The sequence below is a fragment of the Tympanuchus pallidicinctus genome, unplaced genomic scaffold (assembly GCF_026119805.1).
Source record: "Tympanuchus pallidicinctus isolate F22 unplaced genomic scaffold, pur_lepc_1.0 scaffold2, whole genome shotgun sequence".
Classification (NCBI taxonomy): domain Eukaryota; kingdom Metazoa; phylum Chordata; class Aves; order Galliformes; family Phasianidae; genus Tympanuchus; species Tympanuchus pallidicinctus.
In genome coordinates, this window is record NW_026294721.1 from 8,173,117 (window position 1) to 8,416,909 (window position 243,793).

At 40.8% G+C, this 243,793-nt stretch overlaps 6 protein-coding genes across 29 annotated transcripts; 3 read left to right on the plus strand and 3 right to left on the minus strand.

The window, feature by feature from the left end:
* Nucleotides 1–2,710: 2,710 nt before the first annotated feature.
* Nucleotides 2,711–10,825, minus strand: TNIP2 (TNFAIP3 interacting protein 2). 2 transcript variants are annotated; one of them, XM_052683058.1, is made up of 6 exons: nucleotides 9,928–10,825; nucleotides 7,336–7,641; nucleotides 5,509–5,592; nucleotides 4,699–4,980; nucleotides 4,211–4,342; nucleotides 2,711–3,730 (listed from the first exon to the last, which is right to left on the minus strand). In XM_052683058.1, exons 1-6 carry the CDS (start codon nucleotides 10,396–10,398, stop codon nucleotides 3,449–3,451), a joined length of 1,557 nt encoding a protein of 518 aa, XP_052539018.1. In that variant the 5' UTR covers nucleotides 10,399–10,825; the 3' UTR covers nucleotides 2,711–3,448. The 2 variants fall into 2 exon arrangements, with proteins under 2 accessions (XP_052539018.1, XP_052539016.1); XM_052683056.1 differs by having other exon boundaries at nucleotides 5,509–5,598; nucleotides 9,928–10,688.
* Nucleotides 10,826–56,305: 45,480 nt separating this feature from the next.
* On the plus strand, nucleotides 56,306–94,716 carry SH3BP2 (SH3 domain binding protein 2). 6 transcript variants are annotated; one of them, XM_052683052.1, is made up of 15 exons: nucleotides 56,306–56,404; nucleotides 70,485–70,515; nucleotides 79,438–79,577; nucleotides 80,566–80,668; nucleotides 82,835–82,952; nucleotides 83,520–83,590; nucleotides 83,985–84,073; nucleotides 85,894–85,959; nucleotides 86,483–87,077; nucleotides 88,109–88,217; nucleotides 88,532–88,587; nucleotides 89,835–89,916; nucleotides 90,160–90,219; nucleotides 90,703–92,760; nucleotides 93,177–94,716. In XM_052683052.1, the coding sequence occupies exons 3-14, from the start codon at nucleotides 79,442–79,444 to the stop codon at nucleotides 90,838–90,840; spliced, it is 1,623 nt and encodes a 540-aa protein (XP_052539012.1). In that variant the 5' UTR covers nucleotides 56,306–56,404; nucleotides 70,485–70,515; nucleotides 79,438–79,441; the 3' UTR covers nucleotides 90,841–92,760; nucleotides 93,177–94,716. The 6 variants fall into 6 exon arrangements, with proteins under 6 accessions (XP_052539012.1, XP_052539014.1, XP_052539013.1 ...); XM_052683053.1 differs by lacking the exon at nucleotides 56,306–56,404 and adding an exon at nucleotides 77,286–77,366 and having other exon boundaries at nucleotides 70,498–70,515; XM_052683054.1 differs by lacking the exon at nucleotides 70,485–70,515 and having other exon boundaries at nucleotides 56,311–56,404.
* A 4,468-nt stretch (nucleotides 94,717–99,184) lies between these two features.
* On the plus strand, nucleotides 99,185–157,079 carry ADD1 (adducin 1). Of its 16 annotated transcripts, XM_052683069.1 has the most exons (18): nucleotides 99,185–99,313; nucleotides 127,942–128,154; nucleotides 129,243–129,405; nucleotides 130,508–130,659; nucleotides 133,696–133,776; nucleotides 134,829–134,978; nucleotides 135,229–135,372; nucleotides 135,506–135,604; nucleotides 135,970–136,146; nucleotides 137,915–138,259; nucleotides 141,231–141,332; nucleotides 142,703–142,792; nucleotides 143,643–143,735; nucleotides 148,853–149,009; nucleotides 149,753–149,935; nucleotides 150,669–150,764; nucleotides 151,487–151,520; nucleotides 154,674–154,792. In XM_052683069.1, coding segments are annotated over exons 2-18 (2,262 nt in total). In that variant the 5' UTR covers nucleotides 99,185–99,313; nucleotides 127,942–127,959; the 3' UTR covers nucleotides 154,675–154,792. The 16 variants fall into 16 exon arrangements, with proteins under 16 accessions (XP_052539029.1, XP_052539020.1, XP_052539022.1 ...); XM_052683060.1 differs by lacking the exon at nucleotides 151,487–151,520 and having other exon boundaries at nucleotides 154,674–157,079; XM_052683062.1 differs by lacking the exon at nucleotides 151,487–151,520 and having other exon boundaries at nucleotides 149,762–149,935; nucleotides 154,674–157,079.
* Nucleotides 156,800–182,669, minus strand: MFSD10 (major facilitator superfamily domain containing 10). The gene is made up of 13 exons (XM_052683080.1): nucleotides 182,404–182,669; nucleotides 179,273–179,462; nucleotides 177,090–177,186; nucleotides 173,560–173,663; nucleotides 172,467–172,625; nucleotides 170,141–170,329; nucleotides 165,595–165,703; nucleotides 164,694–164,805; nucleotides 163,241–163,349; nucleotides 161,532–161,622; nucleotides 160,038–160,085; nucleotides 159,139–159,228; nucleotides 156,800–158,418 (listed from the first exon to the last, which is right to left on the minus strand). The coding sequence occupies exons 2-13, from the start codon at nucleotides 179,441–179,443 to the stop codon at nucleotides 158,312–158,314; spliced, it is 1,386 nt and encodes a 461-aa protein (XP_052539040.1). The 5' UTR covers nucleotides 179,444–179,462; nucleotides 182,404–182,669; the 3' UTR covers nucleotides 156,800–158,311.
* A 3,561-nt stretch (nucleotides 182,670–186,230) lies between these two features.
* NOP14 (NOP14 nucleolar protein) lies at nucleotides 186,231–208,412 on the minus strand. Its single transcript, XM_052683059.1, has 18 exons — nucleotides 207,932–208,412; nucleotides 205,137–205,271; nucleotides 204,158–204,299; nucleotides 203,488–203,633; nucleotides 202,898–203,035; nucleotides 201,384–201,506; nucleotides 200,130–200,261; nucleotides 198,553–198,886; nucleotides 197,138–197,268; nucleotides 196,812–196,897; nucleotides 195,074–195,209; nucleotides 193,837–193,938; nucleotides 192,841–192,994; nucleotides 189,992–190,151; nucleotides 189,108–189,255; nucleotides 188,150–188,268; nucleotides 186,849–187,004; nucleotides 186,231–186,502 (listed from the first exon to the last, which is right to left on the minus strand). Exons 1-18 carry the CDS (start codon nucleotides 208,127–208,129, stop codon nucleotides 186,403–186,405), a joined length of 2,640 nt encoding a protein of 879 aa, XP_052539019.1. The 5' UTR covers nucleotides 208,130–208,412; the 3' UTR covers nucleotides 186,231–186,402.
* GRK4 (G protein-coupled receptor kinase 4) lies at nucleotides 206,571–242,619 on the plus strand. Of its 3 annotated transcripts, none has more exons than XM_052683079.1 (16): nucleotides 206,571–206,607; nucleotides 219,033–219,119; nucleotides 219,711–219,823; nucleotides 223,059–223,136; nucleotides 224,254–224,354; nucleotides 225,635–225,727; nucleotides 226,223–226,286; nucleotides 227,013–227,153; nucleotides 227,520–227,710; nucleotides 231,703–231,740; nucleotides 233,683–233,772; nucleotides 234,151–234,359; nucleotides 235,126–235,263; nucleotides 235,806–235,943; nucleotides 236,748–236,870; nucleotides 238,195–242,619. In XM_052683079.1, the coding sequence occupies exons 1-16, from the start codon at nucleotides 206,586–206,588 to the stop codon at nucleotides 238,246–238,248; spliced, it is 1,680 nt and encodes a 559-aa protein (XP_052539039.1). In that variant the 5' UTR covers nucleotides 206,571–206,585; the 3' UTR covers nucleotides 238,249–242,619. The 3 variants fall into 3 exon arrangements, 2 of the variants coding, with proteins under 2 accessions (XP_052539039.1, XP_052539038.1); XM_052683078.1 differs by lacking the exon at nucleotides 206,571–206,607 and adding an exon at nucleotides 208,663–208,901; XR_008206843.1 differs by lacking the exons at nucleotides 206,571–206,607; nucleotides 238,195–242,619 and adding an exon at nucleotides 208,661–208,901 and having other exon boundaries at nucleotides 235,126–235,271.
* Nucleotides 242,620–243,793: the final 1,174 nt, after the last annotated feature.

Genomic DNA, 243,793 nt, shown 5'->3' on the forward strand with positions numbered 1-243,793 from the left:
AGTGCATTCGTACAAGGCCTAGAGGAGACAGTTACTTGTCTCCTTCCAGACTCCCACAGGGGTACAGGTACATCTGCCTGCCTTTTAGCACTGTTCTGCCTCTCGAGTGAGGGTACTGCTCATCAGTGCCGAGAGACTGACAGAAATCAGAATGGGCCTGATAATGGGGTTTGGTTACGTTGGATGCCTTTGGCAACTGATGCAGTAAATAAGGAACCGAGTCCCATGTGGTCATGCAGACTTTCTGCATGGTTTCAAGAGTCTATGCAATTTTACAAATGCGTTTTCAGTGATCATATGTTGTACAAATGGCTAATGAAAGTTCATAAAGTTTATGCTGTTCAAATTGCTTTCATTTTACACAGTTCCTTTCTTACTCATGCACTGTCATCGCTTTCTTTTGGAAAAGAAGCTGCATTGCTTTCACCATTTGATGCACACTACATGGACAGCAGTCCATGTGGCAGAGAAAAAAACTGCATGAGGCCAAAGGAGCGTTCCTTAAAGTAAAGGGTTCAAAAATAGTGTGAATTCATGGCTGCTTTTACTTCAACACTGGGGCAGTGGAGCTGACAGTTCTTATACATTCCAGCCTATACATTCCAGTTTGAGGAAGCTGCACTATAAATGTAGGTGTTGGAATTGCTTGGGAAGTACTGATGTGTATGCTGTGCTTGCTGAGGAGAGGGCAAAGCACTGGGTGGCAGCTTTTTTAGGACAGGTAGTGTATGCCTTATAGTCTGAATCAAACAGTTGCAGAAGATGCTGGTAGTTCAGTTTTACAGCATCTAATTGGTTTCTTGGTTAGCACAAAGACAGAGAAATAGGTAAGGTTATTCTTACTAGAGTTGGGGGAAAATGGGAAGTAGTAAAATAGCCCCAAAGCTGAGGTATTTTTATGCTGGAAAGTAGCTGGACTTTTCATGTTGGTATTCAAATTTCAATTTTTTATCGTGTAGCTTTAGGTTGTAAGAGACTTGCTGTAACCTATGCTTGATCTGTAACTTCATCAGTCTGTATTTGCTGCGCCTCTTTGTAGGTATATCCAGTTTCCCAGCAGTCATTTCACCTGAATCCTTCTTTTTCCAGGATTTGCATTCCAATCTCTGCATTGACAGAGAGGGAACTACTTTACAGGACTTGAAGCAATATCAAGGATATCTTCTGTTGATTCCTGTGTACTGCAGCTTCCTGTATCTAATTCTTCCATCCATATCTAATAGTTGCAGTTCAATCTGTCCAAGTATACCCAGAGGGCAGCATTAATGTACTTTAAAACCATAAACAAGGTTTGTCTAATGAGACACTAGGCAAAAGAAATAAACTAACCATTGAGAGATTAGCTTATGCCACAGGAAGTTTAATCATATTTTTCTCAGCATGTATTTTGTGTGCTGCATCTGCTCTCTAAGACCTTAAAAGGCAATGTTTAAAATGGTCACCTTACAGAAAAAAAAAAAGAAAAAAGAAAAATCTCTGCATATTTATGTATGCTGTGATGGGAAAACCAAACTAGCAATCGCGGGCTTACAATTAGATAAAGAGTAGATCAGTAATAAAAACACTGCACCTGCACACTGCATGTCCATGTGTCTGTTTCTGGTAATTGCAGTAAGGCAATATTGGCAGAAATCATCATCTCCCTTTGGGCTGTAAAAGAATGGTGAAAAAGCAGATTTAAGATGTGCTTAGAGAAGATAGTTCTGTCTTTAACTGTGCATCCCAGAATTTCTGGCATGTCTTGCTCAAGGATTGGCTCCAGGCCATAAGACTACTGCTGTCCCAAGGAAGGGAAATTTATTTCCCTCTCATCTTAAGAGAGCTGCTTTCCCTCTGTGTAGTTCTAGTTGCTCCAGCTGTTCTGTAACCATCCAGATGTTAATCATACAGACAGAACTGCTGTGGTGCTTCATTATGCATGTTGGGGAAAGAGGAATGTACTGTTTCCTCTCATGCTTTGTGAACCTGGACCACAGCAAAGAACACTTTGTTCACTTACATTGATACTACTTGGAAACGGAGAGGAAAACTGATGAAAATTTAGTGCTGCGTGGAAAAATAAATTGGAGACTGGACTTAACTCCTAGCAAGTTGCTGTTCAGCAGGAGAAACTTTTTCTGTTTGGGAGACCAAGAGATGGTTGATGCTGTAGGAAATCCTAGCAATTACTGGAAGTAAGAGGGGGGAGAAAAAAAATACAAATGGAGACTGAGCAAATGCACGGTCCTCTTCAAGTGCACTACTGAAAAGGAAGCAAGGCAGAAGATGGGTGGTGTTAAAGTAAGGTGGGTGGATTTCTTTAGTGTATTTGTCTGCACACCATCCAGCTCTGACCTATTAAGAAATACTGGGAGCTATGGCTGAGAAAAACCCTCTGTGTGTAGACATTGTTATGTCTAATCTTTCTTCTCAAAACAACTTCCTCATACAGCTGAGAGACTCCAGTGCAGACATGAAAAAATTTAAGCTAGCAATGGCATAGCCACAAAGGTTGTGCAGCAGGGTAGGGCATTAAATGTGTTCTCATGCATCTGAAATGTCATTTGTCCTCTGAAATGAGTTATTTTCAACATATTTGAATATAGTTTGAGACGCTGGTTATCGCTGCAGGAACAGAATAACTCATACCTGAAACCATGACATTTAGTTAGCCACCAAGTACCAGACTCTTTTACACTTTAATACCCTAAAAGATAGTTTTGACTACTAATACAGTAAAGCGACTGCACAATCACTTTTATTATAAAAATACTTAAGTGAAATTGGAATACAGTCAATAATTACACAAATACTTTTGCAAACATGTAAATTATTTATGGCACAGAAAAAAAAATAAATATCCCTGTACATTGTTTCTGTGCAAAAAAAGACAGGCTAGCATTAGTCAATAACCAGCCCTTGAATTTTTTCTTTACTTGTCCAGATTTTAGTTGAACACAAGGCTTTTCAGGTAGGATGTTTGAAAGTTCAGCTTCAATTTCCAAGAAAATACTTTCACTTTAAATCCAGATAAAGTACAAGAAGATTTTTCTTATCTTACGCCAAACTCCTCCATTCTTCAGCATGTGCTGTTTGGAAGAGAATGATGTTTTCAAGCTCAGTGATTTTTTCCACAAGCCTTCAGACTGTTGTGAACAATTAGACTCAAGAGTCAAACTGGAGTCAAAAGCCAGCTACCACTACATTTTGCTTTCTTTAGTTTGTAGTAAAGTTGCATTATGCTTGCGTTGCTCGCAGCTGTTAAATTCTTCACAAGAACATTTTGCTTTTTCTCTAAGTCTTCCATACAGTCCACAAGAAGGTGAAGTCAAATAAGAGGTAGATCCTGTTCATCCTCCTAGTTCCTAGCAGCTGTCCATCTGAATTACTCTGGTTAGGACTATAGGAGATGGGCCAAGTTTTACTGTCTGTAGAGTAGTGATTGATTTACGTGCCTCACATCACATCGTCATTGGCAACATTCCGTAACGTGCTTGAGAAACTCATCACTGAGTTCATCACTGAAAAATCTCATACAATGAGGACACCTAAGTTCACCCTGTGCCCTGCCCTCTGATCCTGAGTTTCCATTGTCAGCAGGTGGGGAAGGCTGTTCAGACTGTGAGCCTGTTCTTCTTGCACCTGGTTGGCCTGGGCTGCTGCCTCGTAGGTGTTCAACTTTTGTCTGTACATGCATATGATTCTGGTTACCAGTGTGAACTCTGAAACGACTACTTGTGTCTCTGGAGTCCTAGAAAGAGAAAGAAGAGCTCTTGAAGAAAAAAAAAAAAAAAAAGTAGAAGTATATCTCCAAAATAATGTTACCACCTTAATCTGAAACACGGTGTATGTCTTTACCCGAAGATTTGGAAATAGAAGAGGTGACATTTTGAAAGTTTTATTAAGAAAAAGTCAAGCAGGCTTGTAGAAAACAGGACAGAGCTAGCATGATACTTTAAAGACACCTCTGTTACAAAAGTCAGTTTTCCCTGTCTTCCTTATAACAATTTACAGTTACTGTGGTCAATGAAAAGAGGGAAAATGGGCTGGAAAGAGTATGTAGTAGGATGCATTTTTACTACAAAACAAAACTACAAAGCAATGGTTTGTGGTAACTGCACTGAACTGACATGGTTTTAGAAGTACTAGGATTTTTTTAAAAATGTCTTCTTAAAAGTACATTGTAGATGAGATGCTCTTATTTGAAAAAACTGTTGTATTGCTTGTTTACCTTCTTGCCTTCTTGCCTTCTTGCTAGCTGGTGTTGCAGACATGAAACTTCTAGCTGAAGTTCTTGTATTTTACTCTGTGCTCGTTCCCTGTCTGATCTCTCTGATGTGAAATCATCTTTATAAACTAGGACCTGAAAAAGAATCATGTTCATATTTTAGTAAGAGTATAGCAGGTGAGATTAAGTAGTTGAAGCTGAGATTCTTTCTTTGAAAGCACTTATTTCCCAAATCTCAGTATGTTCATTTCTACCATATCTTTGCTTTAAAGGCAGTTTCTCTTTTTTACATCTTAGATTTTTGTAATATGCTGTAAAAAATAAAAATAATATTTTAATGGCAACAGAACTGCATGTAATTCTTTAAGTAGGGTTTCTTTCTCCAAGTGTTGTTAAGTAGCCCAATGAGGCAAAACAAATGGCAAAAGATTTGAGGTCTGCATATAGAAAGAAGGAATTCCCAAATCTAGAGGAAAAAAACATCTAAGAACCTGTTGCTCCAGCATTTGTATGCGCTCGCTATCTCCTTCTCTAGCCTTCTTCACATCTTCTAATTCTCTCCTGGATTTTTTGCACTCGTTCATTTTTTCTTCCAGCAGCTTGTTGAGCCGGAGTATCTCCTTTTGCATCAGCTCAGAACTGGTTTGTGCTGAAGGTGTGCTGTGCTGCTGCTCCAGCTGTGACTTCAGCTCTTTCAGCTGCAAGTGGAGTCGCTTCACATACTCATCTCTACTAGCGTCGTACTTCTGCCATTTTGCATTTAAGTCTTCCACCTGAAAGACCACCCAGTAGCATCACAACACGAAGGTGCAAACTTCCAAGCTTTCACACATTGTCTACATGGACAGGACCTAATTTCTCTACATATGTAGTATATTATATGCTGACTCAACCACTGTGCATCAATGAGCCATTCCATGGGAGAATGGAAGCTCATTATGCTATAAGCTGAGTCTTCCATCTGCCAACTCACGGAGACAGCATTAAATCATATGGAATGGGAAGGGTTGGTGGTCACCCTTAGACCAGTGCCATTCTTCTAGAGTGGAATATTGATGCAGGGAAGGAACAAGAAAGCCATTTCCTTCTGCAGTGTATTTTTAACAACAAAAATAGATTTGAGATAACATAATAAGCTGTTCTTGGCCAAGAGAACAAAGACTGCCACGCTGAGAGGAGTAAAACCATCTGGGAATTGCATTAAACTGGCCTATAAGTTTGGAATGGGAAGGGCCTAGTTAATCCAAATACTGTAATTCAAAATAATGAAATTTTTATTTTGTACAAAATAAAGTACTCACATGAGCTACTTTTTGCTTTAACATTCTATTTTCATCTTGTAGTTTGCAGATAAGAGCTTGAAGTGAAGTTTCATTGTCTAATACCTGTAACTTTCAGATAAAGAAAGTGTTATTTAGCTATGCTGTGAAACTGGAGGTAATTTCTTTTATAAGTACTTGCTATCAGTAACACAAACACATGCATACTAGGAGGATAGCTTACAGCTTTTCATCTTAATAAGCACAATGTAATCAGTTTTGTTACTACCTTGGTACTGCTTTTAAATATGTCCGTGTGGTCTCATAAAATCATGTCGCACTCCAGGCCTCCCGTAGCAACAAGGCCAATAACACACAGCTCCCGTGCCAAAGGGCCTCAGTGCTGACAACAGCACCTGGCAGTTTAATGAAGGTATTGGAAACGATGTATTTGAAGTGGGGAAATGCATGAAAGGGCACATACACGTCTTCATCTTGCTCTGCTACTACTGTCAATTTTGGCTACTACAAGAAAGTAAGCAGCTTTTTAATAGAAATTTCTAAGTTGACTGAAAGGATACCACTTTTTTTTTTTTATACAGTTGTGACATCTGCTTTAAAAAAAGCCCCAGTGTATGTGAGTAATATAGAACACTTTTGTACAAAATTCCCTAGAATCAGCTAGTACTTGCCTCTGAAATTTCTCTTCAACAGGGAAGTCCCCGCTGGACAAGGTTAGCTAGTTATTACATACATCAAAGTCTATCAAGTTTCCTGCCTATCGATTATACCAAGTACAAGAATACTGGAAGTTTCAAGTGCCTTGTACAGTCCTTTCTTCTCACACCAACCCCACCTCTGTCTGTTTCTCAGAGGTCGTTTTAACGTGATTGAGTTTCCTTTAGCAGTGCTCCTTGTGTGTTCAACAGAGTGCAAGTGACCTATGTGTGTGAGTACCACAAAAGCATTGGTCCACGATCATCTGAGACACAGCCTTACCACTACAACACAAAACCATGCGACAGAACGACGCTATGCAGTGCTATAGCATCATACTCGTCCCTTCTGATTTTACCCACTTATGGTATTTTCATGAATTACTTCATCACTGCAACCCGCCATGACTTCTGGAAGAGTGGAACAACACTCTTTACCCTATGCTGCAAAGCTTCAACTAAGGTGACGATGCTGTAAAGCCTCAACACTGTGTGACAAAATCCAGGTGTTTGCACCTCCCCCACCAGGGACATTTCTGCCCCTTTTCTATCATGAAGCACTTTGTCTAAACACGCCTGCTGGAGAGAAGCATCGTCTTAGAGTGGGAGGGCAGAGGGGAACCCCAGAGCAAAAATAGGTAAGACATTTTGACCTGCTCTTTCCTAACCAACTTTCTGTAGCTCTGTGCTACTCATGCAAAGCCACGTGCCGTAGAGTTGTTAATAGAAATGCTACTTTAAAAAAATTACTCCTTATTTTGTGACTTAGATGCTTCTAGCAGTCATCACATATCACCTTCAAAAACACAGCACCATCTAGTGATGCACACGTTTTTCAGTCTCAGGAAGGTATCTGCCTGCTGTGCACGCAGGCAAGAATTGCCATCAGGGAGCTGCTGAGGTTGGAAATGCCCTCTTCACATCATCTCAAAAAAAAGTCAGGGACAGCCAGAAGCCAAGTGACTGACAACTGCTTCAACCCTCAGCTTACGGCAATCAGTTCTTTAGAGATTGCCATTATAGTCTTTTCACCACGCAAAATTATCTGGAGGCATGTTTCTCACTGCTCCCTAATTACTGGTTATAATACAATAGTTAGTTATACCTCAGAAGCTAGCAGTACACGTACAAAACATAGCAGCTGTAAAAATACCTGATTAGATCTTTCAGTGGCAATCTGGTCGTCCAAATTCCCCTTCTCTTTTCTTTGCTTCTCTTCTAAACATTTTGCCAGATGTTGGCACATTTCTGCTGTGGATGCTAATTTGCGTTGAAGTTGGTGAGTTTCATCAGTGAGTGACCGGCACAGAACATCGCTGGTGGCCTGAGCCTTCTCTCGCTCTGCCAAGCTCTTCTGAAGTCGTAAGATTTCTCTCTCCTTTTCATATGGAGGCTGATTTATCATCTTCTCTATCTCTGTGTTTTTCTCTTCTAGCTGCTGATTCAACTTCTGCACTTCCTAAACATAAGGGAGGAGGAAGTTATTTAAAGTGAAGTGAACACACAAGCCAAAGCATAAGACAGAATTTTAGATTGCAGTAGTTCCATACTGCTTCTATACTCCCTGCAAAGTACTTAAAAGGTAAAAATAAATCCATTTCTATATAAACAATCAACCTTAGAACTGACAGGTCTGTCAGTCAGAATCAGGAACTGCCCAGGCAGCTCTCCAAGCACTTCCTGGTCAGCACAATGAAGAACACAGAAACGTGCAAAAATGTGCCAAGAGTTTATGAAACCCGCTTGCAGCAGCTACAAACCAAAAGATGAAACTTACAAGAAGCATGCAGTTTAAAAGTAGTAACTGTGGTGACTGAGAAATGCTTACTAGTCCTGCATTCTAAGTGACCAGACTGCTAGTGGAGATTTCCCCCTCTCCCCCGCCCCCCCCCAAAATTGGACCTAGTAAGTCATCTTAACAAAAACCAAGCATCCTTATTGCCTGGAACAGAGATAAAGGCAAATCAGAGCAGCAGCTTTCCCACCTAGCAAAGGACAAGTGGTAAGGACAAACAAACAGAAAGTTAAATCCTTGTGACAGCAATAACTGTTGGCAACAGCCGGCTCCAACATAGCTGACTCCTGGCATACTCTTATAAAATAAACATGTATCTCATTGCTGCGCTTTCTTGTTGAATCAAGACTATGGGTCATCCACATTGCAGCAAGTTAGCATTAATCTAGGTTCTCTGAGAAGGAAGAAGGCAGCTTACAGACAGTACGATGGCACTCAGGTAGCACGCAACTGTAGTACACCAGTCCTGACTCTGCCAAAAGCAGCCTGTGCCCGTCACCCTCCAAAAGCAAAGCATGCCAGTGGGTGCCAGACCGCTGCAGAGCTGGCACTGCCCTGGGTGCCAGCACAGACACTGAGCAAGCAGTCAAGCTTGACTCCCCCAGTACCTCAGGACCAATGAAGTGCCGCCACCACACGGGCCAATGACTTCAGAACATGTCTTTTTTGTTATTATTTTTAGTGGCGTTGATTTCAGCATTTTGGATTAGAAATAAAACACTTATATCTAAAAGAATTTTCAGTCTAACCTACAGAAATAGCACTCATTACTAACATTTATATTCTTTCACATCATGCTGAATTTCCCCTTTGCTACAGATTAAAGACATTCAGCATTAGACTTCAGAACATATTTGGATCCCACCAGACTTCAAGTGCCACTAAGATCATTTCTTACTACGAATTTCCAGACCTGAACACATTTACATGCATTTTAGGTGAGCGTCATATGTGGAAAACATTTTGTATAAACATTAGGTCAAGAGAGGGCTTATGACAAAAACACTTGTTTCAATTTTAAGTACTGCTTCTTAGTTTGGAAATTCCTCCTTTTTTCAGCTTCATACAGAAAGAAACGCTTAGAAATTCTTCAAGCATTCTTAGGCTGAGCATGGGAAAGTCTCAGTGACCGCCCCAGAAATAGTGCCTGGGGGCAGGAGGGGGCACAGCTCCTGCTGCAGCAGACAAGAGATCCTATCTCCCCAGTCTGCCTCATCACTATGCAGAGTGCAAATCTGATACTGAAGTGCTCTCATTGGCAGTACAACACCAGCCATTGCTGTCACAAAAATAACGGAGAAAGCGGTGTTACCCATCGTTTGTACTTCATTTGTGCCAACTCTTTCTGCTCATCTGGTGCAAGGAGTTCATACAACCTTTAGGCTTGGAAGGGAACATTAAAGGCCAACTGGTCCAACTGCACAGACACACACAGCTCCATCAGCTGCTCAGAGCACGCCGTGGCTGCGTGCAGGGAGGGCACATCCAGCACAGCCGGGCAACCTGTTCCAGTGCCTCAGCACCACTACTGTAAAAAAAACTTTTTGCCTTGTATCTCTTCTAAATTTCCCTTCTTTTAGCTTGAAACCACTTCCCCTTGTCCTATCCTAACAGATCCTGCTGAAGAATCTGTCCCCTTCCACCTTGTACCCCCTGAAGGCCCGCTCTCAGGTCTCCCCGGAGCCTTCTCTTGCCCAGGCCGAGCAGCCCCACTTCTCTCAGCCCGTCCTCGAGTTAAGCAACACAGAATTTCCACATTTCAACTACTTCTGTTCTGCCCGCAAGAACAGTTACGCGAAGGCTCGCAGCGCCTCGCTGTGTGTCTGCAGCACATCCTCACGCAGCACGATCCCGCCGGCAGCGCCCAGCCGGTCGCGCATCCCTCGGCACCGCCCGCCAGCCGCGAGCCCCCGCGCCGCTTCCTCCTCGCCCTGCGCAGCCTCTCCTCACCTGGCTCAGCGCCTCCACTCTGAGCGCCGAGAGCCGCTCGCTGTCCCGCAGTCGCTCCCGGGCCTGCCCCAGCTGCTCCAGCAGGCTCTCCACCAGCGAGCGGGCGGGCTCGGCCCCCGCTTCGCCAACCCCCGCCTGCTGCTGCTGCTGCTGCTGTTGCCGAGCCAGGCTGCTCCGCAGCTCCCGCACCGTGGCTTCCTTGGCGGCGAGCTGCAGCTGGAGGTGCTTCAGCTGCTGGGCGGACTCGTGGTACAGCGTGCAGAGCGCGTTGTAGCGGGGCACTTTGCTCTTCAGGCTCCTGTTCTCCCGGTGCAGCTTTTCCAGCGTTTCCTCCACCTGCCTGAAGCGGGCCACCAGCGGGTCGGTGCTGCCGGCTTCGCTCACCGAGCACATGACGGGGGACGGGCTCCGCTCGCGCCGCCGCCCCTTCTCTCCGTCCTCCGGGGCGAGCGGTAACCCGGCCAGCTGCATGCAAACCGCGGGCAGGGCCGAGGCGGCCGCCAGCGCTTCGCTCTTCCGCCTTTCTCGACGCAGGAGGAGCCGCCCGCCTTTAAGGCCTCGAGTCCCGCCCAGCCGAGGCTTACGGAGCGGGGAAGCCCGCGGCGGGGCGGGCGGCGCTCCGGGCAGCGCTCCGCAGGGGCTGGAGCGGGAGGCGGGCGCGGAGCGGGGGAATCCCGCGGCACGGGGAGCCGGGTTGGGACGGGCTGGGAGCCGGGGGTGAGGAGGAGGAGGAGGACAAGGAGGAGAAGGAGGGGAGCTGAGAGCGGCAAGGGAGCGGGGGGCTGCGCTTCGCCCCGTTGCGAAAGCGCCACGCCGTCCCAGCAGGAGCTGCGGGGATTTCCGGGCGCGGAAGGGGACTTCCCTTCCGTTCCCTTCCCCACCCCCCGCACACACCTCGGCCAGCACCTACCCCGCGGGAGGGAGGACGGCAGCGGTCCGTCGTGCCGGTCGGTGCCCCGTCGCCTCAGGAAGGGGTGCTGGAGGAGGCGGAAAGCGGCGCGCCGGGTGTCCGTGCGGTGGGTGGCGGTGAGCGGTGCGACCGCAGAGCTCCTCTGCCGCCGGAGCCCGTTGGTTCTGCCGCGCTCCTCGGATGGATGCGGTGATCTGCACGGCCCCATCGCTGCCACGCTGCTCAGACGGCAAGAGAGAAACGGGGCTTTGAGCTCTAGAGCACTAAAGCCCTGGTTACGCGTGATTCGTGTTTGTGATGCTTAATAAATGCACGTCTGTGTGCACTTGTATAATTATTCAGCAAGGCTGTGTGTATGGACGCCCGGTCGCTGTAGGTTCGGTGTAAGCACGCAGGCCCCAGGGCAGCGCAGGGAGCGCATAAAGCAGCGGTGCGAGCCGTGTGAGGGAGGGCAGGGCTCTGCGTGAGCGCCTCTGGTAGCAATCACCACAAAGACACGGTGAAGAAGAATTGGTGTGAAACACGTACAAGAGGCTGAGCTGTGACACCCAGGTGCTTGGAGGCACCCGTTTCATTTCAGCCCATTGTGAAGGCGGTGTCAGTTGACTGGATGCAAAGGCAACATTTTCCCTGTGAAGACAATGAAGTGCTGGGACGGCTTTGAGCAGCTAGGGACCTCCCAACCTGGATTATCGGTCTGATTCAAGGGTCGGTAACAGAAAGAAGGTCACTATTTTGTTACCTCAATTATGCTAGAAAGAATTAAGCAAAAATTGGATGTGATAGTGTCATTGAGGTTGGAAAAGACTCCATGATCACATAGTCCAGCTTCAGCCCATCCCCACCATGCCTGCTGCCCATGTCCCTCCATGTCCCTCAGGGCCTCGTTGACCCTCTTGAACTCCTCCAAGGCTGGTGACTGCCACTTCCCCGCATGGCCCGTTCCAGTGCATCGCTACAGTTTCCGAGAAGAAATTTTTCCTAACATCCAACTCCAAATCATCACTTGGTTTTGCTATTTATAAAATCACGAGTTAACTTGATGGAAATGGAAGACCCCGTGTGACAGAAAATGGTGGAACGCTTGCCCAAGATGCAGGTCTGTGGTACTTATTATTTCACCTTTTTTGTAATGTTGATACTCTGTGATTACACACTGAAAGATGGTATGTGCAGAAATGCAGTTCTTGACCCTTTGATTGAAGACAGAATTGTGTCCTACAGCTCTAAGACACCTTTTCCTAGGAAGAAATGAAATTTTCTCCTTAAAAAATTCCAGTGTTTTATAGTTTTCATACTTGTTAGTAAGAAAAACAAAAAGCAACATAGACTTTAATTTCCATTTTTTTATTACTGTACTGCAGTCAAACCTGTGTGAAAAATTTGGAGCAAAACTGCTTTTGTTGACTGATGAAATTTGTTGTAGAAACGTATGGCAAAGTGCAAGTAATGGAGAAATCTGTTTGGTTTCCTGCCAATTCAGCAAACACCAGGTGCCTGCAGATGTGGCAACAACACCTTTAGACCAACATCAGGAAGTTTAAGTAGTTATCCAAAGGAACAATTTGTTGTGCAGTTGTGTTTTTAATGCAGCATCAGTTTAAAATCAAGCACGGCATCTGATTACTGAAAACTTGATAAGAACAGATCTTTGAGTAAAGGCAGAGGAAAACACCACTGGCTTGAGGGAAATTTGCCCTGCGTAAGTCGTGAGTGAGAAACTGATCCCTTATGTTCTTGGGAATGCCCTTGGATGACTGTTCCCTTCTGTCAGTTCTGAAATGTGGAGGAATTCTCGGGAATTCAGTGACTGGAAGCTGTACCAGAAGGTGAGTCAGAGCCTGCTGCGTTCTCGAGGCGACGCAGCTTTTCCTGGATTGCCTTCGGTTGGGCACGTTTGCTGATAAAGCAGCTGGTGTGCTGAGCGGCACCGCGTTTGTCATTCCTCAGCTTTAGATAGTGGAATGATGGCTTGTTAAGTGCAGTAATTCTGATTAGCAAGTAATTGTGTGGACAGCAGGTATTCTCTGCACTACTGTGTGCAACAGAAAAGCTTCACTTTCCGTGCCTCGCTTGTTTCAGCTTGCAGTAAAAGGTAACATTCACTTCAACCCTTTACTCCTGTGGTATTAAAACCACAGGAGTAAAATTTAACCTCGCATAAATTAAAAGAAATCTTAACAGAAGTTATTGAAAATCTTTTTTTGTGTGTGTTGTAACCCACAATTACAATTTCTGTATATGAATAGAAGCGATTGGCTCCCTAGAAACAAAAAGGAGGTTAAGCAGCTCTGGAGAAATTGGTAAATGGGAAATGTGAGCAGTGCAGTTAGATTGGATTAAGTGTCTGTAGGCATGGGGGGGTGTTCATTTTTATTTTCCATTTTGAAATGTGAGTTATTTGTAGAGTTGGTAAAAATTTTTTTTTTTAAATTATAGGTAAAAAGAATAATTTCTCTGTATGTGACAGTTATATATAATGTGAATATAACCTGTAACATTTCTGCAAATGTGCTAAGAATTGTAGAATCATAGGAAGGCCTGGGTTGAAAAGGACCACAACGATCATCGAGTTTCAACCCCCTGCTATGTGCAGGGTCACCAACCAGCAGACCAGGCTGCCCAGAGCCACATCCAGCCTGGCCTTGAATGCCTGCAGGGATGGGGCATCCACAGCCTCCTTGGTCAGCCTGTTCCAGTGCATCACCACCCTCTGAGTGAAAAACTTCCTCCTACTATCTAACCTAAACCTGCCCTGTCTCAGTTTAAGACCATTCCCCTTTGTCCACCTTTGTAAACAGCCACTCCCCATCCTGTTCATACACTCCCTTTAAGTACTGGAAGGCCACAATGAGGTCTCTTGGAGCCTTCTCTTCTCCAAGCTAAGCAATCCCAGTACCCTCAGCCTTTCGTCATAGGAGAGCTGCTTCAGCCCTCTGATCATCTCAGTGCCCTCCTCTGGACCTACAGCAAGAGCTCCACATCCTTCCTGTACTGGGGGCCCCAGGCCTGGACACAGTACTGCAGATGGGGCCTCACAAGAGCTGAGTAGAGGGGGACAATCACCTTCCTGTCCCTGCTGGCCACCCCTTTTTTATTGCAGCCCAGAACACAGTTGGCTTTCTGGGCTGCAGGCACAAACTGCTGGCTCACGTCCAGCTTCTCATCCACCAGGACCCTCAAGTCCTTCTCTGCAGGGCTGCTCTCAAGAATGAGTTTCTGTATTTAGAAGCACAGCTCTGTGGGGTGCTGAAGGCCATTGGGGTGAGTTACGCTCATATCTGAAGGAACCTTCTTTTTCAGCTGTGAACTGCAGGTGTTGTTTGACCAACCACTCTGGATTGGTTGCAGCTGTCTCACATCACCACTAGCGATCCTGGAAGACAGGCTATGGCCTCATAAGATATTCTGGGCCTTTAGGCTGATTTAATAAACAGAACTAATTCGAAAGTAGCAAAAAATCCTCTTATTGTTGTATGATGTCATATCAACAGCAGTTCATGCCTCCTTTGCTGTTGATTCTGCAGTGGAAACAGGAGTAAAAAGCCAGTGCTGGCTTATTGGCCCCACTGACATCCCCTGATATGCCTCCAAATACTCATTACTACCAAAGATGCCCAACTCAGAGCCTGTGTGTGTTTGACAGTCTGATTTTTGTGCTGAATGAATACAGAGTTTATACTTGTGTGACTCATCAGTTAGCACTAATCTGCAGCCGGGTTTACGATTCTTCTGTAAACATCCTTTACATACATTACTGCGTTGGTTGTTCTGTGAGTTCACTGTTCACAGTTGGAATGGGAAACCTGAGAGGTTAATCTGAGGACGTTCAGTACTCAGGCTGGGTGATCTCACTGCTATTACGTATGCATGTGGTTATTTCTCTGCTTTGAGTTTCTGGTCTGGATTGCAACATTCTTTTTTCGGTCATGTTTTCAGTTTATACACATAGAATATTTGGTGTTGTTAGGAGAAATAGCATGGTTTTCATTTACTTCTAGTGTAAGTTTTTCCATGTGTTTTATCTCTGATTTGAACTTTGGAGGATGCCGAAACCAGAAGTGTTTTGCTGTCTAGGGCAAATTCCCAAGACCCAAGTCCCTAATCACAGTGTAGCTGGAATAGCCAGAATGAGGAGCCATGAAATAGGACAGATCTGAAGCAATCCACTTGCTTTTCATTAACTCATCTTTTTGCCTTTATTTGGACTTAGGCAGTTCAGCCTCATCTTTATGGGTGGCCGTAGATAAGCAGGATATGCCCTTCTGCATATCTTAGTTATGTCTTTTAATCAGTTCAGTATTCAAGCAATAGTCTTTCTGTTTTGTTCTGTTACACTTTGCTGGCTTAGACCTTTGCTGCATTTTGCCTTTTGGTTCAGGTTTACCTGTCCTGTAATGGATATTACTTCTGCTAAGCAGTTGTTCTACTTCAGGCCCTGCTCTATTTCTTAGAATCATAGAGTCATAGAATCCTTAGAGTTGGAAGGGACTTTTAAAGGCCATCTAGTCCAACTCCTCTGCAGTGAGCAGGGACATGCACAGCTACATCAGGTTGCCCAGGGCCTGGGCCAGCCTGGCCTTGAAAGTCTCCAGGGACGGGGCATCAACCGGATCTCTGGGCAACCTGTGCCAGTGCCTCACCACCCACACTGTAAAAGACTTTTTTCTTTTATCCAACCTAAATCTCCTCTCTTCAAGCTTGAAGCCACTTCCCCTTGTTTTGCTGCCAGACGCTGCTAAAGAGACTGTCTCCTTCTTCCCTGTAGCTCCCCTTTAGATACTGAAAGGCTGCTGTCAGGTCACCTCACAGCCTTCTGTTCTCCCAGGCTGAACAGCCCCAGCTGTCTCAGTCTGTCCTCATAGGAGAGGTGTTCCACCCCTTGGATCATTTCTGTGGCCCTGCTCTGGATGTGCTCCAACGGCTCCATGTCTCTCCTGTACTGAGGACTCCACATCTGGGCACAACACTCCAGGTGAGGCCTCACCAGTGCAGAGGGGCAGGATCACCTCCTCACCCTGCTGGCCACTCTTCTTTTGATGCAGCCCAGGATCTGGTTGGCTTTTTGGGCTGCGAGGGCACATTGCTGGCTCTTGTCCAGCTTGCCATCCACCGGTACCCCCAGGTCTTTTTTGGCAGGGTCTTTATCTTCTTGCTACCTTTACTTTTTGCAATATCTCTTTTGTTTGCCCATGGCTCAGTAGTATCAATTCACTGGATCTCTCCTTGCAGACTGCAATTTATTTCTCATGTTGATGCTCTCTCAATCTGAGAAGCTGATGCACTACGCTCAGTCCTTGCAGCTCTATCATGACATAACTGAGTTTGAGCTGTAGTTTTATTTGTAGGAATGTGAAAAGCTCAGAAGTTCTCAACAGCTTGAAACAGCTTCCATGTTCACAGACTTACGCCACTACAGCCACCAATTCGACTTATAAGCAAATGACTTCTTTGGGCTTGTTTATTAAACTAAGGGGTTTGCTCACCACATATCTATTTCTGGTGAGAAGTGCTGACTTGTTCAGATCATAGGACACTTTCTCTTAAAAACTTTCTCTTAAAAAAAAAAGGGTTCCGAACAAACCCTTTTCAGGTTGCAGGAAACTCCTCAGCCCTGACATTCTTATCACATGATCCATGTCACAGGTCCTCTGGGGATCCTATATAGACTGACTGAATTTTTGTGCTTTGATGAATACAGAGTGCTTTGAGCTATCTGGTTCCTGTTACCTTTCCTCAAACTCCATGTCATTCTTAAAGCAAAAAAAGAGAAGAGGGGGGAAAAAAAGAAGGAAAAAGAAATAAAAGAAAGAAGATGTTTTATCCATGGCTAAATGCCAATCATCTAATTGGGAGGTTGGAAAAAAAAGGTTGCAGAAAATCTGATTCTGTTTGAATTTGTCTTGTACATTAATATCACATTAGGAAGCTTCTCAGTGCAGGCTCCGTGGTGTCTCTGATCCTGACCACTCATTCTAACTAGAACATCAGTTGACACATTTCTTATCTTCAGTTTTTCTGACCCAGAGAACAAACAGATCCCTGGGGTATGATGAGAGAAATGTTTGATTTACATGTTGTGTTTGTTTTAAAAGGATGACTGAGAATGGAATTTTCCCATAAGAAACCTCAAAAAAAAATCATACTTGAGTAGATGTTGAGTAGATGGCTCTATTTGTGTAAATCAGAACGGGGATACTGGAGACTTCTTAGGATGTCCTTGTACTAGATGGTGCTGAAACAGTGTTCAGAAATAGAATTCTGAAGAAGGGTTGGGAGGCTTTAAGTAAATGGAGCAAGAAAGTGGAAGTGCCCTTACTACATCATGTGCTCTCCCCCCCACACCATGCCACTTCCACGTAAATAACAACATTTACCTAAATTCTCTTTAGTTTCCTGCCTCTCAGGACACTGCATGGTAACATTCTCTTGATGCTCCATCTCTCGTAGTCTCTGTAAAGAAGAAAATGCAGCAATCATCCTGGCAGGATGGGGGTAAGCAGCATTCTGCTGTTGGAAGTTCAAGTCATTGATGTAGTCTTCTGTGCAGTAAAAAGAAGAAATAATGCTGTAGATAGGTGTTGCTGTAAACCTTAACTCTCATTTGAATATATTTTGTTATAAGCAAGAATATGTGTAATCATAGAATCACTCAAGTTGCAAAAGTCCTTAAAGATCATTGAGTCCAACCAGAACCTAACCATCCTACCCTAACTAACACCACATCCAAACAGCTTTTAAACACATCCAGGGATGGTGACTCAACCACCTCCCTGGGGAGCCGATTCCAGTGCTTAACAGCCCTTGCTGTAAAGAAGTGTTTCCTGATATCCAACCTAAACTTACCCAGATGCAACTTGAGGCCGTTTCCCCTCATCCTGTCACCAGTGAGAAGAGACCAACCCCACTTTGAGTTTGGGAATATACATTGAGAACTACAGCACTAATTTCTAGCATCTCTTCCCCTGAGCTTACTGCCTGACTTTGAGTAAGTCTGTTAATTTTTATGTTTGCTTTGCCATTTGAATCTTGCAGAAATAATCATGACTTACTGTTGCAGATGGTTTAAAGGCAAACAAGACTACAAATTATTGTGTATCTGATCCACAGAATGAAGGCCATACTCAGTTTTCATTTAGACTTACTTAGTTTTTAGATAAAACCTCCAATTTTTAACTTAAAACTGACAGAATTACCTGTTATGTTTTTTTTGTTGATGCCTTGTCTTCTTATGATTGAAGTGCTTAGAGATCAGCAGTGAGAAAGTTAACTGTGGCATTCCAGTTCAAGTGTATGCAGACAGACGGACATCTAAGGGATTTAGCATGAGAACACAGGTTTTGAACTTAAAGGATATCCATTGCAGACATAGTTTCCATGTCATTGATCAGGAAATAAATACACTTCTTCCTCTGAAAGCTGGTTGAAATACTGTCCTTATCTTCTATTTACTGAAATCAGGCCATTTTTACATGTTGAAAAATGTTACAAGAGAGATGTGGTTTGGAGAAAGTTTTTTTCCAGCTATATGAGAACACCTATACTTCCTCAGATTAGTTTGTCTGTCTCTCCCCACAGACTTTTCTTCTATTGTGCTTGTAGTCCATCACATTTGCAGCCCCATTACTGTCACTTCAGATAAAGCTACATTTTGTAGCAGTTCTACCTGAATTTCTGTAGCCATGGCGATGGCCATTAGTTGACCCAGAAGCTTTAAAAAGTGAAACATAATCTCTGTCATTTCTGATTTCCTGTGATCTATCCAGGAAGTGTCTCAGAATGAAAGAAAAGCTATGAATTTGACAGATAATGAATCCGACTCTTTGTTCACGGTTCTTTCCTGTAGGCAAAATTATTGGCTTCTTGTAAACTTAAAGGAAGCTGCGTGAAGGAGTTTACTGGTGTGATAATGAAAGCATCCAAATGGTTGATTAATGTTTGAGGAGAAAATTGGGCTTTGGGCATTGTTGGTTTTCGGTGGGGTGCTCTATGGTTGACCCTTTGGTCAGTGCGGATCAGCTGTGCTGGCCATGTCCCACAGCAGCCTCCTGCCCAGCCCCAGCAAAGAAGGCCTTGATGCTGTACAAGCACTGCTCAGCAATAACTAAAACACCATGCATTATCAACACTTCTTTGGTCATAAATCTAAACCACAGCACCGTGTGGGCTGTTAGGAAAAAAATTAGCTCCATCCCAACGAGAGTCACTCCAAAAAGAGATGGTGAAGGACATCATTGTTTTGGAGCATCTGAAGGCTCCTACAGTTTTCAGTTAAAAGAAGAAGGCAATGTTTTTGGTGTTTTTTTTCTCCATTCTAGAATGAGGAAAGCTGAAATAGTGAGAGAGCAAGAGATGTGTTCTCAGTCACATGTGATATCCAAACACCGTGAGCTGGAGAAGCATAAACACTTCAGCCGCAAAACAGCAAAAAGGCTTTGAGAAAGAGTGCAAAGAGGCAACTTTATGGATGTCAGGTAGTAGGGCCAGAGTTCCTGTGTGACTATTGCTGATGGAAAAAATGGTGCTTAGAACAGAATACGATTATTGCTTCCTCCCCGGGTTCACTTACAGATTGTTGTCAATCTGTACTAGAAGGTTATAGTTGAAGTAAAATTTTCAGTCTCTCCTTTTCCCATCTCTGGGAGTAATGTCTCCAATCTCAGCAAGCACCTCAAAAGTGTGTTTCCTGCAGATCAGCGTAGCCAAATGGAACCAGATTCTGCAAGAACAACACCTTCAAGATGTATTGGTGAATCTCCATAACAGCTGCAGAATGTTTTTGCCACAATTGAACTGTGATGCTGTCATGCCAGAGGCTTTTCTGTAGCAATTCTGGCAGAGCACATGGCATTCAAAGATCTGTTTTCTGTCTGCATCTCTCACTGTGGCTCCTGGCTTGTCTTAGGCTGGGTAGCTGAATGAAAAGCATTATGAGGTGTGGTAAAGTGGAGCCTTTTGGAAAGCATACCACACTCAGGGTGGTGGGGATGGCAACGGTGTATTGCTGCCATTAATTCAGAAGGGTGACGCAGGGTAATGTGAACAAATGTCTCCCATTTGAGTTGTAATTTCAACTCTGCTAGGGAGATGTTCTTCGTTTTCCCAGCACGTGCATCACTGTTTTGAAAGTGATACGATGTTGATGTTTGGGAAAGATAAGCTGGGCAGATGAGCGCGTGCAGCAACTGGTATGGAAGCAAAGTGGGAAATACCCACACCTCTCATGTGAGACACAAGCATGTGCTTTGGCTTGTGGTGGAGATCCAAAGAGCACGTAGATGGTTAATACACAGGGGCTTTTCTGCCACGGACATGGAATGGAATGTACCATCCTGTCCTACAGCCCTGAGGTGCTGAAGGTATCTATTGTATCAAAGTATCCATCATAACGAAAGAGTTGCTTTGTGTCCTCTACGTTTGCTCTCACAGCCTGGGGCATGTAGCATGTTTCCTGGCAGATGGCTTTGGACCTGTATCTCCTATGCTCAGCACGTTCTCTTTCACAAGACTTGCTTCTGTGTTTTGCACTGGATTAGTGAGAAGAAAAAGATGAAAATTTGCCTTTTGTATTAAAATGATGAGCCTGTGTTTACTGAGAGGATTGGCGGCACTTATCACCATCACTTTTCTGGTATTTCACTTTCTAGAAGCTGCTGTCAGATGTCACTAATTGTATGTCGGGAAGTCAGCATTTATACACTGACATCCTGCCATGTGTGCAACCTTCCATGAATGGTGCTCCCTCTGTAAAGGATCTCTACTTGGATGCACTTAATTTTTCATATTAATCTGCGAGTCATGTTGGTGTTTGGTTGAGTGTCTTATCACTGTGATTTACATGTGGTAGTAAGTCTATTTAAAGTCTGTTCAATGAATCTGGGTGCATTGCTTCTTGGATGCTTACTGGGAAAATGAAGTATAATACACTTGTTGGATGCGATGCTGGACTCCATTCAGTTTGCACTGTTCTGAAGCTTATTTTCAATTGTATTTGTGCAGCAGAACACTGAGCACTTGAGTCTGCATGCCAGGCAAGAGAAGCAGAAGCTGTGAGAGGGCAGCCCAAGCTCTGACGTTTCAGTGCACAAGAACATATCACCTTTCTTGTTCTGGAGGTCCCCTGTTGAGCCCTTGATGTGTGGCAGTCACAGCTGTGCTCATGACTTTCTAAAATGTTCTCGTCATTGGAAGAAGTTGGATTGAACCTGGGCATAACCACATCAATGTCATTACAGGAAACCTGCATAGAAAATTTGGTATAGGTAAGGGTAGTGAGACTGAAGCACATACTGAGTCATAGGCTCTAGAAAATTTATAGGATGCTGTTTGTATGCCTTTCCCGTTTGCATGACGCTGCAAACTGAGAGAAGCGATTCCCCGGGCTGAGAATGACTCTGCAGTTGTGTGATTGCTTTCCTAAGCTAGAGGGGTTTAAAAATAGCTCTGCTTACTCAGATGCAGCTGATGATTGAAGAAAAATACCGCTCCGTGGTGAGGATGGAACACGGTGTGTTTGTTTCCCATAACCGCAGCAAACAGAAAGCAAAGTGAAAAAGAATTAAGGAGAGAACTCACAGCTTGTTTTTGGCATTTGGGTTGGGTCCTTTGTGGGAACGAACTCTTCATATTCCTTCTGACCTGTTCACCTCAAATGGCTTTAATGGGCACTAATGTGCAGCGTACAGAAGATCCTGTTGCCTTAATGCATCATTCCCGTGCAAAGACAGATTTTCCCATAAAAATTAATGACAAAGCTTTTGAAAGAAAAACTCTTCTGATGTAAACATTTCAGAGTCAAAACTTCATTAGAAATGCATTTTAAATATTACGTAGAAGTTACTGTGTCATCTTAGAAGCTGGTTTTATATCATTGGTCGACAGCTGTGTGCTTGCACAGACACACACATGTATGTCTTACTGTGTGGTCTCTGCAGATATAGCACAGAAGTGGTACCACGTGCTGTAGGAATCTGGATCAGGAGTCCAATTCTGTCGAGAGCACTCACAAATTTTTTGGAGGTTTCTCTGGAGCCATGGGTAAGAATTGAACTATTGATGACTGATATGCTAATAATAATCTGGTTTTCTTTGGAACAGTTTCATAGCAAAACATTGTGGATCATGTTCACAGTCCCTTACGCCCCTTTCCTTCAGATGCTCCGTGAGTTGCTGCATTGAAAAGAAACCGAAATGGAAGTAATTCTTTTGTGTTTCAGCTTTTTTTTTTACCCCAGTAACACTAGGATGATTCACAGATAGGTCAGGAATCAGAGGCCATTCCTGTGTCCCTCGGACAGGACAGACCAAGCTTTCAGCTGAGTGCCAGGACATCACATCATGATCGGTGTCATGATCACTTTCTGGTTGTTTTTCTTCACAAATCAAAAGGGATGGGAAGATTACTGTAGGTAGCAGCAGGAAAATGACTTGTGAGAAATCCTCAAGCTGAATTGGTTACAAGAGTGAAATACTGGGTTTTATTTACCCACAGGATTTTATTGTTTACATTTCTGTGGTAGTTATTGGTGAGAAAAGGTCTGCTTGAGCTTCAATAAATGAAACAAGCAAGTTCTGGAAATCTAGATCTTTATTGAGCTGTCATCCTACTCAAAACAAAAAGAAGTTATTTCTTTGTTAATACAGATTTATGAGTGCTGTAATACAAAGAGGTCCTAATCATACTTTACAGTAAGATTTGTAAACATTTCCCCATTAGCAATTGTTCCTTTTCTCTGTCTCACTTTTGTACTTTTTGTGATCTAAATAGGGGACTCTGACATGTGTGGTTTTCAGTAAACTAAAAGGAAGTGCATGCAGTGAGCTTACCAGGCGTGTCACCTCAAGCTAGTAAGTTGACTCGCCTCATTGTTGTAGAAGCTGAGTTTTCTCATTCAACATAAAAAGAAGAATCCTTATTGCCTAATTAATAAATGTGTTCAGTGGAGCCTTTTATAAAGCGTTGAACAAAGCAAAACACTCGTTGTAATTGGTCCAGTTACCAGGAAACTGCTACAGATAGAATCTATCACTCCTTAAAATCTGATGTTTGTTCAAATTTGTGATTTATATGCAACACTAAAGTCAAGTGTTATCTGTTTATTTGGCTCAATGGAAATACACTGCAAATTGCTATTGTTTATAGCAATTATAGTAATAATGTTCATTAGCATTCTTCATCTGCTTGTGAAACTGCTTACTAGAGAAAAGTCAGTGTATGTCAGCTCCTAAGTGTAACTCCTTTTAGTGCTAGTAAGCCCTGGATGAGGAGAAATGAAGGGACAATTAGAAGCACAAGCAGAGGAAATCACGTACAGTAAAGCATAAAGCAGCCAAAACAGAGAAGAGTGTTATCTAGATATAAAATCCTGGAGGTTGGTGTTTTTCAGAACTAACTCAGTAAGCAAGAGACCAAGTGGAATGCTCTATGGCACCTATTGGTTATAAAGATCCATAGTTCTGCTTCATAAGCAAGTTCTGATAGCAGCATTCATATTCCTATGCTACCTCTGTGTGTTTTCTTTAGAAAGCTGATAGATGTGAATCAGAAATGTCGAGCCAGCTGACGCTGCTGCACCAACAGGACAATGTGCTCTTCTGCAAGTTCTGCCTGTCACCATTTTCCCATAATAAATGTTACACTTTACGCCCTGCCTCCCACTTTCCTTTTATATTACCAGTAAAGGCTAACCTGTTTTTAGTAATGCTCTTTACTGTAGCCAGTGTAGGGAAAACTTCCACTTTCCTTCTAGAGAGGAGATATGCCATATATCAGAGATTCAGTTCTTCCTCTCCCAAATTTTTCTTTCTCATCTCATCTCAAATAACCCCAACCTCTACTTCAGATCTGGTTAATTTAAGCATAGCACGGAAAAGCCATTGAAAGTAGATTTATCATTCATCAGAGTTGATAGTCAGCCTGTATCTGTTGTCTTTTCCCACAATCACTCAGGTTTCTGTTTCTGTCCTGCACTCTCATGTTCAGCCCTGCCGCTTTCCTTCTGTTATTACGGTTTTACCAAAGCTGCTGGTGGATGTTAATATAATACTGATTTATTTAAGAGGAATTTCAAAAAGTCTCCATCTGATGGCTGAGAAATCAAACTGAGCTTACGGAAGGAGCTGAGAAGTGATGCTGTTAAAAAAAAACCTCAGCAACCGTCATCGGTTTCAGTAAACTGCTGATCTAAAGAACGTCGGGCAGTGGAGGGGTGTGCTAACCTTGCAGCTGCTGATCATCTTCATTTGTAAGAGCGAGATTTTTCATTAAGCATCCTTTAATATATTGGCAGTGGAGTGCTACACCAAATCTCTTCTCAGCTTCCTTCCTCTCCTTGTGGATGGTGTCTTGGGTGCCAGTAAGCAGCTAAGACTGCTGGCAAAGAGAAAGGAAAGGGCAGGTAGCAGAGTGGAAATTCTGACTGCTCTATTTCCCTTCCTTTTCACAGCATTTCTGTGTTCCTTAGTTTGGAAATCCAGTTAATTTTGTATTGTATGTTTCTTTTCTGATCCATGGAGAAGTTCCGGGCTTTGTCCAGGTTGCCAGGCATCTGGATGCTGCAGATTTGGTTTTCTGGTTCTTACTTTCGCAAGGACAGCAGAGCCAGCAGGAATGGACCTGTTTTGCATCTTCTGCTCAGCAGCTATTTGCTCTCAACAATTTTACATAATCAATGCTTTCTGTATGGTTTGAAGTGATTTTATGTGACTTCCTCATACACAAATACCACCTAATTAATTTGACTCAATAAATGGAAAACAGAAATGGCTTTAAATGATAAGATATCAAGTGGAGAGCCAAAGTACAAAATGCTGAGCAGATCAGTTCCCCTTTTGCTTCTTCGCAGCTGAATGCTGTAATTAGACAGATTAAATTTTCCTCTCTCAACTTAATCCTACCAGGGAACTGCATTACCCAGCCAGCACCCTCTTTCAGCTGGTATTGCAGATCTGGTAATTGGCTGTGGACAGAAAGAGAAGACACTGTGTGTTTGTTTGTTCAGGGACTCTCGGATCCATCACGTGAAATAGGAGAACCCATAGGAGAAACCCTTTTGGATAATGCTGCTTTTGTCCAGACATATTGGTGTGTGTTTTGAATTTTGCTTTGTTTGCTTTTCCCACACATTCATCAGAACTGCAATAAAAAAGAGATCATCTTTCTTTTTTTCCCCGAGTTGTTATTATCATCCGTATTTTGTGTGCAGCGCGGTGGTTTTCTGGGTGCTGCCCTTGTCACCCAGCATGGATCCTCACCTGAAATGAATTCCTACCAAGTTAGCAAAGTCACAGCCCTGCCTCTGAAGTTCGTGTTTGAATCAGATGCGTGGTTTTTGTCTACATTTGCAAAGTGTCCAAGGCTGACCTTCATGGAACCTTTGCAGCTGTACCAATTTGACACTGCATCATTTTGTACAGCTGTCATATGATTGGGGTGAATGTGTGTGGTAATGATTCTGTGTGAATGATTCTCTGTGGTGTCGTTAGCTGTGAGCTCCTCGTTCACGTGATCAGTGTGTGCTCATTTCTCAAGAGCTCTGAAACTGGAAAGTCTGATTTGATTGTCAGAATAATTAGGTAACTGGAGCAGAAGCTTCAGGGCTTTTGGTTTAAGATTGCTTTGGAGCACAGCCCTCTTCACAAAGATTTCCTTGCAGTATTTTGTGGTCCCTCTGGCTACTAAACATCTGTGCCCTTAATCATATACTCCAAATTCTCAGATACTCTCATTTTTTTATCTATCTGCTTCACATGTCATCATTCTTCTGACTTTGAAGTTTACTGATTTGACATTGAATTAGTCCTCTACTCTACATCATTCCTTCACTTCTGCACCATTTTATCTATTCTTTCAGCTGCTTCTTGCCATCTCAAGGAAGGTCTCAGAGCATCATGGAAGTAACATCTGTGTCTCCTCTTCAAACCTTTGCCCTGTGGTGAAACAACAGCAATAATTAATAGAAAAAACTGATCTCATCATTATCTTTCCTGGGGGGGGGGGGGGGGGGGGGGGGGGGGGGGACGACAAGAAAAAAAAAAGAATTTGTTCCTCCCTTCTGTTTCAGCTGGGATTTTGCCCGTCAAATAGGCCTGCAGGACATGAATCATGAAATTACAGATAGGCTTCAATTTGTGTAGAAGTGGCCCATTCAAAATTATTTTGTGCTACTCAAAAGCAGAATACTAACATTATGTATAAATAAGGGTTTTTGCCTGTTTATAAGGCTTTGATGTCTGTGCTGATATTTTATACATATGAAATTACATTTCACTTAACCATCAGTTAAGGACAAATAAAAGCTTAGGAGGGTTTTAAACTGAGAGATCTTCCAGTCCAACCCCTGTGCTACAGCATGTTCCCTGGGCCAGTTTACACAGGAAAGAGTCCAGGCAGGTTTTGAATCTCCCCAGAGGAGGAGGCTCCACAGCCCCTCTGGGCAGCCTGTGCTGTGCTCTGTCACTCTCAAAGAAAAGAAGCTCTTTCTCATGTTCAGGTAAAACTGCCTGTGTTCCAGCTTGTGTCCTTCTTGCCGGGTAGCATTGAAAAGAACCTTGCTCCATCTTCTTGCCACCCACCCTTTAGGTATTTATCAGCATTGTTGAGATCCTCTCTCAGTCTTCTTCAGGCTGAACAGGTCCATGTCGCTCAGCCTTTCCTCATAAGAGAGATGCTTCAGGCCCCTCATCATCTTTGTTGACCCTCCACTGGTCTCTCTCCAGTAGTTCCCTGTCTTTCTGGAACTGGGGAGCCCAAAACTGGACAAGAAGTGACAAAAATAATCTGTGCAGAACTGTACAGAAAGCTACAAACAAGTGCTCCCATCCTTTCCCTTATCCACATGGAGCTGATCAGGCAGCAGCACCACAACCAAAGGCCCTTTTCCAGAAGGATGCCAATTGCCTCTTTGAATTGAACAAAACGTGGCCTATTCCCAAACACCGTGCCCACACACAGTGCATGAGCACTGCAAGGATGTGACATAAAGGCTGAAAGCCAAGCTGAGAAGCATTTTACTTGCACGTGTGTATGCACACACGAAGAGCACAGCCAGAGAATGAGGGACGAGCTCCGTTCCCACAGCTTTCTGCTGTGAAAGCTGTTTCCCACAGCGTCTGTTTGAGGCCATTTCACAACGTGAGGCTTTGGAGGTGATGCCCGTATTCACTTCGCCATTCCGGCTGATTCATACCGAATGAGAAAAAAAGGGGTTTTCAGGAGGCAGAGCTTTGAGTTCTCGAAGCCTTCGCTGCCCCCTAGTGACGGGCAGAGGCAGGCTGCAGAGCAGGAGGGGGAAATGGAGAAAAGTGAAAAGCTGCTTTTTTAGTGGCATTGATTTCCTCGCTGGTTAGAAAGGATATCTATCGTTTGTGCTCAGATGACAACCATCACTGCAACAGTCAGATATTTGGAATATTCTTGCTGGAACAATAACAAAACAATAACAAAGTAATGGCTTCTGTGCTGCAGATGGGCTCCTGAAGATATCTTAAAATGTAGCGTATCAGGTCTTGGAGAAGACCTGAGAGCATCCTTAGAGTATCTAAATGGGGACTGTAAGAAAGAGATTTAGACTGGTTTAAGAAAAGTATTTTATGACCAGGGAAGCACTGGAACTGATTGTCCGGAAAGGTGATGGATGCTCCATCCCTGGAGTCACTCAAGGTCAGGCAGGACAAGGCGTGAGCTCCTGATGGAGCTGTAGGTGTCCCTGCTCATTGCAGGGACTTGAACCAGATGATCTTGAAAGATCCTTTGTAACCCAAATGATTCTGTGATTCTATCTAAACACAGCATCATCATCTTTGTGATGGCTGATGCAGGAGAGATGACAGCTGAGGCCTGTTGTGCTTGAAATCCCCATGAACCCCTTCCTTCCTTCTTCTAAAAATGCTTCGAAAATACTGCTTTACTGAAGCACCAAATTTGAAGCAGCAAATGTGGATACATCTGATACACACAAAATGAGGCAAAAAAAATGCTTTTTTGCTTGTATGATGTCATTTGAGTTTCTGAATCTTATCTGCCACTTTAGGTGGTATTTTTATATCACAACACCTGCATCAGCGCTGGGGCTGATACTGGGCTCACTGTATGTGAGTCAGTATGAATCACAGTCCCTAACCTACCTCACTGTACTGATACAAGTTCTAACCACTGACAAGGTTGAAATTGCTCTGTTTGGACTGAACTGATTGCCACAGAGGAGTTTGTATCAGTGCACTGTGTTCTCTTTCGAGCAGCTGTATGCAGATTTGCAGTGTGGCTTAAGTGCATGCGATTGCTCAGGACAGAAACTCTGGCCCTAACCACAGTGCATGTGCTTCTTATGCCATACTTCAGCCTGCCTTGTGCCAAGAACTTGAGAACATCTGGACAACACTCTCCAGTATAAACACTGTTCAGCCTACATTTGATTTGAGCTTCTCTGTAATGAGATTATTATTTTGCAGTTTTTATTTTGTACTATCATGGAATAGTTTTATTTTCGTTAGATATTGCTGCAGCATCCTGAGCTTCTGACTTTAAGCTGCATGTAAGCACTGACATTTGCACTGCACAGTGAGATGGTTGTATCCAATACTTTAATCAGCGGTCACCATCCTTGCTCTAGCATGGGCAAAGACCTCTCTTCTCAGCAATGGAGCCCTCAGGATAAGATATTCAGTTACTCATAACCCTATATTGTTGTTCCTGTGAATGATAATTGCTGTGATACCACACTGATGAATGATGCTGGTGACTCCTAGAATGATACAGAAACAACTTTTTTGACAGCAGCAGGGCATGCAACATCAGAAGTTTCTGCCCCACCAAGGTGCCATTTCAAAAGTTGTACGTGTCTTTTGACCTAGAACAAGTGAAATGCAACTACACTTGTAGGCACTTTTGGTGGGAAGTCTCCATCTGGCAGGGCCCCAGTTATTATTTTCATTACACATTGCCTACACTGCAGAAAATATGGGGGGAAAAAAAAAGATATTTAATATTTTATTTTTGCTTGTCTGCACAGTTTGAATTCTTCCTTGAGCTGCACAGTCAAAAATTCTCATTTAAGAGCAAGGATTTTTTTGTTACCTCTCTTAATCTTCAGGACATTTACTTTTACGTTATCATTAAGTCAACTCAGTAAAAAATTTTCAGTTCCTCATGAGTCATAACAATCATTGCAGAGCTTCCCCTTTGACTGTCTGTTGATGCAATCATCACCACAATCCCTGCAGTTATGGTCTTCACTTCTTAGGACACAGTGGCTCTTTACACTTGCCTTGGTCACTCACTGGTGACCAATCACAGAATATCCTGTGTTGGAAGGGACCCATAATGATCACTGAATCCAGCTCCTGGCTCCACACAGGACCCAAAATCAGGTCATCTGCCTGAGACCCTTGTCCAGATGCTTCTTGATGCAAGCTCAGTGCTGTGACCACTTTCCTGTGGAAGGGGCCTGTTCCACTGCCCAGCCACCCTCCCAGTGAAGAATCTTTTCCTGATATTCAACCTGACACAGCTTATTCCCCTGTCACAGCTTATGCCACTCCCTTGAGTCCTATCACTGGTCCTCAGAGAGATCAGCACCTGCCCCTCTGCTCCCCCACGTGAGGAAGCCATAGGCTGCGGTGAAGTCTCCCCTCACACATCTTCCACTTTAGATCCTTCACCATCTTCGTAGCCCTCCTTTGGACACTCTAATAGCTTTAATAGTAATCATCACTCCAAGCTTTTAGCTCCTTGCATGTCATTTCTGCATGTATTGACTGTAGATACATGGAAATATCACGCTGCCCTCATTCAAAAGTTCACACGCGTACATGATGCCAGTGTTAGCCCGTGCTTACTTCCACAGTAATAGTAATCATTTGCTAATGCTGTAAAATCCTAGGACTCATACCAGCATCTGCTAGTCTGACCATGCACACTGGCTTAAAAAAAAAAACCCAACCAACCAACCAAACAAACAAAAAAGATGAAAATAAAACAAAGAACATGCTGGACTTGGTTGCAGTAGTCGCAGCAGCAAGAGTTACTTTGTCTCTGATGATGCAAGACTTTTCCTAGGGCTGCCTGGAGGAGGCTTTTTTTCACCAGTCCCACCCACACTGACAGCAACAAAAGTTCCTGGAGCATGGAGTTTCCATGCATGGGCTCAGATCACTGGATGGATGAATCCTCCATGCACTGATGTGCTGGAATTCTGGGCTGTGACAAGTATGTACTGCATAAAAAAACAACATGTACAGGTGCTAATAGACTGTATTGGGTGGAATGGTTGACACACTAGGAGGCTGTACTGCCATTCAGTGAGACAGACTTGAGAGACAGGCAGAGTGGTATCTTACTGGGTGGAACCAGGGCAAGTGTAAAGTCTTACTCCTGCAGAGGACTAACCACATGCATCAGCACAGGTTAGGGGATGACCTGCTGGAGAGGAGCCCCCAGGGAAGGACAACAGGTGGACAACCCCCTGGTGGACAACAGGTTGGCCATGAGCCAGCAGTGTGCACTTGTGGCCAAGAAAGCCCATGGTATCCGGGGGTGCATTAAAAAGAGTGCAGCCAGCAGGTTGAGGGAGGTTACGCTCCCCCTTTTCTCAGCCCTGGTGAGGCCACATTTGGAGTGCTGTTTCCAGTTCTGGGCTTCCCAGTTCAAAAAAGACAGGAGAGAGTCCAACAGAGGGCCAGCAAGATGATTCAGGGCCTGGAACATCTCTTTTTCTGAGGAAAGGATGAAAGACCTAGGACTGTTCAGCCTGGAGAACAGAAGGCTGAGAGGGGGCTTTACCAATGCCTCTAAATATCTAAAGGGCCGATGTCAAAAGGACGGAGCCAGGTGACAGGACCAAGGGCAACGGGCACAAACTAGAATACAGGAAGTTTTACCTAAACATGAATTAAAATCTCTGTAGTTTGAGGGTGACAGAGCCCTGGAACAAGATGCCCAGTGGGCTCTGGAGTCTCCTTCTCTGGAGATACTGATAAACACGCCTGGACTCTTTCCTGTGTAACCTACTGTAGGGAGCATGCTTTAGCAGAGGAGTTGGATTGGAGGATCTCCCGAGGCCCCTTCCAACCCCTATGATTCTGAGATGTTGTGAATTAGCCTGTTTAATTACATGGTAGATTTCCAGCTGTCAGGAAGCAGGTGATCTTTGGAATTACAACCATGTGACAGAAGTTTATCTCATAGCTGTCCTGACTGTGTTGGTTCCAAATTTATCTTGTTCTTCTAATAAAGATGAGAGTACAAGTTACAGAATGGCAGCTATTCATCACTGTAACATAAAGCCATATGTTATAGTAGTCCATATATTTTATGTAGAATAAAAAATAACAGTTATTCCACATAATCATGTGATTTTTTCAGCAGCATGAGTGAGAATAATCCCTCCTACTATACAGAGTAACCAAAACTCATGTTCTTAGAACAGTGTGTTCAGTGTTGTTGCTTTGAATCTTGCAATACAGTAGATGCACAGGGTAGGATGGGATTTGCTTTCAGAAAAGAAAGAGAAATGCAACTTTCAGGCTTAGCATATCCTGATGGAATAAGAAACTCTGTAAAGTCCCTTGCCCATTTCCTTCTGCTTTAGTGACTCCTGAGTAAACTTCCAGTTCTCGACGGTCATATTTCTGGATAAATGTAAATATATATACAGTTGCAATTAAGTATTTTTCATCATAGGAACTCCCTACTCCTAGCTGATCAAAGGATATAATTGTGAGCAGGAGATGTGGCTTGATTTACACTTAACATTTTGCATTTTGTTGAGTAGAATAGGGACAGAACCAGGAGAATAATTCAGGAGTCAGCCTCATTTCACACCTTCTTTAAAGTAATCCCGTTTGCATAGCATATAAACACACAGCCATTCAGGAGCTTGACCCCATAGGAAGAAGCTCTGATCTCTTAATTATAAAGTGGAATATTTTGCATACACCAGTTAAGTTTTCCATATCTCATTTTCCTGGTTTGTCAAGTAGAGAAAATAATAATTACCTTCTTCAATTGCAGTTATGCCCTTTTAAGGAGCTTTCCCTGTAATTACGCAGCTTGGGTGTCTGCAGCCCGCAGGGCTGGAGTGCAGGAACCGTAATGACAAGGCTTTCTGACATCATTAGGAGACGTTACCATTACTCTGGTCACATTGCTGGCCTGTTGCCGAAGTTATGAGAACTGCTGCCTTCAACACTAGCAGTTGTGCAACTTCCTTCTGGCTCCTCAAATTCTCATTTCCAAGGAATTCCTTATGATTGCCATTAACAATTTGCTAAGCAGCAGGCTCTGATGGTGCTGCCTCACCTTCTTTTTTTTCTTCTTTTTTAATATTAATGAAATGATAGAAGCAGTTGAACAACATCTTCCTTTTCCCTGCAAGAGGGAACATAAGCTGTATATGCTGAATTATAGCTAGATAGCACCAAATTTAACAGTGTGGGTGTTATTGGAAGCCCCTGAAAACTGGTGTTATTTGTTGCTCCTCCGGGGGCTGGAGAAAAAGAGACTGGGAGCTAAGGCCAACGCCATGAGCTGGCAGTTGGAGTCAAACAGGAGAGAAGGAAAGCACCCGGGCTGCCTAGGGAACATAACGTATTGATTTTGTGTCACTTTGATTCCTTACCTCAAAATATATCACAGAATTTAAAAAAAAAAAAAAAAAAGGGGGGAGGGAGAAAATCTGTTTCAGGTTCATGTGTTCCCCTTACCTTGACCCTCTCAATGCCCCCGGCAGCCCTGATCCCAGCAGGCACTGGCACACACACCCTACCAGAAAGGAGCAAGGACTGATGTCTGCATTCTTTAAAGCAGTAATGATGAAGAACAACTGGAAGCAAGGTGGGTTTGGGAATACAACAGCCGTTAGGCAAGGCGAGGCTCCATCTCCTCTTACAGGCTCTGGGAGAGGAAAACAGGATTTTGATGCTGTCAGAAACGTTTGCTCTCAGCTCATGCAGGCCCAGCTGATGGGATTGAATCTCATTGTTTGCCTTAACCTAATCTAACCGGTTTTCAACTAATCGGCAATCAGGTTACTAATTATTGGTTGAGCAAGCAATGATGAGTTTTTAATTGGCTGTGGTGATACATGGCCCTGCAAGCACTCAGGGTGAGTGGGGCGGCAGGGAGGAGGGATATTTATGCTGTAACTGGGGGGAGAGACGCAGGAAAATAATTAAATGATAAAACGCCTTGGGTCAGAAGCCCACTCTGTTCCAACCCCCGCTGAAGGCTGGCTGATTTCCCCCCACATCAGGCTGCCCCACCCGGAATGGTTGTGAACGCCGCCGGGACGGACTGCACGAGAGGCGGGGCGGTGGGCGGGCAGCAGGCGGCACTCGGCGGCACTGCGGCAGGCGGCGCTGCTGCCTCGGGTAACGCTGCGCTGCAGCCTCGCAGTGGGGCCCGGCTCGGGGGGAGGGCCGATCGCCTTACTCTCGTTCCGAGAGCTGCTTCAGCTCTGCTAAGAACCAGTACCCGTGTTACAGCCCTGAGAGTGAAGCCGCCGTTGCCAGAGACGACGATGCTTTAGCTCGGCTGTATTTTAATGAGTGAAATTAGGCGCTGCGGCTGGACTAGGTGAGCGCAGGGGTCCCCTCGGGTAGCTGAGGAGTCAGTTCTGCCCGAGCGACAGAAGCAGAATGTGAGATAAATTCGTGTAATGTGTTGCATGTGCTGCAGGAGGCAAAAGCAACTGAGGAAAACTAAAAAAACAATGACCGAAACAAACTCCCTCCTGTCATGCAGTCTTCTTTCCAAACCTTCTATTTACTTTAACGTACTTTTGTAGGCTATAAAATCAGTAGAATGTGTTAAAATTTCTTTTTTTGATTGCTTTGCCACTTTCTAGCTCCTTCTGCAGAATTCCAGGGCCTTCTGGACATACTGTTCTGCTGCGTATTGCTCAGGGGTCAAAGCGGCAGCAACTATTGGCTCGCAGTAAAACTATCTTGTGCCCAGTCTGTGATATTAAAGACTACGGCAGAGCTTTTCAGAGGCCATTTTGCTAAACATTCTGGAATAAGAGTTCCTGTCTGCCTCTTTGAAGTCTAAGGGACTTTTCATATTTCCTTCATCAATGGTAGGATGGGGCGTTAAGGTTGCCTAAGTATGGGACAGGGCCAACCTTTTTGTGAATCAGTGCAGCTATGAGTGAGTCAATCTTCTCTTTGGTGTATCATCTCCTTCTATATAAGGTACACATTAAAGCAGATGTCATCCCAGGCACAAGCCTAGGAAATTGCTGAGGTAGAAGGCTAACAATTTCACGGAGTGCAGTTAAATATGTCTTTCTTCGTGCCCCTTTGTACCTATCTTTTCCTACAAGGAAGGAGTGCTGTGAGAATGAATTTTCCAGTACTTACAAAAAATCAGAATTTGTGCCACTGAAGAAGTGCAGGTGTTTATTGAAATGAAAATAAGTTTTGCAAATCCTGTACAACATGGAAGCAAAATACCATGCAAAACTCAACAAACTGGAATGTTTCCTCCAACGACCAGAGGTCCCTGCTCCTGTGATGTGTGGAACTGAGTCGTTTCACTGGGGACCAGTGGGCCAGCAGTCCTCTATCACTGTAATTAGTGCATATTATCCATTCAGCTCTTGGTGATGAGAGGTCCTTGCTGAGCCAGAGTGGTGGTCAGGAGGCTTAGCCTCCCCACTGCATGATTGTGGTGGCACTGACACCTCTGAGATCTGAGTGTTTATCTTTCCATGGAGGGGAGACTTGGGAGGTGGACTTCACATGCTGCTCTAAGAATAGAAGAAATGGTAGAATTGTTCTGAGTCAGTCATTAACAGAACAGACTTTGCTTATAATTTAGCTGTGATTACTTTGGTAATGTTGTAAATTTGCATAATTAGTCTCTCATTACTCATGAGAAACATAACTAATATGCAGCAATCTTCTTTAGCCTGTAGCTTAAAAGCAGAATAGAGAAATAGCATAGAAACAGTTTCTTTGATGTTCACATCTCCCTGGCTCACTAGGATAGGGTGATCTATACAGCCTTTTCTCTCACCTGTACTGGTCCCCTGATGTGACTGGAAAATTGCATTTCTATTCTTTTCTGAGTCCCTGGGAAATACTGCTTTACTTTATGGGGTAAACAGGTTGAAAATCTCAAATACAGATAGTGAACTTACAACCTTTGGACTCGCTTTTCTTTGTCCCTCACATTCTAGCTGGCATTATTTAAAGCAGAGCATAAAAAAGTATTGTGTGTGTATGTATGCATGTATGTATATAATGTTTGTGTTCAACTGATCTGATGCTTCCTTTACCTACTGATTAGCTTTTTTCAGAGGCTTTTGTCTAGCATCTTGGTTCATCTTGTGGTTGATTAGCAAGATGCTTCATCATCTTCCTGCTGGCTTGTCATTAATGTTGCTCTTCTGCAACCCCTCCCCCAAGGAGCAGGGCAAAGTCAGTACGTTTACATGATTTGCTGGTGCACCAATTGCCTAACTATTCCCTTATACTGCCCCTCTTTATCCTTCTGCCATGTATCGCTTCACAATTGCTTGAGAAACTTTGATTCAAGCACCTTTGGTTTTGATTGTACAGTATCTGGAAGAATAACGTCTGAGTTCACTCTACTATACCACTACTAATAAAGAATTACACAATAACCCATATCTTCCTGATCTGAATGTGTATGTTTGGTGGCCCTGCTAGGCAGGGGGGTTGGAACTACATGATCCTTGAGGTCCCTTCCAACCCAGGTGATTCTGTGATTCTGTGATTACAGGATTTGCCTGTCACTCTGTTTTTGTTTTTTAATTGAAAGTCACTGTGTGCTGTGAAACAGTGTTCAAAAGCCTTTTACTTCATACCAGCACTCAGCATTGGTGCTGACATGAACATGTTCAGGTGGGATCACTGCTGAAACTTATTTCCAGTTCTCTGAGTTAGAGCTGTCAAATCCATGTGTGTTAGATAGGACAGAAGCAGCTCTAATTAATCCAAAGATTAAATTTACTTTTATGTTAGGTGGCTGTTGCTTCTTGCCTGAGAATGCTTGACGTGTCAGAATTGCAAGAGTAATTTATCTGTGTGGCTTCAGAGCTGCCTCTGAGATTTATAGTGAAGTACGTGTTTTGCACAGACTGTGTGCAACCTTCATCCTTAAACTAGACCAGAAAGATGAAGAAGCTGCCTATGTCTGGCCCTTTCCATCAGAGTAACTGAGAAGGTGAAAACATGTTTGCTTTTTTTTCTTCTTGATGCTTAATATTGATGGCATCATTGGTTTGTATTGCTCTACAATATACAGGAAGTAAAAATTCCTGATGCTCTCACAACTGCTCCCAGACAGAAAGCTGCCACTGCCTGTGTTTTTTCAGAACTGCTCTCCCTGCTCAGTGCTGTAACTTGTGAGCACTGTCCTTCTTTGAAGCCTGGCTTAATATCTGACCTGCTCTGTAGCTTTTTGTCATTGTTTAATGAAAGCCCTGACTGAGAGGATCATAGTCATAAACCCCTCAGGAATTCAGTTTTATTAAGCAATTTTCTCAGTCTTGGCAGAATTATATGGCACATGTTAATTAGTCCTTATAACAACTAGAGCAGGCACAATGAATCTATCATTGCCCTCGCAAGGAAGTCAAATCTCATGTTAATCAGTCTTCATAATTTTGGTCTTGTGCTCAAGGTGTTACTGATGAAGTGTGTTCATGTGAGTGACTACATTGTCTCTTTCATCTTCCAGCAAAGAAAATTACTTTGGAGAGCGTCGAGACCAAAGTGCTGATGATTTCATGAGTTTATTGCCTGAGAGCTGCAGGTAAGTGAACCAAACCCAGCACGCAGGCGATAGGTGCTGAAGCATTTCAATAGTGAATGTACTGATGTCACTGCGGTGCAAAAGTGTACAGCACTTTGTTTCCACTGAGTCTTCATCTAACTCCAAATTCAGCACTGGAAAAAAAGCCTCTCTTATTTTAAGCACATTGATAGTCTCAGTGCTTTATTTTTATTTCTGTTTTTTTTGTTGTTGAGCTTGAATGACTGCTTGCTAAATTTAAAGGATATTTTTAAAAATCTGACTGTCAAACATTTCCTGGAACATCTTTCTGGTATTTTTTTCTCAGTAGATGTGTGTATTTTGTTGGTATTTCTTTCTGTGTTCCTCTTGGAAGTGCTTTTTAAATTCATTCAACTCAGCTTTCCCCAGTAAAATGATGTATTTCTTTGCAGCCACCGCGATGCTTCTGTAGTCTTGAAATCTGAATTAGTTGGAATTCATCATTTAACATTAATTATCTTCAGAACATTGTTGTGACTTCAGGTAGAGGTATGGTCTTCAAAGTGGAGTTAGGATATTAAGAAGTAGATATCAGGTATCAGATGATGATCATTTTGGATTCATGCCTTAAGACTTATGTTTGCATGGTGTTTTGCATTTTCAACATCTGTTTTCTTTAATGAGGATGCTTTTATTTCTCGTTTCTGAAATTATTTGCCCATTCACTAACCATTATCTGTGGTAGGGATCCTACTAATTATACCATTATTGACTACCCAGACCTGGTATGTTTTGTCTTATATCAAGGATGTCCAATAACACAAGTGAAAACACAATGTTGTCATGCAGTTAAGGGCTGAATTACAGTGAATTTGCATGCATACACCTAATAAAATTTAATTCATTAAATTCATTAAAGTTTCTCAGATCTCATAACCTTTGTATTTTTCTAAGTCATTTAAAAAGTAATATCATGATTATTAAAAGTGAAAGAAATGATTATATTAGAATTTATTCCTCTGTCGTCTCACCATGAAGTTTATTTTTATGAGTGTAAGCTGAACACCACAGGAGTCCTTTGGTGTTCATGGCCAGACACACCCATGCTCATGCCCTCTGGGCTGTAGCCTGATTTAGGAAGGGAAGGTACTCCAGAGGTTACAGAGTCTTCAGCTTATTAGAATCTAATGACCCATGCCAATTTGAAATTGATGTCCTGTGTTGCTGCTGGTCAGACTGCAGCTGCAGGCTGCTGTGAGCTGAAGTCCTTGGTCTTTGAAGTCCAGGCCCACAGCTGTAATTTTAACACCAATCATAATCCAGCCTATCAACTCCTTCTGGACACCGTTCAAAGTCTGTTATGTCAGCCCTACTTAACATTGAAATCCAGGGCTGGCAAGAAGTGTGAAATTGAATTTAGGACTAACTAAGATTGGATTTCGGATCACAAGGGGTAGTTATGCATTGAGATGGGGCTAAAGCACGTCCTGGAACTGAATTTACCACCCAGTCTGACAGCCTGAACCAGGGCTGGGTCTGGGAATAGCCGGGATGGCAAGCCTGCAGGAAGAGAGTTGGATTTAAGGTTTGGGTGATGGTTGGAGCACAGGGAAGCAATGCTAGGGGCTCTTTGATTTTGATGAAGCTGTAAGGGTTTGATGTGTTCAAGTTAGCGGTCATAAACAAAGAAGTACAAGTCAGCCACATAAATGTAGAAGATTATATTCATTTGGAGCAGTTACCATCAATAATGCTGCTTAAAAGCATTAAATCAGTGTATTTATATTGTTATGTTCCTCTTCCTGAGGAGCTGAGAAAGCTGATCATGAGCATCAGGGAGTATGAGGACACAGAGTGGCCAAGTTCAGGGCAGAGTGGATGCGTGAGGCTGAGCCATCACCCAGAACACGCAGACAGCAGGAGGCTTCCTTTGTGGCCTGTGTGTAGCAACTGCAGCTGGTGAAACTCCAGCTGGGCCTTTATGTCTGGAAAAGTCAAAACGAGCAGCTTGAGAAACAACGTGGGTCCTATTTCCACTACCAGAAGTTTAATGTGCAAGGTGACTGTTTATTTTTGTATGACACAGATGAACATTCTGAGGCATGGCTCAGAAATAGCACTTTCAAAATAGCACTTACTCTGAGCTGATAATAATATTTTTTGTTGGAAAACAAGGAAATGTATTTCGTTCTCAGAAGAGAGATGGGAGAGTTTTATTCCCTCAGGTAACTCATATCAGCTATCAATAAGGCTGAAACAGGTAGTGGAAAAACAACTTTCATTCTTTCAAATTAGAAGTGTCATTCACAGCAATTCACTTTTCTGGAGATCAAAGAATGATATGCAGAATACTACAGATAACAGGAGGAGGTTAAAAATAATGCGAGTTCTTTGTCCTTTGATAAAGTGAAAAATAGTGATAGAGATTTTCATTATTTTTGAGAGAGAGAGAATAAAGGTAAGCGAATACTCTCAACACGATAGGGAAACATAAGGTTCTCTCAAGATCTCAGTCCTTATAATCCTACTGTGAGCTTCCCCTGAATCATATGCAAAGACAACAAAGATGCTGGGAAAAAGAACAACTTCTTTCCTGCTACTCGTGAGTGGTGTCAGACTAGAAGCCACAAACCAGTGAGAAATTACTAACTTGAACTCTGGTGGATCAGAAAATCTATTGTGGGATTCTCTGTTCAAGGAGACTCTTTTGAGATGCTTGATTGATGCCTCTTGCCAATAAGGAGATGCTTCTTCCATAGATGCAGGGCACAGCAGAGTTCTACTACCGTGTAGATGTGCTGGAAGATGATGAGGGAGCATACACAGGGCCCTGCTGGTGTCTCCCTCTGTGAGCACAGCTCAGGGATCAATTGGGATCTTCAGTTTTGTACTTTTTGGCAGTTTGGGGAAAGAAATATCAGATGAAACAGCACAAGCATATAATTTTGATTAAATGAGATTCACATTACTGGGGAGAACTGCAGAGGAACCCAGCTAATCAAGATGTTCAGATATCCAGATAATCAAGGAACGGTCATGTTTACATGGAGAAAGGAGTAACAACCTATTACTTTTTCCCATTAGTTCTGATAACTATTGTCATCGCTTACTAATTGCACCAGATGTAACCTTGCTTTGAGTATGGAAAATGCTGCCTCAGTAGGGAGCACCAGCCAGAAAGGTTACCTAAATCCCTGCATGTATAAAAGCTGGAAAATACAGTGCCTCAGTCCAAGGAATGGTTTCAGGGAGGATGCTCTTTGTAGTTTCACCAATCTCTGAAGAATGCAAGATATAAAGAGAGTTATAAGTTGGGTAATGAAATTGGCTAGTCATGGGCATGCTGGGCATGGCCAAATACTAAGAGTAGGTGTGATGTGAGATCATCCCAATTATATGCTCTGATGTTCACGCTCTTGTACTTGCCTTAGGATTTCACCAAGGCCAAAAGTGTAGCAGGAGTCGGTGCCCAGAACCCAAAATGCTACAGAAACCCCACAGTGATAGACGGGATAGCTGTTTTTGTTTTGTTTTGTTTTGTTTTGTTTTTCAAAGACATACAAATACTTCAGGGCTCTTAAGGATTATCTGACAATGGAAATCCTGGTTATTTTTTAATTTTCCATCTGATGTTTTGTTACACCTTCCTCAAGTATTTAGCGCTGAGTAGCAATAGAGAATTTAGTGGAAAATTCGTCTGATCTAGTCAAGACATTCTCATGTAACTCTATCAAAATTCCTTTGATTTTTACTATATTGATGAAATGAATAATCGGTTCACTCACATCCTTCTTCCACGTACTTATTTCCAGGGCTGGCCCTAACTGTGGTAAAACGCCATCCTGTTATTTTCAACATGAAACAAGCAGTCAGAAGCTTGCACGCTTGACTGCACTTCCTGATGTTAACACTGCTAACCAAGAACTGTGCTTCTGCTTCGTATGTCTCACTGCTCTTCACAAAAAACTGTCTCTGCAGAGAAGTGTAGGCGAAGTGGCTGAGAGAAGGAAGGAACACGAGTAGTTTTGTGTACAAAACATTCCTCCTACGCAAGTGGTACTCTGGGGGTGGCTGCTATCTTTAGACTCATTGAAAAGCCACAGTCCAAAAATAATAAAAAAGTGTTACTACGAATAATAAATGTGAGACCAACAGGTCAAATCTGAGCTTTTGCTTTTTTTTTTTTTAGAGTGGATGTGTGGGCTGAAAAGATTGATTGAGTCACATTTGAGAATGGAGAAAAATACAAGAAACAAATGAGAAGTGTTTTAGATGTTGATCGTTCTCTTTTTCATAGTAACAATTGAATGGAACATATTAGTAAAGCTTACATACTGCACACCTACACTTGCTATTTTTTAAAGTGTTTTTTGGTTGCTAAAGCCAAGGTGCCCTAAAAGAACCTCGTGCTTAATTGCCTGTTTAAAAATGTGACCAAACATGGCATGAATTTGTATGCAACAAGGACGATTTCTGAAAGGAAATTAGCACATAGTAGGTTAAGGTATGAAATTCTAGTCTGTTCTACACTCTGCATTTGTTCTCTGTGAGGACACTTCTGCCCTTACCTGGAGAGCTCTTGCAGGAACTTCAAGGAGGTATCCAACTCTCTCTGCTCTCATTCTTGCTTACTCCACCATCATTTCCAGATTATCTACCAAAACAGTGGAATGATGGAACCTATAAGTAAGACTAGAAAGTGCTGGTCTGAGTCTCTGGGCACAAGCACTCATGGATAGCAAAAGATAAAAAAAGATAAAAAGAGGGGTAAAATAAACTTCAGTTAATAAAGGAAGAATATAGTTTAGATTCTGCTGTCTCTCAAGAACTGCTCTGATATTTGTTTTGTTTGGCCTTTCTCTCTCTTTCATGATACAAAACCCTACAGCTTGAATTTCAATTGTTTTCCTTTGAAACAAGATAGCGTTTCAGCTTTCTGAAGACTGAAGGCTGGGCTCCTACCAAGGCTGTGACTGTGGAACTGTGGATTAACTTCCAGTAATTTTATGAGCTATGTCTCTAGTTAGGCTTTTCACTGCAACATCATGTGGTGGTGTGATTTTTTTGTTATTTTACGACTGTGTTCCTGCTGATAGTGGTACTTATGCAGAAAGGCATAGATTGACTCTTTGCACATTGAAGCCTTCTGCCAGCAGAGCTCTGCTGGAAGCACTTCCCAACTCATCCATGTCTTGTTCTTCTGTATAGCTTGGCAATGGACTGAGTACATTTCCAGCATCTCGTGGTTGTAAATAATTCTGGTCATTTCAGCAAGTGCTGCCACTCATTAAATCCGGTTTCTTTGAACACTCAGCCTGTGAGGTCAGCGTAAGACTCCTGCATCCTGTGAGTGATGTGACGTTTAAAGTTGCAGTGCATTAGTCATGCCCACTCACCAACATTTAGTTCTGAGTGGTTCTCTCCCACTTTTCCTCGTTCTTTTACTCACATTTTCTGTCTTTTCATTTCCAGGTAGACTTGATTTGGATGTTACAGTTCCTGTAAGCTTTGAGGTGGCCGCAACCCACCTGAAGGTCTGAAGGAGGTCTCAGCTGTTGTCGCTGGGCTGTGCATGCAGGCCAGGCTGCTGCCCATTGCACTGACAGCTACAGTGGGCGTCAAAGGTAGGGGTAGAAATATTTCTTAGTTTCTAGCAAGAAAGCTGCTTTCATGCACAGCACATGCATTTTTTCTCAGCAAAGCAGCTGTTTTATCTCCAATCTTATTAGAAAACAGATTTACAACTTCATGCTTCAGAGGTGAGGAAATCTCCTGGCCTCAAAGAGGGTATCAAAATGCACTGTATTTTGTGATGTTTTCAACATACAGAAAGCTTTCAAAAGCTCCAAGGGCTGAACTATTTTTCTTGTTAAAAATATCTCATTGTGCCTTATCTGTGAGCTTATCTTGTGGGTAAAACCAGAGATGCTGCACACAGAAGGTTCTTACTAAAATACCTCAAAGATAGGTTTGGCTGATCAGTTTTCTCTAAATATTACCACGCAGTCTGATCTCATTGAAAAAGCCTATAATTAACATGTAGTTTAATTCCATGTGTACATTTGTTTTGAGTGAGTTTCTCAATTTTCAAATGGGCATAAAATGTAAGTTTCAGTGGATACCAATAATTTTTGTAAACCTTAGGCAAGTACAAGTACAGAATTACTTGTGGAGGTTGTGGTGAGGAGTGCTGGGCAAGAAATACAAGAGGGAAGTCTTCAGATGTTACTGAAAGAAGTGGTGCTAGTACTGTTTCCACTGCCTCCCTGCTCCTCCTGCCACCAGACGGGAAATGTGACGTCCCACTGAGGCATGGCTGCTGGCAGGAATGGCATCTCTGTGCTCAAGTCAGTCTTGCACCTCTAGGGCAGTGTTGTTCACAGGCTCGTAAAAAATACATTTCGAAATGGATTAGAAGTGCAGAAGTTTTGCAGAGACATATTGCGTGTGACGGGAATTCCTATAAGAGCCTGAGGAAGAGACTGACTGTAACAGATGCCATCTTTTGTGGTTGTCTCTGAGGCATGTGAAACATGAAGGGCAGCAGAGCTCCTGGGCATGCAGGTCAAGGACCACCAACAAAGTGGGTACAGGCAGAGATTTTTAGTGTTGATTAAGCATTTTTTCATTTGTTCACAAATGTTTTATGCACTTTTTTAAAAAAATTATTTGTCTAGCTTGCATGTTTTATGTGCATACTTTTTTTACTTTATCTCTCTTCAAAGACAGGGTCAGTTTCAGGTGCCTGCTTATTGTTAAATTTTATTTTAAAGATGTGGTGATCCTTAATACTGGAACACCCCAAGCAAGTTTTCAGCTTCCATTACACTCCCCTGAAGTATCCATAAGAGAATATTATCCTCAGGAACTGCACAGGCTGCTGTGGAGGTCAGCATAAGCATCAGTAGCTAGTGGCAGTGAGGAAGCTCTCTGAGACGTGGCAAAAAAAGAGGAATTTCATCTCATCCCCATATGTTCCTGTGAAGCATTTTCTAACTTTGAGGGACTGTGCAATATTACAAGTCTGGAAATCTCAGGACAGATTTGCTAACAGTAGTCTGACACAAATAGTTGCCAAATGCCAGGTTGTAGAGAACACTGTTCAGTGGCAGACTCAGCCCCTATTCATAGTGAGCAGGAGGAAAAGAAAAAGTTCACAACTCTGTGAATGTGTGAAATGCTTATGTTAGCCAATGGACCTGTGTCCTGAAGCACATCCAGACTTGACACCACACTCAGATTTATTGAGACATTTCTTCTTCCATGTGGAATATAAATCCAGTGGCTGCTCTGAAACCAGACTTCTGCAAGCTTTCTTTCCAGTGTTTTCTTTCCAGGTGTCAGTGGTGGTAATGTTTGCAGTGACACTATGGGAAATCCATGTTCAAATCTTTCTTTTGTGTCTGGGATGACACAGGCCTCTGATGCTGCTCATCAGAAGAAAGAGACATGGGGGATGCCTGGACTGCAGTTTCTGCCCATGGGATTCTCCATATACTGCATCACATGGCACTGCATGTGTACTGTGCCATCCTCCTGGAGCAGGAGTCCAAGCCTCCATACTATCCTTCCTCTAATAAGAGAGTTATCTTTATGTGTATATACACACAGTGTACCTTATAAGAACTTGATTTATGTCAGGGAATGCGTGCCTTTATGGCACAGCAGATCTTTAATTAGTAATATCAGCACTGGCTGAACAAGTTGAAGTAATAAAGCAGTATGAGGAGAGTCATAGAGCTCAGTGCTGGCTAATTTAGCCTGCCTATTAGCTGGACTAATTAGCCCAGATGGAAAGCAATACTTAAGCAGTCACTCCACTACTGCTTTTTGAGCCAGATCATTCAGAGCCAGCTCTGATATTTCTACACAGTAGCACATCGTACTGTGTAAATATATTGTCAGTGCTGCAAAGCAGATGGCCTTGTAGGAACCTTACTTCTCACATAGGCCACTGCTAATTCATAACTTCATGTTGTGCTGGAGACCTCTCATATGGAATCTTTCAGTGAGAGAAACATAATTTTCCCCATAGTATCTACCAGCAGAATTTGCATTTCTTAGCCTAGTTAATCTGGGTCATACGTTTTTTTAATTATTTTCAATAAGAAAATTCTGTAATGCTGCTATGAAATGTCTTATATTTTGCAATACTAACATAAATTTTTTTAATGTCTGATTTCTATTATGGCTGTCAGTGATGACAAACATAGATTTCAGTGAAAAAAAAGATGAAATAAATAGAATAGTTTACAAAACAGACTAAGAACTAAGAAAAGTATTTCCAAGCAAATTATCTTCATGTGGACACAAATCATAGACAGAAGAAAATAAAAAGCTGTTCATCAAAGCTTTAATCAATTACATATGGCTTGAGTAAGGATGACTAGTATGAGTAATTCTTCTTTTGACATTTAGCTATCCTTTAAAAACACAAAATACAGTTTAAAAACAGAGCACTGGAGTGAAAATGCATAGGAAAGTCTGGTGGAAATAATGAAGTATGATTCTGTGATTCTATTAAGTACACCCAATTTTGCTCCATAAAGAGTGTTGGTTAAAGAAGGCTATGGGAGGAGGTGGAACAGCTGAACCTCTACCACAGTCCTCTAGAGGAGGTGCAGCAGCTGTCCATCTGCATCAGGGCAGAATGAATGCCTCTGCAGGAAATACAGGCTGTGTCCTTTCAGCTGTTAGTCTGCCAAAGTTGTCGTACCTTCCCCAGAAGTGACTGCACTGACTAGCAGAATGCTAAGCAGATGGAAGCTTTGGAGTCAGGTGTGGAGCTAAAAGTGATGTGCTGGTGTCAAAGCCTTGTTTCCGTGACATCTAATCCTGGTTTAGAGAAATCTCTAGAAATTGGTACCAAATTCTCTGAGAGATGATGATAAAATTAGATTTAGACAAGTATATCATCAGAAACATTTCTCAGGACTTCAGGTGCTACACAAACATAACAAATATTGGCGGGCAGATAAGAAGATGTAAGTTCTAGCGAAGCTGCTCTGAGTTTTCAGTCAAAGGTGGAATTCTGAGCAATTGTTCATGTGAATATCAGCACTCATTCAGAGGAGTGGATAAGCACTGATTAGATTTGTTTGTGTGATAATTGGTGCTAGTGAAGAGTGAAGCGTATTTTCTGTTTGCCTTAGGCATGCTTACAGAAAGGCAACCAGTCTTAATCTGCTGATATCAACAGGACAAATGTGCCTTCCCAGACAGTGCAACTACTGCATACACTGCTCTGTGTGTGTACTTGTGCTCCACGCAGCCCAGATAAACTTATCGGGTTCAGCTTAATTCAGGACAGCATCTTTGTGTCATCTGCAGACTTTACTCATGGTTGTTTTCTCTTTGTTTCCGTATCAATCATGCAAACATTCAGTCGTGTTAGTTCAGCGTAAAGCTCTGCCAGAAACATATCACTGGGTGAAAAATCCCTTGTAGACATCTTGGAATCTTTCAGCTGATTCTAAATCCATGCACTGTTTGGGCTACTTCTATTTTATAGTGCCACATTTCAATCAGGTTGTCTTGGTGGATTGGTTCAACCATCTCACAGATTATTTTGCTTAAATATATCCATTGCTTTTATCGACTAAATTTAACATTTCAAGGAGAAATCTGGTTTGTTTTGAAGACAATCTTTTTTTGTGTTTTTTTTTTTTTTCCCATAAATCATACTGGTGGATGCTGAATACTTACACTTCCATTTAATACTTTGTTTTTCCACAGTTTTGTCTGAGACACACAAACTAACAAATCTTCTGCTGCACTGTCGTGTCTCCCTCTCACACCCAGGTGTTAATTGTTTTTAATTTTGGCACAACTATCAGACTTCCAGGTGTTTTTTTTTAATTTTGCTCTAGCTGCGTTTGATATTCCTTATGCCAAAATGAAATATCAATGGACCAAAGTTACTCCATAGCCTGCTCTTTTTCCTGGATACTAATAATGCAGGCTGGTTGATGTTACAATATTTATCCAAACAGATGCATTTTACCATCTGACATTTGATAATTCATCATCTTCATGTGATACGGGTACATCATATCCCTTCCTCCTAATATAAACTAAAACACTTCAGTACTTCTGCATTTTTTGAAGCATTATTAAGAGCTTTTTCATTTCCTTTGACTAATGAGCTTTCTACCATAGCTAGTGTTTATTCTCTTCCTTTTTTCTATCTTAACTTTATTCCCAGTTTCATCTCTTAACAGTTTTCTATACGTTACAGCAGGGCCTGAGTCACTTGTGACATACATGGCATGAAGGCTTGGTAACTGCTGAAACTATGGAATCTGTGTGTATGTGTATGACTTTGGCTGTAGGGAAAAACATTAATGTTCAAGTTCAGAATTTAATATGTTACAGATGCGTGTGAGTGAGCTGCCCGTGGTGCAGCTGGGTGTGCTTACTGATCCCGTGACAAGCTGAAGATGTCTGCAGTGAGGAGGCCACTTAGCCCATTATGCTCCAGAAAGCTTTGAGGTCAGGATACAGGTTTGCACGAGCCTGCCAGACTCTGAGAACGTGACATTCATCTCAGTCTCTCTGACCACAGTTGAGGATGCAGTGGAGGGGCCTTTTTCACAGGCCACAGAAAGTAAAACAACAACCCAACCACATGAGGAAATGGCTAGCACATCCTATCTTCAGAACAGTACCAGATCCTGGGCTTGATAAAGTTTTCCTGTACTGACTACATTGATTTGTAGCAGGGAGGAAAGAAAAAAGAACACACAGATATATGAAACTTCTCCCAGTTGCTCTAAGATGAACTCTCTGCAGTGCCCAGAGGTGGTTCCTGGGTCATACCTGGCAGCTCCTAGTGAAAGTCCAGGATACCTTAAGGCATCTCAAATGATATAAAATGCAAACTTAACTGAATTAAGGCCCTTGAGTGGGAGTCAGATTAATGGACCTTACTTTTAGATAGCTAAGTGCAAGTATCTCATTTGCAAACAAGGCTTCCTTCATAACCAGTGGAACTCTCAGTAAATGCCCTCTAGTCATTTGGTTAAGCATGGGTGGTGCATTTGGACAAGCTGGGTAGCAATTTGGGAATACTGACAGGGACAGAACACTGTTGCTTCAACAGAGGTGTAGTGTAGCTACTAGGGAGGTACACTGGGCTTCTCAGCTGGCCGCTGGCTGCTGCTGGGGTGCAGACCTCACGTCACTGCTCCTCTCCTCAAGCAGCATCACAGATATCGTAGGGCATCTTGGATGATTTAGCCATTTGATTGTGGGCAACATGAAGATGTAATCAAGCCCTAGAACTCCACTGGCTGCAAATGTAAACCAATCAGCTAGTTTAGCAATATTAGACATTCAAATGTGGGAATCTTAATCTGGAGCTGAATCTCACCCACTGGTTAGAATAATTGTTATTTCCAAGGCTAACATTGTACTTAGTTTGGCTTAAAAGCTAACATTTCTGAATTGTACATCAAAGTGTAGCTGGTGTAAGGAATAATTTGGGTAGTTTACTCTTCAACAATGCAGATGCGCCAAAGGATCAGGTGTTGTATAGAAGCAGATTTACCAGCAGTTTTCTGCCCTTTGTGCCACCATGACATCAAGTTTTGCTTGGTAATATATCAGCAGCAGTGAGGATGGGTAGGGGAGACACAACACATCCAGCACTGTACATTCAAAGCCTGAAGTGAAGGAGGCACAGTAATGTAGTGTAAGTAAGAAGCTGGAACACTATGATTCGCTCTTATAACACAAATAACATCTTCTGCCACCTCAGTTTTGCTGTCCCTTCTTCCTGATGTAAAGTGATGTTAAGCAACAAAAGACACCGCTAAGGCTTGTTCAGGCACCATTCTGTTCATATCAGAGACTGAGTCTTCTGCTTTTGCAGACACGTCAGATCTGGTCAAGTTTTCTCCACTTCCCTGGAGGAAGAGTCACTGGAAATGTTTTCTGGCATCAGTGAATTTTATGTGAGCTGAAACTGAGGAAGAATGCCTCCTTTTTCTCAGTGATTCAGTATGTCCCCAGAAAATTCTGCCCTGTTGCATGCGTGGAAGAAGATTGAGCTTTGAGTGAGGATGAGAAACATGATTGTATGTTTGGGAACTAGTGAATTACTCAGATGTATTGCCTCTTGTGTGTGAAGATCCTTGTGCGAAGTTGCTTTTCAAACAGTAAGAAAATAAGCTTCATAACACTTGTTCATGTAAAGATGAAGGAAAATTCACATCATACTGAAAAAATGTGATTGGATTTGCTTGGAAAAAACCAAGCAAGTTTCCTTATCATTGTACCAAAAGTAGAAATACTAGTAATAAAAAAAAATCTGTGAGGAAACAAAATGAGCAGTGATTGTGCTCAGTTTGAGATGAGAACAGCTCAGGCCCTTCAGATTTTTAGTCTTTGCAGGCAAGGACAATTATGTTCTGCACCATGTGCTGTCACCTCGTTTTACCAAAGGTTCTGTAGCCAAAATGTTTTGTAAAACTCTTTTCCTATAGACTTCGTTGTTCCAGTAACTATGTTTTATGACTACTATTTTTGCTGGTGTTATTATGTCTTTGATTCACAAAGCATAGTAGAGCTGGCCAATCAAAGAGCAGACTGTTGCTTTTGCTTCCTATGTTTTGACTTCATATTGTGAAGCTTCACAGCCCACAGTCCTTGCATCAGCTGTGTCCTATAACTCTACAGCATCTCGTGCTCACTTCTAGTGATCCATCTTATACCATATCTGTCTTTGCCTTAAGAATCTGTGGGGCATGCACTGCAGTTGTTTAAATAATTTTATCTATTGTACGACGTTATGTTCATTTATGGGTGATGACACTGTCTTCAAGTGATGAGTCATAGAAAATGCCAGCTCATGTGGCTTTTGTTTCTTTATTCCCAGTTCAAGACTCACATGATTTCATTAGGGCTGTCACAGTTTGATGCGCAAACTTACACTGAAAACACGGCATTTAAAATACATTCTTGAATCTGAAGTGGGGTATAGGGGCTTGTAGTCATCTGTATTATGTCTGCTGCAGAATATGTGCTCTTCAGATCAACTGCACAGCATCGGACAACTTCCCCATGGAGACAACACTCCTTTGTTCATTTCTGGCTGTGGTTTTTGCGTGTTAGTGGAATTCTTGGCACAGTTGTTGGACAGATGTCTTCAGCAGTCACAATCACAAGACTGTTTTGGGTCTTCTGGTTGTTAGGTTTGGTTTCTAAGGAGCTTTCTGTTCTCCTTCCATTGTCTGTGCCCTTTTGAGACACTAACTGTCCTCTCCATCACCTTTCTGAAGGGCAAGGCAATTTTCTACACGTTTATATTTCTGAGCAGAGAATGTTTTCATCCCAATAGCACTGCTATATCACAGTAATTCAGTTACAACGCCCAGTGCACAGCCATTGCAAATTTCAGACATGGAATACTAAAATGACTCCTGCCAAAAACAAAAACCCAAACTAACAAACAAATGAAAGGTACTACCTCTGTAGAGTTTGTGCTCCTTTCATCCAGGTCATACAGAGAGTCCCAGCAAAATCCACACTGAGCAGAGTAGGCAATGGATTGAGCCTGACAAAATGTGTATGGCTCAGGGGTTAAGAACCACCTAAAACTGATGGTACAGTTTATCAGGTGGCTGCAGGAATAATAGATGGGAAGACACTTTCACAATAACAGATAAAAATATATACAAAGTATTTGGAGAGCAGTGTTGGTAAAGCAAGACAACTGCACTCATCATATGAAAGGTTCATTGAGCCCAGTGTTTTTTTCTATGACACCTAGAAAGAAGTGATCTTTCTGGAGGGATACGTGGTACCTCTTTCTAACAACCAGCAAAGGGTTGTGCTGCTGTACGTTTGCCCAGGCTCCCTTGAAACCTGTCTGTGTGAGATCCTAGCATTTTCAGCATTCAGATGCCAGGAGACCCCCAGTTAATCATTCAGCCACCACATTTATAATGCTTGTCTCTATCCCTTTAGCATAAGGGAAAATAGCACTGCACATCACTTCCAAGATGTGGGGCTTGAATATGGCTATACTGAAATGCCTTATTTTCAGGCCAGTTCCCAAGGAAGGAAAACACTTTTCCACACAGTGAAAACTCTGTGTTTAACTCCCACCTTCTTTTTCCTATTTTTGCCCTTTTTTTTTTTGCCATTGGTGCTCAACTTCCTGAAAAGTTTTTGATGACTAAGAGCACTGAGGGTGTATTAGAAATACAGACAGCACGTATCGCCCAGATCTTCCCTTTCACATACTTAATGACTCCTTAGGGGAACACCAGCAGATTCACTTGTGAGGCATAATTTCTCTACTTTAAAGCTGCCCTGACTCTCCCTTAACACGTTATTTTTATTGCAATCCTAATTGCTTTAGTATGGTTTTTATTAACTTACTCCAGTTCAGATGTCACGTCTACCACCCTGTAGATCTCTGACTCTACCTTGGAACCATAAAAAAAATGTCATCACATACAAGGGTGGATAGTGATAGGACAAGGGGGAATGGTTTTAAACTGAGACAGGGGACATTTAGGTTAGATATTAAGAGGAAGTTTTTCGCACAGAGGGTGGTGAGGCACTGGAACAAGTGGCCCAAAGAGGCTGTGGATGCCCCATCCCAGCAGGCATTCAAGGCCAGGCTGGATGTGGCTCTGGGCAGCCTGGTCTGCTGGTTGGTGACCCTGCACATAGCAGGGGGGTTGAAACTGGATGGTCATTGTGGTCCTTTTCAACCCAGGCTATTCTATGATTTATTACCTTTCCCAGATAAAATGCTGGCTTTAAGCAAGAGGTCATACACCATAGCTTTAAGCCAGAGGTTATACACCATAGCTGAAGCTATATTCTCTTGTAACTCTTGGAGGAATACAGTCCAGTTCTGGTGATTGACTGTTCATCTTGTTCATTTAAGCCTTTTCTACTCATCCTTCAGTTTATCACAGATTCTCTAACAACTCTCCCATGAAGACAGAGTCCTACATGGAAATTTTCCTAACTCTTTTAGAGAAATAAGACATTTATTCAGCTTTTCTGTAATGCACTGCTATATTCTTGTCTTCTCTGAGTGTACTTTAATCACACATTGACTCTTGCTGATTTTCTGGTATCCTTCTAGCTCTGCATGCATTTGGAAAATGATTTTTTGTTGTTGTTTTTTATAATTTTTGCAAGTTGCTCTTCAGCAATAATTGTGGCCTATTTTATTAGTGCTTTTGAGATTTCTTTTTCTTTTCTTTTCTTTTCTTTTCTTTTCTTTTCTTTTCTTTTCTTTTCTTTTCTTTTCTTTTCTTTTCTTTTCTTTTCTTTTCTTTTCTTTTCTTCTCTTCTCTTCTCTTCTCTTCTCTTCTCTTCTCTTCTCTTCTCTTCTCTTCTCTTCTCTTCTCTTTAACATTGTTATCTTCATTTGGATATTTGTCAGTATTTTTAGGGATGCTGTCATAGATCACTGCAGGACAAATAAGCAAAAAAAACTCTGCTACAGTTTTGACCAGTTTGAAAGGATGATTAGATGGAGAGTATTGCCAGAAAGAAGCTTGAAGCAGCAGATAAGAAAGTCTTCATGCAGTCTGACAAAGATTTAAAGATAACTATGGGAGAACAGAGCAAACATAGCCCACATATGAAGAAAGATTTGAGAAGGAACATAAGGATGTCCGTATAAGGAACACTCAGTGTTTTGTTGTTACAGAGGAAAGCTGGAAGCTGCTCTGGTTTCCACCAACACCAGCAACTTCAGTTGCCTTCTTCAGACAGAGGCAAGAATTCCACATTTCCTCACTTTAGAAAGATTTTTGAAAAGATTTTGAGGCTTCTGCAACCACCAACCTTAGGCTGCTCCGTGTTAATTATGACTACAATTAGCCCTGTTTCTGAGAGGCACTGCTTTCCTATTCTTCTAGCGATGACTGCATACCTAAACCCTCCTACGTGATATTGAAGCCCATAGCCTCTAGGCTTTTTGGTGTTCATGCCTTTACAAGCATGTCTGGATGTGAACAGCTCTGAAAGGTTTTATGCATTCCTATGCTGGGTTTAATGCCCTTTGCTCTTCTGGGTGCAAACCTTCAGAGAAGGCTTATATGAGACAGTAGTTATATGAGTAGTACCTTCCTGCTGGAAACTTCACAACCATGTAAGTTATTTTGCTGTGACAACATGAAAATAACATTACTTACCACCAGCAGACTGGAATTGCTCTGATGATTTCCGTTACTCTGCAGTTTTTGGTAAGAGACTGGAAAGAGTGGGAGGATGTCACAGTGTGATGCACTCAAATCACAAATCACATGCTGGAGGTTTGGGATTCTCTGCCTCTGCAGCTACTGATAGATTTCGTTTTTTCAGTTTTGAAGGGAAAAAGAAAAAAAAAACCATCGCTTATCTAAAGCCAAATCTCACTGTCGCTGTAACTTTGGTACTTATTGTCATTTTTACTTATGAGCCCAAAATGAAACTAATTAACGCATTTGGATTGTAAGAAATATTCCTTTGGAACATAGGATGGAAACCAGTGGTTTTCATCTATCTAATCTGAAGATGGACTAGCAGATATCACATGGGAGAAGTTCATAGTTTCTGCTAATGAGAGCAGGGAAGTTTGGGAAAGTGCCTTTTTCTCGTCTCAATAATGGCCTCATCCTCCCTTAATAAGTATGATCATCCAGGCTGAAAATTTCTGCTATCCAGTGTTACTGTTTCCTCCAAAGGTCAGCACAGATTTCTTTCTCAGAATTTTTATAAATCCATGTCTCTCAAATACTTTTCATTTTCTTCCCTGATATTTTGTGTAACTGCAAAACATGTTTGTCAAATCGACATCCTCGCATTTCCCACGCCAAACCCAAATTATAGCTGCTTCAGCACAAAACACACTGAAAGAAAGTCAGGAGGTAGTGCTGTTTTCCAAAGAGAGGAACAATACAATTTGATTGCAAATGCAGTGCAGCAAATGTTGGCAACAGGAACGACCTCAGACAGATCACTTTCATCCTGTGCATCAGCAAGACTGTTATACTGAAGGAGGGACATAGTAGCTGTCAGCCAAATATGCTGCAGAAGTATTAGATTATTTCCTTAAAGCTTCAGCAGGAGATCATGGCAGAAATGGGCAAATTGCCTTCACAGACCCTGCTTTTTCTGGCATACTTCCTCCATCCATTAGGAATTATTCTGTCTCAAGTGGGGATACAGTTGGGACCTGGAATAGATTATGTAGCTTAAATTAATTATGGTATTTGTCAACGTTAGAAGGAAAAGAAAAAAAAGGAAAAAAAGAAAAAACAAAATAAAAAACAGAACAAAACAAACAAAACCCCGGAGGCTTTATTTTTATCAAAGGCTTGGTAGGAGTCCTATAAACAAAACAGAGAATATTAAGGAAAATGTGCTCTTTTTTTGTTCTCTTTGTCTTTGGAATTTAAACATCTGTAATGTTTCTCTGACACTTCTAGGTAATAAAGGTAAGTACCCTCTTTACACTAAGAATGTTGTCATTTTGAGGTGTGCCTCTAGGGCAAAGCAATCGGAATCCTTGTACATCTTAGAGCAAATGTTATTATTTATGTGTAGTGCACTTCCCCTCACAGGCCCCCATTAGGGCCCCTTGTGATGCTGTCTCTGGAGCCGGACTCGTGATTGCAGTCTGCATTCCCAGCTTGGGACAGCAACTAGGAGCCACAGCAGCAAGCAAAGTCAAAGCTGGTTGTGATGCTGGGGTAAAGCAAGAGACTGAAAAATATCTGAGCATACTTAAAGCATTAGGTGTGTTGCGTATTTAGACAGGTAACCCAGTTCACAACCTCCAGGTAGGAAAGCCAGGTCACAATGCTGGGCAATCTAGTCAAGCTGAAAATCATATGTTGTTTTACAAAATGAGAAGTGTGCAAATTCCGCATTTAAGAAGGATGGAGGTGAAATCAGTATCACGGGTATGATCCTTTCTGTCTGTTTTTATGTGCAGATTTGAAGAAAAAGCAATTAAGGATGCAGACGTAAATGGGATAAAATTGAACTTTTTTCTCCCTAGAGTAGGCTGTGCCAGACCAGTCCGACCATTCTCTCTGATAAAAGCATGATTTTTTAGATGAAGGTTATGTACGTTCACTAACAAAATGAAGTTGAGCTGTTTCCTCACTGCAGGAGAGTATTACAATTTGGAATATCTGGGTGGCTTCTATGATTAGAATAATGAAATTTTAACAGAATCACACAGTTGTGAGCTAGTGAAGGCTCCAACTCTAAGTAATGAGCTTATCAGTTTGAGGCAGCTGGAAAAGTGCGAGCTCATAAAAGAATTACCATTTCGTGGTGTTACACAGCTGTGATTCTGAAAGGCATCAGGCACAGCCTTTCCAGGAGGAATAAATGAGTGTTCCTGTCCTCTCAGCTGGAATGCTGCCTGCAATTTTGATCACACAGAGAGCTTTTCTGGTCCAAAAAGAAAACTCAGCTGAGAAGAGAGCGGAGAAGGGCCTCATACCTTGTCACAGTGTGCATAAGGGCTTGTCAGTTCAGCTTTCAGCTTGGGGATGGGGAAAGTTTTCCTTGCTGAGGATCAAATGAATTTTTCTAACATATTTGGCAGGCCACACATTGACATGCTCTGCTACTCTGTAATAACACGCACTCCCTGTGTCACTGCACACAAGCCACTTTCCCACTTGCTATCTTCCTATAGGGTTACATTATACAGCCTGCCTGCAGTCGTTTACAGCTGTCTGTCTTCATGCAGCAGAACACTACAGCCAGGGTAAGGCTGGTGCTGCTGCAGCCAAGATTTCTGTTGTGGGAAAGGTTAAGAAACATCATTTTCCTTAGGCTCTGCCAGTGCAATTACTCCCTTATACTCGAAAACAAGATTTTTATTTACTTAAAGTCTCCTGCAAATCCAAGTGTAGGTGTTTACAGCACAATGCTTCATCTATAAATCCATCAGGGCTCAATGATAAACTGCATTTCCTAGCCAGCTTTTGGTAGTCTCTGCTGTACTTAAAACACAGGGCTTTATTTCACAGACCAAGAACCATTTTTTCTCTCTTCAGAAGAGGGATTGATTCTTTGCGCTACTTCATACTTCAAAACTTTATGAACGATGAAGAGAAACGCTAATAAATAGCATTCATGGGAAATACCGCACCGCTGTGTTTTCTGACCACAGAAACCATTTTAATGCCACTGCAAAGGTTAAAGGCTTTAAAACTAACTTAAAATATTGGCTGAGTAAAGCTGACTGAACTTCATTCATATAGATCTGCAGAATTATGCAAAGAACAAGGTTTTAGACTGGGGACGTTGCTTTATTAAGTGCGGTTTTTCTGTTACATTCTCGTTAAGGAAAGTAAATGGAGCTAAAGCTGAGCACTTTGTATCTCCCAGGGCTGTTGGCCGTGAGCTGCTCTCTCTCGAGTCCTGCGGGACTCCGGCATTGGCGTCCAACCCCGCCCAGCCACCGCTTCCCTGGCGGCGGAAGCAGAGCGTTCAGGCTGCCCAGGGTCCTGCGGCCGCCCCATCCCCACAGGTACTCAAGGCCGGGTTTGATGGGCCCTGGGCGGCCTGAGGTGGCGGGGGCACCCAGCGCACGGCGGGGTGGGACCGGGCGGGCTGTGAGATCTTTCCAACCCGAACAGCCCTGCGTGGCTTGCGGTGGCCGAAGGAGGGCGGTGCGGTCCCGGCGGCTCCCACCAGCGGAGGGAGGGGAGGACGGAGCGCGGCCGGGCCCGCCTCGGGGCGGCCCGCGGCGGCAGGTGAAGGAAGGGGCGGGCGCTGGGCGAGGCGAGGGCTGTGGAGCCGGGCTCGTTGGAAGCGGCCGCCCGCGGAGCTGAGCTGCAGCCGCGGCCGAGGTAAGAGCCCGCTCCTCGCGGCGCCTCGGGACGGGTTCCAGGGCAGCGGCCGTTCCCGCTCTCCTTCGGGACCCGGCGTTGCGGTGCCGGGGAGGTGCGGGAGCCCTCGTTGCCGGCCGCGAGGGTGCGGCTGTCGGCGCTCCGTGCCCATGCTGCTGTCGGTGCGGGTCGGAGGTCGGTTCGGCAGCGGGAGCCCTCGGGTGAGACGGTGGAAGGGCTCTCTGGGGAAACGTATGGCTGCTTCTCGTTGGGAGGGGAGAGACGAGAGAGCCATGCTGCTTCCCGGCGCCTTCGGTGCGGCGTTGTGCTGTGTTGTGAGCATCAGGATTAGGTTCTGGCGTCTTCCCGATCGATTGTGCAGAAGGATGAGACAGGGCTTCTTCGCGATGGATCGCAGGTTGCAGTGCGGCTTTAACAGCCATCTGCTGAATGTTACCATCTTCAGGCTCCTCCAGACCTGACGTGGGTCGTGCTGCCTTCTCTCTCTGGGCTGTAGTTCCCGTTCAGCTACAGGTGGTTGTGCACATCGTGGTTTTTATTTCTTGTGTTTGTAAGGAGCGAGAGTCGGCTTGCGTTGATTTAACTTGTCCACTTCTGTCCTGCAAGCGGTCACTGCAAATCAATAGTAACTCAAGTAGCACCGCTGACCTGAATGAACTGTGGAAGTGGGTTCACGATTCTTTTCTTTCCAACCTGTCTGCCAGGACCTTTGCTGCAGGACCTGGTGATGCCAGCAGACAAGAAGTTGCAGTGGGGTTGAGCCTCGTCCAATTGCTGGCAGGGTGCTCTGAGCTTCATCCAACCCCATCTGACAGGCAGGTGCTGCTGACAGAGTGCTCTGAGCCTCTCTGCCTGCCCTGGGCATGGGGGGACTTCAGGTTCCCGTGTGAAATCAGTTGCATTGCACTGCTACATTTCCCACTGCAAAAAGCAAATTTCCACTCTCACTCAGCTCTCAGTGGTTTATGGATATGGGGAGAGGGTATGAAATACATTAATGTCTGACGAATTGCATGCACCTTCTGTTCATTCCTGATTTTATTTGTGCAGGATATGCATAGCTGGAACCTCTGCAGTTTATTTCATTCAGATATCTCCTTTGTACTACAGGCGAAAGTGAACTTGCTGTTTTGCTTTTAGACATAATGCATGTTTCTTCCCCTTCCTGTTGCTGAATTTTGAAGCCATCTTGCTGTTGCAAGAGAGCTGATTAATAAGTACCTCTTGCCAATATTCCATTACTGAGGAGTCAGTACTGGGTCAGCTTAGCGGTGGGTTAAATGCTGTTTCCTGTTTGCATGTTTTTTGTTTTTAAATCTCCCAGCTCTCCATAAACCTTTCCACAAAGCATGACAAATTTCATAGTAAGAAGTCCAGAAAGCAAAGAGCTTTTTTTTTTTTTTTTTTAAAAAAAAAAAAAAAAGAGTTATGAAGAAGGAAGATACAGAGATGCCAGTTCTGGAAGAGACAGTTTTCAAACCATTCGGAATGAATACTCAAAGATAAAGTCTTGCAGGCCTTGCACCTCTGGTAGGACTATCCAAGCAAGAACATTCTGATCAGCTGTGGAACTGGGAGCTGCTGCAGGCAGAGGCACCCTTGGAATTGGAGGCTTTTCAGACCATCCTGCAGTTGTATTTTTCTTGGTAGGAAACTTCAGGTTGGCCTACAGAGAAAGAGGTAGTGTGAAAAGTCTCCTCCTTCAATTTTTTACTGAAATAGACATGTAGTTTCCTTTAGTGAATATCTGAGCATGGTGGCCACTTTGGTAATGAGCAGTAAGTAGAAATGGAAACTCATTAAGACTATTGACTTGCTTCCGAAAATATTGAATGACAAACACAAATGATCAAATGTATGTACACGTTCTGCTTTATACATTGGCCATTTCTACTCGATGAAGTTGCATGGTGTGCTTTTCAACTTGTAGCCCTCAGACTGTTTGTGTGTGTATTGCTCTGCAGTACGGTACAGTAAGATTGCAGTACTGGAGGGGTATGAGTTGTGAGTTGAGAAACTGACCTGGTGCTGGGGCATCTTCCAGGTGTCAGGCAATGGGTAACTCTCACTCTTGTTAAATCATCCAGCCATTTCTTGTGCTGTTTGGAGTGTGCAACCCTGCAAGCACTGTGTCAGTTAGTTGCTGTTGGCTAAGCCCTGGTCTTAAAAGTGCTTGCAGATGTGAGTAAGCCCCATTACTTGGAAAACCGTTCATCTGTATTGCTGTAGCATGAGGATCTTGGCTTGTTACTGCTACCAGACCTTGAAGGAAGCTCAGGCTCTCAGCAGAACTGATGGATGGCCCTGTAAATAGAAGGGTGAGCTCATGGGATTGATCTGGGGATTTGTTGAGTCAGTTGGTCTGTTTATGTTTGAAAGTATTGATACAATGATCCTGCCACAACGCCTTCAGTCTTTCAATGAGGATTTCTGAGGCAGGACAGAAAACCACCTTTTAGATGTCTTTTCCTCTTGTGCATAGCTGGGCATTTCCCTGGCCTTTTTTAAGGTGAGCTTATTCTATCAATGCACTTCCTGATGACATTGCTTTGTGTTTGAGCCTGTGGTGCAATGGAGCGGTGTTGGACAAGGAGGTAGGAGCCTGGGCTCAGAGAACTTGAGGCAGCAAGAGAGAGACAATGTGTTTTCATCAAGACAGTACCAAATGGAGCGTGCATTTTTTACATTGTTTTTCATATATTGATATGTCATTGCCAGTTCCTATTATATGTATGGAACTTTGCTAACTTTCTTGTTATAAAGCACTCATTGTGTGCCGGAATGTCTAACAAGTTGTGCTTTCTGCAGTGTTTTGAAGAAGGACCTGAAGGCACTGAAGTTCTGGTCAGTTTTGGCTGTTGTTTTAAGACTTAAGGTATTACTTACCCTACTGTGAACTAGAAGTGTGTGTTTCATGTACCTGCTTAGGGCAGGCAACTAAATGAGAGCACGCCACATCATTCTCAGCGTGCTGCTTTTTAAGAGCAATGTGCTTCTCCACAATATTTCTCCAAGACATTTGAAGGGCGTTTTTTTTTTTTCCCACTCTTACCTCTAATCTATGAACTCCTATGTTGAATTTTTCTCTTTTTTGTGTATTTTTTTTAATTAAAAAGAAATGGGACAAAAGAATCCGTGTTTCTTCTGAAACACGGATGTGAAACATGGCATGTGGGAATCTTAAAACTGTTTTTCCTCAGTCTGGGGATAAATTCTGAACAGGGCAAAGTAATAATTAGGGAAGAATGCAGAGCCGTGGCTTCTTAAGGAAACAAACCAAAGTGTTGTTCTCCCTCTATCCCAACATACCGATGTAACCGAAATAATCTATTTATTTAATTGCGTGCCAGTTTTTGGTAATGACCCAGTTCTTATCTTTTCCTAGGCATAATTGCAGTATTCACATGTATCTGAGCATCTCTGGCAGAATACTGAAAGATAATTTGCAGTGCAGGAATGTCAGAGAAGGAAATGCAGAAATCACATCTATCCTTGGCAGTGCTTCTCTCCTCAGCTCCCACAGGCTGCTTTTTTTCTTTTATAGAAAAACAGCAACTGGTTATTGTTAAAGCTTTCTGGACTTTTATTTTGCTTATGCTGAAGTGTGATAGTGTCTGATGAGCTGTACATCATTAACCATGTGTGACTGGGGTCACTCTGTCCTCGTGGGGCAGTGGGTGCCCTTGAATCATGAGGTATGTTCTGTCTTCCAGGGAACGTGTGTATGTGTCTTTCTAACTTTTCCTCCTCTTGTGCTCTTCTACTGTGAATTTGTTAAACAAGAAACTTCCCAATTCAAGCTAGGTTTGTATCCTTACAATATTGAGAGGTCAGTTTTGTGTATGTGTGTGAAGTTAAATGCAGTCACTCTGCTGTAACTTATAATAACACATTGTTGGGATTGCAGACCATTTCCTTGGATATGTTAGGAAGATGGAGTTTGGGGTTTTGTTCTTTGTAGTATGACTGTCCCTGCTGTATATTACAGTGTGGGGGCACTCGGATAACTGTGACAATTTCTAATTTCACATGGATTTAGGTGACTGTGGAGGCTTTTCCAGCATGGAAGTGGCTTTCGCTCACCCTTATGGAACACCTGGAGAGCTGTACCTGCACATAGCTTTTCGATCAGTTTATAAAACTTTACAGTAGTGCATGTTGATCATTATGATCATTGTTGGTTAATGATGTAGCATTATTTTTAACTAAACTTGGTGTACATATACAAAATGATCTTGTTTCAGCACATGGATGCACAAAAGACTTGCAGATATCACTGTAAAACACTTAATTGGTGTTCTTGCTTGTTTCAGTGCAGGGATATCTTACAATCTCTGAATGGAATAGTTAGCAAGTATGTTTGACTACGGCTGTTATTTCGTTATTTCATGCCCTTTGGCATCACTGTAATTGGACTACTAAGAGGAACTTGGATTCATGCCCTTAATCATGAACTTACCTGTAAAGGCTCAGCAAACAGGCTTTGTCATTCCAGCTTGTTCCCTCAAAACATGGAGATGGAATTTCCAGCAGAACTCATAAGGGAGCAACAGCTGGGCAAAATATTGGCTTTAATCAGTTTTTAAGAAGTCTGGAGGCCTGCTGCGTAATACTTCTTGTGTATGTGAATCCCTCAAATTTCAGAATTCTAATGTTTTGGCAGGAACACAAGGCAAGTATGCATAGGTAATGATTGAGCTCTCTAAGAAGGAAGCTTCATGTATTCCCTGCCCCCCCTTTCCCCTGACCACTGCCTATTGCTGTTTTGGTGTAGCTATAGAAATTGTAACAGTCATAGATTTGAGGCTTCAGGCAGAGATATAGGGGTTCTCTTCACTTTTTCCTTCCCTTGTCAAAATTGATGGTGTGACGAGGTTTGAAATTAGATCAACTCTTTGATTTTTACCAGTCATTTTTAGCTGTGCTATGCAGCAGTGCTGTATGTTGTTCACGTGTATGGAGCTGCACTGCAGTAATGCTATAGGATTCAAGCACTGCGTTGGTTTCAGTATAGCTGTGTGCATTTAAAAAAAAAAAACAAAAACAAAGCCAACAAACCACAGACTGACCTGTTCGTCTTGAGAGTGGAGTCTGCTAAAGGACCCAGTTCTTAGCTTTGGGATCACTGCTTTTGTGTTACAACACATCTTTTGTGTTACAGCTACCTTGTAAGCTTCCAACACCATGACTGATCACTAACCCCCCCCCTCCCCCCTCCAGTTAAGTGATTAGTCCCAACTTGCAGTAGAAAAACAACCCTGATGTTGGAGTTTGAGCTGATTTCCTCATTCTTGATCCTGACTGTACTCAGAAAGAAAGGCTGGGCATGCTGAGGTGCCAGTGTGCGTGTCTGGATCTGCTGCTGCCTTGGCAATCGTTGTTTTCTCAGTGTTGGAGGAAGAGATGATGGGAAGTGGGCTGCAAGACTTTTTGTGAAAGGTGATTTATGCAAAACACAGACATGACTAAAAGCAAAAGATTCCTCAGGTGTACGTGCCAGATCTGAACGAAGCGAGGAGGAAGGATAGTAGAAGTAGGCAAGAAGATACAGGATGCCTAAGTCTGGCGCGTATGTGCTCAATAAATGAAGTGTACTGGTTCATGGAAAAGCAGACAAGAATTAGATTGGGTTTAAATGGCCTGTGCTTCATTGTTGCTCTGAGTATAAATGCAGCTTTTCATTGCTGGGGTGAGCTGGAGCTGCCAGCACCCAAAGCTACTCTGCTTCAGCAGGTTGGAAAAAAAAGGCCAGATCTAGCTTAGCTTGCAGTCTGACTGTTTAGATGAAAACAAAAACCAACAACCCTTGGAGGAGGGAAATCCCACTTAGAGCATCAGTTTCCACTTTCATGCTCAGTTCTGCTCCAGACAAACAAGCTTTCTTCTCTCCAGCAGAATTTTTTGTGCTGGAATCAGTCAGCACAGTCAATTCTTACAGCACTGCAGGGCAGCATATCAGATTCTGCAGCAGATCCTAGTGAACGTTCAAGTGTTTTCATTTTCATTCTTCATGTAATAATCGTTCAGTAACAAGAAAGCAAAGAGTCGGAAGTAGATTGTTGTGAGTGCCTCGGTGCTGTCTGCTGGCTCATAAAACCAAAAGAGGAAAGAAAAAAGCAGGGTTGGGTAGGAAGCTTTTTTCCCCTGTTCTATTTTTACTTTACTGCTACTGTAGTGATAGAAATTAATCATCATTCTGGAAACAGTCATTTTTATGAATATTTGCATATTTTCCTCTTAAATAAATGATAGTCTGTTGAGGAAGGAAAAAACAACGCAAAGCTCATTTTGATTTTGTGTCTCATGAACTGCGATTTGGGGGGTGATACAATGCTGTAGCTACAGAAGTAGGAACAAGATTTGATCCCCAATTTCTTCCCAGTGTTTGCATGCAAATCTTATTTCAAATAAAAACATCTTTCAGATGGTCATTATTGCTTTTTACCTCAAAGTGCTTCACAGAACTTGAGGTACTTCCTAACACTTTGACGTACACAAGGGACAGTCTCTCTATTGGTATTTTCATACCATATACAACACTTATTAAAATTCTTCTGTGAAATAAGTTTTGGTTTAAATGTTCTGTCCTTGAAAATTTCACCTCAAATTTATAGTTCCCCTCTGATTTAGCAGAAGTTGTTGCCCATATGTGTGTGAGTGCTGAGCTTAGCATCCAGATCAGAACATAGCCTGCAGAGCTAGGCTATGCAAGCAGCACAGGCTTAAAATATTAGTCTCTAATCTTGTGACAACCCTACTAACAAGAGTAAATTATTACCCTAATGTTGCTTAATAGTAATTCTATTACAACATGTCCCAGAATTGTTTTTCTCCTAGATCAAGGTGGAGTTTGTTTTTACACTGTGAAGAAACAAAGTCTCATCAGGCAGACACACTGTTTTGACCTAGGCGATGTGATAAACTCTATTTTTTTCCCTTATGTTAATGGCATTAACAATTTTTTTTTCCCTAAGTGAAACTGCACATTTCAGATATATAGGTATGTGTGAAAGCTGCTGTTCCTTTCTTTGTTTTATGTATCTTCCTATATATCAAGGAGGATGAATGTTCTTCTGTTCTGTCACACTAATAATGCAGAGAAAAGCTTAGCATACAGAAAAATTGCCTGAAAGTCTAAAAGTCCTATTGACAGTGCTTCAAGTTTTCTAGATCAAGACTGATCTTATCTGTATACTTGACTCATCAAAATGAGGCACTTTGAGCAGTGTTCAGGCAAAAGGGTGACCTGATTTGCACAGCTGCTCAGCATTTGTGACATTCAGTGCCTCTCTTCAATTAAATATTTAAGCTTTACAAGTAATTTTTCAGTCAGTTGATTTCCACAGTTGTGGCAAATAGTTGTGTTTCCCAAGTACTGCACAGCTTTAACTAAACAGTTCTGTGAGCAGAGAGGGGTTTGTGTGTGCATGTTGCATGGGGAACAGGCTTTCTGCTATGCAAGTGAGCATACCACCTGTAAGAGCATGAGACAATCTTTCATAGTCTTATTTGGAGCCTGATTTCCAACTGGAGACTTGCATTTAACGTAAATAAGCTGGGCTTAAAGAGTGGTGTTGAATGGAGTTAAATCCAGCTGGTGACCAGTCACAAGTGGTGTTCCTTGGGGGGAGGTATTGGGGCCTGTCCTGTTCCACCTCTTTATTGATGACCTGGGTGAGGAGATTGAGTGCACCCTCAGTAAGTTTGCAGATGACAGCAAGTTGGGAAGAGCTGCTGATCTGCCTGGGGATAGAAAGGCCCTGCAGAGTGGTCTAGAGAGACTGGATCGCTGGGCTGAGGCCAATGGGATGAAGTTCAACAACACCACTTGCTGGGTCCTTCACTTTGGCCACAACAACCCCAGGCCTGGAGCAGAGTGACTGGAGGACTGTGTGGAGGAAAAGACCTGGGGCTGTTGGTTGACTCTTGGATGAACATGAGTTCCAGCAGGGTGCCCAGGTGGCTAAGAAGGCCAACGGCATTGTGGCTTGTGTGAGATACAGTGTAGCCAACAGAAGCAGGGAGGTGATTGTCCTCATGTCCTCAGCCCTGGTGAGGCTGCAACTCGAGTACTGTGTTCGTTTTGGTGCCCCTCATTACTAGAAAAACGTGGAGGCCCTGGAGTGTGTCCAGAGAAGGGCAACAGAGCTGCGAGGGGTCTGGATCACAAGTCTTATGAGAAGTGGCTGAGAGAACTGGGATTGTTCACTCTGGAGAAGAGGAAGCTCAGGGCAGATCTTATCACTCTCTGCAACTCCCTGAAGGGAGGTTGTGGTGAGGTGAGAGTTGGCTCTTCTCCCATGGAATTAGCGAGAGGACCAGAGGGAATGGCCTCAAGTTGTGCCAGCGGAGATGCAGGTTGGATGTTAGGAAATACTTCTCTGAAAGAGTGGTCAGGTGGTGGAGTCACTGTCTCTGGAGGTGTTCAAGAATTATTTGTTGTACTGGGGATATGGTTTAGTGGGGAGATATTGATGATAGGTCATCGGTTGGACTGGATGGTCTTAGAAATCTTTTCAAACCTTGGTGATTCTGTGTAAGTGAATATACCCAACAGAACAGTAACCAAAAAGGGTTTTTGTAGGAGCTCAAATACCCCTTGCAGAAAGGGTGAAGAGGTCTTGCTCTGAGGTTAGTAATTCACTCCAAAGAGCAAACTACATAGCAGAGTACCTATGGGATTTTAGCCAATAGAATTGTGGTCGTGGATTTAGGAGAACCTATGCAAATAGTAGTCTGGCCCAACTTCATCCTGGTCCCAAACTTATCCCATCAGTGAGCTTGCATAGGTCCTTCTATTCAGGATTAAATAAGCACAGCAGGCTGCTGGGGTTATGCTAGGTAAGTACTTAACGTGTGACTGTGCAGTGGGGGAGGGAGTGGGAGAAATGTGGAAGAGAAAGAGGAATACCTCAAGTGTACTTCTCACATTAAGCTGAGAGAACAGAGGTAGAAAGTGTAACTGTTCTCCATCCACTTATAGAGGAAATTATTGTATTCATTAGTAGCCATTATGGGAAGGACTCACAGTGAAATTCTTTTTTCCCTCTGAGCTCAAGGCTTCGATGAATCATTTTTTAAAACTTTTTCCCCCCAGGAAGAAAAAAAACAAACTCTTATTTCTGTGCCTAGGCAAATATCACAGCTGTTGTGAAGGTGGTTGTAGTCCGTAAAGCGAGTGATCTGAGATCTGAAGGGATAAACTGAAACATTGTTAGAGAACGTGGGTTTGCTGAATGTCACATACTTTGCTTTGAGGTACAGATAACCTCTCCAATAATAATGGAAGTGGTGCTGATAAGATACAATGCTGCAATTCTGAATGTGCATAATACTAAATGGCATCCAAGTGATTAAGTCCTGACAGTATCTGTTGTGTTGGCACTGTGCTGACTGTGCTGCTGCTGCCAGAGCATTCCTGCCCAGCACTGTGCATCCTTTCTGCCACAGAGGAGAGCAGTCCACGCTTCTGCTCCCTGCAGGCTGGCAGCAGTTCTGCCTGGCGGAGTTGGTCAACGTGTGCTTCATCAGCCCTAGAGGGATGGGAGGAGGTACAGGGTTGCCTACGTAAGGGGAAGGGTGCAGTGTTTACACCATGTTGTGGCATTGCACTGTGGGGTTTTTGGCTCCCCAGCAAAATTGAGCTGGCAGGTGGCAAGGGATTAGTGAGAATGCTGCTAATTCCTAAAGATGTACTAATGTCTAATCTAATGGATCTGCAACAATATCATGCTCCTTTTCTTAGCTTCACACTGATAAGTCATTAATAAGTTTTTCTTCCAGAATGGAAGATTTTATTCCAAGGAATATTGCATGTTGTGGACATCTTATCTCATTTTTACTGAGTGAAAGGCAAGCGGAAGGGGTTTGCAGCAGTGTCTTTGCTACAAAATGTGGTGAGCAGAAGTCTATTTGCTTGGAACTCTTCAGCTGGCAATCCTAGCCAATCCCCTTCCTTTCTGGAATGTTCTTTTTAATTTTAGGCAGGAAGGAGAAAATTAATTAATAGTGGATCTGTGCCACTTCAGCCACTTTGGTCAGCATGCTGCGTCATTTGGCTGCCATGTCTAACTTACTCTATGTCATTTTAATCACCCTAACTAGAGGATACAAAGTGTATAGGCCAGCAGCCTGGGAGGAATTTGAGTACATACTTTAGTCACAATACTTCAGGTATTCTCTGTACTTTTCTACTTGTTGCTTATTTTTTTCCCCATCCATTTACACTATAACTATAAAGTGATGAGTACTTGCACTCATCACTTTTCCTTGCCAGTTACTGGTTCTCAGGTAGACTGCACAGGAGAGGAAAGAAGTGAACTTTTATTGCAATTGTCTTTTGTCTGGATTTAAATGTAGACAAGTATTACTGTGTCTTGTGAACAACTTGAGTTATTCTTTATGAAGTAGTCTACATTGAATCTGTAATTTATTATTACTACATTTTTTTTTTTTTTTGCAGGAAAGAGATCTTTGGAGGAGGAATAACCACTTCTTTGATATCTTAACACTAATTCTTGCTTGGATGCAAATAAAAATGGATGTACTTGTTTATATAGTTAGAAAAATTTGGCGCCGTGTTAGAGTTGGGCTAATCTCACCTCCATCTTTTCATAGTTCTTCCAAGAAAAATGAAGTAGCTATGAAGACCATGGTTTATCAGAGCTGTAGTGTTATGCTGCTTTTTGTTAAAGGTGTGTTTGTTTTTTTTGTGTGTGTTTTTTTTTGTTTTTTTCCAAAGAATGGGTTTTATTTGTAAGTACATGTACATCCACAATATGAACATGATGGAATGTCTTGCATTAAAGTAGTGGTGCACAGCTGAGCATCAGATAAGTGGAATGCTCCATAGGGCTGTCTGGTGTTTTCTGGAGGGAGGGAGAAGGCTTTCTGGTGAGATTAGCACACTTCTCGTACTTTTTAGCACATCTAAAGCTGACAGTTCTTAACATGGCTACAGATATAAGCATATTTGTAATACATATATACTTTGCTAGTTGATAAGCTCAATTTTTTAGAGGGTTTTGTGTGTAAGTCTGTGTGGTTTCAATGTTACATAAAATGTCACATTATCATCATGCTTTAAACAGTGTGCAGAAAAAACAGTTTGCTCTATTTTTCCTTCTTAAAGCTCAGCACCTGTAAATCTTCTCTGTTGGGATGCCATTAACACAAACAGCTGAAACTGTGCATCTGTGATATGCACAATCTGTGGTTTGATTTTGTCTAGGAGAGCTTTTGATGTATTACTGTACAAGGAGATGTCAGGTTTTATTTGTTGGTTTGGAGCAAAACTAATCCTCCTGACCCCAATTCCTGAATTCCTTATGAGATCTAGTTTCAGTTCTTCATTGTGTGCAGAAAGTGACTGTATGTCTCAAGAATAGCCAGGATGCGTTTAGCAGCAAGATACCCTATAATTATTGTGAAAGCTTCTGCTGGAGAGGCTTCATCACCCGTATGGAAGCATAAACTTGAATTCTGTGGAGTACCAGAGCTTGCATATGGAACAACGCTGCACAGACTCCTTGGCACTAATGGCCATTGGTTCTAGGCAGTGCACAAGGCATGAGAGTGTGCAGATCATAAGGAAATGTGCACTTGTGCCATAAGCAGCTCACTTCCAGGAGATTCTGGCTGCAATGTTGTGAAGGAACTTTTCAAAGAAAGCTTTTTGGGAAGAACAGCACACAAGGGTGAGATGGTCTTTGCAGCTCATCTTGCTAAGATTAGTGAGGTTGCTAGAGTGTGTTGTACACCATTTTTATGAGCAAATATACATTGGTATATATAGATTTATTTCATATAAACTCCTTCTTCCCCTAAAATCCCAGCAGTGCACGATCTCATGGTTACAGCTGAATTCAGCTTTTGTGCAGTAGTGTGAACTGGCAGAAATTCTTGCTCTCATTGCATTAAAAAAAAAGTTGCGTTTACAAAAGTGATGGAACACAGTGTGACCTTCAGTCCTTGTTACTGTAATCCCTACTCCTACCTGTTTCAGGTGCTTTGATTTAATCTTTGGTGTTTGGAGGTGGGAATGACAAAATTCTCCTGCCTTACAACATCCTTTAAGAGAAGTTTGTATTGTGATTTAAAAGGAAATTGTCATTGAAATTGGAAAAGAGAAACCTTTTTTCTGGAACACTTCCTTGAGGGTTTGGGCGCAGTGCTCATCTTTACACATTGAAGAGCTGTTGGCAAATATACTCTCTGACCTCTTTTTTGCTTAGACTTCAGAGCTCTTCTTGGCAGTGGGGACTGTGCGTAGTTGGACTTTTTAATTCTATAAATTACACTTGCATGGTTATTAGCTTGTTTTGAGATTCTGATTCCCAATCAGAGTTTCTGAGTATGAAAAGAGATGCTTCAGTGCATTGTTAGTTAGAAACCAGCACTATCTACTGTGTTGTACAACAGTAAAACATAGAAAAAGAGTCTTTGTGGTTGTACTTTGTCTTTAAATATTATCCAACAGCCTCCTTTCAAACAAAACAAAAATAGAAAATGCTTGGTTTTGTTTTTGCAGAGTCTGGCAGAAGTTGAGCTTCCTCTTTGGTGGTGGTTGCAGCCACTTGCCTGCATATTTCCTTAAATATTTACTGAATGCCACCAGAAGAGGGACGCACAGCTCCAAGGGCTGATAGATGACGTGACCAAATGCTTACTCTAAACCATGGCTTGCTGAGTGTGTTCATTATTCACTTAGTAACTTATTGGTGATAATTGGTCAGTGATAGAATTTTACTCATTTCACTTTTTCTGCTGATAGACAAACAAAAGGACTTGTTCAGTAAGCTCAATGTGTTTTTGTAGTTGTTTTAATATCCTTTTCCAGGAATGTTTTAAAATTACTTGTATTCAATAATTTTTCTACTGACTTGCATATACCCATGTGTGACATAATCTCTTTACCTGGCAACAGTAGTCCTGGACCTAAGTTTTGTTGATGTGTTGTGTAACACAAATGTTGAATGTTTTTCCAAAATGCATTAGTGTCAGAAATGGTAGAAAAGGGTGAATGTAAATGCAGGTCTCACAGATTTTTCTTTTTTCTCACTCTTAGCGTCCTTGAAATTGATTTCGGTGAAATTCTAGGAAAAAAAATGTATTTGCTAACAGCAGACTTCAATTTCTGTAATGAGAAATGCAGGCTAAATAAATGTACCTATCAGGTAGCTTTATAATCTACAATGTATGTTTTACTCTCCCTTGTAAGTTGCTAGAAGACCTTTGTTTTAGTGTTCCATGTACCAAAGGCATACTGGCTTCAATACTGAGAAGTAGTTTGGAACATAAGCAGAATTTATTTTGGAGTCCTACAGTGCTTGCTAAATCTTCAGTTGCAGAGTACATTGCTAATGGAATTGTATGTAAGTCGTTACAGATGAGCCAAGGAAATAAAATCGTGTCAACTGTAATTTCATAGAGAGGAAATGTTCTGCCAAGGAAATAAATAATTTGGGGAAACTCCCACTTTCAGGATATATATTTTGGGGGAACTCCCTTTGCATCTGTCAGCAGCAGAACTGTGTGCAGGAATAGGATTTGGTCCGTTGCATTTGTACTTCTCAGTTACATGATGATTAATGTTTTTTAAACTATGCTAAATTGTGCCAGAAGCACTTGCAAAGCATAACGTTTATGATCAAATCAAAGTCGGTATGTCACACTCTTGTACTTGTGCCAAGTTTATTGGGGGGAAGGAAACTAACAACAATTTACAATTTCGTTTTAAAATTGATATATTTTTCCTCTTCAGGTGCATTTTAGATACTGTAGACTGTGTGTGTGTGTATTAATATACAGTTCTGTATAGGTACATATATATGTGGAAATATATGTCTGAGGTCTACTTATATTATATTATTATAACTTCTTCAGTTCTTCCCCAGTAAGCAGAATGAGGAAATGATAGCAGAAGTTTTAAGAACTGTCATTTATCTGGCATTGAAAGTGGATTTCTGGAAATCCAGGCTTCATTTATTCCCCTTGTTACTGATAATGATTATTACTGTTGTTGTTCTGCAGGTCACCTGGCAGAAATAATTCTGATGTATGGTTATTCTCATTTTCACAGGGCTGCCTTACCTAGCAGATGAAGTATTCAGGTGAGTAACTTAAACTGGCTTTTTTACAATACGTAGTTGTGGAGCATACTGTTAACAAACGTCAATATATGAGATGTTTTCCCACTGTGATCTAGAATCTTGGTCTAAACTACATTGGCTGAATCACTAAAACAAAAGAGATTATAATAATCTACTCTTATTTCAAGCTATCTAGCCAGTAGAGCAGAATATGGTTGTCTTTCCTGTCTTACTATGCTACAGACTTTTACCAAAAGAGGTAACTCTCATGTCACTCCGAGTGGAACTTGACCCACCAGGATGGCTACTTGCTCTGGTGGAAGAGAAGTGGTCTTTGTGCTTTTCTTTTGGTCCTGTTGTTGGCTTGTGAATTTTTCTGCCTCATCTCTTGCTCGGTCTGCTTTTACATGCAGTCCATTCTTGCAGTTTCCTGTAAATTGGTCAGTAAGAGGAAGCTCTCTTGCTGCAGATAGCTCAACACCTCAGCTGAACCAGTACGTTAATACTGGTGAGGTTTGTATAGCATGAGATACATCTTTTATAGCTCTTGCTTTCGGTAAACTTGGGGTAGGTGTGGTTACTTTTGACCACTGCGAGCAAGAGCAGTTATTAACATTGGCAGAGATGATTGTCTGTCTTTCGCAAGCAGTGGTCCTAGTGGAGTGAGAACCAAATGAAAATTGCTTTTGATGTTTTGGTTCTTCCTAAGTGAGATCTCTTAATGTCAGAGAGATGAAGCGACTGCTTTTAGTTGAAGTTCTCCCTGAGCTGGATTGGTGCAAGGCCACACTGATATTATGGGGCTAAATAAAGGTTAGTAGTCTGAAAACTATATGCCAGCATTCCTTGCAAAACTGGATTTTGCACTGCGGAGGAGGACTTATGTATTCCTTTTTCACTTCTGTGACAGACGTGTTAATCAAACCCATTACAGTTTTGCATCTATTCGGGCTCTGCAGTTTGGAAGCACGACGCTTCTGATTCATGTTTGGTCTAGAAAACTAGGCTGAATTTTCATTCTGTTATATCAATGATCATCTGTGAAACACTCTTTGGTGGTTTTGGTGTGTTTTTGTTCCTTACTAGAACACCAGCTTGTGCCTATGCACATGTGTATTTATTCTCTATGACCATCTGGACAGTGTTAGAAATCACCAGAAAAATCGAAAGGGGATCTTGGAACTTGAAATGAAAAACTGTATTTGTGAGTACTTATATGAAGAAGGCATCATCAGAAAGATTAGAATGGAAAAAGTAATACTTCAGGAACATACTGAATGTATGAAATTTTAGTTAAAAATGAGACTGCAGAGCCCACAGAGCATTGTGTTACTGCAAACTTTGGAGGAGTAAAACCAACGTTCAAGTGTAACACTGCAGAATATCTATTCCAAACATCAGTCTGATACATGTACTCAAGCTCTGTCTCTTTTGATTGTAGCTTTTTTTTTTTTAATGAGGTGGAGATAAAAGCTGAAGGATAGTAATAATAATGCAAACTTAGAAGAATATGCTGGATAGCAGAGAACAATCATAACAGCAGAAAACAGAGAGAGGAAGGACTGCTTTCAAACATTCTGTGTTAATTTTTAATATCAGTTGCCAATTTCAACTTCATGGTATATAGGACAAATTAATTTCATGGAATCATGGAATCACCAAGGTTGGAAAATGCCTCCAAGGTCATCCAGTCCAACTGTCCACCTACCACTAATATTTTCTCACTAAACCATGACCCTCAGTACTACGTCTAAATGTTTCCTGAACACCTCTAGACGCTCAATAAGATCCCTGGGCAGCCTGTTCCAGCAACTGATCACTCCCTCAGAGAAGAAACTTCTACTAATCTCCAACCTGCACCTTCCCTGTCACAATTTGAGGCCATTTCCTTTGGTCCTATCGCTCATTACGCAGAAGAGCCAACTCTCACTTCACCACAGCTTCCCTTCAGGGAGTTGTAGAGAGCAGCAAGATCTCCCCCCAGCCTACTCTTCTCCAGACTGAACAATCCCAGTTTTCCCCATAAGACTTATGCTCCAGATCTCACATGGTTTTGTTGCCCTACTCTGGACATACTCCAGAGCCTTGATGCCTTTCTTGCAGTGAGGGGCTGAGGGGCCCAAAACTGAACACAGCGTTTGAAGTGCCGCCTCACCAGGGCTGAGTACAGAGGGATGATCATCTCCCTGTTCATACTTGCAACACTATTTCTGATACACGCCAGGATGTCTTGGCCTTCTTGGCCACCTGGGCACACTGCTGGCTCACGTTCAGCTGAGTGTCAACCAACTGTCCCAGGTCTGTTCTTTCCACATAGAGTATTCCTCCCAACTTGGTATCACTTGCAAACTTACTGAGGGTGCACTCAATCCCTTTGTCCAGGTCATCAATAAAGGTATTAAACTGGACAGGCTCCAATACCAACCCCGGGGGAGCATCACTTGTGACTGACATTCAGTATGTTACTTTTTCCATTCTGATCTTTCTCATGATGTCTTCTTCATATAAGTACTCACAAATACAGAGTTTTTCATTTCAAGTTCCAAGATCCCCTTTCGATTTTTCTGGTGATTTCTAACACTGTCCAGATTGTCATAGAGAATAAATACACATGTGCATAGGCACGAGTTGGATTTAACCCCATTTACCACCACTCTCTGGGCTCAGCCCTCCAGCCAGTTCTTTACCCAGCAAGGTGTGTACCTGCTCAGTCATTGACAAACTGCTGAATTGCTAATTCACAAGCTGCTGAAATGTAGCATTCTTTGCAACTTTTGTTGAAAGATTTGTTAATTATACCACTGAATCAGTTGAGTACTGTTGATGTTCTTATTAAATAGCACCATAACATTGTTTTAATATGCTGCTCTTTACAGCACACAGTAAGTGTGTGGTGCTTACTCTCTGCTTGCCCTTCCTGTATTGCCTGACCTGGAAGGAATCTATTCTGGAAGTAAGCTTTGCTCAACATGCTGGGTTATGTAAGTCTTGTCGATCATTCTGCAATATGTGAGTTGCTTTTGAACTTTCTGGCACAGTGTGTGTTGACTGATTCCAGACCAGTGAATGATCTGAATTCTTTTAAGAGCTCCAAATGAAAATAGTAATGTGTAGAACAATGGCATTTCTCTTTTACCATCAGCTGGTGATGCTTGTAGCATCGTAGTGTCCTGTAGCATCGTTGCCCTTGTGTTCTAAACCCATGGATAAGAATTCCATTTTCTTATGGTTTGTGTAGTGACAAATGTACAGACAGGGCTTGCTCTGAAGCATATATGTGCTGCACAGTCTTTGAGAACAACCATTTCGAAGTTAGTGGGTTGAAGACGGATGGACAAACTCCAGCCATAGGGGAGAAAAGGGAGGTGAAGGACTTAGCGTAGTTCTGTGGTGCGAGGCAAGGACCCGAAGCAGAGCAGCATTTGTGAGCCATGCCTCTGCTGGTGCTGCCTGAATGCACTGTGAGGGAGAAGGGCTACCTTCTTTTTCTCCCACGGGAAAGCAGCTGGTGGGAAGGTGAAGCAAGCAAGCACTGGAAAATCCCCCGCTGTGCCTCGCAGTCTCACAGAGGCTTGAGGTAACGCACGGCTTGGTTTACAGCCTCTGTGGGATATTGGGAAATCTGACAAAGACAGTGCTGCCCACTGACTCTGGGGGGAAACAGGAAGTAACAAAGGAAACAAGTCATTGCCTAGGCGTCCCTTTTGGCCACGCTGCAGAGCAGATGTACAAGCAGTCGGGGCACAGCTCCTCCTTTGTGTGCACAGTAGTTATCGCCACCGCTCCCAGCCTTTTTATACACAAAAAGAAGGGAAGCACAGCGATGTTCCTGCCATGCCTGAGAGGGGCTATCAGCTGCTAATGGCTTTGTCCTCGCAAAGGAAACTATCTTACAGTGAAAGCGTCAGCAGGAAAACTATGTGTCGATCAGGCGCAATGACAAGGTGAGTGCATGCTTCTGGCTTGTGTTTCTGTCATCTTTCCTCTTTTAAGTAGAGAGCAGACTAAATCTAAGAGAAGAGAACTGACTGGAGGAAAAATGCTTTTAACTTCTGCATCTTATGCAGAAAATGGCCAAGAATTGGAGGGGAAAAAATGAGGAGAGCGTTGTTTGGAAACACTCAGCTGATAAGAAAAGCAAGTTGAAGCAAGCTGAATGGAGTGAACTTATTTATAACATGCACCTCTGTCAGGCTTAGTTCTCTATTCCCCTTGTCCTTAAGATTTATTTCTTCTCACTGTTTGTGCTAAGCTTAATTCTTCTGAGAAACTATTGTGCAAGGGGCTGTGGGGAGTACTAAGAAATGCGATGTGTAACTCAGAAAAGTGGGAGAAACATGAAAGAGTATTTCAGATATACTGGGAATACTTATTAAATAATGGAAACAAGACCTGAAATTTTTTGCAGAAAGCAGACTTACAGATGATAAATATGTAGTTGGTTGAACTGGAGAACTCATTTTTGCGCAGAATTGCAGAGAGCACATTAGGAAAACTTCTATTACATTTCTCTGTATATGCAGTGCTGCCTTAGTTTTGGTTCAGCCTTTTGTGAATACTGAAATTTCAGTCATCTGCATTATACCAGGAATGCTTTCTGGTATAATTCTGCTTCATTTCTGTAAGTTACACGCATATTTAGAAGGAAATCCACATCCTGCTTTGCTTGGTTTTACTTTCAAAACAGTATTTAAAGATTAGATGATATGAGATATTATGGAATTAAAATTTTTCTCAGACATAATTTGCATGGAGACTCTTGTGACAAATCCAGAACAGGTTTAATTTTTACTGCAATTCAGGAGGCTTGCGTTTTTGTTTTCAGCATGACCAAAGGGCCTCCAGTACTGACCATAAATATTATTATAATAAGTGAAAACTTTTAAGACAACTTTTGGCAGCTGTAGGTTCAGCAATGAGGTTAATGCTTCTTTAGGCTTATACACTGCAAGGCGTGGGGATGATCACATCTGCCATATGTTCTGCTGAGGTTCAGCAAGGAACAAGGACTCATGGCTCTTCTAGGGTGCAACCCTTAGTTGGATCAGGCTGTATCAATTTAATCGAGCTGAATGCCAATAGCTCATAAGGCCAAAAGGAGTAAGTGTTCCTTCATAACACATCTGGAACAGATTATGTGACTGAAGGAGTTCATTCTGATACTTTCCGAGAAAGGTGTACTTGTGGGACAGGCTCGGACTGACAAAGTATGCTGCAGACTGGCTTGGTCTGCCAAACAAAGTCTGGGAGACTGGTTTGCATGTGTGAATTAATTACAGTATTGATTGTATCATGCTCAATAGTGTTAGCTGCACTGCTCTGTCTTTCAGAAAACTCTGAGTGATGAAGCAGTCCTATTAACTACTGTTCCAGTGTCTCACACTATGTTTTAAAGTCTGTTGTCTCCCACAGAGGTATAGAATTGCCATGGGGGTCATCTGAGAAAGGAAGTGGTGCAAGGCCTTTTGCTGCTGTCATCCTCTGCTGGCTCAGATGGTTCATTTCAATAGTGTTTCAGGGAGGAGAAGGCTGATTTAAGGGGCACTTGTGCTGCGTGTGGGACTTGATGGAGAACATTTTAAAATAGGTACCTGGTCCCTTGATGACAAGAATGGAAGGAATAAAGTATGTGGCTTTTACTAGAAGCTTGCACAAGAGAATTAGCGTAAGTATTTTAGCTTGTGTCTTGTAACAGAGGTCTGCCATCAGACAGGGAGGGTAGCCTGGCCCTGGTGGCTTTTAGTGGGTCTCTCCTGTTATCTTCCTTGTCTGCTCAGTGAAAGAGACTTTGCTTATGCACCTGGGATGAAAATATGTAAGGGGGTCTTTGGCTTGTAGAGCAAGAATATAACGGCATAAAAAAAGGCATCTGGGAAGTACCTTCTCATTCCTAATGCTAAGTGCTAATAGGCTCTACAGTGACTTTGGTGCTTGCTATTGACCATACTTGGTAATGGAGCATCAATCTGTTCCTCACATAATAGATTTAAAAAAAAAAAAAAAAAAAAAAAAAGAACTTTAAGGAGGAATATCAAGAGTGGAAAGATCTATTTTGGGGAGCTAAAGACAACTATATTATAGATGCTTACACCAGGAAAATCTTCAAGAGCATCAATTCTTCTTTCATCCCACCCCTAAGGTAAAGATCCCGTGGATATTTTGTTTTGACAGCTTTCTCCCAGCAGCAGGAGGCAAAACAGCATCTCATGTTCTTCTAGAATTGTTTTGTACTCTCAAAAAAATAAAAAAAAATCTGATTGGGAATAAATTCAAAGTACTGATTTAAGAGGGTTGTTTCAAATGTTTCAACCTGGAATACCAAAGTCCTCCCTGTGTGTCAGTAACTTCAGCCCCATCCTACATATGAGAATGGGAAGTGGGAAAGGTTACAATGAGATCCAGAAAATATGCGTAGTGAAGCTGATGGGAAAGCTCTGTGTTTTAGGTGAAAGATGTACTTGTGTGGGGAGTTCTGCCACACCTTTATTCACGCAGGTGGATGAGGAACTTTGAGGGTTCAGTCTGCATTTTCAGAACTGTTTTATTGTAAATCTGCAGAGATAAGGAATGATTGTCAAGAGGAGGAAGCAGAACTTGATATTTATTGTCCTTCCTTTTGGTTAAATCCTGTACTATCTGCACTGTAGAACTGGATTCTTAGCCTGCTTGTTTCTCTGCTTCGATGTAATAATTTTTATGTTGTCTTCCTGCTATTCTGGCTTTCCAGCAGCTATCTATGTAGAAAGCTGCCATGACCTAGTCAAATATTTGTGTTTTCTCTGTTTACCTAGGGAGGGATACCCTTGTCCCCAGTGTTTGCCATTGCCTTCCTAGAATCTCAGCTTGTGGTTGTTTTGGATAACCTCCCTTAGGTACTTAACTCTCCCTTTTCTGAAATGTTTTCAATCTAAGAATATTAACACTGAGATTATTGCTTGATTCCAGAGGGGAAGTGCTGAAGTCCTGCTCTTTGCTATTTGAAAACAAACCTGTGATGGTCTTCAAACAGTTGGATGGCATTGAGACTAATGCTAGAGATAGATGAAGGAATCTGAGATCAGAGTATATCTGGCTGAATAAAAAGTTTGCTTTTGTTTCATCTCTTTTTCTGAATATAATTAGAAACAGACTGAAATCGCTTCATCGTGAATTAGTTTCACATGTTTGAACGTTGATGTACTAGCTCTTAAAGGCATGTCTTGGGCAAATTTCTGAATTAGTGTTCCTCATTTCAAGGAAATGGCTCTTAGTACTGCAGTGTAGCTTGGCGTTAGCAGCCAGCTGATTAATGGCCTGTTGCCCTTTGACTTTTCTGTAAGATGTGGAGAAATTATTTGAAGGATTCCTTTTTTTTTTTTTTTTTTTTAATTTTAGACTTAATACTTTTTACTATTTCAGTAATTCTTAAATATTATAGTCCACTTCTTGGACCTATTAATACACCACTATTGCTAGAAACTTCATTGCAGAGAGGAGGAGGAAGGCCCAACTCAGCTTGGAAAAATCTCAATTACGTGATAAAAACAGGAATGGATTAGAGCAGAAAAGGATATAGCAGCAAAAGTAACAGCTTTTGGTGAGTAGGAAGGTACTGGAAGAGAGCTAGGCAGCCAAGGCCTTTCTACAGCCTTACATTCTATCTACTCCCCTTGAGCCTGTTCTGTTACATGGTGGAACTAAACGCTTGTGCAATTTCTGAGGCTACCTAAAGGATTTCCCCTGCTAGAAACTGCTAGTGATACGTTGTCAGCAAAGGCTGAGCAGGTGGAACTCAGTGCTAGGCAGATCTGTTGAAACGTATCCTCAGTCTCCCTTTGCTCCTAACAAATGCAGTGGGCATGAGATGCACTTTACTGCTGACTGAGAGTATATTGAGCTGTGCTATTGACTTCTCTTCCTGTCCCTTTCAAGGGAAGCAAACACAGGATCCATTAGATTTCAATATTGTACTACACTTTTTTTTCCCCCCATTCTAAACAGTTATTGTTTGGTTTTTGGCTTTTTTTTTTTTTTTTTTCAGAAATGAATTAACGGGTTTTATCCACAAAGGAACTTTCCTAGTTCACCTCTTACCAGCAGAGGCCTTGAGCCCTACGCCTGGTCATTTTGTGTCTGGGTCACACTTACTGTTTGGTTCATCTGTGGATGCTTTTTTTTTTTTTTTTAATTGTTTTGTACTCTTTGAATGTTTTACACAATTGGATTTTTAGCCCAATTCTGTTGCCAGTTGAAGAAAGAAGAGTCTCACATGATACATCAGGCAGGAAAAAACTGCTACTTAAAAGGATAGTTCTCCTGGTAACCTGTATAAGGTGGTGGCAGAAACAGTGGGAACTGCAAAGGCTCTTGGTGAAGCATGGCATTAATAACTGATGTATGAGTGGAAGGCATCCTGCAGCAATCTGAGATGGATTTGGTTTGCATTGTCACGTATGAGATTATACACTGATGCTATTTGTTAGAATAAAACATACAGATATGAGAAGCATATTAATATATTAATATTAATAACTGTGTATGGTTACTAAAATGTGACCACTGATTCCCTCACTGTACAGAAATCTCCCTTCAGTGCCCATGTGTGGTATGGAGCTTTAGAAAAGAAACTGATTTTCTTTCTAGTCTGCGTGTTATCATCTGATGCAGTTTTAAGATATAAATAGTAAAATAACATTTTTTAAGCACGCTTCTATTGCTCTGACCACTGTCAGTCAGTTTTGAGAACTGAATAAAAATAAGTTGGGACTTTCTGTCCTGTGTTTTTTATACCTCACAAACTTCCTGGAACCTATGAGCATGCGTCTGTCCTGCATACTTGACTGCTGAACCATGTTAGTTGTTTGGAAAACTTGGTTAAGGAAACAGGCTTTGTTTCTCAGTCCTCATTTCCTGAAGTAAAATCTAACTTTGAAACTGCTCTTAATTAGTTATTCTGAATTGCAGGAAGATGGCCTCAGAGGAACAGGTCTGGCCGGTCCCAATGAAGGCAATTGGAGCACAAAACCTTTTGACGATGCCTGGAGGAGTGACCAAATCGGGCTATCTTCATAAAAAGGGAGGCACTCAGTTGCAGATTTTGAAGTGTAAGTTCAGTGGTTTTAATTTTTGCCTTTAGAGCCATAAACACTCTTCCTATTAATGGGCTCTTTAATCAAGCCAGTCTTCCTCTTACTTTTCTGCACTGTAATACAATTTTACAGGAATATATGTATTAAAGACTCATGTTGAAAGAATTTGCTTTAATTGTTTTGAAACTGTAAGCTTTAGATGACAAGTGTTATGATTGATTTTCTTGTATTTAGTTAAATCTTTTGTCAAGGCCTTAAGAAGTAAGACTTTAAGGCAGAAACAGATGGCAGAAACAATTTCAAATATTCTTTTATAAAATAAATTAGTGCTCAGCTTTTTCTACAGTTAGTTTTTTAGTACTGAAAAAATATCCCCATCTCCTGCTGCTGTTGTGAAATGGAACTTTTCTCACTGCTGAAATTAGACTATGCTTAGTAATAGTAATTACTTCTGGAATCAGAATCCATTTAATAGGATAAAATGTAAGACTTTGAGTTTAATTTGGATTCTAGTCATTTCCTATGCCTGTTTACAACTAAACTGTGTTTATACAACTAAGGGCAAAGATTACCGTCTTTGATGAAGGTGATGGGAGAGTTGGCACTTAGCTTTAAGAGAAAAAAAGAAGCACTTTATTGCAGGCTTTATGCACGTACATACTGCCACCTTTAAGAAGAAAGGAGATATGTTCACCCCAAATCACAATACGTTGAACTAAAAAGCTATTTGTAGCCCATGTTTACATTCCACTCTTGTTTCAGGCTGCACTCTTAAGTTAGCTTGTTCTCCCAGAGAGAGAGCACAGGTGGAGGTCAGGCTTGCAGTCTCTGGGGTTACTTTTGAAGAGCTTCATGTGACTGGTCAGCAGCCAGCTGCCACTTTGCTGCTTGTGCCCTTCTATAGGGATTAATGAAATTCACTTGGGCATCCTAACTTGGGTACAGCTGTTGAGGATCCCACTGCCTTTGAATTTATATCTCACTTGCTTTTTTTCTTTATCAGGGCCACTGAGATTTGTGATTATCCATGAGGGATGCATTTACTACTTTAAGACCAGCACGTCTGCATCTCCACAGGGTGCATTTTCTTTGAATGGTTACAACAGGTGAGTGCCAAAACTTAACACCTCAGGCTCTTGTACTTAATTGGGGTAGGAACTGCCTTTCATTTTGAGTAGTTAATTCAGCTATGTTTGTTATTTTGGTCAGGCACTGGTCTTACATTGCGAGAGAAAATTCCTTTCAAATTGTATATATGTTTCCAGTGCTGTGCAAGTGTGTATCCTTCATCTTTTGTGATCCTCTAGTAAAGCTTTTAAAATAGCACAGGGCTTACCACTGCAGTGGGTTGGTGCTTGTTCCTTATTTAATGTGGACTTTGCACACATAGATATGGATTCCTCCAGACAAATTATCTGGAATTGAAGCAGAATATTTAAAGTTCCTGATTCAGTAACACTAATTGGTGTCAAAATAGACTCAATTACAGGAGTAATAAAATGAGAGAATACATGTGCAAAATGTCTGACACTTTCCACTATACGTTATAGATTTTAACATTTGCTTTTTAAGTTGAAGACAAAAATAAGTGGCTTTCAAGTTAACCAGAATCTCACTGAGTGCACATGTACAGGGCCTACCAATCGCACTCAGTATTAACCTCAGGAAATTGCTGTTGCATATGTGCTAAGAAAAGACAAGTAAGATACAGACTAGAGAGACAAACCATTGTTGGCCCTAACTGCTGCAGTTTTATCGTGCTCATAAATGTGCTTGTTGTCTCTGCACTGCTTAATGCTCTCAGACCTTTAGAATAAGGAAATCTGTCTCATTGTAGTGGGAAGGCTTTTTAACTGACCACCACAACAGCGTATTTGCTGGGAATGCTGCTATAACGTGGCCATAATACCAGCTTCTGGAATCCGGATATTATGAAAAATGCTGTGGATTTTGTAATTGCTAGAAAATCTCATTGCTTTTTACCTATCTCTGTATCTGCAGCCATCTTGGTTGTAGAACTGGGACCAGCTCATAGTTAATGTTATGTGTGGACATAAGCATTATTGGAAAAAAGCTTGAAGTGAAAGAAATCTTCATTTTTTAGGCTGGGCAGTTTCATAAGAGTGCATGAAAGCAAGTTGCTTTAAGGCTTCCCTAGACTTGCATTTTTCAGATTTAATTCAATAGCCTTTACATTTCAAGTGGGGACAGCACGTGAGACAGCGCTGAATGTTCTGGTGGCTCGGAATGCAGGAAACATTGCCATCCCTCCCAGACATATGATGGTTATTTTCCATAGTAATATCTCCACTGGTCTTAAATTAGTGAATGAAGTAACTTACAGTTCCTTTTGTGGCTTAGTTTCAGGCCAGATTAAAAAAACAAAACAAAACAACAAAAAAACAACACTATAACTTACAATTTAAAAGTAGAGTTGGAGTTCTAAAAAGATACCATCTATTTCTGAGAAAACGTTGCGCCTTGCGTTTTTCTTAGTGCCAACTGTGAGGTGTTGATTAATATCTTTTAATTATTATTTTTATTTTTGTTTTTCCCAAAGTCATGTTCATTTTGATTTGGTACTAACCAAAAGGCAAAAAACCTTACCTGTGGGTTTATAAGCTACCTTCCATAAATACATAAATACACAGAAATACTGTGTTCTGTGAGGAAATTAGCAAAGCCCGAAGTATAGGAACAAGAAGAAAGAGAGCCCCCAAAACTGTCATTCATATTTCTGTACAGCTTGTGCTGAGTAAATCCTACTGATGTTACTTCTGGATTGCACACAGTCTTATGGTTTTAGTCTCCTTATTCTTTCAAGACCTTATAGTGTGCATTTCTGAACAGGGTTCTTTTGTGCCTCTGTGAGGACAGAACTGTATTTTCTCATTTTAGAATCCCACGTGGAAAAAATAAAAGGCAGGAAACTTTTCTAATTTGGTTTGTGAAACAGGTTGAATTAAACTTTTTCAAAAAAAAGCTTATTAAAAAGTTTATTAAACTGTTTATTGAAGAGGTCAGAACATCATCTATGTCTGGTGGATGAAGTGGTGCCTTTTGTCCTGTCGGCACTCTTGCATTATCCGTGCTATTGCTTCAATGAAGAACTATAGTTGCCCATATTAGTGTTTTGGTGAGGTGTTGTTGCTGATCTTATTTTCAGCAAGGTAGAGCAGGCTGGTAAAGCTGCTTTCTGAGCTGTGATTTGCACGGCAGAATTAACTTTACAGCTTAAGGGATTTCTGTATATTGGTTCTTCTGTTTCCCAGGGTTATGCGGGCGGCTGAAGAGACGACATCAAGCAATGTGTTTCCTTTCAAGTTAGTTCACATTAGCAAGAAGCACAGGACGTGGTTTTTTTCTGCTTCTTCTGAAGATGAAAGAAAGGTATGTTCTACTTCAAGGGAAATCGTATTGCAAATGAAGAAAGTGGATTTTGGGCTTCCCTAAAATCTACGTGAACTGGGCACGCAGCTGTAACTGAAGTCTGTACATCTGGTTCTTTGGACTCCTCTGAAAATAACGCCTGAAGTTTTAACTAGTTGTGCAAATTGTAGGGAATGGCTGCAGGTGGCATAACTGATGTTACAGTTGTCTTTGTATTCCTGGTTTTTAGCCGTGGAATTAATATTTGTATGGTAAACTTCTGATTAAGTTTGAAAACTTGTTTGGTGGAATCTCCTACCAGTATGCAGACTATGAGCAGGTACATGGCTGTAGGAATAACAACTGGAAATTCACAAATCAGAAGTTGAATATTTTAATGCGTTCTTGTAGGATTTTCAATAGTCAAAGCATTTTGACTAGTAAATCCTTTCAATACTTATATAAAGGTGTGGATAAATGATATTTCATTTACACTGTCACTCTTGTCTTGCAGGAGAGAGATACTGTGCATCTTTGTGTAATGATTTAAAGATTAATGTTTTGAATGTTGTGGATTTATTTATTTAGAATTGGATGCTGTCCCTGAGGAGGGAAATCGATCACTACCATGATAAGAAAGAAACAGTAACAGAATTCAGGTATGAAACTTTACTCTTTGTTTGCTTTTCCCTCTCTTCTCTTCAGCTCTCAATAGTGTTGTTTCTTGGCTGTTTGCACCTACAAGTAATTTACTGCTGAGTATTAACAGCTGCAGTAGGCTCCAGGAATGAAGGGCCTACCTAATAGACAGGTTAAAGAGTAGCAGGACAAATAAATCATTCTACTAAGAGAAATTAAAATGTTGTTTTTGTATAAAACAAAGAAAAATATCAATGGCAGCAAACGATTTAGCTATGGATAAGGGAATAGATTGCTTCTGCTTTTCCAGTACTACTTTCCAGTGCTGCAGTCTTGCTAGCAGATGTCTTTATTTTTCCAAGACCTCTAACATAGAGATGAAAAAGAGACTCTGCCTTTTTTTTTTTTTTGCAGTGACTCTGGTTCTGATGCAGACAGTTTCTATGGCTCAGTTGAACGTCCCATTGATATCAAGTATTCTCATCATTCAGCAGATAATGAAGGTGACAATTTTTAGACATTGATAAATGATTTTTTTTAAATCTTGCTTTCCTTCTGGGTTTTGCAGGAACTATTCCAGTAGCTGAAGCAGACTGTCTGATTTAGTTTGCAACTGAGAACTAACAATTATTATTTTTATGTGGTGCATAGAATTGTTGTAATTTGAAATCAGAAACAGTCTGTGTTGTAAAATCATTACTAAAAAATAAGTAGTAACTAAAGGAATTCAGCCTTGGCCAGGAGGTGTCTGACACCTAATACAATCTTAATATCATCCCTAATAATACAATCTTAAATTTTTAACTTACACTTTTGTTAAGACCACATGTTGGGAAGCTGTAGGTCTAGCAGGAAGATAAAATATTTGAGCGTGTCCATAGGTCATAGTCTGGCAATGCACTGTTATGGTTCAGTCTGGTTTCTGTGACGAGGGCAAAGGGATGCACGGATCCATGCCCTGGGGGAAGAAGGGTGTTGGGGGAGGTACATGCTGAAAGTGTGTTCTGACAATGTGGTGAAACACTGTGGAGATGGCTGCCTCTTAGCTAGACTGTGAAAACAATTCATCTGTCCCAAGAGTTAGCAGTAATTCACTCTGGGATGTTGTTGCATCTGTGCTGTAGCCTGCTTAGTGCAAACCAGAACTTCTCCCAGTTCAGGAAGATCTCGCATTAGGCATTTGAATGGCCTGGGTGGGGCACGTTGGTTGACATCCTTCAATGTAAGGCTTGAAGTGTGTCATTCTTAGCATTCTTTTTTTAATTCAGTTTGATAACTTGCTGTAGCAATTCTGGTCGTGTGTGTTTATTTTTTAGATAGAAATGGGGATTTTACAGAAAGCCTGTCAGATTGAGATTCACAGCATATTTAGCAACTAACTTCTTAGTCAAGAAACACAGTACAGTCCAAATGAGGAGACTTGCTTTGTGATCCTCCAGAGTTCCTCCAGTAGGCATTTTCTGCCCTTTCAGATTTCTCAGGGTAGGGTTGATTGGAGCAAGTACTCTGATTTCCTGAAAGGAAATTCCTGACCATTTTTCCTGACTAGAACAAAAGAAAACAAAACAAAACAGGAGTTTGACTGTGTAGGAAATCCGGTTGCACTGTTGCAAAGCAGAGGAAAACACTCATCAGCATTTTGTATAGGGTTGTGGTTTAGAATATCAGTGTTTATGGGAGGGAAGGGTTGTATACAATATGAATTATGTTTGGAGAGGCCTGGAAGCCTAAATAAGGGTAATTATTATAACAGTTAACTGATTTTTATCAGCTTAACCTTAGCCTTTTCCCCAGCCCCCACTGAAGCTCTTTCTCTAAGGAAATACTGTGTATTGTTCTTAAGGCTCATATCACAGTCAATGATGAGAAATTACTGCCTGGAGGCAGCATGCTTTTCATGTCTTGATTATTTTGACTTAGAGACAACATTTAAGTCATTTGTTGTGGTGTATTTTGTTACCAGAGCAAGGCAAAAGAATTCATTGTTTTGCAGATGATGAGGCTTTCTTAGGCACTCATACTGCAAAGTCATGAAAGTTGCTATGGTAGGGTTGCTTTTGAGTTGCTGAGTTTTTATTTTTCCAACGTGTTTAGCAAGTATATCAGTTTGTAGCTGTGCCTCTTAACTGATCTGAAGTTTTCTGAGAAAGTGTCACACCAGAAGGTACATTTTCATTTCAGAGGCAGAGAAAAACAAGTGTTATGTTTTTCATTCGCTGTTGTAAGCAGTGGCTTTCTTGATTGATGTCAAAATTAAAGAAAACACATGCTATAAATAGCAGAGAGGTGGTTGTCTGAGTCTGACACGGATTTTTACTTGCAGATTATGACCAGGAGGAAGACGATGAGTCCTACTTGCAGCCAGATACTTCTGACATAGTGAAAGATGGTATGTGATTGCTTTTATTCCCTTCAGAAAATGCTGCCAATGAAGATCATATTTGTGTAGGATGACAGATCACTGTTTTTGCTTAGTCATACCTAAAGCACTGCAGGTGGCAAAATGACTGACAAAAGACACAGGTATCAAATCTTAAGAGGTATTAAGGGTGGGAAGAGCCTAGTAACAGCAGTAACAAACAGTTTCTGGCAAGTCTGCTGCCCTGAAGAACCTTTAGGTGGTCCTCCAGTGTGGAGGAGGGGGTAATGCTTTTTAAATAGCCTTTTTCCCTTTATTTCCAACAAAGGAAAAATTCTTTGCTAAGTTGACATAACCCATGCCTGAATAAAAATTGCAGGAGGTCAGTACATGTAGTGTGCAGTTGTGCTGAAATGTTTATCCAGCATCTTAGGAACTGTCAGACCAGATTATAATGAATATATCTTAAACCACATAAAATAAAAGTCCAGTTTCTTGACATGTTTTGTTTCTCTGCAGTGTGCTATATTTGCTGGGTATTTTCTCTGTGCAGATATCATGGTCCTGCCCCCAGCCTACCCACCTCCACCGGTCCCTCATGTCAGAAAAGTTGCCTACTCGGAGTCAAGGTCACAATCCTTTAGTGGAAAAACTGCTGGGTCAGCAGCACCACCACCACCTCCAAAAAGGAGCTTACCTGAGATCAAGACAGAGGATTTCTTCAGTGTGAGAGAGCCCCAGTTACCGTGCCGAGCTGAACCTAACCTAAAGATTCAGTCCTCCAGCCGGAGACCAAGTGAGCAGCTGCCTCCTGTGCCCCCTTTGCCTCTTTTCAAAAAGCCTTTTAGTGTCAAAGAACCTTCCTCACTGCCTCCAGAACCTCTGCCTCTGTCTCACGTTCTCAATACTCCAGAAGGATGCGAGAAACTAAAAACCTTAAACCTTTCACCACGAACTCCTCCTCCACTGCCAAGCAACAAACCCAAGTTGTCCCAGATAACAGAAAAACCAATAGAAACCAAAGTGCCAAGAGAACATGGCAAACCGGGACTGTTTGTGCCACCAGTGCTCCCGAAGCCACCCGTGCCAGGCCACCAGCATCCTGTACTTAAACCTAGACCAGAGAAGCCTTCATGTCCCCAATTACAGTAAGTGTGAAAATACATCCCAGTATCACATTTTCCATGGAGTTTTTGTTAATCAGTTCACAGACATCATTTGTCAGATTCACATCAATGTCTGCTAGTCTTCTCTGCACCGTTCCTCTCATCCTCAGTACATGCTTTTTTGCCTGAGTATTTGTTATTTGGAGATTTTGTAATGAATTTTACTCTTGAAATAATTCAGAAATAAATAGATCACTTGGGGGGAAAAAAAAGACAAATCGCTTTTTTTTTGTAGTTTGTTTTTGTGGGTGCCATAAAGACTTTTAATCATAATGAATAAGAAACCTTTGTGTCAGAAAGTCAGTGAACCACAAAAAATGATTTTAGGCCTCTGTGGAGACAGGAAATTTCTTATGTTAAAATCAGCTTTAGTAAGGATGTGCAACTAGCTGTGATGCTTAGGCAGTTGGAATTACTTTTGTCAGATCATTCAGTTTTATAGAAAGAATAGAAGATATAGAAATATAGAAGAAAAATACCTCAAATGCAGTACAAGAAAGAGAGATGGATTTATGGGAGTGAGTCCATCCACCAAGATGTTTGAGCACGTGATACATGAGTAGAGGCTGACAGAATTTGGTTAGCTCAACCTTTAGGAAAGCTAATAGGAGATGTCACTGCTGTTTACAGCTACAGCAAGGCAGGGAGAATACAAACCAAAAGATTTGCAGTGACATGGCAAGAGGCAACAGACAGAAGTCATGACTTTGGAAATAACGGTTAGATATAAGTTATAATTTCATCTTGTGGATGGTCAACTCAGAAAGGCTGTGGAATCTCCATCCTTGGGGATACTCAACACAGCTGCCTGAGCTATTTGGACCTGCTTTGTGCAGGAGCTTGGACCAAATCATCTACAGATGTCCCTTTCAACCTGCGTTATTCTGTGATTCTAAAGCTGCTAAGTCCGAAACTGAAACTTTCTCTTAAGTTCTTGTTTTATTATCTTTTCAGTGGTTGGTATATTTGTTTTCAGTGAAGATGTCCTTCAGTTTTTGTTCTGTTTCTGCCAGGAGATCACCACCAGATGGGCAGAGTTTTAGAAGCTTCTCATTTGAAAAACCAGCACTGCCCTCCAAGCCAAGTCAAGCGAATGATGATTCTGATGATGACTATGAAAAAGTAAGAACAAACAGATGATACATTCTTAAAAGACCATTTTTCTTGCTTTCTCTGTGGGAGAGCTTTGGGACATGTTTCATGGGGAAAAAAGGAGAAAGAACTTGAAAATGCAGTGCTGTGTGATTTGTACATCTAAGGAATGCCTTTATAAATTCTGGATTGTAGCCATTGGTATACAGGAGGAAGAAACATAAGATTAAAGCACTATTAACAAGTTCAGATATCAACAGCTGTAGCTTGTTTGGATAACATGTTAGTATTTTGAGTTTTCATTGTCCTTCGTGGTCACTTAATTTCTTTGTATTTTCCTACAGGTTGAGCTGCCTACTTCAATATTTGTTAATACCTCTGAATCCTTAGAAGTTGAAAGGTAGATGTGGCTTTTAAAAAGTTGCTTAAAATCCTACAGATATCTGTATTGAACAGTAGTTCAAAAATCATTTTGAGATATATAATTTGTGTTTAAAAACATGGGAATATATTTAAATCACTTTAATGTGGAAATCGCTTTCCAGCAGAGATGGTTAAGTGCTCATGTATCAGTTGAGAAAACAGAGTGCTTACGAAATGATTTTACCCCCTCTGGAAACAATTGTTCTGCCAGGATATTAAGGGGACAGAAAGCCAGATCTTCTATGACACATTGCTGATTGGTATGCTAGAACAGTAAAATTCTGTCCAATATGATGTAATATAAATTATTACAACTGAAACATGTATTTTAATAAGAATTGCTCGCAGTGTGCCCTTTTGGCCAAAATGGGTAATGTTATCCTGGGGTGCGTTAAAAAGTGTGGCCAGCAGGTCGAGAGGTGCTCATCTCCTCCTACTCCACCCTGGTGAGACCATATCTGGAGTGCTGTGTCCAGTTCTGGGCTCCCCAGTTCAATAAAGACAGGGAACTTCTAGAGAGTCCGATGGAAGGCTTCAGAGATTGCAGGGGGCTTGGAGCCTTGTCCCTTATAAGGAAAAGCTGAGATACCTGTGTCTGGGGAGATTCAATGTGGATATTAGGAAAAAATTTATTCTCAGAAAGAGTGGTAGTGCACTGGAACAGGCTGCCCAGGGAGGCAGTGGAATCGCCATCACTGGAGGTTTTCAAGAACAGGGTGAATGTGGCATGTGGCTTTGAGAACATGGTGGTGAGTGGTTGATGGTTGGACTTGGATGGTCTTAGAGGACTTTTCCAACCACCGTGATTCTATGATTCTACAATTAGCAAGGACTATAAATATCTAAGGGGCAGAAGTGGACGGAGCCAGGCTTTTTTCAGTGGTGCCCAGAGACAGAACAAGGGACAGTGGGCATGAACTGATACACAGAAAGTGTCATTTGGACATGAGAAAGAAGTTACTTACTGTGAAGGTGACAGTGCACTGGGACAGGCTGCCCACAGAGTTTGTGGAGTCATCTTCTCTGGAGATACTCAAAACCCACCTGGAAACGTTCCTGTGCAACCTACTTTAGGGAACCTACTTTAGTAAAGGGGTGGAGGGGTGGCTGGACTCCAGAGGTCACTTCCAGCTCCTATAATTCCATTATTACGAGAATCTACGTGTTAATGTTTTCTGGATCAGATAAGTAACATATGTAATTATTGCATTGTTTTTATTTTAGGATATTTAAAGCTAGTAGCCCAAAGGGACAGCCACAAAATGGATTATACTGTATTAGGAACTCATCTACTAAGGCTGGAAAGGTAACTTGCAATTGCAGAATCTACCCCTACAAAAACCTTTTGGACTTAGAGATGCTGTGTTTTTACATGTTAAAAGTACTTAGATTTTCCTGCTTGTTGTTAAGTACTGAAACCACTGCTATTATAACTTCAGTGATTTTTTTTTAATAGGCTGGTCAGTTGATTGTAAATAATTCCTTAATTCTGTATTGACTTTGAGCTTTATCAGTTTAAACTGATTTTGTTGCTCTTTTCATTGTTCAGGTATTAGTTGTATGGGATCAATCTGCCGAAAAAGTGAGAAACTACAGAATATTTGAGAAGGTGAGTGGCTCTCTTGTGTGTGAAGCTTTTGTGTATGTTTACATATGCATGATATAATATGCATATTATGTGCAAATACATGCGTATGCATCACAATTAACGAGTCAAACTTACCCCAGCCCTAGAAGTCAAAGTCAGCTGCTTTACAGGTATTTGTTCCAGGATGAGAATTCAAGTAACTAGATCTGGGCTTTTTGATTGCTGTACTGTACAAAAGATAAAGTAGCTGCAAATGTCCAAATCTAAATATCAGCCCCAGTTACGTTCCAGGGGAAGGTCTATGAAGTTCTTGAGTTTAACTTGGACTTAGACGTCTAAGTGAGAAGCTTGCAGTGCAGCAGCTTGATGGAAAGATCTCAGTTCTGATAATGTATTTTACTTATTGTTGTCAGTGTTTGCTGGGTGTTTTGTTTCTTTTTCTTTTTAAACACTGAGTAGGAAATATTGCAGTCAGTGACCGTGTATATTTCTGTTCTACCACAGGACTGTAAATTCTACCTGGATGCAGACATCATGTTTCTGAACATGGGGAGTTTGGTTGAATACTATAGCACTCATGTCCTACCTAGTCACGGCAGCCTGATTCTTCGGTGTCCTTATGGTTACTCTAAACCAAGCTGACAGGGCCGGCATAATTCACTGACACTGAGGAAAAATGGGTTCTCTGCTGTCTTGGAATTAAACGTGGACTTCTGCCACTGCTGGATTTCCCGTTGCTTGCACACAAAACCTGAGTTAATTTCAACCATTTGTTTTCATGTGAGCTATATCTCCACTTAATGAACTCTTGGTAAAGTTTCGTAATGCAGATCAGTGGATTTTGTGCCTTTCTCTCAGAAAGATCTGAACAGACTGTTCTGTGAAGGCCATCTGCAACACCTGCACCTTTTGTTGAAACTGCTGCTATTACTGATCTCCTTGGAATGTGGAGAACAATGTCCACGTGAACAAAGAAGTGTTGTGAATACAACCAAAGCACAAGAGGGAAACTTCTGAAAATACATGAGAATTCATTTGTGGCAGGGAATACTAATATTCTGACTTGAAGGTTTTTACTCCTTAAGTCAGGGCTGGTGCTGAACTTGTATTACTTGTATAGCTGATGTGCAAATAATGAAGTCTTTTGTGCAAATAATTTGGTTTACTGCATGTAAAGATGATTGGGAAATGCAACATTTTCTAAGCCAATTGACACATAAATGTAATTTGTGATTAAAATGTCCACAGTAATCAATACTGGGGTACTGTCCAACAGATAGGGTTATGGCATCATATGTATTATTTAAGAACACTTCAAGTAGGTTAGGGTAATGCTGATTTGGTTTTAATGGGCGTCCCATTCCTTATTTCCAAACCAGAAGGTTTTTTAAAACACAAGAAAAAGCTACAATTATTGTGATGTTACAATTAGTCTATAAGATGTTGTGGTCAATTTGTGAGGATCAGGTTGTCAGCCAAGTGCATTCTCTTCTGTTTGGGTGCAAAGCACCCTGTTCTAGTCTACTTTTTGTAGAACTCTACTAATTTTTTCATTATTAAAATCTCTATTAGATCAAAGCAAATGCAATGCAAACGAGATAAAATTAGTTTTTAATGTACCATCAGCACTATCAATTATGGGTGTTTGCAGGGTGCTTATGTTTGTTCCCTAATATCATGGGGATAAATATCCTAAACACAAGGGCTTGGTGGTTCTGAAATTGCCCTACTCCTGAATTTTTGTAAAGAGAAAGCTATTTTAATGACCTGCTACAATAACTTGGTTAATGCAAAAGTACTGTCAAATTATTATCTTTAATAACGTTAATGAGACTTAATAAAAAAAAGAATAATTTGCTGTAATTCTTGAAACAGGAGAAGCTATCTGGTTTCTGTCAGTTTGAATCCATAAGTTTCCAATCCATAAGTTGAATCCATAAGAACATAAAAGTTCCACTTTTCTGCTAACTTTACAGGAGCTATACTTGCCAGGTTTAATCTTATTGTTATTAAATGGTCACAGCTTTAAGAACATTAAAATGTTACAGAATAAGAATTTTGTTTTATGAAAACAGTAAAATAGGATTTAATCCCTAAGGGATTTTTCTTAATAAGCTGTAATAATAGGACCTCACATAGAGCCAGCAATTCTTACCTTAATTCCTTTATTTTGTTTGAGACAGATATGCACAATATCAGTATCTGCTTTCTGTTCCCACTGTAATAAACATTTTTGTGAGTGTAAATTAAAGAATGTGCAGTACTTAAATTTCAGACTCTGTTGAATATCAGATTTGTAATTCCTTTTATTTTAGGTAAGTATGTCTGTGGTTCACTGATCTGATGTGATCCACTCCACAAAGAAAGCTCAGCTAACAGTGCACTCATAAAGATGTTGGCTTTTTAGATGTGTGTATCTGTATTTTAGGCAAGCTCTATTTTTAATTTTTTTACAGTATTTATACATACTGTTTACAGAGTAAATTTTTCTCTCTCTAGGAATAACTGACTCACTCCATCATGACAGTCATACTTACAAACGTGCTATGGGGCCAAATTCAGGTATTAATTTTTTTATTTTTGTTTGCAAATATACTCTCAAGATTTTTGAACTGTAAAAATACCTGTGTAATCCAGTACATATAAACCATAACACTGTCTTTACCTGTATAAGACATGCAAATATGTAAATGTTAGTTTTCTTTTTTGCACAAATGTATATATTTCTGCAGTGGATAAACTTCCAATGCCAACTCGCCTATTTTGTGCAGTCTCACTGAACTTGCTGAGTACGTGCTTTAATACTTTCTCTTGTAATTGGGTAAGTAGTGCTCTTCTAACTTCACAATTGGAAGAATTAGGTTTTAGCCCTCTTGAATCAAATTTTTTTGTAAGCAACCATGTCAGACATTTGGCATTCTGGCCATCAGATAACATGGCTGGAGGTGAAAATTATCCATTTTCTATTTACTTCTAAGGTTCTTGAGTGAGAATTGAGGACTGAAGCATTCATTTTATCTACGAGCACAAAACACAAGTGCAGCCACAATAAAAGGTTCCTCAGAGGAAGAGGAATGTGCTGTGCAAGAGAGCCAAGTCTCCAAAGGACTTCAGCAGCTTGCAGGGAGGAGAGGCCCTTTGCATTTCCCAGCACCTAACAGCCCTTCTGTTCAGCAATGTTGGCGTCACCCAGCAGGTTTCTCTGATGCCTCCTGCAGGCAAGTGGGAGGGGCAGACAGGGACGCACTAAGCAATTCTTTCAGATGGATTCTAAAGAAATCTGTAGTCACTCTCTCTTCTGAATCATCTTGCTCCTATGTACTGCTCTAGTCTGTTTGGTGGAGAATTAGATAAGGTTACATTTCTGGTGTTTGTAGGGAAGAAAGGCACAGTTTAGAGCTCACAGTCTGTCTCCTATGTCTCTCACACATCTGATACGCCCCACTGCAAGCTCCTTATCTTAAAGTGGTTTGGGGGAGAAGTGTAAAAGCAGTATTTGGCATGCCAAAATATGCAGTTTGTGAGTTTGGTAACATAGAAGTCAAAATAATTGCTACTAATTTTGGACAAAATTCTGCACTTTCTGGCCAAATTTCTGCGAAAGGTTTGTATTTGTGGAGGAATAATTTTTCTAGGGAAGAAAAAACCAAAAAACAAATGGTTCTGGAAATACAGGATTTAAAAAGGGACCATCAATCAATAGAGTGCAATAATGGAGCAATAGGAGCACTAAAAGGGAATCTGATATTGAGGTTTTCTATGAGACAGAGTGCTACATGCTGCTGCTTTTTGTCAGCTATTCCCTCAGAACTTAACACTTTTCAAAAGAATGTAAATAAGTAATGAGAATATTTGTGCCCTCTGTTCTGTCTTGCTTTAGAAAATTGGAAGGAATGGTGATTTCTGAAGCGTTGGTGGTGATTAGTTTGAGTTTGGTGACATCTGCTGGTCAGCCGTTTCCATGCAGGGCTCTCCCCAACAGCAGTATCTGCATGAAACGTGTACAGAGATCAGTTGGGTGGACATCATTCTTAAGTGACTTTGGATAAGAGCGAGTTTACAGCCTAACTCTAGGTGAAAAGCTGGTGAGCTGTGTCTTTGAGGGTGAAAGCATCTTTTGGCTCATGTTTCTTACGTAAGTAGCAACATTGTTTAGCAAAATTGGTCATCTGAATGTATTTTATCCTGGATGATGAAGGAGTAATATAAGCAAGAATATAAAATTCAAAACAACTACTTCGAGGTAGAATTTGCATAATCATAGAATTTACACAGACATCTGATGACTACCTAAATACCTGACATAATGAAGCACTAAAGAGTTGTTCTAAACATTAAATACTTCACCTGGCCTAAGTGTCTGATGTTGTAATAGTTTCCATCTTATTAAGAAGTCAACATCTTGAACTGTTTTTTTCTAGAAAGAGAAGCACTCCAGATGACCATGATTACAGCCTCTTAAGAGAACTCCAAGCTCTCATATTAAAAATAAAATAAAAAAAACCAAACAAAATAAAACCCCAAAAAGTAAACACTACTGAAACCCTTGCAGAGCAGAAAGAATTTGAGTTACCTTTAAATTGGGCAAACTGAAGCACCAAAGTACAGAAAGCTTAGTGTGTCTTGTAACACAGTCAACCCTAAAATCTACTCACCCAGGACTTCCATTTCTGTGCCTTAAAATACAGGATAGTAGTTCCTGTCGGTTATTTGTAGCTCATTTCTTACAACTGCTAGTTACTGGAAAGCATTTAACCCAGCCTCTCAGGCTCATGATGTATGTGACCATAATGGCCATGTAAGAATTGTTTTTAATGTAATTTTACTTCCACATAACTCTAGCAAACTTGTTTTGTACAGAAATGATGGTAGTAACTGCTTGCGAGACTAAATCTCTGAAAATAGATGGGGAAAATAAATGCAGACCCATCTGACCCTTCTTTGGGTCACTGCTTTGCTTTTTAACAGTATCATATTCGTTTCTTTTGGGCCTCACCTTGATCCATCCGGTTTGTGTACCAGGAAGCAGACATGCACTTCAGAAATGACTTTTTTTGCACAGCTGGAGTCTTGCAGTTGTATTAAAAGCTATTGATGTGAGAAGTACATCACAGAAATAAAGAGAGTCTATTCTGTGTGCCATCAGGGTTTTCTTACAGGACAACTAAGGAGAAAGATGTTCCAGGTGTAGCCTCGCAGGCTGTCTGTTAGGGATTCAGTGATTACACTGTGCTTTGATTTACGCTGTGCTACCATTCATACCTACTTATTTTTCCAAGTAAATGGCAGTTACACCTTAACCTGGGGTGCTGCTGAAAATTTGCCTTTTTAAAAACATGATTTAAAAGACTTCAAAATTTGTTGTTCTAACGTTAGAAAGCTTCTCCCAATATAATTTAATTTTCTCCTGTATGTAGTAATAATAAATACAAAGCTTTAAACAAAATAATTTTTTTTTCCATGTTTTAGCCCTCTTCATTGCTTTGAACTTGCCCTAATATCTTCTTTTTCTTTCTTTCTTTGTTTTATTCACCGTGGTCTGTTTTTGAAGTCCCAGCTCTTCAAAAGGTAAAACTTCTGGCAGTGGCAGTTTTTCTCCTGTTACTAAAGGATAACTTTCTATAGTTTGCTATAACTTTCAGCAGCTTTAGTAACTTTGGAACTAGCACAGAAGCAACTTGTATTGAACATAAGTCTAGAAGGCACACGATGCTTATGAAGTCATAAATGTTGCAGTTAAAAGAATCTGCTTTACTTGGAGAAGGATTTTGGCAAAACAAATCCAGACCTCCACAAGCAGTGTTGTACCATTATGAAGAGAAAGCTGGTTTCTTGCTTTCTTTTTGGCTAAAGCTATCACTGTATCTTCCACCTTTTCTTTTGCTATTACCTGAGTTGTATCAAGAAGCTTATGCAATAACATAAGCAAAACTCTTATTAACTGACTTGAACCATGAAGCTAGGTTGATATTTAATCTGAATAGTGTACATTTTTGTGATTCCATCCTAAGCATAAAGTCAATATTTTTCAAACTTAAAGCCAAAATTAGCCTCTCAGTTTATTATTCTCAGCGTACGTAAAATCTCACTGTTCTGCCCTTTCCCCACCTGTAGCTTCAGTTCTCTTTTTTTCAGATGTGATTTTGGTTATGGAGGGAGATCACAGCAGACCAGAATGTGCTTTTCCAGGTGCTTGTTCTGTCAGATCTTCTCATCTATATATGCCTTAAAGAACAGGAAACTTCTCCTTACATAAACAAGTGAAATTAGAGAAGTTAAAAAAAACAGGCCTCCCTTCTGTGAAGAATATGACTGCCAGGACAAAAATAAACTTTCCAATGGTACTTTTGAGATAAACTTACCAACAGTGACCAACTTTTATAATCCTGCACTTAAGTCATGATATTTTATTAATACTGTTCCACACAGATGAATTTAAGACAGTCCATTACATCGCTTTTTAAAAAGGCATTTAAGTATAATAATTTCAAAGAAACATTCCTCACAAGCTTTTCAGTAGTAGTGCTAGATGGGCACAAGCTCACTTGTACCAGAAGCATCCCATTCATCAGCAAGATTTGGAGGCCCTTGGGTATTTCTCAAAGACAATTGGTGTTTGCCACCCAGGGAAGCAAGTCCTGCCCAGAAATGCCCAGTACACAGACTGTCAGAAAAGAGAAGCTCAGGCAAACCAAGAGGGAGAGAGATATTTTGATACTGTCACTTACACTTTATGGGTAAGAAAAGCATCCTAAAACTGCATACGTGCAAGGGGCACACCCTGTATAAAGGAGAACATACATGTTTTAATCCAGATTTGTGACATCAACCACTTATCATGCTTCTTACAGGTAGCCGAGTGGTTTGAGCGTTCAGGACTGCTAATGCCAAGGTAAAGACTTGTGTAAAAATAATTGTGCAGTATTTTCTGAGGCCTGGTAATGTTAAACTAAAGCAACTAGTGTAAATGAGCATATTCAGATAGATTTTTTTATTTTAGATGCCTCGACATTCTGTAGTGCAGTACTGCTGATGACTGAGTCTGGACAAACACTGCAGAAGAATCAGCAGCTGGTACATCTATACCAACTGAGCAGTGCCAAATTCTGATGCTTCGTCTGAACACTGTACTACCTGAAAATATCTGGTAATTTTGTAGTTTTTTGCTTTTTTTTTTTTTTCATGGACCAGTGAGCATTATCCAGTATATGTGCAGATGTGTATATAGCAAACAAAACTACAGGTAGCAAACTTGTCTTGGTCATTCTGTCATATCTCTCATAGGTAGGGCAAAGACCGTGAAGGGGTCAGATACCATGGCTAGATAAACACTGTATGGTTCATATTATTGCACCTTTGGTTGTAGCTGTAATCCTGTAAAATGAACTGGTAAGAGCTATTGAAGACAGACAAGCCTAAAATATCATAGCAGTGCTTTTTCAGATTCTCAGTGCCACAGTTGAACAGTACTGTATACTGCTTTAGTATGCTGAGCATGTGCGTGCCCTCTGTTACACTTTTACCCACGAGATCCCACCTTTGCTTCTGTGCCATTGCTGACTGTCATGCAGCTCAAGAACCTGCTCAGGCCAAAAACTGAATTGGCACGATTAATAGTGTCATACATCAGCTTCAGCAGCCTCTGGCTACAGAATGAGCTGTTTGAGCCTGCTGATTCAGCAGAAAGCTGATCTTGCCCCCTCACGCCCCAATTATTCCATCAGAATAGTTCAGTGAAACGATATATTCTTTGGCCTCAGTACTGTGCAAGGAGGTTGGAAGGGGAGCGCAGGAATGGTGACCTTGGGCAGGTCACGGGAGAAAAAGACAGGGCTAAAGAACTGCACCTCCTGCAGCTTTTTAATGTTTTCAAATGTTTCATCATCAGATTGAACAGTGGCAATTGATAAAACTCAGCATCTGATCAGCCCAAACTGCTCCTGGCACAGCTCCCTGTAGTTACAAACACATTAAGTCAGCACTGCTAGCAAAACAAATTATGTTGTCTTTCCCTGGTCACCACTTCTGACCTTAGCATCACCTTTCCTGTTGGCTCTAATGTTCTCATAGCCAGGGATAGAAAAAAAAAAAAAATTATTTTAAGTGAAAACAGTATTTTTTTTACCAAATATGTGTTTGTATGGATGAGTTATCCCATGTACTTCACTAGACAAGAAAAAGAGCTTTATGTGTTAAAGAGGTGAAGCAGGTGCCAAGCTGAAGGGGAATTCTGCCGTCGTCACCCACGTGCCGCGGGGCAGGCGATGCAGAGGCGCTGAACCTGGCGGAGCACCTGCAGCCTTCTTCGTTAGACTGAACCAGATGGAGAGGGTGATCTCACGTGTAAACACACCGCTGGGTCTAACGGGGTTCAGTACCAGATAGAAGCGACTTTGTTTAATGCGTGGGGTTTACAGCAACAGTTCTGCCCAAAAACAAACATTCAAAATGCAGACACTGTTTGCTAATTGTTAGTGATTACAACAGCAAATGGGATTAGGCATGCCTACAGCCAGCACTGTCTTGCTATCGGATTTGCAACAGTTATCCCGTCTACTTTGCAACCAAATCAGTTTCCAGCGGTTGAGACCAAGTTCTCGTGTGTCTCTAGAGCCTGCGTTTCAATTCTAAGTAGCGAAGATTAATCGCCAGAAAGCGCATAGCAAGTCTGGGAGCATCTTTCTATCGCACCGCTCCTCGGCAGTTACTCGATTGCTGCCTTTCTCTCTCGCCGTGCGCTGCTCCGTTCCACAGCGAGCCATCTCCACACGAACTCCACCCGCATCCCCGCGAGCTCGCCCCACAGAAAGCCCGCGGACTCAGCTCTCCGCAGCTGCCTCCCCTCACGCGCCTCCCGCCCCGCGGCCGCCTCCAGCCAATGGCGGAGCCGCTTGCTCGCCGCGCTCGCGCCCTCCAATGGGCGGCGCGATTGTTGGCCTGCGGCCCGGGGAAGCCGCACCCTGTCGGGCGGGGGCCAAGGGGGGGGGGGGGGGCGGAGCTCGGCGCTGGGGCCAGCGGCGGAGGCGACGGGCTCGGCGGAGAGGTTGCCCGTTGCGGCCCCGTCTTTCTCCTTTCGTCGCGCCGGTGCCCGCCGTTTTTTCTCATCCGCCCACGGGTGAGCGCTGCTGGGGCGGGCCGGAGGGGGCGAGGAGGAGGAAGGCGAGGGGCGTGCGCGCGCTGCGGAGGGGCGCAGCCGTTAACGGTCCGCGGCGGGCGGGGGCGCGGCCGGCGGCAGCGGCGGCGGCGGTGGAGGCGCGCGGGGCTGCGAGGGGCAGGAGAAGCAAAAGCGGGCGGCGTCGGTAGCGGCTCGCGTGGCCTCAGGAGGAAGGGAGGGGGTTGTGGAGATGCCTCGAAAACAGACGGCCGGAGCGGGGGGGTGGGAACGCGGCTGCTGCAGCCCGTTGCGGGGCGGCGGCGGAAGGTGCGATCCGGGCGGGATGCGGCGGCTGCGGGCAGCTCTGTCAGCTGGGCGCCGCGTTGCTGCCGAGTTGCTGCTGCTGCTGCTGCTGCTGCTTCCAGCTCCGATGCCCTCAGCGCCGCCCCCGCCGTCCTTCTGCCTCACCTGGCCGTTCTGCGGCGGGCGCTTGTTTTGTTTACTCTGCTGGAAAACGGTGCCTGTCCGTGTGTCTGCTTTTTGATGTCGCACGTCTTTCCGCACGTAAATACTCTGCAGTCTTTGGGGCGTTCTAAGGGTTGGTTGTTAATCTGCGTTGTCTTTAGGTGAAACCAGCCATTAGGGAAGGGGGAGAGATCCGGTCAGGCTGGAAAAATCCCTACGGTTGTGTTAAGACGAGCACTGGGTGGTATCTTCACGAGGTGCTGCCAATATTGTTTTTCTTTCTGCTCTCTGGAAAGTTGCTGCTGATCATGAGTGTTATGTACCAAAAGCGTTTTAGGGGACCGTTTTTCTATGGTGACACGTACCTATATGGAGCTCTGTGGAACACTCCTACCTTCTACTGGTGGGTTCTCGAATCCTCATGCTGCAACAACTGCCAGATATTTCTGTATGCTTTGCAGAAAGCTACAGGTATCTCTGAGCATGGATCAGAGACTCCTTAGAGCTGGAAGGGACCTCTGAGGGCCATTTCGTCCAACTGCCCTGCAGTGAACAGGGACACCGCAGCTAGATCGGGTTCCCCAGGGCCTGATCCAGCCTGGCCTTGAAAGTCTCCAGGGATGAGGCATCAATCACATCACTAGGAAACGTGTGCCTCTGCCTCAGCGCCCTCATGTAAAAGACTTTTTCCTTTCATCCAACCTAAATCTCCCCTTTTTGAGCTTACGGACTGTTTACATCTCTGGGCTTTGTAACATGACCAAGCGTGCTGATGGAAATCAGTAGTTCTTAGCTGTCCCAAGTATTATTCTTACTGATAGAATAAAGATTTTATTTTAAAAATAAAGAAATACAAACTTAGGCTCCTATTTCTTTTGTCAAATTGATTGATGTAAGAGCTGTGTTTCTCAATTTTAGAGTTGTATTCTGTCCCCATTTGTTATTATACAACAACGGACTGGCTCCTCATTTTGCAGCAGGTGGCTTTATATTCAGCAAGCCAATTTGATGTGATCATATAAAAATAGGCTTAAGTGAACATAATGTCTTATGGAGTTTGCTTCAAAATTTAAATCTGGTGGTTTGCTCAGAGTTTGCAGGAACTGCAAGCTTTTACATCTGTGCATCAGGATGCTTGCATGTTTAGGTATTCTGTAATTTTGCTGGCTTCCTGTCTTCTATATGAGGCTTCATGTGGGATATACTTCTTTTGCCAAAAACAGTAGTGCTGCCTGAGCGTTTTCTACTTAATGTTGGTGAATAAAAAGTGATGTGGGAAATCGGAACATCATGCTTCATCTGAAAGAAGCACTTTCGCCAGCACGTTTGCCAGTGAGTTCATTAGGGTATGGTTCGCTAATGCAGTAGTGAAGAAGGTCATTGAGTGAATCCGTATTTTTCTGTGACGGTTTCTTCAGTGTCTCCAGCAGAAAATGACTCATCTCTGTTCTCACTCTTTGAGGTTCACCACTGGTGTTGAATGATGTTTTGTAGGTACAGAATCAAGTCATTTGGTGAGAATATGTGGCCAAACCCATTGGAGTACTGAGAGGCTTACATGGCATGAAGCTGCTTCTGCCCCATTTGAGTCTGGTTTTGAAGGCTGGCTTCCCAGCATGGAGTGCTTTTAACAAATCTCCTTTACCAGCATTCTGTGAAATACCATGGAAGAAAAAAGCTGGGTTTCCAATTGGCTAATTCTGTAAAGAAATAAAGTAAAATATTATAATGGGAGGCTTCAAATGAGGAGAACCACTAGTTGGTTGCTAGTAAGCATCCAACTTCTGTGTGACAAGTACCTTCTGTATCTGGAGAGGTTAGGCAGTAAGCCATGTATCTCCTACTTTCTGGAGTTGTAGTTTTTGTAATTAATTTAAGAACTAACAGTGGTGAAGATTGAGACATTTGTAAATCCTACTATCTGTCCAGTGACTGACTCCTGCTTAAAGGGGAAGAATAAAAAGAAAACTTATCTATGCCTTTATGAGGAAGCGTATCAAACAAGTGTCGCCTTGGTGTTCTCGTGTTTCATGTGTCCTCACTGCGTGGCAAACTAAAAATAATGCTAAATTTCTGATGTTAATGCCTTTTAGACACTTAGAGTTATTGGTGCTTCATATTTTAAAGTCAATTGAGGAGACAAGCTGCTGGTTCTGCTGAGCAGGGTATTTGACATCTGCTGAACCTGGCTGAAAGTCTTCCATACCTCATAGAACTGTGTTAACAGATTCGAGAGCACTAACTTCTAACTTCTTTTAAATAGCTGTCCTTCAATTACATGAGTTTTGGAGTTTTCACACATTTCATCTATGCCTAGTCTTGCCTTTTATGTAACATTTCTCTGCAAGAGCGTTCTTTTTGCGATAGGGTTGAGAATAGCAGCTGAACAAACCTGTTGCTTAAGGAAGTTTGGGAGTGTGAATCACGTATGGCAGTGCACTTGTTGAGGAAAGCTTCTGTTCATTAGGGATGGTGATGCTTAAAAAGTGTAAATTGTTCAGATATTTCCATTTATGATAATTTTGGCCTTAAAATTACCCTTTTATTGGGAGAGGTAATGGAATGTTCAAGGTGACTTTGATGACATCCATTATCATCTCAATAAATTTCTGCTTTTTATTGAAATTCATCCTGGTAACCTTTGGTCAGATTGAGGAAAGAAAGCAATGTTTGCATCAGTCAGAGGATGTTGTTTACTGCAGTCTTTTCAGCCCAGCAGTCTCAGTGCAGTTAGTGGTTACAGTTGTGGGGGCAGAGGGAAGAGCAAAGATTGTGGGAAGCACCATTTCTAGAATTACTGTTTCCTCAAATCAGGTACGAGCTGAGGTAATGTCATTTGTCACAAGGGCTTTGGATTAGCGTTCTGACCGACCGCCCAGGTCCTGAGTACAGTTCAGGTATTACTGCGACTTGGGGAATCGTAGAATTTATCTGTTCATCATTTCAGGGCAAACTGAATTTTGGAGCAGAGCTGGATTTGAGGAACTGCTGCCAGTTGGGCTGGCTCAGCCATCTGTGTGCTTGCAGGCTTTGGTGGGTTGGCTCTTTGACCGTTAAGAAACTGAAGATGTTGTCCTTGTAGGTGTGGCTCAAGAGGACAAGAAGTGCTTGAACACCTGCCCAGCCTTGCTTCCTGGGTTGTGTTTTGAGAAATGATCTCTTCCTGCTCTGGGTGCACTTACTGTTCAGTGGTGGATCCGCCTCTCAACCTCCGACCAGTTGCGTTTGTAAGTGAGACTTCAAAGTCTTTCACTGGCGGCTGAGTGGCTTCCCTGCAGATTAATTAAAAATCAAAATATGTGAAGAAGAGCACATTTCAGGTCACTTTTAAAACTGGAGTATCAAGAGCAGCTCTTCAAAACTCAGGTTTGGAGTTTCCATGCTCTTCAGATGGGTCAAATATTGCTTTCAGTTTGTAATTGATAAATGCATCGTGTCTTCTTTCTTTTTTAAATTGCTATCTTTTATAGCATGTGCTGTTTTCTGATCTTGACTCACGAAATGAAAAAAAAAAAAAAAAAAAGGAATAAAACATGTTAGAGTTTTGAGCTTTTCTTCCATGTACCTACATGAATCACTGAGAAGAAGCCATGGAAAACATGAGTGGTAAAGGAGTAGTTAATCAGTAGCTCTTTATGGCATCTTTGATACTTTCTCATCAGAATAGAGGTTGAATTGTGGTACTTATCCATTCAAACACAACAGATAAGGAGAAAAATCAAATTAGCTAAGATCTTTTTCATTGGAGGCAGTAAGTGTTTTAAAACAACTTTGGGGTGAGAAAATATAATTTGACTTGCAGTGGAAACTTGGTTTATTTTAGATTTGCTTTCTTTTTCTATCTATGTGTCAGATTTCTATGGTGCTATCTGTGCTTTTTATCTCGGTTGTGGTTCAGATCTTACAAGGTCGGGTACACAATTTCAGCTTTGTTCTAGTTAATGAAGTTTTGCCAGATGGAACAAGCAAGTGTTTGGGCAACCCTGAGCACATGAAGGTTGTCTGCTCTTCTGTTCTTTTCTGGTAGGTTGGTTTGGATTTTTTGGTTTGTGTGTTTTTAAGGTTACTTAGAACTGTGCATATAATTATTGTCCCAGCATTGTCACTGTGAAAGTGAAAGGTGCAGAGTACTCAGTGACTTTAGTTCTCTGCTAATGGATGATACAGTTTCTTTAATTGTCACTATGAAGTACTGCTGAAAGTCTGTAGAGTATGTTCGCATGCAAAACATCCATTCCATGTAAAATTAAGGGAAGTGGGGCATTGCTAATGTCGTGCATTAACCGAGAGATGCAGCATACTTAGTTGTGCTTTTTCTTCTTCCAGAAAATCTTGTCTAGTGCAGCTTTGCTTATTAATCTTGAATGAGCACAGCTTCAAGTATTTCTGAAGCACGGGGCCTTAGTTCCTCACATTGTCACTGCAGCTTCTGAACACATAGCTGCGTTCAGCCAGCTTTAAGTAGTGAAGCAGTTACTTCAGGAATACTGGGTGCCTGATCACTTACTGATGACTTAAGTCACACAATTGTGCTCCACAGATCACAGAACCACAGGGGCTGGAAGGGTCCTCAGGAGGTCAAGTCCAACTCCCCTGCTAAAGCAGGAAACCCTGCAATGGGTTGCACAGGTAGACATGCAGCTGGGTCTGGAGTATTTCCATAGAAGGAGACTCCACAAGCTCTCTGGGCAATAAAGAAGTTCTTCTGCATGTTAGTACAGAACTTCCTGTGTTCAAGTCTTAGGCTGTTACTCCTTGTCCTATTGCTATGCACTGCCAAGAAGAGCCTGGCTTCATCTGTTTGCCTCCCACCTCCCTTTAGATATTTATAAACATTTATCAGATTCCCCCTCACTCATCTTTTCCCTAGGCTGAACAGACCCAGGTACTCAGTCTATCCTCATTCAGAAGATCAGAATCATAGAATGGCCTGAGTTGAAAAGGACCTCAAAGATCACCTAGTTTTAACCCCCCTGCCATGGGCAGGTTGCCAGCCACTAGTCCATGCTGTCCAGCATCTTGTCTTGATGCTCCATGCCCTTTACCATCTTTGTGGCTCTCTGTTGGACTCCTTCTAGGACATCCCTACCTTTTTTGCACTGGGGAACCCAGTACTGGACACAGCACTCCAGATGTGTTCTTGCCAGGGCAGAGTAGAGGGAGAGGATCTTCTCCCTTGAGCTGCTGCCCACACTCTTTAATACACTGCAGGATACCAATGACCTTCTTCAAAAAGGGCACACTTCCGACTTTGCAGCACTGATGAGAACCCTCTGAGCTCAGTCAGTTCTCAATCCATCTTGCTGTCCACTGATCTGTCCCTCATTTTTTAAGTTTCATAACAAGGATGTCGTGGAAGATGGTGTTGAATGCCTTGCCCTTGGTGATCCGTGTTAACTACTCCTTTTTCTCTTCTGATTGCTTAAATATAGCATCCAGAACAAGTTGTTGCATCACCTTTCCAGGGATGAAGGTGAGCTTCGTATAGCTTCAAGGGTCCTCCTTCTTGCCCTTTCTGAAAACAGGAGAAATGTTGGCTGTCCTCCAATCCTCGGGCACCTCTCCCATTAGCCAGGACCTTTCAAAGATGATAGTGGTTCAGCAATCACCTCTGTCAGTTTTCTTGGCACAAATGGGTGCATCCTAGTGGAGCCATTGGATTTGCGTGTGTTAATTTTGGCTATGTGCTCTCTGACCAGATCCACCTCAACCAAGGGAAAGTCTTTTTTTTCCTGGACACTCTCTTACCTCCAGAGTCTGGGATTCTTGAAGGCTAGTCTTAGCATTAAAGACTGAAGCAAACAAGGCATTCAGAAGCTCTGCCTTCTCAGCATTCCATTACCAAGGCCACCATATTTAGTAGGGACCCATGTTTTCACTAGTCTTCCTTTTACTGTTGATATACTTTAAAAAAACCATGCTTGTTATCTTTTACATCCTTTGCAAGGCTGCATACCTACAGGCCTTATATTCTTATACATTCTTATATTCTTCCCATGTGGACAGGCCCTTTTTCCACATTTAATGGACCACCTTCTTTCCTTTCATCTTGTCCACGAGTTCCTTGCTCATCCACGCAGGCCTCTTGCCACCTTGCCCCAGTTTCTTACTCTTAGGGGTGCACCAATCTTGAGCTTTATAGAATCATAGAATCACCAAGGTTGGAAAAGACCTAAAAGATCATCCAGTCCAACCGTTCACCTATTCCCAATAGCTCCCACTAAACCATGCCCCTCAACACAACATCCAGCCTTTCCTTGAACACCCCCAGGCTCGGTGATTCCACCACCTCCCTTGGCAATCCATTCCAGTGCCTGACCACCCTTTCTGAAAAGTAATACTTCCTAATGTCCAGCCTGAATCTCCCCTGCCATAGCTTGAAACCATTCCCTCTGGTCCTATCACTAATGACACGAGAGAAGAGGCCGACCCCCAGCTCACTACAGCCTCCCTTCAGGAAGTTATAGAGAGCAATGAGGTCTCCCCTGAGCCTCCTCTTCTCCAGGCTGAACATTCCCAGCTCCTTCAGCATCTCCTCATATGGCCTGTGTTCCAGACCCCTCACCAGCTTTGTTGCCCTCCAAAAAAAAAAAAAAAAAAAAAAAAAAAAAGGTTGGAAAAAGTGGTGCTTAAGCACCAACCTGCTGTGCTGGGCCCCCTTACCTTCTAACACTCTCGCCCATAGGAGACCTCTAAGTAGTCAAAGTTGGCTCTCCTGAAATCCAGGGTAGCAGTTCTACCTATTGCTGTGCTTCTTCCACACAAGTTCTTGAACTCCACCTTCTCATGATCACTGCATCCCGAGCTTCCCTCAGTCATCTGGCCAGCCCTTGTTAGTAAAAGCAAGGTCAGGTAGCACACCCCTCCTCATCGGCAGCTCCACCACCTGCATCAGAAAGTTATCATCAGCGTATTGCAGCAGCTGCATACACTTTGTGTACCTGGATGTGTTGCTTAGCCAGCAAATAGCAGGATGGTTGAAGTCCTCTGTGTGCAAGGGATTGTGAGGCTCCTTCCAGCTGTTTGTAGAAGGCCTCATCCACTCCTTCCTAGTGATCAGGTGGGCTGTAGTACACATCCACAACAGTGTCACCTATGTTAGCTCAGCCCTTGATTCTTATCCACAAGCTCTTCACTTGATCATCATTCCCCCAAGTGGAGCTCAGTACATTCTAGTTGCTCTCTCATATAAAGAGCAGCTCCACTTCTTGCCTTGCCAGCCTGTCCTTTCTAAAGAGGACATAGCCATCCGTGGCAGCGTTCCAGTCAAGTGAGCCATCCCACCATGTTTCTGTGATCACGGTGAGATCGTGGCTCCATCCCTGCACGTGGATCTCTAGTTCTTCCTGTTTATTTCCTTCACTGCCTGCACTTGAGAGAAGCAGAGGGTGCAGGTCTCTCTAGAGGGATGCAAGAAGGTTTAAACTGGGTCTGTGCTTAGGTGGATGGAGGAGCAAGGACAGACATAGGTCATTTGGAAGAACATGAGGACTAGGGATAAGGGAGGATAAAAAGGGAGATGTGGGAGAATTCAACTGATAGGAAATCATGTTTCTTCATTTCTGTCATCTTTCTTTAGGTTACAGAAGATTTTGATCATTTTTGGGTAAAATTCTAAACAATGAAAGAATTGCTTCGTTTTTTAATTGTGACTTCAAGTTTCCAAATGGTTTGTATATGATTCAGTATAAGGCATGAAATTCTGTTTTGATTCCAGAGTAATTTTTTTAATATAATTTTTTTGCCCACTACTACGTATAGCAAGGTGGTTGTTTTTCCACGCCTTCTTGAGCTTAAAGTAGAACTTAGGAGATGGTGAGTTTTCAGAGGTATTTTGTGATACTTCTGGTTATAACTGAAGCATTCAGTTTTGTGAAGAATAATGGTCTTAGATGTTTGTTTAGATCTCAACTGTACCTGTGAAATAAATCTTTTTTGTTTCCTTGTATGTGAGTGTAGGTGAAAGGTTGGTTTATTTTGGCAGCAGTGAATTCTGTAGAGCTTTCCCAAGGGAAGTGAATGTCCTTTGGGAGATCAAGTGCAAAATGTTCTGGTGCTTTTTTGATGTTGGACTAGATTACCTTAGAGGTCTTTTCCAACCTTAAAGCTTCTATTAAACTGTGTATTGCCATTCTGTAAATCTAGCAGAGTACATGGTGTGAGTGAAGAGACAGATTAATATAGATATATGTTTAATCTAGGGGTAAGTTATATCTTTTATACATCAAGAAGAGGTGGTGGACTTGCCTTGTTGGCAGAGGACCCTCCCGGTCTCTTTGCTGCTGCTGCCTGTATCCGGGTGGCTGCTGCTGTGCTTTTCCCACGCTGCTTTCCATCTCCTTGAGAACCTGTGCTAATCCTTCCAGTGCTGAGTTATGTGGGTCATCTTACACTGAGCTTCTTCCCTTTCTCCTGGAAGGAAAGGATTTGTGATTATAGCACTGAGTAACCATTTTGGCAACTGAGGCTTCCACTCCTACATCTGCCATAGGCTTTACTGTTGATCTAGGACATGCTCTGATGCTGCTCCATCTCTAATGGAGATGGGCAATGCGACCCAGTAAGGTACCTGTACCTCTACTTACTCGTTACTTTTGGGACAGCACTCCTTCCGGTAGCTTCCAGTTTCCCCACGCTGCAACAACGTGGACAGGAGCCAGGAGCAGAGAACTGCTAGCAGCACAAATTAGAGGAAGATAGTCTCTCAAATTGTCCTCTGGCCTGCCTGGCAACTGGAAAATAAAGGGTATTTTGGCAGCTGCTCGATGAAAGCCAGAAGTGGTGAACAGAAGGTTGGGAGGTTGGTTAAAATCTGAATGTCAGCCAGAAAAGCTGGACTCTAGGCTGTCTTGCAAATTATGAGGGCAGCCTTATTAATGTAACATTCTGGCTGGTGGAAAAGTTGCCTGGGGCAGAGTCTTTATGGGTCAATACGTGCCACTGAAGTGGGGAGGCAGCTCTCTGTGCCACAAGCATCAAAAAGAAACCTTTGTAGCTGCATTCCTACGTGGTTTGGATTCCTTTCTAACGTGAGTGGGCTAGTGAACTGAAATAGCTGGTCTCCCAAAACGACAGACTAGTCTCTTTCTCATCCTTTCTTTTGGTCATTAATGTACTTCTTTATTGATGTTGGAATAGTGTCCATCACTAACTATTTATATAAGCATTGATTACTCACCCCAAAATATGAAGAATGCTAAAGATTGCATAAAGAGAAGAGAGTAATTAGTTCCTTATAAACACAAATCCAGGATATCCTAATGTCACCTTTTTAAAGAGCTTATTTCTGCATTCCCAGGTTTACAGGGCATTAAGTCATTATTGTGGTCACATATGTTGTTGAAATATATAGGTGACTTACAGAACTAACATTTGGAAATTCATGACAGCACCATGCCTTAGAGCGCCAGGGTATTGCTCACTTACAATAGTGTAGTTATTGGAGGCAATTAATTAAGAATGAGGCAGGTTTTTAATGCATCCTGTTCTTTGCAGACCTTTAATTACTGCTAGAAGGCCTCTTTGTTACACAGAGCATCATTTGGGGTATTGTGACTTCTGATACATCAGTTACTGGTTTGAAGATGTGTCCTAATAATCAGATATTAACAGTAGGAGGAATAAACAAGGTTGTTTAATATGAATTTATTTGTGACTTCTTGTTCTACAATTTCTACTTGTTTAACGTAGTCTTTGATATGTTAAACGTTAATGAATGAGATAAATTTAGAGTTATTTCATTTGGAGACACTAAATCTATTCAAGCAAAGATCTGATGAACTGAGTGTGTAATCTCATAATCCCTTCCCTCCACCCTTCCCTGTTGCTATAGAAATCCTAAATTTGAACCTTACTGCTGCACTTTTTATTTAAACTGAGCTTAGTGATAGCTGCAGTGCAGTGTGTTCTCAAACCAAATATTGATAATGAAGGGTGGTTTTTTAAAATTTAGAATTAATATCAGAAGTAAAAGGGAAATTAAGTATTCTTAACTTGTTTTCTTTTGTTGTGGCTCTGGGGAGACTTCATAGCATTCATGTTTTCCTTCATGTTACCAGCAGTCATCTTTGGGGAGTGGGCAAACAAATAAAGACCCAACTAAACCAACCACCAAACAACAGCCACAAAATTATAAAGAAAAGAAAATAAGCCCCCGAAAACTCAAACCGTCTCTGAGCATCTCAGAAAGTTGTTAATAACTGCAGTTACAGGGAACACACATAGTGCAAAGGCCAGAACTTGATTTAGCATCCAAATGTTCTTGCAATTCCAGTTCTGCAGCAATTCTCAGGGCTGTTAGATGAGGCACTTTCAGCCACTTTTGGCATCGCTGCACTTCTGATGCAGCAAAACGTGCAGATGATTTTGGCAAGTGAATAAAATAATTGTTTTCTTATCAAATTTTACTTTTTATTATACATGAGTGTGACTTTTTTTCTTAGTGGAAATGCAAGAGCTAATGAGGTTAATAGCAAATTGAATAAGAACATGAGGAATATGCAGAAAATTGAGAAGGACTGATCTATCTTGTCAGGAAGCATGGAAACAGTGAAAGAAGGCTAAAAATAATTTAAGTGTGGGTGAAAACTGCACGAAAGGTTTCCCTGTCTCTAAAGATGGGGCATCAACCGCCTCTCTGGGCAACCTCTTCCAGTGCTTCTTTACCCTTGTCATTAAAAACCAACCAACCAACCAAAGAAACCCACAACTGGATAGCCCATCTAAATCTCCCCTCTGTTAGTTTGAAACCAGCTTCCCTTGTCCTGTCACAACAAACCTGCTGAGGAGTCTGTTCCTTTCTTTCCTACAGCCCCTCTTTACATACTGCAGGGCTGCTCTCTGATTTCCCCACAGTGCAATATGGTTCCATTAGAAAACTAGAGTGATGTTTATGTGAAAAATCATTTACAATGGTGTCAGGATTTGTTAAGTATGCATTGAGCTGGATGACCAGAAGGTGACGTATTGAAAGTGTGCTGGTGGTGGAGTTTGTCAAGGATCAGCTCCAAGTCTTGTTTCTTCATTAATCATTGATGCATTCCTTTCAATGCCATCAGATGCCTCCAATGCAGGTTTTGCACAGAGGGAATTGAGACCTTGGAACATGAGCAGTGGAGAGTATTACCTAAATTCTTCTCAACCATTATCGAGGGGAGAAAAATGAGAATTTAGAGTGACTGAGAGAATCGAGAATTATCGTCAGAAGGGTGCCTGAAAGCTTGTCTTTTTTGAACCTGTAAAACAAAGCATGAAGAGGTTATTCGCTAGAAAAATGAGTGAAATAACACAGGTGGGTAAAATGAGCTTCGTGAGCTGAAGGTATGAGAACAAATGGGTACAAACTGTCCAAGAATAAACCAAGTCTGGAAATTAGAAAAGATGGTTCCTAAGCAACAGAGGCAGAAGAGCCTGCGGAATCCTTCCCTTAGGAGTGGTGGCATACAACTGTCTTTAAGATGGAGCTAGTTAGCTTATGTAAGGGGAGGAGGGGGTGTAACATGTGGTTTTCCACAGTGCCTGGGGGTCTGGATCTTCCTCTGGATCCTGTCCTGTCAGTCACTGCAGCAGTTCCTTGACCAGAGACTGCAGGCGCATTGGAGAGCTGTTTGTTGGGCCGATAGAAGGCTTGCATTCTGATGTATGTAAATGCTTATATCAGGGGATAAAAAAATGCGTAGGCAAGTAGGAGGCTTTAAGTACTGGTTTATGTAACGCAGTGCGTTGTATCTCATGTAGTGGGTATATGTTACGAAATTCCTATTTTCACTGTAAAACCCCAAGTCAACACAGTATGAGCAGACTTTATAAAGAGCCCTGAGGTGGTGAAACCTTGTATCCATATTGAGATATCCTGCTGCTGTTCCTGTGGATTGCCATGTGTGAACTGAGACTGTCCATGCCAAGGCTAACGAGAGACACTCGTGTGTCTCTGCACAATGTAAGATTGGAGGTTTTGCAGAACGTTTGCAAAGAGGAGGGTTGTGCTGCCTTCTCCCTGCTTAATGGAAAGATACTGATCTGCAGACTGGGGAATTGGTGGTGCCTGAGGTCAAAATAGCTTTATAAGTTGTGCAGTTATGACACACTGAATCGCACTTTAATTCCTGCTGAGGTATTTCAGACCCAGGGGAGAACTTGTAAATGCTCATAGATACCATTGTTTTGCCAGTATCAATTGTGTACATTATTGGATGTGAACAGAAACAGAGGTAGAAATATAGCATCTATTCTTCTAACTATATATTCTTCTATTCTAACTATTTTCTGTGTTTTTGTATAAAGCTTCATTTTTGGAAGGAAGTTCAGGCGTGGAAAGTAGTTTGGTTAGAGCAGGACAGAAACGTGGTGTTGTTTGAAAGGTTTCTTCCTGACCATGCTTAATGGGTGTTATTGACTTCCCTTCAGCTGTCAGTTGAATTTCCTGTTAATTTTAGGTAGAAGTAATTTCCAGAGCAGCGTCCACCAAGTGACCAGTGATGTTTTCATTATTCATAAATTCAGTGTATTTTCATGTTTTATGAACAAATGTATAAAACTGTGTATTAGATCTTAGTCCTCCAAATTGCTTCAAGTAATTCCTTAGCCATAACATCAAGGGCTTAAATGGCACTTTGCACACACTTAAATGTTGAAGTTAGCCAACTTGCATTCCAGAAGTGGAACTTGATTGGAAAAGTGCTTGACAGCCTATATTTCAAAAATAAGTACTGTTTTAAAGGTAACCGTGTGTGTGTGGCATTATTTGCTATTGTATGAGCATTGTTAAAATTATATTTAATCTCTTTTTTTATGAAGACATTCATCCTTGTCATTTACTGTTAAATATATGTGAACTAGAGACAGCATCAGATAATAAAAGGAAAGAAGTCCTATGTAAGGCTACAACTGTTTGGCAGTCGTATCCAGCGATTGGATGACTCAGCAGAGACACTGCAGCTCTTTCAGCAAGGAGAACGTATTGCTGCTTTGAAGGAACATGGGAATGTAGGAGCACTAAGACGGCTCATGAATGTCTTGACGTTTTGTTCTTAAAGCACGTTTTAGCTCATCTAGATTAGAGGTTCTTATGTACATGGGACAAATTTGTAATATATAGGCTGCGATGGCTGGATAATGGTCTGTTCAGTTTTTATTACCATTAATTTTTTCTCAAACTATTATTAGAGATCTAAAGCACTGAAACAAATGACATTTCAGGTGATGATATTGTATAGGTCATTGGAAAAGAGCAAGGAAATAGAGGCTGACACAGAGGAAGATCAAGGGTAGGAATGATAACTTTCATAAATTAGAATAATTTAAGTGAGATGTGGTGTGTATTACTAAACATCTTCATAAAGCTGTCTGATTTTTGTGGTGTTCTTTAAGGTGCCTGAAGTTAAAGGGAAGAAAACATTGAAACATTTCCCATTCCTTAGCTGATAGACCTCTGGAATTCTGCACTGAATCAGGAACTAATAGGAAAGAAAATAGTGGACAAATACAAGTCAGGAGAGGTTGGTTTAGTTCAGGGAAGAGAGATGAGACAAATAAATTGAAATAGAATTAAAAAATAAACTGATACCATAAGGACAGGAACAGCCTTAAAAGTCTGGGTTAAATTACATGGAGGATTTTCACTAGGGTATTTGCACAGAATGTATCTCAAACACACCGTTTTGTTAAGTCACACGCTGTGTTGGCCCATGGCACTTACAGCATCGCCACGTTACGTTCAGGAGTTCAACTCAGTGTAAAGATTACACTCTGTATCAGTCATATGAGGAATGTTATAACGTGTAATTTTTTTCACAGTCTGAAGTAGCACACCAGATGTGTGTGTTAGTGATGCTGTTCTTCAAACTGTGCACCACTGGCCGTATTTATGGGAATGTTTGAGAAGTTAAGCCCCTACTTTGGCTATTTGGCAATTCCTGTCCATTCAGGCAAACACCAAAGCTTAGTCTCTAATACCCCAAACAGTGTTTACTCTGGCAGCTACAGAAACCATCGCTTACTCATGAAGTCATGAAGTTGGAAGTAATGGTGAGCCATTACTGGTGATAATGGTGATAGACTGAATACTTGAGCACTGGAATTGACAAGCTTTTGTTTAGTTATTAACAAAACCCTAACAAATCTGAAGCAAGTAACTTGTGGGGCTGAAGGTAGCTGAATTTAAAAGGGCTGCACGAAGTGCATCACTTGCAGGGGAGGCTTCTGGGAGAAATGTGATAGAACGTGATGGAATCTTGATACAGATAGAACATGAAAATGGTGTAGTAAGTATAATTTATTGTGTGTCTCTATAGACTGAAACATGGAGTGGCAGTAGGGCTTCTACAAAGAGTTTCTTTGACAACTTGGGTGCCGATGTTTCAGGGTCGTTGTCTGACTCCCAGCAGGTTTGACATGACTCTATCCTTGATGTTCAGTAATTTAACTTAGATTTCTAAGATGATAGGCACAGCTCTGGCTTGTGTGATTTTTAGAACATAGTGGATTTGAGAAATGTTTGGACAATGCTCTCAAACATGGAGTTTGAATCTTGGGTGGTTCTGTGTGGATCCTTGTGGGTCCCTTCCAACTTGGGATGTTCTGAGAGATGTTCTGTTGGAGGTTCTCTCTCTGATTTCTGGTTACTGCTTGGCAAATATAAGCAGATGTGAGATGGGAGTTTGGATAGGGTCTGAATAAAGGCAGTGTGAGTCACTGGAGTTGGTTTTAGGCAACCAAATAAGACATGTAGAAACATTTGATTTATTATTATTTTTTTTACATTTAATCTTCAAATGCTTGTTATCTACTACAATCCCAGCCTAAAGAAGTTAGTCTTTGAGGATGGATAGCAGTTAGTTTGATCTAGAAGCATGGTTATGTGTCAGGCAGGAACCTTCCATGTTTTACATTGTGACTTGAATGCAGAATGCATTTGTTTAATTTTATTCTCTCAATCTTTATAATGGTTGTAATTGAGTTTTCAAAATTGTACATATCTGTGCTTTGGATATTTGGGTTGTTCAGGGCAAGTGTGCATCTCTGTCTTGTCGTGATGTTGAGGCTTTCCTTGGGACTTGGGACTGCTTCTGTCAAGGCTGCCCGTCCCACAGGGTCTCAGAGTGCTGAATGTATGTGCAGCCAGCTCAGGCTCTTGGATGAGGGCTGCCTTCATGGATGGACTCAGTGCATACAGCAGGGCAGAGTGCGGGTGGTAATCTTGCAGTTTACCAGCTGATGTGGGAGAGGCTCCATTGCAGTAACTGAGCAAGCATCAGGCTTGCTTTTGTCTTCCTGCTGTGGCTTGTTTTTCCGTACGCTGTCTGTTCTCCTTCATTTGGTTGATTAATGTAACCCTCTGGAGATTAAAGTGGTCCTTGTTAAGAAACAAATAAATAGTCCCAGTGAAAGTGAGAGTGGTCAGGCTTCCTGAAGTCTGGGCTTCTGTAGATGCCTGGGCTTCTGAAGGGAACTTAGCTAAAGTGGGCACAAACTGTTAGTGTGATTTGTAGTGACTGCAGAAGTGGGATTACTGCACTTCTCCCCAGTTTGATTCTAAAACCCCAAAGTGCAAAAAGTGCAAAGCAAACACTTTTTGGTTTTTTTTTTTCCACTTGACAGTGATAGTCTTGGGTGGAAGGCCCAAGTCTGCATGATGCTGGTTTGTCAAGCTATATGTGCTTGTGCAATAGTTGCCTAACAGGGGAGGTGGCATCATCAGGAAGGCTGTTTCCTCGTGGTGTTTCATCTCTTGCTGTGTAGGTGTGCTTGACCCCAGAGGTTTACCCAGAAGTAGGAAACACAACTGCATAACTTTGGAGTTGGGAGCGTGTTCACACTCCCCTAGGTAAAAGAAAAACAGAAATGAGTTGCTCCTAAAATAGAATTCATTGGGGCATTTTGACATGCTGTTTCCTCATATGGAACAGATGACAATCTAATGCAGGAAAATGAGTTCCAGTAACATTTTTATGCATAGTTCATGTCTTTCATCTTTAGATTAAAGCTAAGGCTGCTCCAAGAGAGCGAAAACAACACGCTCTTGGATTTGGGAACTGTGGAAGGTGGTGAACTGTGCCTTGCAGTCACTTCCAAGTCCTACATGAAGGCCATTAGCCATCTTCAAAGAGGCCGTGTGTACAGAGTGCTCAGAAATTTTCAGTGTAGGGCTGAAGAAGAAGAATGCAAGCCATGTTAACTTCCTATGCTTCTGCCTTTAAGTAAAGGAGTTAGAAATGCCTGATTCACCACCTCCTAAAGGAGGTGTTTTGAATTTAAATAAGCTTGGCTGTTGGCTGGTTTGCAAATAGGATGATGATGCATACTAAAGGTCTGCATTTGGATGATTTTTCATTTGAAAGTGCAGTGAAAGTCTCACAGGGAAGATTTGCTTCAAAATTCGTCTTTAGTTTTGCGTTCTCCAGGTTTCCTATGTGGGTTAGAAAGATACAGCAAGATACTTAGATTCTTGAGGATAAATTTTCAAGTATGTCAGATTGGATCACATTGATGTGTATTTTGCAGTAACTAAAACAAAGATACTTATTTCCTTCTGCATATAGGATTTTAACATTCTTTCCAAATCTGCTGCATCAAAAAACTGATTTGGTGTTGGATCTTATTAGGATTTCTGTCCTTTCCTCCCTCTCCCATCAAAGTTAGGAAGCAGTTTGAAAGCACTGGGAGTGCCACCTACAAAAGCCTCAGGTAAACATGAGTGAGACACTCATGAAAAATTCAGGATCTCTACCATCTTCACCTGCCTGATCTGAGCCTGCATGAAATCTCCAGTCTCTGTTTTAGCATCAACCTCATTTACGTACCCTAATTCTCTCTTGGAGCTCTGGCTGATAGCACACCCATCAGCAATGCTTGTGCTGCTTTTCTATCAAGCCTGCTGTTCCAGCGCCATGTCGGCACGCTCTCTAATCACTGCAGCAGCTCCTGAGTCACTTGCATGCTCTGCCAGAAAGTAATGGCTGAGGTTCATGCATCTTGTTGCCATGCATATTCAGGTAGTTCCTTCTCAAAGATCTCAACCTGCCAGTCTTAAGACCTAGGATTACATTTTCTTGGAAGCATTTGTTGCAGGATCTCAGGATCTTCAAAGGTACATCAAACATGAGCTCAGGCGTGCTGCTTCTTGCTGGCTCACAGCTCTGTTGCCAGCTAGTGGTACACTGTTATTTGGCCTCTTGGTCCTTCTTCGTGTGATTTCATGATCTTCCAGAGCAGCTACATTAATTGCCTATAATTTTCTTAATATTACTACTTTTTTTTTTTTTTTTTTTTGCTAATGTTCATTACTTAATTGTAAGTAGCAATGAATGTTACCAAAACAAAAATGAGATACTGTAAAACAAAGACAATGTTCTAGTGTACCTCTGTTTCAGATATAAGATGCATATTGAAGGATGAGCTCTTATTAGAAGGAAAAAAAAGTCTGAGCATATGTCATGTCAAATTCTGTGCACATTCAATTAGTGCTGCGGCGCAGTTGGTGGCTCTGGAAGTTGTGTTCTGCCCTTCTGTCCTCCCAAGTCCGTGCAAGTCCTGTAGAGGAGAAGACAGAGCAACGGACGTATTAGCAAATGGGATTTTGTGGCATAAATAGATGTTGTATTGACAGTCTAACATTAGTGACACTGTTCTCTGTTGTAATAAGTAGGGACTGTGCTAATACTTGGTTTCAGCCTAGAAAGCAAAACTGATATGCTTATGGGATTTCAGCTTGGCCTTGCTTTAATAAGAGCCTCTTGTCTCTAAATCAGGATGTAAGAGCTTATGTAAGACCTGTCAGTGAGGTTTAATAATTTCTGATGAATGAAGAAGTTGAACTTAGAAAGTTTGTGAATTTTCAGTCCTCTTTGAGGAACTTTTTATAAGTCTCTAAGTTCAGCGTGTCTGTAGAGTTGGAATTAACTGTAAAACAATCTACTAGCTCATGTGCTTGATTTTTATAAAGTGAGCTCCTGGCTGTGCTAAGTCTAGGGCTGTCTTTGTATAACTGAGGGAGGTGATGACCTATTGTTTCCTCCCCCATAAACAAGGTACCAAATGTAATCTAACTTTTCTGTTAAAAGTGATTATTGCAGAACAGTTCAAAAAGTTAAATGCCGTTCTGTTTGTTGCCAGCACAGCTCTCAAATCTCATTCCTCACTATTCAGTCTCTGCAAAAATAACTGGATCCTGCCCAAAAAGGGGCCACTTGGCCTGCACTGCGTGTTTCGGTCGGTCCTCTATGCATCGTATATCTAATGGTTCAGGCACTGAAATTTATTGTCTTTCTAAAGTCTCAGGAAAGCATTTGTGTTCCTGTTCAAAAATGAGTTGTCATCTGGAAGAGCTTTTGTTATTCACAGTGCTTTAGGAAAGCACAGGGTCCGGGTGGCATGAACAGTAGTGGATGTTCCCAATGGTTTAATACTTTAAAGCAAGATTGTTTTTATATGCATGATAACATTGGGTGTGTGGGTGGGGTTTTTTGGTTGGTATTTTCTTTTCCCCAGGACACTGATGTGGCATACCCATTTGTTTCCAAAACATTTTAAAATAGGTAGATTTTCCTGTCTGATTTTAGAATGTCCAGCCTTCTTCACTTAAAACAAAACCAGTGTAGTACCATTAGGGTTTCAAAATTTGTATTTCCAATATAGGAAAAGTGAGGAGATGCTACTGTCATCATACTGCACAGCAGAGGGGTCTTGTTAATTTTGGATGTTTTGCTGAACCCTGAGGTCACAGAACATCAAGAAGGAAGGAGAAAGGTACTCTGTCTCAGTCTTTGGTCTTTGCACCCGGCCTGCTGTTATTTAGGGAACCTGTAACTTGTATACTCGTGCATTCAAATAAGCACAGGAGTCTTCTGCCTCTTCTTTATGTTTCTGCCTAAAGCTGCTTATGAGTTCCCTGGTTCTCTTGCAGTACTGCAGCCTCTGTTCTGCAGTGGGGAAGAACCCTCACTGTTCCTCTTCACCTGGTGTGTTAGAAGAGCCCCCAAGTTACTGATGGACACTAGTAAAACCTTGTCCGTCATACTGGGTCTGAAGCCACCTGCACAGTGTCTGTGTGTCTCCTTGGGCTTGCAGTTCTGTGAGGCAGCCACAGGCTGCCCTCAGGTGAGTGTGAGTGCCACCTCTGTGTAAGCAGGAGGCTTTCCTTCCAAGGGACTGCCTGGAATACCAGTGAACAATTTGGGGTCTTTCATGTCTTCAGATCTGTTGTTTCCTAGGAAAACTTGATTTCAGGTGTGCATATTAAAACTGTAGATCGATTTTTTTTTTTTTTTTTTTTTTTTTTTTTTTTTTTTTCATTCCAATTTATTACATTGGCAAATTAAATACCTATTTTTACTTCAGCCAGCTTGGGCTCTTCCCTTGATAAATTGAATGTTAGGAGGCAGTTCTTTACAGAAGGAGAGGTGAGGCGCTGGCACAAGCTGCCCAGTCAAGCTGTGGATTCTCTGTCCCTGAAGGTGTTCCAGACCAGGTTGGATGGGGCTCTGGGCAGCCTGGTCTGGTGATAGATCTGGAGGTTGGTGGCCTTGCCTGTGGCAGGGAGTTGGAACCTGATGATCCTTGAGGTCCCTTCCAAGCCAAGCCATTCTGTTCTAAATGATGTGTGCATTTGTGGTTTCAACAATTAGCTTTGGAATTGAAAGCCTAGCAGCTATTAGCAACTTCATTTTGAGACCAGTGTCTGTTTTTGAGACAGACACTCGGATCGGTTTGTCTCAAGCTTTCTCAATACCCCTGGCATAAAGCTGGGGCCCTGCTCTTAGGAGAGCTGGAGCTCAGATTTGCCCTGTGCTCAGAAACGTGTGGGCACAGCTTTGTTGGCGAGTTCAGCGCAAGGCCTGGGAAGTGCATGTGGGTTCACAGAAACCTAAAAATAACAGGACTTGGGTTAAACCTCTTTATTTGTGTGGGCTTGTGACCCTAATTGCAGTAAATGTAATGGAACACAAGCTTTTTTAGTTGCAGTGAATGTAATGGAACACAAGCTTTCTGGTGTTACCACCATCCATGAATACTAATAATGGGGGAAAAAAAATTAATGTTGCACTGGCCGCAGATGCTTTTGTCTAATTAGAAGATGAAAGATGAAAATGACAGCTATTCCTCTGTTGTACTGGGGGGCTGGTGTAGCTGATCCTGTATGACATCAGTGGCAACATGTAATGCTGCAGATAAGCAGGGCTAGGAAAACACTTTTCAACACTGCTTTCTGTTCAACAAACATTATCGTTTTGTCAGTAAGACAGAGTTAGTTGTGTCTACTACAGCCACTTTTATTCTACAGGCTGTTCAACTTCACACAGCTTTAAAAATAAAAAGGGGGAAACAAACAAGTGAAATGAACCTACAGAATTCTCTGGACTAAACAGCTAATGGCATCTGAGCAACCAGTGACACAGGTGAAGGTATTCAGGAACGTGCATCCTTTTGGTCACTGAGATTGGTTAGGTAAGATGAACCTGAATTATTCTGATGGCAGGGTTGCACTTCATTAAAAAGAGATAGAGATGCCCTACCTGATCTTATGGAAAGTTTGTCCTAATCACAGGCTAGATCAGTGTGACCTGAGCACAAGAGAAGGATTAAGGAGGATTTTTGGTAGTCTTCTGCCTGACATTCAGTCTCCTCCTGTCACCAGCCTACCCTCAGGATAAGGTGCTGTATGAATAAACAGGAGGCACTAGAAGTGTTTTGGAAGCAGTAAATACATGAGCACATTGTGCATGTAGGAACTTTCTTTTTTTCTCAAAGCCTAAGAAAGAAGGCAGATTCAGAGATTTCAGAAGCAGACAGAACTCTGATCTCAGCACAGGCACAGTAAGATGTATTCTGGAAGCTGGATTAAAGCTTATATTTTGAAAAGACTCATGAAGCAAAGACACAGGATTCCAGTGTCTGTGAATAGGAAACTTCCATCTTGATTCAAGGCTAAATGTGTCTGACACTTGCTCTCCAGCATGAAATCTGTCCATGTTTTTCTTGGCAGGACAGACAGGCCCTGAGAGCAGCTCATTCTGTGTACCCAGACAGGTGGAGCTGCTCATCCTGCTAAGGTAGTCCTTTACCCTCTGCTTCATTTCTGTAGCCACTGCACTTCTGTAGTATTTCATTCCTTTTTGAAGTGTGTATAGAAGGACCAGAATTTATATCTTAATAGCGTTTTTGTTTCAAGGTTAGGGAAACTAATTTTGCTGCTTGATGTTCTTTATTTTATTTGGTGATTACTGTAGACTGTCTGGTCACAGCACTGTCTTTGCACCTCCTGGTAGTCATTTATGGTTGCTCCAGAATTCAGATTTTACCTTTTCAACACTGAGTAATTCTGGCATAATTTTCACCTCTGGCTGTACTCCTTTGCATTAGCTGGGCTCAGCTGAGTTTTGTGGTATTATGTTATTAATTGGGTAATTCTAAGATTTTTACTTGAGAAGCTTCTTAAATTGGAACCCAGGTTTTCAAAACAAAAATGCATACAGATCAGCTTCTTGTGGTATTTGACAGGTTTTATTTGGCAGTATGAGCTTATTTGATGGCTCCTTAAGTCCAGGTTCAGTGAGCAGCAAATTCTGTGTCAGTTCCAATGCAGGAACAGTTTCATAAAAGAAACATGTCTGAAAAGCAATGGTATGATTCTGAAGCTCAATCCTGAAGCCCGTGTTGTTCACTGAACTGTAAGCGGTTATTCTAGGGGCAACCAAAGTCCTCAAAGGCAGCCACCATGACCACAGGTGCTCCCCTGGTTCAAGGTGTTGATGCAGGGAGAGTTTTTCTGTTAGGTGAACAGTATAGCTTCTGATCATTGAATCCTTAGAGTTGGAAGGGACTTTTAAAGGTTGTGTAGCCTAACTCCCCTGCAGTGAACTGGGACATCCACTGCCTACGTCAGTTGCCCAGGGCCTTATCCAGCCTGCTTTCTGCCATCTCTGTCCTTAGTCATTCATGAATTTTCATCAAACCTTTCCAGAAGTGCAATATCAGAATCACTTGGAAAAAATTACTGAATCCAAGAAGTGAAAGCAAGGTAATTCTTCTGCTGAATAGACATTTTTGGTCATGTAAGCTTAAAAAGAAACTACTTAGCAGAAAGTTAGGATTGGGAAGAAAGAATGAGGAAAAATTGACCTCCATCAGGAGATGCAAGTTGTCAGTTTCAAGAGTCATGCCTTTTTTTTTTTTTTTTTAAATCTTCTTCCTTTCAAAAGAAAAGCAGTTTGTGATAGTCTTTGTCTTTTTAAGTGTTATCTTTATTTAGAGCTACACCAGCTCTGCATTCTGTGCAGCTGGACATGAGTCTGTAGGAAGCATTATCTGGTTTAATAGAACAATTGCTATAGTTGAGACCAGATAATAAGGAAGGACCTTGAGGTTTTTATTTGGGTGGGTTTGTTTTGGTTTTTCCCGTGAGCTGGCTACAGTCAGAGACATCACAGGTAAAGACAGAGCTGATCAGTAGAAGCTAAGCTCAGAAATCTTGCAGTGGGGAGTTCAGTGTGATATAAAGCACTGTGTTTTGTTTGAAATAATACATTTAGTTTGGTCCTTAGTCTGAATTGCCAATTTTGAGACTGTGCTGTGACTGTAGCTTTCAGCAGTGACATTCTTTCACTTTTCCTGCTGATCTTTTCCCTAAAGCAGTCCTGTTTCATAAATATATGGAATTTGCTTGAATTTGAACTAGGTTATTGGCTTTTTGCATGTTTGTAATCAGTCTAAGAGATTGCTTTAATGTAAGAATTGGAAATGCCTTTTCCTCTCATCCTGCTTGTTTCTTAAATTACTGTCATAGATACTAAGGCATGATATCATACATCTGAAACACAGCATTTCTAGAGAGATAAGCATGCAGTTGGTTTTCTCTGTATTTTGAGAACCCAGTATTTAACTGGCAGCACCTCCGCTGGTGAGTGGGATGGTGGAGCCTTCATTCAGTACAACATAAAGAAGTGTTTGTGTTCACGAAGTAGTCTCTTCCTGCTCAAAAACAAAAAGCAGTGGAAATTTCAAAGATGCATGAGCCAGGAACATTTGGTAAAGAAAATAATTTGGTTATTCATGATGCAAAGTACATTGTCTGTTAAGAAGTACGGTCATGATTTGCTTTCTTTGTTCGTGCACTTCCTAAGATAGCGCCAACTTTTCCTCTTCAGAGTTCAGTAGGAAACATTTGAAATGGAAAGAACAAATCCAATGTCACTGGTGCCAAAATGTTCTCACTGAACATGGTGGAAAGTGTAGTGCAAACAATAAATCATTTATTTTTGTATTATTATACCGATAAAATAATTTTTCAGGGAGCAAGATGGACAAATTTTGTTCTCAAGTAAATGAAAATTGTTAAAAATACAGAAAGCATCAGAATATAGGGTGAAGTAGTGACAGCATAAGCTTGCAAGCAGCTCTTTGCACAGATGATGATGGATCCTTGCTGTCTGTAGGTGACTCCTGACCATTTCCCTGCTGCCTGGTGTTGGTGCTGTCAGTGTGGCACAGCTACTTGGTGACCTTGAGTGGCACTGCCAGCGGCAGCACTTCACCCCAGCCTTCCCCTGCTCCCTTCTGCCAGTTCCTGCTCTGTGCCCCAGCTTTGCACAGCTCCCCAGCTCCATTTGTTTTGCATTCCGTCCTCCAGGAACTTCTCGTCAAACCTTTTTTCTGCCACAGTTCTGCCTAATGCTGGGGTCCCTGTTTTAGAAAGGACAGACAACTTCTAAGAGAGACTCCAGCAGGAGGCCACAGAGATGATGATGGACCATCTCCTTCATGAGACAAGGCAGAGAGAGCTGGGGCTGTTCAGCCTGGAGAAGAGAAGGCTGAGAAGGGATTTTATCAGTGCTTAATTATCAAACAGGCAAGTGAATGGGGCCAGGCTCTTTTCAGCAATGCCCAGCAGCAGGACAAGGAACAGTGGCTACAAACTCAGACACAGGAAATTTCCATCTAAACACAAACAAAAACTTCTTTACTTTTGGGAGTGACAGAGCACTGGAACAGGCTGCACAGAGGGATTGCAGACTCTTCTTCTCTTGGGATATTTGAGACCCTCTTGGATGGTTTCATGTACAACCAGCAGTAGGGAACTTGCTTTAGCAGGGGGTTGGACTGGGGGATCTCAGGTTCCCTTCAATGCCTCTGATTCTGTGAGTTCTGGCAGAGAGGAGAGAACTCAGAGAAACCATCAGAAACAAGTGGGTGCAAAGCAAATTACCACATCGTTGTTCAGCTGCGTGCTTCAGCCTTCTTTGCCAGTGACTGGAGTTGTAGTGGTGGCTCTGGGCTGAGTTCTGCTGACTCACTTTGCAAGTTGGACACACGCTCCCATACGAGTGTTTTGCTCATAGAGCATTTTGCACAGGGGATTTGTAAGCTGCCAGGACAAGAACAAGTCATATTTATGATTCTAAGTTTTTGGTGTTCTATTTTGTAGGGTTTTTTTTTTCCCCTCTTTGAAATGACTTGATTTTGCAAGATTTTGGATCAGATAACTCTAAACCTAATAATAAGAATGAATGAAGTAATCATATGGCTCTGTTCTAATTGTTTGTTTAAGGAGAAGAATGGAGTGGGTTTCTTTTTGCACGTGCTGCTGTAGAGCTAGCAATATGTTTAAAATTTGGTTCAAGTCTTTTGGGCTCCCTTGTCTTGACACAAGCTCCTTCCTGCTTCTCAGAGAGTGCTTTTATTCTCAGTTGGCCGCAGGTGGCTCAAATTGATCGGCATTGATGTGAAGAGGTGTGGTCGGTCCTTCGGTGGCAGCGAGCCCTTAGATTAGATCAAGTCCTGTCTGGTTGCAGCATCAGCAAAAATACTTTTCCTTTGGATGTGGAGGAACAAAAATAACTCACTACAAGTGAGTGCTATTGCTATTTGTGATAGCAAAAAAAAAACAAAAAAAACCCATAATAATTGAAAAGAAAAAAAAACAACAGAAAAAGCACAGCCTCTCCCCAGCGACAGAAAGCCACCCGACCTTTAAGTGATTGCAGTGTTCCTCCAAGAAATGCAGATAGCTGCCTTAGCTGAGAGCTTCTTGTGAGCCATGAAGAGCTCCTCAAGGTTCCCATGATATTCATGATGGTGCTACAAGCTAAGAAACACTGAACCTATAAAATCTGAGATATCTATCCCAACTTCCAGGTATTATTAGGAGTAATATTAACATTTTCAATGTGTTTATTGACCACAGTGGAATCTCATCCCAAATGCACTGTGGTTTTGAAAATCTGTGTATTTTTTTTTAGTTTGAAGTGTTACTGTGCCCTTGAGTTACTATGGATTCTTGTTGGCTGTTTCTGTCTTAACGTGTGTAGAATTATCAAACTGGAAGTGCATCGTCTGCTTCTCCTTACAGAGTGCTGAGGAACATAAGCTGTGTAAAACACTGACATTTTTCTTCTTTCTGGATGTTAGCAGGAACAGTTTTGTGTCGTTCCTCTTCTAAACCTTTCTTCTTTTGTTTGGGTTCAACCTCCTAGCACTTCCTCGTAGGTGAATGGAGGTGAAACTATAGTTATAATTTTGAAAAAAGAGAAGTAACCCTAAGTATTAATAATAATTTCAGGATGTTTTTGACAGCAGTGTTTGTTGTCTGTAAATGCACTATAAGTTGTATAAAGCTGCTTTCCTGACAGTCATTTCCTGACCATAGCTGTGCACACAGTGAGTCCCATATGCTGAGAACTGGCTTGATGGCTCTCATTTGGTGCAGTGTCCTTTAAGAAATTTATAGAGTTTATGCATACACATATGTGAGATAAATGGATTTAATTGTTTCAGTGGCTGTAAGCTGTGATGTGAGTTTCATGGGTTTGCCCCTAGTGATGGATGCTGTTCCTGGTGATAATCTATCATAGAATCATGGATGATTTGGTTTGGAAGGACCTCACAGCCCACCCAGTCCCAAGCCCTGCCATGGGCTGGCTGCCCCCACCTCATCAAGCTGCCCAGGGCCCATCCAGCCCGGCCTTGAGCTCCTGTAGGGATGGGGCATCCACAGCTCTCTGTTGGAAAGTTTCTGCTCTCAGAGGAAGGCTTTTTGTGCGCTGAGCTTCCAGCCGTGGCTTTCAGTTAAGGGTGTGGTGTCCCTGACACACTGGTGCCAAAAACAAGCAGCATGGCAAAAAGTCCATTGCAGCTTATCTGACTTCCCCGTCTGCTCTGCTTAACTGTTCAGATTCCTTTTATTTTTTGTCTGTGCACGTGGTGCTGAAGGTCTCACGGCAGAGTCCACCTTGCCTGCCTCACAAAGGGTTTTTGAGGAAATTTGTGGATACATTTCAGTGGCTTCAGTGGATGTCTGTGGGACTGAGCTACGAAGTGGATGTTTAACCTCTGCTGTAAAAGGACTGCCTAGAGATGAATGCTGAATTTCCTGTTGATATTGCATTCCAGATCCTTCTCAAAGTCCAGATTAGAATAGGAATAACAGAAGCTCAGTGCAATGCCGTGGTCCCATTTGAGGATTGCCTTTGTGAGGTTGCTGGGAGCAGCGTGGAGCCAAGAGTGTGGATGTGCTGTGTTCTGGGTCTGTGCTGGGCCATGGTGGGGGTGGTTGGGTCTGCAGAGCACCTACTTGGGTCTGCAAGCTGTTGTTTTACAAAAAAGAGTCAGAGACATTGGGGTTGGCAGTGGAGCTCAGAGAATAGGCTGTGGAATGGGGTAGTGGGTGTTGAGTGATTTGTTCACTGCGTTTTGGAATGGCTGGCAGACCTGTTTTCTAATGTGAGAATTAGAGGGGATGAGATCTACTGATTCTAATGTCTCAAAGTAGATCATTTTTTTCACTGCACTGATTTTGCTCAACGTATTTTGCATTGCAAAATAGCTTACTTTTTCTGTATGCATCCACATCTGAGGTGGTTTTAGCTAATAAACATGCAGGTATATGCCTAATCCAGTTCACAGACAAGCACAATTCAAGACAAGAAGCTAAGGAAAATTTTAAAGCAGAGGTGTGTGTCAATATTTACCAGCTCTAACGTGCAGCAGGAGAATCATTATTTGGATAATAATACATACAACCTCTCCCTCTGCATCAGAAAAAGAATTGCAGTAACTTCCAGTATCATCAGATTCTGATGGTACAAATCCTTACAAAACTGAAGGTACATAATGAAATGAGTAGCTGAGATTGAGTTTTTCCTGCCTATTTGAGTCCCTGGTCTAAATCAGTATAACTGAATTGAGTGTGTTTGATCTCAGTGGGGCAGGGAGTTGGAGGCTGATACTGAATTTCCTTTATCTATTCCTGTATCTGCAGGAAAAGACTTGCAGGTTCACTTGGCACATTTATTGGTAACGTTGCTAAATACCATGAGGGTATGGGATTTCAACTTGACATATTTTATATGTAATGTACATCATTGCAGCTTGCTGAACAAATTAAATATTTGCAGTTCTGTGAAGTACAGTTTGCATTGGTGACATTTTGCTAATCGTGTGTGATGTGCAAAGAAAATTATCTTTTCTGAAAATGTTGAATTTGATACATGATTGGGAATGAGAGATCCGAGTTGTAAGGTGTTGCAGGGGCTGCTTTATCAAACTGTTAAGCTTAGAAAGCTTCATGAAATCTTCCAATATTTGAAAATGGCACATTATAATCTTCATTTTTGAATGAAGATTAGAATGTGCTGTGAAAACTGGGCTGATGTTACACAAAGGGGTTCTTGTGTGTGCAAGAAAGCTGCGTGGATGAGCAGTGCCAGCTGTTTTCAGGCTTTCTGGTAAATACCTGCAATTGTTTGTTAGGTGTAAAGCTGAAGTGAGCCCTGGCCAGTGGGCTCATTTCATTGACTTAAATGTCTGAAATTTAAAAAAAGTTACAGTGAATGTAGACATCATGTGCTGTTGCAGTGCTGTCTGTAACAAGATTTGAAAGACTTTTGTGCTTTGGAAAACCATGCTTTGGAGTCAGCTTCAAGAGCTGGATGTGGGTGTTTTTATGGTGGTTTGTGTAGCATGTATCCACATAGTACGTTCAACTTGTGTGTGTGTTAGATTACATTTCTAGTCACATCTTTTAACACTGTTTTTTCTTTATATTATTGCTATTCAACTGCAGAAACAGGGCTTTTGAGTTTGGGAGGCCATTCCAACTGTAGGTGGATTTGAACTTTTTCTCTGCAACAGGAAATGCTTACTGAGTTCTCCATTATTTTCTTGTTTAATTTGCTCATCTTTGTCCTCTTCAGGTTCCATAAAACTGTACTATGAATGGTGATTCTGGTGCGGCGGTGGTGACCTCACCACCTCCAACAACAGCCCCTCATAAAGAGAGATATTTCGATCGAGTTGATGAAAATAATCCAGATTACTTGAGAGAGAGGAATATGGCACCTGACCTTCGCCAGGATTTTAACATGATGGAACAGAAGAAGAGAGTCTCCATGATTCTTCAAAGCCCAGTAAGAAAAGAAAACGCTCCATCTTTGAGGCGATGAATTTATTAGCTCTATTGTTTTTACTTTCTCTCAAGTTAGTAGCCCAATTTTTCTCACATTATCTGATTGAAGTTTTATTGTCTGCTCATGAAGAAGCCTCTCAGACTTGGTTTTGGAATTCTGTATGTAAGCAGTCAGCATTCTTTTCATATCATCTATTTACTTACAGTAAAACATTTTTTAAAATTGCTTTGTATTTTAACATTCATTTAAGTATTGAAATCAAGTAACTCTCCTGAGGGTAGCTTATGCAAACCAGCTCTGTCCTGTGTTCAGGTTTTTGTCATCTGACATTGGGAATATTATCATACATCTCTTCCAGAAGAGGTGCACAATTAGAAGTATTGAATAATTTGAGGATTATAGATATTTTCCTCATGGAGAAAGTTCACATAACAAAGCTTATTTCATAAAGTTTGTTCCTTTTATTGTAACTGATGGGAGACTTTAGATACAGAATGTGTTATGACCTGTCTTCAGCAAGAACAGGGTTGTGGTGGTACATCTGCTGCTTTTCAGGTGGGACCAACTTCTTTGATTTATAATTTACCTACTGATAGGATTACTTATATTTCAATTTCCAGTATTTTTTTTCAAAAGCAGCACCTACTAACAATCTAAAATCTTGTTTTCCTTCATCCAGTGATAAAGAAACACACACATGCACAGGTACAAAATAAAGTATTGTTTCAAGATGCAGTGACCATGTGTTCCTGCATGCCTTCTTGACTCAGTTCCCTCTGAACCATACTGATGTATTCTTTTTCTTCCAATTACTTTTCTTCTAGATTTTGTTTTCTTTGAATTCAATTGCGTGTGTTACTTGGAGAGAGAATATTGAAATTTCCATTTACAAAAAAAATAAGTTTCCTGTATTGCTGTTGCTACAGACAGCACCATTTTCAAATGAAAGCGTGCATCCAGTAGTGCTATGCTGAGCTGTTTTGGAGAAGAATTAAAGCACATTTTCATTTAGGCACTTTATAGAAGCTGTGTTTGAAAAGCTGAAGTTCGCGTGTATGTGCTTTACAACATGCAATGTCCTGTTGCAGGCTTTTTGTGAAGAATTGGAGTCTATGATCCAGGAACAATTTAAGAAGGGGAAGAATCCAACGGGTTTATTGGCTTTGCAGCAGATTGCAGATTTTATGACAACAAATGTGCCAAATGTCTACCCAGCAGCACCACAAGGCGGAATGGCTGCGTTAAACATGAGTGAGTGCACATGAACGTACAGTAGTTGAATTCTCTTGTCTGAAAGGCTTAACATGAAGACAGCGTTGAATGCCGTGAATTTCATTGTGTTCTGTGAAGCTCACATACTACCTTGTTCTCTCATTGGAACACTGCAAACAGAAAATGAGTGGATTCGTTTCTAAGTGATGGTGATACACAGTGTAATTTGTGTGTGTGATTTGTATCAAAAGCCATCTGAAGAAGAATGTCTTAATTGAAAGATAAGCCTGATAAGTGAACATTAGTTGAAAATGTAAATGTTTTAATGTTTACCAGCTGGATTGTCTACAGGAAGATGAATCTCAGTCATAGTCTGGTAACAGCAAAGGTCATTGGGAACTATTTTTTGTAACTGAAATGCTATTCACAGCTTTCTTTTGTGAAGTGGGAAAAGAAACATCAGAAAAAAGAGAAAAGAAACAAAAAAAGAAAAAAAAAAACCAAACCCAAAAACACACACATGGAAAGAAGAAACCACCCAAATATGTGTGAATATGTGCACACACAGGTTTTCTGTTAGGATAAAACAATTCTGTGCTCCAGAATAAATCTGTAGTTGAGACGATGTCATGGCAGATTCTGCTTTATCAGCTCCTCTGAATCATGCTTGTCAATGCACTGTAACTAGACTTATAGTAACTGTAATGCTTTACTATAATCCTCTCTTTAGCTTGCGTTTATTATTTCTCAATTAAATGACCTCACTGGGTGTATAATTCTTCTTTCCAGGGATAAAAACCGGTATGTTTCAGAAAGTGGAATATTTGAGGTTACAATTCTCTGTTATCAATGAACAGTTGTATTTTATATGAGATTTTGCTAAAGAACTTATTGCCACCTTAACCCCAATGAACATTAAAGAAAGAAACTTGTGCTGGCTCTACCTAAGATCTTGTCAGAGGTCTTAATTATGTTGATGTAATATACATTATGACACTACAGTAATTAAATCTTGCTCTTCATTTCTAAGGCTAATATGTTGATAATAACTAGCAAGAAAAGCCATTGCAACTGTGATGGCTGTTATTGTGTTCTAGCTGACACTAAACACAACTGCCTTGTGCTTTTTTTCTCTTCTCAGGCCTTGGCATGGTGACACCAGTGAATGATCTCAGGGGGTCTGATTCCATTGCTTATGAAAAAGGGGAGAAGTTGCTACGATGTAAATTGGCAGCTTTCTACAGATTAGCAGATCTCTTTGGCTGGTCTCAGCTTATTTACAATCATATAACAGTGAGTATTGAATCAATGGAGAACTGAACCAATTGTTTTAGAATACAAGTGAACTGACTCCCTCCATCATCTGTCTTTTTCCCTTTGTGTGGAAGAAGAGCAAAGTGGTATTGAAGGCAGTATAATAGTGAAGAGATTAGTCATTGCATCTCAAGAATAAGAACTGAAATGGCTTGGATGTCAGCTACATAGTCTGAATAGTGTCTTAGGAGAGTGAACGTGAAAAGTCTTACAATGAAATTTAAGGTTCTTAAAAGACTGAATCTTTGAGTATCTTAAATGGTTTGAGTAATTCTGTGTATTATTCTGCAAGCTGATGTCTTCATTTTCGAAGTGCTAAGCCATCTTTTCATTGGTAATACTATTCAATTTCACTGACAATTCTCTTCAGACTTCTTTGTAAAAGAAACTGTAGTATTTCAGAACATGAGTGGACTGTTTAGCTTAGTGTTGCATGCCAACAGTTTTCTTTGTGACTGAGTAATCGCTGGCATCTGTAATAAGAATGACAAGGAGGTCAAATCAAGGAGGTTTTATGTGCCAGAAGGATGATCAACATGAGTCTCATGAGTGAAGTCACAGCTGTGGTGTGCAGCTCAGTCAATTGTTTTCCTAACAAAGCTGGATTGTTGTAGGGTTTTGTTCTACATTGTAAAGGTGGTCCTTGATGTATTTTCAGTTTTTAATTGCAATCTGAATGAAATATGGCAATTTAATTATTTCTGCTTTTTGAGATTTCAAGGTGTATTATGAACTGATGAAGATAATAAGCGATATGAGTAGGTGCAGGATCAGGCAGTGCTGATTAGACCATTTGGTTCTTTTACTGAGGGAACGTATCCAACAGAGTGGTTCTTGTAAACAGCTGATTTTTCATACATGACGTGAGAATTGCTTTTATAAAAGGAATATTAATGCTGTAAAAGAATAGCAGACAAACAGTTTTAGAGATGGCTTTCTAGTGTCATATTTAGCCCTGGGAATATTTGAGTTTAGATATTAAGTTAAGCGTAATGAGGAGCTGTGTGCCCAGAGGCATAACTAAGGCCGTATAATTGGGAAATAATGCATCAAGTTTATTTTCTTTTACATAGGAGCAGGAAAGAGAGCTTAGATAATGAAGTTGGATAACGTGTTAGCAGTTGAGTTGGAAGGTAGGGCACTTGGAGTATGAAATGTTGGAAATGTTTTGGATGCATTTTGCTTTTGAAGGACAAAGCAGTGTTGGAAAGTTTTTGGTTAATCGTTTGTCACCAGCAATCACAAGTGATAGTTAACTCTTATGCCTGGAAGGTGACTAAGATATAATTTACCTTGAGAAGTTGATGTGGGACAAGGTTGTTGCGTTGACAGAGTAGTCTCATCTTTGTTCTGTATGCTTATATATGAAGTGGTATTGTGGAAGTAAGGTGCTCTTCAGAATGTGCCAGATGTTATCACCTGATTCAGAGCTGGATTTTGACTCCAGGTTTTCTTTCATTGTGAGTGAGTGATCTAATTTGTAGGTGATGGCACTGAAGTTAAAGGCCACTAGTGTACTTCTTGGAAAATAGACTAAAAAGATGAAAATAGCCTTCTGTGAGGAGTGTCACTGTGTAAGATGGAGGAGAAATGCTTTGTGAGCATATGAGAGAGCTGATTGCAATACCTCTGCTTCTCTGGATCCCTGTCAATCTGTGTGTGGAAGTGTTCAGACTGGTGCAGTCCTGACGCAGCAGCAGAATTACAGAGTTACCAAGAGCTTTCATGTCAAGTAAAAAGATTTGTAGTAAACATGGGTGCCTCCAGGGCTAGGCAGAATTTGAGACTGCAGGTTTGCTGCAGCTACTTCATTCACTTGGGCATGAGTTGTTTATTAGATCTAATCCTGAAGTAGGGTGGTTTGGGAGATGCTGCTGTTTGTTCATCTTTTTATGCTCAAGCTTTCCCATTAGCTTTTGGGGCATTTTAACAATGCCTGTTTTTTGTTTAGCATAATTAAGTAAAAGATTTTTTAGATCATTTAAAACTCTGCAATGGAGAATTATTTTGATGATTCATAAAGGTACAGGTTAATTTGAACTAGCTGGTGCAGTTCAATGCTTGTGTGCTGTGGCATGTAATCAGCTGGTTATCAAGGAAGGCAGATTTGTGCCATAAACTTTCAGGACACTGATCAATTACTTGTTAAAAAAATTATTTTCCTGCAGTAGGAAGTACGGATCCATTTAATGTTGAAAGTAGTAGAAGACCTGAGTGAGCAAAAAGTAGGTGCATCTTGAGGCAGTGGAACGTTTGTGGGTTGGATGAAATTACCTGCAGAGCTTCCTTCAAACTTCAGTCACTCTGTGTTAACAAGTAGCAAAGTAGGGAACTTCATAAAATTGTATCTAAACATCATTTAAAAGATCTCCATGAGCTCAGAGAAACACGTCTGAAATGAGCAGTTTTGTTACCATGACTTATTTCTTTTAATTCTCCATTTTAACTCTCCTTTGAGAAACTCCTAAATTATCTGTCCAGTACTTTTCATGGTGCAATGTTGAAACTGATGCATTCCGAGCTGTGAATGTTTAAAGCCAGCATTATTTTTGTATTACGAACTTGGTTGTCTCACATGGCATCCCAGGACCAGTGGTGAAACCCTACTCAGCATCAAGAAATTTTAATTCTGTGGGCCAAATTCTTAAATTTTCTTACTTTTTCTTTTATACTTTCTATTTTACTGGAGTGTAAATACAGTTGAAGTATAAATTCATTCTTAAAAAAAATGCAACACCTTTTTGCATTTATCACCATGTCATTCTTTTTATCTATAGTTATCTAGTTGTCTTTTCTGCAGAACGTAAGGACTTAGCAGTGTTCCACCAACCTGAACAGCTGGCCTGCACCTACCATCTGAGTCTGTTCAGTGTGCCATAAGCGTGTTGACCATGTGCTATAGCCATACTTGCTTGTTCCATACTCAGGAATTAAAAGTATCTTATATGTTTTTGGGCCTACTTGTATGCTTTATTAAAATATTCCCAGTAACTTAACTTTTACTCTTATCCTTAGGCCAGAGTAAATTCTGAGCAGGAGCACTTCCTCATTGTACCTTTTGGACTTCTTTACAGTGAAGTTACTGCCTCCAGTCTGGTAAGCAGTGATAACTTTTCACATTTGTAACATACATACAGCTGAATGTTTTCTAAGTGTTTAAATTCTGTCCTAGAGAATACTTCTTAAATTATTTTTTTACAAGTTTAGGATTGCTTAGTTGAGCATGGTTGGCTTTGGTACTGCTGAGGTGTCTTTTCAGAAAGATTTCTTTCCCTGTGTTCATCATCAGATGTCCTCCAGCTGATCAAGATGTAAACAGGAACCAGATCTTTTGAGTAAATTAACCACATCATACCCTTGAAAAGCATTGGCTGCTGAGTCAGGCTTGTTAAGGGAAACAACATACATTTTTGACACAAATGCCAGTTTCAGTGTCAAGACATTCTGTCAGATACTTAATTCAGTTGACATTGTTTAATCATTTAACAATTAGCTGAGACTGCAGATAAACTCTCTTTTTGAGTTTTGATGGTAGTAGTTGAAGACACTGCACTCTTAAATGTTAGCTGATGGGAAGCCTTTTGTAAGCATCTGTCTGAAGTTTACATTGCTGCTGAAGGCAGCTTGAGTTAATGCCGTGGGCTTCCTTATGATGGAACAAAATGGAAGCTTTCACACTACTCTTCTGCTTCGACTCCTTTAAGATCAGTAACCTCTAGCAGAGGGATGAGGTGTTTGTGGAGCAGTAACCTTTCAGACTGGTGTTGCTTGTGACAGTAAAGGTCCTAAATACTCCCCCTTTGGCTTTCTGTGAAGTTTGGCTGTTCCTTACACAACTCCACCTTTAATAGCCTGTAAAATTTCAATTAAAAAAACTAAGAAAAGGAAATGAGGAAGGTAAGACCTACCCTTTCTTGTTAGTTCGGATCTTTTAGAAGAGATTAAGGAACACATGCTGGCTTTTGTGTTGTTGGGTGGGCTGATTTTTAACTTTCTCTGCTTGCTTTTATCTTTATAGCAGAAATGTAAATACTTGTTAAAATAGAATAACAGAAGAAATTTATTTTTAAAGTTTCAGAGGTAGGTGTTGTGTTAAATCAGATTTCTGTCAGTTTTTGATTTATGAAACAAATTCTTTTCATTTCTAGGTTAAAATCAATATTCAGGGAGATGTAGTTGACCGTGGAAGCACTAACTTGGGAGTAAACCAAGCTGGTTTTACTTTGCACTCTGCAATTTATGCAGCTCGACCTGATGTTAAATGCATTGTTCATATTCATACCCCAGCAGGGGCAGCGGTGAGCACGTTGTTTAGTTTCTGCTGTCTGTGTTCCATTTCCCTCCCCACATGCAAATGCATAAATATGTCAGTCTCTTCTTAATCATTGTTTTGCTTCCTTTATGGCTTCTGTAGTGGTCTAATATTTGCCTATCTATCTATCTATCTATCTATATTTATGTATATAGCAATAGTTTTCCAGATATGTATATACCTAATTTTTTTTTCCTCTTGAAACAAGTTAAGTGTGTTGTTTCTATATTTCTCAGGTTTCTGCAATGAAGTGTGGCCTATTGCCAATATCACCTGAAGCCCTTTCTCTAGGGGAAGTAGCTTATCATGACTACCATGGTATCTTAGTGGATGATGAAGAAAAGGTGGTTATCCAGAAAAACTTGGGACCTAAAAGCAAGGTCAGTAGTTACAGCTGAAATTAAATGAGATGGGGGGGGGGGGAAGGGAGATGTTATTTAATCAGGATCCATATATAGTTCACTGAAAATACTTGCATCATTTTTGTTAATCTTCTTTGCAATGACTCTCTAGGTCCTTATTCTAAGAAACCACGGCTTAGTATCAGTTGGAGAGACTGTTGAGGAGGCTTTCTACTACATTCATAACCTAGTGCTTGCCTGTGAGATCCAAGTAAGAATTTTAGTGTTTATTTTAATACTGCAGTCTGCTATACTGACCTTCAAACAGATTAATAGTTGTGCATTTTACTGGTTAAGCTATTGATCTAAATGAATGCAGTTATCTGTCAAATCATTATATCATCCAAACATCCAAAGCACTGGTTCTACCAGCAGTATCCAAATACTGAGCTAGAACCATTGCTATGGTGTGAATCCTTCTAAGAGTGTTTTTTAGAACCTTAAAGCAACTTTTATACAGTTGATTGGCTTACCTTTAAAATGAAGTAGATTTCTTTTGGTTTGTTGATTTTTACTTGTTTGGTTTTTTTTCCCTCTTCCCTCAAGAAACTAATAGTTGATTGTATTGTTTTTAAGGTACGTACTCTGGCCAGTGCAGGTGGACCAGACAATTTAGTACTATTAGATCCCGGAAAGTATAAAGCCAAGTCTCGTTCCCCTGAGTCTCCATCAGGTGATGGTTCTGTATCCCATCCAAAATGGCAGATTGGTGAACAGGAATTTGAAGCTCTTATGCGAATGCTCGATAATCTGGTAAGGGAGCCCTTGTTGTCTAATTGTTTTGCATGAGAATGTATAAAACACTTAGGTGCAATGAAGTGGACTGCAGGTGATTAGGGTAATTTTATGCAGCCTGCAGCCCATTCCTTCCCAAAGATTAAAGGCTGTCAGAAAAGGAGACAACATGAAAAGCATCCAAAGAATTCTTCAGGTGTCTTATGTGGAGACACGACTTTCCTTGGTATCTGTTATCTGATGGTTTTCGTTTTGGTCAGGTAGATCTTTGTGTGATGTAACATTTCCATTCAGTCCTTTGTTTCTTATCTCTCTGTTCCTAGCCTCCCAAAATGTGTAAAGCAATATTAGGTGCAGAGCCCAGAATGATTTGATTTCTAACTTATTAGACACTACAGATCCTAGAAGAGCCCAAGAGGCAAACTCCAAAACAAAGAAATAAGTTCATCTTCAGATAAAATGAGTAAAATCTTGTCTGTGATGGATGAGCACCTGCTAACATTTGTTATCCAGCTGTAATGGGAAAGATGAAACTCTTCCCATAAGATGGCTGCCATTGGTGACTGTTAATGGTGGTAATCAACACTCCTGATTTAATTTGATTTTCTTTATAGAGTAAACTGCAGTCTTCATGCTAATGCATATGACCTTAGCAAGATCCAGGCTGACAGTGATATCTGAAACATTCTTATCATATCTACTATGTAGTAAATAATGTTTTTTCCCCTTAGGTCAGTGGCCTATTTGTGGTATGGAAAAAAAAATCTCCCTACTTCATAGCAATTTGAATATCTAATATTTTCATTATGAGATCGACTGATCATTGATATCCTGAAGTCGAGAAAAATTCTCATCGATGCAGTGAACAACAATCAGACTATTAATGTAGTTAACTAAGGACAGTGGGCTCCCTTTGTCACTGACTGGTATCTTTGACAGATTCATTTGGATTTCATCTTCTCTAGGGAGCATCAGTTACATGTTTCTTATTGCAAACAGAAAGCAGGATCATGAAGGGAAGTAGCGCAGCATTAATGGGAGCATAAGAGCATGAAGAAGCTTACTGTCATCTGTTATAGGCCCTTACTGTTACAAATAGCCACATAGTAGATTGGACAGTTAGCTGCATCAGGCAGTAGGTAGAAGTCAAGATACACTTCAATCATTTAAAACATGGAACAGCAGCCAAGTTAACATATGCTTACATATGCTTAATGCATAAAACTTATGCAACAAAAACTAAGCCCAGGTATTCATGGCTATAGGGTTTCTTTACAGTTTTGTCTCTAAAGAATTTGAGTGCTTTGAGAGACTGTTCATGCTGTTTTTCTTTGGTGATACTTGGTAAGGGGAGGCTTCTTGGATAAACTGTTAAATGTCCTTTTCTTAGGGAAAGTGCTGAACAAAATGTCTGAGAAAGCAAAGTCAAAAGGAAATAGGATGCTACTATTACAGGAGGTAAAGGGGGAAAAAAAAAAGAATTTTGGAGGAAGTGGAAAAGCATACGTAGAGAATGTAGATATAAAAGCAGATCTTGTTGAAAAAAAGAAACCTTCAGTTTTATAAAACGTGCTGAATTTTAGGTTGTTACGAGTTAGAAGAGATCCTTTTACGTGCCCTAAATTTTTATCATCCGATTGCTTTTTACGTCCTTGCTTTTTAGCACTGTGAGAAACAGCCAGCAAATTTGATTCATACTTTTGTTTTACTGCAGTCAATGAAACGCAATAACTTACTGAAAACTATGGTGATGGGGAAGGCTTAATTCTATCTTCTGCTCCTTCAGGGTTACAGAACTGGCTATCCCTACCGATGCCCTGCTCTGAGAGAGAAATCTAAAAAGTACAGCGATGTTGAGATTCCAGCTAGTGTCACGGGTTACTCCTTCACTAGCGATGGAGAATCAGGCACTTGCTCCCCCCTCAGACACAGTTTTCAGAAACAGCAGCGAGAGAAGACAAGGTGGCTGAACTCTGGCCGAGGGGATGATGCTTCTGAAGAAGGGCAGAATGGTGGCAGCCCCAAGTCGAAGACTAAGGTGTGGACGAACATTACACACGATCACGTGAAACCCTTGCTGCAGTCTCTCTCGTCCGGTGTCTGCGTGCCAAGCTGTATTACCAACTGCTTGGTCTGTGCCTACCTTACTGTTCATAGTTAGATGATGTAGAGCAACTTGGGGTGGCTGGCACTCGGAGGCTTTGGGAAGAAAAAGATAACTCTCCTAATTCTTCTTTCTCACATAAAAAAAACTAAATTGCATTTTACTAACCTCTTCATTGGGCTTTTCTTAGATGTGAGTTATAAAACCCTATCCCTTCATAAGGCTTAAAACTGCTTAAAACTTTGAAGCATCTGGTCTTCTTCTGGCTTTTCAAGCTGATGGCCAAACAGATTGATTCATGGTTTTGATTGAGTGTCTTCTGCATTCAAATAGTTTAAGGACAACATTGCTAGGAAGCTGCTCATTCTATCTGCACGAAAGCTTTTCAATGAAAGCAAAAATGGGAACTAACTATTCAGTGTGTTGTACAAATAACAAAACGTTACCCTCTGTTACATATGCCAACGTAATTTGCAAGCCAGTGGAGGTCTGTAAGTATGTGTGAGAGGATAGAGTTGATTTCAAAGTACTTAAGTTCTTTTTCTTTAAGCAGTTTTTCTTGCAATGTTCTTGAGCTTCCTTTTCTGTCTTGCTTACTATGCTTTTGTCTTCCCCAAAGCCTCTGAGTGTTCACAACCAGCTGCCTTCTGCATGTAGTGTTGCATGTAAGTAGATGGCCATAAATGGAAAGCCTTTCCTCCAGTACCAGCTGGGTGCGGCATGACTAAAGTGCAGCTCAGGCCATCAGCAGGCACTAATCGATAGATTCTGCAACGGTGCTTTTTTTTGTTTATCAATGCTGCTTACAGTTAAATCTTGCACTGAAAGATATGTTAATTAAGAAGCAAAACATGCAAATGCTTTCAAATGGACATCAATACTGTTGGTTTGTAACTGTGGTTTTGTTATTTTCTTGGGCATATGCAGGGCTTCTAAAATGCAGGCAGGGATTTGCACGTGAGCAAGCTTTTGTAACAGCTGACTTCACACCTAGCAAATGAGTTCTGTGGTGTTCCAGTAGTGATAGTATGTATGGTAGTAGAGTGGTGACAGATAAGTTATGAAAGATAGAATTGGTGCTCTTGAAAAGGAAATATTCCTTCCCCTTATTTACACTCTCAGAATTCAACTTTACCTACAGTTGACTTTAACTACAGTCAGAGTTCTCTGTCTTTGGAATACCTCCATGCATTGAATACTCAGGCAAGGTGTGCACTAAAATATCCAGTGTTAAAATACAGGAACACCTGGAAAAAATACCGTCAAGGATCTCTCTGTCTGTGGTATTTTTGTTCTGTTATTTTGGCTTAAGAAGTGAACATGCAGTGTTTCTACCATCAACTTTTTGTTGAACTTAGCCATAGTTCGTCCTTTGCTGGAAGAAAACTTAAAGTTAGGCATGCATTTGGAGCATGTTGTGTTTTTAACCCTTGCTCACCGAGTAGGCAGTATTTTATATTTGAAAAATCAGTGAAAAATTGAAGCAGAATTCAGAAACTGGTCTTGTTTAATGATATGCTGAAGCAGTAGAAAAATTGATGCATTGCAACAGGTTTGTATGTTTGAATTTTTTAATGCTTGTTATTAACATAAGAAAAAATAGCTTGTTGTATTGAGGTTGTTTCTATATTTGTTTTGACTAAAAATTATCTTTAATGAAAAGCTGGAGTAGTTTTTATCTGAGAAGATAATCATCAGTGAGTATTTCACAGCTCCATGTTCATTCCATTTTTTACTTTACAGTTGCAAAGCATTTTAAAATTCTGTTGCTTTTTGAAGTTTGACAGTTTCTGGCTATCTTATTATTTCTTGAAGTTATTAAGGAAAAATGCATAGCATTTGCTCTATAAGCAGGTTTGCTTTACTGTTGAGTGCATTTTCTATGCAATAGTGATTGAAAATCAGGACACCACATATAATAAACGTATCGAGTTGTAAAGTTAATTATGCAGCAAATTGAAGGCAGCTTCATACTAAATGCACTGATCAAATAAAGCAACCTCCTATGAAGAACCCATAAAGCGCTTACAGTTTGTGTTTGGGATATTTTTGTAACCTTTTAAGCTCTAAGTTATAAAATATTCGACATCACCAAACTGTTCCTCTAGGTTGCTGTGCTGATACAGCTACACATTGTCTGTGCAGAAACTAATTCTGGAAACAGAACATTTCGCTGAAATAGCTGATTTTAATGCAAAACTTTGGTGATGCCCACTCTTGCTTCACAGTACAGAATCATTCACTAAACCTGGTTAGTGGCATCACACTGCTTTTCATACTTCTGTCATCTTATGCTTTAAGTTCGCTTTGATGTCTGTTGAGTACCAGAGGATTGAATCAATGATCTCTCTGTCTCTCTCGTGCTATTTTGTAAAAACACCAAGTGCAGAAAATGAACATGGCAGTGACAGAGTTTCAGAACTCATGTCTTGGATCTTGCTGTACTTTGCTTGGGTGAGATACAGTGTCCTTTTTGAATGCGTGTGAACTCACTTTGAAATTTCTGATGTGTCCCTCCAAATCACAAATCCTGTTGGAGTTCTCCTACTCCTGTATTACTATAAATCTCTTCACAAAGTGAGAAGTAGACTGTGCCTAGAAACATGAAACCCTGCAGCTGTCAGAGTGGTCAGGTGCACAGAAAAAGAGCTTAAAGCTCTTAGTCTTCATAGTCTCTGATTTGCACATAGCTGTAGTAGCTGCATCGCTTTGGGTGGAAGCTATTTGCAAGCTGAACCAGCTCTTTGGTCTTTATTGTTATTGTTACTTGCTTGACTCAATCGAATGATTCTGATACCTAGAAATGTATCTGAAGGTACAGTTGATATTACTGAAGAAGGAAGCAACTTAAATATTCTTAGAAACGAATAGAAGAATGCAATCATTGGTTCAGTTCTCTGTTATGTATAATGCATGATCAATTCTTACGTGAATTTGCTGCTGTGTGTCCATAGCCATTACAGCAATTCTGACTGTTCAACTGTTCTTGACGTTACAGTGGACTAAAGAGGATGGACATAGAACTGCCACCTCTGCTGTCCCTAACCTGTTTGTTCCACTGAACACTAATCCAAAGGAGGTCCAAGAAATGAGGAACAAGGTTGGTAATAGCAGTAATTTTTTGTATTTATTTCATTATCATTATGTTAAGTTGCATGCTGCTGGTGGACTAACTTCACTGTGATGGAATTTTTTCAGTAAGACGACATTGGTATTGCCTTCCTCCTTTCTAGCTAGATACAGAAACAATTCCTAGTTGTTCTGAATCATCTCAGAAAAAGATGGTATTACTGTCCACTGCTTGAAGACTTCTATTGTCTTGTCTTTTGTTATTGTCAGACCAGATACTTCTGAGATGAGCACCGCAGAGTTCATGGCAGTACTTTTAATCCCTAAAGTCATACTCTTATATGAGTGATCTGTTTTGATTTCACCAGTTGAAATTGTAGACAAAGTTTACAGATTTCTCTCTCTGTATTGTATTTTATCCAGTATGCAGATTTCAGATCTTCTTGTCACCAGTCTTCCAACAGGAAAGCATTGAATACATTCATTTTATCATTTTATTTCTTTAAACTATTGTCACGGTTTTGTAATTTTGCTGCTGCTATATATACACCAGCATCCTGTTAGTACTTACCTTGTTCTTGGATGTTTTGCCTACTTCTAAGTGATGGCCATATGGAACACAGGAGACAGTGTTATGTCATGGTAAATTCTGCACAGGGTTCATGGCACGAGTACAGATTTGTGCTCAGAGGTCTTGTATGAAGTTGACAGAGCTTTTGCTTTTCCTGCTTCAGCAATGTAAAATAATGATCACTTGAAATAAGAGGTGGAGTGAAATTGCTGAGTGGTTTCTTCCTGTTTGAAACAGAAATATTGTTGTAATAAAAACTTGAATGAAGTGTCTAAAAGGGTAGATGTAAAACTTTTGCTCTCCTGAGGAAAAAGGCAATAATTCAGAAACAAGTACTGAAGATGCAGGACTTTATAGTTCTTCACTTTCTGAAATAAGAAGTATCTTATCGTAATAAGTTACGTTTGTATGCACGTGTGCATGTATTTTTACATAAACAGTAAGTTCTGGAGGAAGATGATATTGTGGTACACTGGGCTGACAGCAACCTGTAAAGCACATGTCAAGTGTAACAGACATATAAAAGTGACCTCTGTGCTTCTCTCTTGACTTATGTGACCTGATCTGTACAATTTTATGGCAAACCACCACTAAAAAGCAAGAGACAGCAGGTGCTGTGGTACCTGTGGGCCAAAGTCTGAGAAATGTGGTGAAAGAAACAAACGTGGGACGTGCCAACCGGCGTTAATCAGCGCAGTTTAGTGATGGGTAGGGCTGTAGCTGTCTACACTAGTTGCAGCCTGCTGGCAGGTTCACCCACCCCTTGAACAAAACAAAAAAGTTTTTCCTCTGTTGTTTACATGACTGTGTTCTGCTGCTTTCCTTTCCAGATCCGAGAGCAAAATTTACAAGATATTAAAACTGCAGGCCCTCAGTCGCAGGTTCTTTCTGGTGTAGTTGTGGACAGGAGTCTTGTACAGGTGAGAGAACAAAATGCCTAAAACCATTGGCTTAATCAACTGTGTCCTCTTCTTTCACCTAATGTGTCCCTATAAAATTATTCTTTAATTGGCAGAGGGTAACTTTTTATAAGGTAAGTCTTAGAGGTAACACTGTTGTCTTTGCAAGAGTGCTCAGGATCAGAAATTTAAGAGGCTTCAGTCATGTAGCCCAAGCATGTCTGTGGAGGATGCTCCTCTTATTTTTTTAATTTTCTTTATTTTTTGCTGAACATAATGCATGACATTCAGAAGGCTTATTTATGTAGGTTAGATTCTTGTTCAAAACTAGTTGGTCTATGTGACAACTTTTGTTTGTTTGCTCTCCAAAGTTATGTATCTGTTTGAGCACAGCAGGCTTACAATGGGGCAGCAGTGTTGTGTGTTAAACATGTCTTACATAATATTTTATGTGAAGAGCAGACTGGGGAAAGAAAGCTGTTAAACATCAGTAAAATTTCCAAGCACTATATCTGAATATGCTGTGGACATCAACTATCAACTGGAATCATAGCTCAAAATAAAATAAGAATCAGAGCTATGCAGTTACTCTATTAAACACACCTGAAAGCTTTTAACATCTGTACATCTGAGTGCTGTAACTGCCCTGAAACGCATTTGTGATACACCTTAAGAAGTTTGGCAAGTCTTATTGTGACCATAGCTTTACTTATGTTGGGCTTCGTATTGTGTGCATGTCAATTCATTGTCATTGCAGTTTTATCTACCAGTTACTGTTTCTTTGCATGTTTTTAGCAAGCACATAATGCTCTTGGTTGATGTTTTAAAGCCCGGGCTCGGTTTGCTCTGTTTACTCAATTTACTGTTGCAGGATGCTCCCCTCTCAGACTGTACGGAATCTATTGAAGGGCTCGATCTCACAGAGCAGGCCTTTAGTCCCGCTAAATCTCTGTCTGTTAGAAAGGTACTGCCCTGTCATACTGCTCTAAATACTGTTGTGCACCCTTCATTGTACCTCTTCCTTACCCTGACCTCTTCCCTCTGTTAGCTCATGATTTAGCTATAGAAAAAAGTAAGGTTGATCTCCAAATTATGTATTTGCAATTAAACAAGCAGTTGCTTTACCCTGTTAACGTGTCTTGTAAGGATTTTTATCTTTCTTTGTCTGTAGAAACTGATTGGGAAATATTTTTGCTATTAAGGTGCTGATTAGGGTCTGCATGTAGTTGTTTTTTTTTTTTGCATGCTATTAGTATTATTTTTTTTCTAATTTGAAGTCCATTTGGAATTAGCTTAATGTGAGTTTGATTACATCAGGGTAATTCCAAAGGCATCCACGTGCCCGGTGTCACATCACGGGTCAGGTTGTGATCCTACACTGTTAGAAGTCGTTTCCTTAAAACTTCTCCCGCTTCAAGATTATTGACTAAAGCCCCACACATCCAAATTGTATTGGCTTTCAAAATGTACCCACACTTGTGCTTAAAGTAATATGCTTTAAATGCAGAATAAATTCAAGAAATGTGTATCTGGTTGTCTTTGAAGCTGAGTGAACAGGTTTGCAAGTTGGAAACACTCAGCCCTTGGTTGTCTTTCTCTCCCAGGTTTTGGAGGGCTTTCTTAGGAGTGATGCAGCACAGAAGCACAGGGTGTGGATGAGCATCTGTCTGTCATCTACTGCAGTATTTTAGCTTAAATCTTGGTCTAGGCTGTGCCTGGCATTTCACTGTAAGAAATTATATTCTTACAATGAAAAATAGTTTTTCTATTAAAAAACCAGAATAATTTGAATTACGCTGTTGTTACAAATCCCATGACTTTATAGCATTTCCTCGTGTAATCAGTCAGTTTGGGTTACAGGTCAACATACCATGGTGAGGATTTGATTGAGGGATTTTTCAGGTTACAATTCGTTTTATCCATATTCTGAAAGGAAAATTGGTAAAATACTATTTCCAGGTTTAAGAAGAGAAGTAAATAAAATACTGCAAGGCAGTGCCTGCTCTTTATTCTGGCAGCTTTTCTGCTTGATAATAGTAACTTTAAAGTGAAGTATGGTTTTTATAATCAATATTCATTGGTAATCACAGCACAGGCAGTTTCTTTCATTGCAGACATTGTAGTATTTCTCAAGCATTACTGTTGAATAGTCTTTCTGTGAAACTGGTCAAATAGTTCTCAGTTTGATTGTTAGAGTTTAAACATCCAAGTGACATTTCCTCTTTGTAGTGTGGTGAAAGTGCTTTCCTCCTGGAATGTCTAACATTAGATCCAAATGGCAGTTACATAGGAGTGGCCAATTTCCTTACGTTTCTCATCTTCATAGGTATTGTGACTTGAGTGCTTAGAGAATTTCCTGTTGATGGAAAAGTTTCTAAAAGATAAAATTTTTAAAAGATGATGCTGAAAATTAATCCAGTACTGTGGAAAAAAGGCAATAAAAGCTTATGGCACCACATAAACAACACAAGGAGGGGGAAGGAAGCATTAAGGAGACCTGCACACCGGGGGCTTGGGGACTTCTGGGTACCAGATAATTAAAAGTCATCTCTTGACAATTTCTGAGACACTCAGTTGCAATTAAAGTAAAAAGTCCCATCCAACTGTAGTAAGGCTTAAAATGTTTTGCATTTTCAATTAACGTTAAGATTCGAATTAAATTCTATCGTATTGGAAAAAAGTCCTGTTGGTGAACAGTCTGCATGCAGAGCTTTGAGTCTGTTGTGCTTTTTGGCTGCAGTAGTAAGTTCTCCATTTTGCCTCATCATTCGCTTTTTTCAGTGCTCTGAGAAGCCCTGCTGCGTCGCAGCGCAAACTGCTGCATCATGAAGCGTTATTTCTGTTCCAGAGCTGGTTAACTGAACTTGTTGGCTGGACCGAGAGGGAATGCTGGTTCTTCTCACCAATAACCATTCTACAATCTGATAAAAATGCACATAAATTTTCGACAGGAGAATTATGAGTACAGGAGAATTGTCTGTTTCCTTAAAATGAAAATTCTATGGCTTTGCTCTTGCGAGAAGCCTCTCAGTTCTGCCTCAGAGGTGGCACTGTTTTAATGGTGACTTTTATGCAAACAGTCCTCTAAGATTCTCCTTTCTCTTTTTTCTTTGGACAATGGCACTGCATTCGGGTCAGATTGTATAAGTGTGACTGCTAACATTAGGTAGATACTGTGAACTCTGTCTGGTTAAGAGACAAATTGGCATATCTAAAGGTGCCAGTTTTGCCCTGTCTGTCCCTGAGAAGACAACGAAGTGCTTGCCTGGTGAACGACAGTCATGCAGTAAAGTTGGTGGAGAAATGCAAAATTGGTAATCAAAAATTTCCTTTGGATATGTGAAGTCCCATGTTCAGAATGAAGATGTATTATGTATCAACTGACCATTGCTTTCTTGGACTTTTGTGGGACTGTATGGCCCCGAGAAAGTTCTTAGGAGTAAAAAGACATGCTGTTCCTGGATGTAATTTCTCCTCTGGTGGAGAGAATGTCCATGCTCAGCTATTTGCACATGCACTATGCCCTGGTGGGCTCTGCTGGGGCCTCATCTGGAGTACTGCATCCAGTTCTGGGCTCCCCAGTACAAAAAAGACAGGGATCTCTTGGAAAGAGTCCAGCGGAGGGCCACAAAGATGGTGAAGGGCCTGGAGCATCTCTCCTATGAGGAAAGGCTGAGTGGTCTGGGTCTGTTCAGCCTTGAGAAAAGGAGACTGAGAGGGGACCTGATCCAGGTCTATAAATATCTAAGGTGTGGGGGGCAGAATGGCGAGGCCAGACTGTTTTCAGTGGTGAGTGGAGACAGGACAAGGGGAAACGGCTGGAAACTGCAGCATAGGAAGTTCTGCACAAATGTGCGCAAGAACTTCTTTACAGTGAGGTGACGGAGCACTGGAACAGGCTGCCCAGGGAGGTGGTGGAGTCTCCTCTGGAGATGTTCAAGACCTGCCTGGATGCCGACCTGTGCGACCTGCTGTAGGGAACCTGCTTTGGCAGGGGGGTTGGACTCGGTGATCTCTGGAGGTCCCTTCCAACACCTGCAGTTCTGTGATTCTGTAATTAAACTTCTGTCATGGATCTAATGCTCGAATCAGCTTAATGCAGGTGAATCATCAGAACATTCATTTTCCTTTGTTGCCCTGTTTGATGAGACGGTGCCAGTCTTCTGTGTGGAAATGTATTCCTTCTCTGCAGCCTCTTCAGTATGCATAGCAACTCCAGACTGATTTTCACATTCAGTTTTTGCAAATGTTTGTAGGAATCTCCAGGCAGCGTGGTCAGACTCTGCAAAGTCTGCCTGCTTTAGCATTTTATTTCAGAGATCTGTACTACATCCTCTGCGAGCACTTAGTCCTTTGTATTCCCTTTCCTTCTGTCTTGTGTTACTTTTTCCATTTCTGCTTTCTGATGTCTCTCTGTTCTAGACTTGGAAGGCTGCTCTGTGGCCTTCTCAGTGAAGCAGTGCATCCCTTCTTGGATTTTTATGTGTTTTAGAGGAATCGTTCTGCAAAGCTTACCAGGTTACTACTTGGATTTATTTTCCTCTTTAAATTGATCACTCTACACTTACAATTTTCATTAGTGACCTTTGTCCTGGATTATTGATACTGAGCAAAATTTGGTGTGATAATCTGGAAAAAGTTTTTAGCATGTGAATTTTGCCTTTCTGGTCTCTAATGTAATTCTGCTTTTAGAGATCAAAACCACAGTACCTAATCCAGTTTCTGTTGTTGCCTGATCTTTTTCAGCATTACTTCTCTCAGTTCAAACATACTCAGCTAGTACAAATACATTGCCTTCAAATTATTTATTGCACTAAAAATGACCAGCTTGGTACTGGCAGTTTGTCAGAAGTGCTGTTAGCATCCAGAAGAGTACTGTGCCTCTTTTAGTTTTCAATTCTGCAGTGAAGATCTCATTGTGTTTGTCCACCAAGCATGGATATAGAATGTTTGTGTCTTCTTTCAGCTCCGGGTGGTTTTTGAACTCTGCTTTCTCATGATCTCTTTCAAGTATTGACACAAATAACGTTTGAATATGACGGAAGCAAATCAATCCCCCATTCTTCTTTGGTAATGGAATTCCGTTACCTCTTTTCAATAACAACGACAGTTCAGGCTTCACAGGGAGAGGAGATGCAGACCACGTGGGCTCATTTCCAAACTGATGATGTCAAACCAAAAGTCAAGCTAAACTAGAGCTCTGTATGTCCTTTGGAAAGACAAATGCTAAAACAAGTGACCTGGGGGATACAGCAGGTATCCAGGCAAGCATCTTCTGTGTCTGAGGTGATGAAAAGCCAATGGCTTCAGTCTTTTCTATAAGAGCAGAGAAAACAGACTTACAGTCCTACCACTCGAGAGTCTCTGATGCAGCTGCTTTTGTTCATGAAGACTTGCTATGCTTAGAATTGCTAACTTTATTTGTGTAACATTTTTACGTGGCTTGTATGGCAAGTATTATAGATGTAAATATGCTAACCCATAATCTTATGGTTAACCTTAATATTGCTTATAGTTAACAGTTAATCCAGTGCACACAGCACACACACAAGATGGCTTTTTACTATAACATCTGTTAGATGTTATGCAGTAGCTACTAGAAATGGCTTTTCTCTTATTAAGTTTTTTTTTTTTTAAAGATAACAAAACAACAGAAACTATGAGCTGAGTCATGTAACTTCTACAGGTATTCTGTGCCCACATGGCCTTGAACTTGGGCCTACTATCCTGTTTCTTTTGTGGGGAGAAAAAGCAACTTGCTACTTGTGTGATTTTCCCCGTCCTTCAGCTAGGCTGGCTGCTCTTTGGCTTAGTGCTTAGTGGTGGGTAGTGGGCATACTGGTGTGCCTCTAGAAGTAGTCAGCACCTGCCTTCTCCTTTATGTTAACCTGCTGTAGATTTGAAAGGAGGGGAAACAAAGCATACATGGAATATTTTCTTTTAAATTATTAATATAAATGAAAATCAGCGTAGCATTTTTCAGATTATCATTTTATTTTGGCTGCTTTATAACCACTGTACTTCTCAGCATTCTGCGAGTTCCTGCTGGGTTGCAGATGTGTCTTAATTTTCTTCTGCCAGGGAGAACTGGTGACTGCTTCGAAGGCAATAATTGAGAAGGAGTATCAGCCCAAAGTGATAGTGAGCACAACAGGACCAAACCCCTTCAACAAACTCACTGATCGAGAGCTGGAGGAATATCGCAAAGAAGTAGAAAGGAAGCAGAAGGGACCAGAAGGTTGGTTTGTCTGCGTGTCTTTTCTGTGGTAGACTGTAATAAAAGCAAGTTCACGAGTTGTTGAAACATGGATTGTCTGCAAAGGCTGTGGATACATTATTCTGTTTGTGTGTTACAGTTTTTCCAGTATGTATGAAGAATATTAAAAGAATATTTGAGATAGAAAGTGTGATGGAAGTGTTACAGCGTATTTGGTGAAAGGCATCAAATCGATTTGAAAAATTATCCTAGTAGGAAAACTGGGGTGTTCAGTATGGTCACTTGCTGCTGTTAGGAAGCTGAAAGCCTGAATCTTCATAAAAAAAACATTTAGGTACTGCAGAGTATTGTGGTTTGTTCTGTGCTCCCCTTAGCACCAGAGGTAGTTGAGGTTGGGGTGAGATGATGCTGCAGCTTTTAGTGGCAAAGCTGCAGTTTTCTAACTTGCTGACATTTGTGGATTTGAGAATCTGTTGATTTGGGAAAACACAGAACAAAATTGCTATTTGGAAATGACACATCATGAGGACTTCCCCAGCAAAAGAGGCCCTTATGATGAGAGAATCTTAGCAGAGCAAGTTTGTTCCTGCACCTAAAGGAGTTGCCCTGCACCAAAGGAGTTGTCCTGCTTTACTTGTGTGAAGTTTTACAGGATGCTAGTTACAGTGCTTCTGTCTTCTGCTGTTAAGGTTTGAAACTGATGCAGGAGGCAGAAGTGTGATTTCTTTAACAGTGCGTGTTCCCTGCTTCTGCTTCTTGATAAGAAAATGTAGGAACCCCTGGAGACTCTTTATGTTCAGTTACGCAAGTATTGGACTCTCTGGGGACTGGGATCACACGTGTCAGCCAAGAAGAGCCAGATGGGCTGAATTCCTCCCTTAAGGAATTTCACACGGCAGTGATCAAAGCATTAAGGTCCAATCCTGACCTTTTGGCTCAGGCCTCAGGTATTATGAATATGGCACAGTTGCACTTGCAATCTAAGGAGCAAATTCTGTACATCATGCGGAGATTCTGTCATTTGAATCCTATCTGTGGGACTGATTTCACTTCATAATTGTTTGGGTGAATGGCCCGGAGCAACGTTTTTGTGCTGTTCCTGCTGTATGATGTACCACTCTCTTAATGTTTTCGGCTGTTTCAACCTGGCAGCGAGGGGACCCTCTTACTAATAGCAAACAAGCAAACCACTGTGAAATCGGTTTTGAATCACTTAATTGCTGCATGTTTCTCTGATCGTCTGTGCAATCCTTCATTCTTAGCTCTTAGTATGCAATTTTATTTACTCCAAATTTAGCAGAACATTCAAAGCAAGCAAAAGAGCACTGTCTTGGGTTGGTCTGAGAGCTCTTCCCCTCGTATTTATGACCATGACTTCCTAGTGATCTTTCTCATGAATTTTCTTAGGACAGCGTGCCGTTCCAGATCGTAAACAATTACATCATTCATGTTCTTTTGTTTAAAAAACAGAACAAAAACAAGCACAACCATGGCTTGAACAGTTTGGTCGATATGAAATTTCTTTTGCTTGTTTTGATGGTATTAAATACTCTGACAGAATGTTGATTCAGAAAAAAATGTGTTCAGATTTCGTGTGCACGAAGCAAGAGGACACATTGGTGTCCTCCCATGCTGAAATATTTTGTGTGCCTTCTCAGTGTCTGTCTGTCCCATCTGCAGAACCTTCAGAAGATGGCAGACAACAGAAAGAGAGAAGCCCCCCTGAGCACAGCTCAGCCTGCACGCCCCCAAGCACCCCCATGAAGGCAGAGGAAGGTAAGTGCTGCTCTGGGCAGCCACTAACTGCATCGCTGGTGACTGACGCATGAACATCTGTCAACTACTGTCTACTAAGGGTCGATTTCTTCTGGTATTCTTTGGATACTGCCTAAAACATGCGACACTGACCTGTAACAGGAGTTCTGCTTACAATAATAAAGAAGTGTGCATTAATATAAAGACAAAATTATCCCTGCAGAATTGCCTTGTCATCGGTTGTGTTTACCAACTGATTTATCTTTTTGGTCTATTTTCTGCAAGAAAGAATTGCTCTTATGAAATGAAAAGTCTGGTGCTGAGCCAGACACAAATCAAATGCTTTGGTAAATCTTCACTGATTGCACATTTCTTAAATGTTATTGTACTTGGATTACACCTCAGTAAATAACTTTCCAGCTCAGTTTCCATATTAGTTTCATTATTTGCTAACCTTACGTAGTAATTAAAGCTGAAATGAGACAGGGCTGTTAGAGTCTGTAATTTCCTTGCAAAAGGATAAAATACCATTCTTGAACGGGTGTAATCTGATTTTTGTCTTGTTTCCTTTACCTCGTACATGGAATATATCACTTGTCTGTTAGTCTTTCATTCACTACTTCATCTCATTCTGTTTCTATAAGAATGGTTGCAACCATTCTTCTAATTTAACACAATGGCTGTGATGAATGCATAGATTCTCTACTTGTGCTTTTTTCTTCTTGTGGCTGCGTTACAAACAGGAGATGGATATGCTAAAGAGTACCTGTTACCATAGTAAGTATCATTCCATACTCTGACTGGCTTACCTGCTTTGCTTCACTCTTGCTTCTTTGTTTCTACGTTTTGGTTGTTGTTGTTGCTGTGTGTTTTTTAAAAAGCAGCTTTTCAGCTGAGGCCCTGATTTCTTTGTTTCATGAAGTCCTAGGCAGTTATTACCCTGTGTGACAATGCACTCTCCTTTGAAAGACGCTGCAGAAGTGACATTGTGTGTTTCCATACCTGTGTCCGATTCCTTACAGTTTCAAAAGGAATAGTCTGAAGTTGTCTCCCAGCTGTAGCTGAAGCAGGTCTGAGAGTTCTGCCCCAAGTTTGCTGCTGCCTGACTTAGACTGTGTGCTGAAAGTTCCTTATCTACTCCAGAGCAACAGTGTTGCCACTGAGATGGGCTGAAACTGATAATCCAGCAGGGGTCTGTGTGGAGGTGGAAATGGAACTGCTCACAGCCTGGCTGCCAAGGAATGACAGCAAGTACTTGGTGGCAGCAACACAACAGCTGTTTCAGCCGGCTCTGCAGGGCTGCCTCAGATTATACTTTAAATTAACAAGGATGTTTGGCCCGCTCCATTTGTGTGTCCTGTTGTATCCGAAAGTCAGTGTGTTTGTCATAGATACGAATATTGTTACAGTGTAGAAAACTGCGATGCTACTACTGAGCTTCTAAAACCAGAGCGTTCTTTTAAACAGAGTGCTGCTCTACGGACTGCTCTAGGCATAGAAGTTTTGCAGGACAAACATACAATGCTTATTTTAGAGACTGAGGCAATTGAAATTGCAGGCCATGACAACTTTGGCTGGCAGAAGTTCTGCCGGCTGGCAGTGTTCTCTGTCTACAACCACTCCTCAAGTTTTTTTCTCATATCCTTTCTGTTAAAGTGTGGCTGAAGTCAGAAAAGTGTTTCATGTTGACAGTTACAGCCCAGTTTGTATGTTTGTCCTCGTAAGTTTGTGTTTAAAAACATAAACCTTTATTTTCATAAATGCTGGTTGTAAATAAAGGTATTAATTTTACTTTTCAAAGCTCTCTTATGCCAAAATAGAAAGGGAGAGAATGGCTGTAGGCCTGACTGTTCTGAAGGGGGCAGGAGAAAAGAACACCTTCTGAAACTTCTGGGGTATTGTTTCATTCTTATACTGTGAATAGGTTTTGCTGCAATTTTTTGTCTAATTGATAAATCTTCCTAGTTTGGTAAAGCAGTGCCCTTAGTGAGCCAGATGGACAGGGAGCAGATGTTTGCTTCACACTAATCTGTTCAGTAGAGATGCTGGTAATTTGGCAATCTGGGAAGGATGGTCCTGGATTAACAAGTTACAAAACTGGTTCTATTTATGCACTGCTTAGGCCAGCTGGCAAATGCTGTCTCATTGCCTGGAGCTTCCCAGGTGCCCACAGTAAGAAGCTCTAAAATGGCAAATCTGACTGATGGTCAAATATGGCACCTGTTCTACAAACCAGGCTGCTGCTTTCAGTGAAGTCCAATCCAGGAAGATGGTAGTGGCAGCAGAGAGCTGTGGGTGCTGCTTCATTCCTTAGGAGGAAGTTTTTCACAGAGGGTGGTGATGCACTGGAACAGGTTGCCCAAGGAGGCTGTGGATGCCCCATCCCTGGAGGCATCCAAGGCCAGGCTGGATGTGGCTCTGGGCAGCCTGGTCTGCTGGTTGGTGACCCTGCACATAGCAGGGGGTTGGAACTGGATGGTCATTGTGGTTCTTTTCAACCCAGGCCATTCTATGAGTCTGTGCATGTATATGGCACAGCTGTACACATTAGGCGAGAGCCTCAGGAGACAGCTTGTCAATAGAATTGCTTTCTCTCTTTTGCTGTTTTATGCCCTTCTCGCACTGTAACCTTTCAACTTCTAACGTGCGTGGAGCATTTGGAGCTGAGCTCTGGTTTGCTGTGTTTGCTTAACAACTGAGATGGCTGTGGTGCTCTGGGGAAAACAGGTCGATTTCCTGCAGGTGTTCACAGAACAGCCCTGTGATGTGGAGTAGGATTGCAGGTCTGTCTGGCAGAAATGAAATGGACGGTTTGTTTTTTCCCTAGGGAAAACGGGAAAGTATAAACTATCTGCTGTAAATTCTTTTGAAAGCCTTCAGTGTTCTGAAGATGAAGTTCTGAAGACAAAACCAACAATAATAGAACTTTCAAACTGGGGAAAAAATAGATGCCTTTCTTTTGTGCCTGCCAATGCCAATGGCCTGGATTTTGTTCCAGATTTCTCCTTACATAACATGAGTGGAGATGTGTTTGACACTGCAAAGGAGACACTTCTCAGCTTCAGCGCAGGGAGGGAATTTTAGATGTGATAGTTGTTAAATTATGTATGCAGAAAGGAAAGCTTTCAACAGAACTTGTGTAAAGCATGGTGGTTCATGGGAGAGGTGCTACAGGCTGGAGTGTAGTGCTGAAATTCACCTCTGGACGTGGATTTTTTGATCCTCCTTCATCCAGGGGTGAGAGCTGCTGTATCGCATAACCTGCTGAGCTCTTTCAGTTGGATAAACTACATGGATTTTACTTACGTGACAAGAGTCCATCATTCGTACTCACATATCTTGCAAAAGCAGTGAAGCCTTTGTGATAGGATAAGACATTAATAAACTACATCTGTTAGCTCTCATGGAAGAACATTATGGAAATCCATGTATCGCAGTTCAAAGCTGGCAAGCCAGCGGTGGACAGTTGTTACAAATCAGCAATTACTGCTATCCCAGCAAGTTAAAAAATAATAATAATAATAATAATAAAAAATCAAGATGCTGAACTTTGTGATGCTGTCTTCAATACCAGTGAAAACTGTAGGTTCAATTCCTGCTTACTGTACTTAAGTCTCGTGTTGCTTGCAAATGCTACGTGAGACATAAGCGAGAAGTCTCAAGTTATGTTCTTGCTGCACGATGCCCACAGAGTGAGTTCAGCTTTAGCTCTTCTGTGGTTTGAAGAAAGGAAAAAAAACAACACTTTAAAATATCTTATTTCTGTCTCTGTGCTGACAGCTAAAGAAGACAGACCTGTTACAAAGGCTTTCATGCGAAGTAAATATTTTAGTTTATTATTTTATAGAGAGCACATACCATCACTTGCTGGGCTTTCTCTGTCCCAGGGACACGGTGAGCTAACTGTGCTGTTCTCTGTCCGTCCATTAGAGACACAGCAGGACCAGACCTACAGAGATGACAGTGATGCTGCAACTTTGAAGCAAACCCTCCCAGATCTCACCCCCGATGAGCCTTCAGAAGCACTCAGCTTCCCTCCCTTAGGAAAGGAGGAAGGGAGATGCGATGAGGATGTGTCCAAAAGCCAAACTGAATCACCTGCGGCAGCAGATAAGGAACCCCAGCCTCAGCCTGCTGAAGAACCAGCGACTCCAACAGCTGAGGAGGGGACGGCAGCTGATGCAGGTAGTGATGAATCTCCAGGAAAGTCCCCATCGAAAAAGAAAAAGAAGTTTCGCACTCCTTCCTTCCTGAAGAAGAGCAAAAAGAAGAGTGACTCCTAAAGGCCAAACACTGCAGAAACACTGTCATATTTTAAAATTCATTAACCACTAGAATGTACCAGATTGTACTGAGTGTTTTGTCTTATTATGTACATGAATGCAACAAGTAATCCAACTAGCCCCTCAAGTTATGGCTTGATCGTTTAAGGTTATAACCAGAAATTAACATCCAAAAAGGTGCTAATCCTGTGTTTTCAGCAGCTACCACCGATCTGATCCCTAATTTCTAAGCAAATATAAATGACTTCCATGTAGAGGCATTGAATCACTGTTTATACCTTAAAGCCTACACCGCTTTACGGAAGAATAAAACCAAGCTTTTGCCATTAAGAGTGCAACACAAATTGCTTACCATGAGCAGCGTTCTGTTTCAAAATTCTGCTCCAAGTCATAAGTAAATTTCTTCTTAACTGGTGACTTCTAGCGAGGATGCTTTTGCAGTGGTGTTTTCAGGGGATGTGCTCTCGAACTGACATGTAAGCTTGCAATCTTGTGATTACCGGTCAGGTAGCAGTAAAGCTTTGTGACCATCCGTTCCTTCCTCACTTTTTCCCCACTTCTGACTACAGTAACAAAATGGAAGTGTTTTTCACTTACACCTGGCGCTTGAAGCCATCCTTGTGTAGGACTGAAGTAACTGCGCCGTGTGTATTGATGGAGCCCTCTGTCCAGGGATTGCAGCTTGAGGGAAATCAGTTCTCGGCTCCCTGAGAATCTGCCAGATGGTGATGTGGCTGTTGGGTGCAGTGAAAAGGTCAGTCTGCAGTGAAGCGAAGCCCAGATGGCTGCATTTTAGGCCTTAGCACAGATTTGTTCCACCTGTTCAAAAATACCCTGGGTGCAAGTGCAGACCTGCTGCACAGAAACCCCATCTGCAGCATTTTGCAACTATTTCTTCCTGTGATAAAAATGTAAATGTGTTACACTGAGCATTGAACCTTGTTTCAATATTATTTTCACTTACAAAGAACCTCACAATTGGTATTTCTTTATTTTGTTGTTCTTGTTGCCAGCAGTAAAGGACAGGAATTCCAGCTAACCTTCTTAAGGATGTATTTTCACAGATGTTTGCTATAAATGTTTGTTTAGTACGTAGCATGGTGAAGAAACTCACTTTCACTACTGAATTAACTCTTCTCCAGTTACTGCCATGCTCTATCACTAATTGGGTAAGCAGTCTCAAGATGAGAGGTGAGGCTTGCAGGAATCCCCCAGGCGCTGTCACTCAGCCCCAGGCAGGGAAGGCCGCTCCTCGCCTCCCAGTGGCAGCATTGCTGGTTTTAAAGCAGAAACACTGAAAACTCCTGCGTGGGAGAAGGCAGCGCTTTGGCTCGCAGCGCGCAGCAAACAGGGTGGGTGTTCACTGCAGGACGACGTCGGTAGGAAGAAGAGCAGAGAACTTAATGCCTTACAATTCACGTAGTAGAAAGCATCGCAGAAGAGATGGGTTCAGCAGCTGGGGGTTAGAAAGGCCTACATTAGGCCTGGGGCGTTGGTACCTTGGGTTGGCTTCAGGCAGTGAAGGGAAAACGGCAGAAATGGCAATCAGAGCTGTAAGGCTTCAGGTGAGCAAAGAGCTTTCCAAGTAGTATTGAATGCTGTGAGGAATGGAGCTTTGCCCGTTTGGGGTACGGTGGGAACTGAAGCAGCAGTAACTCACTGTGCAGAGAGACCCCTAAACAGCAATGTTTAGTCAGGGCTGCATGGCACTAATGGCTTTCAGCTTGTACTTTAACCTTGTATGTCCTCTGTACACTAGGAAGCATACAATACTTATTTTGCTAAATTGTGTTTTATTGCAGGGTCGTAATTAAATTACTAATTGCTCTATGTTTCAGTTCAGTAATGGAGTCCCTCCATTTATCTTTGACCACATATGCAATGACTTTTAATTTCAAATTTTGTAGTTTGTTCTTTTAATTCTTTGTATTACAAATGAAATGTAGTCATGTATGGTATGGTTACACACTCTGGGGCAAATTAAAGTCCTGTATTTTTCTTTTTCTTGTATCAATTAAGTTCTACTCACAAATAAAACTCTTTAAAAAAAGCACATTCCTATTTGCTTTCAAAACTTCTACTGTTCTACAGCTGTAAACCTGAACATTTAATTAATTAGCTCCATTTTCTGTTAGTCATTTATCAATGATTTAATGTATTCTTGGAAACAATACTTAAACTTGCTCCTGCAGGGCTTCCTTCCCAGGCATTCTACCTGAGCAGTTGGCAGGAACTGGTCCCTAAAAAGCAGAAGCAGCTGAGCTCAAATAGAAGGTGGGTGTTGTGAGAAGGTGGAGGGGTCCTTCGCCTTCCCCTAAACCCCTTCCCTCCCCTGGCCTTCCAGCACAACCTCTGCTGAACCTGCCCCAGCCCTGCTGGAAGCACTGTTGGCTGCTGGAGGGTTGTGGTCCCTGCTGAGGGCTCCTGGACTCCAGTTTTGCTGTGCCAAATCATAGTAGCAGTGTTGGGTTTGCACTGATTACTGACTGGATGAGTGCACAATGTAACAGTTTATTTGTAATGCAAACGAACAGTGGTTGGTCATCAAAAAACATGCAGTACCAGAAATATAAAACAGCTCAATTTAATTTTAAGTGTAGTAAAAACAATCCATTGAAGACCAAAGTACCAGGCAGGCTCAGGAAGCCTGGAGCGTGCTGCTTGCTCATCTTTTTGGTTGTCAGGTTTTAAGGCAGTTGATACAGCTCTTACCAGCTCCACTGACAGATAACTTGTGCGGCTCTCATCACTGGCGGTGCAGCGTCCCGTGTCTGTCAGACAGCTCCTGTGCATTTGTTCTCTGCTAGCTGGAGGCAGAAGAATCCTCTTTGTGGAGGCTTTGGGCAGTGGGGTTCACCAGGCTTGTGCTGATGGCAAAGGAGATGCACAGAGAGCAGCTCCTTAGGCTGCAGTGTGGTGGCAGCAGCACTTGATGTCCAGCTGTCGTATTGGGGCACGGTGTGCAGCAGCGCTGCCGTAAGGCCGGTCTCAGCTTGCCAAGCCTCATCTGATGGTCTTCATGCTTTACTAAACTGCAGCATGTTTTGTTTTCTTTTTTTTGGTTTCATTTTCAAAACTGGCCAAGGCAGTTGTGAGGCTGTCAGCTGAAGTGTTTGTGGAGGCCATAAGAGATCTGCAGCCCGCTGTTACTGCATGTGGTCGTTGCACCTTGCTTTCCACAACATCCTCTTCTCCCAGTTTGGTCAGTGGACTCAGGTGGTGAGAATCGGGCGGTGGGGAGGTCCTTGGAAACTGGTGATAGCTCTGGTTTCTTCTTGCCTTTGCCTACTCCTCCTTTGTCTGCTGTTTGATAGAACCGAGTAAAATGAAGGGGATGAGGAAAAAAGCTCCACAGATGGTGAAGCAACTCTCTGCCCCTGCCAGCCAGTAAACTGAAAAGGAAACAGATTTTGTTATATTTAGCATAACTGTCCATGCACATGTGAACAGCACTCAGAGCTGCTGATAAAATGGAGAACACAGGTGCCAGTACAGCCATGACCACTGAATCCTTAATGCATGCTCTTGCTTGCACGTTATAAACAGGAGGTGGCTAATAGTATTGCTGGCAATAATTCTCCTCCAATATAAAACAACAGGATAAAAAACACCTATTTTAAATAGGGTGTTTTCATTTGGTATAGAAATAGGGGAAGTTCCTGTTCACTTACCCGCTTCAGTCACTGGGCAGCTCTGACTGTCCCTAGCACATGCTCCTCAGCTGCTCCTGCTCATAGCTGTCTGCTGCTCCTGAGTGTCTCATGCTGTTGCTACTGATCTGCTCCAATGTGCATAGATCTAATGCTTGGGGTTGGAGGAAAGGGCACTACACGTGCTGTGCCCTGCAGTTGTTGTGCCATCTTGGCTTTGCCGTAGTCTGAAGTTTGTCCCTTCCCTTCCAGAAGCTCACTGCCTGCACCGCAGGGCGGCTGTTTGTCCCCATGGTCAGGAAAGTGGCTCCGACCTCTCTCAGATTTAACTGAGCTCAGAGTTGAGGCTGGGACACGCTGCATGGAACAGGGGTTGTGGTTCCCCATTTCCTTCTTCCCCAGCCGGGCCGCAGGCACCTACAGTGCCTTTGTGTGTTGGCTGGAGCACACAGCCCCACTCACCCGTGGCTGACAGGACAGGTCCCAGCGCCCTCGCAAGGGCCCCCAGGCTCCTCAGGATCCCCATGACTCTTCCTTTTTGGCTGGCAGAACCTGGACAAGCAGAGGGCCATCAGTCAGCCTGGAGCTTTGATTTGCTTGGGGCAAGGACAGCGTGAAGGGCAGGGTACTGCTCTAGCTCTTGGGCCTGCTTCTTTTGGACTTATTTCCCACATGCCGTTGTTCTTCCTTTCATTTCACACTTACTGCCTGAGCCGTGCTTTTCATTCTCACCTAAGGTAAGCATTCATTAATACAAAACATCAGGACTTGTCAAGCGTGCTTGCCCACGGCCACCTTGTGACTCCCTGCTCACAAAAAATACCCCAGAAACCAAACAGACCAAAAAAACCAAGCCCACACTCCAAAACCAACAAAAAGCTTTACTCTATCTAGAAAAGCTACATTTGCTTCTCTAGATTTCAAAGCAGTTCTGGAATTGCTGAGGCAGAGCAGGTATAGGAATCCCATCACCTTACTTTTCCCCTCAGCCAGCACTGCAGTGTGGCAACCTTGCTTATGAACCAAAGCTGAAGAAAGCTGTTGTCTACAGCTGCCAACACAGCTACGTCTGTTTTGTGAGCTAATGAAGCAACCACTACCACACATCCCCATCTTCTCTGAGGAATGAAGAAGGAATGAAGGAGGAATGATTTCCCTCTTCATAACTGCAGCTGGGAGGAGGGGGACACTTCAGCCAAGCTGCCTGAGTCACTCGGCCAGCGTTTTTGTACCAGAGGTGTACCAAGGACCCGAGTTCCTGCTGCTGCATCTCAAAACTTGAGGTCAGTTCCTCATTTGAGCCCATTGTGCAGAAAGTTGAATTAAGTGACTGAGGGCTGCCCCCCAGAACGAGCACTCACCGTAGCCTGAAACCACTGCAGACAAACACGGGATAACAATGGCAGCAGCTGGAAAAATCCACAAAACAGACTGTGAACAGCAGAGTTCAGTTACCAGCAGCAGTGACAAACATGTGGTGCAAACTCGTTACTACTGCAGAGAAAAATGCTGAGCTCTGAGGCATTGTACCAACAATGAATCATAAGGTTTAATCCCGTTCAGTAATGAAAACACCCCCTCAAAGCCAACCTGCAGGAAGAGCCCAGAGCCAGGAACGCTCTGCGCAGGTGTTTCCCATTAGTGCTCCATTCCAGGAGCCCCTGGGAAAGGGGCGGCCAGGTCAGAGCAGCTAACTGGGACCATTCCAGGTCGCTGCAGAGCTTTCGGGGCAGCGGGGAGAAGGAATCGCTCACGTTTCCAACAGACTGTGAGGTGCCTGTAAGCAGAACGGCCCTGCGCCGTGCTTAAGGCTTCAGTCATGGATGAGAGCCGCAGCCACCTTCTGCCTTGGGAAATAAGAGTTAAGTCCAACTCGAAGAGGTTACAACATTTTAACAAGAGCCAAGAGCTGTGCGGCCAGCACTGCCCTCTTACTGAAACAGGGACCTTCTTCGCCAAGAGGGAAATGCTTTCAGCATACAAAGCTGAATCGTTTCTGGGAAGGAAAGGACAACTGAGAGCAGAAGGATAAACGTGTTGCTGTAACTCCTGGGGCAGGGGAGGGAGAGAGGGGAAGAAGAGGCTCTTTCTGGATGGCTGAGCTGGCATGCTGCACCCAGGCGTGTAGCTTGGAGGACCAGGCTTTTAACATAGAAGCACAGTCACACAGAATGAATACCAGCTCTCACTGAGGCTGTCAAAATCAAGGTGAGCTGCAGATAAGATCTAGATCTTGAAGCCTGTCCAACACACAGCTGCTCCTACACAAGTAAGGCACTAAGGAGATGCATTTTGTGATTGTTTACTCTTAAATCAAGCTGTATTGTGCAGAAGATGAGTCTGTCTTCCTCTTTCATAATTAGTCTTATTTGAAGCTGCTTAGCAATAGTTGCCAGTACTGGGAATATCTCATGTCTCTTTTTTATTCTTTTTTTCCCAGATACGCACTTCAGCAATGCTCCATCACAGATAAACCCAAATGATTTGTAGCTGTTTCCCTGAATAATGGAAAACATCTTTATGTTTTCATCATTTCAACATCTAAATGCTCTCTTGGTGCCTTTCCTGAGATGAGCATTCAGTGAATATTTTTCTTCTAAGATCTGCTGAAAGAGAAGGAAAAAAAACCTCAAGAGCCTCACAGTGAGATGGGACAGCAGGAGCACTGGGGATGCGTTCAGCCATCACCATGGCAACTTCCTTGGATACAAACAGCATCAGAAAACAACAGACACTATTCCTTCTAGATTTAATAAACAGAAACATCAGCTTCTGTTACATAGGTTGAAATAAGACATGCAGCTTTTTTTTTTTTAATGTGCAGAAAAAATTCCTTGTGCTTTTGAATAGCTCACCAAACGAGTACAGCAACAGTCCAGCGCTCAGCAGGGTCACATTTGCAGCCCATCCAATTAACAGGAATGCTGGAATCAACAACAAAATGGCCTGCAGAATGGAGGAGTCACAGCGTTACATGTAAGCCATCCTTGTCACAGCCTAACCCCAGCTGTGCTGCCACGTCTCTTCTGCTGATGCCTTACACTTCGACCAGAAGCAGAAAGCCCTTTCTTCCTGAATGGACATTTTAAATTTAGCTGGATGGCCACACAGTTCACCTCTCAGTTCTCTCCCTCTCACACTGCAGACAATCCATGTGCGGAAGTCACCCCTTCAGGCAGGCTGTAGTTACAGCCCATGACTGATTTTCTGCAATTGAAAAAAATCAGATCGGGCACTTCTTTGACATGATTTACTTTTTTCCCCCTCCTCATGCTGAGTTGAACAGTCCAGAAATCTCACTTTAACTCTTTACCTCCTGAGCTAAACCAAGACATGAAGAAGCTTGCAAGCAATAGGACTACAGCTCCTCAGTTTTTTCTCAGCAGAGCTGGCTGGCTCGAAGGACCACATCCTGCCCTTGAGCTTTTGGAGTCCGTACTTACGGAGCCAAGAAGAAAAAATGAGGGGAATGGCATTTGAAATGGATTCGCTACAGGAGAAACCAACATCATTTCTCTCTTCCAAGAAACAACTCCAGTTCCCCTGCCTCATATACGTAACTGATCTGGTTTTTTTTCCTATGAGAGCTAAAGGCTGCTGCACGTGTCACAACTGAATGGTGTAATTCCACTCTCGCTGAATGTCTCGTTTTGATAACTCAGTTTTAAAGCCTCTTGTAACTGCTGTGCCAAGAGAAGACGCATAAGCCATACAGTACAGGCTCGTAAAGGAATCACCAGAATTACTACAGCAAAAGGAGGAGCTCCCATACGAGCTGCTCAAGCCACATGCACCTGCAGGATGAGCATCCAGGGGCCAGCAGGTCCTGCACAGTGCACGTGTGTTTACAAACAGCCATTGGCCAGCTGAGCTAACTGATCTCAGCAAGGTACCCACACCCCTCTGTGCAGGGAAGAGGAAGGAAGGAGTACTGAAATGAGCAGGGTGAGCCTCGGCTTGCATAAACTGCAGTACAGTGGCAGCAAACACAGCGGGGTGACAGAGAGCGTAGAGGAAGCGGATGCAAAGGAGAAAGTGGTGCTAGCAGGGCTGTGCCAGCTTTCTTTCACAGGGAAATGTTTCCTCTACGACACAACGGGCATATCCTATGTTTTGCCCGCCAGGGAGCAGGATGAGGGTGGTTTCATAAGCTGAAAGAGCTTTCAAGAAAAACCAGAAAGGCATGACAGATCAGCCATGAAGCTGCTTTAGTGGTTTCAGCGTCTACACTGTAAGAGAAAACTTTGAAACAGAGCATAACCTTCGCAGCATTTTACTCAACTTGCACAGATACTGTTCACATTTCCAACTGCAGCTATCCACGAAGTTTCAGTCATAGCATAGCTGATATGCTAAGAAATGCCTCTGGGATTCCCAAGTTCAGTTAGAGCAATAGCTGCTTTTCATTCAAATCTATAAGTCATTTCAATGAAAACAGATAGATTTCTTTTGATCAGACGAGCACAGCTATAGCCTCCAACCATCTCTCGTTGCTCTTTAGACTGAAAATGGATGCATCAGATTTGTGAGTGAAAAGAAAGAAAATATTGACATATATATTTACCCTTTTTACGGCTCTGATTTCATTTCCTGGCTTTATTCGGCGAGCATAGCCTCCCTGGATCACAGCCATTGTTATTCCAATAAAGAAAAACATCTTGCCCTGCTGCATACTGGAAGGGAGGCAAAAACAGTTGACACAGTCATGCATACAGAATTCCACCCTGGGATTGGCAGGTGCAGTGCTGACCCTCTCCTGAAGGCGAGAGAGAAAATGCTTTTAGGTGTTCACACGGGCAGTGCACAGCTCTTACTACAGCTGATGTTAATTTCCATGGCTGGGAAACAGAAAGAAGGTAGCAGCTGAGATCTTATGTGGAGATGGGATGGCTGCCAGCAAGTACTGCAGTGCTCTCTTGGAGTACAACGATGGAGCCAATCTGTTACTAGGGTGGCACACAAAGAGCCAACCCTCACCCTGTGCCATGGCAGCCCCTGCTGTATGCACTGAGCTGTTGGCTTCTGAGCAGTGAGCACTTTGCTTTCTCACAACTGCTGTCACTGCTCACGTAGAGATCGACTGAGGATCAAGGCACAGGATGGGCACTGGCACAGTGCTGATCGTGGGTCACTCTGGGAGGTGTGCATTAGCACTCCCTCCACCCTCAGGTCCTTCTTCCAGTTTCACCTCTCTTAGCTACCTGACCACGTGGATATTCACAGCTGAAAGTTCTCGCCTCTATAACAAGCTTGTTTGTCACACAGCCCGTACAGTCAGCATTAAGCTGTGTATCACACTGTGTGTCTATGCTGAAAGGACTGTGCAGATGCAGGCTTAGCACACTAGAAGACCTTTCCCTGTTGCACACACATTCGTTAAGCCATAAACTGTAATGAAAGACAGACGTGGAGAGATGAAACAAAATCCTGAGAATTACTCAAACATGAGGACAAACATGAGGAATCAAGCTATAAGATCAGGTTCCTGGCTGGAAATCGTCCTATGAGCTGGCAGGAAAAGTATTTCAAGCTGAGCTTCTTTTAGTGGATTCTGTTCTCTTTCTTCTCTAGTGTCTGACTAAAGGCAATCAAATGCCATATGCAACACAGGACTCAGATGAGCAGCATAGGTCAATAGTTATCCCTTCATCCTTGGCCTTCTTGTGCTCTGATACTGAAGAACTCTTCTGGGGAGGAAGAGAAAAGCTTCTATATAAATCAATTAGTACATTCCCCCAGCTGTAGCTAATTCAGGAGCTTTAATTTAATCTTGTGTATTGACTTTCTTTTTAGGTCCTAGAAGTTATGAATTCAAAGAGTATTTCCTGTTGTGATAAATAGCATGCCTATTTTTTATTAAATTCTTCCTGCAGAGCCCAAGTGGAACTGAACGCAGTGAGTGCTTTTTGCCTATTACTAACCTCAGTGTCTCACTTGAAAATAAAAGACTTTAAATTAAGATTTTGGAAAATATCTTAAATAAAATAACCAACATTTATCTCTTATGCATACTATACCTGCTGAACTGGAATCGCTGGTGAGTAAGAAAACTCAGCGTATACTCCAATCCAGAAAACAGGAAGAGGTACAGGAAGTAAGCCAGGCCCAAGATTTTGAGGTTCTGAAGATCTAAATAAAGAAAACACCCCCCAGAAAAAGTTATGGTGGTATTGTTCAGGCACTGCTTGAAAATATAACAGCAATAGTGGAGTAACGTTTAATAACTGTACAAGGAAAAGGATCTTCACTTTAAACATCCATTCAAGATATGCCACAAAATGGTTTCTGCACATTTCCTCCCCTCTTGTGAGGGCCAAAAAACCTGATCTCTCCCTGTGTCACAGTGCTCTCACTCACCCAGTCCGGTTCCTCTGCCTCACATTTGTGCTGCTATACATCCCCTGATTTATTTCTTCTTAACCAATATCTGCAAGCAGTCTAACACCTGAATGCTGCTTTCAAGACAAGATTGGCTAAAGCAGAGCCAATGTGCCAGGTGTACCTAACAAATGCTGATTTATTTTTTATGGTTTAAATAATTCAATGAACGGAAATGTCCAGCTGAAACCCACATCTCCATACCCTGAAATAAGAAAAATCTGGCTGAAATTTCCCGCTTTGCAGCTCAGACCAGTGTACTCAAATGCCTGTGACTCACGCCTCTGTCTTTTTACAGCCCTTCACTTACTGCAGCCTACCCCAGCTAGCCCCTGCCTGAAGGACAAGGGAGCAGCAAGTCAGATGCCCTCAAAACACTGATCTCTAAAACCAGGCTGAGCACATAAATCAAGAGAGCGAGTTGTAGAACAGTTAACGAAGTGCTGCTTCCAAAACTGCATGACTAAAGTCTCTGAACAGAAACCATCTCCACATACAAAAAGTCATCCAATCCAACACAAACAGCCAGCTAATGCTTACTCTGATCTGAAGGGGCCTCCTTTCCTTGGGTGACTGCAGAGAACTGAAATAAAGCCAAAGGACTGAGCAGGTCAGCTGCTGCCTGAAACCCGGTTGTCACAGAGGAGACCTGGTCAAAGAAAGAAATTTATTTCAAAAACTGATGCACTTACTGCCACAAGGAATTGACAGGAACATTCAAAAGTGCTTTAATATATAAATAAACTACCTGAAATGAAACAATGCAACTGCTATTGAAATCTGAGTGACACACAGTAACATCCCAGACTTTCTGAACACAGAATGGTCTCCAGCACTATAACCAGAAGGCAAAGCACTGCTAGCAGCTTTCTCTGGAAAAAGAAAATAGCTTTTTCCCTGAGTTCCCTAAAAAGCAGCGTATGGGAACTGTTGATCACGGCCCAAACCTCTGATTGACCACCTGAGGCGAGCAGTGAATCAGCCACGGGAGCACAGGTGAAGGCAATTCACCTGGGCTACCAGGAAGGGAGCCTGGCTGCACCTCTCCAAGACTGCATTTAAGGGCTGACTGCCAGCAAGGAAGGATCTCTTTCTGCTGATTGCTCCTTGGGGAGCTTGCTGTGAGCCTGCAACACTGGTGAGCATTTTCCATTTGTCTTTGATTATCCTTACAGTGTGATAATCTTACTAAGCCTAATTTTTCTGTATACTTATTGACCATCTACTGCTTTATAACATTTGTATGCTTATTGATCTTAAAGCAGAAACAGCTCATTCTCCACAGCCCAAAGGTGGCTTGATTTGGTGGCTTTTCTCATCATCCCTCCTGTCCAGCAAATGCATGCTGGGTAAATACTGGCACACCTGCCTGCAAGCTCATGGGAAGGTGAGGATTTGCAGCGTGCTACAGCTGTGAGAACAGCAGGTAGCAGTGCATCAAGTGACAGCCTGTGTGGGCACTGGTGGTTCTTTTAGCCAGCCAGTGACACCTCCTGGGGAAGCAACAGAAAATACCATTTTTAGAGAGTCATTCTTCAGAGATATTTCTAGTGAGATTCTCAACAGCAGTGCTGTGTGGCTTCTTACAGGACAAAACTTATTTTGTAGTACTGCTCAGCTCAACCTCATTTTGTACCCAGCAATGCCATTCCTGTGCCTCATCAACAATTTTGGAGATGCTTATTCTTCCATCTGTTGAGAATTTAATTTTTTGTTTATTTTTATTGTTAAATATGAAATATACATACACAGAAAAAATACTCTGCAAATTCTTAAGGAAATATCTCCCTTTGAAATAGGAGAATTTAGGCTGTCACTTTGCATGACAGTCACAGGAAGAGAGACTCAAGAATCCCTACTTGTCACAGCTGGCATTGAACACCCCCAAAGCACTGCACTGGCTTTATGTGATGAGCTTCCTTCTCAGCCCAGCTGGGCAAGGCAGAAAACACTGCCCTTCAAAGGCTGAGACTAAAGGTCACATTATCAAGGGGACTTCACCTCAGTGCACAGCCTGTGGGCTTGCTCTGTAAGAAAGCTGTAAACAAATCAATCTTCAAAATGCTCTTAACTCTACCTCTGTCTTGTTTTGATGGACAGAGCTTGTGAGCATCCAGCAGCATAGCTCTGGAGCACAACAATCTCGTGACAGCAGTCAGTTCAATACAGCAGGCTGGTATTATGTAAAGCCATAAAGCTGCTGATCCACATAAGGCAAACTGGGCTATTTATTTCCCCTCCACTGTGTGTATTGCAGAGGGTAGACACTCCCAGGAAGAAGTTTCCTCGTGCTTTTATGAGGTCTGTAAGAGGATTTCCTGAAGCTGGCTTGTGACAATCCTCAGTTCCTGCATTTGTTGGCACCACAGAGTTTGTAGTGTTCCATACAGAACCCAGTAGCAGGTAAGTCTCCTCAGGAATGTCTGCTAGTATTAAAAAACATCTGCACTTTGTATGTCTTTTAATGATTGGTCATGTCAGATACAAATACGGCTACTACAAAGTTGATTTTATCTATGTAGAAATACACTTCTTCTATAATTCTCCTACCTTTGCCCTAAAGCAGTAAGTTAGAAATGACTTCATCCACTGATAAATGGAAACTTTCTCACAACTGATGAAAGCATTCTGCTCCCCCAAGCAACAAAGCACACACTGCCCATCGCTGTGAGTGTTACGTGCTGTACAGTTTAGATTCTTTGCAGGTTCAAAATCTGCAGTGTCTTAACTTGTGATTAACCTCTATGCTCATAACTTCTTCATAACTTCTGAGCAATTCCAGAATTGCTCAGTTCTATTGCATGATCACCCAAAGCACCTCGAACAGCAGGCATTTCTCACAGTGTCTGTTTGCTGCTTTCTTCCATTGCAGAGGTATTAAGGACTGTGTCCTAAAGTAACAGTGGGTCCAGATGAGGAATGCAGCCAGGGCCTTGCAGCCTTAACCTTTGAATCAGACACTGATTATCATGCATAGAAAAGAACCCTTATTTTATCTTGAATTTGCTAGTGATTCTGCATGGCCCTACATGTGGCTCTTACATGAGTAGCTGAACACCAGAGAAAAAAGACCCTCCCTTTAGCAAGCCAGCAATGCTTGCAGCTAGCTTAGCTAAAAATGACACAAAAGCTCTGAAAGGGTCCAGGTTCTACTTGGTGCATTTCCATTCAACCCTTCTATCAAGCAAGTCACAGCAGCATCTCTTCTGGCCACCTCATGTAAGTCTCTGGTCCCTTTTCACCTGAAAAACTTGAGGAATAGTGGGAAAAAGAGTAAGAAGGATAGCAAAAGCTCTTTGGATGATGTTTCATGCTTTCTCATCCTGACCCCTGTCATCTTCCTGGTTTTACAAGTTAATTCCAACGTGAATGAAAGGAAGATTTGCTCTTTTCTGGAGCAAATGGACTCAAAGGTCTTTGTGGGCTCCTTCCAGCTTGAAGTATTCTATTATTCTTCTATAAAAAGAGGACTGAGAAGAACACAGATATCATGAGAACACAGAATAAGTCAAGGAAACAGATGTGTGATCCCACTGATGCAACTTCCTACTGGTTGTCATTACCACTTCCCCCTTTTCAGAGCCATGTCATTCCAGTGCACTCCATTCTGACACTCTAGTAACACCTGCCCCACCACTGTCCAGACAAGTGCCAGAAGGCAGACAACACGCCTGCCTTTTCCTTGCCATGCAGAGTGTAAGAAAACTGCTCCTCTTGCACTCCAGGTGGGAGGACAAATCATGGTCAGCTTAGCAATTAAACACCTTGTATTTAGCATGACTGGGATTTGGCCACCTGGCCCCAGAGGGAACTGTTAATCCTCCTCCTTTAATACTTGCTGCTGCATGAAGGCACAGTCCAAAGTGCAGGAAGAGAGTATTCATTTTCTTATCATGGCTCAGTCATGTTGACTAACACAGATAGCTTACCAGTAGAACTCTCAAGAGGATAATGAAATGGGAAGAGAAGTGGTCAACAACCAGGCGGTGAGGCCCCGTGGCTGTTTCTCTCTTCAGCTAAGATGGAATTGTTACAGAACGTGACTCCACAGCACTTCCTTACAATAAATATGTTGCCATCAGCTCAGAATGTACAGCTCAAACCAACAGCAGGATTTTATTTGGAATGCTTAGAAACAGCCAAATAGGAAAGGGGAACAGATGACACATGGAAGAGCTCTAAAAACATTAATTAATTAATGAATTTCAGAAGTTGCAGTGCTTTGGAAGATACACAAGCAAACAACTTCACATCAGACACACCCTACTGGCAAACAATCAGGGAAGGTCTGAAGTTTTGCCTGGGCAGAAGCATTGCAGACAAGGTTTGTGAACAGCACTTAGTAACAACAAATTCCTTTGGCCATCGAGAGACCACGCATGATTCAGTGGGTGAGTGCTGCTTAGAAACAAGGCATGACAGGAAAGAATCGATCCAGCTGAAGACCTCCAATCAAGTGTTTCACTCAGATACCAAGGGCTGAATTCAGTCTCTCCCACACCAAAGGAGAATGTTCCAAGAGACTTTGTATCAGAGACAGAGTTTGGACAGCACCTATATGAAACCATAATGCTAACCATAATGCTAACAAGTGTTCAGCTCCACAAATGCAAAAAGTCACTGCATGTTAGCATACATAGATATTTTATCTGTGGAAGACAGAACAGCTCAGAAATAAGAGTCACTGCTACTTCAGAGCTCAAAATTACCAAGCACAGACAAGACAGCAGTTTTAAAAAATTCTAATATATACTGGGTAACAGGAAGAAGATCCACAGACTCTGATGTGTGTACTGTTATGATTGGCTGAAATTCTTCTCCAGGGAACCATTCCAATCATAGTTTAAAAATTATTCTCTCCCTCCCAGGTTCCCATTAGCTTTTGACCACAGCAATACCAGCAATTAATCATTCATGCTAATTACAAACATTTCTCATATTGCCCTGGGCTGGGAGGTGAGACCATCTTACAACCACTTTGATAATACTAAATGCTAGTCCCAGGAATGAGCTAAATTCCTGAGATGCTGGCTTAGCCCCTTCTTCACTACATCCAGTATCTCAGCAGTTCTCAAATCCTGCTTACCCGTTTTTCTTTGGGAAGTGTCTCTGGAAGCAGGAAGAAGATGAAAATCAAGTCAGCTGCAGCAAACGTGAGTGCTAATAGTGCTGAACGGAGATAGAAGACTTCTCCTTTTTCTGTCTCCATGGCTAGATAAGCTCCAATCATGGGACCCAGGGTAAAACCAAGGGAGAAAGCAACACCAATCATTGCCTGCAAAGATACAAACGGACACTGACACAAAGTTATAGACCCAGTGTGTTAAGTTAGCTCAGTTCTAAAACTAGACCCTTATTTGCCTTAAAGAAGTGTAAACATCAAATGTAACCACCTTGAGGATGTAAGGAATGCACAGCACTGAATGTGAAAAAGCTGTTATTTCCAAATATCCCATTTTATTTTCACCTTAGCAGCAAAGTGGCAGTGACAAGCTGCAGTTTGATGAAAGGATATCTAGGGATACCATTCCTTATATGATTATGAGGGAAAGAAAGTTGAGAAAGGCAAGAATGACTCTCATCTCAGGAACTGCTCAGCCAGCAGATCCTTCAGCCACAGCATAAACTTTAGTAGTGTAAAACTGTTTGGACAAGGAAGGATAGCACCGTGGTAGGAAAACACAGTGATCACAGAATCATAGAATGGCCTGGGTTGAAAAGAACCACAATGACCATCCAGTTTCAACCCCCCTGCTGTGTGCAGGGTCACCAACCAGCAGACCAGGCTGCCCAGAGCCACATCCAGCCTGACCTTGAATGCCTCCAGGGATGGGGGCATCCACAGCCTCCTTGGGCAACCTGTTCCAGTGCATCACCACCCTCTGTGTGAAAAACTTCCTCCTAATATCTAAACTAAACCTGCCCTGTCTCAGTTTAAAACCATTTCCCTTGTCCCATCACTATCCACCCTCGTATACAGCCGTTCCCCCTCCAGTACTGGAAGGCTACAATGAGGTCTCCCCAGAGACTTCACTTCCCCAAGCTAAACAAGCCCAGTTCCCTCAACCTTTCTTCATAGGAAAGGTGCTCCAGCCTTCTGATCATCTTAGTGGCCCTCCTCTGGACCTGCTCCAAGAGCTCCACAATGTCTATCACTTCTAAACTGATTTGGTAATTTTTGTATTTAGGAACATAGCAAACAATGAGAGGCTTCTCAGAACTACCTGGGTGTAATACAACAGTGCAGAATGTGTCTAACTTTCTTTAAAAGATATGCTGAGACATATGCATTCACACATGCAGGACCTAAACTTGTGCCACTCCAGGAGAGCATTTTCTTGCTTTTTTAGTCTATTTGACTTTACTTGTAGTACTAAACTAAAAGAGGTGAGATCATGCTCATGTGTCCTGTTCTGTTTCAGCCTCCTCAAGCAGCATCCTCTCAGGCAATGCTACAGCACAGTTTGGGAATAGCATCAGTCAGGACTCTTTCCAAAAAGCAGAATGAACATGCCTACTCTGCTTTGAAAAAGAAGAGAAGAAATAGTTTAGCCATATGGATGTCAGCCATGCTGTACTAAACTACTTGCTCTCGAGCCCTAAAAATAAGATGTGACCCATTTTATTTACTGGTGCTGTATGGCTGTCCTTCCCCATAAATGTATTTTTGTTCACCAGGATTATGATAAATAGTTTGGAAAATTCATTAGCTATCACTGTGAAATCCCCTCCCAAGAAGCAGCTGTCCCACACAGTGATTTATAGAGCTGTTAATAGAGGTTTGGGGCCCTGAGGCTTTTATAAAATAAAAGATCTAACTAGCAATCCACAGCCAAAGTTCAGCCTGTAGGGTGTTTCCATCTGGTCTGCTGCTGTTTAGAAGAGGAAAGGGCAGCTGTTCGTAACACTTGCTGCTCAGTCAGCCAAACACCACATCCACCACCCGCTGAGCCCAGATCCTAAAGTCAGTGCATCATCCAGTGAAGGCAGGAGGCATACTGGGCAGCGCTGCTGCACTTCCACAGATAAGAAAGCTTAGAAAAATGGGTTGTCCTGTAACTGGGCTCCTGTTACCAAAATTGGGCCATTCTGAGATGAAGGATCTTTTATTTTCTCAGCTGTTACAATCGGGATTAAAGTTATCAACAGGAGTAATAGATTTAACACTTAGGCCTGTAGTTGTTTCCACACCTAGGACACCTGCATTTCACTTGTAGGTAAAAGTCATAGACACGTAAAGGCTGAGAGCTCACCAGCAAAGTGACCTGGTATGTTTTCAAAAGCAACGTAATATTAAAGTCATGTTTTCACTTGATCAATGAACACACATCTGAGGAAGACATCCTGAGCACCTGAAATCAATTAAAAGTGAACCAATAAAGCCAAGTATTTATTTCACATGTGTTACTCACCATGCCCTTGCTCCGTGCTTTTGGAGAGCCCAAGTCAGCTATTATGGCTGTGCAGAGGCTGACATTCCCTTTGCTTATTCCACCTATCATTCTGGACAGAAGAAAAACGCCGAAAGACCGAGATGCAGCCCATAGTGCATAAGATGCTATCAAACCCATCTGCAAGTAAGAAAGGGTTTCTTATAAAGGGCAGGAAAATGTATCTTGTTTCTGCACATTTTGCTGCTCAACATTTGTTTTGTTTTGTTTTCCTGACTTTCAACAGCTGCTCCAAAAACTATACAACAGACACACATGAATATACTGATACAGGGCAATGTCCCGGAGAGCAATACAAAAGAGTAGAAACAAAGCCACAAAATCTCCATATAATTGTGAGACTACCAATAGAATAAGAAGATCAAGGAAAACTGAAGGGAGCTAAATCGTTCCAGGCATAAGACCACTTTAGTACATGCTGTTCCATTTGTTCCCAAGAGAATTTTAAGTTCAAAATAAGAGTTCTAGCCACTAAATTAATCAATCATAAACACATATACTTCTTTAGTTCAGTCTCCACAGCCCTACAGGGCAGCTGGCTTTGGATATCACTCACTGCCAAGTTCCACCATGTATGTATGCACATGCTTCTGTAACTAGAGCGCTGTACTTTGACTAGCAAGAGAGAAAACTTCCTGAAGAATGATCATTTCCATAAGAAAAGTAATATAGGACTGCCTAACCAACAAACCCCAGGCTCTCTGAAACAGGTCATGAAGTGATCAGCCCTCAGGCACTTGGGGAATTCAATATACAGGGATTACGTCTCACATTTGCAAACTGTACACCTGAAGTCAGATTCTCATACACAAAGGTAAGGAATTTTGGAAAATCCCAGAAACTGGTATTTTGGTGCCTTTTAGGTACAATTATGGATCTGGGAACTTCAGTTTAAGCAATCTGTTTTGGAAGTGTAACCAAGTGACTTGGCAGGTAGTCAACAACCACCAGATCTAGAAGACTGAAGCTCCCATCTTCTGTGCTAGCCACAGGATCATAGTGCCTTCAACTGCACAGTGAAATCACATGACTAAAACCAGTGTGAGACACATACCGCTGTCATCAAGATGACTGGCCTTCTGCCCAAGCAGTCTGATACAGCTCCAGTGAGGGGAGAGGAGAAAAACTGGAGGATGGAAAACATTGAGCCAATCAGACCTACAAAAATAAATAAAAGATAAAAATGCATATCTTCAGATGTGCTGCCTTCATCTTCAGATACCAAGTCCAACTGTCCCAGATCTATGACTCCATTATGTCCATTAAAAGCACACAATTAAATGTAGAACAGCATCTACAAAGAATAGCACACTCTCTGAAACCAAGTCACCCTCAGAACACTGATCTTCCATCGTTATTTCACTGAGGAGGCAAATCCACAGACAGACCAGAGTAATAAGGATAAGCTGGATGAGTCATTGGTTACTTCATGGGTGAGGAGTGGTTTGAAACTCACTGGTTATAATGGTACACAGATTTTCCAATGTTTTCCGAACTGACTTCATATATTTTCTGTTCCTAATGCAGAGATAATGCAGCCTTTAATAGTCATAATTCTTTTAAGAATTTTTTGATTGTTTGAACCTGATTCTGCCACTTATAATTAGCTTTCCTTCTTATCATGGAAAGAAAGACATAAGCACTGCTGTTAGAGAGACACACTAAGAGGTAGGAGTGATTCCAACAGACTCCAAGGGTCTTTTGAAATCTGCCTCCAGCTTCTGTGATCTTTAATTCCTCTTTTCTCTTGCCATCTCAAGCTTCACATACACATTAATTTGCACCACGCTCTCAACAAGCAGGCAAATAAATGCCTTGCTGTCACAATTTTTCCTCTGAAGAAAAAACTGGGCTACGCATCTCAGATCATCCTGTTATCAAAGCTAGAAAAGACTGAGGAGAGAGAGATGAGCAGTATGGTTCCCACAAAGCTTAAAGGAGGCAGAATATTGATACTGAATACCTCAGGGGGAGCAGTTCCTAACAGCTCAAAAGTCTAAAAGATTCCTATAGTTCCACACACTGGCAGTTTAAGTTAAGGAGAGAAGTTTCCTTAACTTAAGTTTAAGTTAAGGAGAGAAGCACCACAAATGCCCAGTCATGTCAAAGGAACAAGCTGGGAGCTGGAGGTGACAACACTGGCAGTACCCTTGCTAGACACACAGTGTGGACTGGGCAGAGCAGGGTTCCACAAGCAGAGTCTGTCTGGTGACATTCTGAGGCAAAACAAGTGGAAATAAGGCTGTACCTATGATACAGCTTAAGTGTGGGCCCAAGCCTGAGCTGAAATAAAGCTCCTGAGTCACTGGGCAGAAGGTGTAGGCAGCGGCTGGTCAAGGCAGTTGAGAGTTTGGCAGTCAAGGCAAGAGTCCTGACATCAGCAAGGAAGGTTTCTGCCTTGAAGAAGTTGCAGTCTCAGCAATGCTGAAAGACAACAGAATATACCCTGCACTGGGAGAAACAAGATAACCTTGCAAGTATCTTTCCAACTCTATGCTCTGTGCTGCACCAGGCAACAAGAAGATCGTGGTTGCCTCTGCTTAACATCAAAGTGTGATGAACCTTTCCACTATAACCATTTAAGGTGCAGTCAGAAAAGATGGGCTGAAAGAGCAGCTGACTACAACTAAGAAAGCCTATCCATCTTTCCCTGCTCCTGCAGCCTTGGTCAGCTCTCCAGTGAGCTAATTCAACTCAATCTGGCAGAGAGCTGATCTAGGATAAAGAAAAGACTTCTGTTGGTTTAGGAAATCAGATGGCTAAGAGGTGCTGTCAGCAAAGCCAGCAGAAGAGATGGAAACAAAAGTGGCACCCACTCTCACTGCCCGCAGCTGTCAGATAATTAGTGGACATTCCCATCATGGCCCATTACAGCTCCTGAACGCTTTTCTCCTAAACAGATAATATCAAGAGGTAAAAGCTTCCTTTCCGAGACAAACATTTTATCTGTATGTTCCCAGTTACACGTTATATTTTCTTCAGTGAACAAAAAGGTCAGGTCAGGTGGACATCTCTGGAAAGAGAAGAGAGATTTCTCCTGCCCTGTGAAAGTCACTGAGCCAAACCCAGGGATACAGCACTCCCAGGAGTGCAGGACACAGCAAGGAAAATGAAAGGCAGCAAGTTGGACATGACTGTGAGCTCCAGCCCCTTGTTTGAACACAGCCTGAGATTGTGAGGAGGAGCGAGGAGGAGAAGGCCTGGAGGCAGGCCTTAGAGGAGACAGAAAACAGTTTCTGAGGGATTAAACTGTTTCCTACCATTCAAAGCCAGTAATTGGAATGAATGTAAGCACTGGGTTTCCTGTACTACCTCTGCAGGAGCTCACCCATCTTGGAGTGTTTTAGTGACAGCAAAGGATTTTGGACCATGCAAGTCAGCAGCCCTGCTGCATTTAATAGGACTAATAAGACCTAGAAGCAGTGCTGCACTGTAGCTGCCTAGGGGAGGTGGGACTTGAACTCACAGGCTTCCAGTTCCGGTGTTTCCTACTGACTGATTTCCAATCAGTTGAGAAAGGAGAGTAATTTCTGTGACCGTGCAGGGTCTAGCACAGCATGCTTCTAACTCTCAGCTAGCAGTCCAACAGTAAGGCCTGTATTTCTGAAGCAATCTGAAGAACAAATTAGGATAATTCAGGTTAAAAGGGACCTGAAAAAAAGTCAGCTCCAGTGGCTTATAGGATCAACTCTGAGGTCAGACTGAGTCATTCACGGGTTCATCCCGTCAGAGTTTGAAAACCTCTGAGGATGGAGACCACAACACCTTCCTGGGCAGTTCATTCCACTGACCATCATCGCTGTGAAAAAGTTTCTCCTTATTTCCAGCCCGAACATCTCTTCCTTCAGACCTATGCCTTGCTGCCTCTCCAGCTACCATGCACTTCAGTAAAGAGCCTCACAGCCTTCACGTCAACCCTTCCATTATTACTGTAAGGCTGCCAGTAGCTCTAGGCTGCCTCAGCCTCTCCATCTTCACAGTCCTCTGCTGAACTCACTGCAGTTTATGGATGTCGTCTTTGTACTGAGGAGTAAGAACTGTACACAGTGCACATCATGCGTACTAACAAGTGCTGAGTGGAGGGAGATGAGCATTTCTCTCCCTCTGCTGGCTCTGCTCCTGCTCACACTGCCCAACTGCTGTTGGTGCCCTTGCTGCTGGGCACACTGCAGGCTCAGCTTGCTGCTCACCTGGACCCTGAGGACCCTTCAGCAAGGCTGCTCCCTGCCAGTCAGTGCCCAGCCCACATCAACAACAGGGACTAGCCCTTCCCGAGGGCAGGACCTCACTTTGTCTTCACTGGATTTCATAAAGTTCTTGTTGGACCATTCCTCCTGCCTGTCTAGATGCCTCCAAATGACAGAGAAGTGCTGTCCAAATAATTCATCTTTGTTAGTTTTACAAAAACAAAATCATTTTTAGTCTACTGCAAGAGATGCAAGAATGCTACTTGTGGTGACTTTTTTGTGCGTTTTTGTTTGTTTGGTTTTGGTCAATTTTTCATCATTCCTCACAACAACATTGAGGTAACTTGAAAGTGCTGCAATTTTTTTTAACTTTTATTTTTATTTTTTAATTCCATACCTCCAAACAAGACACTGTTGTATTTCCTCTCGGGAGGCATTCCAACCATTGCTGCAAACCAGTCCACACCACGTTGCAATGACAAATAGAATCCATCCTGCAAAACAGATAGCTGGGAAATAGAAGACTGTTTCTCTGCTTTATTTCCAAAGACAGCATCAGAGCTTAGTGAACTAGTCATGATGCTAAATGATCCCTCCTCTCCTTCTCCTCCCAGGGAAAATTTCCTGTTGTCATAGGCTAAAAATAGCTTAAACTGTGAATGCTAACATGGAACAGGTGACTGAGGATATGTCTTTGGGTGGGCAGATGTCTGGATTAGAATTTTTTAAACTATCGGTCCCACTGCTTCTAAAATCTAGACTAAAAATGGCATGTTTCACATTCTTCAATTAATAAAGCAGCCCGAGAGACACTCTATCCCTCTACAGATAGAGTACAGATGATCTAGACTAGGAGAGCCAGGGGTGTTAGCTCCACAGAAAAGAAGAGATGGAGCGAAAAAGAATGGTTGCTGAGATGAGGAGGAGGGCTTGAAAAGAGGGTCCTGGAAAAAAAGGTGAAAATCCTGGCTAGAAGAAATACTTTGGAAGCAGAGGAAGATCCCAGTGGTTACAGTTAGGGTTAGAGACAGAATAGGAGGAAAGACAAAGCCTACAGCTGCAGCTGGAGTGCGGCTGGAAAGGGACTGCGAGATAGAGGTGTGGGCTGCAAAAATAATTTTCCCCTGACAACTTCATCTTATCTGCTAACAAACACCTGAGAGTGAAAGCCATGAGCAGCTGCACAGCATGAAACAATATGACTTTTTGCCCTTCATTCCTAGATAGTAGTCATCTCTCCTCTAAGAACAGATGTTGAAAATAGTGAATGTGATGCTGGGGGTGGAAGAAAGTACAATCTCCTAAGAGGTGACCCAACAACCTCTCTGGGCAGCCTGTACGAGCACTCCACCACCCACTGATGTATAGATAAAACCTCCTGTGTTCCTGTTTGTGCCCACTGCCTCTTGTCCTGGCACTGGGAACCACTGAACAAAGCTTACTCTATCCTCTTTGCACTCTCCCTTCAGGTACAGGTCTTTATAGACATTGATGAAATCCCCCTGAGCTTCTTTTTCTCCAGGCTGAGCAGTCCCAGCTCTCAGCATTTCCTCATAGCAGAGGTGTGCCAGTTCCTCCCATGGTCATCTCAGAGGCTTCTGCTGGACTTTTTCTGCAAGTCCATGGCTCTTTTGTATTGGGGGAGCGCAGGGCTGGATACAGTACTCCGGTGCAGCCTCAGCAACACTGAGCTGAGCACAAGGATTATCTTTCTTCATCAGCAGTGCTTTGCCTAGAGCAGCTAAGAATACCATTAGCCTCTTGGCAGCAAGGGCAAGGCGCTGTTCCATGCTCAACTCTGCGTCCACCAGAACTGCTTTCCAGATGGGTGTCCCCTGCATGTCCTGGTGCCTGGGGCTGTTCCCCCCAGCTGCAGGCTTGGCACCTCTTGCTGAACTTCAGGAAGTTCTCATCAGCCCAGCTCTCAGCCCATTCACTCCACCCAATCCAGTCCTCAGCTACTGCTGGTGAATGAACTACGAAAACCTCTTCTTGCTGATACCACTGCTCTCAGCAGCCAGATGATAAGGGATGGATTTTGCATACAATAATGTATGATTCGATTACAGAGCACATCATGCATTTAGGCATTAGTGTCTGGCTGTTTGTTTTGATAAACAAGCCTGGGGCAAACGAATTTATCAGCTAGATACAAGTGCATCTTATACTGCAGCCAGATTTTCTATATCCGTTTTCAGAACTAAACAGCACTCAAAAGCAACACACATTATGATACACGAAAGCATTCATCTTTTAGATGAGACGAAGATCACTGCAACAATCAAACGAATAGGAAGAGCCAGGACCAGTATAAAGTAATTACAAAGGACAGCCCCCAGGAAATAACTGAATTTTCCCTCAGAACAAATCTCTAATTTCAGTGAAATAGCAAGAAAGAGGAACCTTACCTCCGTTCACAAAAAAATAAAAAATCATCACTCCACGAACAGTTTAAATGTGCTGGATGTTGTTCTGCCTACAGCTATTTGGGTTGCCCTGAAACAAAGGAATTTTATTCTATCCTCCCCTAAATGTCTCATGCCTAACATTTTGAGCAGGCTGCCTTCCTCTATTGCTTACCTCAGTCTGGCTGTAATAATCAAGGATGGAAGGAAACAATGGCAAGATGAGAGCAAATCCCAACAAGTCAATGAGGAGTGCCAGGAAGACGATCGTAATAACACGACTGCAGTTCTGCTCTTGCTTGTCATCAGCGGAGCTGCTGCTGGCTTCTCTCTCTCTCAGAGCCATGTTCCCAAGTGCTCTGATCCTAAACAATTACATTTATATCCAGTTAATAGAAAGATAGAAAGCATTTTGCAGGCCTTTCATAACAGTACTTTACTGATTCATTCTTGCTTTTTATGGGTCTCATAATAATAAACATAAGTTATGGCTATATTAAACTGCCTGGTTTTCAAAGGGAACAGGACTTCATCTCTCTAGACTTAGTTCTTAGCTCTGTACCAAACTTACCCTCACGAAAACCAAGCAACAAAGGCAATAAGATTATGAACTCTCTTAGATTAACGTCCCAAATATAGTGTAGGACTAAGGAGCATTTAAAGTTTGTTAAGCTTTACCAAATGTTTTAAACACAGCATTGCTTTAAAACAGACAAGGTGCTCTCATTTTGATTATCTGCATTCAAATAACTAATAGACTTTTTACACTTTCAGAGTACACTGTAAATGACTATGATAATATCACTTGAAAACAAAAAAAGAAAAAAAAGAAGGTAAACTTCCAAACTATTGCAGGAATGCTGCCCTCGGGACAAATCCTTACAGCTGGACAGCAGCAGATACTTCAGAAACAAGCAGTTTTTGAAAACTTCTCTTCTTAACTTCTGCCTGACGGCCACTGACAGGATACGAATTGGGGCACTAAATGACTGAGGCAGCATTTCACCCTGTCAGAATTATCAGAACTATCAGAAGGAACTCTTTCTTTGAAAACATTCCAAAACAGTGTTAAAAGCCTAAACAACGATGCAGACGTTCATTTAACAAATAAAAAAGTCAGTCCATATTCTGAAAAACTTCCACTTCAACAGACATCAAACACATGGAGCAATACAAAAAACCACGAAACTGTGAATTGCAGGTTTGTAAAACATTACAGTACATCTCAGTGATAAGACAGTGAAGCCCCATCTACTGCAAAAATCCCTGATTATTTGTTACATTAAAAGAGGAAAAAAGGAAACTATTTAATTCAGCTGAAAGTCCTTCAATACCAATAAACCCATTGGTTTTAATAAATCAGGACAGAAAACACTGAGCATATAGGATTTTTATACAAATCCTATCCTAGGCAAGACACACCGTATTCTACATACAAGTCAATGTGTATATAACATCCTGCTATACTAACTAAAGATCTAACACTTTGTTATGCTCAGTTATAAATATTTTCATGACATTTCCTTACTTGTGGATTCAATTTACCAGCACTGAAGTGTTGTTAAAGTTCAAACACCATGAGGTAACCATGGAAGGGGGCCACATGCAATCTGTTTAAGTTAGCATAGTGCATTTAAATCTGCTAGTGAGCAGAGCAGTTTGGTTGTGTTCAAGACCATGGAGTTATAGAATATCACAAGTTGGAAGGGACTTACAAGGATCATGGAGTCCACCTTCCGGCTCCACACAGGACTTCCCAAACCCAAACCCTATGTCAGAGTGCTGTCCCAACACTCCTTGAGCTCCAGCAGCTCAGGGCTGCACCCACTGCCCTGGGCAGCCCATTCCATGCCCACCACCTCTGGTGCAGACCCTTTCCCTCACCCCCAGCTGCCCTCCCCTGACACAGCTCCATGCCGTTCCCTCAGCCCTGTCGCTGTCACACAGAGCAGAGCTCAGTGCTCCCCTCTGCTCCCTATGAGGAGCTGCAGCTGCCATCAGGCCTCCCCACAGCTCCTCTGCTCTGGCCTGAACAAACCACAAGATCTCAGCTGCTCTTCACACGTCTTCCCCTCCAGACCGTTCACCATCTTTGTAGCTCCCCTTTGGAGACTAACAGTTCTACGTTCTTTTCATACTGTGGTATGCCAAACTGGACACAGTAAACTCCCAAATCTCCATCAGCAGGGTTGCCCTCCTGAGTCTCATCCCCCATTCGGTACGTAGAGCCATGGTTGTCTCTTCTCGAGGTCAGAATTTGGCACTTTAAACTTCACGCAATATCCTTTTATTTAAAATGATATGTCATCAACACTACAAATATTTAGTAGTACTTATTTACCCAAACGACTTAAAAATCTCCGGAACCCAAAGCAGCCATTTGTTCAGACATAATCCTCGGCTCTGCGTCTGCCTAGCCAAGGGATGGGTTAACCATGGCAACGTCTATCTTGTTTTTCCTAACAATTTGTGTGTTCATTCACAGAATTGAATCAACAAGCTGAACTTTACTGCAATGTTCTTTACATAGGGCGACATCCTTTACACGTAAATCACTGCCATTTCAGCTTGTGTGCAGCTTGAACCTGCTGATGCCAGCACTGACCTTTCAGGGAATGGAGTTTGGGCCACATGGCCGCTGTTTCCCTTTTGCAACCTCCAAAGCACTCCATCTTTCTGCCTTTGTGCTCCATTGCTTTTGTTGTTCCAATCTCTCCATTTTTTACTTTTTTACTTTTTTTTTTTTTGCTAGGCAGGAAACCACAAAACATTTTATTAGGCCCCGGCATCCCGTCAGCAAAAACAAAGCACTTCACCTCGACCGTAACATTTGATCTTTGTGAGTCACGGTTTAATGCAGGAAGGAGATCTGCTCCTTGGATGTTCCTCGTTCCTGATATCTCTACCACCTGATACTCCCTTACCAACCCTCTTGAAATCGCCCAGCTCTGCCTTTCACCCACCCGAGCCTCGGGGAGGCTCCTCTGAGTGTTTAACAAAGTCCTGGCTCAGGTTAAATGAGGAATTTTTTAACCAGGGAAAAAAAAAAAAAAGTATATAAAAAAATTCCCAGAGCGGCACAAAAGCAGAGGAAACCCGAGCGGGGGAAGGGGCGGCCCTTCGGAGACGCGTCGTCCTCAGCGCGGACCCGCAGTCCCGGCCGCCGCCCGGGCAGAGCCGCAGTGCCCCGCAGCGCCGCCGGGAGCCGCAGTGCCGCCGAGGCGAGGCAGCGCCCGGCCCGGCCGCCCTCCGTCTCTCTCTCCCTCCCACCCTCCGGCAGAGCCAGCCCCGCGCCAGGCCACCTACCGCTCCTCCGCCCGCCGAGAGCCGTCCCTAGGGATGCTGCGGGCGGCGGCTCCTCCCCGGCTCTCTTCGGCGCCCGGCGGCCTTCCTCTTCCGGCCGGGGATGCTGCCGGGCGCCCCGAGGAGGAGCCGCCTCCCGCCGTGCCGGGCCGGGCTGACTCCGTGAGGGAGCAACGGCCGCCCCTCAGCGCGCGCCGCCGCAGCGCCCAAACGGAGCGCCGAGCTGCTGAGGAGCGCCGCTACAGCGGCCTTCAGTCACAACTAAGGACAGCATGTTGTGATTGAAATCTTTACCTCACGCTGCAGCAGTTCCTTCTTGCGTTAACGATTTTGGAAGCGAGAGCACGGCTGTTCCAAGAGGAGAAAGACGTTCTATTATTGCTACAGTTAGCAGCGGTTAGCCAGGTTTTGGTACGCCCAGATTTCCGGCTGTCTGAACAGCAGAAAATGGCAAAGTTCCTTTAATTTCTAAAGGGACTGCTCCTAAAGCAAACTGCTCCTTCAGAACACCGAGTTTTAGAACACACAGAATGTGGATACGGTATTAATGCCACTGCCCAAAGCTGTTCTGCTGTCTGACTATTCCTGGCCTCTGCCCTGCTGGAATAGAACGCAAGTATGTGGGCACAAGCGTACTGAAGACATGCATCTTCATCATCTTAACTATGTAAGGAAATAAAGCAATATGTTTTTTAAAAGACCTTCTTGTTCCCTTCAAGGAAACGTTCCTACTGGTGATGTGGGCTTATACTTAAGAACACTTAAATGGGGACCTCACACCTGACAGTGCATTGCAGATTCCTCAATAGACAAGATTACCCAAATCTAACCTAAACGTGGCACCAAGATTAACAATTAGGTCAAACAGAAAGCTGTCTTCTCTTGCTTATGTGGGCATTCACATACCCAGTTTAGTAGGAACAAAGGAGTTTTGTACATAGCATTCAAGATAGCATATCAGAATATCACATAATGAATATTAGTACTATGCCAAATACTTGAAGACATCAAGCTCTGCCCAGCAGGAGTAGGAGCACAGTTGTTTTGCAATAAGCTTAATGTTGAGTTTGAAGCAGCCCCAGTGCCCCAACACAGCAGAAGCTGGTGGTGGAAAGCAATAGCTTACATGAAATGATGTGACTGGTAACATTGAACTGCATGCTAACTTCCAACTGGCAACCAGAAGATTGAACTTTTGATTAAAATAAATAAATAAATAAAAGAAAAAGGTTTCATACTTGCATAAATAAGGTTAACTTATGCAATTTCTTGCTGAACAGTTTTGTTCTCTCTCCCCATTCCTTTACAGTATTCATATTTAGAATGGCTGTTCTCTGGGACAGCTGATGTTGACAGGTAAACTACCTTGAACAGTCAGTTGAACTGAAGGCAGAATGGTAATTTTCCTTCTTTGTGTGTCTCATGTTGTGATTGTAGTTTCAGAATAGCTTTGGTTGTTTGGTTGCTTTTTCTTTTTCTTTTTTTTCCCCCTTAATTAGTAACAGATTTAAAATTCACAACAGATGCATCACAAAAGGCCTATTATGACAATTCCTGCTTTAAGAGCAACACTGAGACAAGAGAGTAATTGGTGAATGTGTTCAAGAAACTTGATGAGTTAATCTTGTTCATATGAAAGCCCAGAACTTCTTAGCACCTTCTGTTGTATCAGGTGGTATCACCACATCTGCCTAGCATGGAAAACAACTGGACCACGCTGATCATTAAGCTGAGGCAATCTTTCATTTCTGTGCACATAAACCACTACATGTTATGCACTACTATTATATAATGGTATATAATACTAAATCTGATATTAAACATTAACAATACCCTTTCTTAAACTGCACACAGTAATTTTCACCCAGCATCTCAAGTACTTCTGATTTCAATCTAGCAAAAACAGTTGCATGAATTTATCAGCTGAGATTTCCCTATCCTTTATCTTCTCCCCTCAGAATCTTAAGATATCCTTGCTCCTTACCTCCTCCCAATAAACGGTCTCTTCCACAAACACTACCATCCCATCTTATTCACATCTATTTTTTACTTCTCTCTTTCATGGTGGAATAATAAACAGCTGCAAGAGGTACCAAAAATTGCCGCCCCGGGATCAAAACGCAGCTGTCAGACTCTCTGTGATTTTAATACCCAGCTGTGCAAATCCTCTTGAAGCTACTTGCTGTTGGAAAATAAAGCCAGATAAACTCTAATACTTATTTGACAGTTTAATTGTGCAAAGGACAAAAACTGAAGATGGAAAATGCTGATTTATAGTATGAAATAAGAAGTTAGGTTTCTTCCTCATTGCTTCACTCTGAAGTTCTTGTCTTGAACCAAGCAGTATATATACATACATACTTTTTAAGATAACGATAATCTATCTTTTATTATTTTGGACAAAGGAAGGAAAAAAAAAACCTCCATGCTGTGCCAAATGGAAACAAAACAGGAGGCACATTGATCTGCTGAGATCTCTTTGAAGTTTCTGGAGATAGCTTTACTGATTTTGGAAAGGAGAACTGAAAATACATTTTGTTTTCAAAAGCATGAGTAGATTTCAAATACAGATACCTCGTTTGTTTGTGACAGGAGTACCTCCCCACTGGTACTCAGTATCCAGCCTGTTTTAATACTGGTATTGCTTTTGTAGACTTGATGTTCACACATTCATTACTTTGTTACAGTTGCAATGAGATTCAGTAAAAGCTACTATCTTCAAAGAAAGAATACTCTTTTAAGAAACATACATAGGTAAATCTTTAAGTCTTACCTTACAAAGATAGTTTAGCCATGAGTTTAAATTCAAAGCCGAAGAGTTTAACTCACTCCCTCCTAGTTTTAGTCATGCTTCCAGGTTTCATTTGGAAAAACAGCACAAGCAAAACTTTCTAAGACAATCTGAAACAAGAAGAACTGTAAAATCAGATTTACTTCCAGCAAACCTTTCTTCACCAACAGTAGATGTTACCATTCCTGAGTTACCCATTGGCCAGAAGAGTGCTTTCTGGTGTTTTTCTTTCTTGACGGGTTTTCATAAAGAACCCTGCCTAATTATTTCATTTGTTCTAAAGATTTTCTAGTTTGCTCTTTTCATTGATCCTCAAATGTTACTGTGATAGAGGATTTAATTTTTGTAATGCTTTCCTTCAAAACTTGTAATTTTCTTTCATGCAAAAAAACCCAACCCTGTCTCTAGATTTATCAACAGATTACAATGAATGTCTGAGTTATGACCTAGTTTAGACTAGCACCTTCAAACAACTGTAGTGTTCTTTGTTTCAATTCAATGTTTCCTCAAAGCACAGTATTTTAAAAAGAAGTATTTACTGGCTCTACTTGAAAAGCAGATATTTTCCACAGTTATGCTAGGCAGTTCACTGTAATTACACATATATGATAAAACAAATAGAATTAAAGAGGTTACTGTCAGCTTAAATCAGATGTTTACAAATATGCTGAGGAATTGTAGTTAACTGCCTTAGATAACCAAGAATTTGAGAGCTCAATTCAATCCAAAAATCACTGAAGAGATGAATGGATGCACAACTTTAATAAAGGACTTGAAAAAAGTGCTTGAAAAGCAACTCCATTACTCCACCAAAACCATGAATTAGAATGAACCAATGCTACAGAATAGTTACAGTATTACTGTTAAAGTTTCAAGAATATTACCACTATGAGAGCTGCTTGCAATTATTCAATATTAAAGAGATATCAAAAGATTTTTTGTACAATATTTGTGTGATTTGCGATAGAAATAAACACTGATAATTCTGATTACTCATCCAGATACTGTTATTAAAATAAACAGAAATACACCACACACATACAAAAGTGTTATTTTTATTTTTCTTTCACTTTTTCAGACAGATCTGATGATGTTATTTGTCTCAAAAGGAATGCATCCAAAGGATGCAATTAAAGTCTGTGCAAAAGCCATACAATCGTGGTATTTTATACACCAGTAAAACCAAACTTTCTGTGCGTAGACAGTCCCAGTTAGTTCTTCCCCTTTTTCCTTTTCATAGCTTTCCATTCACCTTCCTGTGTAGCAAGACTACCAAGAAGCTCTTTCACTTTTCGCTTTCTGGCTGAATCTCTGCAAAGGAAGCAATTAATATGTTAAATATTTCAGAAGGATTATATTAGGGAAAGTAAATAAGTACATTTAGACAATACATATTCATCTATAAGAAGCCCCACAAATCTTAGATGTCACCAAATACTTCAATTAGGAACTTTCTGCATGTTCTGATCCAGAGAAATGAAACTACAAAGTCGAAATCTAAAATGATCTCTAATGAAAATTTTCGTTTCCCCCAATGTGTCCATTTTTTTTTCAAGTTTAATACTGTTTATCATCACTTCAGTCTCCCCACACAGCAAAGAAATGAACACACAGAATAACAACTCTTAAACTACTGCTGAAGCAAAGGCTATGTTACCTCTCCATGATTTCTGAAAGCTGCATTCTAGCCAGAAACTGGTTGTCCTTCCGGATCTCACGAACGGCTCCCTTAAATTCACGTTTATGTTTGTGAATCAACCGCTTTCTTTCTTGCTCCTTTTTGCTGCCTCCCTGCTTTCTTCCAAACTCTAAACTGAAATGAAAATATGTATATGTGAACACAGAACACTGTGTGATCAACTTTAAAAATAAGGGGCTGAACATATCAGAAGAAGGGTCACCGATCAGCTGCGTATCATCACCACGCAGATTTTAAGCAGATAACATTTTCCAGAAAACAGATACACTTCAATACCCCACACAGCCTGCATTTTGTTAAACAGATTGAAAAAGCTGGAGCAGAAAAACAAAAGGTACCTGGAAAAGAGGGAATCTCCCAATATATTTTACATTTTTGCAAACTTTCTCTACAGATAAACTCTAAAAAAAAAAAAAAGGCCCAATCAGTTACAAGGGAATAAATGTGCGTGGCAGAGGAACAGCTGTCTCCTTAAATTAGAATGAGTAAGACAAGTTTTTGCCCTTGCAGATAATAAACAGGCCCAGATGAGTCAGCAGTCAATATAAATCAGACTTCCTGAATCAGAATACAGTTCTACCATCTACAAAAGGAACCAGCGCTATTTAAATTTAATTTCAAGAGAGAACATAACAATGTACATGACCATTTTATCTCTATAAAAAGAGAGAAAGAAAGCTACATGTTTTTTGTGCCTGCTGTTGTTGAAAGGCAGAAAACTGCTCATATGGGAGGAAAAAGGAATTGTGCAGCCTGGTATATTTATAAGAATGCTTAATGTGATGCATTATCTGCCATGGTCCGTGAGACAGAGTACAGTAGTAGTCTGCCTGCTCTTTTGCATCAGTTAAAAATCCCACAGCAATTCATCATTCATCTTTACTTCTATATATTTCATATGATTTTTTATGAACTACTGTCCTTGAGACTCAAGTGCTTTGCAGAGTACACAGTAACGTAAGTCTCTTTTCAACTTGAAATTTATTAATTTATAACTGATTAGATGGGCAGGACTTGGTTCCCAGTGCTGTTTCTCCCCTCACACAGTAATTTCTGCTCTGTTTCTTAGAATCCCTCTTTCCCTTTTCTTCCTCTCCCTACCACCTAAGTTCCCAGCCCTTTGCAGCTCGTGCATAAAATGCAACAGAGAAACAAGTTGCCCATTTTATGTCCTGCCTTCCAACTCTTTTTAGCCTGAAGCCTTAGCATCAGAACGCTTAGATACACTTTTTGTTCTGCACTAAGCTTGCTTTACTTACACTTTCACAATCTTGGGCGTATACTGTTTCAATGGCACTGGCTTCTTTTTCTCACATATCAGTGGAGTATAGTGCTTTGCTTTGTTCTCCAGCTCTTTCAGAGCACTGTGATACCATTCCTGAAAACGCAAATCAAATTACAACTTCAAAAGTGTATTAGAGACACCATAATTCACAACCTCCTATAAATTAAATCAATAGCAATCTTCTCCCCATACGATGTTCTTCTGAGAACAGCTATTCGTTAGGATACTGACAACACTGAAATGCTGTAAACTTTCCAGGCCGAACAATTCTTTAAACTTTTCAGGAATTTCACTAAGATGGAAACATGGGCAATCAGAAAAGTCTACAGATAATTTTACCTAACAGATGAATAAGTGAGACTAAAGCTAGATCAATTCAAGAGCCAACTTTCAGAGTCATTTCAAGTAGAACTGCTAATTTTTTTTTACTTTGATGGCAAAACCCAGGCCATTTTGCATCATCAACATTACAAAACTTTGTTCTCTTTATTTCATAATGCCTCTTTGAGGAGAGGACAATTTTGCTATATCCTAAAGATAGATTAAAATATATATATATTTGAATTTAATTGCTAGGTAAATAAACTGACTTCTTTTAAGTGAAGTAGCAGACCAGGTGTACATATGTTGATTACAATCTCATTAGCTTGGTGTGTGTATTTGGTTGCAGCAAGTTCTGCTCTCCGCAATTAGAAGTGCAAGATAAGACAGACAATGAAAAATATCTTCTAAGCATTCTCTACTCCTCCTTGTTTTCTCCACAAAAACATCACTTATGATATTTGAAAATCACTTGTAGCAAATACCTGACCCTTGAAAACATCTCACAGATTATTCTACTTTTTTTTTTTCTTTCCAAAGAACAGATGAAGATGACAGCATTTATTAATGAGCCAATTGTATCAATTATTTCACACTGGAGGAACACATACCTGCATTTGTTCAGGGTATTCATTTGCTGACACATGCTGTGTCAGGAGTACTCTTACTGGATGCATTATTTCATGGAACGATGGTAAAAACTCGTATAGAACTGCACATCTTTTAACAAGATCAAGACACAAGGCAAGACACGACAACCTGGTAATATAGAAAATAATGTAACAATTTCACTTGCAAAAGCTGTACTGCACTGTCAAGTACAATGTATTACACTAATTAAATTTTGGTGAACTAGCAGTGTCTATTATTAAGACTGTCTGACACAACCAGTTACAAGTCTGTTCCTGGTTGTTAGTTTAGACTAGAATTTCACTCTCTTTATGCAAGCAAATACCCAAGAAAGCCATCAGCAAAAACTACTTATGTTGGTGCACAAAGGACAAAACAGTATTGTGTCTTTGCTGCTTGAGTAACAGGTTTTTACACTGCTTCTAATACTGTCACACTCAGAACAGAATTATGTTGTTTTTTTTTTTGTTGTTGTTGTTTTTTTTTCTAAAAAAAAAACTTTATCACAAAACACTTATCATCCCTGAGATGTTATGATATGACACACAGACAAGGTGAAAAATGCGGTCCAACATGTTTTATGTTTAACTTTGTTCTTTCCTAACTGTGGTGCTGGATTACTTCTGTGACTCTTCTAGCCCTTGTAGGTAAATGCAGTATTTATTTCTGAAAAGCATGACAGTTCAAAGTATTGAGCACATCCTCTGTATCTGCATCATCCAATCAATCCACAACTGTACTGAAAAGGAATGGAGGGGTTGAGTGCTCCACATACCACTTTAATATAAGATTCATAATTCCATATGCTACAGAGTATTAAGATACAAACAAAGCAGAACAGCTCGCTGCTCTTATTCTCACATACCTGATATGATTAATTTCTGTTTTGCTCAATTCCTTTAATCTAGTCACAACACTCAAAGGCAGGTTTTGCTTCTGCCAACTTTCCAGATCCTTCTTATCACACACCAAAAGCAGTTCTAAATTTTTTCCCACTGGTGTGAATGGATGGACTACAGTATAGCCTAAGAAACAAGAACAGTGATCAACAAATAGGTTCTCAGTATTAATTCTTTAGAAGTTCCTAATCACAGTCTTAAAAAAAAAAAAAGAAAAAAGAAAAAAAAACCACACCCCAAACTTCAGCAGCATTAGGATTCTCTGAAATAACGGACTACAAGCACAATCATAATTTCGTATGAAGAGAGAGCAGGTATCTGCCCTGTGGGGAACAAGATGTACAATTAAATCTGCAGGCAAGGGTGAAGTATTGGATATGCTTCAGAGGAAAGGGCAAGGAACAGAACTTTCCCTTGGAGTTGTGAGTTGTGGCTTATTGACCAGAAAGTGGGCCAGCAGAACAGTGAGCGTGAACAGGAGAAGCTCACAGTTACCGTACATCACTGAACCTCTCCAGCTGAGGCCCTTAGATGCATACTGTAAAGTCCTCTCCTGTTACACCTAAGTAGTTTTAAAACAAGAAGAGGAAACATAGAACATGAACTGGGGCAGGGCACATTGAAAAGACTTGAGAATTACTACGCTAAATCTCACAGCTAAGGTAGAAAATAATTTGCAGTCCCCATGCTGGATCTTTTTCTTTTCTCTTTATTCTTTAAGTTCTGCAAACTTACAATGGAACTAATTTCAAAAGTGTTTATTATTTCTTTTACTTGTGAGAGGATAGCAGCTCTAAATCAGAGTTCCATTAACCGAGGCTATCAGCAATGGTGATCCCTTCCTATTCTTTCCCTCCAGTTTTTCTACTAAAAAAACCCAAAACAAACAAACAAAAAAAAACAACAAAAAAAACCTAAACCAGATCAGAAAGTGTACTTGTGTACTTTAGTCTTTCAAGAAGTTGTGTTCCGTACCATTTCGTGTGAAAAATAAATGGATTGAACTCATAAAATGAAAACAATAAGTTCTACTTGTTGATGTTACTCATTGTCAAAATAAAACCTCAAGAAATTTTTTGGTGTGATGACAGAAAATATTCCAGAGAGCTGGATGTCAGTTTGCTTTAAAATATTCACTGCTGACAGCAAAACCATCACATTTATAAGTAACAGTTCCCTCAGGGATAGTTATAAACACAATGGAATATCTGGTAACTTCAAAACATCAACACTGAGTGAAAAATTTTCAGAAAGAGAATGCTGTGCCTTTAGTATATACTTTATTCACCGCTCCTTCCCTGCTAACAGAAAACAACACTGTGAAAATTTAACTAACGCAAATACATTAGCAGAAATACAAATGAAATTAAAAAATGGTTAAAACTTAAATAATTACCACTAACTATTTTTAAAAAGCTTATCTGATTTTGCAAAAACCTGTATTTTAATGGTATCTAAAACCTCTGTAGATCATAGATTCCTACAAGAGTACACAAAGGAGAAAACAGTTTAAGTGCAGTGTAACCCATCCACTCTGTAGTCTCTTCCCACTTTGTTCTAAGAGCTCAGCTGTTGGTGTTCTACGAATCCAGTGCTTTAGCTCTGATGCAACCCAGCTGTGTAACCTTGGCTCACACTCCAGAGGAAACTGCTACACTGTGAGAAGGAGCTGGGTGAGTCTGCAGGTTACAGCCACACAAGCTAATAAAGGTGAAAACGCAATACTAAGCTTGTTGAGAAAGGGATCATTTGTAGCTCAAAAACTCAAAAGAAAAAAAGAACACCAGCACAGGAAGGCATGAAAGTCTTGAAGGAATAAAAAAGGGAACTGCAAGACAGCTACTCAGTAATGCTGAAGATAAACTGAAATACTGAAACAACAGAAGATGAACCTTCCATGCCTGACTGATGACTGCCCAGAGAACAAAGACTTGAGGTGTTTCATCAACAGTGATGAACACAGTAATAATTACTCTGAAGTTCGTTAAATCCCAGATGTCTTCTCTGAGTTTTTGCCAATAAATAATTGAAAATTTTCATATGAGAATACTCTTCCTGCAGTGCTCAAAGACATTATGAGTGACCCAGACAGAGACACTAGCACATGAATTAGCACTGTGCTCTGACAAAGCTCCTCTAGGTGAATTTTTGTCACTAAACACTTCAACAAGAAGCTCCAGATCTGGAGCAATTTTAAAGCTAGAAATGAGTCCACACAGGAAAAAAGAAGTCATAGAAAGACAAAGACTGGAAGAATGGCAATTGAAAATCACTTGCTAGCAGCTGGATCCCATTGAAAAGACAGTTTTATTGTTCTTGTTTTCTGCGTTTACACAGTTTACACAGTTATGTTACAGCACAGACTAATCTGCTTGTGGGGATAGCTGCCCTCTGTTAAACTACAACAAATCCCAGACACATAAACAAAAAGGAATAACAACAATTTTGTGACATACTTCTCTTGGTGAAATGGCTATTAGTTGATAAGGAAGAGTGCACCATTAACTGCTTCCTTACTGTGAAGAACAGGGTACTCATTATAATCCTATAGGAACTGTGAATTTTAGGCTGCAGTCCTACAGTGTGGTCTACTTAGAACAATACTGCAAAGTACTGCACTGTGAGCAATTTAAAAGTTTGAAAACATTGTTTCTTTCCTGAAAGATCAAAGCTATGGAAGGCTAGCCTAGCAGATGGTTGGGCTCTTCTGTTCAAAACATTAGATTCATTGTGAAAGGCAATTAATTAATCAATGAAATTTTAAAGAAAATCACTAATATAAAAATTTCTTACTCATTTACTCAAACAAACTCACCCTGGGCCTGCTGTTTGGGTAGAGATATGTGAAGTACTCCAAGAAGAAAATTGATGAGTTCTGGTACAAATCGTTTGGAGAGAGATACATATTCCAGGAGCAAAGAGCATATAAACAAACCTTTAATAACATCTTGCAATGTTGTGATGCGGCACTATAAAAAGAAAAAAAGAAAGCACATTATTAGTAAATGTCTGTCCAACACAAATGCAGCATCCCTCCAAAAGCATAAATATTCAGGGACTTGTACACATTTTAAAATCTGTATAATGGAACCCTCTGGATTTAAGCGAAAAATATGGCCTTCCCTTAGCTCTTACTGAAGAGCATAGGCACAGTTGATGAGAAAGATGAGGTTTAGCCACTAGAAGGTGCTCAATCACCAGAAAGTTCTTACTGCTCATTTGCTCTGCTGTCTGAACTATGTGTCAATTTTAGTCCTACTTTTTGCCTCCAATGCCCCTAGTCCATTTTCGTAAGTGAAACAAAGAAACATCAGGCTCCAAGCAACTTGGATCAGCAACAGTAACAAAACAACTAGCTCAGAACTTTCAAAGCCTATATGAAAAATATTTGGATAGAAAAGTAAGTGCTTAAATACACTGCAATACACTGTACTAGGTAAAGTTTTAAGGAAAACACACGTTACTGCTTCTTAAAACCCTTTCTTGAATTGGAACAATTGCAATATATGAAAGAGAAATCACTAACAAATGACTTTGTACTTCATTCAGTCTGTTCCATTAGTTTCACATAGTTTCTCATATAAGATATTCTTGCAGCTCACAAAAATTATTAGATCAAATTCTGAGTTGGATTGTACTCCATGAGAGTTTTTTCTCTTAATTTTTTTCTGCATTTACTATCTGTGACCAAACATAGAGCATCCTTTTCAGTGCAGTTACAATATATACACATTAATTATAACACAGTTGGAGTGCTAGGAAGAAACAAGGAAGTGAAGTTGTATACAGAGACACAACATCATAGACATACCTTAGTAAGCAGCTGACTCATGTATATAAAAGCAGGAGTTACAACTGGATGCCAGAAGTCAGATGTTGGAAACAGCAGTGATGTAATTTTCAAATAAATAAGCTGATAGTGAATACAACATAGAATGGAGAGAAAATGCATTAAGACAATTCCAAGGATCTTAATTTTACACATATGTAACTGTGATAGATGAGTAGCTGTCATGTAGTGGTCTAAAAATATTAAGGCAAACATCATTCAGAAGTCGGATATATTTACAACCTGTTTACTGAAATGACTGTTTAAGATACCTGAGAAAATAAAACATCCACTGTGTGTCGAACTGCATGTTGTAAGAGCAATAGACAAAACATACTAAGAAGCTAAAAGCTCTCCACAATACATTTCCTGCAAAACCCAAAACATCCTGAAGACTCTTCAAAAAGAACTCCATATAAATATTGTCCAAGCTATGAGAAGCAAGTCTTCCAATCAAATTCTTTAATTCACTTTCTTTCAATACTCTAAATATCCAATTAGGCAACATTGTTTTCTCAAGCTGGGAGACAAAAAAAAAACCCCAACAAGTAGTTCTCTTTGGATTACTGACTTACGTCTGCTCTTTGAAAAGTCTACTACATAAACAAATATTCATTTTCTATATGTTCCATGTGAATTCTCTAACAGCCATTTACCTGAACTTTGAAAATAGAATCTGTTCAGATTTAGCATGGCTACTGAAATTCTGGAGTATTATTAATCATAGAATAATACAAGAAAGTAAGTTCAGTCCTTTCACTCTGAGTCATTAATTTAGCATGACTCACATCTACAGCATTAAAAATGGTACTTTAAGTCCATTATGTTATTTCCTTGATATTTTTCTGAAACTAAGAGATACTACACTTCTATGGAGCATTTTTAAAATATTTGCACTTAATGTAACTGAAGAAATCAGGACATAACAGACAACATCAATATCCATGAAAATTTCATCAGGAAAACTAATAATGCTCTACTACATCAACTGGAGAGGCAATTTTAAGATCTGTTCCCCTTGTTAATATATCAGTCACACTTCTACTCTGTAGAATGTTTTTTTATCTGCACATTTAAATTTAAGAAATATAAAACTTCATAGATGCTAATAACTCATTATATAACTTGAAATGCAAAATTACATCCCCATCATGCATTTACTAGCATTTCTGTACTAATGGAAAGAGCAAGAGCTTGCTTAGCAGCAGGTATTTGTTACCGTGTCCAAGCCTGGAAACGCTGCACGGCCTTTGACTTCAATTACTTCTTCCATCTCATGAGCAGCGTCTCGAAGGACAAACTTAATATTGCCACTGGCTGCTTCAGGAAACATCTGGCAAAGATTGTACAATGGCCTATTAAGAAGAAATGTAAGTCATGATCAAGTTACACCAGTGATGTTAATTAAAAACCTGATTTTTAAGTATCTGCAGGGTGGTTTCTTGTGTTCCATCCATAACAAAAACAAACTCCCTGAAACAAATTATTTTTAGAGAAATTGCCACCACAGCCCTACACAGATTATGACTGTAATACTTTTGGTTTACAGAGATGTACTTTTCACTGGGCAATCTGAGATTTGCAGATTGGGCAACCTCTGATTTGGAGGTTTCTAAATCTTAATAATAAAAAAAAATAATTAAAAACTTTAAAATACATTCCTAAATAATCTCAGATGTTAAAACACATCTTTCTAAATCACCTAACTCTTCATTTTACTGTACAAAGATATGCTGGCCATATCAGGCAACTCATAACTCAAAATATTCTCATGCAGTGTTAAGGAACACGTACGGCAGTAACATGGTTAGCAAAGTTATTACTTAAAATACAAAAAAAACCCAACCCCACAAAGTTAGGCCAGCTCCTGGCCTGTGGTTAAAGCCTACAGGAAGGTGCACTCAGACATCCTGCATCTGCTTTTCAGTATTTTCATTTAAAATGTTTGCAGTGATATTAATAAGTCTCAGCTCTATAAAACAATCAAAATGTGTGCATGTTTTTATAAAACCTCAGCATGTGTGGCTATCAACAGCTCTTGCTGATGAATGCAACAGAGTAATGCATGCTAAACCTGCACATAACAGCTTATTAAAAACTATTTCCTTTAGTTTTCACTGTTTGTTTTTTATTTCAAGGTACATACAAATAATTCACTACAAAAAAGTTGCCTCAGCCACAAAGTCAAGATAGGAATAACAGACTAATTTTGATTGTAAGGGACCTTGGGGGGACATGGTGCAATTCCCTGCTCAGAGCACAGCCAACTTCAATGCTGAATCAGCTTGCTTACAGTTTCGTTCAATTTTGTGAATCTTCCACAGCTTCTCTGGGAAACCTGTAATAGGGTTCAATACAATTGCTGTGAAGATTTTTTCCTTATAAGTAACTGGAATTTCCTTTACTGCAACTTGCATCCATTGACCCTCATCCTTGGCCATGTAACTGTGAGACAAGTTTGGCTCTCTTGCCACAATAAATACCCATTATATATTTGAAGACAACAATTCCAAATTGCCAATTTCCTGAAAAATGTTTCTTCAGAACTTTTATATGGGCTTGCTATAACATTCTAATTCTATTTTCACTTAGTTCCTAACGAGAGTGAATTCACAGAATGGAAACACATGTTAAAAAAAAAACAACAACTGTACAGGCAACAGCACACCGTCACTGCAAACCGTAAAGCCCTTAATCTGCTGAATGGGTAACTCTATACAGAAGTTTTCATGCACAGCTGGCATATTATTTATCTACTACCCATGAAAAGCACTTACAGATAAAAAAATTACACTATAATGTCTTGGTACAGTTAATAGTCCAGACAACACATGAAACAGATTTAGGACACTAAGTTGCCTACAATCCTGACAGAGCTACATATTAAATACTTCACCCTAGGTAGCTTTTCTCTTTAGACCAGAAAGGAGCAAAAGTGAACACGATCTATTACTTACAGGATGAGTTTGTCAATTGCTTTGAGCTCTGGTAGATCCAGAGTTGCTAACTCTCCAATATATTCCAGAAGAAAGCCAAATAGTTTCTGCAAGAAGAACAGTATGTTAAAAAACATTAATTTTCTTTCATCACACATGTTTTTCAGAACAGCACAAAAGAACAGTGATAAAAAAGTTAGAAAAGAAACAAGCAGTATGTTGATTGCACTGTTATAAGAACATGTACATGTTATGCTGTTTCCTGAATCCTTAGTAAAATTTAAGCAGGGATTCAAAGTTAATTTCAAACCTTAAAATACAAGATAAAACAAAACACAAAAACATACTTCCAACTTTGTTTTGTTTCCTACTGCAAGACTTGGGTGATTGCATTTCTGAATCCTCTCCAGTATAATAAGCTGTTGCTCTACTGTTCTTCCAGCCAATAAAGACTTCAATTTCTCATAGGACTCAGGAACTGTAAGGTAAAAACAAAAAATTACCAAATCTCTAACAGTTATTTAATTCAAGTGACCACCTAACAGATTCCCAATTTGAAAGTGTCATCTTTCAGAAAAAAAGATAACACATGGCTTTTAAATAGTAATCCTGTAATGGTAGCCTATCAAAATGTGTGTAACATAGCACACATGAGCATAAGTCAGAAAATAAGACGAATGCTTTTCAACAACCAAGATGCAGTTTGTGCTGTATTTGCTGCCCAGGCTGAGCGTAACTACGCACACACACATGCAACACATCAGAAGTGAGCTTATGCATTCATTCAACCATAAATTTACCATAATACAATTAGCTCTACATTTAATTCTCATCTAATGAGCTTTTGTATGAAGGATATTAAATAAAGTAAGAAACTTGCCACTAATGGAAAATAATTTTACCCTCCTCCCCAAAAAGTAGTATTTTAGTCTCCTGCATAAGTGAATGTGCTAAATAACATCTTAACCTGTTCAGTTTTTGAGTTATTTTAATGCAATTGCTTTCTAGTTAAGATAAATCCTGCATGCAATTTAAAAGGCTTTGGGTAATGTATGCTATTTCCTTTTGATGGGAAAAAAGCAAGCACTACGAGAAGGTTGTTTGAAAGGTTGTTCAATCTTGTGTAACAGTTAATTATATTAGAGAAACTTATACTAGGACAATAGCTAGTTGCATTAAATACTCAGTATTAATGATTGGTTTGTATACTACTTGGAACATGCTTCCTCCTAGGTACAAGTCCCAAAGGAGTCAAACTTTGACTGTCTCTATCTCAAAATGCTAAGATGCTGTATCACAGGGATGACACCTCACCCTCTCTATGCCGCCTCTCTACACCTCTGACAAAAAAGAAGGAAAGCTCTCCTCATTTAAACATAGATGACAGAATACTATTTTAACTTCTCTCATGCAAAACACAGCATTTTAGACTGGATGCACTTGGAAACAAGTACAGATCTTTCTGTTTTCATCCTCACTATGTCTTTGTCAATTTTAAGGCTGATAGAAGCAGAAGTAAATGTTCTCGGGTGAAACAGATGCGGTTTCCACTGCTCACAGCATGATCAGTGCTAATCACTAAGAACAGCAGCTACTGTCTGCACTTGGAACAGTAGGAGACAATTACGAGGTAAAACTTCAGATTAGAAGATTTAGATTAGAATAGATTGTCAGGAATATATAAGATACTGCAGGACAGAGAGAAACACAGGTAATAAAACCTTAAAGACAACAGGGATCTCTGCATCAGTCTTTTGCTTACCAGCAAATGTATATGGAAGCTCTGATTTGGCAGCTTCCATTTTTGGATCCAGTTCCTCCACATTCTGCGATTCATTTTCATTTGCCTTGTGTTTCTTTTGTTCTTTGTTTCCTGCAGCTTCTTCTTCACTCTCAAGGTCAGACTCAAGATCCGAGTGGTTATCTGACGCAACATCCTCCTCATCTTCAGTAGCAGATTCTTCCTCATCTTCTTCATTCTCATTATCTTCCTTCTCACCTTCCTCTTCTTCCTGTTCCTCTTCATCTTCTTTGCTCTCCTCCTCTTCTTTGTCCTCCTCCTCCTCCTCCACATTTTCAATGTTCATTTTTCCATCCTGCCAGTAGAGAAAATAAGCCAATTAAAACACCAGTGAAGTGACAGCAATTTGCCAGAATCACCATGGAAATGTATCTTTAAAAGTTATTATGACCAAGCAGTGACTGGCAGCTGTGCCAGCCAAGAAGGAATTTTAAGAAGAGAGAATGTATACAGATAAATGAATAGAAGTGTATTTCTAAGGAGCACTAAGAGATAGGAAGAACAGGATACAGTATGTAAGGACTACAATATTACCAGTGGGAAAGTAAGGAATACTTGCATAAAATTTCTACATCACTTACAGAAGCATTCTTGGTAAAAAAGACATTTTAACTACTTCTATGCATTAAAAGAGTGTATCAGATAAATAATTGTTCCTATCTTGGTTTTCTTAATCAAAAATTTAAATGCACATTCACAATTTGCATTCTCTGCTGAGAGGAGCACTTCTCTTGCTACTTCCATATAAGAAGATGAAAGGATCAGTATGCACACACATGCACCACACAGTCAGGGTGACTCATTGCATCAGCTTTAAGGTTTTACTCACTCTGCCACCTTAAGCAAAGCTACTTCATATGGCATATAGTGCAAATTAAAAAAAAAACAAAAACAAAACATAAAAGGCAACAAATGGAAGGGCTAAGGACCTGTCCGCAATCCAGTTAAGTCAGAGCACAGAAGGCTATAGAGCACAGTAGGACTACAGAGGGAAACAAGCATTCTCCTTTCCTCAGCACTTTTAAAAAACAGATAGAATACAGTATTAAAATACAAGAAAGACTATCTACAAACAGCTGCATGTTCAAGACAAAGTCACCAAGATCATCAAGGGTCACAGAAGCTGTGCTATGAGGAGATGCTGTGGAACACACGGTTTTTTTCAGCCTGGAACCAAACAGCAGCCTTTCAGTGCCTGTAAGGGAAGTCACTGAGAAGGCAGTGCAGCACTCTGCATCACAGTCCGTGGTGGCAGAAAGAGAAACAACTGGTTTAAGTTTAAACAAGAGAGGTTCAGATTGAGAAACTTTTTTTACAGGAAGAAAATCAGCAGAATATAATGCCTAGATAGATTGTGTAGCCTTTATTCTTGGAGATTTTTCGAGACAAGATTGAACAAAACACTGAACAACCTGGTGATTCCACAACTGACCCTGCTTTGAGCACAGATTTGGACTAAAGTTTCCAGGGATCACTTCCATACTGATTTTCCTATTTGCACTTCAGAACCTTGAAAACGCTGAGATTTCCTATCTTACCTTGTAAGACAATAAACGTCTGTCATCTTTGTCCAGGATAAAGCCATCAGCTAGATCATCAGCTGACACATGGCTGGGTTTCTTTTTATTCTCTTGTTCATCTATTCCACGCATTCGACGTAGTCGATCTGCCTGTATTTTAGGAGAAGTAACATACACAGAGAGATCATGTTTTTACACAAGAATGAAAGAACTCTCAAACACTGCATTTAAGAAAAGCAAAGGGGAAAAAAAGCTAACTAGAATTATCAAGTAGTAGATGAAAATTAAAAACAGTGACTTGGCAAATTATGAACAAAAACTAATATTCTGTTTTGTTGGGCAGTATGATTTGATAGCCTAATGCAATTGCATATGTGATAACTGTTATTTGGAAGGCTTTAAACTGGGCTTTCAAATCTGTTATGTTCTCTTATTTTATCTGTGTGGTTTACCAGAAAATGCAGCTTCCATTGGTGTTTCGTGATTCTGCAGAGTTTATTTCTTTCTCCTAAGTGTAACAAGTTCGCAGAAAACATAATCTTAAGATTTTAACATTACACTGAATTTACAAATAGACCCAATGGGCAACATGTGAAACAATCATTTTCAGAAGCACTTTCACTTTGGCACTCAGCTAGATCATCCATCAAACAACACAACAAGAATAGGAAAGAAAAAAAATCCTTTCCCTTTTGCTGTAACATGAAGGTACCACCTCTCTCTACCATCTTAGAAGTGTCCCTAACATCCCAAAAGGAAAGGAGAGAAACATTTACCAAATAATTAATTCTTTCCATAGGACTCAGAGCACAGTATAGAAGAAACAGCATGAAACATTTCCCAAGAGAACCCTATTCCTATGCAAAGCAAAGCTATATACGTGCTACTGCTGGAAGATTTACAACACCAGAAGAAAGCATGACATGACTTGGCAGCATATTAGCTCAACTTGTTTGCAATAAAATATCCCCCCTTACTGAATTGCATCTAAACTCTGAATAATTTAAAACGTTTAAAGGCAAATCAAAGCGATATTCTATTTTTTATCAAAAAGAGTATTTACTTGTTTCATGAACCTCACTAAGTCATGTACTAAGTCCATGCTTCCTTTACTATATTAGATTCCAAACAACACACAAAGAGATTTCCTGCATTTGCCCTGTGATGAACAGCAGTTTAGTACCGCCACTTTCAATCGAAGGCCAGGCAATAAGTATATGTGGTCACTCCAAAAAACAGATTAGAAAACAATCCGAAACCATACTGGTGTACCTCCAGCTTCTGGAGTCGCGCCTCCTCCTCTTTTGCCAATTCCTCTTCTGTCTTCATCCTTTCTGAAGGTTTTGCTTTCATCTCGAATCCAAGTTCGCGAACAATCATATCATATTCATCAGGCTAGAGAAATATTTATACAGTTGTTTATTATCTTAGTTTTATTATTCTGCTTTGCATCCACCCTTCTACCAGACACAACTGGAAAACAAGGCCTTTAAGAAATAAGGCAAAGACTGTCTAGAGAAAGCTGCTTTCAATTCAGTTTTAACATAAGGAATGGATTGAATGATTGAATAGAAATTTTCCCTGAACTCCCCTCCATTTAAATTATTCACAGATGAAGAACTTACAAACATTATCTTAAATGAAAACTTATTAATTGAAATGCTTCAAAATATTATTTATTAATAAAATACTGTTTTCTAAAAAAAACCAAAAAAACGAAACAATTTATAGTTCATAACTCAGTTCATAAATACTGTTAGAAATAAACTATGTATTTGTTATCATATTAATTACATATATATCTACCTCAAAGGAAACAAAAAGAGTTGCTGATGCTCAGCCAATTTAAGCAGCATACATGGGAAAACAGTCACTAGCAGAGGTCACAGTGAGCTTGTGACTACAATCCTCTTGATAGATGCTTAAGTCGCTAACCTGCTTCTTTAAAATTCAGTTCTGGTAATCATTCTTCTTACTTGTCACTAGATAATTTTCTCCTACTTAACATTAATGTTATATTTAGTACACAGTCTGATCCCTGCATCCCTGATAACTCTCAAAAGGAGATTCACATGAAGCAAGGGAAGATAATTTTCCTTTTCAGCAGAGCACAGAGAAGCAATTTTTGTCTAGGATATCACATTATTGACATAGTGGAATATTCAGTATATCATGAAGCATCTTAAAATAAAAAGCAATATGCCAAAATATGACTTTCTGATTCAGTATCTTCTGTTCATTATTTAAGATCAGTTTTAACATGAGATCAGTTCATTATTTCAGCCTTCTGAAAACGGAATTCTACTGCCAGGTAATAAATACCATATAATACAAAATGCCTACAAGAAAAAAAAATACACAGCACAAGACTATAATTTTTATTTATTTATTATTATTACTATTTTTAATTCTTAGATTAAGAAGTATGAAGAACAACAAATAGGAAAAGCCTTGAGGATGTAACAAATCATAAGCTTAACACCTTAATTCCCTTTTTGTAGGGACATTACTCAGGTCACAACAAGGAAAAAATCTGTCGTCAAATAGAAGTTGTTTCACCCAAGAAACGTAGCAAAGGCATTCAAAGTAAGACAATGTTCTCAACAGTTTTTATTCTTCAGGCAAAAGTATGTCTTAAAAATAACCCACAGTCAATAATGTTGCTCAACATGCAACCTCTCTCATTTTATTTCACAAAGCAATCAACTTTGCCTCATACTTCAGTGACCAGGACAGTGAACACCACAAATTATTAGAATAAAAGAAAGTAATCTAGCAAACTTTACCTTGGGTTTTTCTGCCTCTTTGTCCTTTCTTTCTGACTTTGGGGGTTTGCGGACCATGAGGGTTTGGATTTCCTTCCAGTCACTGTCAAGCTTTTCAGTAAGTTCTAAGGCAGTTTCTCTCCGACTTTGCCTTTCTTGCTAGAAAAATAAAACACAAATGCAGCAGTTAGATCCAGCTGGGTAAAACAAAGCACTTACAGCATAAAAACAAATTAATGTATATAAATAAAAAAATAATAAATAAAAAAATAGACATTAAAAAAAAAATTTCAAATGCTTAACATTTTAAAGGTATAAACATCCACAGCGGTAGAAGCAATACAGTTGTACTGAATGCCACATGGGCTCCATACAGGAAACGAGTTCTATGAGTCAAGAAAAGGAGAGACTTGAAGATACAAAAGCATGGCAGACGTTCACTTTATTTCCTTAAGTGTTTACAAGGACAGATGGACATTCAAGGACCGTAGACTCTTTTCCAGACAGTTATCTACATCATTTTCTGTGCTACTGCTACTTTATTCCGCAAAGACAAATTGTGATGTCTTCCATATCATACATCAACATATTCTTTTGAGCTAAAAACTCACCTTTTCTTGTTTAGATTTGGCTATCAACTCTTCTATGAGTTCCTTCCTAGATTTAGGTTTTTCCTCCTCTTCATCTTCCTGCTCGCTTGATGCTTTTTTACGAAGAAGGCCTCCACCTCCTCCAAAGTGAGCAGCAGTTAACTCAGCTAGAAGAAAAAATAAATTGTGCATTTTTTTCAAACTCACATGTAAGTGCTGAGGCTGCTAGGACAGTATCCCCCTAATATTTGAGAATGGGAGCAGTTAAAATTATTTCATCAGCCATATACTACTCACATTCACACCTAAAAAAGATGCTGGACAACTTATACTGACAAACATTTTGCGTGAGATAGGAATATTTTTTCTATATTCCAACTACTATTTATGTGTAGAGGTACAAGAAAACCACTTAAACTTCAGATGCTGCCCAATGCACTTGAAACCTAGGTACACATTAATTCTGAAAAAAAACACAGGATAAAGAAACTTGCTGGTTGGGAAGCTCCAACTTAGCTTCTGCTAAATTTTGACAGTTGTTCCACATGTATTTAAGTAGTAATCTGGCTTCAACAGCCCACCCATTTACACATTTTTCTTCAGTGAAAGAAACAAAGGATGCAAATGTACCAACAACAAAACCAACAGTGAAAAAAAACTACAGAGCAGTGAGATATTAGCTGATAATTACCTGACAATGCTCCTCTTTCATCTGTGTCACTATCACTATCAATAATATCATTCAGTTTTTCAATTTCTGCCAAAGATTGTCCAAAATGAGTTAATTCTTCATCTTCATTGAGATTATAGATATTTTTCTTTCCATAATTTTGCTAAAAAGAACAAAAAACCACACAATTAAATAACAAAAATTTCTAGTTTTCAGGCAACAAACTAAGACCAGCATTTTTAAGACTAGTTGAGAAGATTCTCATTCCAGTTCTTTGCTGTTCTAGTGTTTGTAAACACTACCAGGTTAATATTTCTGTCCAAAATACATGAAACATTAGGAGAGAAAGTATGATGCTTCCATTATTCTTACAGTAACGTAGAAATAAAGCAACTCAGAACACTTAAGAAAGCTTAAGTTTTATCTGTATGCTATTAGCAACAATTCTTCATTATTCCATTTCTGGCCTGAAGAAATGTAGCTTACATAAATCACCAGCAGGCTACAATATTACACTATTCAGTTCTGGACACTGAGTATCATAAAACTGAAAAGAATGGTACTACACAAACAGTTCACATTACAGAATGACAGCATGTTACAGAGGTCCTCCTGTCAGCAAATGAAATGGCTGTTCTCCAACAGCTAGACTAGAATCTCAAATTGTACTTGCTGGTGGTTGCCTTTTTCTAATCCAATTTCCAAATCACAACAAATCTACAACAGTCAAAGACAAACAACAACTGCTTAAAATTGGCTTGCTTGCACATCAGAGTTCAGACATGCTCAAAGAATTTTCTTCTTCAGAAAAACATCTGTCTTGCAACACCAGGAAGTTTTCATGGAACATTCTGGATTCCCATAAACAGACGTTTTTTCATAGAAGTTCAAAACATACAAACAAAACAAACAAACAAAAAACATTAGCCTGCAAAACCTTCTATTAACGGTAACCCTCCCAACCCAAATTTTCTTTTTAATTCCCATTCTTACACTTTACCTGTCTTTCCAAAGCGAAACGTTTTATCATCTTTTCCTCTGGACTTATTTTAGTGTTATATTCACCAAAACGTTTATCTTTAAACACATTCGTCTTTTCTTTTTCTTTATATTCTTTCAATAATGTTTGAGTTCGCTAGAAGAAAAAAAAGGAGATCAAGTTCAAAAAATGAACAGAATCAATGCTTTCAAAGCAAAGGCAAAAAAAGCTTCATGGCATCCTGGCAATATGGAATCATCCAGTCTACCATAATGCAAAACTCAGAGGGTATGGAAAGTATATGCAATACACAACACAGAGTAACGAGCTACACTTACAAGCTGCCCAGAAGACAAAATACGATACACTGTGTCGTGTCCTTGTTTTGTCATACAAGAAAATTAACCATTGCTTCCAAAGAATTCTGATTTCAGTCTGAGGCTTAGTAGATAAGAATGTATTAAAGAAAGAAAACAAAAGTATCAGTTGTACCTCTTCTGGTCTTGTCATCCAAGACATAAATAAACCCAAGTGGGTACATACATAACAGTTCTCTCCTTCAGCGCTGAGCACAGAGGTAAGGCATGAGAGCAGTAAGGCACGTATGAAGTAGCACGTGCTGTACTTGTGGCACAAAGAAGTCAGGCTTATTTTTAAGTGCTAGTGATGTAACTCATGACAAACATTTCATTTACCTTACTAGTTGAAGGAAAAACTTAAAACGTAAAATTGAATGTTATCAGATTTTCTAAAATGCTGAAGTTATTAAACAGTTTCTGAAGAAAGAAAATGCTGGCTGTGTTCAGTTTTCAAAAAATTAGCTCTAATTTAAGAGATGTCAACTAAATCTCATGGACAGGTTTGTACTCCAATGCTGTTTGTACTGCAATGAACTCCCAAACTTGTGCGCTGAAGGAGAAGGCAGGTTTTCTACAACAGGCATTTGTGGCCCCCTGAGCATCCACAATTTACAGCCCCCACCACTACTGACTGCAGAAGCTTGGTTTCATCTACCATTCTTGAAGTTCTACCTTCAACTTACTTCTTGCATAGCATATGCAAGTGAACAATTTAAATGCTGTGTAAGAATGTTAACGTATCTTACTAAGTTGGGTATGGGAAAGCACTTTTGTTCATCATTATTTCATGTCCTCTCTTACCAATTACTTCTATTCATAGAATTTTAATGTATAACCTTTCACAATATATTCAAAATGACAAACTATTCATTTGCTTTCACTGCATTAGTTTTTAAAACAACTTTATTTACAGTAAATACTTTTGTAGTGGAAATGCTAAGTCATGACTTGAATCAGTGACTGAGCACCTGGTGAGAAGGCAGGGACAACTCAAGGGAGCTCAGGTGTATACAATAAACCTGAGTGACCAGAAGGGTTGGAGCCAGGAGCCCTTCCCAGATCTCATTTAAGGGCTGGTAGTGGAAGTAAGGGTATCTCTCTGGAAAGCCCTATGTACCTGAGATCTTCCAAAGGTAAGCAGCTACCTTTCTTTATCTCTGTGCCTATGGCTGTTGTATTTAATCAAGTCCTCATTCGCTGCAGCCTATGATCTAGCTGCTCTGCTGTAATTGCTGTCCTTTCCATTGCATTATAACTTTAAATTATGTTTGACATGCACGCATCCGGATTCAATTTACATGTAGCTATCCAGATTTGATCACAGAATCACTAAGGTTAGAAGAAACCTTTGAAATCATCTAGTCCAACTATCAACACATTCCCACCATACCCATTAACCACGTCCCTCAATGCCACATCTCTAATGTCTTGAACATCTTCAGGGGCAGTGATTCTACCACCTCTCTGGGCAATGTATTCCAACGCATCACCACTCCTTCTGAAAAGAAATTCTTCCTAGTATCCACCTTGAACCTCTGGCACAGCTTAAAGTCACTACATCTCATCCACCGCTAGTAGGAGAAGAGGCCTTACCCACCTCGCTACAACCTCTTTTCAGGTAGCTGTAGAGAAATTGCGTCCATCATCAACGTCCACATCACTGAGAACCTCAGTACAAGCTGTTACATTAAAGTTTTTAAGTCTTAACAGAATCTACAGAAACTCTGATTTCTTTCCTGTTTTCTTTACAGGGAGAGGTCAGAAAAAAAATCCAGTGCTTCACTCAAGGAAAGGATAAATGCTGGAATGTATATGAAGTAACAGCTTCCCTTGTGCAGTATGGATTTTGTCAGGCAGCCAGTGATATCAGTAGAGGGAAGAAGGAACAACAAAAAAGGGGGGACAGTTTCAAAAGGGTCAAGGGTGGGAGATTTAATTCTCTGAAGCTGTATGGACATTATTATCAAAGAGGACATACCAATACTTTGCATCTTAACATTCTTTCGCAATGTAATAGTTAAATAGTAAACTACTGCACAAAAAGCAACCTAGTCTTCCAAGTCAGTGGTAGTTTTGTATCTATGCAGTTTCCACTGCAATGAGAAACTACTCCTCTTTCAGGCTTTCCCTGTTACAGCGATGTTGCAACATCAAGAAGCTCAACATCCTGCGGCATCTAAATCTAGATAATGAACACTTATAATCAACCCCTGTGCTTCCTGCTGTACTCTAGTTCACAGTAACAACAATCATTCTCACAGCATGGTAAGGCACTGAGACCAGCACTGTTTGACTGCTCAGGAGGGAGACATTTGTGTACACTCTTCTTCACCACAGCAACAGCAATCACTTCTGTCATGTGGGATGCGCCTCTTACCTCACCTGTGGAGGCTCCAGACTCACGGCCTCTCCATCTACAGCTGCCCTCCTCCCTCCCCATTTCTGCTGTCCTCTTACCTTCTTGATAGCCTTGGACCGTGACACACCGGGCAGCCCCACATCGTTCTTGGTCTTTCTTCCCAAGATGTTAAACTTCTGCCTGTTGACTTTCACCTCAAAGGGGTTGCTCTTCACCATGGCTACGGTTGGCTCTGCTGAACCCTTGGCTTTTGAAGATGTGGAGGCCTTTTTCTTGCGCTTTGCAGCCTTCCCCATTGCTAGCGTGGGTGAGGAGAGGCTCAGCACGCGCTCGGCACCCGGTGACTAGATCTAGAGAAGCCAAAATGGCGTCCACAGCTAGAGCGTTCCTCAGGCCTGACTGTGGTCCTCCAGGCTACGCGAGACTTGCCTCAGAAACCCCGCGAGAGCCGGTGGGGTGATCGGCACGGTGTAAACGGAGCAGTGAGGCGACAGCACTCCCGCAGCCGGCGTGCCCGAGCTCCGCCACGCACCGGCAGGGAGACACTCTCGCGAGGCTTTCGCCCAAATATCGCGAGACTCGCCGACCCTCTCCCCCGCCGCACTGGGAAAAGCCGGACGAGGCCGAACGAGGTCACTCACTACGTATCCCGGCATGCAGAGCGCAGCGCGCGCCTGGGAGAGGGCGAGTTCTGTCTTGCGATGCCTTCTGGGAGTTGTAGTTCTAAGGGGAGAGGGGCGGGGACGGCGGCGGGGCGGAGCCGGCTGAGGCGGGCGCTTGAGCGATGGTCGGGGCGGGCGCTGCCTGCTCCTTGCCTCCGCCCTCGGGGAGGGGGGAGGCCGGTGCCGGAGCAAGCGGCGGGTGATGGGGAAGAGGCGAGCGCGGCGCTGAGGTCCCGCGGGGCCGGATGAGCGGCGGCTTGGCGTCGCGGCGGTGGCGGGGCTGGAGGAGGGGGCGAAGGAGGCAGCAGGGGCGGCCTCCACTCCGGCTGCCCTGAGGGGAAGGAGCCCCCGACCATGGAAATCGAGAACATCGTGGCCAACACGGTGCTGCTGAAAGCCCGGGAGGGTGAGTGAGAGCGGAGGGGGGGAGGAGGAGGAGGAGGCGGCGGAGGGCGAGGCGAGGGCTGCGGCGGGACGTCCGGGGAGAGGAAGAGGGGCTGAGGTGAGGGGAAGAGGGGCCGGCGGGGAGAGGAAGTGATGGAGGAGGGGGAGAGGGTGGGGAAGGAGCGAGGGAGGGCTGCGGGTGGCGGAGACCCCCGCGGGTGGGGCGGGAGCCGGCCTCGCAGCGCTGCCCTCGGGCACCTGCACCGGGCTGCCGGGCCGAGCGGCGGCCCCGGAGCAACCATTCCCTCCGCCTTTCGGGCTCCTGCTCCACAGGAGGGTCTCTCCGGATGTGTTTGGATCGTTCATCTGTAGCTCTCGGTTTACTTATGGATGTGTATGTGCGTAAAAGCGGGCTGGGGTTTCTCTGGAAGAGCCTCACGCTTTATCTTGTGTAAGTTCTCTGTGGTGAACGCTGTTGTGTTTTGCATTAATGTAATGTTAGGTGTGTTGTTTTCCGTTGGGTTAATGCTGACAGGCTCTTCCACACAGCACCCTTCTTGAAGGCTTCTCTCTGCTAGCAAACATTTCTGATAGATACAAGACTTCATTTAGCTCTTGGCTGTAGAAAAAAAAAAAAAGTCTCGGAGTATGATTGTACAACTGCTTTTTCACATAAATAACTGTCCATTAAATGGCCACTCAGAAGCCTCTCCAGATAACTTCTGTGCTTGGTGTGGAGTCTGTTTTCCAGCTATGAAATGTGCATATTCTTTTTGGATTGGATTCTACTTTTCTTAATTGCATTACAAAGTCCCATTAGTTCAGTTGAGCTGTTTAAAGTGAGTAAGAACAACAGAATCTTCCCCCTGTGTGTTTTGCAAGTTACTCCAACTCTAAATGGGTTTGGCACTTACGCCATGTGTGTATCCAGTTAAATTTGCCTTAAGCAGCAGGAGAGGAAAATCAACTTTTTTGGCTTTGAAGTGGGGTTTAAAAGCCAGAACAGCGATCGCAGTTTTGGGCTATTTCCCAACCTTTGCTGAAAAGACCACCTCAGACTCGAGGGCATGTTTTGGCTGGTTCCACTGACAGTACATGTCTGTGGTGGTGCTGCCTGGCTTTGGAGTTTGCATTGAAGGGATCTGAGAAACGAAGGGAAAGTGGAATCTGGCTCCAAGCTTTACTGTGCCCAAAGCCTCACCACAAAGAGTGGAGTGGTAATCTGGAGCTGCTTTTAAGTGGCTGCTTAATGTCAGGTTGCCACTTTAGTTAAGGTTTCACTATGTTTAAAGTAAATTACAGTGGTAGAACTGACCAAACAAGATATTTCAATGAAGTAAATGAAACTCTGACAGCAGCTGATGTGAGGATCGGTTCTACCTGGTGTGAAACTTTTAAAATAGTTGTGTGCCTCCAATTGGCCTTTTGTGTAAATGTTCTCAAGGATATTATTTCTGGCTTTGAAGCTCCCAAACTCCATTGACTGGCTGAAGCTCTCTTACATTTCCAGGTCTGTGCCCATCTACTTGGGGTGCTTTATATATCACATTTCTTCAGAATGCTCCCTGAAATGAAATTATCTTCTGTCTGTTGTGCTCCAGCTAGGCTGAGAATGGCTGTTTTGCTCCTGTCAGGACCATTCACAAAAAGTCCCTGTCCCAGCTCTAGTGTGACATGCTCTGAAGGAAGGAATTTGCAAAGGTGAAGTAGTTTATTTCAGTAGAATACATTCTTTGCTAACAGGGCCTCACAAGTGGGGCAGAAAAGCAGACTTTGGATTGTCTTCCTTACCACCTCCATAATATCTTACTGTAAAGTGTATGGGGAGGTGAGAGAGAGTAGAAAAATGCAGACTTACTGTTTCTCATGGAAGTAGGTAAAATAACAGCTTTACTGATTTCCACGTGTAGGCCTGATGCATATCAGTAAATCCTTTTCCCAATTCCTCAGCATGTGGAAGACCTGATAAGAGTGTTTACCTGTGTTTCAGTTGTATAAACAAAAGTGATAAGATAGAAAGCACTGTGCTCTTATTTTATAGTTACTGGGGCATGCTGAATGAATTAATTTAGGCTTTATGGTCTAACTTAATATTCCTTCATAATGAAGTAAGTAGGGAAAACTGTACCCTTGAAAGCATTTTACTGAGTCTTTCAGCCCTATAGGTCTATTCTCTTCCTTTTGCAAATACGGAACCTGAATTAAGTGTGTTTGGCACTTATCATCTGGTGAGGCTTAATGACAGTTCTGTATTGCCTGGTAAATAGTGCCACATCTAAACAAATCATAACCAAGCACTTACACCAGACCTGACATTCCCTGTTGTGGTCCCAAACCTGTTGTCTAGTTTAGGTGCTTGTACTTCCCCACGTGAATGTTGTTTGCTTGTTGCTATTCTCTAAGAGGTTTGTTTGTATGTTTTTTCTATTTTTAAATCAATTGTTTTAATATAAGCCTGTAATTTTCCAATAATGACTTATAATGTATCTGTAGCAACTACAATACTTCTTTATGCGAAGAAGGAAAGCTGTGAGGATTACTTACCTGCTTTTAATGACTTTGTAAATAATAAAATGCCAGCTATGCACGCAACTGTTAAAGGTAGCTCATACTAAGTCACTTCTGTACGTCTCTACTACCAGATTTGGTGATAACACAGAGCCCTGTGGTGCTTTATGGATGAAAGATTGAGGAGTCAGGAGCCATAGTGGGAGTTCCCTTTTCCCTCCTCTTTCTTCCAGCTGACCTGCTCGTGCTGATTGTGCTGCCTGCAGTGGGATTTGCCTCCAGGTGAAAGCTGAGTGTGAGGTGTACTGGGATTCCCTGGCCCACTTTCTTAAGATACGAGAGCTTCTATGCTAATCCAGCTCCTGGTCCTCATCTTGATTTTTGTGGGAAATCTGTATGAGAGAAAGAAAAAGAGAAAAGTACTTCTAAAGATGAATCCTGTGGTGGAAGAGCACAAGTGAGTCAATTAAAAACAAAAACAAAAAAAAAAGAAACAAAAAAACCCACAAGAGATTAAAAAAAAGCAAAGCTGAAGTTGATCTTAGGAGCACTGTTGTGCAGGAGCTGAGATACGGAAAACAGTTATGTGACAGTGATGTATGAGTTGTGAGATAGTAATTCTCCTTTTGTTATTTCTGTACACAGATTTTTGTGTGTTAAATAAATAACATACAGCAACATACATCTGAATTTTGTGTTAGAGCAGAGGAATTAACACATTCCTTTTTCCTCTAGCAGAAATGGTTTTGAAATTATTTGAGAAGATGCTACAGAATTTATCCCAGAATTTTATACAGAAAAGTGTTCAAATAATAAATAGACACCAGGTTATTCTGAAAGAAACGTTCAGTGAAAAAAAGCATTTTTCTTATTTCATATTTGCTTTTCTCTTTATACTGGTAGTTTTTATTTTTCACAACCATTTCAGTCATTCCCAGTAAATCTTCTGAGTAGATCTGTAGCTCCACACCCACTTCAGCATCCCTCGTGCGGTGTAATGTTTTGAAAGAAATCCATATTTTAAGCAGTTTAAGAGCCTTCCTTTTTCATTGCCTGAAGAGCTCATCTCCAAAGATACCTCTGGAGGGTAGATCCCTAGTTCCTTTGAAGTCAGTGGCAGCTTACTTCAGGTGGGGATCCATGCCAAGAGTACGTTTCAAATGTACCTGATCCATTTGCATCCACTTGAAAGTACATTTCTAGCGGCCTGGTCTGAGCGGTATGCAAATGTGAGCTGAACCTGCTCTTGGGTGTTATATCCTATACGTCATGTTTAGTTAAAGCAGGTTAGGATTGTACCTCAATCAGAAGTGGCGTTGCTCAATCAGTAGCTCTTTGTTGTATTGGTTCAAGCCTGTGATGGCAGAATGGGGTCAAGTGGTTTGTAGATAGCTGAAAGCTAATCTAGGATGCAGAGATTCTTGTGGTGGGTTTGTTTTATTATTATTATTGGTTTTCTTCAAAAGGAATTTTCCAAGCATTAGCAAGTTCCTGCCTGCTGGTAATCATTGGGTGCAGCTCCAAGATGGAAGTAGCAGGAACCTTTCAGGAACCTTTCAGTAACAGTGTAGTCACAGTTAAAGCTGATCTAGGGGAGTCTTGTTTTAGGATTGAAATGTATTGATTTAGCTCTGCAGAAGAAATAAGCATTCCACTCAAATTGTGTGTTTGATCTGTCTAGGTTTAAAAAAAAAAAAAAAGCCTGAAATAATTCTGCAAGCGAAGCAATTCTTACTTATGCTTGCAGTAAAAGATATTAATTCATATAGTACTGATGACACACAGGCAGATGTCCTGTAGTGTAGATACTTGAAACTTGGAATAAAATTCTAAGTAGATTACTTTGTTCACTGCAGCTTGACTATCTAAAATGTATGGTTATTCAAGGACTATGGGCAAGTGGGGAACAAAGGTGTGCTCATACCAGGATTTCACTCTTCAAAGTCCATTCACCAGTAGCAAATGCAGATCTTAACGCGAGTGCTGTGAGTTTTTGCAGTTGCTGTTATTCCTGTCTGTTCTTCCCTTATTTGCCTCTTGCATTCTATTGCACTCCCTTATTGCATTGTGTTTTAAATTGCTGTAAACTCATTGTGGCAGGAAACATGTCTTCCTGTGTTTGTACAGAATTATGCACAATGTCTGCCTTTTTGTCCTTTATTAAACGAACTGTGCGAAGAATGCATGTGGACATATTGGAATCTAAATAATTACATTTACTAAATAAACATAACATGAGAGCTCTCTTGATATGCACTGCTGCTTGGGTTGTTTCACATGTAGCAGTAGTAACTAGAGGATTCGCAGTCTGCTGAAAGGAGTTTTGATTCTTTTCCTTTTAATGCAGTCCTGAGATCAGTGCGTACTGTTGTGATAAAGAACCCTTCCTTGTTCATCAAGAGTGCTCTGTAAAATTGGAGTTTTCTTACTGTTGTTATTGGTGTTTTTTTCCCTAGCAAACTGTTCACTGAATTACTAGATGATCTTAAAGGTCCCTTCCAACCCAAACCATTCTACAATAATCGTTGTTATAGACTTGTTATTATGTTGTTTGACTGCAGGGTTAAATGGATAAATTCCAGCTCAGCTTAGTTGCATTTACTTGAGTTGGTACAAGACTTTAATAGATCATTGTTGAAGAAAGGTAGAGAGTGTTCAACATGTATGCACTGGCATTCCATAACATGCATGTGATTGCTGGAATTGTATATAGGGCTTATGAGAAGAACCATTTCAAATGGCTCTAGCCTTGGGAGCACCAAATGATGTTACATACAATGAAGCTGCAAAAATACGCATCTAGATATGTGTGACTGTAGCTGCTCACAGTCAGTGCTCTGGCAGTCAGTTGTGCAAGAGGACAGAAGGCTTACCTCTCTGGAATCCATCTCAAGGCATTTGAATACAGATGTGTGAGGAATATTTTTTAAATGTTGTAACAACCTGTGGGTATCTTTTAGGTGTTTATGTATTGATCTACTTCAGTTTTTTTCCTTCTGTTGGTGGTCAGAGGTGCCTTGGCCTTTATAATGCTGAAGAGTTCAGTGCCTTCCTTGCCCTGAAACCTGAGTTTTTAGCTGGAGGATTCAAATATACTTACTGAAATAAGAGCCAGCCAGATACATGTATTGTACTTCTGCAGAAAACCTTTTTTTTTTTTCCTTTCTTAAGCTTAGTGGAAGATGCCACTTTGATAAACCTGGTTGTTAAAGCAGCAGACTGGCTTGTATTTGCTGAGCCCTCAGTCCCTTGACAAAGGACCTACTCCATGGAGGTGTGGGTACCCTGCAAAGCGGGGCTGTGTGGGCTGCCTCTGGAGCTGCAAGCATTTCAGTGAAGTGATGTGTGTGAACTTGCCTCCTAGCCTGAGTCAGCAGCAGTCTTTTATGCTTTTAGTGTTTACCATTCTGATCTGAGGACCTGAGGTGTTGGTTCTGTGGTGTTCTGTGCCTTCAAGGTGAATTTTGCACAGTAAAGGCATGCCATCCAGTGGATTAATTAACATGCAGTGTTTACAAACAATTTGGTAGCATAAGGCCTTCATTGAGCTTGAGTATTTTGATTCTTTAGTGAAAGGCTTCAATCCTTTGATAAACTGTTTGGAGGAAGATGCAGCTGTGTGTAGGAGGGGGCTTGAGTTCACAGCAATTTAAATTCTTGTAGGAAACTTGCCTGCATCTTGCAGTGGGACAGGCTTATTAAAGGATCAGTACGTACCTGGGTTATTCTCACACATCTTGCTGTAGCTGATGTAGAACTTGACATCAGGGTTGGTTTTTTGTTTTTTTTTTTTTTTTTTTTTTTTTTTTTTTCATTTTCCATTGAACTGCTTAAATGATTTATAGAGCTAAGGGCTCGCTGTGGGTCCTTGGTGCAGTTGTGTGCTCTCAGAGTTCATCTGGGTGTGACCCAGCAGGAATTTCTTAGCCAGTATCTGACAATCTGGTTTGTGGAATGAGTTTTGCAAGAATGGTGTTGTAGCAATCACACCCCTGGTGTGCTGTGTGCTTCTCAACCAAAGCGATGCTTTGCTTGTCCTTTGCAGGCTGGGAAGCTGAAGCTGGGTGGCTGCAGAGCAGCTCAGTGGTAGAATGTCAGTGGCAATGAGCTGCTGAATCTTATCACATACAGTCTGTGTGCTTTGATTAGCCAAAGACAGGACAGTTCTTCTCATGATCTTTGTTCTGTAGGACAGAATTCAAGTTTTCTGTCTCTGTCTCAAGGAAGACTGGCTAATGATGGATGTTCAGTGAGCGTTGTGCTCAGTGAAATGGAAGCCTCAGTGCAAACCTTGTCTGTAAAGAAGATCACTGTGGCAAGTCTATCCAATGACTTGAAGGACATTCTTAATTGTCTAAATGTATTTCCACACCAGATTGCTTTGTTTTGCTGCAGCAGGTTCTTTTTTTGGCAATTATTTGTGCTTTTACTGCAGAATAAGCCAACCAGCTTATGTGTTTTTCGGCTGTTACTTTGAAGATTTAAAAAAAAAAAAAAAAAAAGTTGAAAAACTAAAAGCAAATTAATTTTCATATAACTAACTGAATTTATCATGTACTTTTTTAAGAGACAAAAGCATGTGAAGAAGCGAATGCTGAAATTCTAGCTCTAACAAGTAAGTAGCGTAGGAGAAAACAAGTTATTACTTATGTACATGAAAATACAAATGTAAAGTTTCCTCATTGTGTTGCTGCATCCACCCTTCTTTTTATAAAAGATGAGTCGCTGTAATTGCTGGCCAGAACGGTGCAACTTGCATCTGAAAGAGAAAGAGTGGTAATTCATCTGAAACACGTGGGTTAACCATAAAGCAGGCTGATCTAATGGCTTTCTTGCTGCTGTGTTGCAAAGCGAGCAGTTGGTCTTTCGTCTAGAATGAGGTTCCAAATAGAAGCTCTGTGTGAAGACACTCTTAAAAGCCACAACTGTTACTTGACTTGACACTTGTTTTAAATTACCTCAGGAACGGGAAAGTGGTTTTGTTTTCTTTTTTTTTTTTTTTTTTTTTTTCAATTGGGGAATAATATGACAACTAAATTGACTTACTGAGTAGCATTTACCAGAAGAGGCGATCTTATCTGTGGGCGACACATGCATCTGTGCACCTTCTTTAAATTACTGAATGGTAAAGACTTTTCCTTCTTATTCCCTTTAAATCCTAAGGTCAGTGCAGAGCAGAGAGAAAGCATTTATTTATTTGATTCTGATGTATCATTAATAAAGTTCTCTTTATTGAATCATAGAACAGTTTGGGTGGGAAGGGACCTTTAAGTACATCTAGCTCCAACCCCTGCTGTAGGCAGGGGCGCCTCCCTCTAGACCAGGTTGCTCGCAGCTCCATCCAGCCTGGCCTTGAATTCTCCCAAAGAAGGGGCATCCACAGCCTCTCTGTGCAACCTCTTCCAGTGTCTCACCACCCTCACAATAAAGAATTTCATTCTTATATCTAGTCTAAATCTATCCTTTTCCAGTTTAAAGCCATTTCCCCTTGTTCTGTCGCTTCATGCCCTTACAAACAGTCCCTACCCACTGAATTCTAGAAGATAGTAAAAACTGTACTAGAGTGTATGGTCTCCTGCAGAATGAAGTTCATAAAGGTCACGTAGTGACCAGCTTGCCAAATATTTGTGGTGACACATAGCAAGCAATCTTTTGTGTGTTGGATGTGAAGTATAATGCACAAAATCTTCTTTTAGTACTATTTTTCATTAGTCATGCTTCAGAAAATGACTTACATGTGTATCTTGGTTTGGTTTTGACTACGCATGCATCACAGTTTGGTTTTATTTTTTTCCAAGTGCTATGAATTTAGGTCAGTTTATCTTTCTTGGTTCTATACCCACCATGCTGTGTCATGCACAAATGAGTCTGTGTTAGCATGATTTGGGCATTGTTAGAATAATCTGGGCATGGTTAATGGTGTGGTTAGAAATCAGGTTAATGCTTCAGAATGATGTTTTTTCATGCTCCTGTATCAATTTATACCCTGTCCTTTTCTGTTTGGTGTATGTGTACAGGCTGTCAGAGTTTGGTATTCCTTGATTTTTGTCTGTGTTCAGTTCTGTTAGAAGTGCACCTTTGCTCTGAATTGTTGGTTTTTTTTTTGTTTTTTTTTTTCCAAGCATATTAAACTGTTTTTCTTGAACATCAAAAATACTTTGTTGAAATGATAGGTGTTTGCTTTAATGATGCTGGTAATATCACAACTTCATCTTTCCTTCTGGTACTGCAAAAATACACACAGATGTATCTGTGTTCTAAAGTATTTCAGAAGGTGAAGGATTTGCAAAGCAACATTAGGAAATGAGAGTGCGGAAATGTTAGGAAATGAGAGGTTTTTAGGCAGTAAGTATCAGTTCAGAGAATCTCTACAAGCCAGCTTTTAAGGTTTTGTGTTTCTAATTCCTTATCTGTTGATTTTGGAATTGAGGATGTCGTGTTGCAGCAGCAACAAAATGACCAGCAGTCTCAGCACAGGTCAAGCGTGTTTTGCTATGAACTAAGGTCCAGTGAACTGCAACTTTTTGAACTGCTGTGACAGCACTGGTGGAACTAAGATGTATACTAGAGGGCTCTTTTATCTGTTTTATTATTCTGAGTGTATTAGTTCCTATCTGTTTTATTATTCTGAGTGTATTAGTTCCTTTCTAACGATTTAGACTTAACGGTACTGTTTGCTGCTTGGTTTCTATTCAGGTTACACAGGGTAACTCCCTTCCTCTCTCTCCCATTGTGGTTAACAGTATGTGTTGCTTTGGTGCAGCTAGAAAGTGAGTCGGTGTTTTTGCTGCTATTCTGTCATGTGGAAATGCATCTGGCCGTATCGTTTAACAAAATCTCTTAGAATATTCTGCAGCACCAAAATTTGTCTTCCGTTGAAATGTTTTGCAATGAGAAATTTTTCTGTTCCTGTTTGTGTGCTGCTGTTTTGAGAAGTGTGCTTATCTTCTGCAAATGCTTTTGGCCTTTTCAGGTCAAAGTGATGTGTAAAATTTCAATTTGAACACAGAAAATGGTTCTCCATAATGCTTCCTAATTGGAAAATCTCCATAATTAGCTTCCTAATTGGAAAAATACTGTAGATTTTTAAAATCAATTTAAAACTGGTACTGAAATCTGAAGCATTGAAGAGGTCTGGATACTACAGCAGTTAAGTTTTGTCTGCTATCATGTCTTCACTGATAATCTATTATTATTACCTTCACTGTCCTCAAAAAAGTGCAACTTGTTTATCTAAAAATGTATTTTAAAACATATTTATTTTATTCCATGACTGTAAGGATTTCTTTTCTTCACCAAGGTTGAGACATAACTCCCACATTTTTTGTTTCTGACTTTACTGATATTTGCAGTTCTCAAAATTTGTATTCACTTTTTCTTTGCGAAGTTTCTTCACGTGCAGTTAAAATGCAGAATCTTTCTGTTGCAAAAAACCCAAAAAGAACAAAAAAACCCTGTACTTCTAGTACTTAGATAAAAGTTCCTCTATGTCAAATTTGTTACTGGCTTGGATGTCCTCGAAGATGAGGTTTCTTTTCAGACAAGAAAGCAGTTGGACAGATCATGACCTGATGTTATGCTGTCTAGAATTGAAACATACTCTGAAGTCTTGCTTTACATTGATTTTTGCATTTTTTTCTTCTAGGCAAGCGGAGTGGACGTAGTAAAAAATGGAGGGAGATGCTGAAGTTGCCGCCTGTTAGTCAATGTGAAGGTATTAGATGCTCAATTGGTGAGTGTCCTGTAGAGCAGTGTGAGAAGGAAGGGTAGGAGTATGCTGCTGTTAAATGGGAGACTGCTGTCTCGCTTTCAGTGTAGATTAGAAAAGAAATACCAAAAAAAAGAAACCTGCCACAGTTGTAAATGAGCATTTATGAAAAGATACAAGCTGTATCATAGCTCTGTATTTCTTAAAAGAAACTGCTCATGGAAGATACATTCACAAAACCATGAACTAAAAAAGGAAATCCTTATTGTAGTCTGAATGACGTGGAAATATATTCTTTCTTTTGTCTTAGTCTTGTAGTAATTTTCTAATCTGTTCTGTTTTTATTTTATGTTCCTTCTTTGCAATAATCTTGTTTGCTTTGTCATTGCTGTTTCAGAGCATTCTCTATTTCTAACCTTGTCCTGAATGAAACTTTAGTGAAGCATTCAATTTTTGTTATTTCTAAATGTGAATAGTCTATAATAGACAAATGTGCTTGGAAGAATGTTTAAGTATTTGGGGAATAATTGCAACTCTTTTCATTGCTGTCATTGTTATGGGAGTAAGATCTTGCTATGGGAAAAGATAAACATTTATTTCTCATCTTTTTCTCAGAAAAAGATTATAACCAGCTTTGTGACAAGCAGCCGATAGGAAGACTTCTCTTCAGGCAGTTCTGTGATTCCAGACCAGACTTGAAAAGATGCATTGAATTTCTGGATGCAGTGGTAAGCAGTGAGAACTTAGACATAAAAAAGTTTGGTGGCAGTTTGGGGTTTATTTTTTTGGACATAAAGTTTGAATTTTTGTATGAATTTTGGCTGAGATAGAATTGATTTATTTTTGTAGTAGCTTTAGATCCTATGTTTTGGATTTGTGGCCAAAACGCTGTTGGTAAGACACATATCAGTATTATCTATCTGATGTTTATACAGCATCAAGGCCTTCTGTTTGTCAGTCTGCACCACCAGAAAGTAGTCTGGTGATGCTCAAGAAAGGAGAGGCAGCTGAGAAAAGTGACCCAGCAGAGAGGAAATTGTTTGCTCTAAAATCTCTGCAGTTTTGGCATGGTCAGAAGTATAGGCATGATGGGATCATGCTGTTGTCTTCTTGAACCTGAAAGGGTGTGTTTACTGTAAGTGTAACTTACGCAGACTTGAAAATGTTGCTACTGCCATGGAAGCCCAAGACTGGTCAGACATTGCTAATTGTAAAAATATACGGAGGTGAGTATCTAGGGAACTGTGGAAGGAAGGAAATCAAATTCTAGAGAGCAAGGGAAAAGGAAGTGTTTTGGCTTGATCTGTCTGCATTTTGGTATCTAACTGTAAAGAATGAGGGGAAAGAGGAAGTGTGCCCACAGCCATGTTTGGTAAAAAACAAAACACAACCTCACACTGCATCCACATGGGGGAGGAGAACACAGTGTGTAGAGTATGTGTGTATACAACTGTCCTTAGGAGAAGAGTGTATAGCAGATCAGAGCACTTATTCTGTGCATTTCCCTCATAATTAAACCAAGGTCTATGAACTACAATACGAAAATGAGATTGCTGTCAAAATAACAACTTTCCCACTCATTTTTGTTCTAATTTATGTTCAGGGACCAGATGATTGAAGGTAGAAGTAGGGAAGTACTGCTGCTTACATACATAACAATTTACACTCTGAGAATGTGAGATGATCTTGAAAGATGCAGGGTGTAAGGAAGCACATGAGGTTATGGCCATGCCCCCACTTCTGCATATTTCCCTTTTTCCTTCACACTTGGTCAGCTTAAAGAAACTTTTGGTATGAAATGAGAAGTAGAATTGCCTTCTATTTGTGGTCATTTGGTATCCATTTTCTTTTATAGAATCCCAAATAATATTTATTCTAGTAAAGTAAAAAACATCTTATTTTCATTCTGTGTGATGACTGACAGTAGTAACTGTTTTCTTCTGGTCAGTGAATCTTTGTGCAATGAGGCCTATATTCCCGGTACATTTTGCCATCATTTTGTGACTCTTAGCAGCATTTTCTAGCACCAAATTCCAGAGACCAATTTGTCACCGGTATACATAGAATGAATTAAATGGAAGTCCAGAACAGTGGAGCTAAGTATTTTTAGGTGTACATAAACAGAAGCCATTGATGGGCGGCACGCAGTGGAGAGAGCGCTGACAAATGTGAATGTAATGTTATTGTTACAACTTCTGTATGTACTTTTCATCCCTACTGGTTGCTTATGTAAGGTGTAATAGAATCTTAAACAGTATAAAAGGGAAAAAAATGTGATGTCTGTGAGGCATCATTGTCTTTGCTTAGCAGATGCCATTTTTTCAGGTGGAATTGTTTCAAAGAAGTAATTTCGTTTTACACTAATTTAATAGTTTGAGTAGTTTTAATGTGCCTGTGGATTGTAATGCTTTTGTGAATGTAACGAAGTCTGACATGGCTGAGATAATCTGATGTAAGGGATGACTTTGTGATTTGCGTTTCCTTTTTCAAACTTCCATTTGACAAATCATTGTGAAGAAGAACACTTGGGAATCATTGAAAAGAGAAGTGTCGGAACAGCTAAGATAACCTCTAATCTGAGCCTCATCATCTGAAACCTAGCCTGCTCTCTTGGTCAAGAAAGTGAGATGTAGTGCCTGCTGCCTCTTCTGGATGATCCAAATAGTCTGATTTTATTTTCTGGACTTTTAATCTCCATTCTCTTGTATAAAGCCATATGATTTCAGGTGCATGTTAAATTTAGGAGGCCAAAATGACAAGATTAAAGTGGTACTTTGTCTGCGTGCTTTGAGTACTGAGCTTGGTAAGCTTTAATTCTTGGGAAGGTGTGACCTTGAAGTCTGGAGTAAGCTTGTGGCTTCCCAGAAAGAAGGGTTGTGAAATCGTTGAATAAAACCAACAAATTCAAAGGCAGAATTAGTTATCCAATCATTAAGTGACTCATTTCACTAGCTGGGGACAGGGTTACTCAAGTATGAATAAGAATGGAATAGCAACTCAGACTTCCCTCTCAAGCTGTGTGAGTAACAGAGGTTAGCTGACAAGTCTCTTAAACTTCCTTTTAAATTACAATATCAAGTTTAAAACAGTATTTCAACAGTATTAGCATAACTGAAAATGTTAAAAGTGGAAAGTGCTGTGGTTGGGTAGCAGGTCAGAGAAGTTAAGCTTGTTTGGTAGTTGAAGAAGAATTCCTTACCGTTAGACTTGAATGTTCTGGAATTCAAGTAGCAAAACCATTGGTTTGCAGTTGTTTTGGATTGAAATGTGTTGGATTGGCTGATACCATAATGTCTCATCAGAAGATGATGCTGATGGCTTTATAGTGAGTCAGTGTGGGTTAGCTGATTGATTGCAGAAATGAAGCTAAAGGATTCTGTTATTTCCAGTATGGTGTTTATTTTTTCTTTAACTGTCACTTCATGGATGCTTTAAAAAGGTATATGGCTTCTTTCTCACTGATTAGGTCAATCACTTAGAACTTACTCTGAGGCTTTTAATGGCTGTTGATTTTTAATGAGTGTCATAATAAATGGTGGTTATGTGTGATTCAGTCCTCCATTCTGGATGCCTGCTGTATTTGCTTTGCTCTTATGTGCATGCTTTCACATTTAGAGATCTGAAATAAGCTTTGAGTTGGATCAGCCTACCAAGCTAACACAGGTTGCTGTTTGAGATTGTTACATTTCAATTAGTCTTTCCCCAGATTTTGTGTTATCTTTAAATGTTGTAACTTCTGATGTCTGCTTCTAGATTATTCCTTAGAATTACTTGTAGTTGCCAGTCCTTGTAGATTTTCAGTACTCGTATGTTTAATATTTTCTTTCTAAAAGTAGTTCCTATGGAATAAATTTAATGGGATCCTTTATTTCCCATTATACTGGTAGCTTTTCTGATTCGTGATTAAAATTTAGCTAGCATAAAGTAAAAGAAACTAAACATAATGTTATTCTATTCCCATAGGCAGAATATGAGGTATCTTCAGATGAAAAGCGCATAGACTGCGGCCTGAAAGTCTTGGAGACCTACTTCACTAACGGGGTCAGTGCAGTGTGGGATGTGCATCAGATGCGTGTGAATGTGCCGGGAACTTCTGACAAGCTGCACACCAGAGTAGTTGCTTTGTTTGTTACTAAATTGACTTTTAATTTTCATTAGTCCAATTTTTGGCTTTCTGAAATTGTGAAACTTACCAGCTTGTGTTGAAACCTTTACCAATCCCTGCTTTTACAATTATTGCCATTAGGATTTACTCACGTATTTTCAAATTAAAATACTGCTGTCAAGTAAGTATGTATTTTTTAAACATACAGCAAACTTGTTCAGCATCTGAAAAAGGCTTACTAGCAACCTAGCTAGAGGTTTTTAGTTTAAGGACATGGGAATTAGGAATTCTTGAAATTCTTAGAATTTTCATTTTATTTTTCAATGATTGTTGGATGACTGCAATTTTTCAGAATTGCTACAGGTCCTTCCAAAGTCAGATGATGTGGTTTTTTTTTCCTATAACATTGTCATCTTGCACGGAGATCATTCAGATCTAACTTTTAGCATATTATTAAATCAGATTTTGTTAAGATTTGTTCTCTGATGTATAATGGAGGCTTTTCTATTGATATGTAATAGCACATTTGCTTTCTATATTAGTTTCTTCTGCTGCTTCTCTTGATTTGGCCCTCTTGAAAAGGCCTTGCCCCACATTAATACCTTTTTTGCTGCTTTAGAAGCAGATTCCGGGTTTACCATTATCCCCTCAAATAGTTTCTTTGGGGCTATCATAATTCACATGCTGTTTTGGTGAAAAACATTTTGGGCTAGTTTGAAATTGTGTCCCAGACTGGGTGTTTCTGTTCTCTCCATTCCATCCTTCCAAAGCAAATAGGTAACTTACTTTTGTGGTGGTAGGCCTACCGAAAGAAAAAGAAAATTGTTGCATTATAGCCAAACTTGTTTCTCAGGTTATTGAAACAGAAATGCATTGAATGTTATTGCAGTTCTTAACTGGGGGGACGAAAAAAAAAAGACTTTCTTAGTTTCCTTGTTAGCCAAAACATTCCTTTTCTTTTCCTGGAGCAGAACTTTTACTCATTCTATTAATTACAATATTGCTTTTATTGTTGCCTTTTTTTATTTATTGTTTTTTTTTTTTTAAATTAAGTCTGCAGCACACTTGCCAGAAATACCTCAGGAAACAGTAAATGAATGTAAAGCAAGACTGGAAGAGAACCCTTCTAAAGATCTTTTTGTGGATTGTACTAGGTAGGTTAAAATGCACAGTACTATGTTTTAATATCACAAGGTAAACTTCTGTTCCCGAGACAGATGAAAGGTGAAATTATTACTCCCAGAAGTGTGTCTCTGACATGAGTGTAGGTGAAAGATTTGAAACAGATAGTTTCTTTTGTAAATTATTCATTTGCTTTTTTCTTTGAGTTTTTTTCTTAACGCTATTTTTGCTGAAGTCTCTTGAAGATCTAATGCTATTTTATCTGTTAACAAGTAATATGCTTTAAGTTAGAATGCTATTTCATCATTATATATTTTACATTTGAGTGTGCTCTCTTCCACGATGAAAGCATTTATAAAGAATAAAGTTGTAAATTGGCATGTGAAAGGTTTGTGAGCAGTGTTAGACGATTCATGGTTCTGGAAAACAGGTTAATTATTCTTCCCCTAACATGACTGATTAGAGGATTGATTATGATACTTATCGCACACAGACTTTGTTCTGAAATCATGCAGCAACATTTCACACAGCTGCAGCAGTGAAGGCTTTTCTTGGAGGAACGATACCTGTTTACCAGTGTTGCATGTCTTTGGAAAGCCTTCATGTTTCTAATATTACTGGTTTTTCAAGGCATGCTTGATCACGTCTGGAGGCTTACAACATGTTTTGTCACTGCTTGGGTCATCACCGTGGCAACAAAAATAAGTGTGCTTTATAACTACCTGAGATTAGAAGATTGAAAGGGATGTGTCAGAACACCTACTAAAACATGTCTCAAATGGAAGATCTGTCTTTCCATTGTCCAGTAAATGTCTGCATATGGTTTGAATGACTTGTGTTCCTAATTACCATGGTGTGCTTAGTTTAAGAGGGAAGCAATAAAGATGCATGGAATTCAGATTTGCATGTGTTATTTAGTATTCCAATTTCAAACCATAGAGTGAAACTTCACTCATCCAAGTCAAAAGGACGTATAAAATCTCGTAGATCCTTTCCTGTAAATACCTTTCATAGGTCATATTTTGGGGTCATAACTGCATTGTGTAGCTGCTGGTTGGCTGATGTTTAGGTGGGCTTGAAGACAGATAATGTGAATACAGTGCTTAAACTTCCTGATTACTGTATGTAGCAGTTATTTTGGCATTTACTAGTGGTCTGGCAAGGAATAGTTTCCTATGATTGCAGCTCATTTCGAGACATCTAGGTTAAAACCATTAATAAGTGCAGTGACAGTGTTTCTGCCTGCTGCTACACTAATTACGCTGATCATCAGTTTTTCAGTGCAAGTCTGAATTTATTTTCCTGTTGCTAGAATTGTCCATGAATACCTGAGCAGGAGACCTTTTGAAGCTTACCAAGAAAGTGTATATTTTTCCCGGTTTTTACAGTGGAAATGGCTGGAGAAGTAAGTGTACTTCAATAACTTTGATGTTATAATTCTGTTAGGCTTTCTGAACTGTTCTGCTTGTTACACAATGCCTGTTAGAAAAATCATGATCTGAAAGACAAGATTCAAGGATGACTCCAGGACAATGGAAGTGTTGATGAGCTAACTGAAGTATTTGTTCAAGAGTCTTTATGCAGTGAATCTGCATAAAGTAAATGCGAATTTATTGTTAAGTGTGTAATGGGATACCAATCTTGGGAACTCCTGTTAGTGTTTAGCTCCGTATTTGGTATAAGTAGTATTTACTTACAGAGGGGAACCCATATTTCCAGTCAGAATTCCCCTCTCGTTTTGAATTCAATTTATTATGTGCTATCTTCATGAAGTGAAGGCAACTGTTATTCAGCCAGATGTTAAAGAACAGGAAGGGCAAATTGAAGACAGATTTTGGGGTGGAAAGGGGTCTGCAAATTCTTATAATTCTTGTTGCATTATTTGTTTCCTTCTTATCAGGCAACCAGTAACCAAACACACGTTTAGGCATTACCGAGTTCTTGGAAAAGGTGGATTTGGAGAGGTGAGTACAGAGGCATTTTTCTGTGAGGCCATCCTTAAAGGTTAATACAGAGGAAAAGCAGGTTTAACTCTTGTCTCTAACAATCTAAATTTTGATGTCAACTGGTGAACTGTCATTGATCTAAAACACTTTAATGTGCTAGTCTCAATATTATAGGTCATGCACAAAGCTGGAGGAAACTGCCCCGTCTATTGCAATAATTCCTTCTGTTTAAAATTTTTAATTTAACTGGTGATGAGAGCATAGTTTTGTTCCTACCTTGTAATTATGAGTTACATTCCTGAACTCAGTGTGAAAACCTAAATTTATTTCACTCTGTTTATAAGGCTCTGTTTTTTTCTCGATATTACAAATGTATCTCTGTTTTGAAGGGACAGGACGATTACTAAACTAACCTTTCTTCTCCTTGAATATGATGTGGATGTTAGTCCTATGTCCTGCAGTTTCCAAAGTCAAGAGTTTCATCAACACAAGATCTGCTGTTTTACTGAGCTTTAGCAAAAAGCATTGGCTCCTGTGTAACCTCTTATTTTCCATTTCTGTTACAGTTTTTGTGACCCTCTTAAGTTGTTTGGGTGAAAGTACTTAATAGATACTTACAGACCTCTTATTTTTCTGAAATTGTTTAAGAGCTTAGGGAAAATAAAGCAGAATAAATTTTGGTGTGCGTGTATATATGTATGCATAAAGTTCACGTCTCTTACATGCTTTCCATCTCCTTTCTAGGTGTGTGCTTGTCAAGTACGTGCAACAGGAAAAATGTATGCTTGTAAGAAGCTAGAAAAAAAGAGAATAAAGAAGAGGAAAGGAGAATCCATGGCTCTAAATGAAAAAAGAATTCTGGAAAAAGTGAATAGTAGGTTTGTAGTAAGTATCTACTTCTGATCTTGTTCTTGTGAGTTTGTATGGCATTGTTTGCTCAGTTTCAGTCTTTTCAGGGGCTTATGGGCATGACATTTTGTAATTGATTTTGAGAATGTGTGACTGCAAAGATAAATGATTGGTGTAATAACCAGAATTGTATGTGATTACAAACAGTTCTGTGCAGAGTTTTTGTAGGAGGACGTCTCAAGGTGTAATCTTACTGGGCAGTAACAGCTCTCTGGTTTGCTGGTGTATTCATATTTGCTTTTTTAAACGACTTCATATTTTTCTTATATTGGAAGAAGGATCTGAGAATTGTATTGGAGTTAGAGTGAATAATGGTCGTCATCTCCCTTCTGTTCTTTTTAGGTTAGTTTATCCTATACATACGAGACAAAAGATGCCCTGTGTTTAGTGTTAACCATAATGAATGGAGGGGATTTGAAGTTTCACATATATAACATGGGAAATCCTGGCTTTGATGAAGAAAGGGCTATTTTCTATGCTGCAGAACTGTGCTGTGGTCTGGAGGATTTGCAGAAGGAGAGAATTGTTTACAGGTCAGTACAGTCTTCTGTAACTCATACCTTGGCATCACCATGTCTGTTCAGCATTGAACATACAAATTATTTTTTGTTAAAATGAGCTTGTACTTTATCTTCACAGTAATTTGTAATAGTCTTTCTGACATTCTTCAGAATTACTAATATTTGTCATCTTACTGTTTATTCCAATCCTGATACCTGATATATCCTAAAACATTAAAAACAATTGCAAAGTGATAGAAAATTATAAACCAAATTAATTATCAATACAAATAAATAAATACTTTTTGGGAACATGGCATTGCGTGTCCATTCTAAAGTAGATGTTAACAGGAGATTGAAGTGCTTTGCTGCCTTGCGTGGTATGTAAAAGGGTAAAAAAGTTAGTCTTGCATAATGCTAATGTAGTGAGCCTTTTCTGTCCTCAGTATGGAAAATTAACATACCTACACAGCAGTCAGTCTCATGGAAAGTGCAGAACCACAGAATAAATCAGGCTGTTTATGCATTGTTCCCTAAAGAGATTTGGCCAGTCTTGCAATGATGTGCAGTGTATTTTGGCAAAAGGGAAGAGAGGGTAAATTTAAGAGTCCCGGTTTTGCTCATTGTTCTCATGTGAATCAGCTACAAGCAGGTCATTTCATGTTTCCCAAACAAGTAATTGTTTAAAAACCAAAACCTAAACCCACAGCCCTTGTGTTCAACTTGTTAACAATTTGCATACTAGATAATCAAACACCTTGAATCCTAGCATCGTCTCTAACTGCTTACTTTGGAGTGGTCTTGGAGTCAAAATGTGTCCCTTTTTTTGTGCTACTATGCAACTGATTTCTAATTATTAGAAATTGGTATGTGCTGCTACAAATTGAGGAAGCAGAAAAGTAGTTTCACAAGCAGCTCCTGAGTGAAATTGCATCTTATAAGACTTTTTTTTAGTCCTCATCTTATAATGAAAGACAAAGAGACAGTGCAGGTGTTACCAACTGAATATTCTGTACTCTCAGGGGGAAGAAGAAAGGGCTTAAATTTAATCATAATACCTGAAGGCATTATGTCATTATTTAAACAATTAGGTATAGAACATAGTGAGGGGGTTCCTGCCCAAAATGTAAACAGATTAAAGGTGACTCTGGTTATACGATGTCAGCTCAAATGCATTTGAGGGCTAAATTTAGAAAATGGTTGGATAATTTTATGTTCTCTGTAGAACTATTTTTGCCCTACTCCTATTAATAAAGAATGACCAACTTCATGCAAAAGTCTTGTTTTTTTCTTCTTTGCTAAAAGTAGTTTTTTTTTTATCCTGATCTAGATTTTTTGCTTCATATTTCCTTATTTCTTTTTGTATAATCTATTTAGGAGCATTGTGTTAAGTTCTACGTTTTTATAATCATAAACTGAAAAAGGATCATAGAAACAATCTGTCACTAATTGCAGTGACATCTTATGTGATTGAAATCCTCTGTAAGCATCTTAAAGGCAGTGCACTTAGAAGTCGGTACATGACTGTGTATGATTGATGAACCAAAAGGGTTGGAAAAATTGGCCATAATTATAATTTCTTTAGTGAGAATAAAATTCTGGTCACCTGCAGTCATAATGTTGTGGGGGACAAAACCACCTGAGCTATATCTTCATTGATATTGCAGTTTGTTCTCCTGTGGAGGTAACTAATATTTGTTTGTTTTCTGGAGCAAGGAGTGTTCTACTCTGGCTGTTTTATAAATATTTAATACTGATAAGATCACGGGACCTATTACAATATTCATTCTCTACCTTTAAAGAAGGAATTTTAAATGAAACTATTTCTGAAGGTAAACAGCATAAACTGTTAAAGCGGCTAATTCTATTGAAAATATATTTTTGTGATTATCCATATATGTTCACAGTTAAGTGTGCTGTAAAGGCAGTGGAAGAAGGAAAATTCAGAAATTCTGAAATGAAATTCCTCAATGCAAGGAGGCATCAGTAGATGAAACTAAAATCAATTCATCTTGTTAGTTTGTTCAGATCTAGAATGGCAGTTCTAATGTAAGGCAGTTGTAATGTTAAATTCTATTATATTTGGCACGTGTTGCCATCAGTAGCAAAATGCCTCAATGTGCAAAAGCCAGGCCTATCTTTCTTCTCTTTTAACATCAGTTTTTAGAGTATGGGCCACATGTCAGTATGAAAGCTACTGCTCAATGTCAGCAGTGCTATCAGAGCTGTGCTGAGTACCCTGGAGGTGGCTGTGCCATTCTGCGAGAGGAGTTCCCACTGGATTAGAAGAACAGGTGCAGATCTGGAAGGAGGGCCCTGTTCTGCCTGGTAGGGATTGAGCCAGTTCACATGTTTTGTGTTAGTTTGTGAAACTCTCTGTAACTGGCCATGTGTTGGTGCCATCAGAAAAGTAAGTAAACACAGGAACAAGCAGTAGCAGAGTTGTTAATCCGTTACACAAAATGTTTGATAATAGGTAGATTGAAATCAGGATTTGCATGAGACAGAGTGTGGAGCAAATGCCTCTGTTCTAAAAGGTATGGTGGTATAAGCTGTAGCATAAACAGAGCAGTGCATGCTTGCTTCAATTTAAAAAATACATATATTTTTCAGTCTGTTTTCAACATGCACCTTTGTTTTGTGAAGACTGCAGACATAAAGTCTGCTTTATGAGAGGAAAGCTGAAGCTCCTGTTCCTAGAATTGTTTTTGGCTCTCATTCTGAGCTTGCTTTTCAGTTGAGGTAGTCTGTTGTCCACTGCAGGACCAAGGCCTGTGTATTTCTACAGAAACTTTGGCTTCTCTCACAGTGGAGGAACAGACGAGGGAGAAAGATGATGCCCCAGTGCATCCCAAAGCTAGAATTGGTAGCTAAATTCTTGACGTTTCAGAGCTTTACTTCTTGTTAACTGTTTGGCCTAGAAACTAATAGTGTTACACAACTAGAATTCTAGCTTCAGTAAGTTCTAATATCAACTGTTGGTGGATCGAAGAACAGAATTAGCTTTGATTAAGATGTTTCTCTGTGTATTATGTTTTAGGTTAGGCTTTAATCAGATTTCTGGGAACTGGATAGAAGTTTTTAGATCTGTTTACTTGAACTCATCTGAATGTTCATTATGTGTTTTACAGTAGACTTGCTTCTGCCTAAAATTTGAGATGAATTTTGTTGTGTTTTTTTTTTTCTTTTAATCTTAGTATCTCCTGGTTTCCCTGATATTATAAACCTGTATCTGATGTGAATCGAAGGTCCCATTACAGGGACTGTTCAGACTTAAAGATTTATAGGGAGCATGAATTTAGCAATATCTGGAGAGAAAAGGTAACGCAGATTTGAAGAAACGTTTGTATGTTTCATTTCGAATGTAACTGCTAGAATGATCCTTTCTCAAACTATTTCATTTAAGTTATTCACAGTTTCCTGCTTTTTATACTAGTACCTTATCTTGTTGTAGTTGTACATGAAGAGCTTCTTTTTCAGCATCTGTAAGAGTACAATTGTAACATTAAAAAAAGAAAAATTAATACCTCTTTAACTCTTTCCTGACTTTTGCTGCCATTTAATTGCAGAAGAATGTTTCTAATGAAGCTGCGCATCCAAAAGAAACAAACTGAGTAGAGCATCAAGCTGCAGCAAGTACTGGCTTGTTTTAACTTGTGAAGTTACATGGCTGATATGCTCAGGAGAAAGCTCTTTAATTCTCTTTAGTTTATGAGCACAAGCTGGATGTAAGTTGCTTTAGTGTAAAGATGCTGGTGTTATCTAGAGACTCTCATCTGTGAAATTGCTATTTTAACCTAAATAGGGTAAAGATTTAGGCAACTCAAGAGTTCTGTGGTTATACTGTTTGTTTTATAGGTCCTCAACTTTGCAGCTTTTTTTTTTTTTGTATGTCGGTATGATCTGGAAGAACCTCCTTAATCAGAATCGTTATCAGAAGTCCTATATTGCCCCAGTTACATTTCATGATAAGTGATAATCTTGACCTCTGTATAATTAACACTTTTATTTATTTTAATTAATAGAGATCTGAAGCCTGAAAATATACTCCTTGACGACTGTGGTAAGTAAATAATTGAAATTAATTTTGAAATCAGGAGTTACAGAACATACTTTTTAATCTCTTTAATTTCTTGCACAGTGTATCTTTGTGATAGGAGGGACTTGAGTGACAAATACTAAGTCTAGTGTATTTTCATTAGTAAATTAAAACTGTCCCTATTTCTTAGAGAATGTGAAAAAATACTGGGGTTAAGAGAGTGAGAAATTACATGTAATGTGAAAGGGATCCATTTCTCCTCTCATAATGACCTTTTTTCTTTCCTTCTCCCTTTCCTTTGATTTAATAAGATTAAAACTTAGTTGGATTTCTTTTTATTTGTCTTTTTGTTTATCTTACTACATTAATTTATTAGCTTTGAGGTCAGAGTTACACCTAAAGAGTAAAATATGATGTCAAGCAATAAAGAGGAAAGAAATCCGAGGTGTGAGTGTTCGTTTCAACACTTCAACAAAAACAGAAGTTCTGATGGTTACTAGTGTAGATGTGGCTTGGGAGAGTCAAATCAATATGAAAAAATACATTTTTCTTTTTTTTTCCCCAGAAGCCAAATTAATGTTCTTTAATGACTTTGTATTAAACTTAACGAAATCTTTTGAACTCACTGTAGAACATGTGCAGCAATTACCTTCTCTTAAGCTGTGGCTGAGTATTACCAGTTTGATCTTGTAATTGCTGAGTATTTCAGTTAAAGGAAAAACTGCTTTTGGAGTCGTTAACACAGGATTTATTTTTAGTCTTTGAAGTCAGCGTGTTCTGACTGATAAACTTTGAAAAAGATGCTTGGGAGAAGTCACTTTGCAACAGCTAAAGCTTTGGTACACATCAAATACATTCTTTAATTCTTCTCTCCAGCAATGTCTAGCAAAAGTGACAGGCTTCTTTGAGGAAAAATGTAGCTGTACAGGACTGCACTAGAATGCTTTCTTTCTGGCAGGGATATTCTGATCTTGTTCCAGAGAGCAGAGGAGGCTAATTAGAAAATGGCTTCAGGAGCTCAGATCCTGCACTTGACAAAGGGGTTCATAAGATGTTGGGGAACAGAAGAGCATCTGAATATTTAAAATAGCATTTACTGCTCAGGAGCATTTAATTATTTCTAACCAGCATAAAAAGTGGCACTTAAGTTTTTCTAGTCTTTCCCCACACCATGATTATTTAGCATACGTAAAAAAGAAATTAATATGCTAACAATAACTAACGCTGATGCTGCACTGCTTTTTGAATGACAAAGAAAACAGGTGCAAATGAATGTCAAGCATTTGAACGGGATACCTAGCGGGGTGATGCAGTACCTAGGAAGCTTTCTAGACCAGAAATAAAACTAAACAAAAACACAAACAAATCCTTGAATGGTCTGGACTGACTCTGGCATGTTATAACATCAACAGTTCAGAGTAGGTTCTGGTTAGGAATTTCTGTCCCTACTCCTATGCAGAAAGAAAAGTAGCATATTGCTTGCACTTAGCATTACTAGGGTGCTCTTCATTAGAGGAAGACCTGATACTTCAGTACAGACTACAGTTCCCTGACTGGAAATAAATGGATTAAATTCTGATGTTTTGTTAGGAAAGCTAGATTTTTTGTAGAGGGGAATACAGAATGGAAAAATAAAAATCTCTAATGTGTACATACAGAACTCCATATAAGCAGGCATTAATTTCTTTTTATACTGGAGTTGCAGCCAATACCAAAGCTAGGAATAGAGCACTTAACTTTTTTTTTTCCTGTATGTGTGACCTTTGGTACTTCTGTTCTGTTACAAGTTTAAAAAAGGGGGGAAAAAAGGTGGGGACTTCTTTCTAGTTAAAGAAGCTTAGTTCTATGAGATATATGAATATTTTAATGATTTAGGTGTTTTTGATGAGGTGTGCAAGAGAAATTTCTCGTTATAAAAGTGATATTTTTATTATTTGCTGACAGTTTTTTATCTTAATACGAACAGGACATATTAGAATTTCAGATCTTGGATTAGCTGTGCAGATTCCAGAAGGAGAAACGGTCAGAGGACGAGTTGGCACTGTTGGTTACATGGGTATGTGAAATATCCTTTGCTAGTTATGTTTTACCAGCAAGCTTGAACGACCAAAGAGCTGCACTGGTTCTGCAGAGAAAGATTTTAATACGTGGTGGAAGATACTGGTAGTCAGTTTTAAACTTTCTTAATAAATGGGAAAAGTTAACTTTGGGAACTGTAACTTTAGGTAGAACTTCCAAGAAAACACCTAATTTCTTCTAATCTTATTAAAAAATCTGATTGTTTTAAAACACTTAAATGCTTCTGTTGGATACACACAGTATTCAGTGTAGGAATTAACATTTCTTCAAGAAAAAGGGGTTGCTTAAAGACCTTTTGTACAGTACCAAAAGAGTATTAATTAAATTATTGTGTGTTTTTTGTCTATTTTTGTAGCTCCAGAAGTGCTCAAAAATGAAAAATACACGTTCAGCCCAGATTGGTGGGGTCTTGGTTGCTTAATTTATGAAATGATTGAAGGACAGTCGCCATTCAGGAAGCACAAGGAAAGGGTCAAACGGGATGAGATTGACCGGAGAGTAAAGGAGGACCAAGAAACATATTCAGACAAGTTCTCTGAGGAGGCAAAATCCATTTGCAGGATGGTGGGTGAAGAGACATAGAGGTTTGAAAATTAAATTTCTAATCCCTTTGTAGAGATGAGCTGCTTTCTTTTAGTCTTCTATTGAATTTCTTTCAAGGCTGGAGTGAGGTGTAGTGAGGGTACCAAGATCTTTCTTTGGTTCCAGTGGACATTTCTGACAATCCATGACTTGTTTATTTTATCAAATTTTTATAATTCTGAACTTTTTAAAACTTAAGGTAGGCAGCATAAAGTGGTTTCTCTCTCATGTGAATGAAAAATGCACCATTTTTTAGACCATAGGGTACAGCTTTGATACTGGATGTGGAGAAATTGCAGTTGTACATGACCTCCCTTCTCTAAAAGAGCCTGTTTAAGACAGCGGGTATTTTTATCTTCTGTGCTCTTAAATTTATTAAGGAATGTGCCTGTACAGAAAGCTTCAAAAACTTCTTTACTAGTTTATGCAGAATAAATAAATTACTTACACAGATCTACATTTTTTTCTATAATTTTTCCTGAAAGTAGAGCCTACTGCAAAAGCTATTCAATGTGGCATCAATTAAAATAATTTCATACAACTTTTGGTCCAGTCTTTACTGCCAGAAAAAGTAACAATCTTTCTTTAAGGATTCTTTTGTCTACAACGTTGTAATTTGAATTTCCAGTTCGTTTTGATACCACAATAAAGTTCATCTTCTAAAAGACCAAGAAAGGAAGGGTTGTGTTTTTTCTTCTTAATTGAGAGATCATATCACCAGGAAGCTTCTTTACTCATATCTTTGCAGTTACTTGCGAAAAATCCAGGGGAGCGACTGGGTTGCACGGAAAATGGAGCTGCTATTGTGAAACAACATCCTATTTTCAAGAATATTAACTTCAAGAGGCTGGAAGCTAACATGTTGGAGCCTCCATTTTTGCCAGATGTAAGTAGGTGAGACAGATTTGATTAGTATCTAAAAAGGCATGAACTGCATAATTCTGTGTCAGTTGTCATGTGAACTGCAGATAAACTTCTACAGTTATTCACATTGGCTGGAGATTACCATTGTAGATATTCTCGGCTAGTTGTTCTGTGGCATTTCATCTGAGAATACTGCTATAGGATAGTATAGTATGTCACTGTAGAGCTTTCTGCCTGATTTCTGTTAGCCCTGAAAACTCAACTTTCCCAGATCAGGTACTAAACATATTAAGTTTGGCTTTGAGGAGTTCAACTCTGGAGCTGAAAGGAAGCTGCCAGAGGACCAATAAACTGTGAGGACCAGTAAGAAAATCACAGATGCTGAATGCTCTTCTTCTTTTGATGCTCTTGTTCTGTTACTTGCAGGATGGATGGAACTCCCCAAATGCATTATGACAAGATTCTGTTAAGTTTTTTGCATTTCTGTTATGTAATATAATGTAATTTAGTCTGCTCACCTAGGGCAAAAAGAACTTAATGAAGTAATCTTGTATTGTACTGCAGCCACGTGCCGTGTATTGTAAAGATGTCCTGGACATAGAGCAGTTCTCTACAGTAAAAGGAGTGAACCTGGATACTACAGATGATGACTTCTATTCCAAATTTGTTACGGGTTGTGTCTCAATCCCTTGGCAAAATGAGGTATATATTTCAGAAAAGATTTAATTACTAAAAATTGAAGGACCGCAATATGTGTAAAATGAAAGGTGACATCTTACTGCAATCAACAAGACTTCAGCAGCATTGTCACCATGTTTTCGTCGTTCGTCTGCCATATGTATGAAGTATTACTCTTCATAGGCAGATAGTTTTCATACTGTTAAACAGCTAATAGGCTTGCTTGGAAGCTGTTGTTTCACTGTATCGTGCCCAAGCATCAATAGAATATCCAAGTGACTTAGTAATACAGAATCACAGCTTACCTCTTCTGTGGTTTCAAAGCAAACTATTCAACGTTAGTAAAGTGAGACTTCCTTTTAAGGCTGCTGAATGAGCAGTCTGGGATTCTGTATTGATAATTCTCATTTGAAGTTTAGTCCATAGTATAAAATGTTAGGCTAGAGCGTTCTGAAGTGAGCTGAACAGACAAAAAGAAAAGCAAGTATTTAATGATACACAAAGCGAATCCATTCTGATTCTAAAAATGTATGCTCATTGCATTATAGGCAGGAGCAATTCTTTACAAAAGGGAAGGAGCATCTTAGTGCTTGCCTGCATGATAGTGCTCATATTGTTGTTCTTTAAATTTGTCTCAGTGCTCAAGAAGAGTTAATATAGATTTTGTGCTTTCCTTCAAGTAGGTTTGCAAATGATGTAGTTTTAGTAGCATGAAACTGACATATTTTTAGCTTGTTAGGAGTAACCACTCTGAGTAAGTGGGTGATGAATGCAGTGTGTTTGAGAGGCTTGTATGGATACTTAATTTATGTTTTATATGTTTCAAAGATGATTGAAACAGGATGCTTTGAAGATATTAATGCATGTGAAACTGATGGTACTGTGTCACCAGACAGAGAGAGGTCTCCTAAACCAAAGAGAGGCTTCTTTCACAGACTTTTTAGTGGAGAGGTAAGGGTGTTTTCTTTTATAAGACAATTACCAGTAAGACCTTAAAATCTGTTCAATTTGAGCGTTTTTAAAGTTGATTTATGATAGGAAAAGCTTTTTTCCCTGAATGCTTAAATAATGAAACCTGGCTTATGCCTTTATCCCTGCACTGCATTTCAGAAACTGTGACAACCCATATAAAATCCAGGGTTTTTTTCCTCCTTCAGCATTCTGCTTTCTCTAGCTTGCTAGCTGTCCCCTGTGGAGGGGAAAGAAGTACTGTATGTTGCTAACGCTGTATTGCACATCTTTCTTTTCTGGAGATACTAACTTCAGTCGTACTCCTTTGATAGTTTATGTAGAACTTACGAGTAAATGATTTGAGAGATAATTGAGGGCTCCTTTTGCAAAAACTTGTATAGAACTGAATAGTGAACTCCAAAATTAGTGTGATTGGGCACAGCAACATAGAACTTCTTCCTTTACAAAGATGGACTCCCAGTAAATCATTGTGGTGTATTAAGCTATGCAAAGATAACTCCTAAATGAATGAGTGTGAAGAACTGTTATGAAACAAATGTTAATATACTTCAGCACGAAGCTTTAATTCCTTTACCAAAACAACATATGCTTACATAACTTCTGATAATGCACAGCCTCTCTTACAGAAAAACTTTATTAAAAAGTAGAAGTGGAAGTTATATGAGCTGAATACTGAAATACTGTCTAAAAGGCATGACAATATCCTTGCTTATTGCTGTTGAGAAGTAAACTGTTTGTAAAGACTTTCAGTTGAAGATACTGTACATAATTCTGCTTGCTCAGTATGCCTGCACTACGGAGTAGGATTCTCTTCAGAAGCTTAGTACGTTTCAGAAGGAGGAACTCCTCTAGGACTTCTTTGGCTTTCAAGCAGAAATAGAATTTTAAATTTGCTAATAGCCACAACAGAGCCACATTAAAATTGCATGATGATGATTTTTGTCATCAGCTGGTAATTTGCCTCTGTAAAATGGTACAGTGCTAATGGAATGTATAAGAGTACTGCTATTTTTAGTTCACCTTTCTGAATTCACTTTTTCCACATTTATATTGAAGGAATAGAAGGAATGGTTAAGTATAGTAATAATCTCACATAACTGAACTTAAAGCTTGTGTCTTAGCATGGTTTTACCAAGCTGAATCAGTTTATACTGTCCTAAGGCCTTTCTACTGAGAAGGTTCCTAAAAATACTAGCACGGCTTGCAAGCCTTCAGCTGGTTTTAAAGGTTAAAAAAAAAGAAACAAACACCCTACAATAGTGTTATCTTTGCAACTGAATTATGTTTCTGTCTTCTCTTGCAGGTCTGCTTTAAATCTGATTGCAGTGATGAGGAGCAGGAGTCCTCTAGACTTTAAATCACTTCACTGTCATCAAAAAGGATTAGCAAACTTTAAATGTTTTATATCTCTGTAGCAAAGTGTATTATATATATTTTTTATGAGTTCAAGAATTTTTGTACATTTGTACTTCATTTGTTTTAAGATGTATATTTTTCACTAAAGCTTAATTGTACAAAAAACGAGTGCCAGTTGAGTGTGTTTCTGTATGTATTTGATTTATTTCTTCTCCCTACCCCTGCAATGGAATGAATCTAGAAATATTAATAGGATTTTAAAGGAGAGAAAGAACATCTATGGCATAAACTTAATTTGACTTTTTTTGCTCCTGGTAAAGATCTTCTTGTTCATTAGACCTTTATTAGCTGTTTTCTTAAGAGTAAAATTGCTGTACTGATAAAGTTCATAATTCTTGTATTATCTGGCTGCATGGCAGTGCCATCATCTAATGCATCTCAAGAAAACTGCTAAGGAAATAAAGGAATTCAGTGCACTGTGGCTAGCTATTATGAAGTGCTGTTTGCTTATAGATTTGAAATAGTCTTGGTCTTATTTTTATCTAGAATTCTGGACATTTAGCTTAATCTTGTGACCAACTGTATCACCCCCTACTCCTTTCTGTCTTTTGTATACATTCTCTCCATACAGTTCCTCAACATGGACCATGCAAGTAGACCTATGCCAAAATTTTATAACTGCTTTTGTGTACTTTGTTGCCCTTACTGAAAGGACTTCTTTTACCTGTGGGAACTCATTTTTTATTTTTTTCTGTAAATGAAATTGTTTACAACTCTATGTAGGATGTTAGGGGTTTAGAATGGGTAAGAAAACAAACCACAGGCTCTTAATGCTATCTTCTCTGCTTGTCATGTTGTGATATGCAACATTATAGGGTTGACAGCGATCACTGCCACTGAGGGAAGGAAAAGCTAGTGGTAGTATTAAATTTAACAATGTAAATAATCTTTTCTTATAATTCTCAAAAGCATAAAGATTAAAATCTCCTTGGTTTTAGCAATCATAAGATTGCTTAATGCAGCTGTGGAGCTGCTGTTAAAGTTTTAGTTATGATTACCTTATGTTTGTGAGTAAAAACTGTTTCCAGTTTGATGGAAGCTTGTAAAATATCTGTTCTTCTGGGCTCAAAGTATGCCAGTTTTCTTTTTTTGTTTTGTTTTTTTTGAGAAGCTCTGTGTAAAACGTTTTATCTGTGTAGGAGAAGAAACTTAGGGAGCACATTTCATGAGCCTTTTCTGTTTCAAAATTTAGTCTTGAAATATTCTTGAAGTTGGGAGTCATGACTTTTTGCTATACGTTGTGTTCTGTATTCTGAAGATTGTCTCCACAGAGCATGCTTTTTTTTTTTTTTTTCAGTTTCTAATCTCTAGGAACCAAGCAGACTGCATATGTTCTATATGCACCAACTGAATATCTACCTCAATAGGTTTCTGCTTGTGATTTACAGACCTCCCTGGGAGAAACTCAGCATGCTCCAAAGATACATCTGATAGTTGAGCCTACTGCAGGTATAAATTCACAGTATTTTGTTTCTGTGCAGGAATGTTTTAGTGAATTAGAATTTGAAATAAATTGGAAAACTAAAGTTTTACAAAATTCTGCTGGGGTGCCTCTTAGACATTGTTCCTCATGAATACTGTGCCACACAGAAATGATGGTTAGACTCTTTTTCTGTATTTTCAGTGCATGTTTCCTGATGTCTCACATGACACAGAGGACTGCAAAATGTCTGTGGGGGAAGAGAGAAATTGGCAGTGGGAGAGAGAAATTCCTGCATGACAACCTGATGCAATAGTGAGGGAATGGGAGACTTGACAGAGAAATAAGTGAAGTAAGGGTGTTGGCTAGAACCATTATGTGTGAGACAGTGAGCCTGACCCTCTTTATTTTGTACAACAATAAGAGAAGGACATTTCTCCATTCCCACCTTTCTAAAGAGGTAATGAAAGTGTTTTAGAAATACCTACCTGATCGGGCTATCCATTGTGTTTCTCTTACTAAAGATTTAATTTTTAAATATCTTAGGTTTACCATTCTGAGTCAAATAAAGGTGACAGAATTAACATTAGACACATGGAGCAACCGTCTGGATTTAATGTCTGCTAAGAGGAGCTTCAGACTTAGGCAAGAATACCATGGACACAAACTGAGTAACTTTTATGAATTGACTTAAAGAAAATGTGAAAGTATATTCATTACATATTTCAAATTTCTTCTCTATTTTAGAGAGAGAAGAATTTTAACATAAAATAAATAAAAAATGCTCCCCCACTTTGGAGTGCAGAGGTATAACACTTTTTCTCCAGGGTTTTCCCAAGAAAAGAATCTAGATAAACAGGCAAACTGCTTCTCACAATTGGTTCTTACAATTATTTATACTTATGCTCCTCTGGACAAGGAACTTTTGACCACATGTGACTTTTTTGCATGTTTTTCTGAAGCTTTCATTTCACAAGTTTTTTCCTTGAGTTATGAATAATAATTCTAAGTATTTTTTAAGGGTAACTACATGGTAGCAGGGTTAAGTTCTAAATTCTATGCCACTATTTTGCCACTAAGGTCAAGACAGCATTTTTCAATTATAAATTTCTTCCTTTTATCTCCATTCACCATAATGAGTATGACCTTATTCTTTGCACAATTTATTAACTTTGTTATTTATATGGACAATAAATACATTTAAGCTGTCAAAATCTGCACAAGTATCAAAGTTTAAAATGTAAGCAATTAGAAATATAAGCACATAATAACTGGATATTATTTAATGTAAATCATCAACTAGGACAAGAAACTGCAGGAACCAATGTAATTCTTTTCATATGGTACTTGAAGTTATGCTATGTAATCTAAAGTGGCTAACATTACTGGCTTGGAGATACACTTTGAGAAGTGTGAAAAGGGTAAGGAGATGAAAGCAAAACACTGGTATGGTAAATGTAATTTGAATTTTGTTATTGATTTTTTTTTTTTTTTCATAGGATGCAGATGAGAGAAGGCAGCAGGTTGTATTTACTGATGATATAGACTTTTATTTCTATGAAGCTATAATTAAACAAAGAAAATTTCTTGTTCAGAATGCCTTCATTACACCTCTATGAATTCAGATTCTAGATGTGTTACAAGATTTTAATAGCAGTGGGACAATCCAGCAGCCCAACTGCTTTGTTCTGTTGGTGTGAGATGTGGAAAGATGTATCAATTCTGTGGAGTTATTTCAGTGAGATCAATCCTTCTCTGTAGCTTTTGTTTCCGAACATTTTTTGTGTAAGTCTTCATGTCTGTTTGTGCATACCTCATGAATCAACATCTAGAGCTCCAAATTCAAACTGTGAAACAATGTACCAGTATCTTATTGGTTTACTTAATATGATTATTGTGATCAACAGAACAGAGTCTTCATGCCTCAGGGTTGATGTCTTTCTTCAAAAGAAACTGACAGCTTTTTTTTTTTTTTTTCCTTAGAGCTGTAAAGATCATAATAAAGATGATGCAGTCTAGAAACAATACCAACAAACCAGTCTCAGTTGGGGGGAAAAAAACCAACCTCAGAATAAAATTGCCTAATTTGAGAAATCTGTGATAGAAGCTGTTAAAAACAAGCAAAGAAAGCCCAACAATTTTTAGAAGGTACTTCAATTATTTTTCCAATATAGATGTAAGAAAATTCATAGCCAAAAATGAAGAATATTTGTTCAGTGTTTCTCACAAAGGTCTCATTTCTTCATGCGCTGGTTTGCTGTATTTTCAAGAAAGCAGCAAACATCTTCCATGTTCAAGCAAAATCTGATACAGATTGTATTTGGTAGTCATAATAAGCAAGAAAGATCTTGATTCACATAAGCATCAGTATGTTCAACTGTAACTAGTTACAAGTTACTGAAGTAAACTAGCAGAAATGATATTTTTTCTCATGGTTTACCTGGTATATTAAGTTAACAGTGGAGATGTCATCTTCATTTTTGAAGATTTTTCAGTAGGACCTTTTCTTTAAGATATACTGAAGAAGGATTATTTTTGTTTTAAAGTAACGATAAGCTAAATTTATGTTTATTTTGATTTCAATTACCTGCCTGGCTCCTTTTGGTAATAATGATGTCTTTTCTGCTGAATGTACAATTCTTTTATTTCAGAGTTGTCCATGTGTTTTATCATAAGTTTTGCATATGGCACGTAGGTAACCATCCTCCCATGCTCCACGTATGTCCAAACCACCAGAATTCCTTCCAGTTATAGCAGTGTTGACTGTTAAATGTGACGTGTTAGTTCCAGAATTTCCAAACCACTCAAGTGATTGTTGTATGAGCTGTTTTCCTGGATATTCTAGCACTGTTATTCTTGAAATAAAAGCAAAACACTGCCACATCTTTCAAACACATGTATTTATTGTCTTACGTGATTTATTTACCAGGATTTTTATGGTAGCTGGGGTAGGTGAAGTTGTAATTTAAAAATAAAAATCACAATCTGTTGAAATAGAAAATGTTCAAGATGTTTACTAATGTGAGATTGATGAATTCAGGAAAATTACCTGAGTATTTGCTCAGGTTACACCTTTTCTCTTAGTCTGATTTTTAGTTTCGGCATGAATTTCATACAGGTTTATGGGGATATGCTACTTTAACACGTTTACTATGATAACACTGTGAATGCAGGATTGTTCAGCAGTTGCTTGTTGTCTGCACATTGAGTTTTCCATTGTTGAAAAAAAAAAAAGATTTTGCAGGCTTCACTTTACTTTAAAAAAAATTATACCTTGGAATTAGATTTGTTTTATTTGCATCAAACTTTTTTCAATGGTGCACTGCTTGTATTTTCAAAATGTTGCCTTTCGAAAAAGTCTTTCACTGTAATTTTATTACATGAGTTCAAGGGCTAAGACTTTAACTGATATCTAGAACTGCTTCCATTTAAGGGTTTGTAACAATAATGTAACTGTTATTGGCATACTGTAGACTGTGTGCGTATGTTGAATTAGTGGGTCAGTAAAGTCTGTTGGATTACTGATTGGAGTCAAGGACTTGCTGAATTGTTTCTGGCAATGCTGGCTTAAGATTGCCTTTGGGAGAGAATATTTATTTTTGGCATGCTTATCTAACCCAGTACTGAGACTGAAATTAAGAGATTATTAAAGCTGTTGATAGCATATGGTTAGGAAACATCCACAGCATTCATGCCTTTCTTTCAAACTAGGTTAAAGCATATTTCTTTTTGCTTCTGGAAGTGGAGATGAAGTTGTCATCCACTGAATTATATATAACTTCTTAGTAGTGGCTGTTACTCCACTGAGACTGTGACTGTTTTATTCCTTTGTGTTAGAGTTGGATTTACAGAAATACCTGTTATCCAACCTTTCCTGCTGTTGCTTGTCCTTTGCTCGTTTGCCACCACTTCATTTTTGGTCATTTTGTTTGTGGGGCTGCTCTTTGAGTAGGATCAATGACATGATCTGTGTTTTTGCAAGTATCAGTGAATTTAAATTGGGAGAGCTTCCTGATAAAACACTTGCAAAGGCCTCCAACTCGAGGTACCGTAGACTTCTCTCCCA

Coding starts and splice junctions, on each gene's coding strand:
- TNIP2 (XM_052683056.1), bottom strand. CDS start 10,398: ATGCAGCTGGCCGGGTTACCGCTCGCCCCGGAGGACGGAGAGAAGGGG. Junction 7,642..9,927: donor GAGTGGAGGCGCTGAGCCAG/GTGAGGAGAGGC, acceptor CCTTATGTTTAG/GAAGTGCAGAAGTTGAATCA. Junction 3,731..4,210: donor GAAGGCAAGAAGGCAAGAAG/GTAAACAAGCAA, acceptor TTCTCTTTCTAG/GACTCCAGAGACACAAGTAG.
- SH3BP2 (XM_052683050.1), top strand. CDS start 74,329: ATGCCTGAGAGGGGCTATCAGCTGCTAATGGCTTTGTCCTCGCAAAGG. Junction 74,439..79,437: donor CGATCAGGCGCAATGACAAG/GTGAGTGCATGC, acceptor TCTGAATTGCAG/GAAGATGGCCTCAGAGGAAC. Junction 79,578..80,565: donor TCAGTTGCAGATTTTGAAGT/GTAAGTTCAGTG, acceptor TTTCTTTATCAG/GGCCACTGAGATTTGTGATT.
- ADD1 (XM_052683060.1), top strand. CDS start 127,960: ATGAATGGTGATTCTGGTGCGGCGGTGGTGACCTCACCACCTCCAACA. Junction 129,406..130,507: donor AATGGCTGCGTTAAACATGA/GTGAGTGCACAT, acceptor TTCTCTTCTCAG/GCCTTGGCATGGTGACACCA. Junction 135,605..135,969: donor TGCTTGCCTGTGAGATCCAA/GTAAGAATTTTA, acceptor ATTGTTTTTAAG/GTACGTACTCTGGCCAGTGC.
- MFSD10 (XM_052683080.1), bottom strand. CDS start 179,443: ATGGCTCTGAGAGAGAGAGAAGCCAGCAGCAGCTCCGCTGATGACAAG. Junction 173,664..177,089: donor CAACAGTGTCTTGTTTGGAG/GTATGGAATTAA, acceptor TTATTTTTGTAG/GTCTGATTGGCTCAATGTTT. Junction 158,419..159,138: donor ACCTGTCCTGTCAGCCACGG/GTGAGTGGGGCT, acceptor TTTCCTTTTCAG/TTTACTGGCTGGCAGGGGCA.
- NOP14 (XM_052683059.1), bottom strand. CDS start 208,129: ATGGGGAAGGCTGCAAAGCGCAAGAAAAAGGCCTCCACATCTTCAAAA. Junction 201,507..202,897: donor AAGAGGCAGAAAAACCCAAG/GTAAAGTTTGCT, acceptor ATATTTCTCTAG/CCTGATGAATATGATATGAT. Junction 196,898..197,137: donor GAAACAAAACAAAGTTGGAA/GTATGTTTTTGT, acceptor TTCTTCTTGCAG/AAACTATTTGGCTTTCTTCT.
- GRK4 (XM_052683078.1), top strand. CDS start 208,850: ATGGAAATCGAGAACATCGTGGCCAACACGGTGCTGCTGAAAGCCCGG. Junction 227,711..231,702: donor AAGGAGAGAATTGTTTACAG/GTCAGTACAGTC, acceptor TTTAATTAATAG/AGATCTGAAGCCTGAAAATA. Junction 234,360..235,125: donor CAAAATCCATTTGCAGGATG/GTGGGTGAAGAG, acceptor ATATCTTTGCAG/TTACTTGCGAAAAATCCAGG.